Genomic DNA, 259,376 nt, shown 5'->3' with positions numbered 1-259,376 from the left:
GTGGACTCTTGTGTCAGTTGTGTGTCCTATTCTTTTCATATCCAAAGTCCAGGTGAATGGAGTCCTTCCCATTGGCTCCCTGTCCTTTCCCCAGCTGAGGTCAGCCTTCGGTGGTTTTGGGGCCAGCGGGATGTTCTTTCTTATCTCGCGTCTCTCCTGTCCCAGACCTGCAGTCAGCCACTCCTTCGGGAGCCCAGGTTGCTGGTAACAAGGAGTGCTGTCCAGAGACACGGCTGCCGTGTATGCTCCCCGCTGTGGGGCTGACCGTGCTTCCGTGTCTCTGCGGCGACAAGCTAGGAAAGTCCCATTGGGGCAGGGGGGAGAGTTCATACCAAATTCATTCCAATGCTGGTTTAACATTACAGGACTTCCAGCTGCTGGGATTTTTAAATTTATATCTTTTCTGGTACTCTCGGTTCCTTGCCACATTTGTTCTTTATCCTATCCCAACTATTCACGTAGGGATTCTACCGAACACACACATAATCGCAGAGTGAGAATTCCCGCGGGACAACAGGTAGGATACCGAGAGAAGCTTAAGGTTTCTTTGCTGCTCTGTTTGTCCTTAGGACATGTTCCATTAAAGATGTACAATTGGAATACCGTGGTTTTTTTTGTTTTGTTTTGTTTTGTTTTAATTTGGAGTGAGAGAGAGAGGGCACGAGCAGGGAGAGGGGCAGAGGGAGAGGGAGAATCCCAGGCAGATTCCACACTGAGGGCGGCAGAGCCTGACTCGGGGCTCGATCGCAGGACCCTGAGATCATGACCTGAGTTGAAATCCAGTCCGATGCTTAGCGGACTGTGCCACCCAGGCGCCCCCGGAACGCTGTGTTCTAAGGGCAGTGGAAATAATTGTTTTCACAACATGTATCACCAGCTTGCCCAGGTGGGTTCTTTTCATTCCATTTGTTGTCATTTTTAGGCATTGCTTTTCTTTTCCATACCTGATTTGTCAGGCCTTTATATTTCCAAAGCCAGGTGGCATGAGAAAGTTTATTCAAAGTCTGGCTTCAGTTCCCGTTACCTCCCCCCTTTCTTGTCCCTCCCCCATAGGCAGTCATGTTTATGCTCTTCGTTTACCCTTTCCATGCTTCTTTTGGCAAGTATAAGCAAGTCTGTATGTATTCCTACCTCTCTGCTTCCTACACAAAAAGTAACTTTTCAGATAGAAGAGAGCACCTGGAGGTTTTCGCTCAGACCCGTTCTGGGGACACCCCCCCTGTTAACATGTTTGTATTTAGGTCTTTTTTCATTCTTTGCTGATCGCTTTGGTGGCAGTTTTCCGACTCCATCCTGTGTCACAGCTCCTTGGTGTTTACACGGATACATGTATACAGAAACATACTTAGAGGTTTTGCTCTGGTCGCTTTACTTCATTTGTATTCAGGACATTTTTTAGTTTTTTTCCAGTGATGACCTTCTTTGGAATACATTTGAGTAACCTGTTTCGTTTCTTGAGGCCACAGATACTTTGTACCTTCATGGGGCCCTCATACGCTCCAACAGTAGCCCTAGGAGCAGCAGGATTTGAGCTGCCGCAGTCTGAAGGCAGGGGGCCCACCTCTCTGGGCTCCTCCTCTCTGCCCCATGTCTCCCACGCAGATGCCAGGTGACTTAGCTCTGCCCCAGTCCTGCGCTTCATAGCAGCAGGGGGAAGGATCAGACAGGAGAGCACCTCCTGGAGGACGGTGCGCCACGTTACCAAGAATCAAAGGCTCCAGTGGGGGGTCCTGCACACAAACAGCCCCCCTGCAGACAGCCTGGCTGAAGCCGGACCGGATCGCTAGACTCTGGAGCAGGTGGCCCGGTTTTAAAGCTTGGACAGGATGAGTAGAGCAGCTGTTTGAAAATTGGAAAGTAAAAGGCAGCGGATATGCTGGGGTTGAAGACCACATTTCAGAGTAGTGCTCAGTCAGCAGTCGGTTTGCCTCTCTTTTGCCTCCTGTATATCCAGCCTGGACTTGAGGCTGCCCTAATGTAGAAGTGGGCACTGGGTGAGACAGGGCCAGAAGCCCTCGCCTCCTGGATCAGGGAATGGGAAAGGGGAGTCCTGATACTCAGAATAGGGGAAATGCCCTGTTGGGGATTTCTGTAATTGTTGTTTCTTGGTTCTCTTGTGTCCCAAGCCCCTGGCAATCCCGTGGTGGTGGTGGTAGCAGCAGGGTCCCACAGCACCTGAAATGCTGAGTGAGGGCAACCTCCCTTCATGGTTAGAGAGTGGGATCAGTCCCCACTGAGTGTTTTTCTCATTTCCTCTGCCCACTGCTTGGTCCTAGGCGGAGGTGCAGTGGTAGGAAGGACACAGCAGAATCGGGTAGTTAAGCCCCAGCTCTCTGATGAGAGGACTGAAAAGGGGAACTCTGGGAAATGGCAAGTACCGAGGTAATCATGGAGAGGGAGGATGTCGGGAAACCATGTCAGAAAACATCGTACAGGCCTGGGCTCACCCCTGGGCTGCACATGTGGGGGATCTGATCCTAAGAGCAGACCAAAGACTTTGAAACTGAACTATGGGATAGACTGCTGCCCCGATCCCAGACTGACCACTGGGTAGTGCACACTCAGGGTGGAGCCACACACTATCCAGGCCTGATAATTTCTTTTCAGAAGATTTTAAATCCAGGCCTGGATGATTTCACTGGGAAATTCACCAAACACTTAAGGAAAAAAGAAATACCAATTCTATACAGTCTCTTCTAGGAAATGGAAAACAAGGGAACACTTTGGGCCGTACAACAAAACCGGTATTCCTCACGGTCAGTGAGGCAAAAATCGTTAACAAAATACTAGCAATCTATAAAAAGCATATTACACTATGACAAAATGGGATTTAAATCAAGAATGCAAGGCTAATTCAATATTTGAAGATCAATGTAGTCCATAACAGTCTAACAAAGAAATACCACATATTTATATCAACTGATGCAGAAAAGGCATTTGATAAAATCCAACATCATTCATGAAAACAAAGTCAATAAACTAGAAATAGAAGGAAACTCCTTCAGCCTGATCAAAGGTATTTACAGCTAACATCATAATGATGAAAGACTACAGGCTTTACTGCTAAATTCAGGAATAAGTTCAGGATGTTCACTCTCAGAATGCCTATTCCACATAATACTTGACATCCTGGCCAGTGCAATAGGACAAGAAAAAGAAATAAAGGAAATAGATTTGAAAGGAGGAAATAAAATTTTCTCTAACCAACAAGATCTTATTCTTTAGCATTAATTATAAATAATTGCTTGAATTTAATTTTTTGCCTTGGAAAAGGTGATGAAAAAATTGAGATACATTACTCTATACAGGCATACTTTTTTCTTTTTAGAAGATTTTATTTGACAGACAGAGATCACAAGTAGGCAGAGAGGCAGGCAGAGGGGGGTGGGGGGAAGCAGGCTCCCCGCTGAGCAGAGAGCCTGATGTGGGGCTCGATCCCAGGACCCTGGGATCGTGATCTGAGCTGAAGGCAGGGGCTTTAACCCACTGAGCCACCCAGGCGCCCCTATATAGGCATACTTTTTATTGGGCTTAGCTTTATCAGACTTCACAGATACTACATTTTTTTTTTTAATAAATTGAAGGTTTGTGCCAACCCTGCATCAAAGAAATTTATTGGTGCCATTTTTCCAACAGCATATGCTCACTTTGTGTCTCTGTGTTGTGTTTTAGTAATTCTCGCAAATCTTCAACTCGCTGAAAGCTCAGATGATAGCACTTTTGAGTAATAAAGTTCTGCACATTTAATTAAGGCATGCACATTTTTTTTTTTAAGATTTTATTTATTTATTTGACAGAGAGATCACAAGTAGGCAGAGAGGCAGGCAGAGAGAGGGGGGGAAGCAGGCTCCCCACTGAGCGGAGAGCCCGATGCGGGGCTTGATCCCAGGACCCTGAGATCATGACCTGAGCCGAAGGCAGAGGCTTTAACCCACTGAGCCACCCAGGCGCCCCAGGCATGCACATTTTTAAGGCATAATGATACTGTGCATTTAATAGACGATCGTATAGTGTAAACATAACTCATATATGCACTGAGAAGCAAAAAAATTCACTTGCTTTATTGCAGTATTTCCTTTACTTCAGTGGTCTGGAACCAAACCTGCAATATCGCCAAGGTATGCCTGTGTGTGTGTGTATAGGTAGATACATATTACTTTTTTTTTTAACATAGAAAAGCTTATTGGAAAATTTACATAGACAGGCAAAAGAACTGTATTGGTCAAAATATGTCTCAGAAAGAATAACCTTGGAGGAATCACTTTACTTAACTGTAAGACTTAGGATAAAGGAACAGATACTAGTGAAGGGAGAAACACAGAAATCAGTGGAGCAGAATTGTGTGCAACTAAACACACACAAATCTGCGTAACTGGACAGGTTTAAAGGCAATCAAAGGGGAAAGGATAAGTCCCTTTAACAAACGGTCTCAGAACAATTAGACATCGACATGCAAAAATCTGAGCCTTGACTTAAGACCTCACACATTATACAAAGCTTATAGTGCATTCTAGATTTAAATATAAGAGCAAAAATGATAGGGGCACCTGGGTGACTCAGTAGGTTGAGCATCTGCCTCTGGATCTCAGCTCAGGCCTTGATCTCAGGGTCGTGAGTTCAAGCCCTGCACTGGGCTCCATGCTGGGTGTGGCACCTACTTTTAAAAATCTAAAAAAGAGCTAAAATGATAACCTTTAAGAAACAAAAAAACAGGAGAGGGACACGTGGGTGACTCAGTTGGTTGGACGTCTGCCTTTGGTTCAGGTCACGATCTCAGTTTCTTGGGATCGAGTCCCACACTGGGCTCCTTGCTCAGCAGGGAGTCTGCTTCTCCCCCTGCCTGTCACTCCCTCTCTCTCTCTGACAAATAAATAAAATCTTAAAAACAAACAGGAGAAAGCTCTTCATGACTTGGAACTCATTTGTAGACATTACAACAAAAACAAAGTCCATAAAGAAAAAAATGGTAAATGGAGTTTCATCCAAGTTTAAAACTTCCGATCTGTGAAGACACTGCTAAGTGAAAGAAAAGACAGGCTACCAGCAGGGAGAAAATGTTTACAAGTGATGGAGGACTTGCACTCCGAATATATAAAGAACTCTGAAAACTCGGTAGTAAGACAACAGCTTGCTTAAAAATGGGCAAAAGACTTGAACAGACTTTTTCCCACAGAGACTGCCCAGATGGCATATAAATAGGCAAGTGGGCCACTTCATACCTGTTAGAACGGCTACAGTAAAAAAAAAAAAAAACAGTATCATGTTGCTCAATAAGGCACAGCTAGAATGCTTATATATTGTTGGAGCAAATCCAAAATGGTACAGCCCCTCTAGAAAACTTGTGGGAGTCTCTTCTGAAGTTCAGCACTTACCGTATGACCCAGCAATCTCACTTCTGGGTGTTAATTTTAGAAAAATGAAACTTAGGTTCCCACAAAAGCCTGTACACAAATGTTCATAGCAGTTCTACTCATGACCTCATGACCACGCAAAACCGGACACAACCCAAGTGTCCTTCAGCGAGTGAGTGAAAAGAAAACCAAAAAACCCAACCACGGTACATTCATACAATGGAACATTACTTGGCAGTAAAAAAAAAGTCATCAGCTATTACTCCTTACGACAACTTGGATAGATGGCAGAGGCATTACTGCCGAGTGAAAGAAGCCTATCTGAGAAGTTTCCATTCTGTATCATTCCACTTGTAGGCCAATCTCTAAAAGACAGACCCAAGTTCAGTTGGTCAGGTGTCTGACTCGATCTCAGCTCAGGTCCTGTGAGTTCAAGCTCCGTTTTGGGCTCCAAATAAAATAAAATGAAAAATAAAAGACAGACCTGGAGTGAAGGAGAACATTATCAGTAGTTGCTTGGATTTGGGGAGCGGATTCATACAAAGAAGCCTGGGAGAGTGTTTTGGGGTGGTGACAGAGCAGTTCTGAATTCTGATTGTGGTGTTGGCTACGTAAATCAGCGCATGTGTTAAAACACATGGAACTATGTGCTGTGAGGAAGAAACACTTGACTTTATTCCAAGTCAGTTTTTTTTTTTTTTTTAAAAGCTGGATTGGCTGGGTTCCGTTTCTGAATGATATTTATGCAAGCTGGCTGGCTTGTAAAAATAGCTTCTAAGTCCGTATCAGTTGCCTCAGGGAAAGACTGCTGAGAGAACAGGCCAACTCACCACAGAAGTGTGCTGGTGGGCTCCTGTGCCTCTCAGAGGTCATTATCCCAACGAGGGGCCAAAGTCAGGGTGGCCTTGAGCTGGTCACCTAAGTGTATCTTGCTCTCCTTTGAGAGGACCTCGTGATCCTTCCAGCTCAGAGGGTGGCAGAGATGGAACAGGCCACCATTCTAAGACTTCCAGCTCCCATCCTGGCAGGGCCACTAAACGCCACCTTCCTGAAGGGACCTGGCCATGTCCTCTGGCCAGTACTGATGCAGCCTGGGAATTGGGATGCAGGTGCCACCGAGCAGCTGTGGCTTTGCTCCCTCCACTGAGCCACGCTGGGTCTTTAGGCTTCTCTGTTCTCAGAGGACACAGGGACATGGGGATTGTCCCAGCACTCCAACCTAGGTCAGACACTGGAGCTGTCCACGTCTGGTGTACTGTCTCCCGAGGTCATTCCACTGGCCTGGCAGCCCTGCCCTAAAGCAGCCTCTCGGTTCCCCAGGACGGGTACTGTGGTGGGACTGGGAGGAGGGGAGGCGCGGGAGTGGTGTCGCATGCCTTCTGGTATCCAGCCCTGGAGAGATGGCCACAAATGTTCGGTGCCAGGCATCCCTGCCACCTGGCTGGGCAGCCCCCACCTGACTGTTGCCTGTTCAGCCCAGGCTCTCTGGGGGGGTGGGGTTCTGTGGTCAGGATGTCTGCTAGTTGTGAGTTCTTAACTTCCGGACCCTCTTAATCGGAGTGCTTTATTCTGGTGGGTCACACGGTTACTCGAGTTTTGATAAAATCTCCCGTTTGGGTTGGGGTTGTTTTAATGTACTTTTTCACAGCCTCTTCCATGGCAGAGAGGAAGAGGTGTGACCTGAAAGGTCAAGTGGCTTGGGTGGGGGTGGGAGGGGTCTCCCAGTGACAGGGCAGACCCAGGGCTTCTGGCTCCTAGCCTGGGACTCCTGTGTTACTAGGTTCTTTGCATACTGCCCAGGCGGCTGTCTCCCCATCCTGTGGAAGGCATCATGCAAGCTGGCTGGCTTGTAAAAATAGCTTCTAAGTCCATATCAGTTGCCTCAGGGAAAGACTGCTGAGAGAACAGGCCAGCTCACCACAGAAGCGTGCTGGTGGGCTCCTTCCTGTGCCTCTCAGAGGTCATTATCCCAACGAGGGGCCAAAGTCTGAATGTTTGTGTCTGGTGCAGCCCCCCCCCCACCACTGCCAAATTTCTGTGTGAAACTCTCTCCCCCAAGATGATGGTATTCCGAGGTGGGGCCTTTGGGAGGCCCGAAGGGTGGAGTCCTCATCAAACGGGATTTGTGTCCTTATAAAAGGAGACCCCAGTGACCTCTCTTGCCCTTCCACATGAGGGCACTGTGAGTGGAACCCACCTATGAATGGGGAAGTCCACACCAGACGCTGGGTCTCCTTGACCTTGGACTCCCCAGCTTCCGGAACTGTGAGAAATATCTACTGTTGAGAAGCACCCCTCACCCAACAAGCGTGTGGTGTTTTGCTCTAGCAGCTCGACTGGACCGGGACAGTGTCCAGTAAGCAGACCTCACTCTGCTAATCCCAGAGCGCCCAGTCCTCACTGTCAGGGACAAGGGAGGCTTCAGTTCACATGATGCCCTCTACCCTTTGGGCACCTGCCTTGGCCTCTTGGAGCCTCCGCATCCTCAGTAGGAATGAAGCTAATTATCGTTGTCATCGTGCGGATCATGCCCCTGCTAGGACTCAGCACACGGCTGCATCTGTACCAAACCAATACTGACCCCGGGCAGCCCCTCTGCGCCCCTCCCCAACCTCTCCCGGGGCCAGTGTGTGACCCTGGTGCTGTTCTTGCTTCCCCGTCTCTACAGACCTATGTGTCCCAGTGGCCCTGGACACTCCTGCTCCTGGCTGTCAGTGGCTTCTGTAACTTCGCACAGAATGTCATCGCCTTCAGCATCCTCAACCTCATCAGCCCTCTGAGCTACTCTGTCGCCAATGCCACGAAGAGAATCATGGTCATCACGGTGTCCCTGATCATGCTGCAGAACCCGGTCACCAGCACCAACGTCCTGGGCATGATGACAGCCATCCTGGGGGTCTTTCTGTACAACAAAGTGAGTCTGGGATGGGGGAGGCTGTCCCCTCGATGCCTAGGGAGGCACCAAGATTCGGGGAAGGGGAGAAGAAAGGGACCTCAGCAGGAGCTAAGAGGCTGGGGCCACAACTCCAGCTTTGTCACAGACTGGTTTATGGTGTTGGTGTGGCCCTACCTGGCCCAGCCTTCCTTTTCCCATGTAGATGATTCTAGGTCTGTGCCCCTTTCCAGCCGTGGCTCTTGGGTCTATGCAGGCTTTGTCAGGGATTTCACTGTCTCATGAAGGTTCTGTTGGGTCCAGTGCAGAGACATGGGTGGCTCACAGGGAGGGCCGGCCATGCCTGAGGCCTGCTTGGGTCACTGCTTCATGGGCTTTGAAGGGCGCTCAGGTACGAACTGTTGCCCTCTGTCCTGTGTGCGGGTGCCGGGGAAGGAGTCAGCCGGCTCACTGCTCTCTTGACCTTGCAGACCAAGTACGATGCCAATCAGCAAGCCCGGAAGCACCTCCTCCCAGTCAGCACAGGGGACCTGAGCAGTAAGGAGCACCATCGGAGCCCCCTGGAGAAGCCCCACAATGGCATCCTCTTCCCCCAGCACGGGGACTATCAGTACGGCCGCAACAACGTTTTAACAGATCATTTCCAGTACAGCCGGCAGAGCTACCCGAACTACAGTTTGAACCGTTATGACGTGTAGTCTAGAGGACAGGGCGCTACCGTTGTGTGACTCCTTCCCCCACTCCCTAGCAGTACCAGAAACTTCTGACAACCAATGAATGTACAACCCAGCTGAGGGGACGGTGCGTAACCATCAGCAGGCCCCCGGGGGCAGCAGGATGCTGCCCCGCAGTAAGGACCACTACCCTCAAACTCTAGTGTTCCAGGCCCTTTCTTCCTGGAGTCTGTCATCTGAGGGCTGTGTTGGTATGGATATCATGGCCAGGTTTTTACCTTTGTGGACTTACTCCCCAAGTCACGTATTTGAAGTTCGAATTCTGCTTTCCGGGTATTTCCAGATAACTCTCCGGAAAGGTGGGATCGCTGTGGATGCAGACCTCCGAGCAGGCCAGAGGATTTCCTGGGTGTCAAGGAAGGGACTTGCAGGGTGGTGCTTGAGAGGGACAGACCAGCCGCTTTCATTCCCCTGCTCAGATAGGTCAAGGGCTGAGGCAGGCGTGGAGCAGAGGAGCAGCAGAGTTTACTGAAGGCATCTCCAACAACAAAGATGGACCCAGTTTCCGGTCAACCCCATGGCCATTTGCAGCAGTTACCAGCGAATGTCCCAAAGAGAAAAGCTGCAATTAGCCTTGAATTCTTGGAGCCTACTTCTTTGACCTGCCCTCAGAGCTGGTGTGTGTCCAAACCCAGAGGGAGGGCAGCCACACTCTCCTGTTCCCTCGCTTCCCTTGCTGGAGCAGGGCATCGCTCCTCTCTGGGGAGAGCGAGGAGGAAGCGACTGCGGGGCCGTCAGAAGGAGCATTAGGAAATCATGTCAGTGTTTCAAGCTCTATTTCTGTCACACTCGCTTTATCTTTTCTGATGAGTCTTCACCACTTCTGTGAGGACTTAGTAGGATGTCTGGTGGGGAGAGGTTAATTTCATGAGGATCTTGCATTTTTCTGGGGATTATTTTGTAGTTGTATTTATACCTTGGTCCCCTGTATGGGGCAGGGGACGCATGAGGGAGGACTGGGTTATGGATTGAAAACCCTTTTGTTCTTAAATGTTTAAAAACAAGAAAAGCTCCCTACTGGTGATGCCAGTCTTGATACATTTCAGCATTAGTAGGAAGTGACGAAGTGTCTTCAGGCTCCTCTGTAATGGCCCCAGCTGCTGAAAGCGGAATGAGTCGAGAACATCATCTCAGTAGTTTGTGTAATAGACAAGACCACAGCACTTTGGATTCCATGACCTGATCTGGTGGTGTTTGCAGTAGGATCTGAATCATGTCCTGGTGAAGGGGAGAAGGGGTGAGCACCGAGCTATGGTTTGGGTTTAGAGAAATCTGATCAGGAAAAGTACCTGGCCCCAGCAGGTAGCCTGTGAGCCAGGGTGCAGGTGAGTCTCCGGCTTCCCCAGCCTCACGAGAGGACCCTGCCCTCACAGAGGGGACCAGTAGCTTGGCTGGTGGGGTCTTTGGTGATGTCTGCCTTCCTCCTTCAGCACTGTGCCCAATCTCTTGAACAGGCACTTGGAGCAAGAAGATGGGACAGTGGGTCACGCTTCACCTCCTGGTGAGTGAGGCGTTGTCCCATCAGAGGAAGTATCATAGCCTATGACCGACTCTTGGTTTAGTTACTCCGTCAGCTTATGAATGGGCTGTTCCTGGGGAGGTCCCCTGGTCCCCTTCTGGCCTGATTTTATGCACCACCGGCTTCAGGTCCCTGTGCCGTTCGTTTGCTTTGTAATTACTCTGGTCCCAAGTTTTGAGACAGTTGCTGTGTAAAACGGGAAGGAGAAATCCCCAAAGGGGATTTGGGAAAGAGTGAGTTCAGTCCATAGCTGAACTTTTCTCACTGGGGAAGAGCAACAAATGGGGATAATTTTGCATCACAAAGATATTACAGTAGTTGTCTTTGTGATTATAGTAACTGATTCCTTGGACAGATAATTGAACTCCAAAATGAACTTCCACGTCTTTTCAGTTTTAATGAAATTCCTGATGTTGCTAAAATTTGTATATTGATTTGTTTTCCCTTTTCCAACGCAAGATCTGCTGGTGAGGGGAAATGACTGCTTTTATTACAGTTTATAAATTAATAAATGGGGTATTTAATTCTGTACATAAATCTACAGCAAGTACATACACTGGAATGAATGAGACAATCATATTAGACCAAATCATATCAAAAGACAGAGACATACTTTTGAGACTTGAAGGTTCAGAGCTGACACTGACCTCCCGAAGGCCAGTTTTCCAGCCACTTTGGCCCTGGCCTATGACCCAAACCCCACTCCCACATTCACCTCAACAGCTCTGTTCCCCTCACCCTCCTCCCTGCTGGGGTTTGTGGTAGCAAATTAGTCTACCCACCCATGGTATGGTCTTGCCTGCGACACTAACTCGAACCCAACTCTTTCATTTTACAGAAGGGGAAATGGAGGCTCAGAGGGCATTTTTGAATAGTGTTTGTTCACTATTTGAAACTTGGTGTGGACTTTTTAGGCACCTTATTTTAAGTCATTCGTTATAGGGAAAAACCCCTATTCAAAGGAGGGAAGCCAAGTATGTTGAAGTGAAGAAGCACTTGGGATTTCCAAATTTTGCTGTGTATTTGGCATACGTCGTAGAACAGGTCCTTTATTATTACTGGGACATAACCAGGCCTGGATACCCTAAGGTCTCAAAGCCTTAAGGGGACAGAACATTAAATTATTCAAGGAACTGAAAATTGTGAATTTTTTCAACTGTCACCTATTTTTAAGACTTAAATGCTATAGACTTCTGTGGGAATGATACTGTGTGTATATTCATTGATGGCATTTACCAAAAATAAACAATGGTCGCCAGGGAATCACAACTGGTCTTAATTTGTCAGTGAGGGTCTTTCTGAATGACCCTGTCATCAGTGTGCCCAGCAAGAAAACACGAGACAAAGAGCAAACCAACTTGATTCTCACATTAGAGCAGACTGCAACCTTTTATTTTTTCCTGAGCCAAAAATTAGGACATGAGATTTGTAAATTTAGGAGATGGTAGAATAAAACTAGAGTCACAGCTCAGCAGTTCACGACACGCCTTTATTGAACAGAGTAACACGGAAAACCCAAGAATGGCTGGCAGCTGTCCTCATGAAGGGTATTTCTGAGGAACAGCAGCTAATACGGAGGCCCTACTACATGCCCAACTCACTGGTGGGCTTCTCCCACACAATCCTTGTAAGCCCTCTGTTTGCTTTATTAACCACACAGAGGAAAAAGGCTCCCAGAGGTCGTCACTTGTCTAGAGTCACAGTAAGTCCGCCTCCAGAGTCCGTGTCCCCCCATGCTGACTCAGAAACGACGTCCCAATAGCATTTCCTTCAGTAGCAGCTGAAGGGTAGGAGGAGTTTCTGCCAAAACAACTGCCCACAGCCTCTTAATTCATAATCCTTTTGTTCAATGATTTACTGACACTTCATATGCGTCAGGTACAGGAAACAGAGATCCGTAAGGCTCAGAGCACACTTGGCTTCATTTACAGATGTGTAACTAAGCGGTACACAGGTGCTATATTGGAGGGAAGTAAAAATGCTAAGGAAACTCCGGGGAGGAGTAATTATCTGAGGGGAACAGAATGTTTTGACTTGCGCTTACGATTCTCAGGATATTTTATCTGCATATTCTGTACTCATCTCATTTAATCATCAGCACCCGAGAGATTAGCCCCATTTTAGAAGAAGCAGAAACAAGGTCCTGCTGGGCCCGTGGAGCAGGGCTAGAAGCCGGGAGTGTCTGACGCCAAGCCAGGGCCCTTTGTCCAGCAGAGCAGCCAAGATAAAGTGAGCGGTTTCGTTTAGCCTCACCTTTGTCAACTATTCCTAAGATGGGCCAGTGCCATTTGAGGTATATCTTTTCACTGCGGTTGCCTGGGCCACACTGCCACCGTTTAAGACCCTGAAGGAGCCACCCTGCCTGGGCGACCTGGTGGCTCTAGTCCGCCACTGCATCTCCAACAAGCCAGGGGCCCGTTCCTGCAGAGTAAGAGGTCGTGCTGCGCTGGGTGTGGCTCCACTTTTCGACACTAGTCTCAACTCATACCTGGGAGGGTCCTCTCCAAGCACAGGAATACTCCTCTGTTTGTCTCCCCAGGGCAACTCCTTTGGGACCAGAGGCTTACTCAGTGCTGTGATCAGCCCCAAGGAAGGCTGCCTGCTCCAGGATGGAACAGGACCCTCTCCGTTCCCACATCATTCCTTCTGCTGGGCCTTCAGCTAGGTGACCACAGAGGGTTCTGTTACTGTAGGAACCCAGACAACAGTCACACCAAGCTTTACCTTGATTGAGATTACAGGTCTGGATGGCCCTGGAATTCTTAGTCACCCACGACTTTTTCTAATAACTTCTGTTGTCTATTTGTTAAATTTGAAAAAAAAAGTTAAAGCTAAAAGACATCTATACTCTACAAATGTCAAAAAGAATGAGACAGATTTATGTATAGAGAAAACAATTTCCAAACTCTCTTGATTATATAAATGTGCTTGTGAGTACACAATTTATTTCTGAAAAGACACACAAAACACTGGACAGAGAGCAGTTGCCTCTGAGAATATATATACACCTTTTTTTTCACAACTGGCGTATACATATTATTTTATAATCTGCCTTTAAAAATATGTTCAAAACATTTCCCCTTCTTACTAAATTCTCTCTCTTGATTTTGTGTGTCTGTGTACATGACACCATATTATTCTACTAAAAGATATGCTGTAATTAACCAACCCGTACTGCTGCACATTTAAACAACATTTTATTCAGTAACTTTGGAACGCGCAGTGTAGCCCACGCTTCTGATTTGGGATCAATTCCTCACAGCATGTTTGCAGATCAAAGCAGGTACGCATATGGCTTTAAACTTCTTTCCATTTTGCCTCCTGAACTTCAGCAAGTTCCCCTCATCCAGGAGAGGGCATTTTCCTTGTTTCCTTAGAGTTTTGTTTCTAGCTTCCTGGAGGCCATCTGTGTGACAGTCTCTACTTTTGGCATCTCTACTGCTTTCTTCGGACCAGTGGGTTCTAATTTGGCCCACTGAAATGACTCTAGGTGAGGCCACATGATACTTAAATGTTCAGTCTCAGATAAACGGTATTTTAAACATTGAGAAACGAATATATGAAGGGGCGCCTGGGTGGCTCAGTGGGTTAAGCCTCTGCCTTTGGCTCAGGTCACAATCTTAGAGTCCTGGGATCAAGGCCCGCCTTGGGCTCTCTGCTCAGCAGGGAGCATGCCTGCTTCCCCCTCTCTCTGCCTGCCTCCTTGTGATCGCTCCATCAAATAAATAAAATCTTCAAAAAAAAAAAAAAAAAGAAAGAAAAAAGAAATTAATATATGAAAGTGGTCACAGGCCTACAATTTTCTGAAGGAACAGTTGGGAGCATCATCAGTATTAAATGTGCACATTCTACACTAAGACTCTTTTAACAGCAGCCTAAAAATGGGACCAACCCCAGAGACTCCACAGAATCTGGCTTCGATGAATTAACTTACCGTACAAGCACACTACAGTGTCCCTGCAGTCATTAAAAATGACCATACAGATTCATTAACCTGTTTTGGCTCACAGATCCTGTTAAGAATCTGAAAAATGCTGTGTATCTTTAACTCATGAAAATACATATAGGTACAACAATGTGCTATCTCTGAATTCCACCGAAGGCAGAGCACAAATTAAAACCCCGATATAGATCTTCACTGGCAAGGAAAAATAACCACACTATCCAGATACTGAGCTTTGTACTAAACAGAGTAAGCCACCTGCTCCCTTTGCCAGCAGTATTCATGTAGCTCGCTCCTGATCAGGATTTCCTTACAACCTCACTTCCCAGGGGCAAACCACACCTCTGCAGTGACATATTTGTTTATTGATTTACAGGTCTCCACCCCCACTAGACTAGGGGCTCAGGAGAGCAGAGTTCAGACCCGACTCCATTACAAGACACATCCAGCTTGCTTTTCTGTCGAACAAGAATAATCTTCACTAGTGAACATCAGCAATCATTTAATGACAAGTAAAGACCAACTTAGAACCGCAAAAAAAGCATTCCATTCTTCTCCTCAGTAGACCTGTATTTTTTATTAGATTCTGAATGCCACCAACAAAAATAATAGGGATATTTTTCTCTTTGGCTATGTAAGTACCTACACGATATACTCAATTTTGCCTTTTGGCCCACGTGGCTTAAATATTTGCTATCTGGACCTTTATAGAGTAAATCTGTCGATTCCTGGCCTAAAGCATTATCTTGCATTGAGAAGGCAATCCATAAGCGTCATATGAATAAGTTTGTAGCCAAAAAAGGAAAAAAATGTTTCTGAAATATATGGACATTTATTTGCGTAGAAAAAATAGGGAGGTATAGCCAACCAAGTGTTAACAATGGCAATCTCTAGAAGGTCGGATTACGGGGACGTCCACAGTCTACGCCCGCTAACATTTACTGCTGCTTGTCATCGTTCTTTCCCCACCTCGAGCACACGTTCACGTCATCATTTGAGACGCAATCCGACTCCATCTTTGAGGAAGGCGCCGTGCCCTCTGGGCGCTCAATTTGGAAGGCCGGGCACCCGCAGGTCGTGGCCGGCGGGGGTAAGGGTGGGATCCCCCTGCCCCAAAGTCTTCCTTATCAAAGCGCTGGGTCGAGCGAAAGACACTGAGCGGGAGGATCTTGGGAACCTCAATAAGCCTAGTCCCATCCCCTCCAAGCCCATCGCCTCCCGGTTCTACTTCCCGGCGTCGCGGCCCGGGAGCCTCCCGGACGCACCTCACCTCGTAGTCTTCTCACCGCAGCCCCGCGGGAAGGAACTCCCCAGAGCCCTGGCCCAGCGGAAAAAGCGGCCTGCCAAGCCCGCCGGCTGCGACGCGAGCCGGGGAAGACGCCGGCGCCGTGGCTAACGGTAGTCTGCGCCGTTCCAGCCGTTCCGGGGCGTAGGGCGACAGCGGCTCAACCCGCGCAAGCGCGGGAAAGCCCCTGCGCGTGCGTACTGCCAGCCCCTACCGCGCGCTCGGCCTCGCGCGGCTTCTTCCCGCCCGCCTTTTGCCCTCACTTCCGCGGTTTCCCGGCGACGGCCGTAAGTGGAGGGCGGAAGCAGCCCGCGAGGCGAGCCGTAAACGGCTCCCTCACGCCACTTCCGGCCGGCTTCCGCAGACGGGGCTGGTGGGCGATCGTGAGGCGCCGGAGGACGTTCCCTGCGGCTGGAGCCATGGAGATGCCTCTGCCGCCCGACGGTGAGGCCCAGCCTGGGCTCGGGGACCGTTTCTTTTTCCCTGGAATCCCTTCTCGGTCCGCCCCGCCTTCCGGGGTTTCCGGGCCTAGGAGGGGGCGGGGCTCGGCCTCCCGGGTTCGCCTGCGGCCTCTCCCGCGGGTCCCCGCATCCCCGGCGCGTGTGTGGCCCCTATCGGGACCCGTACAAGGGCGGCCTCTCCGGAGCCCAGCCCTAGGGACCCCGGCCCGGCGGACGGGGGCTGCGACGCCAGGGCCCCCGGATTTGGGCGGTCCTCGCTGACGCCCCGCGTGGCCTTTTCTCCGTCCTCCAGACCAGGAGCTTCGAAATGTCATCGACAAGCTGGCCCAGTTCGTGGCTCGCAACGGGCCCGAGTTTGAGAAGATGACGATGGAGAAGCAAAAGGACAACCCGAAATTCTCGTTTCTGTTCGGAGGCGAGTTCTACAGTTATTACAAGTGCAAGCTGGCACTGGAGCAGCAGCAGCGTGAGTTCTCTCCAGCTCTCAGGCCGTCCCTTCCAGCGATTCCCTTCTCTGACTCCAGTTCGGGCTCCGCCACAAACCGCCTTCCTGTGGGCCGCATGCTCTGTCTCTGAAAATGGGGCAGCTGCGCCTTCATGATCCCTTCCGCTGTTCCCAGGGCCCTGCACGGAGCGGCTGCTGGGTCCGAGTGTAATGGAGAACGAGGTTATCGATCCTCTTGGGCTCCGGATCAGGGATTTCTCTGTTGTTCTTGCAGATGTGATGACTTAAGTCAGCAGAAGTAGAGTGGCTGTTTCAGTGTTTTTCCAGGGTAGAAGTGAGAGAAGCTGGACTGGGACCCTCCTGGCAGGCACGGTCCAGCACCCTTTGTGAGCTCTGTGGGTCTAGCAAGATTTTTGTGCATTTCAGGTGTTTGCAGTGCAGATCCAAAAGACTTGTTTGAGTTTTCGCTTTTGGCAGAAGTTTGTCGATGTTCACTGGGCTGGGTATCAGGATTCCAGCCCTGCCCTCAAAAGAGTTTAAGATGGGTTTAAGAATCATAGCTGGCCTTTGAATAATAGATAGTCACCTGGGGGTAGGGTCCCTGAGGGCAGAGCCCACCTCTGTCTTGTTCCATGTCACATTTCTAGATGCATTGTTCAAATGAATGAGGTTGAGCCTGCCAAGTAGTTGGGCATTGACTACAAGCTCCCTGAGGCCAACCAGATCTTGTTTGGGTTTTGTGCCCTAGTACGTAGTACTTGGTAGGTGTTCAATAAAAAGCTTGTGAGAAACAGCAAAGGTGCAGTGGCTTGAGTAAATACAGTGTGTTTAGGGAGCGGTAAGAGAGATCATGAGAGGCCCAGCACGGGTGGAGCATGGAATGTGTATAGAGGAGGGAAGGGTTTGATCTGGAGTGGTAAATGCCGGGAGGAAGGTTTGGGTTTTCTCCTGCAGTCTAGCGGTTCATCTGGTGCCCAGTTAGGTTTGAGTGGGGGTGGGGGTGATTTGCCTAAAACCGTAGGCAAATTGTCATGTTACAAAAACGTGTTTTTGGAGCCCCCATTCCTTGGCCCCAGCATATCACTTTGGAAACTGCTGCTATAGGCGGCAAAAAGCCACAAGAGAGTTTGAAAGAAGGGAGAGGTGGGTCAGGTGTGTGTGGCCAGTAGAGGACAGGCTGGAAGGGCCATGAGTGGAGGCTGCGGACAAGCGAGGTTAGTTAATGGTAAGGTCTGAATTCGGTCAGCAGGTTGAGTCAGAGTGGGCATGGGAGCAAGTGGGGTTAAGGGGTAGAATTCATAAACTGGGACACCATTTGGATATTGACGAGGGTGGCATAACCAGGCAGAGGACAGTGCTTTGATTCATGTGACTGTGAGGGGAGCCCACTCCCTCCCTGGAGGGTCAGAAATCAGAAGCCACTTGGGACTTGGTAATGTAAGGGGGGGAAGGATAGGGTGCTTCTAACAGGAAGATGGGAGTTCAAGAAATGCCTTCTGCAGGCAGCAGCATTTCAGCTGAGATTAAAGGATGTTTGACAGTTAGCCAGATGGAAACAAAGAAGAGAAAAGTTCACAGAGGAAAGAGCCTTGGGAGGGGCTGGGAGTGGAGGGGGCAGTAGCTCAGAGTGGGTAAAGCCCAGGGAAAGGGGGATGCTTGGAATGGGCAGAGGCCAGGGTGTAGAGGAGGGGAGGGCTGGCTGGCCAGGGACTTAGGAATTCTCTCAGAAGCTTCTGGGGAGGTCTTGGAGGATTTCAGGTCTATGTTGCAGAGCAGGCTTAGCCACGGTGTAGCTGGCACTCCACCTGGGTAGTTTGAGGAGTGAGCCCCAAGGCTCTCCTAGATGGGTGCTTCACAAAGTCTGGTGAAGGCCTAGTTTTTTATTTTTCGTTTTGTAAAACTTACAACCTGTTGTGGAAAGTACACTTTTGCAAAATACAATAAAACATGACCTGTGAAACGTCGAGTTGCTATGAAGGTGCTAGGAGGCTCCCTTGGCATTTCTAGACTCGTTCGGTCCGGGTTCCACCCGGGGCTGGTCCTCAGACTGCACGTGAACAGCAGCTCTCCGGCCGTGCTGTGGAGAAGTACAGGGAGCAGGACGGGACCCAGGGAGATCAGTTCCAAGGGTGATGCAAGTGACAGCAGAGTCATAGCAGTGAAGGCAGGGACATGGGCTGCAGTGTCATCTAGGAGCATGCCTTTACCACCCAGGCTGGCTTGTTAGTGCGGGGCATGAGGGAGAAAGATACGCCTGGACCTTCTGGGCTTCGGTTAAGGGCATAGCCGTGCTGGCCACGGAGGCCGGGAGGGGCCCTTGGGAGGTGGAGCACATGGCAAGAGGACACGCGGGCCTGTTTGAGGTTCCTTTGGAAAGTCAGTGGGCTGTTTAGTCCTTAATCAGATCTATCGTGCGAGGATTCCAGGATGGAGAGGGTAGAGGAAGGAGCCGTGGCTCGCAGCTCCTGTGTCCCACTACCCTGTGGACTGGCCCAGAGGAGCGGGCAGAACCAGGCACCCCTGCATTCAGGGGTCTGGCGGAGGAAGACACAGGGGCCTGGGGGTGGCCCCACAGGGCCACGTGAGACAAGGACCTGAGACAGAGCATAGGGGCCGAAGAACAATGTCCGTGGCTGCCCTGGGGTGGGGGGTGCGCAGCCACACTGCTGGGGGGCGGCAGAAACGGGAGCGAAGAATTGAAGATGAGTCTCAGTGGTAAGGTCGGTGGCAGAGGGACGTGGGACAAAGGGAGCATTTTTAAAGACGGGAGCTGCTTAGGAGGTGGCGGGGTCGGGACTCGAGAGGTCCCCTTGGGGAGGGCTGTTTGTCTACCAGCAGCCATGATCTGGGTTCAGCAGAGGCAGGGGCCTGGGTGAAGGGTGTAGGGGGATGTGTGTGGTCGCAGCTGGAAGGCCGGTGGGCCAGGCTAGATGGTGGGTGGGAAAGGGGGCAAGGCTAGGACCCTGTCTGTGGGGGCCAGGGCAGGAGGGGCCAGGCAGAGTGAAGGGTTTGCAGCACCGCGCAGGGGTCCTTGTGGGTGGGAGTCTAGGCAGGGGTTGGAGCTGCCAGAGCGGCAGCCGAGGGATTGCCTCCTCATGGGGGCCACCTTTCCTCCTCTCCCACCAGTCATCTGCAAGCAGCAGGCCCCAGAGCTGGAGCCAGCCACGGCCCTGCCCCCCCTGCCCCAGCCCCCACTGGCCCCGTCTGCGCCCATCCCACCAGCCCAGGGAGCCCCATCCATGGACGAGCTCATCCAGCAGAGCCAGTGGAACCTGCAGCAGCAGGAGCAGCACCTGTTAGCCCTCCGACAGGTACGGGGCCTGCTCCTCCCCACCCCCTCCCCGCCTTCCCTCTGGCCCGAGCTACGCGCCGGGAGCTCAGCCTGTGCCTCTAGGTTTGCATAGCAGCAGGCAGAAGAATGCTTCACCACACGTGGGCCGTGTCTCCCCGGGGCTGCCACCACCTGTGGTGTTTTAGCTCAGCCCCTGACACCGGACACACTGTTGCTGCTTCTTGTGGGTGAAATGATTCCACAAGCTCTCTGCTCGGACACCCTTTGTGCGGGACGGACGCCCGCGGGTGGGGCCACATTAGGAACCGTGGAGTAACTGTGCAGGCCAGGCGGCCTCCAGTGCCCTTGGCTCCAGCTCCTGCTCGCTAGGTCACCCCAGGCTGTTGTAGGGAAGGACCCTTTTGTCCTGGTTAGTCATCTGATTTTTTGGCCGAAGTACAATAGGATGAATCGTTTGAAAGACAAGACAAGTAAGAAACAAGATCTCTGAAGCGCTAGCCCCGCTGTTACTACTGGATGCAGGATGTAAAATTATCATCATTCTGCTGACAACAACTCTAGAAGGTTCCCCCTTAGTTTCCACACAGCGCTCGTCAGGGACTGGGGGGCCTGAGTGCCCAAGCCTGCAGCAGCTCTGGGCCTCAGCCCCTTCCCAGTCTGCGGATCTAGTCGGTGAGGCCCCGAGTCCCAATTTAATTCCCATTTCCCTGACTGCTCGTGTGGTTGCTCACCTTTCCCTTGACTGGTGACTGTTGGGACGTCTTTTCAGTGTTGTCGTCTGTCCACCCCTGTCCCTCCGTTTTCTTTCTGTTTTTGTTGATTTGCTGAGGTTCCTCGTTCTTTTGGGTGTTCGTTCTTCCATCTGTCACCTCGGGGCAGACATCGTCTCCTGCTGTGTCCTGGCTTGTTTTATCCTGTGTCTGCTGTGGTCACGGCTGTGACCATGACTGCCCCAGGAGCCTGTCTCGGGGTTTGAGTGTGACATCCTGGCACCGGGAGCAGGGCACCAAGGGGCCAGGCCCTCCCTGGGCCGAGGTCCTCACGCAGTCTCCATCCTGTTCGGCTTCCTAGGAGCAGGTGACTGCGGCTGTGGCCCACGCCGTAGAGCAGCAGATGCAGAAGCTCCTGGAGGAGACCCAGCTGGACATGAATGAGTTTGACAACCTGCTGCAACCTATCATCGACACCTGCACCAAAGATGCCATCTCGGTGAGGGCAGGTGGCAGAGGGGGGGGGTGCTCCCAGAACGGGTGTTCCCGATGAGGGGGAAGCTCCCAGGCTGGGCTGCTCCAGGGGAGCCCTGTCTCTCCCTCGCCTTCCCTCTGGAGCACGGGGCGGGGTGGGGGGAGGGGGCGGGACAGCCTGTGGGCAAGGTGTGCTGCTCCCAGGCCGAAGGCAGGTGGCAGCTCAGCGTGCCCCTGAGCCCTGGGACCCTGCACCCCCGGGCTATGTCCTCGCGCCCCGCATGCGCCCCGACTCACCGCCACCCTGGCTGTTGCAGGCCGGGAAGAACTGGATGTTCAGCAACGCCAAGTCCCCGCCCCACTGTGAGCTGATGGCGGGCCACCTCCGGAATCGCATCACGGCCGACGGGGCGCACTTCGAGCTGCGGCTGCACCTCATCTACCTGATCAACGACGTCCTGCACCACTGGTGAGGGCCCCGCCGGACTGCGCCTCTCCGCTCGCACCTGCCAGCCCTCTGCAGGGCTGCGCTCGTAACCTGGCCTGCCCGGGGACTGGGGGGGTCACTTGTCCAGAGACCCCAGAGGAGGGTTGGTCTGAGCCATGAGCTCACCATCGGAGGACACCCCGCGCCCCTACATCTTGGCCCCATCACTGGGGCCACTGTCCCTTCCTCGCTGTCCTCGGGGAAGCATCTGGGTGTCTTTCCATGTCCGTCTCTCTCCAGCGCCAGCTTCTCTGCGCGTGATCTACACACAGACACAGCCCTGTCCCCTGACTGCGCTGCTGCAGGATCCCTCTCAGGGGTCCTCTGTGCTGCCCTCTCTCCCGCCCCGCCCCCCAGCCCTCCCGAGGCCAGGCCGGTGTTTGCAGCGTCTGCTACCTTGATGCTAGAGGGTCACTTGACAGACCCTGACAGCTGGGCCAGAGCAGGCCCAGGGACGGGACCGGCGGAAGCACACGTTGTTGGTGGCGAGACTAGTCCTTAGCCGTCCAGACTGGCTGCCAAGTTTGGCTTTGAGCTTGGCCTGGCCGAAGGGGACAGTTCCTGTGAGAGCAGCAGAAATGGATTCTGCCTCTCCCCGACCCTTCCCCCGTCTTGCCCCATCGCCTGCTGCATTCGTGCAGCCTGGGTCCCTGCTCCCCGCTCCCTGTTTCCTGTGCCACAGAAGTGGCTCCAAGTTGCCACTTGGCCACTCCCTGCCTCGTCACTCCTTTATTCCTTTGCTATTGGGAGACCGGCAGCTGCTCAGAACCGTCTTTGCTCTTCTGCTTCCACCAGCCGCTGTGCTGGCCAGGGCAGCTCTGCAGAGACACAGCCCATGGCTGGCGGTCGTCCTGCCGTGCTCCTCTTGAGTTGTGCTCTGTCTAGGAGCCCTGTGCGCTCACCCTGTCCTCCCCTCCCTCACCTCCCCTCCTCTTCCCTGCCCTCCCCATCCCCAGCTGACTCTGAGCACCCTCCGGTGAGCTTGGCGATGGGAGGGCTTCTGGCTGCTCGCCTCCTGCCCTGCTTCCTCCTCCAGGAGACACCACGTGTGCCATCGGCCTCTACCGCCCTCCATGCCCATTCACACGTGCAGCGCCCCGGGAGGATGGGAGGGCAGGCTGCCTCACCCTCCCTCTGGCTCCTAAAAGTGGGGCTCAAGCTGAGGTCTTGTGCGTAGGGGGTGACAGGACTGAGTGAGGCCATGTGGACAGCTGGGGCTCCTACGGGTCTTGGGTCTGTGGGTCCTTGTGTCCTTGTGCCACCCCTGGAGGGAGGGCTTATTTTACTGATCAGGAGACCAAGGTGACAGCCCTTGCTCTGAAGGTCCCCAGGCTGTTCTTTTCCTCCTTCCATGCTGTCCGTCTGTCCCTTGGGCCCAGTCGCCAGCACAGGTCTTATAGGGAGCCCAGCCCTTGTCCCAGCTGGGTTGGGGGCCCACGTCCCAAGAAGGCAGAGGGTGCTGTGGCTGGAGCCGCAATGGTAACGGGCGCGTGGCCGGGTCCCGCCCCAGGGCCCTGACGCGCGGAAGGTCTCTCCCTCACAGCCAGCGCAAGCAGGCCAGGGAGCTGCTGGCCGCCCTGCAGAAAGTTGTGGTGCCCATCTACTGCACCAGCTTCTTGGCCGTGGAGGAGGACAAGCAGCAGAAGATCGCCCGGGTATGTGGGGCAGCCGGGAGAGGAGGGGGGGAGAGGGACAGGGTGGTGGGGATGCTAGGTTTCCTGCTGACGCAGCCTCTCCCTCCTCCCCTGCATCCAGCTTCTGCAGCTCTGGGAGAAGAATGGCTATTTTGACGACTCCATCATCCAGCAGCTACAGAGCCCAGCCCTGGGGCTCGGCCAGTACCAGGTGGGTGCCCTCCCCACCCACACGGCACTCTGGGTGGACATGCCCAGAGGGTGTGGTGGCTGCCACCGCAGCACATTCCCAGAAGTCATGTGGCCCCCAGCTCCCTCCTGGGGAACTGGCAATTTCAAAGGCCGGGTAGCCCTTTGCAAATGGGGCTTCCACCTGTGTCTCTGGAATGGCGGTGAGCAGCAGCCTCTGGGGAATCCCATCCGGTCCACTTTGACCACTGAGCCCCTCCCAGGTGAGCCTGCCTGACTTTTCCTGGTGCCCTTGTGGCCTGCTCGCCCTGTCCATCAGGCACGGATCCTGGTGGTGTCTTTGGCTTGTCGGCCTGGTCCTCAGGGCCAGCTTCTGCATGTTGGAAGCATAAGAAAGCCTCGGTGTCGTCTAGGCTGCCCTGGTCTGATTGTGTAGGCGGCGTTCCCGGTGTGTACATCTGTCTTCTCACCAGGGAGGCCTCTGCTCAGAGGATGGGGCGGGGGTTGTGCAAGGCGGGCAGGGAGGGCCACCCAGGTCTCTTCGGCCACCTCTGCTATGACGCCGGCATCGCAGCCCTATCCGCAGCTGCTAGAAGAAAAGGCAGAGCTCACGCCCCCTTTTCTCAGGTGGAAAGCTGTCGTTTTTCTGTAAGGATCTGGTTGAATGTCAGAAGCTGTGTTGGCTGCGTCCTCTGTGATGGTCTTGAGGGCCACCCCCCTGCCGGGGAGCTTTCATACTCAGCCCAGTGAGGAACGCACGTGTCATGCTTTTAAAATTTCTCCCGCTTGTTCTGTTAAGTAAAGCAGCAGACTTACTGCGCCTTGTCACAGTGACGTGAACTGCTTTGTTTCTCCTGATTTTCTGCTTTCACCGCAGCTCACGTTTACTCAGCTGCCCTGGTCCCTTTCCCTGTTATCTCACCAAGTTCTCCCCACAGAGCCTTGGAGGATAGGTCCTGTTGCTCTGTTTTATAGCTGAGGAAGTCGAGGCTCAGCAAGGTGGTGACTTCCTCAAAGCCGGGCAGTGAGTGAGCAGCATGGCCCGTGACCGCGGGCTGGACCGCTCGTCCGGGTCGTGTCTGTAACGGTTGTGCGAGAGGACGGGATGTGGCTCTCCTTGCCCCTTCCTGTGATCAGTGAATCACGGACTTCGCTGCAGCGAAGCATCCTTGTCACCCGCATCCTCGTCACCGGTTTGGGGCTAGATTTAGATGATCTGTGCTCGTCGGGACTGTATTTTTGGTTTTACGGGACCGTCCCCTCCCTGCCTGCCCGCCTGAGGGACTGCCTCGAATTCCTCCGGCTTCCCAGGGCTCGTCCCTGAGTGGCTCCGGAAGGGCTGGGACTCGGCACCAGGCTCCGAGGCGTGTGTCCTGAGTGTCGGCCACTCTCCTCTCTCTCTGCCAGGCGACACTCATCAACGAGTATTCCTCGGTGGTCCAGCCGGTGCAGCTCGCCTTCCAACAGCAGATCCAGACCCTCAAGACGCAGCACGAGGAGTTTGTCAACAGCCTGGCCCAGCAGCAGCAGCAGCAGCAGCAGCAACAGCAGATCCAGATGCCGCAAATGGAGGCCGAGGTCAAGGCCACCCCGCCGCCGCCCGCCCCGCCGCCGGCCCCCACGCCCGCCCCTACCATCCCACCAACCACCCAACCTGGTACGGGGCTCCAGCCTTCGCCCCCAGAGAAGGGCTCTGGTTCTACCAGCCCGGTTCTAGGATCTGTTTCCAAATGCCAGGCCCGGGGGTTTCACAGGCAGATGCCCCCAAACCTTACCACTCAGGTGATCACTTTCCTGTGCAGACCATCCTGGGGAACAGGGGAAAAGCTGCCCAAATCAGTTTTTGAGACCAGGCTTTTACACCGGATGGACAAAGAGAAGGAATTACGGATATCAGGCATCATCCTTTCCAAACAAAGATGCAGAAATACTTCACATCTGAAATCTAACAAAGTATTAAAAAAAAAAAAAAAATGAGGTAATAGGCTTTCCCCCAGGCATGTGTAAGGATGGTTTAGCACTTAGAAGTCTCCTCAAACAACAGATGAGGTAGGAAAAAATGATCTTTCAAGTGGATGAAAAAGAGATTTTTAATAAAATTCAGTGATGAAAATTTTTGAGCATAGTAGGTAGAGAATAAGTTAAGGTATTTATCTGAAAGCTCTCAAAGGGGTGTGTCCTGGGTGAGGGCAGCTTCCCTGCCACTCGCCGCCTTCCTGGAGGCCATCGGTTTCGGGCAGCTTCACGCAGCCAAGATTTCCCGAGAGGTAAAGGCCCAGCCTGAGTTGGTCCTGGGTGTTACTGAACATGGTTTCAGGCGCCCGCTGACCATTGCCGCCGCTAACCAGCTTCTTGTCTGGCTCTAGATGACAGCAAGCCTCCCATCCAAATGCCTGGTTCCTCCGAGTATGACGCCTCAGGAGGAGTCCAGGATCCTGCCGCAGCCGGCCCCCGGGGTCCAGGGCCCCATGATCAGATCCCACCCAACAAACCCCCGTGGTTTGAGCAGCCTCATCCCGTCGCTCCTTGGGGCCAACAGCAGGTATTCTCCCAGACTTGTGGTGGGGGCGGGCAGGCGGTCCCCTTTGTGGGTCCGGGGGCTGGGCTGGGCTGCCATGCTGGGGAAACAGGTTCTGCAGTGGCTGGGCGGGGGTCAGGGCAGGACATTCTGGGCCTCACACCCATGCCCATGCCGACATCCGGGCCTCTTAGGAGCAGTGGTCCCTGTGTTCCTGTGAGGGCTGGGCAGTTTCGAATGGTCCATTACAGCAGGGTGAGCGGGGTTCTGTCCCTTCTCTAACTAATTCAGCCAGCATGGCGCCAACATTCTATCTCCCTGGAAAGAACACTATTCACATGAGGAAAGGGAAGGTCAGACGTGTAGGTCTGGCAGTGCTTTCTGGGGCAGAGGTGCTGGTCATTCCCCCTGGTTTTTTGAGCTCAGAAATTTCTAGGCCAGGGTAGGGGTCATTTTATCCAGCGTAGCATGACTGGAAAACACCAGAAACATCTACTTGCTCTCTGGCCACTGGATCTGATCTCATGGAGCCTTTGGGTGCAGCCCTGGCCTCTCCTGGACATCCACCTTCCCCTTGACAGGACCCAGTGATTGCGGCCCTGCCATGTGACTCTGTGGTGAGGACGGGAGGGAAATGGCTCTGGACTGACAAGAGGGGCTTGTGGCTTTGAGTTATCCATTGCACCTGTGCCCCCCCAAACCCCCTTCCCAGAACCTGAGGTTCGGGAGAATAGATTTAATTTCACAGAAGATTGGCCCTCCCCATAAAGACGCTCCCTCTTACAAACGCCCAGTGGTATCAGGCATCTTATGGGTACCCTCTGATGAGGGAGTAGTTCTCATCCCCATCGTGTAGGTGTCTCAGGGTCACTTCTGGGGACTGGTAGGTTGGGCTTAGGACAACAAGGGTCCTCTTGCTGAGGGTCTGCCTTGGGGCAGAGGTACACTTGGTCTGGCCTGCCCACGTGGGATCTTACACATTTTGAAATAACATTTTTTAAATATTAGTTTACTGATCGATGTATTGATTTGATTTCGGGTATTTGGGGCTTGAACTCAGTGGCCCCGAGATCATGATCTGAGCTGAGATCAAGAGTCGGATGCGTGACCGACGGAGCCACCCAGGTGCTCTGAAGTAATAACTGTATTTAGAATGTGGCTTTCTAACCTCTTGAAAGACCTGAGGGTGTGGTGTGGCCCAGGTCCACCTCTGCTGGCAGTCAGCAGGGCCAAGCAGCTGTAACCCTAAAGATGGACCCCCTGGTCATCCAGTCCTAGGCCCATCCCACTGTAGCCCTGAGTTTGGGGTTAAAATCCTGGTTTCAAGTCTCATAGCAGCTGGGTGAGATCTAGAGCTCATGTTGTCTCCCACCTACAGAAAGACCTCTCCTGAGACGGGGTTTGAGGGCAAGTAGTCACTATGGGAGCTGACCCAGAAGACCACCCAGAGCAGAGGTTAAGTGACACGGAAGGGACTGTCATCAGGGCAGGTGTCTGCCATGGGCCCCCGGGGTGCAGCTCCTCCTTGCACTCCGCAGGCCGTGGGGAATGCACCCATGCATGAGCCACCAAGGGGCATGGGAACGGGGACCCGTCTGCCAGCTTCCAGGTCAGGTGGCCAAGCTGGGAGTGTTGGCATCCCTGGCACTTGGGGCCCGCCCAGCTCCAATGCAGACACGGGAAACCCTCAGCCAAGATGTAGGCCTGAGCCTAGGAGCGCGCACAGGCACCCCAACCCCCACTGCACGGTTGAACAGAGGAGGCCGCACCGCTTCGGGGCCGGGTCGCCTCCACGGCTGGAGAGCCACACTGCAGACGTGTGCCTGGCACAGGCCAGGCCTCGGGAGGGGCTCACGTCCATTCTTTGCCTTGCAGCCTCCCGAGCAGCCGCCGTACCCGCACCATCAGGGTGGGCCGCCCCACTGTCCCCCCTGGAACAACAGCCACGAGGGCATGTGGGGCGAGCAGCGTGGGGACCCCGGCTGGAATGGCCAGCGTGACGCGCCCTGGAACAGCCAGCCCGACCCCAACTGGAACAGCCAGTTTGAGGGCCCCTGGAACAGCCAGCACGAGCAGCCGCCCTGGGGCGGGGGCCAGCGTGAGCCACCCTTCCGCATGCAGCGGCCGCCGCACTTCCGAGGGCCCTTCCCGCCCCACCAGCAGCACCCGCAGTTCAACCAGCCGCCGCACCCCCACAACTTCAACCGCTTCCCGCCCCGCTTCATGCAGGACGACTTCCCCCCGCGGCACCCCTTCGAGCGGCCGCCCTACCCTCACCGCTTCGACTATCCCCAGGGGGACTTCCCTGCCGGTGAGTGCGAGGGTGCCCTCCGTGGGGACCGTCCCGTGTCTGGGAAGCACTTCCCTCTCCTGCTCCTTGCTCCCTGTGGCGGTGCTGGCAGCTGCTTGCGGGAGACCCCCCCACAATGGCCGCCCCCCCACACCCCCATGGCCAGGAGGGTGCTACTTGACGTCAGCTGCAAGACCTGGGAGGTCCCCTGAGTCAGGGTGACAAGCCGGGGGTCGTGGGATGTGTAGAAGTCCCGTCTGGGCCGCCAGGCACATGACACACACTGGGCTGGCAGTAGAGCTGAAGTCTCGTTCTGCTGCCCACACACCCAGGGAGGAGGAAAGACAGGAGCCTTCTGGAAGGACAGTCGCTTGCAAGCTCCACAGCAGACAGGCAGGCAGGGCAGGGATGTCTAGGGCCCTTCCCCATTCCCTGTCCCGCTGTCTTTAGCAGTTTTCATGGCGTTTCTTGGAAGAATCTATAGGAGTTGTTGGTTTTTTTCTTTTCAAAAAAAAATTTATTTCTACTCTATCGCCGCTTTTATTTTTGCTTTAAACTCCATTCTTGGCTACAAGTTTAGCCGAGACCAAGGAGCACATGTATTCGCCGGTCCTCACTTCCCGGGGCCGTGGTGTAACAAAGTGCGCATGGTGGGCGCTTCCCCCAGCTCTGGGGGCTGGAAGTCAGAGACCACTGGGTCTTCTCCCCATCATCGTGTCCTCCTCCCTCTGGGCGCATCGGTTTCCTGCCAGTTGTGTCGGATCAGGGTCCACCTGCGGGATCTCACCTCAAGTGAATCACCTTTTAAAAACGCCCTGTCTCCAAAGACAGTGGTAGCTATCGGCCCGTAACATTGCTTCTTTAAGGTTTTGTGATGTCCCTGGTTTTCCCTTCCACCTTGGATGGTGGTATGGGTGCAGGCCAGGTCGCCCCCAGCCCGGCTCCTCCCCACCTAGCTACACGACCCCGGGCAGCATGAACAGGAGAGGAGGTGCTGGGCAGCGCTGCTCAGAAGCGGGTGGCGGGCCCTCTCTGAACGCCTCCCACGGGCACTCATCCCCTTGCAGATCATGGCCGCGCTGTCCGTACTGCCCTGCTCACGGCTGCCTGGTAGGCCTGAGAGGAGTTTTTGTTTTGCAGAGATGGGACCCCCTCACCACCACCCCGGCCACCGCATGCCTCATCCTGGGATCAACGAGCACCCACCCTGGGGTGGGCCCCAGCACCCTGACTTCGGCCCTCCTCCCCATGGCTTCAATGGGCAGCCCCCCCACATGCGGCGACAGGGCCCTCCCCACATCAACCATGATGACCCTAGCCTGGTCCCCAACGTGCCCTACTTCGATCTGCCTGCGGGGCTGATGGCCCCCCTCGTGAAGGTAACGTCGCCAGGGCGAGCGCCCAGCTTCATAGCACACGCTGGTGCCGGCTTCTGGGCCTCCATGTGACAAGCTCAGATGTGGAGCCCAGTTCCCAGCAGGGGACAAAACACTGCTTCTCGGGGTCCCTTCCCACTCGTTGCTATGCCCAGCAGACGTGACTAGTCAGTGGGAATGTGTCCAGGCCAACGCCTCTTCCTCAACTTGACTTCCTGAGGCGAAAACGAGCAAGGCCTGTGTCCCCTCTGCTCGCTTTCCACACATCCCTCCTGGTGCTGCACGCTTTGTGGCCGTGAGGAGTGGGCTGGGCCAGGTGTGAGGTGCGGGTCCTCTTGATCCAGGCCCTGGGAAGCTACCTTGTTCAGGGGCTGACAGTGGAGGCCTTTCTTAGAGAAGGGGCGGCCTCCGAGCTGGGCCTGCAGGGAACACGGGGAGGGGCAGCGCTGGGGGTGCGCGGGGAGCAAGGCTAGGTTGGGAGCAGCTCCGGAGATGTGCTGGCGGGGCGGGGTGCTTCCCGTCACTCCTGAGGCCCTATGGGACTGGGAAGTTGAGAGGGGCCACACGGGGGTAGCAAGGGGTGCGAGCTGAGCTGGCTTCTGGCGACGGGGTTCCCTGGATTGGGCGGGGGCTGCTGTGACCTGGGAGGGGGGCCCCGGGATAGGACTCGGGAGCACAGGGCAGAAGTCTCCAGGTGGCAGCATATGGGATCCCTGTTGTGTCTCAGTAGACTGAGGGGTCTTACTGTCACCTTGGCTTGGAGGATGTGTGTCACATGTTTTCTGGAGAGAGAACTTGGCCCCAAAGCAGTCTTCCGCCACCTCGCCTAAGATTCGGATCATTGGTGTGGCTGCGGCCTTGGTGGGATTCCCCAGGAAGGGCAGCAGGAGGAGCTAATGTCCAGGGTAACCCTGTATCCCCCGACCCTGCTCCCTCAGTCACTGCAGCACCCTGGGTGAGTATGAGGGGGTGCTTTGGCAGGGTGTGCCTGAGAATTGTGTTTTCCTCTACAGCTGGAAGACCATGAGTACAAGCCCTTGGACCCAAAAGACATCCGCCTCCCACCTCCCATGCCGCCCAGTGAGAGGCTGTTGGCAGCCGTGGAGGCCTTTTATAGTCCCCCATCCCATGACAGGCCCAGAAACAGGTATGGCGCTCGGGGACTAGGGATGGGGCTGGGCTGGGATTAGGGTCCTCTGTCCCCTTCTCCTGGCCTGACTTATGCCTGGATTGGTTTCATGAGAAAGACTGCTAATGAGCACGCCTTCTGCCCCAGGTGGTATGAGGCCCAGCTGAGGAAAGGGGGCAGGCTGTACAGCGCTAGGCCGAGTTAGGGCCCATCTCCCCCCTGGCTGTGGGTAATGTGTGTCACACGTATGGTGGCTCTCAACGAAGGGCCTCTCTAGTGGGGATACATTAGAGCAAGTTGGCCTCTCAGGTGTGGCGTGTTTCAGAAGCGGCTGGCAGCTATGTGCCCCAAACTTTGTCATGAGAACCCCCAACCCAACCCCACCCCCCGCCAGGACACCCTCCAACGGACTCGTCACCAGTCCAGCTAAAACCGCCTCCTGCCCTGTTCTGGGCCACAGGCCTGTCCATCTAGGAGTCAGAGCTCCTTGTCCCCAGTTAGATCATAGGCCATAAGAGCCACCTGAGCTATTTTGGGAAACATCGATGTGGAAAAGGCACGGGAGCCAGGCCTGTGCCCGGCCTCTCTGCTTCCCAGCAGGCGGCCCAGCCTCAGCCTGCTTCCCCACATGAGGAAGGGCCGCTCGTGGTGCCGGACCCGGCTCAGCATCCGAGGGAATGAGGGAGGGGAAGCCTGCATACCTAGACACGTGCCCGGTGGGCTTTACTCCTGCCACGAGTTCCCTTCAGGAGGGAGGCTGGCAGAGTCACACAGGAACCGCCCGTGTCTTACAGCGAAGGCTGGGAGCAGAACGGCCTCTATGAGTTCTTCCGAGCGAAGATGCGGGCGCGGCGGCGGAAGGGCCAGGAAAAGCGCAACAGGTGAGGGCCCGGGTGCCCATGCATGGTCAGCCTGCGTCGTGAGCTAGAGCAGGCCTCTGCCAGAGGCACTGTTAGACACCCCGGCAGACCCTCCATCCAGTCACGCCCTGGACCGTCCTGGCTCCCCTGACGGGCAGATGGAGGGAGGACTGGTCTCTGCTTGGTTCCGGGGTGGGTTTTCCCCGCAAAGCCCCAGTGAAAACCTAAGACGCCAGCCCCAGCGGGGTTTGCCGTCATGTGTGATCAGCTGTGACCTGGAGCCCAGTCCTCTGAGGGGAATGGGCAGGTCTGCACCCAGACCCGCCCGCCTGGGGTCTTCCGGAAAGTTCGAGATGCACCACTCACCAGGCCTCTCTCTGCAGCGGCCCTTCCCGGTCTCGGAGCCGATCCAAAAGCCGAGGGCGCTCTTCCTCCCGCTCCAACTCGAGGTCGTCCAAGTCCTCCGGCTCGTACTCCAGGTCCAGATCGCGCTCCTGCTCCCGCTCCTACTCCCGCTCCCGCTCCAGGTAGGCTGGGGGCCGTGCACGTGGGCTGGGGCCCCTCGGTGGCACCCGTGGCCGTGCCCACCACCCGCTCTGTCCTCCCTGCAGGAGCCGCAGCCGGTCCCGCTCCTCCCGCAGCCGCTCCCGCTCCCGCTCGCGCTCACGCTCCAAGTCCTACTCCCCAGGAAGGAGACGTCGGTCACGGTCCCGGAGCCCCACCCCGCCGTAAGATTTCTGTCTTAACTGTCCAGCGACCGCTGGTAGCGCTGGAAGCCTCTGATGCTTTGCTGTGAATGTTGAAAGCTGTCGCTAGAAGATGTGCCCCCGGTGGCCCGTGCCGAGGCGGCCCCTCAGGGACCACGAGTTCTAGCACAGTGACAGTGGCACCTCACCTCTCACCTCGCTCGTACCTTCCGTGGTAACGTTGTAAAGCCTGAGGTAGCGGCGGGCTGTCTCTCAGCCATCAGGGGTTCCGTGCGACCTGCCCTTGCCACTCAGTGTGGGGCAGGGCCCGGGGTAGGAGCTCCCCTAGCCGGCTGGCGAAGATGACGAAGAAGAATGCTAGAGACCCAGGATGTGTGTGTGTGTCCCTCTAACACTGCTGAATGTTCACACGCGCCACACGCTGTAATATTCTAAGAGTTTTCATTCCAATAAATGTATCAACTCTTTTTTAAAAAACGTAACCTGTCTTAATTTTAGTTCCTCGGCTGGTCTGGGTTCTAATTCAGCACCTCCTATACCTGATTCAAGGCTCGGGGAAGAGAACAAAGGACATCAGATGCTGGTGAAAATGGGTAAGGTTCCTGGGAAGAACCACCACCCGCTTTGGGCTTTCGGGGCTGGGGAGCCAGAGAAGGGTCCGGCTCGCTGCCAGAACTAGAGAGGGTGAAGCCGCCCGCTTCTCGCTGGGCGTGCTCTCTCCGCACGGCGGTCTCGCGCGCGGACAGCACGCGGGCGCGCGCCATTCAGCTCTGCACAGGAAGTCTTGTTTAAGTTCATGGATAAACGGGCCAGACTTCGACTCCGTGCGTTGTAACCGCCCTCCCCCCTTTCTTCTTAAGGCTGGAGTGGATCTGGTGGCCTCGGCGTGAAAGAGCAAGGGATTCAGGACCCCATCAAGGGGGGGGACGTCCGGGACAAGTGGGACCAGTACAAGGGCGTGGGCGTGGCCCTGGACGACCCCTACGAGAACTACCGCAGAAACAAGAGCTACTCCTTCATCGCCCGCATGAAGGCCAGAGACGAGTGCAAGTAGGCGCTCCGCGGGCAGCAGCCGCGCCTCGGCTACTGCGTTGGGCCGTTGCGAACTTCCTGGCTCCCTGGCAGTGACAGGCTGTAGGGACAGCTCGGGGGAGCGACAGAAGAGAAGGAAGACATTAGCTTGCCTAGGGAGAGTGCCATGCTCCAGAGCGTGGGAGGCCCCAGGCCCCGCCTGCAGACCAGCTCCCCGCAGAAGCCAGAGCCCACCCGGAGATGCCCCGGCCGCCCAGCCACGAGCCGCCTCCCCTCGACAGAGAAGCAAGAAACACGAGAGCCTCCAACCCTGGATACGAAGCCCCTCGCCTGAAGGCATGGCCGTTCCGCACCTCCCCGCAGTCCGCGCTCGGGCCTGGAGGAGCGTGGAGGACAGGCCCCAGGCCGGGCGCCGCTGACACACAGAAAAACAGACCCTTTCTGATTGGCACTTACACCGGGCTTTCATTTTTACTCCAGATGTTTAGTTGTAGAGAAGGGAATGTTGCTCTAAGAGGATCCCAGTGAGAATTTGGAACCTGATTCCTCTTAGGGCGTGCTCACAGCCCGTAGTTCAGTTAACTTTAGTTGTTTGAGTTGAAATTTTTCCCCCAAACGTTAGCCACTCACGGTCCCTGCAGAAACAGAAGTTCTAAGGAAGCTGATCTGAGGCATCTTCAGGTCATGGAGTGACGCCCTCGGAGAGCCTGGGCCCTTAGCGTCTCTGCTTGTGTTTGTCACTTAGAGGAACCCAACACCAGCGCTCGTGTGGACGGCCCGCCCCGAGCCGGGCTGGGGAGAGCAAGCCCCGCCTGCGCCTCGGGCTGCCCCACCCCGCGTCGAGGGGCCCGGCCGGGAGGCTGGTCTGCGGGGACGGGCCGCGCCTGGCGTCTCTGGGCAACCCGTGCGCTGCCGTCTCTTTGTACAGAACATTTTTCAGAAATTCTTTTCAGTAAGATGCAGAGTCCTCTCCAACTTTTCGACCTGGTGTGATAAAATAATTTGATTTTGTTCTAGATTTCCTGTAGCTGTGAATTGTTTAAACGTGTCTGATTCAGGATAAAACGTAAACACGTGCTGTTAACGATTTCTTGTGATTTTACTGTTTTGCCTTCAAATAAAAACTTTTTTTAAAGACCTTTTTCTCTGTGTGTTCAAGTTAGAAGCGTGCTCTGGCTGAGTCTGGAGGGGGCGTGCCCGGTGGGCCCGTGTGGAGTTGTGCTGTCCGCTCAGAAGCTGGGCCCTGGCGTGTCCCGCAGGTGTCCCCGGCGTGGATGTCTCGTGTGGGCTCCTCTGGCGCAGACGGGGCTTCTCGCCCCTTCCATCTTCTCCACTCACTGGGAAGGCAGCCCCTGGCCCATCCAGCCGCCCTGCGGGGCTCCAGACAGGCGGGCATCCTCCATCGCCCCAGGAGTAGTGACCGTACCGCCCGTAGCTCCGTTTCCCCTGGCCGGTGTGTCCTCTCGGGTCTGGCGCCGGGCACCCCGAGGAGGTGGGGGCTGGGAGCGTCAAGCACTCCGGAAAGGCTGGAGCTGGGATTCCACTTAGGAGAGTCCTCTGTGCCACCTGCCCCCACCACGGTCACCTGGAAAACGAGGATCACAGCCACTGCACTGGACCAGCTTGGCGTGAGCCCACGTGCCCCGCCTCACCTCTGCGTGCTCACAGCTCCTCCTTCACCTCCTGCAGGGCGTCCTCCATGGACAGCGGGGCAGGCCTGTGCTGCCTGATGTACTGTGGGGCAGAGGACAGAGGTGTCACCACAGCGGCCTGTCTCCTGAAGGCTTGGGTGTTGGGAGGTGGTGCCTGTCCCCGTGGCTCCAGGACAGGCGGACAGAAAAAAAGGCGGGATGCCACATGACAATGCCGTGGAAATGAGAGATGAACCCAGAAGGCTCGGGTCTAAAAGGAAGAGTGACCGTGGCTGGGGGTGGGGGTGGGGCTGGCAAAGGAGGGGGGCTACGAGGGGAGCCGCCAAGAGCACAGGGGGACTGAGTGCCCCTCCCAGGATGTGGGCCCAGCGCCGGCAGTGAGGAGCCATGGTGGGCTGCAGGCAGGTGACACAGGCGGAACCCTGGAGCTGTGTCCCATCAACCAATGGGTAGGACCAACCCGAGGAAAAGGACTGCAGGGCTACAAGTGACAGTCTAGAATGGGGCACCTGTCGATCAAACAACCCGTTTCCTTGAACAAATAAACTGCAAGGAGACATCAGAGAGATGGGGTGGGGGGGGAGCAGGGGAAACCTGTGGAGCACGGGTTCTCAAAGTGGGTCCCCCCGTGGGCACGAGAGCCCAGACCCACTGCTCTCTGACCAGAAGACAAAAAGACCCCAGACAATCTTGATGTGTCTGGACTTTGGGTTCTGATGAAAACAGTAACGAAATGTACAACTTGCACGAGACAAGTGGAAACCTAACACTGGATATCCAGTGATACTAGGAAAAGCTCGTTTGGCTTTGGTATTATGGTATCCTGACCGTATTTTTCAAAAGTCCTTGTTTTGAGAACTAGGGACTGAAACGTTTGTAGATAAAAGGACAAAAGTCACCATGCAAAATAGCTCACAGAGTATGATGCCATTTCTATGTAGAAATACATATTATTAAATAGAATGTTCTACCTATTACATGGTAATACATATTTGATAACATACGAGAACACAATACTGTGTAGACTACATATACTATATAGTTCATGTTTACACAGGGAAAATCTGAAGAACATCGAGTTGGTAATAATCATCTTGGAAGTTACGGAGGGCTTTACAAACTACCTCTCTCTCTAACACCATCTTCATGAAATGAGAACAAATTTTTTATAACCAGACAAAAATTTGGGGAGAGAATGAGGTGTGACATTCTCGGCGCTTCAGCTCCCAGGACTGAGGAGAGAGGCCACTCCGGGCCGGAGCTCGGGAAGGGTCTGCCGAGGGACAGAACCACCCCCTCCACCCCCCCAAGGAGGCTGCTTTTGCTCCAAGGTCAGAGGCAGGCTCCTTAAGCTGGAACCGCAGGCGGCTGGGTCCACAGCGTCCCCGCAGCCCGCCCAGGCTGAGCTCGGTCCCCTCCACGCGCCAAGGCCCCTGCCCGCTCTCCCGGGAAGGGCAGCGTGCCGCGGTCACCTGTTTGGTTTCCTCCAGGGTGTGGTAGTGGAACGAGTCCCGGTCCAGGGACCGCAGGAGGGACCCGTGCAGGTGCCGGCTGGCCTCCACGAACTGCTGCATCAGGCTCAGCTGCTGCTTCAGCATGTCATTCAGCGCCAACACGGCCGGGCTGTAGGCTGTCAGGGCTGCACCGGCTCCCTGTCACCCGGGCCGCCTCCCCACCGGTGTGCCCCAGAGCAGGGGAAGGGTCCCGCGTGGGACCCACATGCCCTGCAGCGCCCCCATGCAGCCACGTGGGGATGCTTTCTGGAAGGTACTGTCCCCCGAAGTACCCGAGGCCCCACCGCCCCCCACCCCAGGTGCCCCTACCCTGGAGTGAGCGAGCTGCTTCCCACGGGTGGCGTGGGGCTCCGGGAGCTGCGCGGGTGGGAAGCTCAGCGCCCAGGAAGGAACGCGAGTCTTCACACCCGACCGCGGTGGAAGCCCAGTCAGTCAGGGCCCCCTGCCCCACGGGAACCTTCCTCATGCCACTGAACTGGACACTTAGAAATAGCTAAGAGGGGACATCTTATGTTATGTGGGGTTTTTTTTTTAATTATTTATTTATTTGGTAGAGACAGAGAGAGCATGAGCAGAGAGAAGGGAGGACACTCGCCCCCGAGCAGGGAGCCTGATGTGGACTCGATCCCAGGACCCTGAAATCATGACCTGAGCCAAAGGCAGAGGCTTAACCCACTGAGCCACCGAGGCGTCCCATGGTATGTGTTCTTAAACACCAAACTAAAATAATAAAAAAATACAACTAAAAAAGTTTTCATTAAATTCAAACACAATGAAAAATGGAAGTTGTGCAACCGTCCAGAAGGCTCATCGGGAGGCCGCGTAACAACACGGAACAAGCTCTGGGGTGCTAGCTAAGGGGGAGGGTTTTCTGAGAGGATATAAACAATCCTGTGGTCACAGCCACTATATTTTAGTATCTTCATCTTTTTAAAAAATTGAAAGGGACAAAAACATAAGAGGTACTGGACAGATGCTAGTTTGTGTCCCTCAAGGGGTCAGTGGCCCCGTGGGGACATGACACAGTCTGGGCTCCCATCAGCAGCTGCTAGGGCCTCCCCCACCACAGGCCGGGAGGGCTGCCTGGGCCCCTGCCACTCCCCAGACTCAGCAAGGCTCCATGGCCCCGGGGCTGCCGGGCTGGCCGCCACTCAGTACCGGCTGAGTGTCTTTGGGGGGAAAACTACTATGGATTCTGGACACAAAGGCACAGGGACAAACACACAGGAATAGCCCAGCTGGGGTAGAGGTGTCACTCGTGACTCCCCTGTTTTATCGGACATGGGTGTCCTTTGGCAAGACAGACCAAAGGTTCTCGGGCACTCAGTCTATCATCCGGGACCCTAGGAACCATGGCAGTTGTCTGTGACTGTGACAATTTCACCAATAGATTCCCTGAACCTGGCACTAATGTGGAGGCCCGCCCCACCCGCGGTGGCCCGGAAGCTGCATCCTCACTGCTGGGACCCGCCGCGCCAGACTGTTACCTTCTATCGAGTCCACGCTGACGACATGACTGGCAATGGGCACAGGGTCCACGTAAGCACCTCCCAGGGCAGGCCCGATGGCCGCTACGCCGGCCCCTATCCCAGGGACAAAGCGGGAGGGGACGAGTGGGTAGGACACCTTCCATCAGTGGCTGGGACGTGAGACATGAAGCTGATCTTCTCTCCTCTGAACAGGATAGCCCCCCCTTCTGGCTTTGTTAACCTCTTCCCCCTTTCAAACTGCCCAAGCCGGCCTCCATCCTTCTGCTAGCTTCTCCTGGCACAAGTCAGTTGAGCTGTCCCAAGCGGTCACTATGGTCATGTGGACTGGTAACTGGCATCAGGCCCTCCCCTACCTTGGCCTTCTACAGGGCCATCTACAGGGCCAAAGTCAGGCTTAGGAATGTGCCCTGAACTTGAAATCCGGTTTATTTAGGCTGTGTTTTCCTTGCCTTTCGATGTTAGGCCTAGCCCAGGAAAATGGTGTCAGCTATGTTTGATGACAAAACAATACAGAAATGCACACATTCGTCCGAGTCAGACAACCGGCTATGCCGTCGGGCAGCACAAGGCTGTGGAGACAAACACGGTGGTTTCCTGGACTCCCAGGACCTTGAACGCCTTCTAGCGATCTGACTTGCCATATCTGCCTGACTTTCCTCCCTGAGAAACAAGAGAATGGCCCTGCCCTATCCCACTGTGCAGCCCAGGCTGATCAATGGCTAAGCAGCCCCAAATCAAAATGAACACCACAGGGGAACCGTACCCTGCCTCGCATAGCCCAGGAATAAGCTCTGGCAACCCTGGGGGTGTCCATCAAGATGAGAAAAGAGAGCGGAGGGAGGCTTAAAAGAAAGGGACCTTTCCATTCAGGTGGCCAAGATTGAAGCTGGGGCCAAGAGAAACATCTAGAAGGTCACACTGGGTGTGAAAAGAAATGTCGGCCCGGGGCTACCGCATTTCAACCCTAATGGTGTGAGTGACATTGCTGGGCACTGCAGGACATGGAGCAGTGCCCCTCGCCTCCATCCATGAACCTGTCACTTGGCCACGACAGCCAGAACTGGCTCCAACCTTGCTGAGGTCCCCCGGGAACAGGATCGCCACATTGCGAACCACCGCCTTCGCTGTGGGACCCGAAACCTTTTGGGACATTTTAGAGCTTGGGAGGCAGTGGCAAACCCCCAAGACAGCTGGCCCTCATCCTCGGAATAGGAAACGTGGCCCTGAGGCACCTCCCAAGCCGGCTAACGACAACGACCTGATCCCCCAGACCCTGAAACTCTTCGTCGTGTTTCCAAGGATGCCCGCGGCATGCACCCCGGGAGTCCGCGCTCCCCTCATGGGGCGCATCCACTTACCCTCTGCCCACTGGTAGGTGAAGGCAGGATCGAGGGTCTGCACGGCTGTCTCCTTCACGAGGACTCTCGTAACGTCCCTGACCTGCTTCTTCCAAGGCTTCAGTGCTGGCAGGGCAAGGTCTGGCTGCAGACTTGCAGAGAATTCTGTCGAAGCATCCAGCGTCCTGTCGGGAGACTCCTCAGAACAGGCCCTCGACTCGGATGCTGTTTCAAAATCTTCCGAGTAAGCCGAGCTCACCGTGCTCGCTGTGGGCTCCCGAGACTTCGGCCTCGGGCTGGGAGCCGACGGCTCACTCAGGAACTCTGAGACCTCGCTGAGAGTGAGGGCTCCCCCGGCCTGGGGGCTTCGGCTGGATGCCTCATCCCGCTGGCCTTCTTTCTAAAATGAAGAATGACAGAGGTAACCAGCGTGTGGTTTTGCCCGAGCAGCGTGCTCAGAATACTGCTGTGTTGGACTGGGTCCCCAGGGGGCCCGGCAGTGGCTTTGGGCAGGCCCAGGACCGGGAGCGGAACCCATGAGCCACCCTGGCACAGGGCTGCCGCATTTGAGCACTGATGGCGTGAGCCTGTGTCGGTGGCATGTGCACAAACTCTGCCAAAATGTCATCATTCTGTATTATTACAACATGCGTTTGGGAGTGAGGAGGTTAAAAACACGGCAAGAATCATGACGGGGCACTGGGACGAGTACAGGTCAGGGTGGCATTGTTACGGAGCGGTTTAAGGGGGACCTGCTTTGATCACCTGCTACGTTAAGCAGCCTTGTCCCGTTACCACCCAAATCCGGATCTTTCACCGGGGTGTTCCTGACGTTCCAAACTCAAACATTGTCTGCAGCGGGGCCATCCTGTGCAGTGCGGGACCCTGAGCAGCGTCCCTGGCCGCCACCCCCAGATGCAAGCAGCGCCCTCTACCCCAGTCATGACTAAAAATGTCTCCAGACATGCTAAGAGTACCCTGGGGGTTAAGAACCATGGGCCTCAATGAAGCACCACCATTACAAACCTTTCCACGTCACTGACGATGAAAAGTGACGTTGGCTGTACTTACTCTCTGTTCCAGGTTTGAGTTCTCGCTGACAGCTGGAGCCAGATCTTCAAGGGATAAAAGATTGATTCGAAAATCTGGAATCAAAAATGCAACAGGGCAACATTGACTCATTTGTTTCCTTATGAGGTAGTGCGGAGTGCTAAGGATAGAAATGCAGGAAGCCGTCTCTGTCCTTAATAAGCCAGCACAGGGATCCACACACCTCTTCTCTAAGTAGTAAATATTTTCCACTTTGTACCCTCGACTGTATCAGTTACTCAGTGTAAACAAATGGATGTGGCTATGTTCCAATAAAACTTTATTTATAAAAACAGACACTGGGCCAGATGAGTGGATGATGGCAATGCAGTGAAGGACGCGTGGTGTCAAATGTGCTCAAGGTATGGGGGGTGAGGTGGGGGCCACCTCAGGCAGATACAAGACTAGACCCAAAGTGGCCAAGTTCCCATTTAGAGCCACTTAAGGGCACAGGAGCCTAAAGTGAACCAGCACTGGGCACGCCAAACGTCCCGTCGCCAGCACCTGAACTCATGGGTGCTGGAGACTTGGGAGTAGAGAATCCTATGTGGAGTTCCGGTATTCCAGATTCCTCTGGACCCAACAAATGAGCCTGCGCTTCCAGGAGGATGGGCAGCGAACATCGGCCAACACTGGCAGGAGCTCTACGACGTGGTTCAGTTCAGGCCCTGAAGCCCGGGAAGGGGGCGGGTGTGGTGAGAGAGGGAGAATGTGTGTGGCAGTGGCACAGGGCTGGAGGCGAGGGGGCGAGGCCCACGCTGCCTGACCTCCAACACTGGCGGCCCGAAGCCCCAGAATGAATCTCCCTCATCACTGCAATCCTGGGGGCTCACCCGTCCCCCGAGCTCTCTCTAACTCCACCACTCGCCACAGTTCACATGGCAGGCAGGTGCAAAGACAACCCCGGAAGAGCATCTGCGCAGAAAGGCATCCCGGCTGGCCTGAGCAAAGGCACTGGGTGATTTTGGACTTGGACTTGAAACTGAGGCACAGAGAGCCCAAGACTGCACAGCCAGTAAGAGGTGAGGCCAGGACGTCCATGCCAGCTATATCATGTATTCACTCAATGTATTCACCGCTCCGAGCTTGCCTCCTTCTCTGAGGCTACATCTGGATGAGGGAGGGCAGGGACCGGCCACCAGGAGAGAGCCCTCCAGGCCGGCAGTGAGGGCATAGAGGCAGCGGGACTGGCCGTACATGGGGCTGGGGGGCAAGAACACTTACTTACCACCCCCTCGGGCCCAAGGATCAAAACCACGGTTAGCGAGGTGTCACATGCCATCCTGTAGATGGCAGCCACTGAGGGTGCCCCAAGGGGCTTCTCACACCCCTACGGAGGGCACCTGTGTTGGCAACACCTCCCCCACCCCCGTCTCGGCAGAGCTGCTGCGGCCCCACTGCGGCATTCACACCCACATTAGTCTGAGACAGGGTTCGGAACACACCACCCCAAGACTCGGCACCCTGGCATACTGAGTATTTCAGGCTGAAGGAACTTGACCCATGGCAGGTGCTTCGAGAATTCCCTGTCCTTCTGCCCTGAAGCAGCTCATGAGACCCTCCCGTGAGAAGTGCCCTCCCTCCACTTGCAGGAAAGGAGCCTCCTCTTTCCAAGATGGGGGGATGCCAACAGAAACCCCAGCAGGCCTCTAAGTTTGCCCGTTTCCTACCCCTAGCTCATTGCCTTTTGTCCAATCACGTTTTTCCACGGCTTCCCACTCCTCATTGAGTCTAGCATAAAACGTTCACAAACAACTATCTCGCCAGGCGTCCATTTCCTTATGAAGGCTCCTATGTTACATAAAACTTATACTGGATATTTACTTAACGTCTGTATGCTTTTCTTCTGTGAATCTGTCTTTTGTTGCAGGGCCCCGGCTGAGACCGTGGAAAAGCCATTTTTCCTCCCCTACTGCTGAGTCACGAGTTCCGGATCCCCTAGCATGCAGGGGGCAGGGCGCTCGTGGGCCTGTTGGCCATCAAGCTCCCGCCAACACAACACTTGGCACAGGCCCGTGCCCACTGGGCCCTCAAGACACAGTTTAACTTGGATCTCACAATGACACGCCCCAGACGGAAGACGTAAGCATTGGCTACAAATCTTTTTCCTTTTTTTTTTTTTTAAAGATTTTATTTATTTATTTGACAGACAGAGATCACAAGTAGGCAGAGAGGCAGGCAGAGAGAGAGGGGGAAGCAGGCTCCCTGCTGAGCAGAGAACCCGATGCAGGAGTCGATCCCAGGACCCTGAGATCATGACCTGAGCCAAAGGCAGAGGCTTTAACCCACTGAGCCACCCAGGCGCCCCTCCTTTCTTTTTTAAGTACATGTAATATTAAGATAAAAATAATGTTGTCGCGCGTGGGTGGCACAGTTGGTTAAGCGTCTGACTCTTGATTTCAGCTCAGATCATGATCCCAGGGTTGTGGGATCGAGCCCCGCATGGAGCTCTGAGCTCAGTGAGGAGTCAGCTTAGGATTTGCTTTCTCTTTCTCTCTGCCCTACCCCCTGCTTGCTCTCTCTTTCAAATAAATAAATCTTTTTTGAAAAAAAAGACAAAAACAATGTTGAATAACACTGAAATAATAGAAATTTCTAATTTTGACTGGTTAGAGATTTCCTTTTCCGAATTTAAAAAAGAAAGGAGGTAAGCTTCTCTTTCTCCAGAAGGAGCACTGAGTCACCCTTCTGCTGTACGTGGTTCTAGGATTTTGTCCTCGGGTCATTGCTCTCATTGGTCAGGGTCACTGGATGAAGACATCAGAGACAGAACAAAAATCTGACTTGGCCCCTCCAATAAGAAAGGAGGTCGGGAAGCAGAGGCTGTAGCGCGAGCCACGCGCTCCCCGTGGCAATGCCCATTGACCCCACCTCTCCTGCCAGGGACCCTCCAGATGGACTCGCCCTTCCCACCCAGGGTGACGGCTGGGCACAGGGCCGTGGGTTACCGTTCAGGCTGTCATTGGCAGCCTCTGAGAGTGACTCATCACAAGGCCCAGCCTCACTCCTTCCAGGGGAGGAGGAGAGCTTGTCCTGCTGCACCACGGAGGCTGACTTTGGAGAGGGGCCAGTGATGGGAAGCGATGCCGTGCGGGTGGCCGTGTCCCCCGAAGTGTGAGTCTGTGAGGAGCGAGCTCTAGAACGCACGCTGCAGAGGGTCCCGTCTGCGGACTGTGAGCCTGGCAGACGTGATGTCCGAAATGACTTTGGGCTGGAAAGTTCCTCACTGGGTGGCGAAAGGATTCTTGGCTGAGTTGGGATCCGATCCTACTTTGGCAGAAATAAGTGAAATTACTTACCAAACAGGTAACAATGAAGTCCTTGCCACTGAACAATGTGGCCGGATTGGGGCATGAGGCCAAGGATCAGTGATCAAATAGTTCTTATTCCGTGCCCCTTTTCTATCCCTCCCCCCTCATTTCTAGAGGTCAAGCCACAACCTCTAAACAAAGTAATATTGGGACCAGAAATACTCCACAAATAATCAGAAATATCACTTGGCTTTCAAACAAATTTTGTTAGTTACACCTTTTCTAAATTAAGGCCCCTGAAGGGCACCTGGGTGGCTTAAGCAGTTAAGCGTCTGCCTTGGGATCAGGTCATGATCTCAGGGTACTGGGATCAAGTCCCACATCGGGCTCTGTGTGCAGCTCAGAGTCTGCTTAAGGACCGTCTCCCTCTTCTTCTGCCCCTCCCCCCACTCATGCTCTCTTCCTCACTCTCTCTCAAATGAATAAAATCTTTTTTAAAATAAGTAAATAAAATTAGTTAATTAATTAAGGCCCCTGAGTATATGATCTGTGGTAGCCTGGACCTTCAACAGAATCAAAATGTATATACAGATATTTTTCCCCCTTAAAATGCAGCTTTCCCATCATTTCACACCCACGAATATGGCTCTAGTCGCCAGTGTTAGCTCTGATCACAAGGACAGGTGATGCTGTGGAGAAAGTGGAACCCCCGTGCACTGGTGGTGGGAAGGCAAATGGCGCAGCTGCTGTCAAAGACAGCTTGGCCTTGCTTCAGTACGTTACCCACAGAACGACCCATAGGGCCCAGTATCTGCACTCACAAGGACAGGCCCCAGAGAACCCAAGACAGGGACTCAAACAGATTATGTGTACACAAGGTTCATAACAGCACTACTGACAAACAGCGAGAAGGTGGAAAAGACCCAAACGCCCAACATGGATGGCGGATAGGTAAGCCGTAGTATATTCACGCAATGGAGTCTTACTCGGCCGTGAAAAGGCATGAAGGTCTGCCACGTGCTACAGTGTGGATGAACCTCGAAAACATTACGCGGAGCAGAAGCGGCCAGTCACAGAAGGCCACATACTAGATGAATCCATGTCTACGAAAAGGCCCCACCAGGCAAATCCACAGAGACCGAAAGCCGACTAGAAGTTGCCAGGGGCTGGGGGAGGGGAAGATGAGAAGTGATTATTTAACAGGTACAGGGTTTGGGGCAGCTGAAGATGTTCTGGAACCAGACAGAGGCGGTGGTTGTACAACATCCGGATGGACTAAATGGCGCTGACTTGTTCATCTCGCAAATGTTACTTTTAGGTGATGTGAATTTCATCTCAACTGAAAAAAATGCGAGTGCAGCGAAGCCACGTCTCCTGTGTGGGGCCGCTGATGTGGGGCCGCTGGCGAGCAGTCACACGCAGTGCTGAACCGAGGTGCCCACACTTCCTCCAGATACGGTAAACTGCCTAAACTGCCCCAAATCCCGTCACCCGCAGGGCAGGCCCCACAACAAGGAGCCAGGATTGCCTGGAGCCCAACGGTTCCTTGTCAAACCCCTTCCTTGGCAGCCCGTGGGAGACGGCTGCCATCGAGTCTCTAGTGCCACAATACAAAGGGCAGACGCATTAAGAAGGACATTAAGGAGGACACGTGGGTTGGGGCACCTGGGTGGCTCAGTGGGTTAAAGCCTCTGCCTTTGGCTCAGGTCATGATCCCAGGGTCCTGGGATCGAGCCCTGCATCTGGCTCTCTGCTCGGCAGGGAGCCTGCTTCTCCCTCTCTCTCTCTGCCTGCCTCTCTGTCTACTTGTGATCTCTGTCTGTCAAATAAATAAATAAAATCTTTAAAAAAAAATGAATAAGGACACGTGAGGCGCCTGGGGGCTCAGTTAAGTTTCTAACTTTTGATTTTCACTCAGGTCATGATCTCAGTGTCCTGAGATCAAGCCCCACATCAGGCTCCACAGTGGGCATGGAGCCTGCTTAAGATTCTCTCTCTCCCCCTCTGTCCCTAGCTCTGCTTGTGCCCTCTCTAAAATGAATAAAATCTTAAAAAGAAGGAGGAGGGGGAAGAGGGGGAGGGGGAGAGGGAGAAGTAGTAGTAGTAGTAGTAGCAGCATCCGACTCTTGGTTTCAGCGCAGGTCATGATCTGAGGGTCGTGGATCAAGCCCTGTCTCCGGCTCCACACTCGGCAGGGAGTCTGGTTAAAGTTTCTCTCTCCCTTTGCCCCATTCCCCCCAAATAAATAAATCAATCTTTAAAAAAAATAATAATAATAATAATAAGTACATGCAAACCTTACCGAGAATAGTTTTGTCTGTTCTTTTTCACTGACTTTGGGGCTTCTGAAATGTTGACTCGTGTATGTTTCTTTTTCTCTAGAAGATTCCATCAGGCTTCCAAGCAACTCTTTCATTTCCTCCTCATCGCTGTCTGGAGAAGCTAGTTTTCTAGCAGGTTTTTTCTCTTTGGGTGTTTGAAAATTCCTCTCTTTTCCAAAATGTGCTTCAGGGAAAGTATTTTCAACGGGTGGTTCCCTCCTCTTTAGAAACCTACTGACCTTCCCATTCTGCGCGCCTCTTTCAGCCACAGGAATTTCATGGGCTTGTTTCTGGGAGGTTTTTTCCAGGCTGTATGAAGAAAGTTCGACTGTACTCCTGGGAAGGACTGTGTCTGTGCTCTTTGGAAGACTCTCCCCAGAGGTCTTCAGGTCAGATTCCATGTCTGACAAAACCATCTGCGCCTTCCGGTTCATAATCTTGGTTTCTATCTGAGCCAGCTTTGTGAGCGCGGCGCTGGCCCTGAGCTTCGAGGCAGTGGTCAGGGGTCTCCCTGAGGAGAGCTTGTGCCCACCATCCACAACAGCCTTCTCTTTCAGGAGTGAGTGTTTTACACCCATGGTTTGGTTTCCTTTTAGAAATCTGCTATGAGCAGGTGCTATCTTGGTAAGACTTCTACTGATTTTCAAGTTTCTGATTTCTTCCATTTTTGAATCTTCTAAGGAAATATCACTAAAATCACCAAAAATATTGTGCGCGGGATGGCTGGCTCTTCTTATGGAAGCCATTCTAGGGAGTAAAGAAAAAAAATAAAGAGTAAGTTCAGGGGCGCCTGGGTGGTTCAGTCAGTTAAGTATCTGCCTTCAGCTCAGGTCACGATCCTGGGGTCCTGGGATCGAGCCCCGCCATTGGGCTCCCTGATCAGTAAGCCTGCTTCTCCCTCTCCCTCTGCCTGTCGCTCCTGCTTGCTGTGTTCCCTCTCTCTGTCAAATAAATAAATACGTAAATCTTTTAAAAAAAAAAAGAAAGAAAGAAAAGGATGGAGAGCCTGCGTGGCTCAGTGGGTTGGGCTTCTGCCTTCGGCTCAGGTTATGATCTCAGGTCCTGGAATCGTGCACTGCATTGGGCTCTCTGCTTGGTGGAGGGCCTGCTTCCCCCTCTCTCTCTGCACCTCTCTGCCTACTTGTGATCTTAAAAAAAAAATGAATAACTGACATTCCTATCGTGAATTCATATTTTTCAATGCCTCCCATTTGAGAACTCAGACCCCTCCTCGCAGTCGGCTAGAGCCTTCCCTTCAAGCCCCAGGATGACAATGAAAACATCAACACCCAGCAGCACCAAGTGAATTACCGTTCTACACCAGGTCTTCAGTGAGACATGTTAAATGTTAAAGAGAAGAGCCAGTGCTTCTCAGGCTCCAGTGGTGTCCCCAGTGCTCTGCTCAGAGCTGTATTATCTCATTTAATCCTCATGTAACCCTGAGTCAGTTACTGTCATCCCCTTTTACAGAAGAGACCAAGAAAAGCCCCTAAAGGGTAGGTCACCAGTCAAGGTCACCAGTTGAGGTCGTCACCTGGCTGGTGGAGCAGCAGAGCCGAATTCAAAGCTCAGGTCTGGTACCAAAGGCCCCCTTCTTCCCCACCATGCTTCACAGCCTGGCCAGTTACACCACCACTTGCTTCCTAAACCAGGGCTCCTCCTTTACCCAACTGTCCCCAACTTTCTCATAAAGAATGGCTCAAATACAATCTGTATATTTAAGGAGCCCCCCAGAATATCATACTTCAAGTGTGAAAACCACTGCCCTGGAAGGATGCAGGGGCTACGGACAGACACAGCACCACCCACCAAATGTCGGCTGCATGTTGTGTGTACATGCTGGTGTACGTTCTTTGGGGGAGAGAGGCCAGTGCTTTCACCATATTCTCAGAGTTCCCATGAGTCCCTAAGAGAATAAAAATGATGCATTACAAGATTTCCAAAGGTTTTCAAAAAGTTTAAAATCTTACAAAGTGGGAAAATACAGCACAAGTAGGTGTGTGTTTGCAGCAGCCCCTTAGTAAAGAACACGGCAACAGCAAGGAGAGTGGGAAATGCAGAGACCTGCATCGCCCTGGCAATTTCACGTTTGGAAATTTACCTACAATTACACTCGGAAACATACACACAGACGCATGTTCAAGGAATGTCACAGCAGTATTGTTTGTACTCGTCAAAAACCTGAACCCGTCCATAGAGACCTGGTGCGATCCAGAAGAGCGCGTGCAGATGAGGGCACACAATACAGCTGTTAAAAGGAACGAGGGAGATCTGTCTGCATAATAAGGTCGCCAGCATGATATTATGTGAAGCAGAAAAGACAAGATGGGCAACCATGGTTGTTCCCATACTGTCTGAATGTCTTAGCAAGACCATGCATTATTACTATTTTTTTAATTCACTGTGAGACCTAAAAAAGCCTTTTTTCCCATCCCTGTCCACTTGGAAAACGAGCTTACTGGGATTGCCAGATTAAATACAGGACACCTGGTGATTTGAACTGACGATAAACAGTAAATAATTTCTAGAACATAAGTGTGACCCTAATTTTTTTTTTTTTTTTAGGTAGGCTCCACTCCTAGTGCGGAGCCCAACATGGGCCTAAACTCACAACTCTGAGACCAAGACCTGAGCCGAGATCGAGAGTTGATGCTTAACTGACCAAGCCACTCAGGCATCCGACCCAAATATCTTTACACTAAAAAGTAGTATGTTCCAACATTTTCGGACTAAAAATTTATTTGTTGGTTACCTGGAATTCCAATTCAACTGGTGTCCCGTATTTTTATTTGTTAAATCTGGCAACCTTATGTCCTCTGCGCCTTTCAAACCTGAACTCAATTATTTTGTGCAAGGAAAAGTATTTAACCCAGACCTAAGATTCCGTGTAAGTGTGAGTTATTTTTCTTTTACTTTCTGTTTCTCTGCCTGGTGTGCTTGCCTACTTGTCCCCATCTTAATCACCTGGGTACTAAGGCCTGAGTACTAATAGTACTAACTAACCTAGCACCAGCCTGACCACAGAGATCAGTGAATACAAAACCACACCCAAGAGAAACAGTGGAGAATTCCTAGCCTGTGTGACACTGGGCAAGTTACTTAACCACTTTGTGCTTCAGCTTGCTCATCTGTAGAAAGGTGGTAATAACTATGACCTTCATAGGATTCCTATGTTTACTGTAGGACATGGAATAAATAGATTTAGATAGTAATATTTAGAATACCTGCTTTTAATGGGCTTTTAGCTGGAAGGACGTGGTAAAGAGGAAGCGGAGGCACATCGACAGCTACCTTTATTAATATTTTTGTAACTGAAGCTCAGGAGAAGATTTGGCCCCGGCCATTCTGCGGGTCAGAGGGGAAGCCCGACCACCACACCAGGTTTTTCGGCATCTAGCTCTTCTGAAAGTTTCCCTAGGTTTAAAAATAAGTCAATAATGGTTAAAGAGGCAAATTTTGTACTATATCCATTTCATCACAGGCTGATGTATTTTTAAAACACACAATTAAAAATAAACCAATAGGCAAAAGATATGAACAGACACTGCCCTGAACAAAAAAAAAAAAAAAAAAAAAAGAAAGAAAAAAAGAGGTGAATGGCCAGCAAACACATGAAAAGACCTTCAGCATCACTAGCCATTAGGCAAATGCAAATTGATACCACCAGATCCCACTTCACAGCCACTAGAATGCCTACAATCAAAACTACAGATAACAAGACTGGGGGAGGATGTGAAAAAACTGTCATGGGGGATTGTAAAATGGTACAGGGGCCAATTCAGAAAACAGTATGACAGCTCCCACCTAGTCCAAGAAGACTGAAATGTATGCAAACGTTCATAAACGTAGACAAGAAGTGGAAACAACACAAAAGTCCATTAACTAGTGAATGCATGAGAAGCGAGGTCCATCCATAAACGAAATACTATCCCGCAAGAAGAAAAGAACAAATACAGATATACACAACAACGTGCATGCATCTCGGACACATCATGCAAAGGGAAAGGAACCAGATGCAAAACAAACAAAACAAAAACAAACAAACAACAACAACAACAAAAAAAAAAAACCCCACACACCGTATAATCCCATCCAGAAAAGACAAATCTGCACAGTCGCGAGGAACCTCAGTGGTTGCCTGGGGCTGGGAGTGGGAGTGAGGAGGGCCTGCAAAGGGCCAGGAGGGATATCCTTGGGGCGACGGAAAAGTCCTAATGCTGGATCGTGGTGATGGCCGCACCACTCAGTAAACTTATAAATCAAAGTAACTGAGTTGTACATCGAAGAGGGGTGAATTGTATGGTACGTAAACGAATCTTCAGTCAAGTTGTTAAAAATAAGTAAACCTAACTCTGAAAACACTGGCCCCTTCAGGCCATTGGGCTCTTCCCTACCGCCGGGAGCTACCCACTCCCGACCACGCTCCCAAGTGGGCCCGACGGGGAAACAGGGAGAGGCGCCGGGCCGCCCTCCCGCCGCCCTCCCAGCCCAGCCTCAGAACGCTCCCTTTTCCCCGCAACTCCTGTGCGGAGTCCAGCCGCCAAACCCGGCGGGAGCCCAGTCAACCCTGCCAACCTCCTCCCACGATGTCCATCCGCAGAGGCCGCCACCGGGCTTCGGCCAAACACGGCTGCCAGATGGGACCGTTGCCCCCGGCAACAGCGCTAGGGCGGAAAGAGACTACATATCCCGGCGCGCGCCGCGTTCCGAGGGCCAATGGGGCCCCAGGTCACAATCGCGGGGCGTCATGGGAGTGATAGTGCCGGGGCGGGCCCGGCGTGCACTGCGCGCTGAGGGCCAATGGAGCCTCAGATCACAATCGCGAGGCGTGACGGGAGTTGTAGTTCCGGGGCGGCCAGGCACGCTGCGGAGACAGCTGGGAGCAAAGGAGCGGTTATGAGAAGTGCGGCGCCCCTTTAATGGCTGTGGCTCACGTTCCGCTTTGGGCGGTCTGCATGTTGAGGGTGGCGCTAGCCACTGTCTACTTCCAAGAGGAATTTCTAGACGGAGGTGAAGAGGCGATACCCGTGGTGGTGGAGTGGGGGCGTAAGCTGCCCAGCCAACAGCCCGAGTCACCAGTGGCCCCCGTCCATCACCGCGGGATTGGTGGTGGTGGAGCCTCGAAGCTTCGAAGCCTCAAGCCTCCCTCTCCTTCCCCCCGCCCAATACACCTTTCATGACTTAAGGGAACACTTTCCGCTCTAACCACTGTTGTTTACCCCCACAGAGCGCTGGAGGAACCGATGGGTGCAGTCCACCAATGACTCTCAATTTGGGCATTTTAGACTCTCGTCGGGGAAATTTTATGGTCATAAAGAGAAAGACAAAGGTTAGTGTAGGAATGGTGAGAACGTCGAGCTAAGGGTCACCCCCCAACACCACCACCGTAGCAGCCTTGCAGGGTAGGTGTGGCACACCCCTAACACCTCTACAGCCCGTTCACTGGTGGGAAAACTAAGGCTTGGATAAGTTCTGGCATTTTTTCTCTTTCCTTTCTTTACTTGCCCAAGATCGCCCCATTGTATCCCAGCTGGTCTCATGAGTTTGGAGACCCCAGGTCTCTGACCTGCAAAGGGTAAAAGGTTAAGGGATATTTCTCATTTTGTTTTCACTTTAAGAAGAAAAAAAAAAATTGATGTTAAAAGGTACATGTTGTCAGGTGCATATCTTAAGGGTACAGAAAGATGAGTGTTTACATCTATACACCCTGGTCAAGATAGGGAATATTTTCAGAGGTCCCCATTGCACCCTCCACCTACCCCCTCACCCCAAGTCAGTACCTTTCTGGTGGCAAGGATGACTTCTGTCTTTTCATTCCTGTTGATAAAAGGTGGATACACCACAACTTGTTTACCACCTGTTTTTTGCATAGCTGGTGAGATAAGAATGATTTTTTTTACATTTTTTTAATTATTGAGGGAATATCAAAAGGGGAGTAGTATTTGTGTCATATAAAAATTATATAAAATTCAGTGAAATATATAAAATTTCAGGGTCCATAAGTAGAGTGTTAATGGAACACAGCCATGCCCATTCATTTACATAGAGCTATGGCTTTTTTTGTGTGCTGCAAAGTCAGTAAGTTGGGACAGAGACCATATGGCCCAGAAAGTCTAAAATATTTGTTCTCTGGCTTTGCAGAAAAGGTTTGCAGACCCCTGATTTAGATGAAAAGTTTCCCTCTTCACCAACCTTCTGCTCAACCTCCATCTTGAGTCTGTTACTGCAGGGTTGTCCTTTGGCAGCTTCCAGTTTGCTACTATATATGCCTTGTTTCCTATATTACATGTTGGTCCAATGAGTTGATAAAAATTCAGCCCAGGGACACCTGGGTGGCTCAGTCGGTTAAGCTGCTGCCTTCAGCTCAGGTCATGATCCCAGGGTCTCTGGGATCGAGTCTCTCTTTGCCTCTGCCTGCCACTCTGCCTGCTTGTGCGTGCTCTCTCTCTCTCTGACAAATAAATAAATAAAATCTTTAAAAAAAAAAATCCAGCCCAAAGGTCAAAAGTAGAGTGAAATTAGCAGGTGGTTCCATCAGGTTTATCCAAGGATAAGGGTGTCCGCTTAGAGTCATTTGTGTTTTCCTCCACGGTGTTTTTTTTTCTTGTCCGGTCTGGGATCCCGAGGCTCTGTGTTTCATTCACTCCGGCACACATCTACTGAGAGCACACATGGTCAAGGCACTGGGGATACTGGGGCTAGTTTTGAAGTGAACACCTAAACTTATAAAATATGAGATGATTCATGTGACAAAAGGGTGGTATTTTTGTAAAAAGAGGACAGCTGTGGGCCAGCACATCCCATGCAGTGAAGCACTTTTTCCAGGACAGTGCTCTGTCCTCTGTCTACTGTGGTGTGTCTTAAGCAACTATATATATTTTTTTATTTGACACAGAGAGACAGTGAGAGAGAGAACACAGGCAGAGGGAGTGGGAGAGGAAGAAGAAGGCTTCCCGCTGAGCAGAGAGTCTGATGCTGGGCTTGATCCTAGGACCCTGGGATTATGACCTGAGCTGAAGGCAGCCGCTTAACGAATGAGCCACCCAGGCGCCCCTTAAGCAACTATTTTAAGATAGAATTCAAGAAAAGATGTGGGATGCTCTGTTTTTGTTTTTGTTTTTTTTTTAATTAAGTTGCTACACAAGCTTTATTGTATAGTCCCACCCTTTCTTTGGAAGATGAAGCAAAATTAACTTTTCATCCATAATTAAGTTGCATATTTGTCATTTAAAGCTGAAGTGTCTCTTTAACTTAGGGCATGACAGTGGTGTATTGAGCACAAAAGCAACAGAGCGTGGAAAGTTCTGTGGCAGCAGAGAGCGTGTTACTGGTATACCTGTCATGTGTTATTGTGAAAATATGTTTCAGCCTCCAGAGTGACATAAGTTATTACTGAGGGTGGGGAACGGACAACCATTTAATTCCCTGCAGCACTGAGCACAGTGTCATTCCCAATCCTTCATGAGTATTTGTTTGTTTGTTTAAAGGTCTGCAAACCACTCAAAATGGCCGATTCTATGCCATCTCTGCACGATTCAAACCATTTAGCAACAAAGGGAAGACTCTGGTCATTCAGTACACAGTAAAACACGAGCAGAAGATGGACTGTGGAGGGGGCTACGTTAAGATCTTTCCTGCAGACGTGGATCAGAAGAACCTGAACGGAAAATCCCAGTACTATATTATGTTTGGTGAGTTTAGATAGTACAAAACAACCATTTCTGGGGACTTCGAATCCTTCCACTTCATAAAATCCTGACTAAGACTTTGCCAAAATAGTAGTATTGAGTATATCTGACCAAAGGTTTTTAGTACTGTTTAACCTAGTTAATATGAAAAGGCAACTAGGGACGCCTGGGTGGCTCAGTTGGTTAAGCGGCTGCCTTCGGCTCAGGTCGTGATCCCAGCGTCCTGGGATCGAGTCCCACGTCGGGCTCCTTGTTCAGTGGGGAGCCTGCTTCTCTCTCTGCCTCTGCCTGCCATTCTGTCTGCCTGTGCTCGCTCTCTCTCCCTCTCTCTCTGACAAATAAATAAAATCTTTTAAAAAAAATTATTTAAAAAAAATAAAAAAAGAAAAGGCAACTATACCATTTTATTGTACTATTTTATTTATTTATTTATTTGACAGAGAAAGAGACAGGGAGAAAAGGAACACAAGCAGGGGGAGCAGCAGAGGGAGAAGGGAGGAAGCAGGGAGGAGGAAGGAAGCAGAGGGAGAAGCAGACTCCCTGCTGAGCAGGCAGCCCAATGTGGGACTCGATCCCGGGACCCTGAGATCATGACCCGAGCTAAAGGCAGATGGTTAACTAACTGAGCCCCCCCAGGCATCCCTCTATTGTAGCTTCTTTTTAAAAAATTATTTATTTATTTGAGAGAGAGAGTGTGTGAGTGGGGGAGAGGGGCAGAGAGAGAGAGAGAGAGAAAATCCTGAAAACGGACTCCCTGCTGAGCGTGGAGCCAGACATGGACTCAATCCCAGGACCCTGAGACCGTGACCTGAGCTGAAATCAAGGGTTGGCCGCTTAATTGACTGAGCCCACCAGGCACCCCCTCTTATACTTTTGAGAAAGTTGGTTATTTAATATTAAGGTAGCCCCTGGTACTTGGAATATATCAGGACTCAGAAGACCTCGGCCAAGAGCCACATCAGCCCATGACCTGTGTGTGTTATGCCCCATGAGCTGATAATGGGTTTTAACATTTTTAATGATTAAAAAAAAATGAAGGATAATGTTTTTGACACATGGAAATGATAGGAAGGCCAAAATGTTTCCTCTCTAGCCCCTGCTGGCCCCTGGAACACTTTAAATATCTCCTGATAGCAGAAGGAATTGATTAAAAGTTGTGCTAGAATCGGGATGGGACCACTTTGGGCCACAGGAATGAGACATAGCTGAAGGGTATGGATTAAAAAAACTTTCAGAATGAAGAGGATTCTGGGAAAATAGAGTAGGAAGCTTCAGGAATCCATCTCCCTACCTAGATAAGAATCATAACAACAGGATCTGATGTAACTGTTTTGAAACTCTGAAGTCTATGGAAGGATTGCTCCTTCCAGGGGAAGAATGGTGAGTTTAATTTTGGTCAATTTCAGCGCTTAGCAGAGTGGATATACCCATCTCCCATTTCAAGCCACAAGGCAGACAGCTATGACTTGTATGTGTATGTGTAGGAGCAGCCTACACACGGCTTGCCACAGAAATGGTGGGCAAAAAGGACGCTGTCCTCCAAATATCAGGAAACTGAGCTCTCATTGAGGATTGCTGCTGATGATCAGAGTTGCAAAGAGGTGAACAGCAGTTTTGTGTGTTATTGAAGTTAAACTGGTATAAATTCAAATTAGAGCATTATAACTTTAGGGTGTTAAATGTAATCCCTAGGATAACCACAAAGAAATAACTATAGGATATACACAAAAGGAAATTAAAAAGGAATTTAAACATTTCCCTATGAAAACTCAACTAAAAAGAAGACAGCATTGCAGGAAATGAGGAACAAAAAAAGCTGTAGGGCATATAGAAAACAAATAGAGTGACAGAAGTGAGTCCCTTCTTACCAGTAATTAAATGTAATTAAATGTAAACGGATGAAAATCTCCAGTTAAAAGACAGAGATTGGCAGAATGGATAAAAACACAAGAGCCAGAGGGGCACCTGGGTGGCTCAGCTGGTTAAGCATCTGCCTTTGGTTCAGATCATGACCCCAGGATCCTGGGATTGAGTCCCACAACAGGCTCCTTGCTCTGTGGGGAGCCTGCTTCTTCCTCTGTGGCACCTGGGTGGCTCAGTGGGTTGAAGCCTCTGCCTTCAGCTCAGGCCATGATCCCAGGGTTCTGGGATCAAGCCCCCGTATCGGTCTCTCTGCTCAGCAGGGAGCTCTCTGCATGCCTCTCTGCCTACTTCTGCCTACTTGTGATTTCTCTCTCTGTCAAATAAATACATAAGAAATCTTAAAAAAAACCAAACCCATGAGCCAACCATATGCATTCTACAAAACACTCACTTGAGATCCAAAGAAACAGGTTGAAAGTGAACAGAAGGGAAAAGATATTCCAGGCAAATAACACCCAAAAGAGAGCAGAGTGGCTATATTAATATATATTTATATACTAATATAAATAGAGTTTAAATAAATCAGAAAGGTTATAAGCGACAAAGGACATTGCATATTAGTAAGAAGGTCAGTATAGCAAAAGCATGTAACAATTACAAACATCTACACTCCTAATGAGCATCAAAATATGTGAAACAAAAACTGGTAGAATTGAATGGAGAAGTGGACAGGGATGGTAAAGGTTAGAGCAGAGATAAATGAAATCATGAATAGAAAAACAGAGAAAATCAGTGAACTCAAAAGTTCTCCAAAAAGATCAACAGATTTGACAAAACTTTTAGGTAAATGGATTTAGCTAAATGGAAAAGGAGACTCAAATTACTAAAACCAGAAATGGGATGTTACTACCAATTCTACAGAAATAAAAAGAATTATAAGATAGTGCTAAGAACAGGGTGCCTGGGTGGCTCTGGGTTAAGCCACTGCCTTCGGCTCAGGTCATGATCTCGGGGTCCTGGGATTGAGTCCCGCATTGGACTCTCTGCTCAGCAGGGAGTCTGCTCCTCACTCTCTCTGCCTGCCTCTCTGCCTGCTTGTGATCTCTGTCTCTATCAAATAAATAAATAAAATCTTTTTTAAAAAAGGTAGTGCTAAGAACAGTTGTATACTGCAAAATTGGATTACCTTGATGAAATGGACAAATTCCTAGAAACACAAACCCTGCCAAGACTCCATCATGAAGAAATAGAAAATCCAAAGAGACCTATAAATAGTAAAGAGAGCAGTAAGCCAAACTCTGTCCAAAGAAAAGTCCTGAATCTGATGAATCTCTCATGAATTCTACCAAACATTTAAAGGAGAACTAATACCAATCCTTTTCAAACTTCACCAAAAAAAAAAAAAATTGAAGAGGTGGGAACGTGTATTCCCCAACTCATTATCCTGACACCAAAGCCAGACACTACAAGAAAAGAAAACTACAGAACAGTATGTTTACGGACACTGATGCAAAAATTCTCGACAAAATACCCCAAAAGAATTCAGCAGCATATTGACTGATGAAAATCAGTCAATATTATATGATACATCAACAGAATGAAAGAAAAACACATGATCATCAAAAATTGTATCATTTGAAGATAAAAAGTCGACAAACTAGGAATAGCAAGAAACTACTTCAATATAATAAAAGCCATCTACAAAAAACCCACAGTAAACATACTCTGGTGAAAGAGAAAGTTTTTCCTATAAGATCTGAAACAAGGCAAGGATGCCCACTCTTACCACTTCTATTCAACATTGTACTAGAAGTTCTAGCCAGAGCAATTAGGCAGGAAAAATAAATACAAGTCATCCAAATTGGAAAGAAGAAATAAAATGATCTTTATTTGCAGATGATATGATCTTATACATAGAAGACCATAGAGATTACACACACACACACACACACACACACACACACACACACACTGTCTATTAGAACTGATGAATGAATTCAGCAAAGTAGCAGAATACAAAGTCAACACACAAAAAAACAGTTGCATCCTATATATGAACAATGAACAATCTGAAAGTGAAATTACAAATGCAATTCCATTTATAATAGCATTCAAGATAGTAAAATACTTAGGAATTAAGCAAGGGGGTGAAGAACTTGTACAGTGATAACTACAAAGTATTGCTGAAGGAAATTAAAGAAGATAGAAATAAATGAAAACATATTCCATGTTCATAGGATTGGAAGATTCAATAGTGTTAAAGTGTCTACACTAGACAAAGTAATCTACAGATTCTACAGCAATATATAGATTCAGTCTAATTCCTATTAAAATTTCAATGACTTTTTTTTGTAGAAATGGAAATACCCATTCTAAAATTCATATGGAATCTCAAGAGACCCTGAATAGCCAAAACAATCTCAAAAAAGAAGACCAAGGGGGTGCCTGGGTGGCTCAGTTGATGGGGTAACTGACTTTTGATTTTAGTTCAGGTCATGATCGCAGGATCCTCGGATGGAGCCCTATTTTGGGCTCCTTGTTCAGTGGGGAGTCTGCTTCAGGATTCTCTCTTTTCCTCTGCCCCTTCCCCCATTTTTACATGTGTGCACGCGCGTGCTCTCTCTCTCTCAAATGAATAAATAAATCTTAAAAAAAAATAAGAAGACTGAAACTACAGGACTCGAGTGTCCATCAACAGATGAGTGGATAAACAAATGTAGTGTCCATAAAATGAAACATTATTTCGCTTCATAAAGGAGGACAGTGCTGACACCTACTACAATATGGATGAACCTTGAGGACATTATTCTAAGTGAAATAAGCGAGACACAAAAAGACAAGTACTATACAGTTCCTCTTATTTTAGGTCCTTAGAGTAGTCAAAATTATAGAGCTAGAACATAGAATGGTGGCGGCCAGGGGCTGGGGGCAGGTGAGAATGAGGGTTATTCATGGGTGTAGAGTTTCAGTTTTATAAGGTGAAAAGAGTCGGGGGGTGGATGGTGGTGATGACTGCACAATGATGTGAAGGTATTTAATACCATTGGAAGGTACACTTAAAAATGGTTAAGGTGGTAAATTTTATGTATATTTTACCACAGTTTTAAAAAGTGAAGAAAAGGGGCACCTGGGTGGCTCAGTGGGTTAAGCCGCTGCCTTCGGCTCAGGTCATGATCTCAGAGTCCTAGGATCGAGCCCCGCATTGGGCTCTCTGCTCAGTGGGGAGCCTGCTTCCCCCTCTCTCTCTGCCTGCCTCTCTGCCTGCTTGTGATCTCTCTCTGTCAAATAAATAAATAAAATCTTTAAAAAAAAATAAAAAATAAATAAAAAATAAATAAATAAAAAGTGAAGAAAAAGTTAGGAATGGAAATACGGTTTTAGAATATCCATAGATAATTCAAATGTGGAGAATTGTTTTTTAAAATTCTCTTCTCGTGATGTGGATGTCTTCTAGAAGTTTTCTCTGTCATCATTTTTCCATGCTTATCTGTGAATTTATCGTGATCAGCATCAGGCTTCAGACACCTGTTATACTGTTCTCACGTTTGTGTACACTGCTGGTCATAGTGTGACACAGAAGTAGAGAGAATAGGGGTGCCTGGGTGGCTCAGTCGGTTAAGCGTCTGTCTTGGGCTCAGGTCATGATCCCAGGGGCCTGGGATCCTGCATCCCCTGCTAAGCAGGAAGCCTGCTTCTCCCTCTCCCTCTGCCTCCCTCTCCCTCTCCCTCTGCTGCTCTGCCTGCTTGTGCACACACTCTCTCTCTCTCTGTGTCAAATAAATAAATATAATCTTTTAAAACAAAAAAGAAGTAGAGAGAATAGATATTATTAGATTATTTATTGGATTTGGATGTAATCCTGCCTTGTCTCAGAGGGTAAGGTGACTTTTCCAAGGCCACAGAATTACATAGACTCAGTTTCCACCAACTGCACAGTCCCCGACCTCTCCCCACTTCTTTCTACCCTGCCATGCCTCCCATTTACTCTTGAATTTAAAATCTGGAATGGAGAAAGTCTTTATTTTGATTAAAAAGGAAATCAAAGTGGCTTGGTTTGGGTTATTATTATTCTCTTAAAATGGGATGGCAGAGATATCTGGCAAAAAAAAAATTACCTGTGGAATCAGAGATGCTTTCACAAGTATTTCATTTAGTTGGGTTTGGTAAACAAAATCACCACAAACACTAGCTAGAATCCCCATCTTTTAATTATATATAACGTGTCTTCTACATCTGAATTGTGAAGCAACTTCCTTTGGAGAAAAAAAGAAAAGCCAAGTAAATTATCTGTATTATTTTTGCTTTCAATTCAGTTGCATTTTATTTTTTTTAAAGATTTTATCTATTTATTAGAGAGAGAGAGAGAGAGAGCAGGTCAGAGGGAGAAGCAGACTCCCTGTGGAGATGGGAGCCCCATGCGGGACTCAATCCCAGGACTTCAGGATCGTGACCTGAGCTGAAGGCAGTTGCTTAACCCACTGAGCCACCCAGGCGCCCTCAGTTGCATTTTAGTTAAGCCCACTGTGTCACTGTTAGAACACTTCCCCGTGATGCCTCAGCTCTACTCTTTGGCATGAGGGCAGCTTGCTAAGGCTTGTGATGTTGAAGGGAAAAAGAGAAGTTGGGCCATTGCCAGAGGCCTTACAAATGCAATCTTAGATTATGTCTAAACCCTAGGAAACCAGTAACAGGGCTTCCATTTTGCAAATAAAAAAAAACGGAGGCGGGCTCCTCGGTGGCTTAGTCATTTAAGCATCTACCATCCGCTCAGGTCATGATCTCAGGGTCCTGGGATCCAGGCTCCCTGTTCAGTGGGGAATCTGCTTCTCCCCCTCTCTGCTCATGTTCTCTCTCTCTGTCTCCATCAAATAAATAAATAAAATCTTGAAAAACAAAAATAAAAACAACAACTAAGGCTCAGGGAGGGAGGGAGGCTGGGTGGCTCAGTAGGTTAAGCATTTAAGCTTCTGGCTTGGGCTCAGGTCATGGTGTTGGGGTGTGAGCCCTATGTCAGGCTCCCTGCTCAGTGGGGAGTCTGCTTCTTCCTCTCCCTCTGAATCTTCTCCTGCTCGTTGCCCCCCCATACCCCTCCACTTCCCCTACCCCCGCCCGCGCTTAATCTACCTCAAACAAATAAATATCTCAAAAGAAAAACCAAAACAAAATCTGAAGCTCACAAAGATTAAACTTCCTTGCCCAAAGGCCGGTCAGCCTGTTTAGAGCCCTTCTGTCTACCCCATTTCCTCATAAAAATACATTATGCACATAAATATTTTACGATCGCTGTTAACGGAAAATGTCCAGATTTTCCGGTCTTGTCTGGGCATGTTCCGAAGCTTAATTTAATATTTAAAACATGTAGGTGCTTAGAAATAGGAGAATTCTGACCACTTTTGAAGGAAGAATTCCATGTTTTAATCCCCAGGTAATAGCTTTTCATACAAATAGTTCGCATACCATAGCTTTTGTTTTAAAAATTGAACTGGGATCTTTTCCAGTGATAAGAAGAAAAGGAAATTACACAAACAAGCATCCTCCGAGAACTCAGGGCGATAGACATAGATGCTGCTTCCAAGTTCAATGTCACATCCACTCTGGCAAATTGATAATATCCTTCAAGTAATTATGTGCATCCTGGATCTCTTATTCTGAAGGTTCATCACTGCAAGTTCTAGAAAAAAAAATTGCAGTCATCTGCTTGTGTTTACACAGCCTCACAGAATCCCTGGGGACAGGTGCAGTCCCGGGTTAGTGGATGTGGTGGAATTTGATTTGAGACAGACGGATGCTCTAGTACATTCCTAAGGCTTAAGGTCAATAAAGCAGCTGCCAGGTAGTTCCAAACATCCCCGGAAGGTTTGACAAGTTTTCCAGATCCCTCCTGCAAACCTTGTTTAGTATATTAAGAAAACCTTAATCTGAATATGTGCGTGTTGTCTTGGGACATAATAGGAACAAATACTGAGCTTCGCTATATGAAATGCTTTACACCCTTTAGCCCATCTAATTGGCAAAAATAGCCGTGGTTGATTCACATCCCCATTTTAGAGAACAGGACATAGGCATGAGGATTGCAAATATGTTTTCCCACAGTGAATGAGAGCAGGAATCCCAGCCTGCTAGTCCATCCCTGAAGCCCTCACCTGGGCACACGGCACTTCTCAGAGCCTCAGAGTGAGCCCAAGCCTCGGACAGCTCATCAGGAATGCTTCCTTGACTGTTAAATCCTTTTCTTACTCAAGTGCTGCCTTTCGCAGTCCAAAGGTGTCTCTGTCCATTTCAGTATCCATACCAAAGTCTGATGATTCCTGCACACGCAAGCTTACTTCAGGGGAATGGTTGGGGGTTTCCTGTGGTGACGCATTAGCGAAGGAAATTGAGTGCAGCTTGTATTTTTTTTTTTTTGTAGGACCTGATATTTGTGGATTTGATATCAAGAAAGTTCATGTTATTTTACATTTCAAGAATCAGTATCACTCAAACAAGAAATCAATCAGGTGTAAGGTAAATGCTTTGGTATTCAAATCTGTGATTACGTTAGCTCTTCCTGATAACCTAAATTTAGAGAAAATAGTTTTGGTCTTAAGATACTGAACTGAGCCAGGAATGGATCTTAGCAACACACCCCCGCCCCTTGGTTTCCAGTTTACCAGGCTCATTAGAGACACTTACATACCCTGTTGGCTTGTTTTCTGAAGTTTGTACCCATCAGGAGGGCAGACGCACTTTTTAGCGAGCTACACTATAATTCGCCTTGTAAGGGTTACAGCAATAGAGTCCATTTCTGCTGTATCCATCCTCACTAAGGAATGAAATAAATATTCAGCATGGGGGGAAAATGTCTTAGAGAAATTAATCTTCAAAATACCAAGGCATTTAGAAACAGGAATGTTTTGAAATGAAAGCATACTTTCTTACTTTCTATCCATGGATCCTGTGAAAATAACACTTTCTGCCTTCGGCCAACTTTATGAGTCCACGGCCCAGCCCGGGACTTCTCCAAAGATACAACTTGTGTCAAGTCCCTGGCGCTGGGCCCGTGGAGGGAGGGTACACTCCCTGAAGCAGCCCCTCCATTTGAATGTAGCGGCCAGGAAACAACGACCTGTCCCGTGGGGTCCCCACAGTGCCCAGAGCTCCAACATGGGAAGCCTCCACAAATCTGGGTGAATTTGGGTGGGAGGCCAGAGTGTGTTTCGAGACCACGTTGATGGCACAGAGGGAAAGTGTCCATAACCACCCCTTCTTCAGTCCTGACCCAAGCTGGGGGGTGTTCGGTCTCCCCACAGAGCCCCAGTGATTCTCCATCAGCAACATGGTTCCCACCCACTAACTTGGTGGCTACAAAGGATCATTGGGTCCCCTCTGCATGGAGAGGCCCAACATCCTCCTGGGGGGCGTGAGAGAGAGCTTGAAACCCATCTTAGTGCACAGGTTTTACACCTGATTCCCAATAAATTGTTCATTTGTGCATCAGGTATGTGGGAGAGAGCAGGGGTGTCGCCAACATAGGTTGTGAAGCCTGGCCTGGACCGTGCTTGGGAGGTTAGAGCTGGATTTGCTCAGGTCAGCCACCCTAGGGGGCCCCCTGAGTGACACCTGCAGGCTGATGACACTCTCAGACAGGTGCTATTTCGGCTACCTGTTAGAAGAATAAAATGCTTCTGTTGAAGGAGCACTGACTCACAGCAGGTAGTCGGCGTTCTGTGCCACTGTGAAGGAACGGCCGGCGACCTCCCCTGCAGCCCTCAGCAGTCTTCGAGGAGGGGATCAGATCTGCATGTTAGACAAATGCCTTGGAGACTCCCTCTGGGGAGGAGGGGTAAAGGGACAGGGTGATCAGTAGGCAGGGAGAAGGCTGAAGGCTAAGGCTTCAGCGGGATGCAGAACAGGGGACTGTTTGGGCAGATAATTCAGGGGCAGGACCTAGAGGACTTCACAATATTGGGAATGTGAGTCCTAAGGATGTGGACCATGACTCTCAGCTGCCTGCTCTTAATCATTAGGAAAAGCAAAGACCAATAAGGAGGCTGGGGCACACTCGGGAGTTTTGATTGGAACTATCAGTTGTGAAATCCCAGCAGACATCCAGGTAGAGGTGTCCAGTAAGTTGTTGGAAACTGTGGTCTGAAGCTCAGGCCAATTGTCAGGATTAAAGATCCTGCTTTGGGTCCATTGCGTATATGCAGGAGTGGATGTTATCCCTCAGGGGGCCCAGCATTTGTGGTTAGATCCTGGAAGGTACCAACAACCTGGCCAATGAGCCCAAAGTCGAAATTAGGAACGGTGAGTAGAGACTAAGATGGGTAGAGAGCATTGGGAGAAGCATGTACTCAGCTGTCCCAGCAAACTACAGAGGTTGGGAGGGACACTGAGCAGACAGAGCCATCAGCCGTGGTGTGGACAGCAGCACCCTGTCCCTCAGGGCACAGCAGAGGGGTACCAGAGTAGCTTTTACCTTTGGCTCTTAGCAGAGGGAGGGGCCTCCTGACAGAGCCTTTAAGCTGCTGGGGCAGTGGTTCCCAAAGCTGAGCAGAATCAGCATCTCTGAATACAGAAGGTCGGGCTGATCTGGGGACGGATGTTTCCTAGGCCTTTCCCCAATGATACTGATGCTGCCCGGCCCCACTTTGAGAACTGACTGCTGCTGGAGCATGGTGCAGGAGTCCCCTTTGCTGCTCACAGGCAGGCATATCCTGGACACCCCCACCCCCCGGCACCCACCATCCACCTTCCATCTCTCACTTATTGGAGGCTTGCTGAGTGCTTCCCTTGGGTCTGGCCTGAGGCCTTAACTGTGACCAAGAGAGGCACCAGGCCTGCCCTTGCAGAGCCTAAACCATTGGACAGCTCAGAACATTAGAAAGTTCTCTCCTGTGTTGAAAAATAAACTGGGCTTCATTTAGTGTCTTTTGGAGTACAGAAGAGGAAGCTGTTTCCCACATAATTTTTCATAAACAGAGCAGTGGTCCCTCGGTGTGTACCCACCACCCTGTCATAACCGCCTGTGGGCATCTAGGGGGGAGCCATCGTCTACACAAAAGGAAATAAGCCGCTCAGGTCTGCTTGGTAGCGAGGAAGTTTTGTATAAAGGGGGGATTTCTTCCGCAGGACCCATTTTTTAGTCAAGTTGACCCCCGTCCCTAGAACCTCTCTCCTTGCTCTTTATAGCAAGGCTTTGAAGACTTAAACCACGTAGGTAGACCTGCCCTGAGACATCAAGGGTCTCATCGTTATCCTTTCACCCCTTAAAATGTGCAGGTTGATGGCTTTACACACCTCTATGCTCTGATTTTAAGACCAGACCTCACTTATGAAGTGAAGATCGATGGTCAGTCGATTGAATCCGGCAACATCGAGTATGACTGGAACTTAACGTCACTTAAGAAGATGGAGAAGTCCTCTACAGAGTCCAACGATTGGGACCAGGCTGAAGGCGACAAATCCCAGGTATGGATTTATCCCAAACAGCTCTAGAGATGGTGCCAGTGAAGTGTGTATGTACTTGGGTGGGATTGCTACATGGCTGGTGATCGTGAGGTCAACATCATCACAATCAAAGTGTCCTCCCCCAGAGGGCTTCTGGGTGGCTCAGTCCATTAAGTGTCTGACTCTTGATTTCAGCTCAGGTGGTGGTCTCAAGGTTGTGAGACTCAACCCTGCATCGGGCTCCACTCTGGGCATGGAGCCTGCTTCAGATTCTCTCTCCCTCTACTCCCCTCCCCCTGTCCCCAGCTCATACACACTTTCTCTCTCTCTCTCTCTGTTAAAATAAATAAATAAATCTTAAAAATCGATCTTTCAAAAAAAAAAAAAAAGGCTTCCTCTCTGGAACATTTGCCACTGAAACCGGCCACACAGGTATTGTGGAACAGTTTCATAATATTTGAGATGAAAGCAAGTAAGTTTTTTTTAAAACCAATTTTTTATTCTAAAAAAAGGATAAAACATCAGCAACCTTTATAAAAATGATTTTTTTTGGTTATTCTGAACCTGAACATAAAGTATTTTTTGAGCCTCACACTTGTGACTGACAAGCAAGAATCTGTTAACGTAACCTCTATGCATTAAGTTCCTAGGGCTGCCGTAACAAGATACCACAAGGTGGGTGGCTTAAGGTGACAGAAATGTATTCTCACACGGTTCTTGAAGGCAGAAGGCAGAAATCCAGGTGTCGTCAGGGTCACACTCCCTCTGAAGTATCCAGGGAACAATCCTTTCCTTGTTTCTTCCAGCTTCTGTTGCCTCCCAAGCTCCTGGGCTGGTAGACATCTGGCTCTGCCTCCGCCTCCCCGTGGCCTTCTCGTGTCTCCTCTCTCTCTCTCTCTTAGAGATGTTTGCCCTTGGATGTAGGACCCACCTGGATAATCCAGAGTGACCTGCCTTGAGATCCTCACCTGAATTATATCTGCAGAGATCTTTGTCTCAATAGAAGCTCGCATTCCCAGATTCCAAGGTTTAGGATGCATACAAACCGTCCCTAGGAACTACCACTCAACCCACCATGAGCTCCCTTCTGTCTTGTTTTGTTTTCAGTTTATGTTTATTTGTTGTTGAAGCATTTGGTTTTGAGTATCAAACTCTGCACCAAACCCATGAGCCATTTGTCTTACGACAGTTGTCTTTGCCATAACTGTAAGTTCTGGACTCAGTGTGTGTGTGTGTGTGTATGTTTTAAAGATTTATTCATTTATTTGACAGAGAGAGAGAAAGAGAGCATGAGTGGGAGGGGCAGAGGGAGAGGGAGAGAGAATCTGAGGCAGACTCCCTACTGGGCACAGAGCCTGACTCGGGCTCAAGCTCACGATCCTGAGATCACTACCTGAGCCGAAACCAAGAGACGGTCCCTTAACTGACTGCACCCCTGGCGCCCCTGGACTGTGTTTACAATTAATTTCTGGCAACTAAAACTGACCCATGGCCCTGCTGTCTGACCATCAAATATGTCATCATAGATAGTGTCATCAGGAAAGCAAAAGAACAAAGTTTCTCCCTCCCTTCCTTACCTTCAAAACAGACCAGAGCAGTAGTTTTCACCTGGAAAGAAGACTTACTGTAACAAAGCACAGGATGGCAAAGAAAATCGATCTGGCTGCTCAGAAGACACCAGTATTGGGATGAAAGTCCCGGCCACCTGGGTACCAGCTAGCCACTCTGTGTGTCTCAGGGCCGAGTGTCTGTGAGCCGGCTCCCTCTTGGGGCCTAATCAGCTTCCCAGAAGGGGCCTCCAGACTGGCTGTGTTTGGTCCATATGTCTGATTCTGTGTGAGTTCCTCAACAAATGAGTTCGTGGTGGTATAATGATTTTGTCACCTACAATGTAGGGAGCCAACTGCCCAGATTGAATTGTAACCATTTCCTGGTCCCAGCACAAGAGCAAGCAGCTCATCATTGGTTGGGTTGGGGGCAAAATGCTGTAGGAGAGGCGACCAAATCCTCAGTCACTGAGAAGTCAATCATTGAGAAGTAGTGTGTAGTATGGAAAAGACACACTCTAAATGCAAAATGTTACTATTTTTCCATTGTTCTGAAAGAGAAAGCATCATTGTAGATAACTTTTATGCATTTATATTAATATTTTGTATTTATATCAATATTTATTTATATATTATATATAAAATATATATTTTATATATATAAAAATATATATATAAGATATATATAATATATATAATATATATTTATGCATTTCATATATTATATATTAATATTTACTCAAACATTTCTAATAATATATAAATATTTATAAAATCATAAAATAATTTATAAATATTTATAATAATTAATGTGTTAATATGTTAATATTAATATGTTAATATTTAGATAAACACAAATCCATAGCACCTTTTCCTCATCCATTTATTCAACAAATATTTGTTCAACATCTACTGGGCCACATATATATGTAGAGATGTGTATATATGTATATATGAGTACATATGTGACTATATATGTGTGTACATATATGATGTGTGTATTATATAAGCATTGTATGCATGTGTGTTCATTATGCATTGTACACATGCATATGTGCGTGTATGTATCATGCGTATCGGTGTACAGTGTGACTGTTCATATGTATATACAGAAGGTCTATACACCATAACTGCTTTCCTCCTGCTACCCAGCAGTCCTCAGGTAAGTTCTGGAAACTTTCCTGGTTGTCCAGCCTCTCTCTCTGGAACATTCTGCATATGACTGCTATGTAGAAGGTCTGACCACCTAACCCGCAGTGACTGTGTGCCCCTTCTCCCCGCATCGTCACTTTTGTCCCATCATTTTTTTAAAAGATTTATTTGAGAGAGAGAGAGAGAATGCACACGAGTCAGGGGAGGGACAGAGGGAAAGGGAGAGAGAGAAGTTGTCTCCCCACTGAGTACAGAACCCAACACAGGGCTTGATCCCAGGACCCTTAGATCATGACCACAGCTGAAACCAACCATTAGCTGCTTAACTGACGAAGCCACACAGGCTCCCCTCATTTAACTTTAGCCACTATTTTGAGTTTTGCTCAGTCTTGTTCCTCTCATCAGCTTGGGGAGTGTGGTGCAATCACGCCAAGGCTTAGGGAGAAAATCCCAGCTGTGTGTGGCCCCAAAACCCTCAGTGGGACTGGGAACCCCGAGCACTTGGCCCTATGACCACCAAATTGATGGGGAAATTGTGACCAGGGCCACGGGCCTGCTCCTGCCTCTTGGTAGCTTCTTTTCTCAAATCTGTGAATCGATTTTTTTTCTTACATTTTAGGACTGGGAGAAGCATTTTTTGGATGCTAGTGCCAGCAAGCCAAGTGACTGGAACAGCGAGCTAGAGGGGGACTGGCAGGGGCCAATGCTGCAAAAGCCTCCGTACCAGGTGCGTGACATCCTGTCCCTGTGACTCCCTGGGATGCCCCTCCCACCCTCCTGCAACACTTAAAAGAATTTGTTGTTGCAGGACGGCCTGAAACCAGAGGGTATAGACAAAGACGTTTGGCTGCACCAGAAGATGAAAAACAGCTATTTAACAGAATACGACCTCTCCGAATTTGAGAACATCGGTGCCATTGGCCTGGAACTTTGGCAGGTCACGTGGTTTTTAATTTACTGTAGTTTGAGAACTCTGAGCTTCAGCCTAAACTCCTTCGTTCACATAGCTGGTACTCCTTGAGCTCCTACTATGTGCCTGGCCCCTGGCCCCAGACCCAGGACACACAGCCAGGGACAAAATAGACATCCTTTCTGCCCTCTGGACACCACCTATCTCCCTCCCTGGGAACCTGTCACTCCTCTGCTTGGGCAAGGCTACTGCTGCTGGCCGAGCCCTACTTTACACAGTAAGGTTCTCAGGCAGTGGTTGGCAACCATCATGGAATGCTCCAGTCACTTGGGTGCTCTTCCAAGTCTTCATGCCCAGGTAGCACCCGGGACCAGTTAAATCAGCATCGTGTGAGTGAGGCCAGGCATCTGGAGTTTCTAAAATAAAAGTTTCTAAAATTGTTGGTGACCCTAGTATGCACCTAAGTTTGAGAACCAATGCCTTGGAGGGAGTGGATATTTTAGAAATGGGTTTAAGCACCTGCTACTGTCAAGAGCACAGAGCCAAATGCAACTATTTCTTGGTGGAAAGCTGCCGTATTCCTCACATCAGTAAGAAAGGCCTCATTTTCATCTACAGGTGAGATCAGGAACCATCTTCGATAATTTCCTGATCACAGATGACGAGGAGTATGCTGAGAATTTTGGCAAGGCTACTTGGGGGGAAACAAAGGTATGGTAAACACAGTGAACTTCTCATTCATTATTCACTTATTTCTGTAGTTGAGTTGAACACATAGGAAAGGGCTTGATGGGTTTTCAGTAGAAAACCCACCCAGATCAAGATGCAGATACAGAACGTTAGCCGGGTTCCAGGAACAATCTCCCACCCCCTCCCAGCTGCCATCAACCCCCAAAGGAACGACCACCATATGTCCAATTAACCTCCTTTTGAAATTCATATAAATGGAGCCATCCAGTATTTTACTCATTCAGGCAGTGCTGTGGGGCTCATATTATCAAATACGGCAGCGGCTCGTTTTTAGTCGGTGAATATTCCAGAACATGGGTCTCTGTTCTCTGTTGATGCAGCTTTGGATTGTTTCCAGCTTGTGGCCTCGTGAATAAAGCTGTTACCATCATTCCTGTGCATGCCCAGGAGAGGGACAGGCTGGGTCACCAGGTGCCACACAGCCAAACAGTTTTCAAGTTGTCATCCTATTTTCTGTTCCCTCGTGCAGTAGATGAGAGTCTTGGTTTATGCCGTAGCTTTGGCTATGCTGGGTATCACTGTCAGTTGCTAACAAGTCAGATTTCCTGAAGTATAATTTATATACCATAAGACTTACCCTTTCTTGGTGTAGAGGCCCCGTGAGTTTTGACAAACGAATACAGTTGTGAAACCACCAACAGAAATCCAAATGCAGAAGAGTGTCACCACCCCCCAAAGTCTCCTTGGGCCCTTTGTAGCCAAACCTTCTCCCACTCAGAGCCTCCCACTGATCCGGTATCTGTTCCTACCATCTTGCCTTTTCCAGAGTGTCCTATAAATGGATTCATCAAGTGTGCGGTCTTTTTTTTTTTTTTAAGATTTTATTTATTTATTTGTCAGAGAGAAAGAAAGAGAGAGCACCAGCAGGGGGAGATGCAGGCTGAGAGCTGAAGCAGGCTCCCTGCTGAGCGAGAAGCCCAATGTGGGACTCAATCCCCAGACCCTGGGATCATGACCCTAGCTGAAAGCAGACACTCAACCAACTGAGCCGCCCAGGCTTCCCTGGCATGCAGTCTTTTTGAGCCTGCTTCTCAAGCATGATGTGTCTGGGGTCTGTGGTATTGCTGGGGTTTCTTTGAACTGCTGAGTCCTTTTATCTGTTCAGGCAACAGACAACTGCATTGTTTCCAGTTTTTGACATATGAACAAAGCTCTTACAAATATTTGCTTACGGTTTTTGGGTGTGGATGTGTGCTTTCAGTTCTCTGAGATAAATAGCCAGGAATAGCTGAGTCCTACACTAGAAGTGTGTCCCCATAAGAAACTGCCCGGCTGCTCCCAGAGGGGCTGCGCTTTCTCGCATCCTCACCAGCACTGGGGATTGTGGGTTACTCTAGGTGTGTAGTGGTATCTCCGGTTTTAGTTCTGTTGCCCTGATGGCAAATGAAGGTTGGCACTGTTTTATGGCTTTTGTGGCCATTTGGACATCCTCTTTTGCGCAATGCCTGTGTTTTATTGCTTTAATTGAAGTAGAGTTGGCATACAGTATTATATTGGTTTTGGGTGTACAACAGCAATTCAATATGTATATACATTAGGAAACGCTTGCCATGATAAATCTAGCTACCATCTGTCACCATATGAAGTTATTACAATATTGTTGACTGTATTCTCTAGGCTGCACATGACATCCCCATGACGTATTTATTGTATAACTGCAAGCTTGTACCTTTTGACCCCCTTCACGCATTTCACCCACCCCTCCACCCTGCCTCTGGCAACCATCCATGTGTTCTCTGTTTCTCTGAATTCATTTAAAAAAAAAAACAACACAACATTCCAGGGGCACCTGGGTGGCTCAGTGGATTAAGCCTCTGCCTTCGGCTCAGGTCACGGTCTCAGGGTCCTGGGATCGAGCCCCACATCGGGCTCTCTGCTCAGCAGGGAACCTGCTTCCCTCTATCTCTCTCTGCCTGGCTCTCTGCCTACTTGTGATCTCTGTCTGTCAAATAAATAAATAAATAATATCTTTTAAAAAAGAAAATAAAAACATTCCATATAAAGAGAGATCGTATGGGATTTTTCTTTGTCTTATATCATTGAGCATAATGCTCTTATGGTCCATCTACGTTGTTGCAGATGGCAAGATTTCATTCTTTTTTTTATGGCTGAGTAATATTCCAGTGTGTGTGTGTGTGTGTGTGTGTGTGTGTGTGTAGACACACATATACATATATATCACATTTTTTTTATTCATCTGTTGATGGACAATTATGTTTGCTCTCATGTCTTGGCTGTTGTAAATAATGCTGCACTAAACATGGGGGTGCAGATGTCTTTATTTTTTTATTCTTTAAGACATATTTATTGAGAGAGAGTGAAAGTGAGAGAGAGATCACAGAGGGAAAGGGAGAAGCAGACTTGCCACAGAGCGGAGATCCCCTCTTGGGGCTTGATCCCAGGACCCTGAGATCAGGACCTGAGTCGAAGGCAGTTGCTTAACCAACTGAGCCACACAGGCGCCCCATAGATATCTTTTTGAGAGAATGTTTTCATGTTCTTCAGATAAATAGCTGGAAGTGGCATTACCAGATTCTATGGTATTCATCTAGTGTGCTATTTTTAATTTTGGAGGAGGTGTCATACTGTTTTCTGTAGTGATCGCACTGATTTATGTTCCAACCAACAGTGTACGAGGGATCCCTCTTCTCTACATCCTTGGCCGGTGCTTCTTACGTAGTGTTTTTTTGATACTAGTCATTCCAACAGTAGTAAAGTGATAGCTCATTGAGATTTTATTTTTTTTTTTTTTTTTTAATTTTTTTTTTTTTTTATTTTTTAAAGATTTTACCCATTTATTTGACAGAGACCACAGGTTGGCAGAGAGGCAGGCAGAGAGAGAGAGGAGGAAACAGGCTCTCCGCTGAGCAGAGAGCCCGACGTGGGGCTCGATCCCAGGACCCTGGGATCACGACCTGAACCGAAGGCAGAGGCTTTAACCCACTGAGCCATCCAGGCGCCCCCTCATTGAGATTTTAATTTGCATTTCCCTGACGATGAGAGATGTTGAGCATCTTTTCCTGTGCTGTTGGCCTTCTGTATATCTTCTTTGGAAAACGTCTATTCAGATCCTCTGCCCATTTTTTTTTTATTTTTAATTTTTAAAAAGATTTTATTTATTTATTTGTCAGAGAGATAGAGTACAGGCAGGCAGAGTGGCAGGTAGAGGCAGAGGGAGAAGCAGGCTCCCTGCGGAGCAAGGAACCCAATGTGGGACTCAATCCCAGGACCCTGAGATCATGACCCGAGCTGAAGGCAGATGCTTAACTGACTGAGCCACCCAGGAATCCCTGCCCATTTTTGAATCAGACTTTTTTTTGCTATTAAGTTATGTAAGTTCTTTATATATGTTGGATATTAATCCCTTATCAGATATAATTTACAAATATTTTCTCCGATTCAGTAGGGTACCTTTTCATTGTGATGGTGAACCATTTCTTTTTGAACCTGATTTCTGCCACAAAGCCTTATTAAAACTCTTTTTCAATAATGACTACAGAAACCTCCTTGATGTGTTTGTACTCCTAGTCCTTCTGTTTATCTCATGTACCTGGATTTTCTCACTTAGTCTCAGAGGACTCATTTCATTGCATGTTCACTGCTCAGTTGAGAAGGACCGGGGCCCAGGTACTCTGGGAATAGAAAGAAGTGGGGGAGGGGTTGTATTTATTTCCTATGGCCGTTGTAACAAATTACCACAAACTGGCTGGTTTGAAACAACACAGATTTATCATCTCACTGTTCTGGAGGCCAGAAGTCCAAAATCAATATCATTGGGCTGAAATCAAGGCATCAGCAGGGCCACACTCCCTCCAAAGGCTCTAGGGGAGCATCCTTCCTTCGCCTCTTGCGGCCTCTGGTGGCTCCTGGTGTTCGTTGGTTTGTGGCCATGTGGCTCTAAATTCTGCCCCTGCCTTCATATGGTCTTCTACTCTTGTGTCTGTGCATATGTCAAATCTCTCTCTCCCTGTCTCTTATGAGGACACCTGTGATGGAATTTAGGGCCCAGGGTAATCCTCGCATCTTAACATGCTTAACTTGATCATATTTGCAAAGACCCCTGTCCCAGAGAAGGTCACACTTATAGATTTCAGCGATAAGGGCCTGGAATCCTCGGGGGCTCTTCCAAGCCACCTCCAGGCAGTGCAGAAGCCTGCAAAAAGGCAGGAGCAGGCAGACACCTTGTCCACCTAGAAATATAACCCCAGCGGCTAATGTCATGTCTCTGTTTCTTTCTCCAAGGGCCCAGAAAGGGAGATGGACGCCATACAGGCCAAGGAGGAAGTGAAGAAGGCCCGTGAGGAAGACGAGCAGGAGCTGCTGATGGGCAGGTTTGGTGGGCAAGAAAACACTTTCCAGAGATATCACAGGAGGGATGAATTTTAATCATTCCCACCCCAGATAAAGATGACTGGTAAAACCTTGTTTCTACTTTAATCTCCATGTAAAAGTGCAAATGTCAACAAATGTGGTAATTTGTCCAATTTTCTTTGAGAATGTTCCTGTGCTTCTCAGTGGGGTTGGTCTGGTGTTCCCTGAGCCCCACCCCTGGGCACTGAGATGTCTTCTCTTGACAAACCTGAGTGCTAGAAGCCAGAGGAGGCCAGTGGGGTCTGGCCAAAAATATGAGGCTCTTTGCTTAGCCCCCAGAATGTTTTATAAATAAAAGTTGGGAAAACTTATCCTGAAAAAGGAGAAATGATGCCTTATTTCCTTGGGCTGCAAATTACTAACAGCATATGCTAACCTTTTCCAACATGAAACCTTTACACAACGTCATTCATGTAGAAAGGTTCAGCAGGCTTCACTGGTATACTGGTTATTTTGGAGAACCCAGGTCTGTGTGCACAGACTTTTGTTGTGCTGTAAAGAAGCCGCTGCTTCTTTTTCCTCACTCTGTGACCCACTTCTATGGCCTTTTGTTCTGTGTAAGAGAGAGGAATGAAATTCATTTTCTCAAGTGAAAACAGTCATTACTTCTCAGCTCAGTTTTTTTGCCTTGATCAAATAATTTGCTTTTTAAAAGTCATACATAAGAGTCTTCTCATTTGAAGATGCCTTTTTGCACACAGAAATTTGTGTTGGAAGTAATAAAATTTAGAACACCAAGAATCTAGAATCCAGTGATACTACAAATAAGCTGGATATGTTAGAAATGATATGTGACACATTGCTAGGTGATCCATGTGAAAAGTCTACCCATGAAGTGAAATTCTAGCAGTTTTGTTCTCACTTTGGCTGAAGTTGGCGGACTTTCAAATGCGGACTTAAAAAAATATGTATTTTATGTATTTATTTTTAGAGAGAGAACACATGTGGGGGGGTAGAGGGAGAAGGAGAGAGAGAATCTCAAGCAGGCCCCACGCCCAATGCAGAGCCTGATGAGGGGCTGATCTCACAACCCTGAGATCATGACATGAGTCAAAATCAAGAGTCAGATGCCCAACTGACTGAGCCACCCAGGTGCCCCTAAATGTGGGCTTTTTGACTGATGGTTAGTGGTTTCTTGGGGGTTGGTTATCACTCTCAGAAATGAAAGACTCACTTCCACATAGCAGGGATGGGACTCAATAGTCTACGCCTTTAGTCTCTGAATGATAGAAGAAGTTACTGAGGAAAGAAGCAGAGCCAGGCTTAGGCAGAAAATGCTGGAAAGAGTTGTATGAAGACGGGTCCAACCAGCTCAGATCCTGCAGAGCTCATCTTCGGAGCAGTGCCATCCTGAGAACTTTCTGTGAAGAGGGGATGTTCCCCATTTGCAGTGGCCACACATGCTCCCTTGAAATATGGGTGGTGGGACTGAGGAATGATTTTTTAAACAATTAATAATAATTGGTTTTAGACTAGTTTTAGGTTCCCTGCAAAGCTGCGCAGAAAGCACAGAGTTTCCATATACCCCCACTCCTATACCCACACATCCTCCCCCACTATCAATATCGCACAATATAGTGGTACATTTGTCACAGTTGATGAAGCTGACATATCATTATCTTCCAGAGTCCATAGTTTACATTAGGATTCATTCTTGGTGTTGTATGTTCTATGGAGGAATGAGTTTTTAATCTTATTTAATTGTAATTCAAATTGTAACTTACTTGGCCACACATGATGTGTGGCCGCCATGTTGGACAGTGCAGCTCTGGACTCTGGCAAGAGAGGTCACCGAATGGTGGCTCACTGCCCAGTGTGGTGGCTATAGGAGTAAGAGGTAACCCCAGGCTGCTAGCTGGGTAAGACTCACAGCACCAAGCCTCTGTTTCCAGTCAAGAGGATGCAGGAGGGTCTCCGTGGTCATTGCCTCTGTAGGCTCTGACACTAAGGCTGGAAGCTTGTATATAACATTTCACAGACACCCTTACCCATTGGTTTTCCATCACGTTCTGTCAGAAATGGGAAGGCAGGCAGAGAGGAGTAGCCATTTTTTCAGGTTTCCGGTGGCCCCTTAGACAGTGGTGAGAAAAACAGCAGGGACTTGAGCGATGGCAAAACAGCAGTGGCTGCTGAGAGTGGACATCTGGGTTCCCGCTCAGGGCCCAGTGATGATGGGTTTTGGGTAACACCTTTTCCCCTTTTGGCCTTTAGCCCTAGAAGGGCTAGCAGCTTCCTATAGTTACTAATCTTTAGGTGACTTTATATTCCTGTTCTGTTTTTGCCATACTTTCATACTCATTCTCCTATATCAAATGTCCTCAGTTGGATATCTAAGAATGACTTGACTTTGCCTTATGGAACACAGATGGATAAAGCATGCAAGACAGCTAAAAACCTCCATCTCTGCACGTGGACCACCGCTCCGGCTTTCCAGCCGGCCCACTCCTGTCCATCCATCGGTGCTCAGACTACTTGGCCTGCTGCATCGAGAGTTGCCATCCTAGGACACAAATCTGATCATGTTCAAAACCCTCTGGTGGCTTCCCCTTACTTTTTTTACAGGGAACCGAGGGGTGAAGGAGGCATAACCAGACTGAAAACTTGGAGCTCAGACGTCAAAACGGTCCAAGACAAGACCAGATGATACATGGTCTTATCTTGTTGCTCTTGGCTCAGGGGTGTCTCATAAGACCAGCAGCAGTTTGACTGCAAAATGGAAGACATGAACAGGAAGCTGTGCCCACTCCTGAAATCACATGGCCTTCTAGCTTGCCTGCCTGGGGCAGGGCTCCTGGCCAGACTCTGTATGTGGCCATCACAGGAGACCAGGTAAAGGAGGCCCACTTTCCCCAAGAAAACCTTGTGCCGCTGTGGTCAGCTGCCTGGCTGGACCGTTCTTCCTCGCCCTGTTAGTGGAAACTGGCCACAGATGAGTGTGTGGACCTAGCCAATGGAAGACCAAACGTCTAAAGAAATAAAAGCCCCCTCCAGTACCCGTTCTCCAGCAAACACATCAGGCACCTGTTCTGGGCCAGGCATAGTGTGAGATGTGGAGGTAGGACAGCAAACCATATTATCATCCCCTCTTCTCAGAAGGGAACTGGGGGTTCAGAGAAAGTATATAAGTGACTTGCCAAGGTCACCCTGCTAGAAAGTGGCAGTTGGGAAATTATCACACAGACATAAGCACCTGCCAGCCACCGCCCCCCCACAACATGCACCCTATCCTAGAAACAGGGAGCGTTGCTGAGCACGGTTCCTGACCCTCTGCGAGGTGGGAAACAACCCCCGACAGATGTTTGCCAGGAATGATTTGCTGTCATTCCGCCAGGTGCCCGGCAGGAAGGCGGGGCCCGGGGCGTGGGGGGGAAGGGGGCAGAGAAGCTTGGCGCACACTCGGAGGCCTGCGCTCCTCCCCGGCCCCGCCCCCTCTCGGCCAAGGCTAGGTGTGTACGGCCCCGCCCTCGACCCCGCCCCTTTAGGTTGAGTCGCGCGTGCGCAGCCCTGCCTCAGCCCTGCCCTCTCCCGGACTCCGCTGCGCGCGCACCGCCCCTCGCACCCGTGCGCACGCGCGGCCCCGCCCCCGTCTCCCCGGCGCTCGGAGCCCGAGTCCGCGGGAAGATGGCGGCCCCGCTCATCCCGCTCTCTCAGCAGGTACGGGCGGGTGGGCGGAGGTACAGCGCCGGGGCGCGAGGTGGACACTGCGGTGAGGCCGATGTGCAGGGAGGCCCAGCCGGGCAGCGGTGGCTAGCGCTGAGCGGCCCCCGCGGAGGGCGGGCGAGTGGGCGGGCGGTCCTGAAGGTGACAGGCCGGCCCGGCTCGCGGCCTCCCGCGCCCTGACGACCCTCTGCGGGAGGTGTACAAGCGGGGTCGCTGCTTGTGTCTGCACAGTCCGGAGCCCAGCCACGGCTCCACTCCCGGCCCTCGCCGCCGCTCCCAGGCCGGGCGATGCACGGTGGCACTGGGCTCTCTCATTCGGAGAGGTGGGCGAGGGGAGTGATCCTTTCTGCCGGTGCGTCGGCCCCGCGAGTCTTTGTTTCCTGCCAGGTCCCAGTCCCCCCGGCGAAGGCAGAGCCCTGCCAGAGCCAGGACCCTTCAGCAGGGCGATCCTGGACTCATCCCTCAATTCCTTGGGAGCTGTTGCCGCCACCCTTGAATCGAGAAAGGGGAGATCGCACGTCTCTGGGTCATGTCTGTGCCCTCATATACGCCTGGTGGTCTTACTAAGGGGCAGTAACAGTGGCGCCACACATACGTGCAAAAAAGAGCCTTGCGCAGGCAGCCCTGCTTTCTGGGAGGGACGTTCATTCATTTATCCGTCAAATGTGCTTTGGTCCAGGTTCTGGGAGCGCAGCAGTGGCCCAGACAAGGTCGCTGCTCTCTCGGAGGTGACACTCTCGTGCGAGCTAGAAACTACCCGTGCCCTGCTAATAACAGCTGCTGTTATTGACTGAATACCTACCTATGTTGTACCAAGCACAATATTATAGACATTTTGTCTGAATTATCTAGCACAGAGTTGGCATTAAGAGTGAGAACACAGGGTCATATCATCTTGTGTTTAGTTCTTGGCTCTATCATTCTTAGTGTCCTTGGGTAAAGCGCTTAGAACTCATTTGGAAAATGGGAATATAAAAAAAAAATTAGGAAAATGTGAAGATTAAGCATGTAAAAGCACTTAGAACTGTGCCTGGCATATGAGAGCACTCAGTGATACTGTAATTATTATCGTCATTTAATTCTCTGGCAGATTGGGACATATGGGAATGTAGACCACAGCAGTAAGAATGCTAAACCTTAAGAGAGCGGATAGGCAGGTTGGCATGACTGACCAGCTGTTCCAAGGAGAGAGACATGCATACCTGTTAAATCTTATAAGAACTAGCCAGTTTGTAACACTGTCACTAAATTAAAAGTATTAAAGACCAGTGGTTATTAATTAACATGTTCTTCCAAAGATACAAAAGTGCTGTGTAAACTAGGTGCCATGCAGATGTGGGTATTATTGCTAATAGCCAGTTGCTACAGTTTAGGGTGTGTTTGTGTGTGTGTGGGGGGGTGGTGGAGAAACTCACTTAGGCTCACTTAATGAGAAAGTGCTCCCAGTTTTGGGGGGGAATCTTTTTAAAACTTACAAAATTTTGACAGTAGCCCTAATCTGAACTTTGATGATGACATTGGCTAATGTTTATTGAGTGATTTAGAGTTTTAGTGCTTTCTACCACGTTGGTGCTTATGCACACAGCAAGGAGAGGGGAATTCTTATTTTACTGATGAAGGATTAGCTTTGGAGGAAGGCAGTGGTTTGCCACTGTTTGTTAAGGTCTGAAAGCATAAATTGGGTCATGTGATTCACCTGCTTAGCACCTTTTGAAATAAATATCCCAGTTCCTTCTCAGGAAGCCTTGCTGGTCTGGTGCCTGCCTGCCCTCTCCTGCCTCGTGCTTTCCCTGGTACCCATGCTACAGCCATACTTGCTGATTTTCTGCTCCTCCCATAGTCCAAACTTTCTCTGTCCTTGGGGTGTCCCCACTGGCTGCTCTTCCTGAAGTTCTCTTCCCTTTTTCTTCCCTTGGTGCTTTTGGTACCTGGTTCTTTTGCCTTCTTCAGGTGCTAGCTCAGATGTCATTCCTTCCCAGAGGCCTTTGCTGATCACTTGTCCTAAGTGGGGCCCCCTCTTCCATCCCACTGGCAATGTGTCTCCTCCACACAACCCCTCAGCACCATTCATGGTCTGCAGATGTCTGTTTTTGCGTGAGACCAGGCACCCAGTCAGAGCAGGTGCAAACTCTTGCTCTTGTGACCAGCACCCAGGAGGCGTCAGGTAAACTCATTAGGCAGGAACCAGCGAGTTATACCTACCAGTGCCATTTACAGGTGGCTCTTCTTCCCTATGTGCGGGATGGGGCTAGGGGTGGGAGCAAAATTGAAGGAGGAGTTGCAAGAGACTGATAGCCAGGAGCTTGTGACAACTTTAGGTCGCTCACTTCTGTGTTTGTGTTCCTTTGTATGCTTGTCGAAAGAAACTAGGTTTTCTTCCTTCAGGTAGTTACGGCAACATTTCTCTGTACTGTTCTTAGGTGAAGTTTGGTACCAGGTGTTCCTACGGAGCTAGGTGAGATTCCTAGCCCTTCCAGGTGTTTTCAGTCTAGCTGAGATCACACAGGTTCACAGATTATTACTGGGGAAGCGTGGATATGATTCCAGGATGATTTCTGGTTGGGGGCAGTCATGGAGCCCCTAGAGCATGAGGCTGTGCTCTAGTTGGACTGAGGTGTAGGGTGCACTTGGAACATGGATGGCCCATTTAAGATGAATAAAGGCGTTGCCAGCAGGTTTGCAGAGGGGAGTGGGACAGCATGTTTCCCCTCTGTCTCCAGCACTTTTCGCATCAGCATCTTTCCTGGTCTGCTCCGTACTCCCCAGTATCTATGGCACCTCTTTCCCTGTACAGTCTCTTCTGACCCTGAATACAAATCTTGCCCATTTGAAGAGTCAGGAGTCTAGGGTTGATTTTTCCCTCCATTGGTGTCTCGGTGATTTCTGTTTCTCAGAAATTCACCTGTGTCCCTCACCTGCTTTGTACCATGTGGTCTCGTAAGTTATTGGTCTCGTAAGTTATTGGTCACCATGCCATCCTTATCCCCAGTGGTCTATCGTTGGTTGTCCTTGAACCCCACAACACTGGGCATTGTAACCCACCAGTTGGCCTTCACTCTGTCTTCTGCCTTCTTTCTCTCTGTCTGCTTCCATCATAGGGTCTCCCTACAGAGTGTGCCCTTTCCCCACTGAGACCCTTCTGGAGTCCAGCCTCCTGTTTCTCCCTTGCCAGCCCCCCATCCCACCCCTGCCGGCTGCCCGCTGGAATTGGCCGCCTCCTTACCACATCCGCAAGTTCACAGGGCAGGGGCTGTCCCCCTTCCTGCTTAGCCTCCTTCTCATAGTTCATTCTGCACAACCACCCCCCCCCTCCAGAAACCTCCAGCTGTTCCCCATTTCACTCCCCTCCCTATGTCCAGCTTGACTGCTCCTGGTTCAGCATTCCCACGCCCCCTGGGCCTGCTCCTCCTCACCTTGCTGGCTTGCTCTCCCACACTGCCACCATTTCCATGTAAGCCCTTGCTCTGCCCAGTGTTCGCCCCCACATCCCTCCACCTCATGCTGTGATCTCCTGCTGCAGCCTACCCTACCTCCTGCCCATTGGAGGCCACTCTCAGAGGGCTTCCTTGGTGGTGTCCTCCCTCAGTCCCAATTCTCCCTCCTGTACCTTCTGTGGGTCCCTTGTGTGACCCTTGACCCAGGAAGCACACGGAAAGCATTGGGCTCATTGATGAAGAGAGTGCCCTGTGCCCAAGGCGTTCCATCCCCTCCCCCTTGCCACTGGGATCCTCCTCCTTTGTCTTGGGCTTCCTCTGCCGAGGCACTTGAGATACATTGTCTTTTTAATGGGTGCCAGGTTCTAAGGTTTTTATTCCCATTTTGCAAACGGGAGACTGAGACCCACAGAGATTTAAGTCACTTGTCGAAGTCCCATAGTTAGTGGGTTGACCCCACATCCGTCTGCCTGCAGAGCCCTGCTCTTTCCCCTCTTCCAGGCAGCCTGCTGGGCACCTAGCCCAGAACAACACCCGGTGAACGTGTCTGCAGTGAATGTCAAGTGCTTGGAGCACTTGTTTGTCATTTCGTCCCTTGTTTTTTTTCTCTAAAATAATTGCTACTTGCTCTGTCTTGCTAGAATGCTAATGGTAGGGGCGCCTGGGTGGCTCAGTTGGTTAGCGTCTACCTTCAGCTCAAGTCATGATTCGAGGGTCCTGGGATTGAGCCCCACATAAGGCTCCCTGCTCAGCAGAGAGCCCGCTTCTCTCTTCCTCTGCCTGCCGCTCTGCCTACTTGTGCTGTCTCTCTCTCTGTCAAATAAATAAAATCTTTAAAAAAAAAAAAAGAATGCTAATGGTGATGTGGTATAAGTTGGTGAGTAGAGTCAGGTTTTAGGGTAAAGACTGGCCCTACCCTGTAAGATCCAGAATTCCCTGGCTCTTTATCTTATTGAGCTGCATTGGCCTGGTTTGTGGACTGAGTAGCTCCCAGTTAAGCAAGAACATGTAAATTTTGCTCCCTCCGCCCCATTTTGAACTTTATTATTTTTTAAAGATTTTTATTTATTTTGATTAGAGCACAGAGGGAGAGGGAGAAGCAGACTCCCCGCTGAGCTGAGAGCCCAACGTGGGGCCGGATCCCAGGACCCTGAGATCATGACCTGAGCCGAAGGCAGATGCTTAACCAACTGAGCCATTCAGGTGCCCCAATTTTGAACTTTAAAGCAACTTTCCCATGCCTGGTTCTTCACTCGATCAACCGATCTGGGAAGTGAACTGTCTTTGATCAGACGGTATCTGAGAACTGAGTGCTCTCTGGTGCCTCAGGCCCCTTCACGTTATTATGCTGACGGACGGGACACGACTGCCACCACCCCGATGAGAGGCATCTCGACAGCTACGCAGGGGGTGCTCTCAGGGTCTCCCCACTCAGACTTCACCTGAGCAGCCAACGTCCACTTGGCAAACTACTCCACAATCTTCCTCAAAGATGCCTCTCCCACCCCATTATCATTTGAGGTCCCTTCAGGGTGTGTGTTTTCAATGTTAGGGTCCCCAGATGTCCTTTCAGTGCCCTCAGCTGTTTGGTATTTTCTGTCTCTCAGTTTCTCCATGTGAAAATTGGGAGTAACTCTGTATCCTGTATCTGCCTCCTGACAGTGGAGGGTCCACACCCCGTGCACACCGTTTGTTCAGCAGACCTGTGTTAGGCATCTTCTCTATCCCCTCCTGGGCGGTGGGATGTAGCAGTGAACCTGAAGACAGCCCTGTCCCATGGAGCCAAGGTTCTCAGGAGCGGGGCACAGATGGAAGGAAATGAGCAGATATGTGGTGTGTCCCAGGGCAAAGTGATCTTGGCGGTGAGAACTGAAGTGGAGTTTACGGTCTCACATGTGAGGTCGGGGAGGCCTCAGGAGCCATGGACTGAGCAGGAAAGGCATTTTGCATTGCTCACTGTATCCTCCCGGGCCATCCTGATCAGTCTTAGCCTCACTTTATGAAGGGGTTAACTGAGGGCCGGAGGCCTATAATAGGTCACACCCAGCAAGCTCGATGACACTGCTCATCTAAAGCAGGCCAGGGGCTCTGTGTTGCCTTGTAGGTTCTGTTTGTTTTATTTTTTAAGTAGGCTCCATGCCCAGCATGGAGCCCAATGCGGGCTTGAACTCACTACCTTGAGTTCAAGACCTGAGCTGAAATCAAGAGGTGGATGCTTAACTGACTGAGCCACCCAGGCACCCCTTTTGATTTTTTTAACTGCCAAGCATACAACAGTGTGAGATCTCATTTGGTTTTAAACAGTGGTTGTGCCACCTAACCTCTAGATACTGGGAGTCTGATGGAGAGAAGATCACTTGTTTAAATTCTTATTTTAATGTTTTAATCTCCTCTCTCTGGAAAGTCATGGGAAAAACAGAAGTTGCCTTATTGTTTTTATAGGTTCCCCTGCTCGAGTGGGTGTTTGGTGCTTCATGGCTGATGCAGCAATGAGTGAGCCATACCCAGCCACGAGGAGGGTCGGCTTGGTCCAGGCCACAGTGGCACAGGCCATGGGTGGTCTGAGCTGGATGAGGGCTGGATAGCTTGCTTCCACTTGGGAGAGGGCTGCGTGGAGAAGGTGCATTTTGGCTGGGATGTGGGGAGGCTGGGAAGAGAGGAAGGAATGCTTTTTCAGACAGGCAAAGCAGAATAAACAGAAGCCAAGACGCTGGAATTCCAGCTCAAAGGGCCTAAATGTGAGGCCAGGGCTGGGGACCCTGGGGTCCATACCCTTCTTTTAACTAGGGTGACTTACGGAGTAAAGGAAGAAGGTCGTTTGGTAAATGGGACACAGATTGTGCCTGGCCTGCAGAGTGGCCTGAGACAAAAGGGACTGACAGGGTGTCTGCTTGCCTAGAGAGTGGCCACTGGTGGTGGTGGTGGGAGGGGTAGTGGGAAGGAGACCTGCCTGCTGGGTGGCCCAGAGGGCTGCTCCAGCTTAGAATGCTCTGTCCGTCGTCGTAGGCCCAGCCCTCACTGTCACAAGGTGCTAGAGGGAAGTAGAGGTTGTAGATGACCACAGACAGCCATGTCCTTCGACTTCCGTCTGGCCCTGCCTTCTGGGTGGGATTGCTGTACTCTTGATGGCAGAACCGATTTACTGATTACATTTCAGACAGGCTGACACAAAGTCATTTCTCCTTTTGTATACATGGGTGGAAAGCTGGGAAGGGTGGTGCTAGGAAGGCTGACCGGCACTGTCTGCAGACTGGAATCTGGCTTCTGCCCCATCCAGTATGTTGCTCACCTGCATCCCATGCTTCCCAGATCTGCCTTCCCTGTTTGCTCTGCCCTGCGGCCCCTGGGCCCTTTTTGTTTGTTTGTTTTTAAAAAGATTTTTATTTATTTGAGAGGTGAGCATGCGCATGAGTAGGGGGTAGGGGCAGAGGGAGACAGAGAAGCAAACTCCTTGCTGAGCAGGGAGCCTGATGTGGGGCTGGATCCCATCCTCATGACCTAGATGAAGGCAGATACTTAACTGACTGAAGTACCCATGTGCCCCAGCCCCTGGGCCTTTCTTTCAGTTGCTTGCTCAGGTGACATTCCCTCTTGCCTCAGGACCTTTGCACATGCTTTTTATTGCCCCCTTTCTGGGATGTTCTCCCCCCCCACCACTTTATTTCTGGGTTAACCTCTACTCCTCTTCATATCTCAGCTGGCACATCACTTCCTCGGTAAAGCCTTCCCTGACAGGTTGGCCCACTTCTCTGTTGTTGCCTGTGGGGATATTCTGTACTTTTCCACATGCCGGTCTGTAATTTTCTCTTGGTAGGATTATTAAATTGATGGTCAGTCTCCCCCACCACATAGAGTAGGTCCACAGAGGCCTGTTTTAATTCGTCCTTGTTCCTCAGGTACTCAGTAATCCTCTGTCGTATGAATGGCAGAATAGTAGGGCCGGTGCACAGTATGTGAGGCAGGGAGGAGCTATGGCAGATTTTTGGGGAGTGGAGTGACACGTCCAGATCTGAATGCTTGCACAGAGAATGGGCAGAGCTGAGGACTCGCTCAGAGACATTTGTTGTGATGTGGGCATGCAGTGAGAAAGAGCAACCTGGCCTGAGGTCATTTCCAGAAGAGCAGAAGGGGTTGGTGATCGGAGGAGTGAAGGAGCGTGTGGGATGGTTATTTGTGCGGGGGGGCTTTCTGAGTTTGGAAAGGAGGCAGGTGCGGTGAGTTCAGCCAGCAGGGCAAGACCAGCCTTCCTGGGCAGTGCCAGGTGGGTGGTTGGGTCAGGTGAGACAAGACCCGTCACCTTGCAGTGGGCCCTCCAGGCCTGGTGGGAGCCAACATTTAGGAGCAGTTGAGAAGTAGCCTAGCTCCTGGGGGCAGCGTCAGGTACCGTGTGCTGAGCACCTGCCCCGTGCTGGTCTGGGACCAAGAAGAAAAAAACTGAGCCCCTGGCCTTCGGATGGCACAGCTGGAGCTGGGCTCCCAGGTACAGATAAGTAGGAGCCTGAGGGCAACACCTGGGGGAGGTCGGGTGGCAGCCTGCACAAGTGGAATGAATTGCCTCTGCTGGCTTGGAAATGAGAGCACCAGCAGCGGGCCTGGGTCTTCCTGCCTCTTTTCCCTCTTCTGTTCCAGCAGGACTGGAGAAGCAGGTGTGTGCAGCCTTTCGGACTGGCTGCTTAGCACCGCCCCCCCGCCCCGTCGGAGCCCCCTTCCCTGACTCTGCTAACCCGGGTGCTGGGGAGAGAGTTGGGCTGCAAGTCTTACACAGAAGAAAGGAGGGAGGTTGGACACTCACTTTGTGCCCATTCACCACTGACTTCCCATTAGGAAAGTGTCATTGTCACTGTCCCTGTGCTCGTTTCTGAACAAGGAAACGAAGGAGGACAGTGCTAAAATCAAAGGTTTCAGGCCTCGCAGGGAACTGGGGAGCTTGGGTCAGACTGCAGTTCCAATGGCCGTGTTCTCTGCTGTGGACACCACACCATGGGCTCCTGGGAGGGCAGGAACAGCTCTGTCCCTGCTGTGTCCCGAGCCCCTGCAGCGGGCAGGCAGTGGTTGCATGCTCCAGAGAGCAGCCAGGAGCAGTGTCTGTAGCTGCCAGTAGTCGATCAGTGGAAATGTTCTGTCTCCTGGGTGGAGAGGCAGGCATCCAGCGCACTGGTGAGGGAGTCCTTGAGGGCCAGCATCCTGACGGCCAGACCCCCACCCTTTCGCAGGGCTCCCCAAGTCTCTTCACTTGTGCTGTGAGGTGTGGAGAGGGCTTCTCTGATTTACTAATGACAGCAACAAGCACACCTGTCGAGCCACAGAAAATTGGCTTTTCTTAATCCACAACGGATGTTTTCAGTTTTACGTACCCAGTGGGAAAAGGAAACGATCTTCTTTTGGACTGTTTTTAAAGGGGCAAAGAATAAACAGGGAAAAAAGAGAGAGAGAGAGAACAGGCCTGTTGAGGGCGAGGTCCTCACGGAGATTGTTAAGCCAGGACTGGGAAGTTTGGGCATGGAGTAGCCCTCTAAATTCGCTGGCACCCTAGAAACGGCATTGTTTGTGGCTGGAGGTGCCCGGACCCGGCAGACCTGGATGTGTGCTGTGGAGAACCTTTCTCCTGTTGGGAGTTTTCTTGATCAAGACCCTGAACGGTCTCTGGGTCTGCAGTGTCGGACCCCTGTGTCCACTGGGGACACTTTCTCTGCGGAGAAGAGGACTCCACAGGGGTGGAGCAGACACCCGCGGTTGCTGAGTGTGTACGGGTTGGTGCTGTTGTTTCTCACCCACACACGACCCCAGGGGATCGGCGTTTCCTTACACGCCAAGCTGGTCCTATTGGCATTTGGCCTCTTGACTTAATTTTGCCTTTTAGCCCCTCGGAGTTATCCTTTAATTCACAGCTACTAAGCACTTAACCTGCTGTGTGTGCGATTGCCTATTTAAAAGAAAATAAGTAAGAGTAAGAACTAGTAAAGGACTGTTGGGAGCGACTCAGCCAACTAGTTGAGCGTGAAAATGAGTACAATACGTACTGCAGTGTAGCCAACATTTGGTAAAGCATTTTCTCATTTTTTGGCAAAGACCATTTGGTGTGGCGAGCTGTCAGGACTGTGATCTGATGTTTGCCAAACAGGCCCTGATTAGTAGCCTAGCCTGACTTCCCTTCCCAGCCCCCATGATTCTCTATAAATAAAGCCAGCTCCTCCGTCTCCGTGACAGCAGTAAGAAGGGCAGTAATGGATACAGTCACATTTTGGAGTTAGAGGCTGTGCTTTACCGGGACCTAAAGTAATCCTTGGGGCCGGCACTGTATTAGTTCCAGTCCTTGGCTGGGGAAATTGGGCCCTGGGAGGCATGTGGCTTGTCTTCACTCTGCTGCTGAGTGGCGGATCCGTGTCTGCCCAAGCATCAGCCTCTCTGCGGCCGTCTCACCCACTCCCTCCTGAGGCTCCATCAAAATCTTACCCGTTCTGTAAACAAACAAGGAAATAAGTTTATTAAAAAAACAAAAAAAAATTTATGGAAGGCCTGCTCACGGAGCCAGCATTGTAAGAAGTAGAATAAGTGTGAGACTTCTGCCTCACCCCCTACCCCCAGAATTAAAAATGTAGGAAGGAGGGGACCCCAGGCATGAGAGTAGCCTTGACAAAATTTGGACATGAAGAAATGTCCCATTTGTAGGGTTGGGGCTATGGGAATGTAGAGGAGAGAGAGAGTCATTTCAGTTGGGGGGAAATTGGGAGGTTTTTAAAGTCGGGGGGTCAGTTGTGGGGCTGGGAGGTAATTGGCCTTGAGTGGGCATAGCCCCCCCCCATTTCAGGCATAGGGAATAATTTGTGCCCAGACAAGGAGCGTACAGTGCACAGTGTGTAGAGAATCCGCCAGAGCAGGAAGGAGAGCAGGGATAGAGTGCCGTGTGCTCGCGAGTGTATGCAAGTGTCTCTAACTATCCAGATGAATGTGTGTGGTGGAGAGGGAAGGAGTAGTGAAATTAGCCCAGCAGGGGCAGGGGATGGCTGTGGGGCACCTCAAGAGCCAGGCTGAGGCTTGGAACGTTGCACTCTTTGCCACACAGTCTTTTCCGAGCAGGGGAGTGACCATGTGAATTCCTCTCCCTGCTCCTCCCAGCAGGGCTGCTCTTCTGTATTTGTTCCCTGAGCAGACCACGATGCCCCTCCTTGGTCGTGGTGAGTGTCTTTTGCTCACCATGGAATCCAGGAGCCTGCTGAGTCCCTGGTGCCTAGAGGACCCAGGCTCTGTAGAGGAGCAGTGGGTTCCGGGAGGCTGATGAGGCCACCCTCAGAGAACAGGGGAGGGGCATGGAGAGCTGCTGACCCGATCGGCCTGGGGATCCCTGAGTCCTGGGCAGCGTGCCCGCGTAAGGGATGGCGAAATATTGGGCCGGGGCTCAGCACATGGCAGAGACATTGGAACCCCCAGGTGACTGATCTAGGAAAGGAATTTTGGGAAGATTCAGGGCACACTTAGGGCAAGTTGGGAGCACTGTGAGAGGAAGGCAGTCGGTGCCCTGCTGCTTAGGGTCCCCTGCTGCTGTCACCCCGTGGGTCTGCTCAGGGCCTGGTCCACTGTGCGGAGAAAGGAAGGACAGATGGACGGGAGCTGTTCTCTGAGAGGCTGGGAGGAGCGATAGCCGCGGGGGCTCTGGGGAGTCCAGGGCCTCTTTTGATCTTGAGATCGAGCTAGAATCTGCACCCTGCTGTGCTCAGGCTGTCTGAGCTCCCTGTTGTCTGACCCTTTCCAGTCCCATCCACCTGCCCTCTGTGTGGCTACACTCAACCCCGTGCCCCTCCCTACATGCCCATCACCTGTTCCCTCCAGGACCTCGCCCCCTCGGTGTGTCCCCACCTGTGGTGCCTCTCTCCATCGGTGTTGCAGACCTGTCTGTCCCCAGAGCTTCAGTGCGGGTACTCCTAGGCATGCTTGTTGTCTCGTATCCCCTCGGACAGGCTCAGCTGGGGCTGCGGTGGTGTCTCCGCCCTCACAGGTGTGTGTCTGGGGTGCCGAGTCTCCCCGCCACCCCTGTCTCTTCCTCCCAGCACTTGGCAGCCCTCCGTGTGCATTGTCACGTGTAATGACTTTCTCCTCCAGACTCGGAGCTCTGCACGACTCGGTAGAAACTGCTTGAATGGGAATGAGATTTCCGCCTCCACGTCAGAGAAACACGTTTAAAGGTGAACAGCCCCCTTTCTTTGTGTTTGCGCACAGTGAGTGGCCTCATTCCCCTGGAGGCTTACTGACGTCTCCCCGGTCTCCCACTCCGTATAGTTAAATGCATATTCAGGTCACTGGTCATGTGCACATCTGCTCAGGTCGCCGCGGGGATCACATTCCAGGCTTCTCAGCTAGGTGGGCGCAGACCCTCTTACCTCACTGTGTCCCTCCTTTCTGGCTGGCTGAAACTGTGCTGAAGGGCCCCAAGTCCCTTCCGCCCGCCCCCCTCTGCCCCAGAGTCCACTGTGCCCCTCCCTGACCCCTGGCTTAGGCTCTGGAGGCTTCAGCAGTGCCTCCTGCTATCTTCGCCTTCATATCCCATGGCACCTTATACTGTAGTCATGCACTCACTTGGCCTGCCCGGTCTCCTCATCTTGAGCCCTAAAGTTCTTTCTCACACCCTTTTATATCCTGGATTCCGTCTCATTGTGTGGACTTAACGTGTGTTTGTTGAATGAGTGAATGAATGAATTTCCAAGTCCCAAGTGCAGACACTCTTTCAGGAAGTTTTCTGTGAAGAGTAGGTGGGAGGTCAGTAGTTTGAAGTGGAATGGGCTGGGGGACATTTCTAGGGATGGGATACATTTTCATATGGGAGCTGGTGGAAGGTGAGGACTAGGAGGAGAATGGGACTGTAAACAGCCAGGATTGGAGGACTGCTCAACCCGTGCCAGTCTCTGGTGGTGGGAATGCTCATCCTTATTTTCCAAATGAGGAAACCGAGGCACAGAGAGGCTGCTCACCTTCCCCAGGGTTGCACAGTACTCTAGTGATGGGGTGGGACTTTATTTCATTTTATTTTTTAATAAAAGATTCTTTTTTTTTTTTAAAAGATTTTATTTATATGAGAGAGAGTGAGTAAGAGAGCATGAGACAGTAGAAGTTCAGAGGGAGAAGCAGACTCCCTGCGGAGCTGGGAGCCCAATGTGGGACTAGATCCCAGAACTCTGGGATCATGACCTGAGCTGAAGGCAGTCACTTAACCAACTGAGCCACCCAGGCTCCCTGGGATGGGACTTTAATCCACATCTATCTGGTGGCGTTGTTGACCTTTGTGTGGTTCTGCTTCTCCCTTGGTGCTGGGAGCACCAGGCTAAGAGATGTGGACTCCCTGCAGGTCCTGTCTCCTGCACAAGGTGGCATGTCAGGGTGGGAAGGTTGCCTTAAGTGACCTTGGTTTCTCTTTTATTTCTGTTTCTGGTAGATGGGGCCAAGAGCAGGGGTCTCTTGGGAGGGCTGAAGCTTGAGTCTGCATTCCGTCTAGTAGATCCTGGCCTTGAACTCCCTCTGGCTGTCGTGCTCACCTTGACGCTTCACTGTGTGTCTACACTTTCAGGCATGGTTCTTGCTCTTTGGTTCTCCTTGGAGGTGGAGACTTCAGGCCTTGAGTTCTGAGTGGGTCGGATGGAGGCCGTGCGTGCTGTGCTGAATGGCGGTGCACATCTTCACCTAGTCCTTTGTCATGGCAGTCATTTGGGTCCCCAGGGAGAATCATGTGTCTTCAGATCCCTCTTCTCGTATGTGGCTCTTTTCCTTTTCTGTCTTGTTTACAGAAGCAATGTACGCTAATGTAGAACACTGGCGAACTCAGAAAGCCACGGTGGGGCCGGTGGGGACATCGGTTCACGGGTAGGAATCGGTGTTAGCATGTGGTGTCCGTCCTGCCACACTCAAGTCCATGTGCATATGTAATTGCTGGGGGCTTACCCCCCAGGTCATCACTATCTATGCTGGTTTGGCCCTTCCTTTGCACTTAGCAAATACCTGATGATCGTCCCCTGATTATAAATGTTCTGCCTGTGCTGTTTTGCTGCTGTGTGGGATCCTCGCCCATTTCGCACCTCTTCTGTCACCCATAGTCCTCGCCCTCCAGCGGGATGAACCGATAGAGTGCTCTTGCCTTTCCCCACCTCCTGCGTAGTTGCTCTCTTCCTTGGGGTAGCCTCCCCGGGGGAGACCTGACAGTAGCAGAAGGGGGTGTGTATTGTGTGTCAAAGAAATGCTAGTTTTGAGGCACCCGGGTGGCTCAGTCGGCTAAGCAGCTGCCTTTGGCTCGGGTTATGATCCCAGGATGCTGGGATCGAGCCCCACATCGGGCTCCCTGCTCAGCGGGGAGCCTGCTTCCTCCTCTGCCTCTGCCATTCCTCCTGCTTGTGCATGCTTGCTCTCTCTCTTTGACAAATAAGTAAAAATCTTAAAAAGAAAAGGTTAAAAAAAAGTGCTAGTTTTTACTGTTTGTCTAAAGTATGACGCTGCTTGTGACAAAGCTGCTCTTTTTTTTATCACCCTTCACACGTGAAGCGGCTTGGACTGCTAGGATCTTTGCCAGAGCAGAAACATATCAGATGTTGGTCTTGAATTATGTAAGATTTTACATACACTCAAAGGAGAGGGAAGAGTTTAATGAACTCCCATGTGTGCACTGTCCGTTTACAACAAATGCCTTTTTTTTTTCTTTTTTTAAAGTAGGCTCCATGCCCAACGTGGGGCTTGAACTCATGCTGTTGAGACTGAGAGTCGTACGCTCTACCAACTGAGCCAGCCGGGCACCCAAACAAACACTGTTTTGCAAATCTTTGTGCTTGTCTACCATCCCTTGACCTCTGCCACGTACATTTTTATTTCTGAGGTTTTTTTTGTTTTAAATCTCAGAAATCGGGGTGCCTAGTTGGCTCAGTCGGTTTGGTGTCCCAACTCTTGATTTGGGCTTAGGTTGTGATCTTAGGACTGTGAGGTCAAGCCCTAGGTCAGGCTCCCCATTCAGCGGGGAGTCTGCTTGAGATTCTCCCCCTCCTCCCTTTGCCCCTCTCCCCCAAGAGAGAGCTCTTGCTGCACTCTCTCTCTCAAAATAAATAAATCTTTAAAAAGTAAGTCTCAGAAATCATATCTCAGTTTGCATCTCTGACAAGAAGACCATTTTTCTTTACATACCCATGGTACCATATCAACACCTTACACATTTAATCATCCCTTAGTACTATTCCATTGATACCCAGTCCATATTCTGGAGTGTCTCCAGAGGTAACCTTGTTATTCGATTGTGAGGTCTCCTGTCTCTCGTACTGTCTTTTTAAAATTTATTTTGAGATAATTACATATTTACGTGCAGTTGAGAAAAATAATGTAGAGAGAGTCTGTGTCTTCACTGGGTTTCCTGCAGTGGTAACACTTGGCAAATCTGTAGTTCACCATCGCAGCCAAAACTGTGACATTGATGCAGTCAGATGCAGACCGGTTCCATCCCAAGCAGGGATCCTTCCTCTTGGCCCTTTTAGCCACTCCCATGCCTTCCTTCACCTCTGACACCCACTAATCTGTTCATTTCCAGAATTCCAGCATTATAGTGATGTTATGTAATAGAGTCATTCAGCACATAACCTGTGGAGATTGGCCTTTTTTACTTAGTATTGATTCTTCTAGGCTGTTTTGCATATTAGTAGTTCATTCCTTGGCATTTTTCATTGCCAAGTGGTATTCCACAGGGTGGGGGCTAGTCACAGTTCATGTAACCAATCCCGCACGGGAGGACATCGGGTGTGTTTCCGGTCTGTGAGTACAGGATGTTATGCAAACCCAAGTCTTCATTTGTCTGGATAAATGCCCAGGACAACTGCTGGGTCTTGTGACAGTTGTAGGCTTAGTTCTTTTTAAGAAACTGCTGAACTGTTCTCCAGAGCTGTACATTTTTGCCTCCCCACTGTCAACGTGCAGGTGATCCAGTTTCTCTGCCTGCTCACTGGTGTCATTGTTGTTTTCGTCATCATCATGGGTGTGTGGGGGCATCTTCCTGTGGTTCTGATTTGCATTTCCCTAATGACTAACGTATGCTGACCATCTTTTCATGGGCTTACTTGTCATCTGTGCGTCCTCTTGGGTGAAATGTCTCTTCATGTCTTTGGCTCATGTCCTCATTTGATCATTTGCCTTTTTTTTTTTTTTTTTTTTTTAAATAAGCAAACTCTGTGCCCAACGTGGGGCTTGAACTCACTACCCCAAGACTTGAGTCGTGTGCTCCACCCACGGAGCCAGCCAGGCACCACCCTGCCCACCCCCCATTGTTTGCTTTTGTGCCATTGAGTTTTGAGAGTTCTTTGTATATTTCAGATACTTTATGTATTTCATATCCTTTGTCAGATCTGTGATTTGCAAATATTTCTGTGACTTGGCTTGTCATCTTCCCAGGGTCTTTGACAGGGCAAACATTTTTAATTTTGATGAGGTCCAGTTTATCCGTTTTTCCTTTTATGAGTCAGGCTTTTGGTATCAAGTCTAAGAACTCCTTCCCCAGCCCTTGTTTCTGAATATTTTGTTTTGTTTTGTTTTGTTTTCCCAAAAGTGTTATTCCATTTAAGTTTTTCCATTTAAGCCTGTGACCCATTTGGAATGAATTTTTGTAGAAAGTGTGAGACTTGGGTTGAGGCTCATTTTCTCCTTCTGGATGTCCAGTTGCTTCACCGTAGGCCAGGCAGGCCTCTTTCCTCCTGAATGGCCCTGCACCTGTCAGCAGTCGGTCGGGTTCACCCAGTGTACGTCTGTTTCTGGGCTCTCCTTTGTGTTTCGTGGCTGTGTGTGTCTGCCCCTTCATCACTGCCATGCTGCCTTATAGCGGGACTTGAAATCAGGTAGACTGATGCCTCCCACTTTATTTTTCTTCTTCCAGATTGTTTTAGCTATTTTGGTTCCTTTGCCTGTCTCTGTACATTTTAGAATAGTCTTATTTTTATCTATAAAAACTCTTGCTGGAGTTTGGCAGGAATGAAGTGGAACCTGCATGTCAGGGGTGTACACGGCAACAGTGCAGTATCGCATCGCCCTCTAGAAAAGCCAGTTGGTCATCTTCCCACACATAGGGCCCAAGATGCTCATTTTCCCCCTCTGCTGACTCTGCCAACCTGATAGCAAATGCTGGTCCTTCACTCTGTTTTGCAATTTGGAAATTGAACATTCCCCCCAACTTTGCTATGTCTTTTCTTTCTGGATTTTTTTTTGCTCATTTATTTTTTATTTTTTTAAAAGATTTTATTTATTTATTTATTTATTTGACAGAGATTACAAGTAGGCGGAGAGGCAGGCAGAGAGAGGAGGAAGCAGGCTCCCTGGGGAGCAGAGAGCCCAATGTGGGGCTTGATCTCAGGACCCTGAAATCATGACCTGAGCTGAAGGCAGAGGCTTTAAACCACTGAGCCACCCAGGCACCCTCATTTTTTTTTTTTTTAAGATTTTATTTATTTACTTGACAGAGATCACAAGTAGGCAGAGAGGCAGGTGGGGGGTGGGTGGGTGGGTGGGAAGCAGGCTCCCTGCTGAGCAGAGAGCCCAATGTGGGCTCAATCCCAGGACCCTGAGATCATGACCTGAGCCGAAAGCAGAGGCTTAACCCACTGAGCCACCCAGCTGCCCCTGCTTTGCTCATTTTAAAATTAGGATATCTTTTTTCCTGTGGTTTTATAAAAGCTCTCTTCTCACATCAGTGTTCTCCTTCTCTCAGCAAGGTTTGCCTTAGCTCAGGTTTAGAAACCTCTGATGGGGCATTTGGAGAGAGCTGTCAGTTCCTGGGAGGTCAGAGAGGCCCCAGTGTTTTCTGATGTTTTTGAATGCTGCTGAGCTAAATCCCAGTTTCCTCAGCTGCGGAATATGACTGTGCACATAGCCAACATAATGGCTTTGCAAGCAGTGAGGGCAGCCAACCGTAAGTGGAAGGCAGAAACGTAAGGACTATTAAGTGAGCACTTCTTTGGGCTGCTTTTTTTTTTTAATTATTATTATTTAAGTTTTATTTATTTAAGTCATCTCTACACCCAGTGTGGGGCTTGAAGTCCCGATCCTGAGGTCGAGAGTTGCACACTCTCGTGACTGAGCCAGCCAGGTGCCCCATGGGCTGCAAGTTTCTATCAGCACCTGGTTTTCCAAGTAGAAACTCGGACCAGGATGTCTTTGGGTGTTACCTGCCTAATTCCTGCAAAACTTGGCAACTTAATTGAAAAATATACCATTTGCATTCCCCTGATGATGAGTGATGTTGAGCATCTTTTCATGTGTCTGTTGGCCATCTGGATGTCTTCTTTGGAGAAATGTCTGTTCATGTCTTCTGCCCATTTTTTAATTGGATTATTTGGTTCTTTGGTGTTGAGTTGTATACGTTCTTTATATATTTTGGATACTAACCTTTATCAGATATGTCATTTGCAAATATCTTCTCCCATTCAGTAGGTTGTCTTTTAGTTTTGTTGGTTTTTTTCCTTTGCCATCGAAAAGCCTTTTATTTATTTATTTTCAAAGATCCTTTTATTCATTATCTTTATTTTTTTAAGATTTAAATTTTTTTTTTTAAAGATTGTATTTATTTGTCAGAGAGAGAGTGCGCACCAGCAGGCAGAGTGGCAGGCAGAAGCAGAGAGAGAAGCAGGCTCCCCGCCGAGCAAGGAGCCTGATGTGGGACTCGATCCCAGGACCCTGGGATCATGACCTGAGCTGAAGGCAGCAGCTTAACCAACTGAGCCACCCAGGCGTCCCTTTTTAAAAGATTTTATTTATTTATTTGAGAGTGAGAGAGAGCGCGAGCACAAGTAGGGTAGAGGCAGGCAGAGGGAGAGGGAGAAGCAAACTCCCTGCTGAGCAAGGAGCCCGATGTGGGGCTCCATCCCAGGACCCTGGCATCATGACCTGAGCCGAAGGCAGACACTTAACAGACTGAGCCACCCAGGCACCCCAGAAGCCTTTTATTTTGATGGAGTCTGAATAGTTTATTTTTGCTTTTGTTTCCCTTGCCTCAGGAGACCTCTCTAAGAAGGATGCTGCTGCTATGACCAGTGTCAGAGAAATTACTGCCTGTGCTCTCTTATGTGATCTTTATGGTTTTAGGTCTCACATTTAGGTCCTCAATCCATTTTGAGTTTTTTTTGTGTAGGGTGTAAGAAAGTGGTCCAATTTCATTTCTGCATGTTGCTGTCCAGTTTTCCCAACACCTTTTGTTAAAGATAATGCCTATTCCCTATTGAATATTCTTTCCTGCTTGGTCAAAGATTAATTGACCATAAAATTGTGGGTTTATTTCTGGACTTTCTGTTCTGTTTCCATTAATCTATGTACGCATTATGTCTTTTATGCCAGCACCATACTGTTCTGATTGCTACAGTTTTGTAATATAACTTAAGTCTCAAATTGTGATACCTCCAGTTTTGTTTTTTCTTTTTCAAGATTGCTTTGGCTGGACGCCTGGGTGGCTCAGTTGGTTGGACGACTGCCTTCAGCTCAGGTCATGATCCCGGGGTCCTGGGATCGAGTCCCACATCGGGCTCCCAGCTCCATGGGGAGTCTGCTTCTCCCTCTGACCTTCTCCTCGCTCATGCTCTCTCTCACTGTATCTCTCTCAAATAAATAAAATCTTAAAAAAAAATATTAAAAAAAAAAAAAGATTGCTTTGGCTATTCAGGGTCTTTGTGGTTCCATACAAATTGTAGGATTGTTTGTTCTAGATCTGTGAAGAATACTGTTGGTATTTTGATAGGGATTGCCTGAAATGTGGAGATTGCTTGGGGGTGGTGGAGATATTTTGACAATATTTGTTCTTCCAACCGCATTCCGCATTGGGGAAATGCAAATCAAAACCTCAATCAGATATCTCGACGCACCCATCAGAATGGCTAAAATAAAAAACACAAGAAACAACAAGTGTGGGTGAGGATGTGGACAAAGTGGAGTCCTTGTGCACTGTTGGTGGGAATGCAAACTGGCGCAGCCACTCTGGAAAACATTTATTGAGGTTCCTCAAAAAAATTTAAAGTAGAACTACCCTGCAATCTAGTAATCACACTGTTTACCCAAAGAGAACAAAAACACTAACTTGAAGGGATATATGCACCCCTATGTTCATTGCCGCATTATTACAGAAGTCAGACTATGACTTTGACTTTGACTATGACAGCCCAGTCCGTCAGTAGATGAATGGATAAGAAGAGGAGGGATATATATATACAATGGAATATTACTCAGCCATAAGGAAGAATGAAATCTTGCCTTTTGCATTGACATGGATGGAGCTAGAGGGTATTATGCTAAGCAAAATAGTCTCTCAGTCAGACAAAGACCAATACCACATGATTTCACTCATATGTGGAATTTAAGAAATAGAACAAACAAAGGAAAAAAGAGACAAACCAAAAAACAGACTCTTAACTACGAGAACAAACAGATGGTTACCAGAGGGGAGGTGGGTGGGGGGTGGGGAAAACAGGCAGTGGGGATTAAACAATACAGTTATCTTGATGAGCACTGAGTAATATATGGAAGTGTAGAATCACTATATGGTACATCTGATACTAATATTACACTGTGTGCTGACTACATTGGAATTTAAAAAAAAAAAAAGGAAGGGTGCCTAGGTGGTGCAGTCGTTAAGCATCTGCCTTCAGCTTGTATCGTGATCCTGGGGTTCTGGGATCAAACCCCGCATCAGGCTCCCTGCTCAGCAGGATGCCTGCTTGTATTCCCTCTCTTGCTGTCTCTCTCTCTCTCTCTGTCAAGTAAATAAATAAAATCTTAAAAAAAGATATATAAAAGGTTAAAAAAAATCTGAAAATACAGTGTTATGGGCTCTTAGCTTCCTGGGGGAAATGACAGGCTGTACTGGTTTTCAAGTCATTTTATATACTCAAGTTGAGTGTTGTACTCTGACCTCTTGGGTTGAATAAAATGCATCAGCACATAATCACGGGGGTGCATTTTCCCAGGGCTACCATGCATAGGAGGCTGTGCTGGGGCCCAGTGCCCAGCTCTGTCATGCCTGGGCTGTTTTTGCAGCGTGCAAAGTAAGATGGGGCTGCATGATCTGGGTGCTCCTCTGGCTTTGTCACTCACTGGCTCTGTGACCCTGCGCATGGTACCCCAATCTGAGCACCTGCAGTCTGGGACTAACGTCTGTATACCTGTGCCATAGTGTTGTTGGAGCATTAAATGAAGTGCAGGATAGGAAACAGGAGTGCTCCATGAATGTGATCCCCTGTTTATCAGAGCAATGGATTAAACTTTTTTCCAAAAGTCTTAAAAACTGGTTTGCTTTAAAGAAATGCCATTTTTGAAATGAGCAAGGCTGGCAGTCATTGCTTTGCCTGGCACAAAAGCACAGCCTTTCCCAGAAGACTGGGAATTCTCCTGGTTCTAGGCGTAAAGATTTAGGAAGGGTCCTGCCTTTGGACAAAAGCGGGGATCAGAGCTGGATGGGCTCAATCCTAGAGATTTTGGAGTGGCTAGAACCCCAATCTTCAGAGGATTTCCCCTCCAAAGTAGTTCCACTGTGTTCTTCATCTCAAGCTGCTTTTCTCCAGCATTAAAATTGCATGTGCTCACTCGAACTGTGGTGTTTTAAAGCCCTCTGCACAGAAGGGTGTCAGCTTGTCCTTGGTATGCTCCCCTTCCCTGTCGCCCCTGTTTGTAAATTGCATGGAGGCTGGAGGACAGAGCAAAGAGGCGACAGGAACTTTCCATGTTCTCTCTGAGTATTTTAAGCTCTGATGAGTAACTGAATGGTCACACTGAAAGTGATGATTGAACCGCATCAGTAATTCAGTCACTGCAAGTTGAAGGTGGCCCCTTGGCAGGGTGGGTTGGCGAAGGACATCTCCATCCTGGGCTGATTTGTCCTACTTCCATTTTCAAAGACCTCACCCCATTCTCTGCGGCCTCTTACTTTCTGCAGCTTTCTTACACTGAAAGCCTCATCTCCTGGCCCGTTCCCTTTCTGCCTGTGCTGCAGGCTGGGCCCTGGGCTCTCTTTGGGGTCAGACAGAGAAGAAGAGCTCTGGTGTCTGCTCTCAGCGTGCTCTGTCCCCGCAGCTGTATCACTCCCTCTGGGAGCCGCTGCCGGCACCAGTGAGCCGGTTGTGACGGAGGTCTCTGCCCAGGAGCTGACCGTATAGGTGGCCTGTCATTGGGGGATTCATGGTGTTAGTTAGCAGCAGGTGTCTTCAGGCCCATCTCAGTGGCATATCAGGCAGCTTGCAGACGTGATTCCACCATCCCTGGGACGAGGTGGAGTGGTGAGGGGAAGTGCCAGCTCGGTCTGGTGTTTTCCCCTTTCCCCCCTTCTGCTTTTGCAGTAACTGAAATAGGAGTAATGACATTGGAGCTTCTAACTGCGGTCATTGTCGCAGCCTAACTACAGTGGTTCCGGAGAGAGGAAGAATTGAAGCGCATTCTTGTGGTTTCTCCTCCCTTGCGGCTCGTGTGGGACTGAGAGCCGGCCGTGGGCCACCGGGGATGAGCCCTTCTTAGGCTGTTGGAGTTGGGTCTGGCGCTTTAGAGGCTTTTCCAGCTTGTTCAGTCTTGTTTTTCTTGATTGTGGATCCAATAGCTCAGAAGCCCTTGGGAAGTCTGAAACACTTGTTAACTCTGTACGCCCCAAATACCCCTTTTCTCACTGGAATTACAGGAGGCTGGAGACCCCTTTTCTTGCCTACCCTGAGATCTTAAAAAAAAAAAAAAAAAAGAAATCCCACTGGAAGTGTATTTCAGACCTAAGCCTCTCGGATTGCTGGTGGGAAGGGGCCTTTGCCATCAGGGTGGAGGCCTCTGGGGCTTGTGTGTTCCGTTCCTGTGAGCCAATGGCAGGTGACGTGCTGTCCGCACCCGGCACTGTCACCTTGACAAACAGCCTGCCTGACTTTGCTTCCTCGGTCCGCCTTACTCCTTTGAGGAGGTGCGCTTTGGAAGCATGACGGAGTTTTAAACCCAGGAGGTCACACGACGTGTGATGGTGGGCGCTGTGGTCTGAGGTCTGAAGGAGCTGAGAGTGGCAGAGCCCCCCGGTGACTGTGTTGGGCCAGCGCGCCAGGCAGGAGGAAGCAGCCAGCCAGGGAGGCGCTGCAGCTGTGTACTTACCTCTGGATCCTTCTCCGGGGTGTTGTCCCCTTTTCTTTCTCAAGCAATGGCTCCTTGTCTCCCAGCCTTGCTTTCTTTCCTTTTCATGCTGCTCCGTGTTTCGTTTTCTCTGCTTTTTCAAGATCTCCCCCTTTCTTTTTGTTTTGACTTTCCTCTCTCCCCTTTCAGGTCTTCATGCTCTTTTCCTTCTGTTTTCATTCTGTCTTGGTGGCATTCTCTGTACTTTCGCTTCTTTATGTGCTTGCAGGTGTCGGCATCCCCCAGAGAAGCGGACCGTAAGCTCGGCAGTATTTTTAACCTGAAGCGAGTCTCTTTGTGCCACTGCAGTATGCAAGTGTTGGGCTGGTTCCAAGCCAGTGATTGTAACTGGCAGGAACCCACCTCTGCCAGTTTTATTCATTATGAAAAATCACAAGACAGCATTCAAAGACTTTTTAAAATAGACATGGTACTCCCACCTCTCATTCGGTCCTCGCCTTCCCTGTCCTTGTCTTTAGTGGTTCCCATGCCCATTCTTCTGTACGAGGAAGCATAATTGTGTGTTCTTCACTTTGCTCATTAAGTCAGTGGCAGGGTTGTGGACTGCTGTTTCCCTTCACGTGGCAAAACACCAGCATGTGTAAGCCTGTAGAGCTGACAGTTCAGTGGCTGCTTACTCCTTTCCCAGCTGACACCTCCCTTGGCGGATGGCTCGCTGAGGTCGGGAAGAGAGGCTATAGGACACGGTGCAAAGTGTGAGGGCTTGGCCGCCAACCAGGCCAGCTCCAGACATGGCTTCAGTGAGCCACGTGACCCGAGAGCAGGCATTTACCTTCTTTGAATAGTGATGTCTTGGATCTGATGGCTGGAATGTGGCGTGTCTTCTGTGCTGGGCTGAGGACTTTGAACTTCCTGCCTGCCACCGTAGGAGTGGTCACTGGCCAGCTCTCTCCCAGCAGGGGCCAGTCAGTGTGCATCCCTGGTGGCTGGTGGAGCACAGGATGTGTGGGGACGAGATCTGGGGCAGGGAGACCAGTCTGAAGCTTCCGTGTCTGCTGATTTCATGATGACATGCAGAAACTTCTGTTCAGATTCTGGAACCAGAGAGCAGTCTCAGGAGAGGGTTTCTTTTCCCTCTGAGCTCCTGGGCACATTGAAATCCCCTCATTCGGTGAAAGGAAGTCAGCTCGGCTGCTGCTGCTTCCTGAGTACCAAGTTGTGTGTGTAGGAGTGAGGCCTTGCGAAAGAGCATTCACGTTTCTCCTTCCCAGACTGAGTAAGTATGTGAGATCTGTGTCTAAAAACAAGCGGCAGTCCATGAAGAGAGAACGTTTAAAGTGCACACATTTCGGTTTTCACTATTGTACATTTTGGTAACGGCACTGGGAGGGGATGATTTTTTTTTAGGGTGGGGTATGTCTACTTTTGACCAGTGTCTGTGGTTTTGTTTACAGATTCCCACTGGAAATCCATTATATGAATCCTATTATAAGCAGGTAAGTTTCACTAGTGTCTTTTTTATTGAATTCGAGGGGGCCTGTCTCGGCAGACACAAACCTGAGTAGAAGCTCAGTTTAGTCCCTTTCCATCCTCCGAGTTATCAGCCAATAGCCATGCGGTATGCGCTGCTTTATCTGTTGTGCTGTTTGCTGAGGCCTTGTCTCAAGAGTTCTTCCCCCATTCTAGGTAGACCCGGCATACACAGGGCGAGTTGGGGCGAGCGAAGCTGCGCTTTTTCTAAAGAAGTCCGGGCTCTCAGACATTATCCTTGGGAAGGTACGTGAAAATGGATAATGACCTCTCTTCTGAGGCTGCCTTCTGCGCTGCCCTGGCAGGTAAAGGCCAGACCCCTCTTTCAGGGGACGTGCCTCTTGGGGAGTGGGCTGGCCACTGCGAGCCTCTCAGGCTCTAACCGGTGGCTATTCCACTTCCAGCTTGGGCAGCAGACAAGAGGCCTGAGTGCTTTTGGGATCTTGACAGCTTATGGCTTTGGAGCCGAGTATACCTGGGTGTTCTCTAGCTCTGCCTCTGACCTGCTGTGTGCCCATGGGGGCGGGGGGGGGGCAGGTCATTCAGCTGGTCGAGACTTGCTTCCTCACCCACAGCTCAGGAATGTCCACTCCAGCCGACACGTAAGGCCCGCACGCAGTTGTGGCGGCTCCTGTTCAGTGATGGGCAATTGCACTCATGAGCATTTTTATGTTTCCACAGATATGGGACTTGGCCGACCCAGAAGGTAAAGGGTTCTTGGACAAACAGGTATATATACACACACACACACACACACACACACACACACAGAGCAAGTGGAGGGGCTTGGGCCAGAACCCCGCAGGCAGGGTGACCTCTGCACGTCCTTCCTTGTCATTGCCATGGACAAGTATTACTAGACCTGAGCGTGGCCATCAGACTATTAACATGGGAAGGTTTCGTTTTGAAACACGGGTCTTCTGAACACTTGGGAGCCATTTTTCATGGTTAGCGTATCTTTTTTTTTTAAATTTGTGTGCTTACAAGTGATGAAAATGTTTTCAGACTGATCTATTTTGAAATAACTTAAGACTCATGGAAGTTGCAAAAATAGTTCAGAGAGTTCCGGCGTATCCTTCATCAGTTTCCCAGAGCAAGAGTGGCTTATGTCACCATAGCGTGGTGCTCAGAGGCCAGCACAGTGCTAACCTGGAGGCCTTGGTCAGGGCTGGCCAGTTTTACGTGGACTTTTTTTGGGGGGGGGGGTTGGTGTGTATAATTCTGTGTAATTTTATCACGTGCACAGATTCATGTAATGACCACCATAGTCGGGACACAGGACTGCCTGGCCCCCAGAAGAATCTTGTGTTGTCCTGCAGCAGTCACACCCTAACCCCTGGCATCCCACTGGTTCCTTCTCCAGCATGATTTTGTCATTTTGAGAATGTTCTGTAAATAGAAATTTATAGTACTTACAAATGATTTTAAATGGTTGTATTTTAATTAAGTTCAGTTTTTCCCCAAACTGTATGCAAAGGGATGTCATTCCTGGCGTCCTACTGTCCATGATCTGATCCATTGGGAAAACAATATCAACTCTTCCTCCCTTCCTTGAGGTTCGCACTGTATGTCTGCGTGTTGAAAGATTCTGAGGATCCTTGTGGACAAGAAATCTGTTAACTTGGCCTAATGCAGTTCCCAGAAACTTTCTTACATCCCCTTTTCTGTGAAACTTTCTTACAGCCCCCACCCCGGGCATTTGGACATCTGTCTGAGAAAGGCTGATCCAGCGCTTGTCTCTTTGAAGATGTTTTTAAGCTGTAATTGTGTTTATAGCTTTAAAACAGTTTATGTTCTCAGGCTATTTGGTCAATTAAGAAAATTAGATGATGCTTTGTGAGTCCACTAAGCCTGTGGCATGGCTGGCTCTGGGTTAAGAGGAGGGCGAGAGGAGCAAAGGCCCCTTATGGCCTAGTTCAGGTCCTTTGTCCTGGCAGCGTGGGAGGTGAGATCCACATCAGGCCATGGGGGTGGGGGGGCAAATGGGACAGGCGGTCTTCAGCAAGGCTAAGGGGAGCACAGTGAATTGTATTGGTTCCCAAACAACTATGTCTTTTTCAAACCATTTTTTAAAAAGTCAATACATAACTGAATCATCATTTATTATAATCTTAAACTCTAGTCTGCTGTTTATCTAATCCAGCATTTTCCTAAATATCGGGAGCTCATTGTTGCTTAAAATACATTTATTTGGGGGCCTCCTGGCCAGGTCAGTCGGTAGAGCATGTGACTCTTGTTCTTAGGGTCGTGAGTTCAAGCCCCACATTGGACATAAAGCTTACTTAAAAAATAATAAAGGTAAAAAAATACATTTATTTGAAATTTGGCAGTGTCCAGAGTGCAGTGGACTGAGTCCACTTGGCATATTCTTGGAATCCGTACTCCCAGGGGGAGATGTGTTCCGCTCAACACTCTAAGTGACTTTCGCACATAGAGTCTTCATTGTTGCTGTGATGTGAAATCCCTGTGTCCCGAAGCCTGCGGCGGCAGGCAGCTCTCCCTGTCATCACCAGCCGGCAAGAGTTTACACCTCCCTCTGTTTTGGATTTGCAGGGTTTCTATGTTGCACTGAGACTAGTGGCCTGTGCACAGAGCGGCCACGAAGTTACCTTGAGCAATCTGAATTTGAACATGCCGCCACCTAAATTCGTAAGTGTCAGAATCCTTCAGTTCTTTGTACTCGTCTAATATCATCTGTCCATCTGTGTGTTTTCTCTCTCTCTTTTTTAATTGAGGTGGAATTCACATAACCTAAAACTCACCATTTTAAAGTGAACAACTTACTGACATTTAGTACAGTCACAGTGTTGTTGTTTTTTTTTTTTTTTTTTTAAACCGGCTCCTCCCTCTAGTTCCAGAATGTTTTCATAAACCCAAAAGGAAGCCCTTTACCTACTAAGTAATCCCTCATAGGATCCCCGCCTCCCAGCCCCTGGCAGCCATTCATCTCTCTGTCTGAATGGATTTGCCTGTTGTGGGCACTTTGCGGAATCCTAGATTGCCTGCTTTCCCTCTGCAGTGCTCCATAGTGGGTGTCAGTGCTTGGTTCCTGTTCACTGAGTCAGACTGCATTTTATGGTCTGTCCCTTCCTCTGTTGGTGGACATGACGATTCATGTTCTGGGATTTTGTTTGCGTGCCTGTTTTCAGTTCTCTTGGGTCTGTACCTTGGAGTGAAATTGCTGGAGCATATAGTAATTCTGTGTTTAACTTTTTGAGGTCTTTCCCCGTTCTGAAAGCACTTTGAAACGTGTGTCCTTTACACAAACGCGTCCTCCGTAGTTGAATTCCTTGCCAGCCACAGTGGAGTATTTCTCTTCCTTTACAGCACGACACCAGCAGCCCTCTGATGGTCACGCCGCCCTCCGCAGAGGCCCATTGGGCTGTGAGGGTAAGTGACCCCGGCGGCGTCTCTCAGCTGTCCTTCATGTGCAGTTGTTTTAGCCATTGATGGTGTTCAGAACGTGGCATGAGACGATTGTATCTGTTCTGTTTCAGAGTGAGTTTGCCACTGAATTTAGGCAAGACACTCTTTCAGATTAAAATCTTTTGAAATAGCCGTGACCTTTTTTGGGCGTTGCCCTGCTAAGGCAGTTAGAATTTCAGGCGATGGAGTCTTAAAATTTTACAGTTACATTTGGTTAGCATTTCTGGGTCACAGTCTGTGGTTTTTGCTTCCTGGGTTCGTTAATCAGGATAGAAGGGCCAGTTGTGAGAACTTGCAAGCCTGAAAACCTCCCAAGATGTCTTTGTAGCTCCCGGTTTTTTTTTCTAGCCAGTTTCTGTGTTGTTATCCCTTTCGGATGCTCTCATTGCTTTTTGGAAAGCTTCTCTCAGTCCCTGGGGGGATGGTCTCCATGTCCCAAGTCTCTCTAGAAGCAGCAAAGACAGATACGAGTGGTGACTTCTAAGAGGTGCAGAGTTAGTCCTAAAGGAAGTGCGTGTGCTGTGCTTCCATAGCCTTGGGGGCACTGTCTGCATGTGCTCGCCTTTCTGTTTTGTTTTGTTTTGTTTGTAATTGTGGTAGAGTATACGTGATACGAAGTTCACCATCTTGGCCTTTTTTTTTTTTTTTTAGTGATTTATTTATTTTAGAGAGAACACACGCATGCACGTACATAAGACGTGTGCACGTGGAAGGGAAGGGCAGGGAGATGGAGAGAGAGAATCTCAAGTAGACACCATGCTGAGCAGGGAGCCCAGTGTAGGGCTTAATCCCACAACCCTGAGGTCATGACCTGAGTTGAAACCAAGAGTCAGATGCTCAACTGATTGGGCCAGCGGGTGCCCCCACTGTCTTGACCATTTTTAAGCTTATAGTCCAGTACCGTTAGGTACGTTTGCACTGTTATGCAGCTGTCTCCACCAGCTGTTTCTAGAACTTTCTTTTCACTCCAAACTGAGACTCTGTCCCCATTAAGCACTAACTCCCTCCTCCCCACCCCAGTCCCTGGCACCCACCAGTCTCCTTCCATCTCTGAGAATATGACTCCTCTAGGGCCTCATAGGAGTGGAGTGATACAGTACCTGTCCTGTGGTGGCTGGCTTCTTTCAGTCAGCATAATGTCCTCAGGGTTCATCCATGTTGTCGCCTGGGTCAGAAGCTCCTGTTTTGCGGCTGAGGAATATTCCAGTGTGTGAATGCACCACATTTTGGTTATCCATTCTGTGTACAGACGCTTGTGAGGGTTTCTTAGTGCTCCCCGTGGCTCCAGCTCATGGGTAGAGCAGGTGGTGAGGGGTCTAGCGCACCCCCCACACCGGGTCTAGTCACTGGGGGTTTCATTTCCGGAGGAGAGCAGACTGCCCCTGCCCAGACCTGCCTCACCGACGGCCCCTTGGACACACTGCCCGCGTTTCCTATTTCACAGTGGCTACAGCTGCCGCTCTGCTTTGTAAGTCCTGTTTAGACCTCTCTGTTCATGAGGAACTTTTAGAATTTAGTTTTGTACTCTGAGAGGACTTCCTGTGCTTAAAGTTGATTTTGATAATTGGTTGCTTAAGTTTTGGTTTATTTTTTTCTTTGATTCTTGAGCTCTTTTAGTTCTGTAGGTTGATATCCAGATTTAGTTGTCTCAAAGAACGAAAGCCCATCTTCACTTTAATCTTTCCCGTCTTAGTGAGTTCCTAGGAGTGGGTAGGGGTGATCTTTGTCTCCTAGGCAGCTCCTGTGGTGGTGAGTGAGGCCCACGGCCAGGTCCTGTCTCCCCGTAGACCTTTGCCGCCAGATTCATAGTTGCTAGGGAGCTCTTTCCTTCAGGGCAGGTGTTCACTTTGAAACTGCTGTAAGGCCTCCTGTGCTTTTAGGTGAGGCCGGTGGCAGGTCCTTGCCTGTTTTCATTCAGCTTCGGGCCAGAGCTCATTTTGGATTCTCCCCCAGATGTGCTTTTTTTACTCACTCAGGCTATTCTTTTCCAACTAGGTGGAAGAAAAGGCAAAATTTGATGGAATTTTTGAAAGCCTCTTACCCATCAATGGTTTGCTCTCTGGAGACAAAGTCAAGCCAGTCCTCATGAACTCAAAGCTGCCTCTTGACGTCCTGGGCCGGGTAAGTGGTTCTCCCACGTCTTGCACTGCTGCTGACTTCCGTCCGCCCCATGCTTGTTCCCCACACACACTTATGAGGCTTTACACACGGCTATGAACCATCGGGGCTTTTTGTAAGAGCCAGTGTGCATGGAGAATTTGCTATGGTCAAGTTGGCTTAGGGCCTCATGGATGTGGCTCACAGATGCTCCCCAGCCTGTGGGAAGATGCTGGTGGGCCTTTGCATGCCTAGGGAGGCAGCCTCAGAATGAACTTGCTGCCCAGGGACCAGAGATAGGCAGAGGTGAGATTTGAACCCAGATTGGGATTTCCACTGCTCCGTGTGCTTCTGGGAGAAGTATGGGAGTGTATGTCTAGAACTCTTTGCTTCTTTTCTATTTTTTTTAAAAAAAGATTTATTTATTTTAGAGAGAGAGAGAATGACGGGAAGAGCAGAGAGGGGGGAGAGAGACTCTCAAACGGACTCTGCACCAAGCGTGGAGCCCAACACGGGGCTCAGTCAGACCTGGGACGACGCCAAGAGTTGGCTGCTCAACCGACTGTGCCACCCAGGCGCCCCTCTTTTCTATTTTTAATTACTTTTTCTCTGCCTGTGAGCTTAAGATAAAGGTACTTTAAATTTTGCTGCAGGTTTAGAGAAAAATTTATGCATTCTCTTAAGAAAAAGCTTTTAGTTTTGTTCCTATTAAATCCAAGTTTTTCAGATGCAGCTTTCTATGCCAGACAGTCTTCCCTCCAGTGAGGTTTGCATCATGGCCCCATGGGTTTGCTCTGTGCACAGAGCTCAGTTCCACAAGGCTGTCCGTACTGAGTTCCCTGCTCTATACCGAGAAGGGATGGATGTTGTCGTCTGTCTGGACTGGATCATGGCGACGTGGCAGGCACAGATGCAGAGCAGGGGACTGAGCATAGTCCCTGATGCCCCAGGCAACACCTGTGGGTCTAGGTCATGACAGTGAGTAAAACTTTTTGGGAAAGATGCAAATTCCTGTCCCTTGGATTCACCTAATAAGGTTTCCTTTTGATTATGACTTTTGTGGACACTGGCCCATTTGATAGGACCCGGATAGAGCCCATCTTAATACTTTGTTTTTGAAAGAAGGCCACTAAGAAAGGGGAATCTTTTAAACTGCTTTGTTCCCTCTTGGCTGTGGCCTGGTATAGACGGAACCCTGTGATGAGGACCAAGCGTCTTTACAAGGCATGAATTTTAACTGCAGCAAGATGGGGCCGCCCTGTCCTGCCCATTGTGTGCATTTATTTGGCAGTCCTTGCAGACTCCCTGACACCTGGATATAATCCTGTTCTGGAGCCAGATCACGAGCGCAACAGAGAGACTGGCAGAGGTGGAGTGGGCTTCATTAGAAAGGGAGTGTGGCTGGGAAGGGTGCATTCTGTAGATCTGCCCGGGCTCCAGGTCTTGTGGCACACGGGTCACTTCTCATCTGCTGCGCTCTCCTTCCTTCCTTTTCCACACACATCAGCCTTATGTGCACCCATTCCAGCATGTACACACGCACCCATCCGTGCACTTTGCCGTATCTGCTCACGCATGCGTTCATAACCGTGCACCCGTCCATCCCTGATGTGCGCGTCAGTGCGCTCACGCGCCCAGGCCTCTGTGCTGGTGCTCATCCATCTGTGCTTCACGCGCCAACCGTCCTTTCAGTCGTTCAGGAAGTTTGGAGTCTGCTTGGGGCCAGGCCTTGTGCTGAGCACCACAAAGATGGGGATGCAATTAGAGTTACGAGGTCAAGGAAATGAATAATGGTTAAGATGGTCGTATTTATTTATCGAGGGCTTGCTATATGCCAAGCCCCATTACAGCACTTTGCATGAATGAATTCCTTCAGGACTAGCAACCGCCTTGTTGTGGACGGCGTCCCTTCTGTGTTCTAGATGAGGAAAAGGGGGCCTTCAGGGTGGCCAGTAAGCCTCTCAGGGTCTCATGGTGAGGGGAATGAGAACCTAGGTGGTTCCCAGAGCCCTCACTTTTCCCTGGTGACCCCCTGCTGCCCATTGCTCCCTGATAATTGTGATTCTGCCCGGTAAGGGCAGTGGCAGAGGGGAGGTGCCCTACCCGCCAGAGCAGAAGGGTAGAGGGCAGGCAGGGAAGGCTTCCTAGGGTAGCCGCTTCAGGGCTGTGTCCTCCAGAGTGAAGAGATGGTAGCTAACGATGGCATGAGAAGGCCCGATGCATGACAGCATGAGCAGAGGCTGCTGGGAAGGGCCTATAATCTTACCAGGTCCTTCCTCCCCCAGGGATATTGAGCAGCATCTAGAGACAGTTCTGGTTGTCCCACCTGGGCTGGATGTTGTTGGCATCGGGTGGAGGCCGGGGACGCTGCTCAGCAGCCCAGGTCAGCCCCACCACAGCCCCGGTGATGCGGTCCCGGATGTCAGCGGTGCTGAGGTAGAGAGGCCCCAGGCAGGGAGAGGCATGGAGCCAGGAAGTCTTGTTCTAGTCCTAGTTCCCGAGCAAGTACCATAGCTTTGGAAAAGTTATTCTTTTTTTTTTTTCCTTAAGATTTTATTTATTTATTTACCACAGAGAGAGAGATCACAAGTAGGTAGAGACGCAGGCAGAGGGTGGGGGGAAGCAGGATCCCCACTGAGCAGAGAGCCCAGTGCAGGGCTCGATCCCAGGACCCTGAGATCATGACCTGAGCTGAGGGCAGAGGCTTAACCCACTAAGCCACCCAGGCGCTCCTGGAAAAATTATTCTTCGTGAAATTCTGCTTCCTAAAGTGAAACCGGACGCATAAAGCACTCAGCCTGATGCAGAACGCCTCTGCAAGGGCATCTCTGGGCTTGAAAGGACTATCAACATCTTGGGCTCCCTAGAGATCAAGGTGGGGTTCCTGGTAGCTGGGCTGCAGTGCAGGGACCTGTGCAGGGCACAGGGGGTCCATGTGCCAGTCTAGGGGGCAGACACAGACTGTATTCTAGAACAGTCCACATGGTAACCCTGGGGAAAGAATTAGAGGCAAAGAGGCCAGCTGGAGGCTGTGGCCTTTGTGGAGTACCAGAGAGGCCCAAGTTAAGGACAGCAACAGGGCTGGGGAGAAGGACCTGCACATGAGAGATGTCCCTGGGCTGATGTCGCTAATGATTGACCGAGAGGGGACCAGCACATGAAGCATCACGTTTGGATGCCAAGGTGTCTGCTTGCCTTTGGGCACTGGCACCGTGCCCAGCATTGTCCGAGTCAGGCAGGCCTGCTGGATCGGGGTGGGGCTGACTTGGGTCAGGAAGCTAGTGCTTTGATTGTGCTTTAGAAAAATCTGGCACCTGGCCTGTGACACAGTATAGGAATCTGTACCTGTCTGCCTCATCTTCAGGGTGCTAGGTGGGCCAAGCATACTTGGAAACACCTGCCTCCCCATCCACCAGTAGCGAACACATGCCCACGGCCCTGCACCGTGTGAATGGCGGTGGGGGGGCTTTGTTTGGAGCCACACTTGTGCCAGAACCAAAACACGTTTTCTATCTGAGAATTCCTTGTAAGGTGATAAAAAACCAAGGTGGACAGGGTTATAATTATGATCATTTGTTAGAGAAAGCAAACACGATATAACAAAAAGGATCTTGGAATTGATGATACTGCATCAGCTGATGGCTTTTCAGAGAACCCACTGACTGGTTCTTGACTGCATTGTGATTGCCTTGTCTCAAGCCTGCTCTGCACCGGGCACTCGGAATCGGGGTTCCGGCAGGTGTGCTTCCTTCCCCAGTAAGCCTTGCTCTCTTTCCCTTGCAGGTCTGGGACCTCAGTGACATCGACAAGGATGGGCACCTGGACAGAGATGAGTTTGCTGTGGTAGGCCCCTGCTGTGACTCTCTTTTCTCACTCTGCCGAGGAAGGAAATGTTTCTTGAGTCGTGGGTTTTTTTTTTCCCCCTCTAATTTTTAAAAAGCGTTTATTTTGATGTACTTTGGATTTAAAGAAAAAGTGACAGTAATACAGAGAGTTCTTCTGAGTACCCTTTGGTCACATTCCCCAGTGATATTTTTTTCCCACATTGCTTTATCCTCCTCCTCCCTCTCTCCCTCTCTCACCATACGCATGTATGTATACACACACCTAAATCTTTCCTTCGAGCCATTCTGGAGTCAGTTGCAGACATCATACCTTTTTGTCCCAGAATACTTGTGTATATTTCCCAAAACCAGGGACTTAACATACCCTGTGTCCAATTCAAAATGAGAAAATTAACATTGACAGTGACTGGTTTATCAGAGTGTCTGTTACATGTCTTATTGTATAGCATCTGTGTTAATATGTCATTATGTATTACCTAAGGATATCATTCAGACCTTGTCATTTGTCCCCAAACATCCTTTACAGCAAAGAAGTCCCAGCCTCCTGTGTTACATTACTCAGCTCCATCTCTATCGTGACCTCTGATCTGGAGCGACTCCGTGGGTCTCTGTGTCTTGTGGGCATTTTAAAGAGTGCCGGTCAGCAGTCTGTAGAGCGTCCCTCAGCCTGGGGATATTGGCTGTTTCCTCATGATGATCCAGTTCGTGCACTCATGTGGTGATCCCACCGAGGTGATGCTTGTCTTTCTCAGGGTCCACCATCGACAGGACCTGTGATTCCTTACCCCACGGTGTCAGCCTTGACTGCTGTTGGTGGAGGCTGCAGGTTTCTCCCTGCAGAGTTACTGTCTTCCTGTGTGCTCAGTCTCTTGTGGGAGACACATGGGGACTGGACCACCCCATTACCCTTCCACCTCTCACCTGTTGGCTCTGGCATCGTCCCAGGAGTCTCGCCTGATTGACGAGTGTGATGGTTGGCAGATGAGTTTCTTATTCTGGCACTTGCACGTTTTCTGCTTAGCCTACTATAAGGAGTTTGTATCAGTGGACTCGGGACTGCATCCTCTGTTCCACGGTTTATAATCATTTAGTGGTGTGACTTACTTTGCCCATTTGGAGCTCCTCCCCGCTGTCTCCTTTGTCCTTTGGGCACATCCCATCATTGTGTGAGTGCTTTCTTCCTTTTGGCATGGTGGGATGTTCCTGGCTCCTCCTGTGTATTTCCTGTCCCAGCCCTGTACCTCCAGGGAGCCCCAGTTCCATGTAGTGGAGAGTGGTGTTAGAAACCAGGATGTAGGCTCTGGGGTGCTCAGTGCCCCTGGGGTGCCACTGCTTTCAGGACCTCTTAGTAGATAGAGCTGGAAGTAGGTGTGTATATATGCGCCCAGCAGGTGCCCTGAGGCTCCACGATTTGCTTTGGGTCTGCTTATGTCTGGGCCCTGGCAGCCCCGCCCTCTTCTCCTTTTGATAGCAGTGATGTGTCTGTGTTGATCAGGGCTCTCCGGTGCTATAGGCTGCCTTTCCACGCAGCTGCTCCCTCCACACCCCTGTAGCTCCCCACCTTGCTCTTCAGCTGCCCAGCGGTCAGGCTCACGTCCCCACATGCCAGCTGTCCTCACCCTGGGCTTGTGTCGTTCTGTCTCTCCTCTCATTCCTCCCTTTCCTTCACCTCATATCTTGGACCTTTCCCATTCATGGGACTGACTCACTCACTTGTTCCCTTAAATCTCAAACAAAGTAGAACAAAGTAGCTTCTTGTAGTTAAGGGCAGTGTGGTTTTTTGTTCTTAAAGATTTATTTGTTTATTAGAGCATAAGCAAGTGAGCACAAGCAAGGGGAAGGACAGAGGGAGACGGAGAGAGAGAATTGCAGGCAGACTGCACACTAAACCTGGAGTCCAACACAGGGCTCTGTCTCATGACCCTGAGATCACAACCTGAGCCAAAATCAGGAGTTGGGCCCTTAAGCCACCGAGCCATCCCAGGAGTCCCATCCCAGGATACCTTATTTTATTTTTTAAAATAAAAAAATTATTATTATTTTTTTTTATTGTGGCAAAATAAATAGAACATAAAATTTTACTGTCATAGTCATTTTCAAGTGTGTGGTTCGGTGGCATTAATACTTCCACGTGGCTGTGCAGCTGTTACCACCTTCCATCTCCAGGACCCTTCATCTTGCAAAACTGAAACTCTGTCCCCATTGGACACTATCTTCCCCATCCCCCAGTCCCCGATTATTTAGTTTTTGTATTTTCTCTGATCACACTGTCATCGAACTGCTCTTGGGGTGATTCCCAGGAATGGGATGGCTGGCCCAGAGTGAATCCGGGCCTGTGCCTCTCTCTTCATGGCCTCAGGAGCCCTGAGTTTCCGTTCTTGTTATGTTTTTATCATTTCCCGTCATTTCAGCTGAGATGTATAGTGTTCTATAAATGGGTCTTAAAATTGTATCATTTGGGTTTCTTTTAATCACTTGCTGGGTTTAATATTCTGTGGTGGTTTTAAGTGATGGTAAATTTTATGTATGTCAGTGATCTGGTCTCTACTCAAATAGCAACTTAAGGAATATTTTTAAGCGGGAAGGGTTATAATTTTGGTTTGATGTTTGTTACCTTTTTTTTTTGAGAGAGGGGTGGGGGAGAGGGGCAGAAGGAAGAGGGAGAGAGAGAATCTTAAGCAGGCTCCATGCCCAGTGTGGACATGACCTCATCCGAAATCAAGAGTCAGAGGCTGAACCAACTCAGCCACCCAGGGACCCCTGGTTTTGTTAAATCTATGTATTAGACAAAGTTTCTTTTCTTTGCCCACCTGAAACAGGAAGTACACACAGGTGCTCGCAGTGTGTCTTTAGACTTCCAAATTCCAGTATTTGGGGACTCCTCAGCCCTGGAGCTGTGTGGTGAAGGGACATGTGCAGAGTCTGGCGTGATTGAATTCCTTTTGGGCTCATGTTGGTCTTACGTGATTAAACACATCTTGGAAAAATGATGCTTTGGAAGAGAACGCATCAGGAAAGGTTTATTTTATTATTATTATTTTTAAAGATTTTCTTTATTTATTTGACAGAGAGAGAGAGATCACAAGTAGGCAGAGAGGCAGGCGGTGGCGGGGGTGGGGGAAGCCGGCTCCCTGCTGAGCAGAGAGCCTGATGCAGGGCTCGATCCCAGGACCCCGAGATCATGACTTGAGCTGAAGGCAGAGGCTTAACCCACTGAGCCACCCAGGCGCCCCAGGAAAGGTTTATTTTTTACTCTGTTAAGCTTGGAAGTGACCTCAGAAAGAGCAGTCCTTGTCACATCACTGCAGTCCTGGAAAGAGATGCGCGTTCCCCACCCATGGCCTGTGCCTGGCCACCTTAACGGAATCCTCTTTCACACCCACAGGCGATGCACTTGGTGTACCGAGCCCTCGAGAAGGAGCCTGTGCCCTCTGTCCTGCCCCCGTCCCTCATCCCACCTTCCAAGAGGAAGAAGACGGTCTTCCCAGGCGCTGTGCCTGTCCTGCCCGCCAGCCCCCCGCCGAAAGACAGCCTCCGCTCCACACCTTCCCACGGCAGCGTCAGTAGCCTGAACAGCACGGGAAGCTTGTCTCCCAAGCATAGCATCAAGCAAACACAGGTACGGGTGCCCTCTGTGTGTGGCCCCTTTTCAGAGCCGCCGTTTGCCCCTGTAGAGTCCCAGCCAGATGCTCCTGGAGAGCAAGTAATTTGGGACCCCAGAAAGGTAACATTGATGATTACAGTTTTTGTTTTTTGTTATTTATTTTTTTTTAATATATTTTTAAAAAAGATTTTATTTATTTGTCAGAGACAGAGAGAGAGAGTGAGCACATACACAGCCAAGGGAGCGGCAGGCAGAGGGAGAAGCAGGCTCCCCACTGATTGTGTAGCCTGACGTGGGGCTCAGTCCCCCGCCCCTGGGATCATGACCTGAGCTGAAGGCAGATGCTTAACCGACTGAGCCACCCAGGTGCCCCATGATTATGTTTTTTAGAACAATATTTATGGTCAGTATCTTATTCTGAGTGTAATGGAATACCATAGACTAGGTGACTGACAAACATTTATTTCTCACAGAAAATCCGGATGTTGGGAAGTCCAAGATCAGGCACTGGCAGATTCTGTGTCTGATGAGAGCCCGATTCCAGGCTCACAGATGGTTTTCTTGCCGTGTCCTCACATGGTGCAGAGGACAAGGGAGCTCTCTGGGGTCCTTTCTATGAGGGCAGTGATCTCATTCATGGAGCTCCGCCCTTATGACCTAATTACCTTCCAGAGGCCCCGCTTCCCAACACCATCACATCAGGATTAGGGTTTTAACATACGAACTCTGGGGTTGGCGGGGGCACAATCATCAAGTCCGTAGCCACAGGGATTCAGAGTTAGGTTTCTCATTCATTTGCACACAACTACCTCAGACACACTCCGCTTGCACCCACCTCTGGGCTCTGTCCTCTTGCCTCCGTCCCTCCTGCCTTAGGAAGCGCCTCTGCTGGGCAGGCGCAGTCCCAAATCCTTCCCCAGCACTTTGTTTCATGAGGCCTCCGCTCGTGTGGGGCACCTTACCAGGGGGCTGGGGCATGACTGCAGCCAGCATGCCCTGGGCTCTGTCCATCCTGCATTCTAGGTTCCCCCTGCCTGGCTTGTTATGCAGTTAGTTATGTGTCATCTGTCTCTTCCTCCCATGTCCCTCCCCCTTAGCCTCTGAGAGCGGAGTTAGTTCGTGCTTCTGCTCTCAGTGTCACAGCAATCCCAGGTGCTCTGGTGCTCAGTAAACACGCTGAGTGTCACGTGAGTGAGGGAGGCTTCCGTCTCGTGTTTGGAAGACAGTGTGGGGCTCTGACTCCCAGCGGGCAGTGTCTTATGTATCAGAAAGACATTTCTTGTTCTGGTAAATGTAGCACACCATAAAGGGCTCTTTTATAAAAAGTCACCTTTGAGATGATCTAAAACGTGCAAGAATGTGACATCCTGAGTTCCATGCTGAGTGAGGCTTTGCATTCTGCCTCATTTGTGGTTTAAGGGGGAAAGCAGTGCAGGTGACAAGAAGAGGGCCAGCCCGGACTGCCATGCAGGTTTGGATATGAACCATAAGAGTAGACCTGGGAAACCATCTTGTGTTGGTCAGTAAGTGACAAAGTCTGCTAGGAATGGCTGTGGCGCTCACTTGGGCCCCCAAGACTTGTGGTGAGCCCCGCCCCAGCACTTCCCCGCCCCAAGCAAATGTCTTTGTGGCTCTTGTTTGGATGGCAAAATACACCTCATCAGCAACCAGCAGGAAAATTCAAAAAACCAAGGTTGATGACTCGCAGGTCCTGCAGAAAGTGCGTCACACCTAGGGCCTCCCCACCAGCAAGGCCAGGGCTAGAGAGAGAGCAAGCTTGGGCACGGGGCTCTGGCTTTTTGGGGTTGAGGATGGGGGCCTAGGGTTTCTCGGGTTCACTCTTCGCTGGTGAGTTTAAAACGTAACAGTGGGAATGAAAGCATGGGAAGGGAAAAGTGGGATCACTTAGACGGCCAGCTATCTAGGCCACCCTGGCTTTCCCAGGGGCCGTCATGGGCCGGCCTGGCTCTTTCTCTAGTTGTGTGGCTGGCAATGTGTTCATCTGAAATGGATTTTTTTGAAATGGGTGCCTCAGCAACCAAAAGCTTAATGGCGGGCACTTAAATTACAATCAGAAAACGAATTGTCAGGCACTTAACGCTCCAGAAATACATGATCAGATGGTGATATCCTCCTGCATGTGACATAGTTGTAAAGTTAAGCATTCCACTTGGTGTTGGCAGGGAGGGGAGCTCATTTTCCAGGAGCTTGCGGCACCGTAGAGCGAGCATCCTCTCTGAGAGGGTCGAAATGGTTTGGTCAGGGGGACAGTACAGCCCCCCTCACTGCCCCAGCCGCTGGGAGAGGCACAGGCGACAGGGCTTCCCCTCCGGTGGGTGGGTGTCTCTTAACAAGCCCCACGTCCAGGTGGCCCAGTCTGGGCATCTCCAGCAGCTCAGCAGCCCACCAACCGTGCCCGCACTTCGTGGGGATGCCGCCGTGGCCGTGGGACTGGCCTCTGCCCTCAGGGAGATAGACCGTAAGCGTATCAGTGAACTAAGGACGATCAGATAGCTGTGAGAAGCAGAACAGCCTGGCCCGGGAGTTGTGAGGTAAGGAGGCGGGGGTGCTCCTGCAGATGGCAGTCAGCTGGAAGGTCACTAAGGAACCGATACCTGGGCTGATACCTGAATGACAAAAAGCCATCGGAGGACTAGCCCGCGCCAAGGCTCCTTCATGGGAACCTCTAGAAACAGGAAGGAGGGTGGGCTGGAGTCTGAGAGGGGGCCAAGGCTGGTAACTTAGACTGCATGAGCTGTTTTCCAGGACCACCAGCCCCTGCGTCTGCAAAATTCTTGTCGAGCATTCTTACTAAGTACTGTGGGTTAGGTTAGTGGTGACAGGTTTTACTGACAAAGAAGCAGGTGGGGCCAAGGCTGCTGACAGGTACAGGCCAACTAGCCTTGTAATTCCTGTCCTTGGTGATCTGGTGGCTCTCGCCAGATCCTGGGAGCACACTGCTGATTGCAACTAGACCTGTTTTACCAGGGACCTTTATCTGGGTCGGGGTGGGAAGAAGCGGGTGCGCTCCCTTCCCCAAGGATGAGGACAGCTAGTGGAGTCACATGAAAACGAGCAGTTCTGGAGACCCACAGTCACCAAGCCATCCCCTCCCCTACTTCTCTCCCCACCAGCTTGGGGCCACCAGGTCCTGTCTTCACAGCTGGCCGTGGGGTGCAGCTCCTGCCAGCCACCAGGCCCTGTTGTCATTTATTGGTGGCCTGTGGCTGCTAAGCCAGCCTTAAAGCCAGCCTTTTCTGGGAGACCCAGCTCCAAGGAGAAAGCTGTCCCATGTGGGATTTGTAGTGAAGTAGGCTTCAGAGTGTCACTGCCGACCTCCTGTGAGACCCCAGAAATCAGGCAGCGAGCTCATTCCATGTACATGTGGAATGTTAGGATTTTTGCCATCCCAGCGTTGTAATCTCTTAGGACTTGTGGAGCGCAGAAACCATTGTCTGCCTCAGCTTAGCTTGTCTGGTCTGCTGTTACTTCCTCCTCGGGTTTCTTGGCATCTGGGGCTTAGCTTACCCCAGCCACTGAGCTTAGAGACAGCTGGCCTCTTCGTTAGAATCCTTCACGTGTCTCTCCGTGACCACTCTGAGACAGCTTACTAGATCCACAGAATGAGACAAGTGAAGTGCAGGTCTTTCTCCTTATCTAAATTCCTGCTCCCTGAGCCCTTGCTATTTGAATTTGGTCCATAGATTCTGATAATTCTTTGCTGGACTAACTCATTCTCCCCCTCCAGAATCCTGGAACTGAAATGATCCGGGTAACGTGGTATCCCTTGCTTCCCACCCTTGCTTTCTGGAGTCCCAGTGCTCATGCTGGATTTGGGTAACGACGGAGATCGATTCAGAAAGAGCAGATGAGGAAAAACGTGTCTAGAAAAAGGGGCAGAGGCGCCATGAAACTTGGTTCCATAAGTATGCCAAAGGTCAGAGGTGACATGTCCAGAATTAGCAGCTGAAGGGGCCCTGATGCCCCTGAATTAGGAGGTGCATGGGCCCTGGTGGGCCCTCGGCATTTGCCCCTTCATGTAGATCTGAGCAGGCCATGGAAGGGGTCACACATGCCCCAGGTGGCCAAGCCGTGGTTGCCAAGACCGCCCTATGTGGGGTTCACAGATCTGTTTAGCTCCATGTGCCGGGGCGGTGCCCTCGAGGGTTGGGGGCCCTTTCAGGTGACAGGCATGCTCATCTGGGGCCCAGGCTCCCCCACCAGCACCAGAGGGCCCAGGGCACCTGTCCATCCAGCAGACACTGTTTTCACGTCCGCCTCATTCACTCCCCATCAGTCAGTGTCAGGTATGTGCTGGCACCCCATGGGGACACTGCTGTGTCACAGGGAATGGAGTCAGGGACAAGGACAGAGTACAGGATCCTGAGCGGTGGGCACAAGAACTCCTCTGGCAGCTGCAGAGAAGTGTTTGCAGACAGAAGACGAGAGGACCAGGAGGGCTGGCTCGGGCGCGGGGCTGGTTGGTTCTCAGGAGACCGTCCTTCTGATGTGGGCCTTCAGGAGGGTCTCCCCAGCACACTTGAACCCCCACCTGGAAGGAAGTCAGCAGCTTCCCTCCAAGCCCCTGTTGGGGCTTTGCCTCCCTCTGAATGCAAGGGGCAGGGGGTGCCACGATGGCATGGGAGAGGCGTACTGTGGCCACTGGAGGAAGCTGACTGAGTGTTGTCCACTGCTCTCAGCCTCGGTTTCCCCACTCACAGAATGGGGCTCCTGTCTGCCCTCTGGGTTTGTGGAGTCATGCTACCCACATGCGCGGAGAAGTGCTTTACTAGTCCTGGCAGGAGTGCACGGAGGAGCTTTACAAGCACTGTGTGTGGTGCTGAGAAGCTGGGGACCAACCATTTGCAACCCCTTTCAGCCCACAGTGAGCTGGGTGGTGCCGGTTGCAGATAAGATGCGATTTGACGAGATATTCCTGAAGACCGACCTAGACCTGGATGGCTATGTGAGTGGCCAGGAGGTGAAGGAGATCTTCATGCACTCTGGCCTCACCCAGAACCTTCTAGCACACATATGGTAAGGATGGGTAGGTGGCATCTGCTCATCCGGGCCTCCTGTGTGGAGGTCCTGGCTGTGGGCGACACCGAGGGGCCCTGAGGGAGTGAGGCTTATGCCGAAGGAAGGGCGGGTGGCCGGCAGGGCGTGGTGGTGGAGGCATCTGTCCAGCCCCGCAGCAGGCCTCCACACCTGCCAGGGTGGATGGGGGCTGAGTGAGAAAGGAGTGCCAAGGTCCTTTCCCCCGTGCACTGGGCATGGCAGCCCACTCTCCGCCCGTGTGGTCCATCTGGACGGCTCTGGGGCGATGTGCTTGAGTGGCTGGGGCGAGTTCTTGCTGGTGGTTGTGCTGGTTCTAGTGGGAGGCCCCGCCTTGCCCACAGCCAGCTGGGGTGCAGATGTTTGGCCCTGCCCCTGGGAGGGGAGGGCAGCTCGGGGAGAGCCACCCTGGGCAGTGGGGGCTGCGGCTGCCTCCCCAGGGAGGCCTGTGAAGGTCAGTGACCCGGCTCCCATCAGGAGAGTGAGCAGTCAGCAAGACTCCAGTCCGCACCTCAGAGCCAGCCAGGGAGCCGGCCTCAGCCCTCCTTCCTGCAGGGCGGACCAGGGCAATGTCAGAGCGCCGCGTGGCTCCCTTTGCAGCTGCCAGTGGTGAAAGTCACTTTCTAACTTTGTCCTCAGGCCTTACAGGGCCTCACTTGGGAGTCACAAGGAGAGAATTTCCATATAATTCTGGAGAGGTGAACCTCTCCAAAGAAGAGCAGTCAAATTTAGCACGTTACTGAGTAGCTTGGGGAAGTAACTGTCCTTGGTTGTAATTCGTAGATGCCCACGTTGTGAGGGGAGGCCCCAACCTGAGAAAGCAGGCTGTCCCTTCCGAAGGAGTGTGTGACAGACACCCAGAGTCAGTCACCAAATAGCCGGGGGAGGCCAGCTGCTTCTGACAGGTCAGGGCCAGTCATCCTCCACCCCTTCAGCCCCAGTGCCCGCTTTTAGAGGCCAAGGAAACGCAGTGTCCCCTTGATCACCTTGAAGTGGTGTGTGTGTGTGTGTGTGTGTGTGTGTGTGTGTGTGTGTGTGATTCAAAGGTTGCAAGCCACAGCCTGATCACAGCGTGGGGACGGTCCCTCAACCTGCGAGTGGCGCAGGGATGGGGAGGGGACAGGGAAGTCGCCAGCATGCTTGGGTTAAAAGAAGGAATGCAGAAAGCATTGCGTGTGAGGGGAAAGGTAGGATGTACACGCTCTAGAAGAGTACCATGATGGCCTGGGTTTGTCTGCAGGTGGCGGGGAGCAGGGGGCACCCCTGAGGCCGGATAACACGCCTGCCCGGAGGCCGGCAGGGAGGCCTCGTGCGCCCAGCCCCGGAGCCAGACCACGCGCGTGTGCTGCCGCGGGTAGAGGCTGGCCGAGCCCCCCGCACGTGGGCCTTGGAGCCCGCGCTCCGTCAGAGACAGCGGCAGAGGGCCCGAGGGAAGAGGCCTCGCGCCTGGGAGCCACTGTGGGCTGGGTGTGCGGCAGGACCAGCCCTGGCAGGCAGAATCCGCACACGTCATCACTCAAACTGCAACGAGAGTAAAGATATTTTATATCAGCCTTTATCAGCAACATTCAGTGGGGTCTCTGTGCCCCGCATAGCCCTGGTCACTGGCTGTTTGGGCCCGACTCAGTTCACCGTTCCCGGCTCCTTGCTACGAGTTAGAGAGTGGTGACTTTGCAGTCATTGTGCACAGTGGGAAGTGAGGTCGCCTGTGGAGTGGCCGGGGTGAGACATTGCTGATGGGGAGGCCTCGTCTGGCTGTGTGAGGCTTTCCTCCCCGTACCAGGCAGCTCCATGGTTACTGGGCTGGCTGCAGAGCTGCTCCCCCAGGCTCTGCGGGAGCTCCATGTGCCACTGCCTTAGGTGCTGCCTTGTCCATCAGCCAGGATGACAGGAGGCCACATGAGCAGGCCTCCCTTGGCAGTGAGGCACTGTTCTGTGTAGCATGGTCAGGTGTGGCTTTCTGGGCCCCATTGCCTCAGGGCGACAACCCAGAATGCTGCCGCTGTCATCCCCATTGAAAGCCAGCAGCTCAGGCTGCTCAGATAACCCAGGCTGGCTAAAGACCTGAGGGGGCAGGCTCGGGCCCTGCTTCACAGCCCCCAGAACGGCTATTCTGTCCTGGACTGTCGCATTGCCCCACATACACGCCATCAAGAGCTGGTGGCATTTCTGGGAATTGCTGCTGAGGTCTTGCCAAAGGCCTGCCACCTCAGCCTGTGGGGTGGGGTTCGGTGGTTCTCCAGCCAGGTGAGGCCCCCACTTCCTGTCTTGACGATGCCCTCTTTTTTTTTTTTTTTTTTTTTGAAGATTTTTTATTTATTAGAGTCAGGGAGTGAGAGAACACAAGTGGGGTGAGCCATAGAGGTAAGCAGACTCCCACTGAGCAGGGAGCTCAATATGGGGCTCAATCCTGGGACTCCGGGATCATGAGCTAAGCTGAAGTCAGATGCTTAACCCACTGAGCCAGGTGCCTCCTTAACCAGACCTTGGGCATGGTGCTCGGGTGGGGGGTGTCGGGACTGCTGTCCGAGAGCGGGAAGTTCAGTGGGAAAGGAGTTGCCGTTGTGCCCCATTGTTTCTATTGTCACTGTTCATTTCCTCAAAGGATGGGTTCTGTGATCTGTGCTTAGCATGCTGGGCCAAATTCTTGCTTCTGATGTGTAATTAGCATCTGCGCGTTTCTCCCAGGGCCCTGGCTGATACGAGGCAAACGGGGAAGTTAAGTAAAGACCAGTTTGCATTAGCTATGTACTTCATTCAGCAGAAGGTCAGTAAAGGCATCGACCCCCCTCAAGTCCTGTCGCCGGACATGGTCCCGCCCTCAGAGAGAGGCACTCCCATCCCGGTGAGTACTGCCAGCCCAACCGCGGTCCTGTTCCTGTGGTTTCCCGCAGCCTGCCACCAGGTGGCGGCAGTGGCCCGTGTGAGCAGGCCAGTGCCCTGCTGTCCTTGCTTACCTTAATCTGGCCCCAGCTTTCACCAGGGGCCCGGGGTGGGTCTAGCAGGTGTGTCTGGGCCACTGGGATAGTTTTCCAGGCTGGGTACTGGCCCTTTTGCTGCTGTGAATTGGAGATCCCATGATCGTATCCCTCATACTAGGACCTACTAGTATGTGCTGGGCAGTGAGGTCAGCTTGTCAAATTTTTTTTTTTTTTTAAGATTTTATCTTTAAGTAATCTTACACCCTGTGTGAGACTTGAACTCACAACCCCAAGATCCAGAGTCACATACTCTACCAGTTGAGCCAGCCAGGCACCCCTCGGTTGGTCAGCTTTTTTTTTTTTTTTTTTTTTTTTTTTTTTTAAGGGAGGGAAGGGGCAGAGGTAGAGGAAGAAAATCTTGAGCAGGCTCCATGCCTAGTGTGGAGCCCGATGTTGAGCTCAATTTCGCAACCCCAAGATCATGACCTGAGCCCAAATCAAGTCAGATGCTTAACCGACTGAGCCACCCAGGCACCCCTCAGCTTGACAATTTTTAATTATGTATCTGAATTTGGTTCCAGGACGGTTCAAGTTCTCTTGGATCAGGAGAATTTACTGGTGTGAAGGAACTTGATGATATCAGTCAAGAGATCGCCCAGTTACAAAGGTGTGTTAAAGCTCCTTCCCCTGAGAATCTGAATCTCGCACCAGCCCTATCCCTGCTTGTACCACAAGTACCAGAGACTTGTGAGACATGTGGCAAGTTGGCCATCACAGGTCCGTACAGCAGAGATGAAGGGCTGCACACTCCCCTGAGTTCCTGAATTGACTTAATGAGCTTGAGTGATGATGTCTGCAGTAGTCAGTGTGCGCTGGGGGGGGTCTCAGGCAGGTTGTTGCTTAGCAGCCCCAGGCCATGCCCCCTGACCTCAGGAAGGCCTTGCTCTCCCTCAGCACACAAAACGGCTGAGTCTCAGGTGGCAAGTTAATGGCTTAGGACAGACAGCTAAACTGAGAGAGTCACGGAGCGCCAGCTGAGCTGGGTTCTGTGGGTAAGGACGGAATTGGGCATTGAGAAGTCGGTGCCAAGAGAAGGCACCATGGCCATAGTCGTGCTGTCACTCATCTGTGCTTTCCTGAAATCTTTTCAATGGCCAGAGAGAAGTACTCCCTGGAACAAGACATTAGAGAAAAGGAAGAGGCAATCAGACAGAAAAGCAACGAAGTACAGGTAAGCACAGTGCTCACCCTGGGCAAATGAGCTGTGTCCCACACAGCGACTGCCAGGCCCATCAGTGGGGGCGGGCAGGGCAAGGGAAAGCTAGCTTCTGGGGGGCTTCCACCTGAGACTTTTAAGCTTCCTTTAACCACAGACAGGGCATGCTTGCTTTCTCTCTTTCAGTTGAGCTGTTGATTCACATCACCGAAAATTTGTTCCTTTAGAGCATACACTTCACTGGTTTTTAGCATATTCAGTATGTTGCTTAACTGTCCCCTCCGTCTAGTTTCCATCACCCCAAAAAGAAACCCCATGACCATGAGCCCCCACCTCACCATTGCCCCTCCCCCCCCCCCACCATTGCCTCTCCCCAGTCCTGGGCAATTCCTAATCTGCTGTCTCTCTAGATATGCCTGTTCTGGATGTTAGACGTGAAGCCCTTTGTGTCTGGCTTTTTCCACTCAAGTCTCATTGTTAGAGGTTCAGACAGTGGTTGCTAACCTATTCTCAGGACAGTCCTGCTTCCTGGAGTGTCTCCTAGCAGGTGGTGGGGATGCAGAGACCAGGAGTCTGACTGCTGGGCTCAAATCTAGTTCTCCTTAGCTGTGTGACCTTGGGCAAGTTACTTAACCTCTCTGGGTCTCATATGATACTGATAATGATTGTTCTGCTTTCCTGAGCTGTGGGGCTGGAAAATGGGGTCTGGCCTTTGCTCAGCACGCACTCAGGGCCCTCTCTGCTCTTCTCATCATTGGAGCAGAGGGGAGTCTGCACCAGGAGCAAGGGGTCCCACAGTGTCTCAGGTCTGAGTGGATAGAGAAGGCGCTGCCCCTGTGAGGACACAAGAGGTGGCTGTGGCACCCTGAGAGCTAGCGCTAGGAGTGCTGCTGGGACTGGTGGTCTCTGCGAGGACTTTGAGTGTCCTGAGCTCAGAGCAGGGCAGGGGAGAAGAGCACGGCCGAGTGGTCAGGGTCCGGCTCCACCTCAGTGACCTCACCTGAGTGACCTGGACCGGTGGCTCAGCCTCCTAGCTTCCATCTCTCCTGCCGGCACCAAGGGTCGGTGAATGAGCTGTTCACAGAGCCTAGAGCAGTGGCTGGCTGCCGTGTGCGCTGTGAGAGTGGCCCGTTCTTTCTGGGCCACCTCCCAGCGCGTGATCCCAAGCCAGGGGAAGTAAGTAGCGGTGACTCCGTTGGGCTCTCGAGGCGCTGGGCGGCCCTCCCTTGCACCACCCACACAGGGACTGGGACAGACACAGGTACTAGGAGGATGGCACGTTCTGCCCATCTGTGGGACATGTCACATCTGTCATGGCTGTGGTCTGCAGGTGAGGTGGGGTGGATGTGCCTGCCCTGCTTCGGGACACTCACCGGTTCACGCTGTGCAGTGTCCAGACCCTTCTTTCCTTCCCTGGCTTCTCACTCTGTGCCTGTCAGCAGTGAGGACTGGGCTGTAGGTGGTCTCCTGGAATGTGTCGGATTGGAAAGCAAGGACCAGGCTACCTCTGACAGGAAGGGCTTTTTGCTCAAATGAGCTGCTTCAGTTATAAAACCACCTTGCAGGCAAAGTGACTGTATTTCTCTGAAAGCCCCCACAGTACTTTCCTCCTGTCATTTTATTCTCTCTGAGGCCTCTGATTTCCACCCTTGTCCTGGAATTGATCCCTCAGACGGAGAGCCCACTCCCGCCCCTCCGCCACCTGCATCCCCTCCGCCTTCATCCTGTTAGTCCTGTGGTGTGGCAGAGCTGGCCTCCTTCCCTCGTGCCTGGGCTGGGCCCAGCCAGCGACCTGGGTGTGTGGCCGGTTCTCCCTTCCTATTGTGTCAGGGTTGCCTTGAACATGCTGTGGTTTACATTCTGGTCCCTGGATATCTGGGTGCTCTGATGGCCTTTAACTGCCCAGGAAGCCAGTCACCAGGTCTCTGGTGCCTGTTCTGGGGGATTCTGAGGAATATGTCAGGTCTTTGCAGTGACTTGTTCTGACATCTGAAGGTACCGTCCCTCCGGTCTGTGGCAGGCGCAGCCAGGCCACCCGAGCCCTGGCTGATGGGCTCTGACGGTACATACCTGCAGCCTTGGAGGTGCTGGCATCCTTGTGTGCCCTGACAACCCCCCAGAGCTGGAGGGAGCCCCATGCCAGCCAGACTGGCCCCTGTTCCGGGGGGGCCTCATCTGTGAGCAGGCCAGGCCGGGGCTCTGCTGGAGTGCTTGATGGCAGCATTTTGGTCCTAGACAGAACGCTGTATTTTTTTAAAGTTCCTCTGTGAAAACCAGGTTTGGCTTTGGTTCCTGCCACCTTTCCCCACATGGGTCTTGCCAGGAGATCACTTGGCACAGTCTGTGGGTCAGGGCTCCGCGTGCAGTACGAGTCCTTTGTCCTCAGGTCTGTTTATGTTTGGTTTTAGGCAGTGGAAGCTTCAGCTTCAGCCCTCCTGGTCCTGTTCCCGGGGTGCCCCTTCCCCGTCCTCCCTGGGGGTCTCTCGCCTTTGTTTCCATTGCTGTCGATCTGGTGAGCACCTGTAGCGTCTTTGCCTAGTTTTTTGTTTTGTTTTGTTTTGTGACAACAGCTTTTACTGAGCTAGAACTCACAGACCACACCATCCATCCACTTAAAGTGCATAATTAATGGTGTTTAGTGTCAGCTCAGGGTCGTGTACCCATCACCACTGCCAGTTTGTCAACATTTCCCTCCGAAAGGAAGCCCCGTCCCCACTAGCAATCTCCATTTCCCTCCCCAGTCCCTGGCGACAACTTATCTGCTTCCTGTCTCTGGATTTACCTGGTCTGCACCTTGCGTGGTGATGGAGTCCTACGTGGTGTGGCCTCTGTGTGTGGCTTCCTTCACTCCTCCAGTGTTTTCAAGGTTCATCCACGTTGTAGCGTGCATGTCAGTGCGTCATTCGTTTTCGGGGCTGAGTGAGGCTCTACGGTGTGGCCGGACTGCATTCTGTTTCTTCAGCTGTTGATGGATATTTGGGTTCTTTGACTTTGAGGCTATTGCAAATGACGTCACTATGAACGTTCATGTACAGGTCACATGGACATACGATCTCACTTCCGTTGGGTCTGTTACCCAGGAGTGGAATGGCTGGATCATATGGTAACTCTGTGTAACCTTTTGAGGAACTGTCATACTGTTTGCCAGTGTGGCTGCACCATTTTACATTCCAGCCTGTAATGTATAAGGGTTCCTGTGTCTCCATATCCTCGCCAACACTTCTTTCCCATTTTTTATTTTGGCCTTCCTAGTGGGTATTGAGTGGTATCTCATTACCCTTAATGCTTTCCCTAACGATGTTGAGCATCTTTTCATGTGCTCATTGGCCATTTGTGTAGCTTCTTTGTAGAAATGTTGATTTGGACCCTTTGACCATTTTTTTTTTTTTTGAAGATTTTATTTATCTATTAGGCAGAGAGGCAGGCAGAGAGAGAGGGGGAAGCAGGCTCCCTGATGAGCAGAGACCCCGATGCAGGGCTTGATCCCAGGACCCTGAGATCACAACCTAAGCCGAAGGCAGTGGCTTAATCCACTGAGCCACCCAGGTGCCCCCCCTTTGACTATTTTTAACTTGGCTTGTCTTTCAATAGGTGAGTTGTAAGAGTTCTTGATAGTTTCTAGATACAAGTTCTTCATCAGATAGGTGATTTGCAAATAGCGTGAGTTGTCTTTACTTTCTTGATGGTGTCCTTTGAAGCACGACAGTTTCAAATTTTAGTGAAGTCCAGTTTATTCCTTTTTTTTCTCTGCTCCTGCCTTTGATGTCCTATCTTGGAACTCATTGCCAAATTCAGGGTCATAAAGATGAATACTCTGTGTTTCCTTCTAAAATTTTACCATTTTAGCTCTTACATTTAGATCTTTGGATCTGTTTTCAGTTCATTTTTTGCTTATGCTGTGAGGCAGGGGTCTGACTTCATTCTTCCGCATGTGGAGATCCGGTTGTCGCAGCACCGTTTGTTGAAACTGTTCTTTCTCCACTGAATGGTCTTGGCACCCCTGTTGGATATCACTTGGCCACCAATGTGTGTGGCCTTGTTTCTGGACTCTCAGTTCTATCCCGCTGATCTACCTACATTTCTCCTTGTGTCAGTACCACACTGTCTTGATGGCTGTAGCTTCTTAGAAGCATACCTCATTTTCTTGGGCTTCACTTGATTGTGCTTTGCGGATATGGTGTGGTTTTTTGTTTTTGTTTTACAAATTGAAGGTTTGTGGCAACCCTGTGTCAAGCAAATTTACCAGCGCCATTTTCCTGGTAGCATTTGCTCACTTTGTGTCTCTGTGTCCCATTTTGCTATTTTTTTTTTTAAAGATTTTATTTATTTATTTATTTGACAGACAGAGATCACAAGTAGGCAGAAAGGCAGGCAGAGAGAGAGGAGGAAGCAAGGTCCCTGCAGAGCAGAGAGCCCGATACGGGGCTCGATCCCAGGATCCTGGGATCATGACCTGAGCCGAAGGCAGAGGCTTTAACCCACTGAGCCACCCAGGCGCCCCCCATTTTGCTATTTTTTGCAATCTTCCAAACTTTCTCATTATTGTTACGTATGTTATGGTGATCTGTGGTCAGAGATTATGACTCACTGAAAGCTCAGATGATGGTTAGCAATTTTTAGCAGTAATGTATGATTTTATTTTAGGTATATACATTTATTTTTAGACATAATGCTGGTGTATGCTTAATAGGTTGTAGTACAGTATAAACATATTTTTATATGCACTGGGAAACTAAAAACTTCTTTTGACTTGCTTTATCGTGATACTTGCTTATTGCAATGATTTGGAACCAAACCCATGACATATCTGAGATACGTCTATTATAAATTTTGAAATTGAAAAGCACGAGTCCTACTTTTTTCTTCTTTTTCAAGATTGTTTTGGCTATGCCAAGGCCCTTGTGTTCCCTCATGAATTTTAGCATCACCTTGTCTGTTCCCGCACAGAAGGCAGCTGGGGATTCCAGTGGTCAAGTTTGCATCGTGTTTGTAGGATGTCTGGGCTATTTCTGTGTTCTCTTCGCTTAGATACCTCCCCCGTTCTGAGCCAGCTCCCATCCTAACCATAAGTTGGTGGGTCTTTGTCCCTGTGGGGCTCTTTGATTCCTCCTCCTTCTTTATAAAATGAGGCTCAGATTCCTTGATACCCTAGGCTGTTGGCCACCCGGTGTCCCAGGCTACCACACCGGGCCTGACCCTCCTCCCTGCTTCATCTCCTTCTCCTCCGTCAACTGGTCTTCCCTCAGATGTGGTAGACCCATGTCCTAGACTCCCTACCACCAGTCTCTTCTCTTCCCCAGACTTGTCAGACTGAGGATCTGCTTCCTGAATTAAAGGTCAAGGGCAGGGAGACTGGGGAGCTCTCTAGAGAGGAGATGCTGTGTCTGCTTTGGGTTTTTTCCTAAAATGGCACCAGCAATCCATAGCCCAGGCCTTCCCTGGGGATCGGCCTCACCATCTCCGTGTTCCTGTACCCTCAGCGTCCCCTCAGATCTTTCCCTTACACTGGTTCCCATTGCCACCATCTCACCTAGTTCCGGGTCCTCTCCCTGCTCCCTTGGTCAGCACCCCGAGGCTTCCATATCCTCTGCCCCACCCATCTGTGATTTCAGCTTTAGTTAAAAGACATTTGATAAGACCTTTGCCTGGTTGAAAATCAAAAGGCGTGAAGCTTCTTGCCCTCCGAGGTGCAGTTCATTAGCTCCCATGAGGCCTTCCAGGAAGGTCAAGTGCATGTTTCAGGAGAGAGATTTGTGCACATTCTCTCCTTCCTGTTTGCACGAACACCAGAATGTGAAGCACACGTGCGCTCTGCCACGTGCTTTGTTTGCTTCACGTTGTAACTCAGAGCACGAGCTTAGGGAAAGAGTGCACTGCAGTAGTCAGCCAGGCCTGCCTGGTGGAAATTTACATGGTTTACAGGTTTTGCTGTCACACACTGCGTGTGGTCACACCTGTCGTACACCTCTAAGGTGCTTTTCCTAGAGGCGTCATAGTCGGGTCTCAGGTACCTCCTGGGTCCACTTGAGTGACACTGCCAGTTTGGAGGAGCGTTAGCGGTGGAGAATCGTTGTGTCCCAAGCCCATACTTGAATGTCCTGCCCCAGAAGTGAGTGCAGTCTCTTTGGCGTGACCCTCCTTCCTTTGGCTCGAGTTGGAGCCCAGTACCGCCTTCCCTACCTTGAACCCCCTGCTGCCCCCCCACTGCCCCTGCTCCCTGCACCACTGGGCTCCTTTCCTCCTGGCTCTTCCCCTGGCTGCTGCCTACTTGTCCTTTGGGTCCACCCTAAGTGGTGCTCGCGTGGGGCTCCCCTCCGCCCTTGCAGCGTCAGTATGGTCTCCCCGTACCCCTTAGTCCACCCAGCAGCACCCATGCATTCTGTTGGTTCCATTCTCCCAGTTTATTTGTGTTTGGGTGATACCTCTCCTTTCTCCACCCCTGACTATGTCACTGGGCAGCTCTTGGGGGACGCAGCCACTATCCTGGCCCCTGCCCTCTCCTAGACCATCAGTATGTATTTGCCGAGGAAGTCAGTGAGAGACCTCAAGCCACAGGTGCCAAGCTGAGGTGCACACATTCCAGCAGGTGCACACAGGGTGCCTGCCGAGCGCAGACTCGGGGCACAGGCGCTGTTGTAGGATGTCCTGGGGGCTCCAGCGCAGGCTGAGCCCTCATTACCTGGATGTGCCCCCTTCTCCTTCACCTCAAGTAAAGTGATGTGACCTTTCCCTAGGAGTTACAAAATGATTTAGACCGGGAAACAAGCAGTTTGCAAGAGCTAGAAGCTCAGAAACAGGATGCCCAAGACCGCCTTGACGAAATGGATCAGCAGAAGGCTAAGCTCCGAGACATGCTGAGCGACGTGAGGCAGAAGTGCCAGGACGAGACTCAGATGGTGAGTCTCACCCCCAGCACTGCAGGGGGGCTCTTCCTGTGGCCCTCTTGGAGCTCACCATGCCCTTGAAACACAGGGCTGAGACATCTTCCTGCACTAATAGAGCTGCCGGACATACCACTTGAAAAAGCAACCAAGCATTTGTGGCCTGACCTCAGTCTCGCCCACCAAGCCACAGGGTGAACGACCTTGGTCCCCACTAACCTGTGTGTGTGGACCCCTTACCCTGACCCGTGCCTCCCTGCACAGGGGGCTGGCACGCCCCTCTCCCTGCTCTGTCATCTTTGCTGCTTGTTACACACCCGGGGGCTGCAAACTCCACGGATTATAAAGCCCTATGGCCCCCTCTGAGGCCTTGTACAGGGATGGTTAGCCCCTGGGGGACAGATGGCCTGTGCTTACCCCAGGTCTTATTCTTCCTTACCCCAAATTGACTTTTTGCCTGTTACATGGCCGTGAGCATGTCTGCCTTGTTGTTTCTCTCCGTCTTTCAAGTGGAGAGAGGGCCCTGGAAGGAGGCCAGTTGTCTGGCCATCGGGCTGGTGTCTGCCTCACTGGGCTAGCTCCTTCCAACAGTGTGAATTAAGAATTCTCCCTCGGGGCACCTGGGTCACTCAGTCGATTGAATGTCTAACTCTTTGTTTCGGCTCAGATTGTGACCTTGGGGCCGTGACATCGAGCCCCACATTGGGCTCTGTGCTCAGCGTGAAGTCTGCTTGTCCCTCTCCCTTGGCTCCTCCCCCACACTCGTGCACATGCTCTCACTCTCAAATAAATAAATGAAATCTTAAAAAAAAAAATAAAAGAATTCTCCCTCAATCATATTTCATCTCATTTCAGATTTCCTCATTGAAGACCCAAATCCAGTCTCAAGAATCTGACCTCAAGTCCCAGGAAGATGACTTGAACCGGGCCAAGTCTGAGCTGAACCGATTGCAGCAGGAAGAAACCCAGCTGGAGCAGAGCATTCAGGCCGGGAAAGTTCAGCTGGAAACCATCATCAAGTCCCTGAAATCGACACAAGACGAAATTAACCAGGTACCTTGCTGAGGGCAGGTCCCTGCCTCTGCTGGCCGTGGCCAGGTCTCCTGGGGTTTTCCGGCATGTGGAGTAGCTCCAGTGACCGGTCCTGTCACTGTGTGTGACCAGCCTGTGTTGGTCTGCATCTGAGCTGAGGCCACTTGTTTCCTTTACTGTCACCCACCTCATTTATGTTAGGTTCTCTTCTGAGAGGCTGTCATCCTAGCCTGGAGGGTAAGCACCCAGAATCCTCCAGTATGTGCCACCATCGTGCTGTCTTTGGCCCAGTGGCAGTTTGCTTTGCCTCGCCATCCTTCTACTTCCCCACCTGAGCGAGTGCCATTTTGGGGGAATGGGCAGGACCTGCAAAGGACCTGTAAAGCTCCTTTGAAGAGAGTCTTGGGTACAGAAATGCCTTCACCAATGTGGTTCTCGGACGAGCAAGAGGGACGGAGTGTGAAACTGGTTTGAGCACCTCTCCATCCCCATATAGTTTGCGGACTGGCACATGGAGGAGGCTCCACACTGTGACGAGCCTCACCCCATGCAGGATCCTTTTCCAGTTCTTCAAGCTGTCTGAGCACCCCATCCTTCTCCCGTGCCAGTGTGAAGGCCCTGAGGCCTGCAGCGGTGGCTCGCCAGCAGAGGGAGGGCTGTGTGCTGCGGCCCCTGGGTGTCCCACTTGTGGGATGGGGGTGATGCTCGCGCTTAGCAGTGTCGGATTGGCTGGTCGTGCTTCCTTTCTTGACTGGCTCCATCTCTCGCTCCTTTTGCCAGGTTATGGACAAAAGTTGATCACACTCACGTGCTGGGGGTTTAATACCCTCTGTTGTATTTCATTCTTAAAGTTTTTTTTGTTTTTGTTTTTGTTTTTAATTTATTTGACAGACAGAGATCGCAAGTAGGCAGAAAGGCAGGCAGAGAGAGAGGGGGAAGCAGGCTCCCTGCGGAGCAGAGAGCCCGATACGGGGCTCGATCCCAGGACCCCAGGATCACGAACTGAGCCAAAGGCAGAGGTTTTAACCCACTGAGCCACCCAGGCGTCCCTCATTCTTTTTTTTTTTTTTAATATTTTATTTTTTATTTATTTGAGAGAGAAAGAGACAGTGAGAGAGAGCATGAGCGAGGAGAAGGTCAGAGGGAGAAGCAGACTCCCCGTGGAGCTGGGAGCCTGATGGATCTCGATCCCGGGACTCCAGGATCATGACCTGAGCTGAAGGCAGTCGCTTAACCAACTGAGCCACCCAGGCGCCCATGGCGTCCCTCATTCTTAATGAATAGGTTTAGTATTGTTTTAAGACCTTTTTCCTCTGAGCAGTAAGAGTTTGTACAAGGTAGTTAGGAACCGAGACGTGAGTGTGTGTTAGTAATAATAACTGACGTTCACTGCTGCTTATTAACGCAGATGGGGTAATAAAAACCCCATAAAGGAAAATGTCATTGATCTCTGGGAACAGATTGTGAATCTGGATTTTACCAATTTCAGTTTGCTCAGAATTGACAAACATCTGTTTGAACACAGGCCTCTCTCAGGGGCTGGGGATACAGAGAGGCCTCATGGGGTGGCAGAAAGGACCTCATTCTGGTTTACAAGTGGTCTCGCTTCTTGTAAACTCTGTAGGCGAGTAATTCAATTTCCCATTTGAATCACTCAGGTTTGGGCATTAGGAGAAAAAAATATGTCTTGCCTGACACTTTCCCCCTAAACCCCGTGTGATGTCAGCCATCTTTGTTGTGTAGGCAAGAAACAAGCTTTCCCAGCTGCACGAGAGCCACCAGGAAGCCCACAGGACCCTGGAGCAGTACGACGAGGCACTGGACGGGGCCCACGGCGCCAGCCTGACCAACTTAGCTGACCTGAGCGAGGGGGTCTCCCTGACAGAGAGGGGCGGTTTTGGAGCCATGGTAAAGGTCGAATAAATGTATTCCAGTCCTGGGATTAGGTCCCACGTTGAGGTCAGAGAATGCCTGGCCTGCCGGATCCGGCGCTTGCCAGCCTCGAGTCTTCCCAAATGCAGGGTGTTTCTTGTGTCTGCTGCTGCTTTGTGTGTCCCACAGGCCCTGCAGCCCAGCGTACGTGGCTGTGCTCCAGCCTTGCTTCCGAGACAAGGCAAAGGATAGGCCTGAATCCTTTGTAAACCAGTGTTTAAAGACCTTCGTCTTCAGTGGGCCGACAACCCACATTCGGAGGGCTTCCCAAACTTAATCAAAATTGAATCAAGCTCTCACACGTTGTGAAACCCTATATCCTACTAGTTGGGGGGATCAGGGTGTGTGTCTGTGTGTGTGTGTGTATTCGCACAAGGAGCACCTTGAAAATTGAATGTATTGCTGAAGATCAAGAAGTGACAACCCATTTGAGGCACTGATGTTTGACCTATGAACTGGCCTCTCTCTCGCAATTTCATTTATGCTGAAAACCTCAGCACCTTACGACCCTAGGGGTCCTGATCAAAGGCCAAGGGCTGTTGGCCTATTAGGTTTCTGTGGACTCAAATCCAGCCAGTGTTACTGTTTTCTTAGATTGTCCCGTCCCCCGTTCCTGCCAGAGCCTGCTGTTGTGGCCCTGAGCCCCAGCGTTTCCACTTTAGTCTGGCTGAGAAGAGCATCTTTGCGCTCCTGAGGGAGCCCGTGGGACGCGGTTGGTCTTCATGGTTTGGTTGTGCTGTGCTTCCAAAGCCTTTCACTGCTCGGCCTGCACTGCTGACCCCACGTCCAGGACTCCTCCTCTGAGCCCTCCTTTTGCTCCTGGCCCCGTTCGCTTCGTGGACTCCTTTTCCTTCCTGTAATAACATAGCTCCTCTCTCTCTCTCAACTAAGACTTAGCCCTTCGTGTTCATTTCCTGACACATTTCTTTCCTCAGTAGCTGAGTGCTCAGTCCCAGGAATTTATGGGGAAGCTTACGCCTTCTTCCCTGAGGCACTTAGAAGACGCTGTTGGTGCTCTCCTCTGTCTCCTGTCTCTGGCCCTTCCTCCTACCCTCTGCTGTTGACAGGTTCCTTTTTGTCATGGAATTTAAGCGGGGGAATTCCATATCTGCCCTGGGGCCGATCGTCCGCTTGGTTGTCCGAAGTTAGACGACGAACGTCCAGTCTTGTTAAACGTGTGAGGCAGAGCTGCCCGCTTGGCTGTCCGGCTGTCTCCGTCTCTGCGTGTGCATTTCAGCTTCGTGACCCTGCTTTCCCTTTCCCCATCTGGCCTTGGTCCCTTGCACAGCTTGGGCTTGTCCCGTTTCATCTTAGTTCACGGCACAGCTCACTCTCAAGCCCTTTTGTAGGTTCGAATAAGATCGGTTTCCTTGGATAGAAAGTCGGCAGCGAAGCAGCGGTTTGCAAGGGTCAGGGATTGCCCTCCTCTCCCCTCCCCTCCCTGATTTTTAATCTTTCCTCATTTTCATTCCTCTTGTAAGCGGGGCAAAGTTTACATGATAGTCAACTCATCCTGGAATGTCGACGTCAGATATGTTACATAGAAACTTGCAACCAGTGTCTGAAAGAAAATCTATATTTATCTTGTACAAATACAGTTTTTAAAGCATTTTTCGGTTTGTTTCCTTTTTTAAATAAACACTTCGAAGAGGGCTTTTGTTTACTCTTGAATATTTCAGGACCGCTTCACAGAGCTCTTAGTTCTCTTGGAGGCGGGCACGAGTGAGGGGTTTGATCCCCTGAAAGTAGTGTAACCAGAGAGATGCATCTAGAACTTTCTAAGGCTGCACAGTTCTACTAAAGTTACTAACTTTAGTGTTAAGCTCATACCATGTTACTTTGTCCAAGAGACTGATTTAAAAAGCCAGATTTATTTCTTGTTTGTCATCTGTTGAGAATACTGGCTTTGCCCTTGAAGACCGCACCCCACCAACCTGTGTAGTAGAGAGAAGGTAGTAAATCATCCCAGACTTCAGCCTCGCCGAGAACTCATCATTGGGTCATCTGTTGCATCCAGCCCCGCTGGCGTGCCGGAGCCATATTTTCTTGACTTTCCAGAGCTGATTATTAAATAGGAATTTTGTAACCTGATTGTACAACTTTTGGTAACTTGGATTCAGCTACGGTGGGAGTATTTACACCGTGGGAAATGGCAGAAGCTACCAATCATTTTTTAAATTTTTTCTCAGCTGGTTCACCATCACACCACTGCCCAGCTCCCATGCAAAGGGAGGGAAAGTCACAGAAACTCCTTTCAGGGTGTCACATCTATATTTTAACAAGTGGAGAATTAAGACTAGTTACTGAACTCCATGTTTGAAGTGTTTTACTTCTGCGGAGGGATCGGTCTTCCTCCCCAGAGCTTGTCTGCCGCACTTGTGTCTCCCAAGTGGCAGATGGCCCAGTTCTCCTTGGTAAGTGGTCAGTGGGTGGTGGAGTTTACGGCATCTGTGCACCAGGGGAAATCTCATTTTCTGCTCTGAATCCGTGAAGTGGAATCAGAACCACTGGTGGTTACCTTTCATACACGAGTCCTCCCTGGGTCTCTTAGGCTTCTCCTTTGAAGGAGAGGGAACAATTGCTGCCTTAGGCAAATCATTGCTCCTGAGACGAGATTGCAGACCTGGCTTTCAGTTCAGGGGGCTCGCAGCCAGAGCCCCTAGAATCACAGGCTACTCTCTGCCATCCTCTCCTTTTATTTGGCAGGCTTCCAAGTGATGATTGAAACCATTAAAACAAAAAACAACAAAACCCACCAACTTGTAAATCAATGCTATTAAAAACTAAGTAGAAGCTTCCAGTCTGAGACCAAGCTGTCGTTCTTAACGCACACCTATATCAAGTCATCATTTCTCTGTTCTTCTTCCAGAGCCGATACATTCCACCCCTCATGGTACAGGGTGAGGGGTTGATTTTCCCTCTTGGCCTCCCAGCTCCTTTAGATTAGGACCTCTCCCTCACCTTTCTCTGTGTCTGAGAGCCCCATCAGACGCTTGCTGGTGCATGCATTGTGCAGGTGTTAGCACCGAGCTGTCCTTAACGAACTGCATGCTTCCGCCAGCCGCGGTGCTTGCCGATGCCTAAGAGCCCTGCTTGGTTTCCCCACCTTGGGAAGCCCTGTGGTTGGAGGCTGCAGATAATCTTTCCCAGGTAAGAAAAACCCTTCAGTATTCAATCAGAGGGCAGGGGTGTTGGTCATCCCCAGCCCAGGGCTTCCCATTGGCCCAGTGCCTCTAAGAGCCATCCTGCCTCCCAAAGTCACCCAGCCCAGAGTGCTAGGAGCCTTGTTCAGGAGTCTTCTTTTGGCACCTTTGACGTCATTGCTCTGCAACCATTGTCTGTATTTTTACGGAAGCCCCAGCTCTTTAATTATTTGGCTTTGGAATAATGGATGTTTGCCAGCCCCACGGGTGCCAACACATCTGCCAGATTCAGTGAGGATGTTGTGCTTGTTCATATCACAGCAAAACCTTCGTGTTTTCACTGAGGGTGTGTCTTTATTAACCAAAATACACTCACTGTTTCTAAACGAAGTGCATTGTTCCCGTGCATTTTCCCCTCCCCCTGCAACATTTGGGCCATTTTCCACTATAAAAATGTGGTCTTCAAAAGCAAATCTTTTTTTTTTCTTCTTCTGGTTTAAACATGCCTGTTTGTTTCTAGAAATAAGCACTTTTAAAAATACATGCAAAGTGCCGAGCGTGTACGCTCTAGTAGTTCCAACTGCAAGAGCGGCCCATTTCCTCCTGAGATGTAAGCAGCCAGCATGTTTCTTGGTGCAGAAAGAGCATTTTAAAACATTCTAAAACATAGGTAGACGTTCTGTGAGAAGATGACTGAGGGAGGCCACACTTTTGAACGAGGTCCATGCTGTCATTGTTGAATGGCTTGTTAGGTTTTCTTTCTGACGTTTCCAAAAATGCCACTGTTTTCTGACTTAGTGATTTTTTTCTTTAAGAAAAACTTATCATTGTAAGAAAATACACATAACATTGAATTGATCATCTGAACCATCTCGGTATAGTCACATCATGCAGCTAAACTCCAGAACATTCTCATACCCACTAAACTCCCCGTCCTGCTGCCCTGGCCCCTGGCACCCACCGCTCTACTTTCTGTCTCTGTAATCTGACTCCCCTGGGGACCTCCTATAAAGTGACCTTGTCACACAGCACTTGTCTTTTCATGATGGGCTTGTTTCACTCAGCATGATGTCCTCAAGGGTCAGTGATACTCCCTTGTGTGTTTACACGCTACATCCGGTGTATCTGTGGGCGAGTTTGTTCGAGTTGCTTCCACTCAAGTTTTAAATAAACATCTATTTTGCAAGAGTGGTGGACTTACAGGAAAACTTAAAAGTAGTACAGTAAGTTCCCACATGCCTCACACCCAGCTTCCCCTATCATTAACACCTTGTCCCCGCGAATGAACATTTGTCACCACAAACTAGTGTCGACATGTCACTATGAACCAACGTCCACATTTCTTCGATGGCTTTTTAAATTGTTCTCTGTAGGGTCCCACTGCTTGAAGGAGAAATATGCAGGTTGGGTAGGGAATTCTGTACTTTGCTTTAAATTTGAAATAATAAAATTCCTGTCCTGTCTCTTCACAAAATTATAGGACGATCCTTTCAAAAATAAAGCCTTGTTATTTAGCAACAATGCCCAAGAGTTGCATCCGGATCCTTTCCAGGCCGAAGACCCCTTCAAATCCGACCCATTTAAAGGAGCTGATCCCTTCAAAGGTATCTCACTCAGTGCACACTCGGTCATTGGAGGGCTGTTGGCTTTATGTCCGATGGCTAGAACGGTTGCAAGATAGCACCTTCCGGAATGGAGGGGGAAGGGAGTTCTTGGAGCCTTCTGGGCCGCCTGAGCGTTTTGCCTCAGCCAGTTCACTGCAGAGCTGAGGCGTTGGCATGTGGTGGAAGTGAGGTGTGCCCACGTTCAAGGGCAGCTGGCTCTGCCCTTAACCTCTGCATGCCTCCGTTCCCAGCCTACGCTAGGGGTGGTAAGTGTTCCCTCCCTCTGCTGGCGGGATCCATAAGACAATCAGATGGGAACTACCCAGTGAAGGACAGATCCCCACTTAAGTCTGAGGTCTTCATGTGACACGTTTACCCAGAGCCACGCACAAGGTGAGAATAACTAAGAAGACTTCTAGAAATAAGTTTTCCTCAGTTTCTCTGTTTTTTGGAGTAGGAAGCCCGAAAGCCTTCCAGGAAGACTGTACATTCCTGAGCAAAGTGCTGGGGCAGGGGGAGGGTAGTGGGGTGTACTTTTCCAGTGTCATGTCAAATGCCGAGTCAAAGCTCCACCGGTGCAAAAATGGAATCGGCAGCTCCTCAGCTCGGGTGTGGGGAGCTCACCGTTCGCTCCAGGCTGCCTGTGGGTTGAGGCCTAGGGCCACCCCAGAGTCCTGTGTTGTCACACCTGCGGGAGGTGAGAGGGAGATGACACACAAGCGTCAGGCATGGCGAGGAGGAGGGGGTGAATTCTGGCTCACTCCACATTTTCCCCGCCTCCAGCCCATGTTGAGCGCCAACAATACCCCATTTCTATTTGAACGCCGCAACTCAGAAAAGCTGCCTCGGCCAGTGGCTGCTCCCACTTGGATATGCCAGAGCCCTTTCTGCCGTAGAGCTAAACATTCCTCTCTCCTCTAACCTAGGTGACCCATTCCAGAATGACCCCTTCGCAGAACAACAGACAGCTTCGGCAGGTAAAAGCCTTTGTTGAAAAGACTTTATTTTCTCATCTTCAGGCTATTTCCAGCCCTAATTCAAGTTGAGGGAAATGGAAAAGCAGCCGCCGGCCAGGCCTCCTATGACAGGACAGCAGGGGGCTTAGAGTCTGTGGAAGCCTGGCAGTGACATTACGCTCCCCTTCACAGTCAGGCACCCCTTCTTGCCAACCTCACAGCGGCAAGAGAGGGAGAACTAGAAAAGGAGCTCCCCGGAGCCAGGCGATTTTTTTAGATGTGTCCACAGCAGCTTGGTCCCTTGTGCCCACTTGTGTCGCATGTGGTAGCATCAGGGGTCCCTGTGTAGCGCCTGCCCGCAATGAGGCTTCGGTTTACGGGTGCCAGAGGTGGTGATGGCAGCAGCAGCGTGTTCTGGGAAGGACGGCCATCTGCACTGCCTGGAAGCCTAGTGTCTCGTTCCCTCCTGGTGACGGCAGGCTTTGCCCCGTGTCCATTCACTGTGCCTGTACCCTGCACTCCAGGGGAAGGAACACACCGCGGGTGCGGTGTTGCCATCCTGCTACCTGGTTATTTATCGACTTCTGTATTTTTTATTTTTTGACTGAGGTGAAATTCATACAAACACAAAGTTCACCATTTTAAAGTGACAATTCAGTGGCATTTGGTACATTTATAACATACAACCACACCTCTGTGTGGTTCTAGAACGTTTCCATCCCCTAAACAGAAGCCTCATCCCATGAGTAGTCGTGCCCCTTTCCCCCTCCCCCAGCCCCTGGCAACCACCAACCTGCTTTTTGTCTCTGGATTTAGCCATGTTTTTATTATTAAAATCAGCTTGGTTGGCAGGTGTAATTTACACACAATAAAATTCACCAATTTTAAGTGTATAATTAGATAAGTTTTGGTAAATGTGTGCACTTGTGTAAGAGAACATCTCCATTATCCCAGAAGGTTCCCTTGTGCCTCCTACCCCCCACCCCCAGGCCCCGGGCAATCACTGACCTGCTTTCTGCATTATGGTTTTTTCCTTTTGTAGATTTTCATATAAAAGGCATCAGCTATGTGTTCTTTTATATTTGGGCTCTTTCACGAAGCATAATACTGTTTATTCATGGGGCGTATTTTCCTTCACTTTCCAAAACACCCTCTAGATCCATTCGGAGGGGATCCTTTCAAAGAAAGCGACCCATTCCGTGGCTCTGCACCTGATGACTTCTTTAAGAAACAGACAAAGAATGACCCATTTACCTCAGACCCATTCACGAAAAACCCTTCCTTACCCGCAAAGGTGAGTGACGCTGGGGAGGTATAGAGCTAACTGTGTGTGCCCGGTGCTTGTCCCTGTGAGGCTTGTCCCATGGCTCAGGCTGTCACATGCAGTGGGCCAGTGAGCCCATGTCAGGAATGCTTGGGTCCCAAAGAGCTCTCTTTTCTCTCTTCCTTTCTGTGCCCCTGTTACTTCAGCTCAGGCTCACTGGATGGCTCTCTCTGCTATCACCTACCCCCATTGCTGCCCCGTCTCCCAACAAAACTGAAACGAGACAAAAGCATCATGTGCTCCCCATGTGCTCCACACAGCCGCCCTGCCATCTTCCTGGCAGCTCTGAAAGTGTGAGGCCTTCACGTGCCTCTCTCTACCCCTAGCATCTAGCAAACAGTGTGTCTTGCATGGTGTTAGGCCCAGTGCACTGCACAAAAAAGCGACTCTGTGATTGAACAGAGAATTCTCGTGTCTAGTGAGGGCAGGGTATAGCCTTCCTTCATGTTCCAGGCTGCATCTCTCCCTCCAGCCTGCACATTCCCTGGTTTTCCTCTTCTCCACAGACCGACTGGTCTTTTGCACTAGACCCAGAGCTCCTTGAAGGCAAGGATTAATTTGTAACATTTCTGTTGATAGTCCTGTTGTGGGATCCCCCTTTTGTTTCTGCTCCTGATCTATGCATGTGGTCTGTGCTCTTACTCTCTGTTGATCAATTTTGTTGAGCTTGTCCATGAACCAGCTTTTGGCTGTGTTAATTTCCTCTCTTGTTTGCTTCTATTTCACTGATTTCTGCTTTTTTATTATTTCCTTCCTTCTATTTATTTTGGGTTGGTATTGCTTTTCCATTTCTAACATCTTAAGATTCAACCTTAAGTCACTGACTTTAGACCATCATTTCTAATATAAATATTTTAAACTACACGTTTCACTCTCAGCACTTCCTAGCTGCATCCCACACATTTTCATATGTTGTATCTTCATTGCCCTTTAGTTCGAGATATTTCTAGTTTCCCTTGTGATTTCTCTGTTGAAGCATGAATCGTTGAAAGTATTGTTTTGTTTCCAGGTGTTTGTTCTTTCCTTCCTTTACATATCTTATAATACTGATTTTTAATAATTAAATTGGTCATTAGAGAACACATTTTGTATGTTTGCCGTCCTTTTATAATAATAATAACCCATATTATGGTTTGTGTTGGTGTCCATACCATGTACAATTGAGAAGAATGTTGCTCTGTTGTTGTTGGGTGTCAACATTCTGTAAATGCCACTTATGTCAGTGTGGTTGGTAGTACTTTTTGGATTGTTTGTGTCCTTATGGTTTTTGTTTGCTTGTTTTGTAGCTCTACCACTGTACCCGTTGCTGAGAGGGAGATGTTAAAGTCTGTGTTTGTGGAATTGTCTATGTCCCTGCTCATTTTGTCAGGTTTTGCTTCATGTGTTTTGAAGCTCTCTCAGGTGCCTACACATTTATGCTTCTTGTATCACCCTGATGCAGTAACCTTTTTATCATTATAAAAGCTTTCTTTTTTCCTCTGGCAATACCTCCGTCTTGAGATCTGTTTAACCACCTATTGAAATAGCCTTCCTTCATCCTTCTTATGCTTACTCTTTGCTTCCTATATCTTTTTTTATCCATTTACTTTCAGTCTCCCTGGGTCTTTCTACACAAAGGGTTTTCTATAGCGAGCATATAGTTGGGACTGCTTTTCTTTCCAGCCTGGAAATCTCTGCCTTCAAAATAGAGTGTCTAGTCCATTAACATTTAATGTAGTTATTGATATGGTTAGATTTAAGGCTACTGTTTTATTATTTCCTTGCTTTTTATCCCCTGTGTTTGTTCCTCTGTTCCCTCTCTGCCTTCTTTTAGATTACTTAAATGTTTTCTAAAATTCCACTTTCTAGTATCTTCTGGCTTCTTTTAACTATACCTATTCCTGTTATTTTTTGGAGGTTCCTTTAAGGATTACCATATACACCCTTAAATTTTTGTAGGCGACCTGGAGTTAATATTACATCAGTTCATTTCCAATGTAGAGAATGTGCAACCCTGTAGGTCCATTTGTTCACCTCCTCCCCAGCCAGCAGTGTCTCCTCTTATGTTCTAGTTGTCATAGGAATATATCTAAATATGTCATAAACTCCCTAACACCATCTTGCTTTAGTCCATTGTATGTGTTAAAAGAGACTTTTTTTTAAAGACTTATTTTTACCCATGTATTTGCCACATCTGATGCTCTTCATCCTTTTCCTTAAGCCTAAAGAACTTTCTTTGGCATTTCTTATAATACAGGTCTACTTTGTTGTCATTCTTTTTTTTTTTTAAGATTTTATTTATTTGTCTGAGAGTGAGAGAGAGAGAGAGAGAGAGTGCACACAAGCAGCGGGAGTGGCAGGCAGAGGGAGAAGCAGGCTCCCTGTTGAGCAGGGAGCCTGATGAGGGGCTTGATCCCAGGACCCTGGGATGATGACCTGAACTGAAGGCAGCCGCTTAATGACTGAGCCTCCCAGGTGTCCCTTTGTTGTCATTCTAGAAGGGTATCTGTGCCCGATCTAGTATTGTTTTTTTTCCTTCCAGCACTTTTAGGATGTTACTCCAGTGCCTTCTGGCCTCCCTGTCCTTGAGAAGTCGTGAGTCTCTCAGGCAGTTGTTCCCCCATAGGTATCGTGCTGTTTTCCTCTGGCTGCTTTAGCTCTTTATCACTGCTTTTTGATAGTTTGACTGTGAAGCGTGTGTATGTGGTTTTCTTCGTATTTAAGCTGTTTGGGGTTTGCCGAAGTCCTTAAATCTGTAAATCAGGTCTTTTACCAAACTTGATAAGTTTTTGGCCATTACTTCTTAGACATTTTCTCTCTCTACCCTGTTCTCTCCTTTCTTTGTGGGATTACAGTTACTTTTATTTGGAGGTTTTGCTACTGGCTCCACAAATCCCTGAGACTCTGTTTTCTCTTCATTCTTTTTTCTTCTTTTTTCTGTAGATTGGGTACTTTCTACTGATCTGTCTTCAACCTCACATACTTTTTTCTTAATCATCTGTCATTTAGCTGACCTAGTGACATTTTTTTTTTCTAGATATTGTACTTTTTTCAGTTTTTGAATTTCCATTTGTTTCTTTGTATAGTTTCTATTTTTCTTCTAAGATCTATCTGTTCCTCCTCTTCTTCTTCTTCTTTTTTTTTTTTTTTAAAGATTTTTTAATTTATGACAGAGATAGCAAGAGAGGGAAGACGAGCACGGGGGAGCTGGAGAGGGAGAAGCAGGCTCCCCACCGAGCAGAGAGCCTGACATGGGGCTGGGATCATAACCTGAACTGAAGGCAGACCCCCGAAGCCTGAGCCACCCAGGCGCCCCACCTATCCATTCCTCTCGAGTGTACTTCCCTTAACTTCATTAAACACAGTCATTCCTGCTTCAAAGTCATCCTCATCAAAGAATTCTAAAACATCTGGGTCCTGTTGGGATTGGTTCTATTGATTGTCTTTTCCCTTGACAACTGGCTGCAGGTTTTTCTGGTTCTTGTTATGTGGCATGATTTGAAGACGTATCCTGTGAACTGTGAGTGCTCCCTCATGGTGATGGGCTGCTGCTGTGTGCCGAGAGTCCAGGTGGTTCAGTTTCAGCAGGCATTTGACTCCGTGAGGCTCCACTGCACACTCACTTTCTCTCACCTGTAGTGGCGTGCCTGTGACCTTAGCTGTAGGCTGCGTTTAGTCTCCCCTTCTTCACATGGTACTGGGGTCAGCCCTTGCCTTGGGCAGAGCTTATCATGAAATTTTGGACTCCCAGTCTCTGCCTCTCCCTTTCCCATGACTGTGGTTTTCTCAGACCACCATCCTCTTGTCTTTAGCCAGAAAGACAGGGAGTCTTTTGTTGGGGTCTAGCCTTCCAAAACCCTCAGATTATAGCTGTTGAGACAGAAGGCTCAACCTTGTGCTGTTGGCCCCTGCCAACTTGGACTTCCCGGCTAGTCTTCCTGCTCTGGCTCACTTCTGAGCCTTCAGGTGGTTGCTTAAGTTTACTTAATTTTTTTTTTTTTTTCGCATTTGTCCAGAGTTTATAGGCCTGCTCAGCAGAGGGGGTTGGTCTGTTGGGATTTTACTCCACCAGCGTTTAGCCGGAGTCATCTTCCCGTCCTCGTGGCCAGCACCGGATTCCATGTACACAGATGGCGGGAAAGTCTGTGGTTGGACGATGGCTGGGTGAACGAATGAATTGCTTTTTACTCTTCCCTCTCTCCTTTCACTCAGCTCGACCCCTTTGAATCCAGTGATCCTTTTTCGTCCTCCAGTGTCTCCTCAAAAGGATCAGGTGAGACTGATGACTCATTTTCCTTCTGCCTCTCCCCAAGCCAGACCCAGTTCCTGCTCTCATTTCCAAAGCTGTGTGTCCTCAGAGTTTATGTCATTAGTCAGTGGCACCCAGACCCTCGCCTGAGACACTTGGGCCAAAGCCAGCTCCCCCAGCTGCTCATCTTTCCAAAAAGGAAGGTTGGGGGCAGGAATTCAGTCAATGATAACACCAGTGTTCCTGGTTATCCTTTACTCATTTCTTTGTACAGATCTTTGATTTGTACCTTCAGATCTTTTTCGTAAAAGAATCCAAGTTTGCGGGACGCCTGGGTGGCTCAGTTGGTTATGCAGCTGCCTTCGGCTCGGGTCATGATCCCAGCGTCTTGGGATCGAGTCCCGCTTCGGGCTCCTTGCTCCACGGGGAGCCTGCTTCTCCCTCTGCCTCTGCTGCCACTCAGCCTGCCTGTGCTTGCTCGCTCGCTCTCGCTCTCTCTCTCTCTGGCAAATAAATAAATAAAATCTTAAAAAAAAAAAAAGAATCCAAGTTTGACTGAGGGTCCTGGCTTATGCATTAAATAAAGAGGGAGCATTTGGGTCCCCCCCCCCCGCTTTGGGGGAACAGGCCCCACTTGGACCTGCTGCCTTGCCTAGCAGCTCATGCTCATTGGTGATAGAGTTTGGGTTCATAGGTGGGCATGGGGGTTATGCAGGCAAGCCGTCCCACTGAAGGAGAAATCTCCACAAAATGCGCCCACAGATGAGCTCCCTGCATGCATGGCGTGGGTGGTGGGTCACTGCGGACCTGCACCTCTCTCCCCAACCCAGGACAGTAGCCTGCTGCCCGTGAGCAGTGCTGGCTAGAAGTACAGATAGGGGGCACAGTCGCTGTGGCTCAGCCTGAGGCGGCCATCGTGGTGAGAGGCTTCTGGCTGGGCCGCACCAGCCATGAGCCAGAGTGGGTTGGGGGCCGGGAGGCCATGTTGAGGAACCGCATCCAGATGTACAACCCTGGCCAGCAAATGCTACTTCCTGGGATGTCCCGCGCTGGGGGCCGTGCACTACCGAGAGGCTGCACTCCCCTGCCCCCGGAGGTGCGTTCCGCGGACGCCCTGTAACTCTGCCTCTGTTGGTGCTACTTGCAGGTCCGTTTGGAACCTTAGATCCCTTCGGAAGTGGGTCCTTCAATAGTGCTGAGGGCTTTGCCGACTTCAGCCAGATGTCCAAGGTAAAGCCCCTCCTACAGAGCACGCGCGTCTCTGCCAGTGTCTTTGTGCCTCTTGTCGTGGTCGTGTCGTGAGCGGCCAGGCGTGATTGTTAGCACCACGTATGTATCTCCCAGCACCTGTCAGATGCATCCTCACGTGCGGTCATGAGCCGGCAGGCGGGGTCTAGAAAATGCATGTGGTTGTGATCAGTTCCAGTGCCCTCCCTCTGAGCGAAACTGCCAGGGCTCTGCATCCCTCCACGAGGCCCACATCTCGCTCTCCCAGCCCTCCTGGTATCGCCAGATCTCAGGCAGTAGAGCTGTGGCTGCACGGGCTCAGAGGAGGTGTCAGGCACGGGGGTCTCAGGAGGGGCACGGGGGGGGCAGGCCCGGTATGCCGGCAGCTGAGGCTGGACCTATGGGCCCCAGGCTGGAGGCAGGAGGCGTCCAGAGAAAGTGGGCCGGTTATGTAAGTGGGAGCTGCCCGAGACAACTGGAGAAGGGTTTGGAAAGCAAGGGCTAGGTTCTGTGAACAGATATACGGATGGAAAGGGAGCTGTTCAGGCAGATGGTGTTCCCACAGTTGTCGGGCTGGGCTGTATCGGTGTGGCCACTGTCGTAAATACAGCCTCAGATGGAGTTGAGGTCCTTTTGGGTGGAGGGGCTGGGGGAAGTGTGGCTAGAAAGATAAATCTTCAACGTAGCAAGAAGTCAGTCAGTAGATCTTGTCCAAAATGGACAGGTCAAGAAATAACAGTAGAAGCCCAAGATTGTGGAGGTAAATCCCAGAAGAAACTGCTGAGAAGTCAAAGGCGTCGGCCATGGTGAGTGGGAAAGGCAATGGTCTAAGAGTCTGCTGCTCTTTGTTACAATCTTTAGTGTCCTCTGCTTTTGAGCATGAGTACGTATTTCTTTGATAAGTATTAAAGGAAAGCAACCTTAGGTGTGCCCCATGTTGGCCTCCAGGCCCCGTCTCCAGGACCTATTCGTGCTCTGCGGCTTCTTGGCCGCCCCTCAGGCAGGTGAGGGCCTCATGGAGCACAGCCTGCGGCCAGTGTCCTGCTTTCTTTACTCACCCCACCAGGCTTCAGTAGCCACTGCTCCGGCCTGGGTACCATCAGCATGGGTGGGTGTGGCCACAGGCAGGAAACAGTCCCCATCCCTCAACTCACCTCTGAGAGAGGCTCAGAAGCCAGATGTTGGAGAGGGAGCTGGGGAGGGACTCTCCTGAGCATATGGGAACCGAGAGTCCGCGACAAGGAGTCACTTGCTTCTGGCCCCCTGCCAGCCCCTGCTGGATGTCCCCACCCTGCCATCTCCTTGGTGCATCCTGCCTGCTGGCTCCATGTTCACTCAGCCTGACGGGCACACACTTGTCTGGGCCCTCGGCACTTGTGGTGAACCGGGGTGATTGTGGCGCACGGCTTTGAGAAACATTTGAGATTCTGCTTAGGTTTTCAAAGAAGCACGTGAGCATACGTTGTCAAGGTAGCAAATCCAGCTTCTGGCCAGAGAGAGAATGTTTGTCTTTCGGCTGTGGTAGGAGGGAGCCCAGAGGGGCTGGTGTAGCCACCTCTCTGATTCCAGTTCCTGGAGGGAACAAACCTGCCTCCCCTGTGCGGGAACACTGTGACTCTGATGGTCGGGACCCGGTCTGGGATTGGCCCGAACGCACCAGGGCGGGAGGTCTGCTCACACGTTTGCCTGTTGCTTGGTGGCTGTTACACGTGCTATTGCTCCTTGAGTGGAGCTGTGTGTCCTCTGCTTCCGTCCCTGCTTAGCAGGCAGGAAATCAACTCCTGAAATCAGAGAACTTGTGCCACATGGTGGCAGCAATCCCCAAATGAAGGGGTCTGCATGGGCTGCTCAAGCCGTGAGCGTGGGCCCTCTTTCCTCTCCCCTCTCCCTTCAGGAGGCTGGCCCCAGTGGCAGAGCCTGGGAGAGTTACCAGGGGCCAGGGCTGAGCCCAGGACAATGGTATGGGCAAGGCCCTGGTTTTGAGAGGTGCGCTGGTAGAGGCTGCCTGGGCTGGTGGAGGGCTGCGCGGGGCGGCCAGTCTTGGGGGGCTCCGGACAGCAGAATGGGCAGGCCTCTCTCTTCCAGGCAGTGTCTGAGTGTCCTGGGGCTGCCGCGACCCCCTGGAGCTCGGTGGTTCAGAGCCTGGCCCTGCTGTTTTCTGCCTATTCTAAAATAACATCACGTTTTTCCTCTGACTCGGCTTCCCTCTCCTTGTCTGTGTGTCCCTTGATCAGGCTGCACACACATGTGCACTTATGACTTAAGAGCTGGTGGCCCCTTCCTGTTCGCGGCGCCGGGCAGGACAGAGCTGGACGGGGCCGTGGAAAATTTGTCTCGGGCGCTCCTTTGTTTGGTTTCCACGCTCCTGTCAGCGCCTGATGTGCCACTTGTCCGGTGGAACACCGAGCCCTAACCTTGTCGGTCTGTTTTTCCCTTTGGTTCCCTTTCTGTTTTTCAAGAAAAACATCATGTGTATAAATAAAATGCTGAAGGAAATGAAAGTAAAGTGGCAAGAAGGCTTGCTTTCTTTTTTTTTTTTTTTTTTTTTTTTTTGCTTCTTGGTTTTATGTTTTCTTTTGCTAATGTTTTTTACATCGCCAGCTTTTCCCCATCAGAGTGGGGTGGTGAGGTGATGCACACTGTGCCCTTTCTTAACTCCACCCTAAACTGAGGGGTCCTCCTCTGCCTGGCGGTGCTGCGTGTTTCTGACAGCCAGTGAGCTGGTTTGGGAGTTTCTTTGGACTTGTGCTCGAAGTGGAGGTCCCCCCATACCTGCAGAGAGGTTTTTTTTTTTTTTTAGACCCTGTTAATCTGTTACCTTGCTTTAGGAACAAATTCTGAACATCTGAGAATAAAAACAAGACTCAAATATAATGATTTCACCCCTGTCCCATGAAAAAAAGTATCTCCACTCTATCTCCTTGGCTGGTTGGCAGGGCCTTTCCAGTCGTTTCTCCAATGGTGTTTAAAGCTATGCATTCCCATTGAGGGCTGTTTCTTAAAAGTTTCTAAAAGAGTTGCTTGCTTTAAACCAGCTCTTCAAACTGTGAACCCCAACATGTTCCTCTTAGAGCTGCTTTTTATAGTGGCTTTTCTCTTATTTTTTCTTTTTCTTTTTCTTTCTTTCTTTTTTTTTTTTTTTTTTTTTTTTTGGAGCACACTTGACGCTGTGCCAGCCCAGAGAGCCCCTGCTGGCTTTACTGAAACCCTTCTAAAAATAGCCACTTTCCCTGAAGCTGTAGCCTGAGGAGGAACGAGTCGGGTCCCAGAGGAGGCCTCTTGGGAAACCTGGAGTCATGAAAAGTGGGATTCGGAAATGACGTGGGCTTGGCGGTCAGAAGGGCTACAGCTCCCAGTCACGGGGAGAGTGGCCTTTATGGTTGGAGCCCTGTCACACCGGAGCGAGCCCACCGGCTCAGTGGGTTTGAGCACAAGAGAGGGGCGGAGAGTCAGCCTGGCGGCTCGTGGTCCAGGCTGCAGCACGTGGGCTAGGGGGACTCTACGTGGGGTGTGTCCAGAGGGCTCTGGGCACCACTCTGCACCCCTTCCCCAGAGCTGGTGTGTTCCTGAGCTCCAAGACAAAGACTGGTGTCCGTAGGGGGCCTTCGGGCCGGTCACGCCTCCTCTCTGCTAAGAAATGGGTTTTGATTCCTGCCTGCTTGTCTCAGGTCATGCGGGAGATACGTGAGCCTGTCTTCTGGTCCGTGAATGGCAGAGGCAGGAGCAGAACCGACATGCCCTCCCAGCTCGTTTGCACACTCCCTCATCTCCATTCTTCCCCAAACTGCAGACCCTCAACCACCATTTTAAAGCTAAGCTGTGGCTTGACACTTTGTCTCTGCTCCCACACCATCTCCCCCTGGGGTGAAGTCTGTGGATAATAGCAAGCAGTGGGCATAAAAGCTCGGTAGCTGACGGTGGTGTCTGCGGACTTTTACAGGCATCTAAAGGAATTCCGGTCATGCCCACGTCCTTGGCATGATAATAATTGTGCCATCTTTGTGCTCTGCAGTTGGGGTGCCCTTTGGAGCAGCTTACACGTGACTTGGTTGCATTTTTGCGGCAGCCCAAGGGCTACAGTGTGTCGTTAATGGTCATTTCACAGATGAGGACACGGAGGTATGGAGCGGTTAGTAGTGCCGGGGCTGGGACTCCATACCCTAACCCTGACCACTGTGCTCTGCAGCCTGGCCAGGCACATGCTCCAGAAACTGGAGCTGCAGGATTTTCAGAGACTCCCTGAGTTTTGTACCTTAAAGGACAAGTGCCCACAGAGCCCAGAGGAGGGAAGTAGTAGCCATGGAGGGAGGCGCCTCCTTGTCCTACCACGGTCCTGCCAGCCCCATTGGCCTCTCTTTCTCAGAGCTTCCTGGGGGACAGCATGGTCTTGGCAGGGAAATGAGTCTTGCTCATCTGTCCCGCATCTTCCTTGCGGCTTTCTCTGGCCCGCTGAGCCCTTGGCCGGCTCTGCCTAGAAAAGGCCCCAGACCTACCTCGGGGGGTGGGCTGCCAGCAGCAGAGGGCAGGGCCCAGGAGCCTTGGCCCTGGAGGCAGACAACGTGGGTTCCTACCCTGACTCTACCACTGAGGTGCTTTATGACTGCAGGCTGCATCTCATCTCTGTGCCTCAGTTTCCTTGTGTGTAAAATGGCGGCGTTGTTGGAAAGGAGGTGAGAAGATCAGCGCAGAGCCTGCATTTCCTGCCTTGGAGGTCCTGGGTGCTGGTAGAGTTGAATCAGGGTGCCCAGTAGGATGCCCAGCTGCCTCTCCAGGCCCGCTCCCGCTCACCGAGGGCTGGCCCCCTTTTCCCCACCTGAGATTAATATCTACAGCTATAACTGAGGCATAGGTTGCCACATGCATGTCCTGGTGACCAGATTCCGGGAGGTGGGGTGTGCGTCCTGTGACCGGATCCCAGTGGAGTGGGGGGCCTGAGCTGGACCATCTGTGGCTTGTCTCCCTGCCAGTGGGGGTTTGTCGTGCCCAGCACTGTGCTGGCTTTCAGGGTAGGGGGTGCCCATGGAGACCAGTCACAGCCCGCCACAGGCCCAGCCAGCAACTGTCCTGACCTGTCACCTGGGCCCATTCACAGCAGACCCAGCCAGGTTGGGGGGGGCGGCACGTACTTGCCCACGGTGACATGTGTCCTGTGGAGTCCCATCAGGATGTCAAGTGGGCACAGTTAGCAGGAAGGGGTGTCAGAGCTCTAGGGGGTGGGAGTGAGATCTGGTCTGGTCAGTCTCTGAGGAAAAGAGGGGGCTTCGGGTGGATGGGGTAGACCGAGCTCCCCAGCTGGAGATGCTGTGTCTGTGGGGCCCTGGAGACCAGGGTGCAAGGGGTTCCAGGGACTGGGGAATTGTTGAGGGTATGGGGCAGCTACAGAGATGAGATGGGAGAATTGGGTAGTGGGGGCTGTGATGAAGGCCCTGTGTGCCTTGAAGAGTGCTCCGGAGGTTAGCTGTGGGTGCTGGGGCTCTTGAGTGCTCTGTACCCGCCTGTCCTCTCCGCCTGTACAGCTGCCCTGCATCTCTCTCTTGCTGGGATGACATGGGTCCAATTTGCACTTGGTGGGAGCAGGGGTGGCAGGTCCAGGCTGGAGGAGCCCGACGGAGGCAGCCAAGGGTGTGCCGACAGGACTGGGAGTGGGCTCCAACCGGAGTCATGTGTAGGCGGCAGCACCCGTGGACCACGTGGGGGCGAGGAGGCGGTCTGCTGCCGTTCTGACCCAGTGCCCGGAGCTGCCCGTCACTGACTGGGGGCAGCAGCCACATGGGCTGGTGCTCAGCCCAGAGGTGGCACATAGAGAGGGATCTGTGGCCAGCGTGAGGATGAGGGTGGGACCCCTCTCTGAAGCGTGGACAGGAGGCCCAGGGAATCCTGGGGTCAGGAAAGACTTGCTATCCCTGTGTGGCAGTGGCGTGTGTGGCAGGGGACGCCTCTCACATGACATAAGCCTGTTGAGGTGCAGGGCGGCTCTCGCCTGCTCTGTGTTTGCTGGCTTGTCCCTCCCAGGCCAGAGGACCCTGGCTGTTGAGGGTAGAGGAAAGCAGGTTCTCGTGAGGGACCTGGGTCCCCCTGGGGGCCCCGCCATGGAGCCCGGAGGGTTGGGGGCCTCGCTGAGGCTCTCGGTACTTGAACGTTGGCTGAATGGACATCCGTTGCCTCCATTTTAATGATTCTTTTTGCCTCTCTTTCGTGTCCTCTTTTACAGCCCCCAACTTCTGGTCCTTTCACCTCCTCCTTTGGAGGGGCAGGATTCTCAGATGACCCCTTTAAAAGTAAACAGGACACTCCCGCTCTGCCTCCGAAGAAACCTGCTCCTCCACGGCCTAAACCGCCCAGTGGTCAGTACGCTTTCTTCTCTCGCAGCCGCCCACCCACCGCCAAAGGACGGCGCAGGGAGGGGGACTCAGGGCTTCTCTGTTTACCAGCCCAGAGTGGAGCAGAGGCCGGGGGGCCCGCACTCCGAGCACAGGGTCTTCCTACTGCTTAGTGACCTGGGTCCTCATGTGGTGTGTGCCTGGGGCACGCCTCCCATCCCACCCACCCTCACCCCGTCCTGGGGACCCCTTGGCTCCTGGCTCAGTGAGGGCCTCCAGGGTGGTCTCCAGAAGGCCCAGGGCTCTGCCCTTGTGGCGGTGAGAGCTGCCGCATGGCCCCTAGCGGGGTGTGTAGTCAGGACCCCGTGACCCTTCTGGCCTCCCCTAACCCGAGCTCTTTCCCAAGTTGGCTGAGGCTACCCTCTCAATCCTGTGCCTCCCTCCTGGTTAAGGATTCAGAGTGGGCTTGGGAGTGGGGGTCTTCTTTGGCCGTGTTTGATGTAAGAGGAGGCAGATGGCTCTGGGCTACCTTCTGCTTGGCTCCTACTGGGTATCTCTCCAGAGAGCTCCAAGCAAGGGGCTCACTGCAGACCTTACCTCTCCTGGCTGTGTCTGGTGCCACCCAATCTCTCTTGATCTTGGCCCTGGAGCACTACTCTGAGGAGAGGGCCCAGGTGTCCCCCTGAGGATGCTGAGGACTTCAAGCTTATGAAGGGCCTCTCCTATGATGGCCATAAGCTGACAAGCCGGGTTGCCAGGCTCGAAAGGAGAAAGCTGTTGCTTTACGTGGGCCCGGGATCCGTCGCAGTTTCCCAGCTCCTTGATCTGCTCCTGCTCACTGTTTTCTTGGTGTCCCAGCTCCAGGCAGTCTGACCCATGCTGTCTTGAGACTAGGGGTGGCCATAGGAGACCCACATGCTCTCTTGAAACCTTGGTCCCTCCTGAGCTAGCTTCTGCCCTTCAGTTGGCCTAGGGCTCCCCTTGGTGGCCCATGGAACTCTCTAGTCATAGGGCGTCATGGGTCTTAGGCCCTCCGGTCATCCTACATGAGGTCCACCTGTCGAAGTCCTCCTCTTAGTAGAGATGAACGGAGGGGAAGTTATTTTTAAGAGGCTGCCTACTCTATCCTGTCAGCTGGGCCAGCCAGGGCTTTCTTTCAGGAGGATGGGAGCCCTGCATTCGGTGCCCACTCTGGCAGCTCTAAGGGGACACCCCTGACAGTCTCCTAATGGAAGGGCATCAGGCCTCCACACTCTGCCTGAAAGATGGGGGCCGAAGCATGTGCACAATGCGCCTACATACCCACGTACACTTGGGGCGTGGGTTCATGCTTACGTGCAGATGTGTGTGCACACGTGCTCAGGCACTGCTCACATGTGCAGACGTGTGCACACATGTGCACATGTTCCCATCCACCCTTGCATGCACACACTCTCACAGTGATTACACGCACCTGTATGCACACTGCACGTGCCCACACGTTGTTGTGTAAAGTACACGCACACAGAAGCGCACACACAGAGCGACATAGTCGTCAGGCCTTGGGGAAGTTCTCCCCACGCCGGCCAGCAGGTGCAGAGCTTCATGCTCAGGGTTTCTTGGAAACTCTTAACTTGAGCTTCCTCCCCTTCCTTGAACCAGTGCTGAGTCTGCTTTTGAACTTGCCCGTCACCATCCCCTCTCCCTTGTATTGCCCTCTGCAAGCCTCCCAACCCCATTTTCGCTGCTGCTTTTAGTGTATCATGGACTTAGAAAGCAGAGAGGCCTCCCTTGTCTTGGAAGTCTTGGGCCTGTACCCTGGGGAGTCTTGGGCTGTTTTGCTCTTGGCTTTGGGCCGCTGCACCCTTGCTCTGCCATGGCTGCTGAGGTGCCAGGTGCCCCAACTCTCCTCGACATATCCATGGACCCACAGGATTTCCTAGCCAGATCCTAGTAAGACCCACAAGATAGGACAGGCACTGGGATGCTCTCCTCAGAAGAGGAAAGGGAAGTGAGAGAGGTCGCGTGGGCCACCCACTGTCACACAGCACAGTGCAGCAGGGCCAGCCCTGGACCTCTCCACCCCCATCTACAGCTGTGACAAGAATCAAACCAGGAGGTTCAGAGTTCTCACAGGTTCTGGAAGAATGGTGGGTGCATGTGCAGCGTGTAATCTGTAAGCGACCACGACATACCTGTGTTGAGGTCTAAATGTGTCTCATCTGATTCTCTTACCTAGAAGCAATGGCTGATCAGAAAAACTCTGCGCTGTACACACTGCTGGGTGGTAGGTACAGACGGTGTGGCGACTGTCGTTTGAGCAGCTTCCGGTGGTGGCTCTGCTATGATTTCATACTAACCTCTAACAACATGGAAATGCTGGCCATTCAGACTCACACCCCACGCGTGATGTCTGACCCAGCAGTTGACCTTTTAATGAGTTGCATCTGGCGGGGAGGCATTCAGTTCTTTCGGGGACGCACAGGAAGGTATCTGCCCCACACTCAGCTCTGATGGAGGGAATCGAGGCCCAGCTGTGCATGCTGCCCTCCCCCTCTGCGTCCATGCCGCGCAGAGCAAGACTGCTTAGGCCCCGGACTCGGCCAGGAGTTAGCTGGTTGTTTGCAGGATGGGTCAGCAGGTGAGCGCGGGAGGAAGTCCTGCTCAGGGCACAACTCTTATTTTCCGGGCTGCTTAAGATAGGAAGCAGCCAGGCATGGATGTCCACGTTGTGTTGTTTTGTTGTTTTTGTTTTTTAAGAAAGCGAAGTCCAACAGTTTGAAAGTGAGAGAATGGATGGTGCTTCTTTGCTCTTCTCACTAACCTGGCCTTTTCCCGCATGGAGACGCCCCGTGGCCAGCGTGCCGTGGGGGCCGTCACCACCTGGGAATGCCACCTGATCACACTCAGGGGCCTTCCTGGCGTGCAGAGGGAGCTGTGGCCCCCGTGTGGCTGAGTGGGGTCAAGGCAAAGTGGGTACCCTGCTGCCAGGGGCCCCGTGGCCCCGATGACGGAGCCGTGATCCCATGGAGCGCTCACGCGGATGGTCCAGACTGCTTGGTGGTAAAGGGTTTTTTCCCAGACCAAACACACAACTCCTCCTGGCACTCACAGAAACCAAGATGGAGGGACGGCTCTTCTGGAGTCAGTAGAAGGCTGCCAGGAGCCAGCGCCTGGAGGTGGCTCCAGTGGGTGAGGCACTAGAACCCAGGAAGGTTGCTGGATCTGGTTCAGTTCACATCTCTGGACGCTGGAGCCAGAGCCTCGTGTTCTGGTGCTGCCACCATCTCCTTGAGGGGCTCTAGGCAGGCATCTCAACCTCACCAAGCTCGGTTTCCCAGACTGAACGTGGGATCAGCTCTGGCCTAGCAGCTGGGCGTGTGGGCAGAGCGCCTTGCATGGTGGTTACTCGTGATACGGTGTGTGTGACTTGTGTCCCCATCCCGTCCCTCGGGTCCCGGGACTAAGACATGGGTCCTCCTTCTGCAAGTGCCTTCCCCAGGGGCAGACAGAGGCTGGGTCCGAGGCAGCCATGTGCATGCAGGGAGTTACCAGGGGGCCCTTTTCCCCACGAGATGGCAGTTGGGCAGACATCTTTGCAGTTGATAAAGTCAGAGCATGGGTAGTTGGCCCTCAGGGCTCCAGGGTCCTCGTAGGGGAAGCTCAGCACTGGTCGCTTGTCTGGGACCACATGCACATTTGGGTATGAGTCCCGCACGGTTTCTTACGTCCTACTTCTCGTACACTGCAGCCTGCAGTTTTCACATTCTCTAGGCACTGTTTCTGTTTGTTTTTAAAAACATGACTGAGGTTTACTTGATGTGTGATAAACTCACATGTGTTAAACGTCAGCCCGTGCAGTCCCAGTGGGGGACCCTTCCCCTGGGAGCCTCATCGAGCATCCCTGTTGAAAGAGTTCTGGCGGCGTGCCTGGGGGACCAGAGCAGCCCACCGCTGGCCCTCTGTTTTTAGTGCTCAAGATGGGGTTTTCTCTTGCTCCGAGCCAGAATGTGTACCTTCAGGGACCATCGGGACCACCCTTTGGGGGCATACCCGGAACTCCAGTGTCTGCACTATTGTCTGTGCTTGGAGCTCTTTTCTAGAAAGGTCTATCAAGGTATTTGGTCACCAGCAGGTGCCTATTCGGGGTTGAGAGAATTGCAGATGCAAAACAGGCCCCACTCACAGCCTCCGAAACCTGTCAGTTAAAGCTGGCCCTGGCACACCTCCCCCAGGTAAACAATGGTGTATTTTCTGCAACGGAACAGAGACCGAGATCAGTCAGAGCTCACCGCTGAAGAGTTTCTAGGTAAAAGTTGTTGATTTGCAAAGGGAGAAACAGATTTTTTTTAAGGGCAGGAAATGGCTGTGTGGGTGTCAGTGATTGGGCGTCCGCACCCTGGCGACAGATAGCGGGATCCTGCGCCCGGCCCCACCCTTGCCACTTCCTGCGAGTGCAGCCCTGCGTTCGGGCCCTGCAGCGCCCGGGTGACACCAGCTAGCGGGCCTTCACCGCTAACCAGCTAGTCACCTTTAACCTCTCCGCAATTTATTACCCTTTTATTACTGCTAATGACCTTTTCACCTCCAGAATAAAGCCATGCACAGGCCTGGGGTGTCTTTTTTGCCCCTCTGCCTCCTCCCCTCTACACTTCCAACGAGCACAGGTAAATGAGATAGCATTTAATCCATGTCCTGTTTGAGTCAAAAGATTTTAAAAAAAAAAAAAAAAGGTTCTGTCTCCCCTAGAACGTGAGTCCCCTCCCACACCTGAGTGTGGATGTGCACAGGGTGACCGCGGCTTCTGGCTTCGGGCGCTTTTCTGGTTGCCGCCCACCCACAGGCTGGCAGTCCTGGGGGAGCTGCCCTGCGGAACTTGGGCATGGAGGGAGCCCAGCGGCCCCCCGCGGCCCCCGCCCGTGTTCATGCTCGGCACTCCGCACGCTGCGAGGCCAGGCTGAAGGCGAGACGGGGCTGGCCGTCCTTCGCCCGTGTGGGTCCCGACCTCTTGTTTGTGCTCAGGATCCACTTTTAAAATGGCTTCTCCAGTTGAGCCGTGCGGTTAGCACCTCAGCCTTGAGCTTAACTACTTTAATTCCGTTCCCACGATGATTTCAAAGAGATAATTCGGTGGGTACATGTGAAGCTCTAGAACGGGACAAGTGGTTCACCGCCATCTCAAGAAGCCTGGAAAATCCCAGTACTTGCTGGCCAGCCAGGGTTGGGGTGCTCCAGCGGAGTCCCGGTGCCCAGCCCGGTAGAGGCCGCCTTTCCTGCCCGCCGCCCCCACCAGCTGGGAGGGAGGGTGGCGGGTCTGTGTCTGGCCTGGCGGTGGTGCCCTGACAGTGCAAGCTCGCAGACGGCCCTGCTCCCAGCAGAGGGAGAAACACCCCTTTCCTCTCGGCCTCTTCCTTATGAAATGCCTGGAGGCAGACTGTTCTTTGGGCTACATTTCTACTGCATGAAGTCGGCTGAGTTTGAAAATAGAAGCATTTGCTTATCTTAGCACACGCCCACCCTCCTGCACCCAGGAGGGAAGATTGAGTGGGAGTTTGATGACACAGTTGTCACCTATCGTTCAGTGGCTTAGGGTCCTAGAGCAGAGGAATCAGAGCTTGGCCAGCCAGGCTCCTGGGGGGCTGTGGGGCCTCAGGGTAGGGTGCAGGCATCCTGCATCTGAGCACAGCTGTGAAGACACAGGAGCCGCCACCCTGTGCCTGCCCGCGTCCCCTCCCTCACCATCTCTAGTGCCTCCCGTACCTGCTGCCACACCTCCCCCTTGCCCTTGGTTCTACCTGTAGCAAGGTGAGGGAGCTGAGGAAGATGTGCCCAGCATGGCCCCTACTTTTCCACGGTCCCTCATGCCTTCGTTGCTCAGATTCAAAGGCCCTGTCAGCCCCCCTCCCTCCGCCGTTGTCCGCTGAAGAACAGCACGGGCACATGCGTGGGATGGACGTGTGGGGTGCGGGGGCACAGTCTGGCCGCACAGAGAGCAAGAGTGGGGGGCCCCGCGTTCTGTGACAGGCTCTTCTGACTCCTTCAAAGCTGCCCCCACAAAGGGAGGGAGCTCCTGGTGGGCTCTGCAGCCCCTGTGCACGCACGCCTCCTGACCGTCCTATTGACCCGCCACGTGACACTCCGGTGATCTTGTCAAATGTGGGTACGACGCCTTTGTGCCTGTGCAGAGGTGGCGCGTTGGCAGCCTTGGAGCTCCTCTGTAGGGAGGAACAAAGGCTGGGCCACCATGTCCTGTGGCTCGGACCCAGGGCTCTCCCCATGTGGCTGCCGTATAGCTACATGTGTCTCCCTGTCACCCCAGGGTGCCCTGAGCCCCCGGGGTGGGGGCAGGGCAGGTCGGCACACAGGGCTGCTCTGGCAGAGTGTGTCGAAGGCAAAAATCAAAAAACAAATGTGATTTTTGAAAAAACAGCTGTGAGACCTGCAGCCCATATTGCTTTTGTTGTAAAGGCTGATTTGGGATTTGTAAATTCATTCGTAAGTCACGAACTCCCCTCCCAGTTTTCACTCAGACCCAAAAGAGCCTTTTGTTGAAACTTTTCAAAGTGGTTTATTTCTCATAACCCAAAAGTGATATTTGTCTTTTGAGGACCTACAAGAAAGGCTATTTTTCTCCCCCTTTTTCTCCTCTCTCTCATAATGGTGGGATGACCCCACCACCTCCACGGGGCTCATCACCCAGCTTGTTTCCATGACCTTTGACCACCATCGACAGCACAGAGGCTGAAAAACATATCCGTGGTGGAGATGCCTGGTGGATAATAGTAAATATTTTTTCAGCTTTTCTCCACAATTCGATACCAAACCTCATCCTGTTCCTTCAGTGCATTAAGCAGATTTTCTTAAAATTCAGTAAATATTTTTAGTGGAAAATCTCAATGCTGTGATGGTGGGGACCTCAGATTTTATCTGCCAGGGCTGTGCTACTTGGCACAGCTTTGATCTGCCGGGTTTGCCTTCCCTCACATGTGCATCAGTGAGAGCAAGCAGGGCGGGCGTCTGCAGGACTCCTCGCTTGCAAGCCGTTAGATGGCCCCGCGCATCGCATTTGGAGAAATTCGCTCCCCTCGCTCGTCTTCCGTGTCCCACCGTACGCGAGAGCTGGCGGGAAGCACCGATAACGTGTCGGTGAAAAGCAGTCTTTTTCAGTAAAAGATTCCCAAGTGATTGTGAATTTGAAAGGTTGTCCTCTGGACAGCCTGCTCTCTCTCTTTCTCCCCATGCCCCCCCCCCCCCAGTTAAACTTTTCTGCCAAGGGCAGGGGGGGCAGCAGGGTGGGAAGGGAGAAGCCAAGGAAACATGGAGTGCCCCCTCCCCAGCCGCGGTTCTCCTGTGTGATGTGACAGTCCGAAACCTGGCAGTCGCGTGGGTGTCCCCTGTTGTGTAGGGCGAGTGACAGCTGCGTGGGTGTCCCATGCTGGGATAAATGGCAGTTGTGCGAACGAGCATCCTATGCTGTGTAGGGTAATCGCTAAGGTGGGGCAGCTGTCCCGACCACAAGCCCTTTGTTTTTTATTTTTTTGTTGTGTTTTGTTGTTTTCGTTATTTATCTCTCATCTACACAAATGGAGTTGCATTTTTCAACTTCGGCCCTGAATTTTATAAATAGAACCCAGCAAGTGACCAGTTGGGATGAAAACAAACTCACGCTTGGGCGCGTTTTTGATAGCTTTATCCATCGGATTTACTGAGACCCTGAGTCACACAAAAAAACCTCTTCGTCTCCTCCTAAGACTTCCAAATGAGGGGAATCTGCCTTCTTGCAGAGTTTTGAGCGTTCATATCCTTTCAAGCGTGCATTCCGTTGTTTCTCCCATGGGCGGGCCAGGCTCCCGGGGACCCTTCCCAGGCAACAGTTTCCTGGAAAGCACGTTGGGAAAGGCGCAGCGAGGAAGGAGCTCTGCTGCCAGAGACTCACTCAGGAGCACCTGCCCGGGGCCCGGCCGCTTCCCCGACCCTGAGGGCTCATGGCACAGGGGGTACAGGGGCACACACAGCCTTGAAAATTAAATAGAATTAAAGAAATTTCTACCAGGGTGGAGCCGGCCACCGAGGTTTTTTTTTTGTTGTTTCTTTTTTTTTTTTTTAACAGCACACACTGTGGTAAACCATCGGGTTCATATTGTTTTTGCTAAAGGCAGTCCTGTGTGCGGTTTCGGCGCACCGCTTGGGTAACTGTTGAAACTGCTGCGGTTTGAAATAAGCCCTATTTTGCCTTTTCTTCAATCTTGCATTCCTCTCCCCTGTTAATGAGGACTCCTCCGAATATTGGAGAGTCACCGTGGGCAGCAGCCCAGCAGCTTCCAGCCCCCAGGGGGTCGTCACTCTACTGGTCCTCCCTCCCTGCCCTCACTCTGTGCCCACATAGAGGAATGGCAGGGTCGCGCCTCCCACCTGGGGCGTGTCGGGAGTCATCCCGCAGGAGCTCTTACAACAGGTTTTAAAAAACCTATTATCGCTGCCTTCTCTGAAACGTGCCATGGTCAACATCTTTCCTTACTCATGGTTCCTGGACTCGCGCAAAGGCACAAAACGGCAGTGAGTTTTTTCGCCCAGGGCCCCGGAGGCAACTAAAAATGACTTTGTCACGTTTAAGATAAACTACAGCTCAGAAAATCAGAAAAACGATTAAGGCGTTAGGAGAAGTGGTTACGTAAAAGCAGGAACTACACCCAGAATGTTTTAAAAAGTGCAGCTTCTAAAAATAAATGGGGGTGCGGGGTAGAAAGTTTGGACCGAGGGTAGTCGTGGCGTTGCATTTCTTGGCCCAAAGCCTCCGGTCACCAGCACAGTGTCAGGCCAAGCCAGGATGCCACCGGTTTTGCACGTGTCAGGTCCAGTAATTCAGCCTCTCTGCCAAAGCACAAAAACAGACAACCCAGAGAAAAACCGTTCTGTTTCTTTTTTTTTCCCTTCTGAAATCAAGAGCAGTTGCTGTGCCCTGGTTTCATATTAACACAGTCATGATTTCTAAATAACAACGGTTTCGGCAACGGGGGCAAGACCAGGCCCCAGCAGTTTTGATGTGAACGGTGCTTTTCATCTCCCCGATCACCTCTTGGGTTGTCAGAAACCTCAGCTTGAAATCCTAGCAGGGCTGGATTCTGAACCACCACCCCCAAAAGCAATTTAAAAACCACAACAAACCCAAACCAGGGTGGGGAGATGTTCCCAATTTAAAAGAAGGAAGGAGCAGAAAAGTGGGCGATAACCTTTGAACACTCGGACCGTTGTGCTCGCCCTGAGGCTGGGCGAGGGTCCAAGACCCCTTATCCCTGCTCAGATAGCTGCCCTCTGCCCCAGACCCTGTAAGAAATGCTGCAAGAAGTCGAGCATTTCTGCTGAGCCGGGAGCTGTGTGTGCCATGCCCTGAGATTTTCAGCCCGTGCCTGCATCTCTTTATTTTTTCCCTGTATTTGAATTTTGCTGTTTGGTCCGTTGTCATTTTAGTTTTTGATTAAAAAAAAAAACAACAAAAAAAAACAGATCAACCGAAGAGTGCACCAGTGAATATTGCTCTTTCTTGCAAGGTAGGGAAGCCACATGCCTTACTTTTTTCTAGCTCACCAGAGGGGTTCCCTGGGTCCCTCGGGACAGTCCTTTGGCTCTCGTATGGCAGCACCCAGCCCATGAGGACCCCCCCCACACACACACCAGGGACGGGGAGTGGTATTGGCTTGCGCTGGTTACTGAGCCCTGCCTACGAGGAACTGACCCTCAGGTGTGCTGGAGGCCAGAGCAGGAAAGGTTGGTGCCATGGGATGTGGACAAGGCACTGGGAGCCCTGCAGGGGAGGAGTTGAGCCCTGGGGGAGGGTCTGCCAGGGGAAGGGCAAGGCTCTGCCGGCCTGGACACTGTGGGTGGTCAGGAAAGTAGAAGTGGCCATGGGAAGGAGGCTGGGGGTGGCCAGGCCACGAAGACCAGGCCATCTGAGGTCAGCTTCCCTTCCCCATGCAACCTGGGCCTGTTTCCCCAAGCCTGTGGTCTTGAGGGTCCTTGCGCATCCTGGCTAACTGCCAGTATTCCCAGGCCCTGGAAAGGCTGTGGGTGCTCCAGGAGCCCCCGGAGCAGGCCTCACTTGGAACACGTTTGTCTACCTGCGATTCAGCCTTGGGTGGTGCCCCCACGTGGGGTGTGGAAGGCGAGGTGGAGTTGGCCTCCTGGTATGCTTCATGGGGGTCTACTTCTGGGGCTGTGTATCTTCTCTTCGGGGTGGCACCTGGCCCAAGGCTGCACTGTGGGGAGGGTGGGTAGAGAGGGGGATTTGAGGCGGTGGGATGGCAGGTACCCATGAAGGGGTCCAGGGGGAAGGTGCCCTCATCCATAGGCAGTAAATGCCACCAAGCCGCTCCCAGGGGTTTTGAGTGGCTCTTTTGGGGCTGAGTGCAGCCGTCGGGGTCCTCAGTTTCCTTATGGGGGCCCAGGGGCTCCTCCCTGGGGCCTGGAGCATCCTTCAGTCTCCCAGAAGGGCCTTATCAGCTGGCAGTAGCATGGGATGTACTTACTGCCGGGCAGGTGCCAGAGCTGGGAGCACGCTCCACGTCCCGGTTGTGCAGGGGGTTTCTGCGAAAGGCCAGATTCGCTCTTCCTGCCCCTGCAGGCCTGACGTTTTCCCGGCTGCTCTGCTCTGCTCTCGTGGCATGGAAGCCTCCATGGAGGGCACACGAACGAGCTAGCCCAGCTCACTGGCATCGGCGAGCCCGTACACCTTGACTCTTGAGAGCGGGCAGCCTCGTTGTGGGTCGACCCCTCCCCTTGGTGCCTGCTGTGGCTGCCACGCAGGGTGTCCTGCTCTTTGCCCTGTAGGAGCCGGCGTAAACCACAGCAGCGCATCCTCATCTCACGGCTCTGGGGGCTGGAGGTCCAGGATCGGGCTGTTAGCAGGGCTGCTTCCTTCTGGGACCCCTCTTCTTGGCTGGTAGTGGGCCATCTTCACATCGTTTTCTCTCTGTGTGTGTCTGTGTCCTGGTCTCCTCCTCTTACAAAATCTCCTACTGGACTAGGGCCCACCCACAGGACCTTGTTTTAACTCAGCTACCATTTCAAAGACCTTGTGTCCAAACACAGTCGTGTTCTGAGGTGCTGGCGGTGAAGATGACACCATGAATTTGTGGGGGATACCCTTCAACCCATAACAACCCCTCCTCGCGGATTAGGAGATGGAATCTGGGAACAAGGTCGGGGGGGGGGGGTTGCTGCTGTGCTGCTCCTGGTTTTCTAGTGGTGGATCTGGCCTGCCTCAGGGCTGACGGGATAGGAGCGCATCCTGGGGAGAGGGACCAGCCAGAAAAAAACCCTGAGTTGGGGGGTTCCCAGGGAAGGAGGTGCCACTTGGGCCCTGGCGGGCTGGTGGGGGTTGGGGGCCTTTGGGAGTCATCACAAAATGGGGGAAGCAGGGCCCGAGGCCGGCCTGGGGGACAGGGGTCTTGTGCAGTGGAAAGCTTCGTTCAGCAGGGAGTTGAAGGGTCGGGCCCCGCGCTGGGCAGGGGGACACAGCTATAGACAGTGGCGCCCCAACCTCTCGGAGCTTCCATTCTAGCGAGAGTAAAAATACACGTGTGACCAAAAGACAGAATGTGACAGGGGCTGCGGAGCGGCAGACAGGGAGGCATCTCAGCCAAGAGAGGGGAGGGGCAGCCTCAGAGTGCGTGGCGCCCACAAGAGGAGGGGCCTCCCAAGCGGGGGAGCAGCGGGCGCAAAGGCTTGAGCTGGCCAGGGCGGAAGGTGGCCATGGTGGCGGGGCAGGGGGGCAGGTGGATGAGGCTGGGGGGTATTCCTAGGGCAGCCTCGAGTCTTTGGGACATCTAAGGAGCATGGGCATTGGCTCTGTATTAAAAGGCCACTTTGCCGGGTGGGGATGGCCTTCAGGGCAGGAAGCCGAGAGGAGGAGCAGCCATTGGAGGGGAGTGGTTCCCAGGGACCCAGGAGAGATAAGGGCCACATGCACAGAATAGTGGCTACGGAGAGAAATAGGGTGTCTTGAGTTGGTGAGGGCACGTGGACTAGAGCACCCTGGCCCCACACCCACTCTTCCTCCTGCTTGGGGTGCCCCTGGGGTATGCCTGGGCCCCCTTTGTTCTTAGGCGGACAGCCTGGAGTTTTGCAAGCTGCTGGGCTGGCCTTGCCCTGTAGCCGTCTCCTCTTCCCACAGTTTTGGGGGCCAGGGAGGCCTTGATTCATCTGTTAGCTCATCCCTAAGCCGGGGAGTAGGCTGGCTGTGCATGGTGGCCGTGGGGGAGCAGGTGTTCAAGGCCAGTGGAATAAGCCAGGGAAGCTGTGGTGGGCATCCTGAGCTCCCTGCTCTCTGCAGCCTGGCAGGGGGCTGGGGGTGTGTGGGAACAAGGACTAGGACGAGGAGGAAGTGGGAGAGCTGCCGTCAGGGATGACGACATGAGGAGGAGCCTTTGATGCTGGACGGAGAGCTTGAAGGCGAGGGCTCTGTCATGGATAGGGGAGGAGGTACCCACGGTGGAGACGCGACCAGTACAGAAAGTGGGGGGGCTCCCCCAGGCCTCCGCTTTGACAGATCAGTTACTGTGGGACAGAGAAGTCGTAATTCCTATTGATAGTGGACTCAGCACTACCCTTCTGGGGAGTAGTCCTATGACCTGTGTCAGTGGGGCACACCCGGGGGCCTTGGCAGGGGCTTTCTGTGGGGAGACTCTTCAAGCGCATAGGGCCCACCCATCATCAGGCTCCCCGTCTGCCTGTGAATCAACTCGAGGCCCCAGGGAGAGACAGACCTGTGCTCCAGCCTGCCCCTCCCCGCTCCCCGGCCCCTGTGAGTCTTAACAGGCACTGCCTGAGGTAGGCCGTGTGCCCAAGAAGGTAGTACCCACTGTGGTGTGGGAGCCCAGGGCAGCCTCGGGGTGGGGCTCAGAGTCGTGCTGCCCCGTGCGTGCCTGAGGACCACTGTGTGTCAGCCACTCATCTGACTCCTGCCTCTTCACTCCCACTTCACACACGGGAAACTGAGGCCAGCTGGGGCTGAGGGGCTTGTCCTTGTTGAGGTCTTAGAGCTAAAAGAAGCAGAGGCAAGCTGTGGCCCCAGACCCCTTAGGGACATTTGGGGGCCGGTAGAAACATAGCATTGGAGAGGAGGCTTCTGAGAGCTGGGCGTGGAGATGGGAGGGCAGGTATGCGCTCTGGCTGGCAGGTGGGCTGGCAGAGCCTGGCTGGGTGAGGAGGCAGGTGTCCCAGGTTCAGGTGCTGCGTGGGGGCACCAGAGGCACCACTCGGGGCTGGGAGTGTTTTCTGGATGTCAGCTAAATGTCCATGGTTGTGTGTGGAATGTGGCCCTTGGCTTGTGGGTTCTTGGTGCACACCAGCATAAGCAGCTAGACTGACAAATCAGAATCACGTCAAGTCTCCGCTAGTCTCTAACCTGAGGCTTGGACATAGAGCTGCTTGGATTAAATTGAACATCTCACTCCTGGTGCTTCACTGGGCGCATGAGTGGTGTCAGGCAGGAACCTGGCCTACAAAACTGACAGATCTGGAGGCTCATCAAGTGTCGCTAGGCAGGCCTGGTGAGACCCCTGATTCCTGGTGGAACATTCTGGCACATTGGCAGGAGAAGCCACCTGCCCTCAGGCCACAGCCCCAAGCATAGTCTCATGGTACCAGGTTCCCTCTAATTCTGAACACATCTATCCTACACGCAGCTGGTCGAGATTGGCCTTGCTACGCCCCGGCATCCTAGGGCCCCCCTCTCAGCAAGAGCCCAGGAAGGCCCAAACCCCTGTCCTCGGAGCCACCAGCACAAAAGGGCAGAAGCGGGAGCTGAGGACAGATGTAAACCTCAGGACAGCAGAGGCCAGACCCTCACAGTCAATGCTAACTCTGTCCCATATGGTGAAACTAATCCCCCCCCCCTTTTTAACTGCAAATACTACTCCCCCATTGTTTTATTGTTAGAAGCTTGCAGTGTATTTTTCTGCTCAGCCATGACTTTTTTTTTTTTTTTAAACTCGGTGTGATAGTAAATGTGTTGCCATAAAATGAGTCACTTTGAAACATGTCTGCATGTAAACTTGAAGACAGTACATTCTAGCGGTGTGGGGTGGGGAAGGGAGGGGCGTGTCTGAAGTGGTTTTCTGGCATTGCCCACAAACCGGTGAAGCCTGCGGGATAAGGTGAGACTAAAGCGAGATCCGTCCAGGATTTCCCTGGGATCTGTCCCACCGGGGAGTGGCATTCCGGCCCTTTCCGAAGAAGGAGAGGGTGTCCCTGCGAGTGCTCGCCCACCTCCTTAGTCAGGACTCTGTTCTGTCTGTGGTCAGTAACTTGTATTTTTTTTCTTTTCTTTTCTTTTCTTTTCTCTTTTTTTTTCTCCTAAACTTTCCAGGTAAAAGTACACCTGTAAGCCAGCTTGGTTCTGCAGACTTTCCCGAGCCCCCTGATCCATTCCAGCCACTTGGGGCTGACAGCAGTGACCCGTTCCAAAATAAAAAGGGGTTTGGGGACCCGTTTAGTGGAAAAGATCCATTTGCTCCCTCCTCTTCAGCTAAACCTTCTAAAGCCTCTTCCTTGGGCTTTGCAGACTTCACCTCTGTAAGTTGAGCTCCCTGTGCGCCAACACCCCCCCCCCCCCCCCGCTTGCAGCTTCTCTGGGGTTCTTTTTTGTCTCTTTGAAACAGCAAACCTGGCTTCTATGTCCCGGTACCCCTACGCTGTCCCTTGTGTTATTTATTCTGTACTGCTGCTTTTCTGTAAGAAAAACAGTTTCTCAATAAAAAAAGAGAAAGAGCTGCAGTTTGGGTACTCTGTGACCAAGGCATGCTTGCTCCCAGCAGGGCGGCCACACTGCCCGTTTCTGTCCTTCCTGGTAGACTCTGTATCGTGCCTGTGGCCTGGAGGCCATGGCGCTCATGGATGTATGGAAACTGAGATGTCAGACGCTTCCGAAGTATGCACACGAGATTGCAAAGGTCCCATTAGAGAGTTCCACTGTCTGCAGGGGGGTCTTTGTGCAGGAGTTGGGCCAGTTCCACCATAGGGCGTTTTGAGCAGCAAGTAAGGATTGAAAGACCCAGGCAGGGCACGTGGAGGAAGAGCAGTGTGGTTTTCTAGAACTTATTTCAGTCCCCAGCTACGACAGAAGGAAATCGAGCCTAGAACAACTGCTCTGAAGGCCTTTGCCCTTTGCCAGACCCAAACGCAAACCCTCGAGGAGCCATTTAGCAAAGTGATGTGTCTTTTCTGAAGCTAATCCTGGGCTCTGGAAAGCCCAGCCCTTGTTTTCTCGGGGTACCGAAAAGATTCCGGATTGCAAAACGCGGTCACGTGGGGGTGTTTCCAGTACCTTCCTCGGCACCAAGAACCTTGTTCTCAGAGAGCTTCAGATGTTGTCTTCCCAGAATCGGTTGCACCGTCTGTGGCACACTTTTTACGTTCGAATTTGCAGAGTGCTTTGTTTCCTGGTTTGGTGGGAGATGCATTGTCTGCTAGATGCTCCAGCTCCTAGAACATCTGTCCTTAAAACCAGCCCTGCCCTCGTGGTGCCCGGCGGGCGCCCGATTCGCCCCAGATCCGCCTCGTGCTTGGCTGTCTTGTGGCGTCACTGCGGTCGTGCAAGACGCCGGCGCGGTCCCGGCCCTCGGCGACCTGTAAATGTTTTATGACTCCACTTAGCTCGATTTTGCCGACAGCCGGTGCACACTGTGGACGGATCCCAACGGCGATGGTATTAATAAAAGCCCGAAACAAAACGCGCTCTATCTACGGTTTCTTGAATAGTACTGCGTTTGTGTTTGGGTGGAAAAATAAATAGAAAACGCTGAGGAGAAAAAGAGAGCTATTCACGCAGGACGCAGGTACTCTTGTTTTGGGTAGGCAAGAGGGGTAAGTAGATGTGATTGGGAATTTGGAGAAATGGTTGTTCTTTCTGAAATGCGTGATTCTGTTTCTGTGCCCCACCCCACCCCCGGGGGGCTGTTGGGGGAGAATATCAAAAACAACAACAAGGTTTTAAGCTGTCATTTGGCCGATATTTCTGGTCATTCCAGAAACACCCCCAGTATCGAATCATCCTAGTTTCCTGGTGGGGAATCAGGTTCTGCCCCATTTGTAGCCTTGCTGCTATTTTTGTTGAAAATCCCTCTTCCTGCTCCGGATGCCCCAGTTTTTCCAGAGGAAGCCCCCGAATGCGGAATTCGGCCCCTCTGAGGGGCTGGGGTTTAGGAGAGGCAGGACACCTGACTGGCTTGGTTCATCCCATTAGGTCATACAGTGATGCAGAAATGGCCAGGCTGTGCCACCTTAGGGCACTTGGGATGCCTTTGTGTTTTTGTGGCGTCCGGGGACCCAGGCCTTGGCCAGTGGTTTCTGGTTTGCCGGACCTCGGAGGTTTGTGCTAGCTCAGGACAGGCTAGAGTGGGGCCCTCGGGCCGTGTGTTTGCGTTTCCCTGCGTGCACACGGAGAGGTCTCTCGCTGCCTGGCAGATTGGCACTGTGACTCCTTCAGTGCCCGTGTCCTCCAGTGCCACCAGGACATGCCGGCAGCCACGCACAAGCCGCGTGGCCCGCGCTGGAGTTAAGGGAAGCCGACGGCACACACGTGGGCAGCCCTCCCATTGGCGCCCTAGCCCTGCCCTTCTGGAAGCCTCTCGTTTACAGGCCCCAAGTTTCCATCAATGGGTCAGTTGTGCTTGTAGCTGTTCACAGGAAATGTCTCCGAGATTTCTTTAAAAACAAGACTTTCTGTCTCAGGCAAATGTGTTTATTAGGAAGTGGCCTTTATAGGGTAGCGAAATGGCTCCTTTTTCCGGAAGGCTGCGTGAAGAGCGGAGCGACTGTCCGAGGGATGTGCCGTGCCGGGCGTCGTCCGACCGCTCGGTGCGACTCTCCCAGCAGCGGGAGTGAGCCAGCGGGAGGTGGCTGCGAGTGTCCCCTGGCCCGGAAGCCTCAGGACCAGTGAGGAGTCGCCCCTGGTGCCCTCGGGCGCACAGGCGTCCGAACCCCGGGTTTCTGCTGAGAGGCTGCTGGAGGAAAACCGCCCAGGAGATGCCACGGGAGGCAGCACTCTGTGCCCTGCCTCTCAGCTCCAGGATGGTGCAGTGGTGAAGCAGGAATCACCTGCCGTTCCTGGAGGGGTGGCTGCGCCTACGGGCGCCCCAGGTTCTGGCTGTTACTGTGCATGCGGGTCGGACTAGTCGAGGGGTCCCCCCCACCTGGGGCCAGGAGATGCTCTTCTGCTTCTTGGAGGCCCAGAGGGAGCCTCGAGCAACCGTCCTCCTCCAGGTCCTCTCTCGGACACCGCGCGCCAGCCTGCTTCTCAAGTGTGCGCGAATCCCAAGCCTGGTGCGAGTCCCCAGACCTGATCCGGAAGCTGGCCCCACCCCAGTCTGCTCTGAAGGCATCTGGAATGTTCCTGTCAGCACATTTCCTTTCAAAACGGGGACCCCTTGAGCAGGAGGCTCTGCAGGGACACCCCGAGACTCTGCGGCTGGGCGGAATCGGGATGCGGCCTTGTGCCCTCTGCTGCGCTCAACCCCTCCTGGCCTGGCTTCCAGGCTGTGGCCGGGTCACCTTGGCCATTACTTATCAGCCCTCACCCTCCCCTCCTCTGGGCTGATAGAGGGCGAGGTCCCTGTCAGCCCCGCTGTCCCTCCCGCTGCTGTCAGTGCCACTGGGAAGCTGTTTCTGCCAGTATTTGTGGGTTTTTCCTTGTTTTTCTCCTGATGAGGTGTTGGAAAATCCCCCAGAGAGTGCGGGGGTGGAGGCTTTCTGTGATGGAAACAGGCCGGCACGGACCAGAGTCCTGGGAGTCCTACCTGGAGACCCCTTAGGCCCTGAACGTTCTCCTGGGTAGTTTCTCTAAGAAACTGGGACTGGGCCTTTCTTCCTGGGGACTGCTCCTCTTCATGCTGACCCTGTACCCGTCCCTTCCTAAGCCCCAAGGCCCGGTGGAGGGAGGCCTCCTCTCCTGCCCCACCTCCTTCTCTAGGCCACATGTGGTCCAGGCCAGGCTCCCTCCAGCGCCCCCACCCCCACCGCACCTGCACACAAGCCCCTTGCAGCCCCTCTCACCCCGCAGTGCTGCACCCCTCCACCCGGACCCAGACCCAGAGAAAGTCCAGCCTGTTGAGGGCCCGGGCTCTGCAGGCACCGCCTCTCTCCCCAGGCCTCCCTCTGCATCCGCACCTGTCGAAGGAGCTCCCCTCCCAGGTTGTCACTCAGGCCCAGCAGGTGTGCAGAAGTAGCTGGGAATTCCCGTCGTGCTTCCTTCCCCAGTGCTCCTGGTGGGGTCTGTTCGGGCCTCTGCAAAGCCTGTGTCAGGTCAGGATTGTCTGCTGGTCTGCTCCCAAGGGGCGCCATTCAGAGGCTGGCCCGCCTCTTTTCTTTGGTGTCACCCAGTGCTTAGCAGAGAGCCAGCAGAGCCAGTGCTGGGAGGAGAGGCGAAGGGAGGCCGAGCCTGAGGACAGGCCGCAGCTTTGCTCAGGGGTGTGGGGCGTGTGATTGGGGCCTGTGGGGGAACCAGAGGCCTACACCTGGGGAAGAGCATGTGACATCGAGCTTTGCTTTTCTTTCTGTAGTGCTAAGGTACCTTGAATGGTTTGAAACCACCCATCTCGGTATCAAAATGGTTTTCTCCCTTGTTTAAATAAGGTTTTGTTTCTTTTTAATTGGACCTTTTGGGAAAGGACGTCAAGAACTCCTGGACAGATGGGCAGCGTAAATGCCAGGGCTCCTATAAACATCCAAGTACGAGGTGGCTCCTAGTGGGCCCGGAGCTCCCTGGGCCGTGGCTGGGGTGGCGATGCCACATTTCAAGACTGGGTTGTCTGCGCACATTTGAAAAGCAGCGCCATGTGCGTTTTGGAACTCTCCAGTCCCAGTGTCTGCCACCCCCTGGTGTGATCGGCCTGTAATCGAGGCCCAGGCCTTGTAGGTTTGCTGTTTGAACTCCTCGGTTCAGCTGACCTCTGCTCCACGGCTGCCCTCACAGACACCCCTGCTGTGCCCGGAGAGGAGGCCGAGTGGGGCTCCCCGCTCACACCCCCGCGAAGCCTCAGACTCTGACCCGGGGACGTGCAGGAGCCTTCCGCATCCCCAGACGGATGCCCAGCCTTGCCTGCTTTGGTTCCCTGCGGAGGGCCGGGCGGCTAGTTTCTCTGAGGTCCGAGGCGGTAGCTTGGGGCAGACTTAGCCCTGTTTCTTGGTGCGTGTGACTGTGGGTCAGGACTGGGCCGTGCGTGTTCCCTCCCTGCTCCCCACCAAGACACGGGCTTCTGGCGTTTTCTGGTCTTGCACGTGCACACCAGACAGCCTCCCTCCCTTCGCCACCCCCCACCCAGTGCACCCCAGCATTGCATTTCCCTGTGCCCAGACAGCACGCGCCAGGCGTGCTCGTGCCCTGGCACCACCCCAAGCGGCGGGTTGCAGCTCCTGGGCCCAGTAACCCAACCTCCATTTTCCTTTGCAGTTTGGCAATGAGGAGCAGCAGCTGGCCTGGGCCAAGCGGGAGAGCGAGAAGGCAGAGCAGGAGAGGCTGGCGCGGCTGCGGCGGCAGGAGCAGGAGGACCTGGAGCTGGCCATCGCGCTCAGCAAGGCTGACATGCCTGCCGCCTAGGTGCCCGGCACCGGCCACCAGCGCACGGGGGGACGGCCCCAGGGGCGGTTCTGCGGAAGGAGAAAACTCCAGCCAGTCTGCACACACAGCACGCGCACACTCACACAGACACATTCACACACATACTCACACACACACTCAGCGGTCCCCGTTCACGTTGTGACCCGTCACAGCCACTGTTAAGGACTCGCTGGTCAGAGGGCCTTGGGCTCTGGGGGCTTGCCTGGCAGAGAGGCCCAGAGAGGCGCCGCTGTCGCAGATCCTGCTCTCCGTGGTGATGTCCCCGTCAAGTGACAGCACCGGCTCTTCCTTCATTTGCAGCACAGGACGAGGCGAGGAAGCGCGGTGACTCCTCGCCTCTCATCTCCTGCTCGTACCAGCGCCCGGGCGCACCCACCCCCATGTCTCCTCGACCCCCCTTCCGAGACAGACATCTGGGCGATGTATGCATTCGTTGTATAAAATTAAGTTTGAATGATTAATATAAAATATTTTAATACAAAATCTATTTCCCCCCCTTTCATTTAAATATTATTTTCCTCACATTAACACTCACACGTGGCATCAGAGAGGCGGACCAGCCCCGCAGCGGGTGGACAAGCAGATGGAACATTCTTGTTTCGATCCTAAGTATTTGAGTAGCTTCTAGGGCCACAGAGCCAATTGGGGGAAGTTTCTAGGGGTCACCCTGGCATCCCAGGATACAGAATGTTTCTGAAATGGTTGGTTGTAGTCTCACTGTCACTAGAGCGGTGGCCCTTTGTCAGGGCCCTGCAGTTTGAAGAAAGATTCCTGCACCGTCCACTGAGGCCTGGTCTACGGAGGGGGCGAGGCCGTCGGGCGGTCCTCATACCATGAAACCTGTAGTCAGAACCGGGAGGCAGGACAGTTTCCCACCAGGATGCAGCTGAATTCCCCTAGAACATTCCAGAAGCTTGGGCGTGACTGTGGGGACGACCTCAGGAGTTGCCCAGGACATTGCAAAGCTGGCCCCAGCCTTGTGTCTCACTAAGCCCGGGGAGACTGAGGCACTCCAGGCCAACTTCTCTCCGATAAAGATGGTAAATCTTCGAATCCAAGCAGCCTGGGAACGGAAGGGCGGCAGAGAGCCTCTGACCCCCAACCCGTGCAGGTTTGGAAGGGGACAAGATGGGGATGCGAGGACTAAACAGGCCCAGAGTGTTCCTTGTCAGGATCCGCTTTGATGGGAAGTCTCGGGACACAGCCCCAGCCTCGTCTGGTGGGGCTGGACTCTGAGACCCTTCTTTGGGAAAGTTCCTTTCCAGCGTCCTGTGCCTCTGGGCCAAGGTCTGCAGCCCTCTGCTGCCAAGGCCGGCTGCTCACCCCCGCCCCCTGCACGCTGCCTCTCGGCCGCCCGACTCCCCCGGCGGCGTCGCAGTCAGGGAATCATCCCAAAACGGGTGTTTATGAACTCGTTTTTACATTTTAATAAACTTTGCATTTTAGATGCAGTTTCAGATTTGCAGAAAAAGATCACAAAGATAATACAGAGGGGTTCCCACAAACCCCGCACAATTTTCTCTGTGTTTAACATCTTAACGTTCCTATGGTACGTTTGTTACAATTCATGAACCAATATCGACAGATTCTTACTAAAGGTCACCCTTTATTTAGTGTTTTTACCTTCATCTGTCTCAAGACCCCACTGTGTGTGTAGTGGTCTCGCCTCCCCAGGCTCCTCCCGGCGGGTTTCTCAGACTTGCTTTTTTTTGCTGACCGTGACATTGTGGAGGGGGCTGGGCAGGGGTCTCCCAGCATGGCCCCGGGTTTGGCTTGTCTGGGACTTGGGGTGACAGGCAGGGGCGGAGCACAGAGGTGGCGTGGGTTCCATCATCAACGCTGTCTGTCGCTGACACCATCATCTGAGACAGATGGACTTTAGAAAGGCAGCTTCTCGGGCCCAGGTGTTTTGGGACACACACTCCTGTCAGGGTGGTAACCCGTGAGACCAGGAGAACGCCATGAATGGAGGTTTCATGACGGGGGTAGGGAATGTGGGGGCACCCTGGACAGTCAGGGCCCTTGGAAACCTTTTCCAGGTGATGGACGAGAGGCCTCTGAAGTCCCAGAGGGCACGGGGTCCCCCGGTGCCCACGAGATGACCTCACTTCTGTCATTAGCAGTGATGTGGGCCTGGGGCCTCTCGTGAAGCCTGTGGGCTTCCTGAGCTCTGACGGAGCCCTCATCCTCTCTGAAAGGGTGAGCAGCTTCCAGAACGTGTCTGGAGGCGATTCCTAAGGCTTCCTCCTTCTGAGGTGGGACCATCGTGTGTCCCCTGGGGGAGGTCACTGTGCCTTACTCCCCAAGGTGCCCACAGCTCCTCACTTGAGCGTACGGTGAAAACCGCACTATGTCTGGAGGGATTCAACCTCCATCCTTTGGTTCCAACCTCAGAGCAACCTTGCGGGTGAGGCGGGCAGGGTGATGGCACATTGTCCTGATGGGAAAACTGAGGCTCGATGCCTGTACTCATTTGCCCAGAGCCCTGAAGCCCCAAGGATCAGTGGCTCAGCATTTTGCTGGCCGTAGGAAAGGTTCGTTTTTTCTTGCCTGCTGCTTTTTTATGTATGCACTGTGCCTAGAAAAGGTACAGAAAGTGTCTCCTTATGTCTTAAACAGGAGGGCTGTGCACTGACTTAGTCCTGGGGTGCGGGGGGAGGGTACCGTGGGCGTTTGGGAACCCTTGAACCCCTGAGGATACATTTGTGGATTTTTCTTGTATCATTAGGTGTTTTTGGTTTTTGTTTTTTGGGGTTTTTTTTGTGTGTGTTTTGGGGTTTTTTTTGCAGAGGGTGTCTGTGACGTTTTCATTCCATTCTCAGCAGTTCCCATACCACCTCCCCTCTCACCCAACCACCCCCAAAAGGTTATGAGCCAGTTTTAAATCCTGTTTCCTTTTTCCCCAGCCTCATACACACACTCAGGGATACCCCCCCGCCACACACACACATCTGCTGTGCAAATAATCGGCCTCGAATCCACCGATCCATCCCCACGCCCACAGGCGCTCTCCTCCTTGGCGAGGAACACGCACATCCTTTCCTGAAAAACAGTGTCCAGGTTGAAAGCGCTGATGAGGAAAATCTCCAAACATAATAACCCCGAGAAGAGAACCACAAATCTCCCCTCCTCCCGCCCCACCCCTACGTGCATCGCTCACTGACAGCTGTCGGCCAGATTCTGCTGCCTTCCCTGCTCCGAGCCCTTTGCAGACAGGCTGGAAGGCAGTTTCGTCCCTATGTCCTTTCAACCTTCCTCATTCAAGTGCACGTCACTCGAAAGGTGGGCACCTTCTCATACGGCGCCAGGCTGCGATCACACCTAGAACTCAGAGTCACACCCTCCTTCCCTTTAGTCATATCCTGCACATGAGTGGTGACATCACTGATGTTAACCTGATGGCTGGAAGCCTTTGTCCCCTTAGGACGTGTTCCCCCACCCCCCACTCCCCACCGCAGCTCCCACCTGTTGCAGCTGTTTCCCCACCTCCTCGTGGGCCCACGACTCAGCTCCGGGTGCAGCAGGACCAGAACCCAAGGGTCCGGGATACCTGGTCTGAGCAGCTTTTGCAAAAGGGTGATTGATGGTCTGCAACTTTCTCCTAATAAATGGAATTGCATCTTCAAAGCCAATTTCATTTAAAAGGACATCCTAGTCCTGGAACAGTTGTGGAAAGCTATTTTTAAAACAGGAAGCATCCCAGAAACAAAGAACCTGCCTCTTGAAATAATGGAGTAAATATTTCTGCCCCCTTATCAGATCTGGTTCCTTTGAAACATGGACCTTTTTGTCTTGTTTTGTTTTGTTTTCTTTTTTCCCCAAATTTTCCCCAGTAAAAGTTACCAGGAGCTGTACAAATTGTATCATGAGCTGTTGGAAAAAACATAAAGGGAAATGTGATCCTTATCACCAGCTTATTCCAAAGAAATTACGTGATGTGGGCTTGCATGGCTCGCGTTGTGTCTATGTTTAGTGGGTTTTTAAATATCCCTTTGATTTGCTTTCTGGCGGCTGTGCTGTGTGCATTCTGCTTCATGACCTTGAGCAAGCTACCTAAGTGCTCTGGGACTCACTTTCCTCATTTGGCTGCGGAGATGGGGCTGGACCACTAGTGGAGGACCTTCCCAGCTTTAAAAGTCTGAAGATTATTATTCGAGTCTCCAGAAAGACACCTATTTTAGGATTCCGGGTAACATAAAAGAGAAAAATAGAAATCATCCCCTTAGCCTCGTCTTTGCTTAGAATATTTTGTGCACATGTAGACAACAGCGTTGTATTATGATCACCAAACTTAATAAGAGACTAGAAATTATTCCAGACACTAAAAGCAAATTAAGATTAAGTCATGTGAGAGAGGTGCTGTGTATTGGTACAGTGGGAATCATAATATATGTGTATCAAGTTAACATGTACACCTTACATTCACACAATGTACAAATGTATGTGATGCTATGTGTCAAATGTATGTCAATAAAAATATTTTCCCATGCATTAAAAAAATTGAAAAAATATTTTTCCAGTCTTAATAAGTATTTGAAAGCTAAGGGGGAAATGCTTAAATAACTAATGTGTGTGTGTGTGTGTGTGTGTATACTCTTATACATTTATTACAAATACATATCATAATATTATTATATAATTAGTAGCCTGGCATATAATAAACTATTATATATAACAATATTCTTATGACATATAGTATATATAACGTATCAATATCAATACATTGTGTCGATAATACATATGAATAATATATATTGTAATATAAACTTTAAAATACCTAGTACATTGCAAGAAAGCCAAGTTTCATATATGACCAAGTTTCTGTGACCTTGTGATGATTTTCCTACGCTGACCTTCAACCCACGGGTAGAAACCCTTCCTGAGGACCAGAGCATAAGGACTTTGAGATAGTCGACTGCTGTGATATTGTTTCTTTGTACTAAAGACGAAAGGCAGAGTTTCCATTTCAAGAGCCAAAAAAAGACCCAAGATGAGATGTAGCCATTGTTCAGCCGTAAACACACTTTGTAAAGGAAGTGAGGATCCTGGTTCTAAGGGAACAGCACGGTAGCCCGGACCTCCTGATTCCTTTCCGGTTCTAGATCCTAGGATAAGAGACCTGGGGCTCCTCTTCCCCTAAGGGAGACCAGGGAAGACACAGCGGTGTGAAGAGACCCTGGGTGCGCTGGGAAGGACACAGCCTTGAGTCAGAAAGACTTGGTGTCAATCCAGCTCCCCTCTTGACAGATCTGGGGGCGCCCATTCATCCCTTGGAGTCCTTTCTCCTCCTCCGTAAACTGAGTGTAATAACTCTATCTCTCATGGCTGTTGTGAGAATCCATAGCGAATTCTCCAGCACATTCTAGGTGCTGAAGGTGGCAAGACCCATAGTAGTGGTTGTTTTGTTATCTAGCTAATTGTGGTTTAAAAAAAAAAAAAAAAAAACACCCCAAGCCCCACCTAACAAAACAGCATCTCAACCATTTTTCGTGTACAAGTCGGTCGTGTTGACTATCTTTGCATTGTTGTGCAACAGCTCTCTAGAACGTTTTCATCTTGCAAAACTGAAACTTCATACCCATGGAACAACTCCCCATCTCCCCCTCCCCCCAGCCAGTAGTAGTGGGTTTTGTTATTACTGGGTCGGATGGTTATGATTAAGGCTCTGGTTGCTACAATTGTGATTGCTTTGCACTTTGAGAGCCGGGTGTATCAGTCCCTGGAAGTGTGCGGAGCGGGGAGTCTGTCTATACTAGCTAACAAGCTACCGCACACGATTGCTTACGAAGGGAGCCTCGTTCTCCATAAAGGACGTTGATCGGAATGGGGGAGCAGGGACACAATCCCTGAGATTGTGTGAAGGTCTTTGGAGAGAAGGGGGGCTCGAGTGGCCGAGTACCTCGTGCAGACCAAGTCTGTCCTCGGCCGACATCCAGGCAAATGGTGCTTTTGTCCGAGTGCCGCCTTTCATGCCAAGGCTCGGCCAGGGGACTTTCCACTCGAGGGGACAGATGCCACTGGCCCTGTGTGGCATGGCTGGACTGAATCATGGGCTTGTCACCACTTCACCCATGGTTATTTTTATAGCCGACAAGCAGACTTACTGGAAATGGCTTGGCATGCGGGCATCGGACGTTCCTGCAGTTAAATCTGAGGAGTTGGAGGACACAAGCCCAGGGATGGGATGGCTCTTCAGGCCCATGACCAAGACATCCCCACGGAGCATATCCCTCCCAGCCCAGGAAGAATTCCTGGGATCCCCGGCCTTCTAGAGGTCTTTCCTGGTCTTTGGGGTCTTTCCAGACATATATTTGAGGCCCCAGAGCCCTCATCAGTGCCATGGTCTCTGACCCTCATGGCTTGCCCCAGCCAGCCTGGCCGCCTGCCCCCGCCTGGCCCGCCCAGAGGAGGAGTGCGTCTGGCCTGCACAGGGGACATTCTGTCATTTTCTGGGTCACATTTTTGAGTTGTCCTTTCTCTCTCTCTCAAGCAGGGACTGGGCCCAAGAAAGTGGTTCGGAGGAGGTGACAGGAAACTGATGTTGGGCTGGAGGTCCCCTGCCCCTTGGGGATGGTCTCCCTGTCCCCCAGGCCCACGGGTCCCAGCATGGGAGGAAGCCCCGCGTGGGGCATGTTTGTATACTTCTTCCTCAGCACACTTGTCACATTTCCTGCAGCTCGTCTTCTCTGTCTTGAGCTGCCTGTCTTACATCCAACCGACCACTCGGAGCCCTGGTTTTGTTCCCGTTGTCTTGCCAACGTGACACCCCAATTCCTGGGGTAGTGCCACATGTATTTTCTGAACTACATTTCTTGCTTGGAAGCGTGGTTGAGCAAACAAGCAGGAATTTTCCATCAGGCAACGGCTGGTTTCCTCCCCACCAGACAGGCCATGGGTCCTCCGTGCTGCTGTGGACTGTCTTGGGACCCTCGACAGACTAGAGACTTCGGCAAGGCATCGATCGGGGTTTAAGAAAGGCCATGAGACTCCTCACCTGGCCTTCACAGAGGTCCTGCAGCGTCTGTGAAACTTGTTCTAGAAAATTCTTTCCACTTAGATTCAATTAAAGGACGTGGAGTCCATTTGCACTGAGTCCCCTCCCTCTCATTATGTGAGAGTCAGGGACTGACCACTCTGTCTGAGCCCTGGGGCCCGGGGCTCTCTCTTGCTGGCCATCACTTACCATTTTCTCTTAGGAGCCCCCGTACCAGGTTGATCTGCTGCATTTCCTCAAAAACCAGATGCCCTCAAACGCCGTTGTGTTTCCAGAAACAGAAGATGCCGCAAGCAGCCAACATACTTTGAATCAGATTTAATTCTGCAAATGTTTGCTATCACACTGTGCTAGACCAGGGGTCAGTAGACTTTTTGTAAGGGACCAGATAGGAAATATTTTTGGCTTTTAGGGCCATATGGTTTCTGTTGCCATCACTCAAGTCTGCGATTGTTGCATAAACGTGGCCTGAGACTCTATGTCAACGATTGCACGCGGCTGCCTGCCAATAAAACTTTATTTACAAAAACATATGGGGGGCCAGGTTTGGCCCTCAGGCTATAGTTTGCCACACCAGATCTAGGGCCTGAGCTGGGGCCTGGGGAGGCAGCGGAGAGCCTGACATTCTTTCTGCCCTTATGGGGCTCCGGCTGAGTTTATTTTTATGATGCCTGAACAGTTTTTGATTTCTATCTTTCTCTGGGGTGCAGGTGGCATTCTTTGGAAGAATAAAAATGAAATGCTACATTGTTCGCAACACCATTAAACCAGAGGTCCCCTCCCTGTTTCCCCATAAGTTTTAGAGTCAACATGTTGAAAAGGAAATTATGTGAAGTAAGAATGGCTCTTTCTGTTAATCCAATGACAATGTCAAGGTCATACCATTGTTTTGATTCCCCTCACTCTCCATATTAGGGACTCTCCTTGCCATCTTGCCCGAAGGCTGACAAATGCAGGGACTGAAAGGAATTTTTTTAAACCACAAAATGGAAATTCTATTGTTTTTCTGGCCATCACTCCTATATCCAATGATACACGTCTATATGGAGTTTTTTACAGTATTACCTTAATGAAATGGATAAAAGGTCTTTGAACTTACCCTTTCTGTGTGCCTGTTGTCTGTTGTTAATAGAGGAGTGGACGTTCCTGTCAGCAAAGCAGAGGTAGAAGTCCTGTCGGGCTTGAGGCTTGTCATGTCTTGTTTTCCATTTATCCATCAGAGACACTGGGTCCAAATTTTATTTTATATTCACAAATGAGGTTTTTAAAAAAATGATAGCATTTCACAGTCGAAACTTCTGTTCCCATTTTCTTTCAAAAAATACTTTTGTTTTTCTTGAGGTGAAATAAACAGAACATGAAATTAACCACTGAAAGTGAACAATGAAGAGGCGCTTAGTACATCCAGTGTTGTTCAACCATCACCTCCAGGTCCAGAACATTCCATTCCCCTCCCCGCAGAGGACACCCCATCCCTATGAGCAGTCACCCCCCCCCAGCTCCCTCCCCGAGCCCCTGATGACCCCCAGCCTGCCCTATGTCTCTAGGGATCTGCTGGTTCTAGACGTTTCATGTCGATGGGCTCACGCACCATGTGACCTTGCGTCTAGCCATTCTCACTCAGCACGACATTTCCAAGGTTCGCCCACCTTGTAGCATGTGTCAGGACTTCGGTCCTTTTTATGTCTGAACATGATTCCGCTGCATGGAGGCCCCACTGTGTGTCCGTATCCATACTTCGATGGGCCCTGGAGTTCTTTCTACTTCTTGGCTGTTACGGACGTCGCTGCAGTGAGGATCCCGACTGTTTCTTCAGTGAGCAAGCCCACAATGGCCAAACCGTTTGCTCCAGGCAAAGACCTTGCAGGAGACCCTCCCACTTAAAAAGGCACCCCGACGGGGTTCAGAGGCATCTCAGGCTGTCCTCAGAAAGGACCAGTGCAAGGTCACCCTCACACCCACTCTGTGTGCTTCCATCGGGACCCTCAGAGTTTTCCCCGCGCAGAAGTCACTCAGGGGTGGGACAGTTGCTTGGACATTGGGGCAGTCCCCCTCCCCTGGTCCCACGTCCTAGAGACCCTGGAATTAAATAGAACGAGTAGGGGTGAGGGTCGCACAGAGGGAGCCCCGCCCGGGCAGCTGCTAAGGCCCCTGCTTTGCCAGCAGAGGAGATCAAGACCGAGAGCCACAGGCGACAGGGTGAACTCAGGAGCCCAACTCAGCCCTGTCCAGCGCCCCCAGCCCCTGCCTCGATCCCCCCAAAGCCCAGACCCTGGTGGGCAGGGAAGAGCTGGTCCCTGCAGAGACCCGCACGCGCACAGGGAGACAGGGTTGGTGGGAACCGGCTGTGCTTGATGTAACAACTTTTGAGATAAGAAACTTTTCCTTCGACAAACCTCTGCATGACTCAAAACGAACCCACGAACCCCCGGCACGCTGGCCTGTCACCCCGGGGCTGCATTGAGGAAATGAGACATCAGGATGTCTTTGAGGTTTGGGGTTCAACGGAAACACACAGGGAATGTGGAGATTTCTGCCCTGGAGAGTCAGGATTGGCTTCTCTGGGCTTGTTTTCCAGCCAAGCGGAGGGACCGGGCTGGCTGGATTCCTCCTTGCTCTGGGAACATCATAGAACCCGGACGCCGCAGACACGGGGTTTGGCGGAGTGTGTCTTTTAGCCTTGGGACAGTCCCCAAAAGGCCAACTTGGGGTCAGGGTTGAAATCAGGGGTGACTGAGGCGGAGGGCCATCAGGACGTGCCGGAGAAGGCAGGATGGCAGCCCTTGAGAGCAGTGGCTGGTGTTGGCGGGTGCAGAACTATTTCCTGAATGACTGTGACAATTTCGAGCCGCGTGCCTCACAGTGTGGCCTGCACATGGCCAAGCCAGTCCCTGGGGCGCTGTAGGCATGCCAGCTCCCAGGCCCTGTCCAAGGCCTTCCAGAAGGGATTCCAACCATGCTGGGGGACAGAGTGGATGGGACAGCCTAGGCTGAGCTCCCACGGTGTGGCATGACATGACTCTCCGATTTGCTGTTCTGAGCAGCCTGGGGGGAAGTGTGGCTCAGCTGGCTGGGCAGTTGCCCAGAGCTATGGCCTGGAGGAGAGTGGTTTCAACCTGGGCCACAGACTCCGAGGCCTGTCCACACTGCGTACTACACACTACCCAGCATCCTCTTGGCCTCTCTTGGAGTTGATAAGAAATCCTGTCATCCCAGGAAACACTGGATTTGGAGTTTTGCTCCTGATGAGTACCAGGAAGCAAAGCCACTATGTCCAGTCACGGTGTGACCCCTTCTCAACCAGGCCCCCCAACTCAGACACACACCTCACCGCTAGCTGCTCAGACCCAGTAGAATGAGGAGAGGCAGATACCTGTCCCGACACCCACACCCTGGTTAGGTTGGCCCACGTGACAATGGGCAGGGGTCCTGCTGGGGAAATCAAGGTAGGCTTCCTAGTGGAGGTGACACTTGAGCTGGGCCTTGAAAGGTGGACTAGGTTTGTCCCATGGACACATGGGAGGGGATTTTCCACATGAGGGACAGCCTTGACAAAGATGTGGACTTGTGGAGGAGGGAGGGTGCGTGGGGGTAGGGTGGGGGGACCTTGGAGATTAGGATGGGAGGTGGGGGGTGCGTGATGGCAGTTGAGGCACAGTGGGTGGAGGCTGGCTGCCTATAAGGGGCTGGAATGCTGAGTGAGCGGCTTTCCAGCATATTCCGAACCACAAGGAAGGGGCATGTCCGGGTGGCTGGGGGAGACTCAGAAGCAGACCCCCAGTGGGGGGCCCCCCGCTGGAAGCCTTGGAACCTGACAGAGCTGTTCTTGGGGGCTTGGGGGTCACCTGTGTGAGTCAGGGCAGGCTTCCACTCTGGGGGCTACGACCCCACAGGGACCAAGGGAAGTCCCCAGGGGACACCCAGAGATCTCACAGGCACCCCAGATGTGCAGCAGGTGAGATGAGTCTCAGGTACACTGAGGCCCCTTGGGCGAGGCCTGGATTCCTCTCCCCCTCACCTAACATGGAACTCGGGGGCTCAGCGCCCCCAACAAACCTCCCGTTGCCACGATTCGCTCATTAAGGCTCCAAGTGGGTTTTCCTGCATTTCTGTTCTTTAATTCCCATGCATTTCTGAGTTTGCCAGATTTCTCCCTGTTCTGGATTTCTAGTTTCATTCCACTGTGGTCAGAGAACATGCTCTGTAGTATCTCAGACCTCGTCCGTGCATCGAGGTGGGTTTTGTGGTCGATCCCCGGGAATGTTCCGTGTGCCCCTGAGGATTCTGTATTCCGCTCCAGTTGGTGGAGTGTTCTAGACATGTCTGTTACAGCGAGTGGATCTACAGACTCCCTGTACTTAAAAATATGTTTTTTTAGGGGAGCCTGGGTGGCTCAGTGGGTTAAAGCCTCTGCCTTCAGCTCAGGTCATGGTCCCAGGGTCCTGGGATCGAGCCCCGTGTTGGGCTCTCTGCTCAGCGGGGAGCCTGCTTCCTCCTCTCTCTCTGCCTGCCTCTCTGCCTACTTGTGATCTCTGTCTGTCAAATAAATGAATAAAATATTTTAAAAATATATGTTTTTTTTAAAGCCGGTGCGGGGACAAGGGGGGAAAAGGGAATGTCAAGAGAATGTCCTGTTCACTCTGTTCTAGGTTAAAGCAACGTCGAGTCCTGGCCGGTGGGGGCCATTGGGGCTTGGGGGTGTGGCCCGCTCCCGAGGGCTGAGAGACCCGGGAAGCCTGGCTGGCCTGTCCCAGCGAGCGGCCTCCACAGCCTCCGCAGGAGAGCCGATGGCATCAGCCCGCATGACGGCCTCGGTCTCTGGGTCCTGGCCCAGCTCAGGCCCCAGCCCAGGGGAGGGCCTGCAGGTCTGGTGCTGCCCCTGGAGGAGGCCGTCCTGGGGCCTTCGGGGCCTGGCAGGCTGGGGTGCTCGTGGCAGCCTATAGGATGAGCGGGTGGGCAGGCGGGCGTGCCGGGTGTGAGTGGCACCTCGACCGCAGGCCTGTCCAGCTCTTGGTGGGGCTGCCATGAAGCCCTGAATTTTAGGGCGGCCCCCAACACTGGGCCACAGGCAGCGCTCGCCTCCCTGCCGTTTCACAGAGGAGGAAACTGAGGCCTGGCATGTGGCTAACTGGGGCTGAGCCAGCCACGAGCTGGTGGAGAACTGAGATCCAATGGTGCTGGGACGCTTGCAGGCCCAGCGGCGCCCGGGTGATCTGCTCAGGAGAGAGAAGCATTTCTGAGCTTCTGAGCAGCCGTGAGCAAAGCCTTGCAAGAGAAGATGTTGCGGGGTGGTGGGGGGAGGGCACCCAGCAGTTCCAGGTCTGCTTAGATCCCCCACACGACTCAAAGCAGGGTCTTGAAGGGATGTTTGCATCACAATCGCCCAGAGGCAGAAGTCACCCAAGTGTCTGTCCAGCAGGGGCCAAAGGGAAAGGCAGAATGGGGTTGAGCTGCACCGTGGAGTATTACACAGCCAGAAACAGGACAGGACTTCTGACCTGGGCGCAGCAAGGGTGAGCCTGGAGGACGTTATGGGGAGGGAGCTCAGGCGGCCACAGTGGGACAAATACTGTGTGATTCCCCTTATGTGAGGTCCCTACAGCAGTCACAGCCACTGAAGCAGGAAGTAGAGTTGGGGGGCTGAGGGAGGGACAGATTTTGAGTGTGGGAAGACAGGAAAGTTCTGGAGAGGGACGGTGGGGATGGCTGCACCATGGTGTTGATGTGCTGAATACCACTGAATTGGACACAAAAATGGTTCCAGTGGTTAGTTTCATGTTCTGTGTATTTTACCCTTATGGAAAAGTAAAGAAAATAAGGGGTGTCCAGAAAGAAAGTTGGGTGATATGGGAGACAGAGCTGGAGAAAGGGCTCAGGCTGGGAGCATGGTCTTGGCCAGGTCTCTGTCTCCGCCCCATTCCCATCTTCCTTGGTCTACAGGGACTAGGATCGGGGGTGGGCAGGTGGCTCCCTTGGATGGTGCCAGCCTGGTTTTGGTCTCTGCCCCCAGGGAGCCCCTGTCTGAACCAGCCAGGGAACAGGCTCCCCCCGATCTGGGAATCTGGGGTGAAAAGTACTCAGGGAACCAAGAGAAGAGCAGGGGAGGGTGTGAGCACTCGGAAGGGAAAGTGAGGGGCATCTCCCAACTGTGGGTCACAGCTGAGGAAACATGTCATAGCACAGGACGGGCGGGGAACAAAGCCGATCGTCACTGCCTGCCTCAATCCCTCCATGGCTCCCTACTGCCCTTTAGTCCTGCAGCTCAGGCTCATCCCTGCCTCTCCGCGTGCATTCCAGTCAGAACCACCTCCTCCTTCCCAGAAACCCCACGTGCAGCCCTCTCCCTCCACCCCACTCTTTCCCAGGGCTGGGGTCAGTCCGTGAGCCCCAACTTTGGAGGCAGGACATGTGGGTGTTGCACAAGGCTGAGAGAATCAGTCATGCTTGCCAGGAAGGCCCAGCTGAGAGCCTGGGATTTGTGGAGGCGAGAGACAGTGGGGAGGCGCAGGTCACTGGTTTCAGCCTTGGGGAGTCAGGGGAAGGATTTGCGTCAGTCCCACTCTGAGGAACTCTGGCCTTTCTTGCTGTGTGATCTTGGACAGGTGGCTTCCCCTCTCTGAGTCTCCTCATGCATCCCTCACCTCCGGGCCCCATCAAGAAATCCATCTGCCCCCTAGTTCCATGTGGTCGGCTAATTTGCTAATGTGTGCTAAGGCCCAGAGAGGAGCCCAGTCATTTGAAAGAAGTCACCAAGTACGTGCTCAGCAGGATGAGGGCCCTGGGTCCTCCCTCCATCCCAGGGAATGGGTGAGGTCTGCTGAATTGTCACACATCCCGAGGACCAATCACGGCTGGCCATGGGAAGAAAGAAGCAAAGAATTTCCAGCTGAGGAAAGAGTAAGTGCAAAGGCCCTGAGGCAGGACTTGAAAGGTATATCTGTTTCTTCCCAGAGCCACAAATGGCCACAAATGTACCCTGCCCCACCCTCCCTTTCCTCCAAAAAAAGAATTAAAATTGGTGAAATATGGATCATTGAGATTTGCCTTGTCCCTCTGCCTCCCTCATGAAATAGGACTGAATTTGGCCTCCAGGGCCTACACAGCAAAGGGAAAGCCCTGACTCTCAGAGTAGGAGTCCTAGCATCAGTGTGTGTCTCTGAGAAATGCCTCTGGTCCTCAGATTTCTCTTTTGCAAGGACAAGGAGATGGTGACCCTAAGGGGCTCACAGGCTGACAGCAGAGATAATGTGCTAAAGGCCAGTGAGGGGAACACTCGCTGGCAAGACACTGGAGGGCACAAAGCTGAGGGGCTAGGAATTGAGACTCCAGAGCCTGCTTCTTCCCTCCCTGCCTAGGAAGGGCTACTCAGGGCCCCTGACTCTTGTCCCATGGCCTCCTGTTACCCCCTGAGGATCTGCTTTCTGGCTTTAAGTCTGCAGAAATGACCCCAGGGCAGCTCAGCTAGGTTACTACCAGCAGCTACAGGAAGAGTGGGTGAAACTGGCATTCTAGGCCCAGGGGTAGCAAATGCAAAGGCCCTGAGGCAGGACCAGGGGTACGTGTTTGGCTGACAGTAAGGAGGCCAGCGGGGCTGAGTGAGCACACAGGAGAGAGACGAGAGGTGGGAAGGAGGATCTAGGGACCCTCAGACCACGAAGAAGTCTTCGGATTCATTCTAGAATGATGGAGAGCTGCTGGAGGACACCATCTGATTTGATAGGGGAGACAAAATTGTCCCCAAATGGTGTCCGCGTAGAGGAGCCATGGGTCCAGTGCCCTTGTTTTCAGATGGGGAAACTGAGGACTGGAGACCCTCAGTGACTGCCCATTGCAGAGGCATCCCAGTGGGGGAAAAACTTTCATTTCAGGCAGACAGGGCTTCGAGGCTCAGGTCGGTTACGTGGACAGTGATCTTGCTTCCCCACACCCCCGTTTTCTCACGTGCAAAATGGGCACAAACCCCTGGAAAACACTCATCACGGAATCATCCTAGAAATCCCTCCCTCTAACAACCTCTGATTGGAATCGGGCTGTAGGATGCAGGGCATCCTAGAAATCTCACCCCTGCCTCCTGTCTAGCCCAGTGCACAGGCGGACCATCTGTATTCATCCATTCAGCTGTCGAGGGACACTGGGGTTGTTCTCACTTTTTGCTGATTATGGGTCCTGCTGCTGGGCACCTCGGCCTCCTTGCACCTGTTGGAGTCTCTGTTTTTAAATCTCTGGGGTCTACGGCCAGCAGCGGAGCAGCTGGGTGCTGTGGTAACTCTGTTTTGCTTTTTGGCAAACTGCTTCCCGCCACCCAGGCTTCCTTTGGCTTCATAATGTAGCATCTCAGGGAGCCAGGATCCCCCAAATATTTGTGTCTCCTGACACTCATGGGGCCCTCCAGGAACCACAGCCATGGGCATGGAGGAAGACACGGCCAGCTTGATGTGTTTCAGGATGGAGACATTTCGAGGCACGGGTAGGAGCTGTGACGTCGGGCTGACGGAGGTTCGGGCCCCAGCTCCACTACCTGCACCTGCCCCAGGCCCAGGCTAGCCCTCCGCTCCAAGAACCCTACTTCCTGCATCTGGAAAACCGGGGTGGCTCTCCTTCTGCCCCCACCACCGCTTGGTGGGCAGGTTGAAAGGGAGAACCTGGGGAAGGTACCCGGGATTAAAGCACCTGCCCCAGCCCGTGGGGCTCAGTTCAGGTTAGCACTGGGTTAGTCACTCAATAAACTTGTTGACACTGGCTCTGGGTGCCCGCCTGAGGTTGAGTCACTTCTGAGTCCCGGCTGCTTCCCCAGGACTCAGCTCAGGGCTAAGGCATTGGGTGCATCTGCTGAATGAATGAATGGGAGAGACTGAGAGAAAGAGGGGAGGTGGAGAGAAAGAAAAAGAGGCAAGAGAGACAGAGACATAAAGAGAGACCTCACACCCAAGGACCTGCCACCCCGGGGGAGACTCAAGGCACTGGCCACGCCCTAGTGCTGGGCGCCGCCCTCCCCCTGCATTCTGTCCTTCTGTCTAACGGCTGCATCTTCACTTTCCAGACAAGGAAACAGGCCTGTGATGCAGACATGAGGGCTTCGGTGGGAGGGAAGGGTTTTGCCTAAGCAGTGGTTCTCACTGCCTGCCCTTCTGTACACCCCCCGCTCAGGGGACATTGGTGACGTCTGGAGACAATTTGGTTGTTATGACTGAGGGGCTCAAGTTGCTATAGGCATCTGGTGGGTCGAGCCCAAGGGTGCTTCTCAACATCCTACCACGCACAGCATGGCCCCCAGCAGCAAAGGAGGGTCCAGCCTCAGATGTCAGTTGGTGCCAAGGGAGAGAAACCATGTGTCAATTATTTGGGGGAAAAAATGGTTTAGGTCCCAGGCTCCCAGTCCACAGCAGAATACAGTCCCCATCTGTTAGCTGATCCCATTACCTCCTCTCTCCCCCAGCTGCTGTATTTAAGTGCAGGCAGGATCTTAGGACCTCAGTGAGTCATAAAGTTGTAAATGCAAAGTGGCAGCTGGGTGACTCAGTCAGTTGAGTGGCTGGCTCTCGGTTTCGGCTCAGGGCATGATCTCAGGGTCCTGGGATCAAGCCCCGTGCTGGGCTCTGCACTCAGTGGGGAATCTGCTTGAGGATTCTTTCTTTCTCTCCCTCTGCCCCTCTCCGTGCTCACTCTCTCTCTCAAATAAATAATCTTTAAAAAAAATTGTATATGAAGTCTCTTAGGTGGTCATGGAACCCCAACCCAGTGGTTCTCAATCTGGGGTTAGTTTCCCCGCCCCCCCCCACCCCGGGGACACTTTGCAACGTCTGGAGCCATTTGGGGTTGTCACAGCTCGTGGGGATGGGGGCTGCTGGTGTGAAGTGGGCAGGGCTAGGATGCCGCTGGAGGTCTAGAGCTGCCACTAGAGAGCCCGATCTGGCCCCAAATGTCGCCGGAGCAAAGGTGCAGGAACCCGGTCCTCAGCACCACAGCTCCTCATGGGAGCCACCTGGCCCTGGTGATTTCATGAGCCGTCTCCGGCCTGTTGCCTTGGGACTCCCCAGGGTGATGCTGGGTCTGGGTGTTGACAAGGTGGGACAAGGCGCTGAGTCAGGGACTCATCTTACCCTCTGAAAGCTCACGTTGGGACAAGGTGCTGAGTCAGGGACTCACCTTACCCTCTGAAAGCTCACGTTTCCTCTGCTTCACACCCTCTTCTGTCACCAGTCTGGGTGTCCGGGGCTCCCTGACATACAGGAAACTTCTGGCAGAGAAACAACTCTTGTACCCTCCCCCCATCTCTGGAGTAACTCTTGGGAGATCATTCTGGCAATGCCCAAAGTCAACCCCAAACCTTCATCCCTTCCAACCCCTTTACCCACCCCCCGGAGGACAAACTGAAACATGACCCCATATATATATATATATATATATTACTAGGTGCTTGTTTGCATAAGCAACTTCTGGCATGTCTAGTGGAATATTATGCAACCATTTTAAATTGTATTAAAAACATATGGAGGGGAAAATGGTTTTCACCTCGCTTGGAAAAAAAAAGGAGGGGTGGGGGAATCCGGTGATCACCGCAGCCGTGGGAAAGCGATTCAACGGCTCACCAGAAATCCCTCCCTCTAACAACCTCTGATTGGAATCGGGCTGTAGGATGCAGGGCAAGTTGTTTTCCCGTCTGATATTTACCATTCTGACAAATGGATACCAGGACTTTTTATGGAAAGGAAAAATGTCCAGGTTTGGTGTGTTCTTCCAGTGATCTGAGGTGGGGTCCGGCGGTGAGATTTTATTCCTACTTCTCTCTGGGTGACATCAGCCATCAAAGCTTGCTCCTGGGACAGGGTCACCTCCTTGGGTAGAGAAGCATTGGCTCCTGTTCTTTTAGGAACCAGAGGACCAGTTCCTCTGCCTGCGGCACCGCTGATATCTGGGGCTCAACCTCTGAATGCTGGGGCGGGGCGGGGCGGGGCGGGGGGAGGGGGTGCCGCCAGGTTCATCATGAACAGCTTAGCAGAGCCCTCCACCCACCGGATGCCAGCAGCACCCCGCCGCCCGTTTGTGGCAACTGAAAAGGTCTCCAGTCCAGGTCACCCCTGGCTGAGGACCACGCATCCAGAAGACACCTGATGAAGGTTGACATTTGGGTTTTCAGAAAGGGACGATGAGGGCTCTTTGGGTCGCTGAAGCACACAGCCGGTGGGGGCATGGCACTGTGTTCTAGCAGCTGGGGGCGCTCGGGAACAGAAACTCAACAGCTTCTGTCCCCTGACACTGGCCTTTCATCTGACTCAACTTCCCCTGGGGGGGGAACCTGCGAGGTGTTTTTTGAGCAAAGCCAGAAAAAGAGCTTTACCTGCGAGTTGAAACGCAACTGGAAAGACTGAAGACCCCGCAAAAGGTTATTTTAAATCTTTTGTGAGTCTTTGTGCTGCCCTTCCCCCTCCCCCTCCCACTCCCCCTCCCAATGCTTCCGGGACCAGCTCTGAGCGAAGAGCATGTCCATGGGGTCGGTGGGGCCCCGGCTCTGCTCGGCTCCGGAACGGTTTTGGCAAGAGCCACAGAGAGTGGTTTCAGGAGGCTCACACACTCACACACCCCTCATCACCGGCGTCCCTGGGCCCTGGCTATTTACTCGAGGAAGATGAATCAGATTGTCATCTTCCATTTCTGCTTTTTGTGGATTACCAAATGCTCTCAGCTGTTTCCAGGACTGCCTTGGGTTGGGGGCGGGGGGGGGGGAGGGAGGAAGGTTGGAGGGAGGGAGGAAATCCCAGCCTCTGTCGCAATGGGGCAAGAGTGTTTTAAAATAGGCGCTGCTTACAAGCTATTTTCACTTTCTGGAAACAACTTGTGCAATTGTTGGTAGTCATGGTTACCCACCCAGGGCCCCGAAAAGGGGGAAGATGAGAGGGAACCTGCCAGGGAGAGGCACCTCGTTGCGTGACAGGGACACCTGGGGTGCAGGGCAGCGGTCTCCTCCTTTCAGAGGTGGATCTCTGCAGTGGCCACCTCCCACCACCAAGGCAAGGGCTCTGATGTGATTCCCTCACACCAGGGCACCTGCAGGGGAGGGTCTCACATTCCTCCAACGCAAGCAGCACATGGGTTACTGCAGAAAGCCCCTGATCCCTTCTACTGGGGTCCACGGACCCTTGGGAGGCAGACAGACCTGACTAGCTTCCCAGTGCCACCACTCTCCACAGCTGCCTCTCTGGGCCTGTTTCCTCATCTGGAAAAGAGCCATACATAGCCCTCAAGTAAAATTTCATTTTTTCTAACAGGATGGGGAACTCATCCCTTAAAAAATCCTGCTCAAAAGCAAGACTAGTAAAAGGCAAAAGCAGTTCAGAAACTCATTATTTTGCCCCTTTCAAAAAAAAAAAAAGAAAGAAGAAAAAAGGTGTGTGTGTGAGGAGTAGGTGGAAGCCTGCACACTCCAGAACTTTGGCTAAAACCTCAGAAGCTTCCAGAAAGAGGTAGGCTTTTTTTTTTTTTTTCCCTTTTCTTTTTCAGCCCAGAGGAGGCCACGTCAGTGGGACCAGCACTTTCCCCAGCTCAGGGGAAAAAGAGGCAATTTATGGCTCAGGGAACAACCTTAAAATAACTCTCCCTCAGTCTTAAAATGTAGTGTTTAAATTTATAGAAAAAGCCACAGGTTCCTGGCAGCTGGGTGCTGGCTGGGGCAGGCCACACTTCACCCCACCTCTGCCAGGCTGCCCTCCTCCATCAAAGCTGCCCCCTCTCCCCCCACACCCGCCCTACACCCCAGCTTCCAAGCAGTCAGACCAGGGCTGTGATTTTTCAAAAGATGCAAAACTTTTTTTTAATAAAAAAAAAAAAAACCAACAAAAGTCTTATAAAAATGAACCAGGGAGCCAAAATGCCCACCTGTCTTCCTATTTTACAGTAATACAATATCTGTCACAGTCACTATGTACAATATTATAAAAAATGTCGAAGACAGTACAAATTAAGGCTGTATTTCTCACAAGGCATCAAGCCTCGATCCTCTAGTGTAGACCCGGTGGGGGGGTGGGGAAGACGACACTTAATTATTGCACCATTTTGAAAACAAAACTCGTCAAGGAGGATCGTGGTCTTCTCCCACCGGGTCTTCAGTCTCTGATGGGGGCCGGGCCGTCGTCGTCGTCGTGGGGCTGGGGGAGCCTCCTCAATGGCCACGCCGTGCCCAGCCCGGTCCTCTGGGCCCAATAAATACCAGTCACAGTTTGGAGGGGGCCGCGCCCGGCGCGTGGGACCCGCCACGGCCGCGCGCGGGTGGGGGGGTGGGGGGGCGTCCAGGCTACATGTGCCGCTTCATGTGCAGCGCCAGGTGGTCGGAGCGCGAGAAGGCACGGTCGCACAGGTGGCACTGGAAGGGTCGGTGGCCTGTGTGCTTGCGGTAGTGGCGCGTCAGTTCGTCTGAGCGCGCGAACTTCCAGCCGCAGCCGTCCCAGTTGCAGTGGTAGGGCTTCTCGCCTGCAGGGAGGGGGCGAGAGCGGGCCTCAGTTTGCTTCCCATGTACTCGCCTGTGACCCGGGTACGCACACGCTCCCTGCGACAGTGACTACTGGGGCGCGCGAAGCCTATCCCTAACCAACGCCCAAAGCTGTGGGGGGACCTATGTTTTGGACCTCTAGGGATCCCAGGCACACGACCCTAGCTCTCGAACCCCCTGATTCTCGTCCCCCAGGGCGCCCAAAGTGCACACTCTCCACTCCCCAGCGCTTCGAGCCACGCCCCCGGGGGAGTCCTAAACTTGCATCCTCTCTCCAGCGTTCTGACACCCAGCGCCCCCCTAGGTTTCCTAGGCGCGCGCACCCTCTGCCCAAAGCCCTGAGCCACGCTCCCAGGAGGGTCCAAAGTGTGCGTCCCTTCCCCAACATTCTGATACAGGGTCCCCCGAAGGTTCCTAAGTGCGCACTCCCTCCCCAACCACTAGAGCCACGCCCCCAGTGGAGTCCTAAGCGTGCGACCCCCTCCCAATCTTCTTGGCCACGCCCTCGAGGGGGGTTCCTAAGCGCTCGCCCCCCGTCGCGAGCCCCCCAGCCACCGCCCCCAGCCGGCGTTCGCCGCCCACCTGTGTGCGTGCGCAAGTGCGCCTTGAGGTGTGAGCTCTTGGTGTAGGTCTTGCCACAGCCCGCGTAGCTGCAGGTGTGCGTGGCGGTGCGCTTGCGCGGCCAGGAGCGGCGGCCACGCTTGGGCTTGGCTTCGAGCAGCTCCAGCGGGGACGCGGGAGGCGTGAGGAGACCTCGGGCGGCGGGCGGCGCCAGGCCCAGAGCTGCGGCGGCGGCGGCGGCGGCCGCGTCGTCGAAGAGACCGAAGGCGGCGGGCGCGGGCGGCGCGTAGTGCAGGCCGGGCCCGGGCGCTCCGAAGCCGGGGCCGCCGAAGGGCGGCGGGAAGGGGCCGCGCGGACCCGACGCAGGCAGGCGCGCGGGACCGTCGGGGCTGAGCGGCGGCGTGTCGGGCGGCGGCGGGGGGCGGCCCCCGGGGCCTCTCATGCACGCAGCGGCAGGGCCCGGGGCGCCCTCGCGCTTGAGGCCCCGCGGCCCGCGGGCCAGGCCGGGCGCGCAGCCGTAGCCTCCGCCGCCGTCCGCCTCGGGGGGCTCGGCCTTCACCAGGCGGCCGGGTGGCGCCAGCAGGAAGCGGCCGTGCAGCGCGGGCCCCGGCGGCACGTCCAGCTCGGGCCGCAGCAGCTCGGACACCAGGCCGCCCGCAGGGGCGCTGTAGGGCGGCGGTGCGCTGGGCTCGGGATAGTAGAACGCAGGCGGCGGGGGCGGCGGGGGCGGCGGCGGCGGCTCAGGGGCTGCCTCAGCGCCAAGGCCGTCCAGCCCCATGGACAAGATGAAATCCAGCACGCTGTTGAGGTCGTCGTCGGTGCCGCCTGCCTCGGGCTCTGCGCGCGGCCAGCGCTGCGGGTGACAGAGCGATAGGGTGCGGGCGTGAGCGCGGGTCAGGTCTCGGCGATCGCCGCCCGCCGCCTGCGTTCTATTACCCTGAGCCCACTGTTCCCGGGGCTTTTTTACACTGAGCCCGTTTTACAACACTGAGCCCGCAGTCCCCGCCGCCTGCGTTCTACTACCCCGCAGCCCACATTTTTACTACCCTGAGCCAGCTGCCCCCGCCGCCCGCGGTCCTGGCCGCCCCCGATGCCCCTGCCGCCCTCACCTCCTGCAGGCCACGCTCGCGGCACGGACTGGCGAAAGTGGAGAAGGACGGCAGGATGGGCTCGCTCAGCGCCATGGTTGGGACCTGGGGCCGACGCGGGTTCGGGACACCGGTGAGTGGTTGCCCGGAGTCGGGCTGATCGGGGTGCGGGCGGGCGGGCGGGGACGCTCTGCGGCCCGCGGCCGGGCCCGCCCAAGCCTTATAGGCGCGGCGCGCGCGGGGGCCGGGCCAAAGCGGCGGCGGCGGAAACGCGTCCCGGATGGGGACGAGCTCCGGGCGCAGCCTAAATTTAGCCGCGGTATATAAGCCGGCGGGCGGCGGCGGCCGTGGCCATTGCGGCCGCCAGGGCTCTGCGCAGCCTGGCCGGCCCCCTGCGCACTGCCAGGCCGCGCCCCCCTCCTGGGCCCGCCCCCGCCTGTCTCCCCGGCGACGCGTCAACACGCGCTCCACAACAGCAGCGTGACGCCCAGGGATCCCCGGGGCGCCCCGTGGGCTCCCGCCTGCTCGAGGACCTGGAGCGGAGGCGGCATCCGGGGACCCGGGACTCAGAGTGGAGCACTGGGTCCCCCGGCCTCCGGGGATCCCTGATGTATGGGGAGAATGGTCCCCAACGCCTCAGAGGGGTTCCCAGAATCCCTGGTGATGGGCGAGATTGACCCATAGTTTCAAACGGGGTTTCTAGAATCCTAGATGGATGGGTGGGGTTCCCGGGACCCCCGATGCAGCGGGGATTGGGGTCCCCAGGATTCATAATGGGTGGGGAAACTCGGCCTCTCATTTTCCGGGGGCCCGCTAAGCCTGACCCACTGTTATGCCCGACCCACTGTTATGCCCATCGCTATGTAAAAAACCTTGTGTGATGACCTTAACAAATGTTAAGTCCTTGAGACCAGGGGTCTCTTAAGGAAGCCCTCCAGGGAAACTGAGGCCCAAGGGGCTCTGGGAGAGGCTTGCCGTCCTTTACTGACTTGCATTAAGTGTAGAAGCTGAAGACAAGGGTGACAGTCTCCCCTCCAACACAGACCCAGCACTGGGCGGAAGCAGCGGGTGGCGGCAGGGGACAGGGAACAAGCTTGTCCGGTGGGCATGTTGAATATACCACCTGGGTTGCTGGCAGCACAGTCTTGCCAGCAAAGGACTGTCACTACCATTGTTACTGTGTGCTGGCCCTGTGTAGGCTGGGAGAGCCCAGCGACCAAGAGCCAGACAAATCTGCCTGCTCTTGGGGGCTTCCCCTAGGGGGTATAAAATAAACAAGTATATTGGGGATATGAACCTTTTGGAAACATAAGGCAGGGGGTGCAAGATACAGCGCGGAGGGGACTAGGAAGCAAGTGAGTGTGAGCAGGGAGAGAGGGGATGGTGAAAATTTGAACCTCACCTCACCCAGTGCTTTTATGAGTCAAGACCTGGAGAAAGGGGGAGCCACGTGAGTCCTAGAGGGAGAGCATCTCATGGTGTAACCCAGAGCCGGTATCCAGCTTTGGTCTCTTGACTCCAGAATCTGTCTTCCGGACCTGGAGGCATCCAGGGTCTTCTTCCGTCCCGTGGCCAGGTGTTTACGGGTTCAGGAAGCTCCTGACCGGGACACCTTCTCTGGGGCCAGGAACGCTTTGCCACGGACAGCAGCTGGACTACCACAGCCCAGGACCACTGCATGGTGGTGGCCTTGGCACCACACAGGCATCAAGGGGCCCCTCTGGGGTCCACAATGCTGGACCCTCCCAGCTGGAAGGCACCTCAGAGGCGCATCACGTCTCCATGAATCATCCAACTGTGGGTTCAGCAAACGCACTGATGAGCCCCATTCGTCAGGCGCCGGGGATCCGGGGGTGCTGGGGGGGCAGGGATCCTCCCTACAGCTTCCCTGGGCTTTGGGAAACTTCAGCTGGAATGGTGGCTGCCACCACAACGACGGAGAGTCAGCCTCAGCCACAGACTGCTGGCTGTGTGACCTTGGGCAAGTGGTTTTGCCTCTCTGGGCTTGCTTCTTCATCCGTAAAACACAGATGATAATGGTAGCTTACCCCACAGTGGTTCTGTGTGTGTGTGTGTGTGTGTGTGTGTGTGTGTAAGTGCTGGTGACATCCTGTGAGCCCTCTATAGTTTTTGGTTAAATGAGCCACCTGTATACTTTTCTCACTGCTTTTACCTGAGCCTCTGTTTCCGCATAGGATAATGAGGCAAAGATGAAGGGAATCGAATTTGGTCCCCAAGGCATATGATTCTCTGGTCCTCCTCTCCACCTCGGACGGCTCCTGCGGCTCCTTCCAGCCCATCCTTCCTCCTTTCTTGGATTCCTTGCAGGTCCCGGAAGGGACCAAGCCCGTACTCCATGCCAGGCCTTTGTACTTGCCGTGTTCTCTACCAAGTAATTCTTTCCCTCACTTCCCACTTGCTTGGCTCTGGCTCATCTTCCCTTGCCACCCCCTTAACTAGTGAACTTAAATTTTTAGGGTGCTGTTAGGTTTACAGAAAACATGAGTAGGAAGTATACAGAGTCCCCATGTCCCCCCACACATGCCGTTTCTCCTGGCAGTATGTGATACATTTGTTAATACTCGATGAGCCAGTATTGATGCATTGTTACTAACTGAAGTCCGCCTAACTAAAGTCCGCAGTTGACACCAGTGTCTCCACTCTTGACGTTGCACCTTGTATGGGTTTTGACAAATGCACGTCATGTATCCACTTTTACACTATCATATGGAGTAGTTTTGCTGCCCTAAAAGCCCCCCTGGTCCCTACCTCTCCTTCCCTCCCTCCTCCCTAACCCCTAGTTAGGTACCATAGTTTTTTATCTTTTTCCAGAATCTCTCCAGTTGTTGCTCATACGTAGTTAGTTTCTTTCAGCTGGCGTCTTTCACTTAGCAATGGGTATTTTAAGAGTCACCCATGTCTTTTGATGGCTTGAGTACTCATTTCTTTTTTGTTGCTGAACAATATCCCATGGTATGGATGGATGGACCACCGTTCACCTGTTCGCCTGTTGAAGGACATCTTGGTTGCTTCCAGTTTTGGGCAATATAGTTGCCAGGTCGGATATACACTGAATATGGCTTCATGGACACATTTTCAGATTAATTGGATATATCTAGGGACACAATTGGTGGATCACAGGCTAGCAGTGTGTTTCACTTTGTAAAAAGACCACCAAGCTGTCCTCCAGAGTAGTACTACCATTTGTGTGCCCACCAGTGGTGAAAGAACAAGAGTTCCCATTGCTCCACATCCTCGCCAGCATTTTGTGTTGTTGGTTTTTTTTGTTTTTGTTTTCGTTTGTTTTTTTTAGCCATTCTAATAGGTGTGTGGTGGTATCTCATTGATGTTTTTAATTTGCAGTCTCCGGATGACGTCTGATGTGGAGCCCCTTTTCATTCGCTCATTTGCGAGCTGTATATCTTTGTCATTGAGAGGTCAGTTCAGACCTTTGGCCCAGATTTTAACTGGGTTGTTTGTTTTCTTATGGACTTTTAAGCATTATTTGTATATGTTGGACACCCATCCTTTATCAGACAGGTGATTCGCAAAGATTTTCTCCTAGTCTGCGGCTTGGGTTTTGAATCTCTAACAGTACCTTTTGGAGAGCAGAAGTTTTTTATTTCCAGGGAGGCCAGTGTATCATATTTTCCTTTTAGGATTGTGCTTGGGTCTTTTATGTATAAAATCGCCAAGGCCACAGTCGTCCTGATTTGCCCCTATGTTTATCATCGAGAAGGTTTATAGTTTTTGCATTTTATACTTCACTGAATGATCCATCTTGAGTTAAAAACAATTTTTTTTTTTTTTTTTTTTTGGCCTATGGATCTCCAGTGGTCCCAGGACCATTTGTCGGAAAGGTCAGGGAGCTTGTCTGTGCATTTCAGCCTGGCCCTGTCTTCCAGGCTCCGCTGACCCAACACCAGGCCTCCCTGTGCTGCATAGTTCCCTTCTCTGACCCCGCTTTTTAGGACTTGTACTGCAGTGCTTTTCACTGTTGGTCATTCTTTTATCCATGGGTTCCTTTTTTTTTTTTTTTTCTTTCCTGTCATGCCCACAAGCAGTGCATGACCTGGGGGGAAGGCAGGAGCCAGGGGCCTGGCCCAGCGCGTGATACACACTCAGTCAGCATCCAGCAGGTGGGTGAGCAAGGAAACGAGCGGATTTCTCTCCCGCAGCTCCTCGGAGGAACTTCTGTAGGGGGCTCGCCGCTCCTGCAGGACTCTCCACAGTTTCTTCTCCGTCACCCAGCTTTCTGGGACCTTCCTTGTCACCACAGCCAATGGGTCGAACATGTCCCAACACATATGCCCACTTCCTAACCCCGGGTGCATGTGACTGGGACCTGATTTGGAAAGAGGGTCTTTGCAGGTGTAATTAAGGGTCTTGAGGTGAGATCATCCTGAGTTAGGATGGGCCCCGAATCCAATGATCAGTGTCCTTAGAAGAGAACGGACATGGAGTCACAAGCACAGAGAAGATGTCTAAGGGAAGATGGGGGGGCAGAAATCACAGTAATGTAGCCCCAAGCCAAGGCACTCCTGGATGTCCCTCCTGGGACTGGTTCTGCCTCAGAGCTTCATCAGAAGGATGAACCCACCCTGTCGACACCCTAATTTCAGACTTCTGGCCCCCAGAACTGTGAGAGAATACATGTCTGTTGTTAAACCACCCAGTTTGTGCCTTTTTTTTTTTTTTTTTTTTTTTTTGCGGTGGCCCCAGGAAGCTCATACATCATGGTAACCATCTGTTCTCTCCCTGGCTTCCTCTCCAGACAGGGAGCCCCCCAAAGGCAGGGGCCTCCCTCGATTCATCTCTGTGTCTCCCAGGCCCAGCTGTGGACCTGGTGTTGAAACAAACATGATGCGGGGATGCCGGCCACCCACCGAGGACCTCCCAGGGCAGTGTGAGACACTTTGGCACGGCACCTGGTGAACAGAGCCAGCCCCCGGAACCACCAGCAATTGGGAAGAACGTGGACTTCAGTTGCCACTTTACCTGTATGACCTTGGACATGTCCTTGGACCTCTCCGAGCCCTCAGTGTCATTGGGAGACAGGAGATGGCACGTGTCAAGAGCATCGGCTGCCTGATTATGAACATGAGTGAGCGAGCCAGATGGGGGATCCCAGGCTGAGGGAGGGACCTGGTACTTGGGAGGAGGGCTCAGAGCATGGCCCCTCTCACCCTGCTCTCTAGGCCACACATTTCTATGGGAGTGGGTCCTGGTGGCATCTCAGGTGACAGTGCCTTGGGAGAAAAAGTCAGATCCCCAGGGCGGCCTCTTCCCAGCTCGGGGACATACCCTCTGCTGAACTTCACAGCCTCTGAGCAGCCTGTCCCATCACTTGCTAAGTGGGGGAGAATGAGGTGTGTCTACAGAAGTTACATGATCAGGGGCTCCTGGGTGGCTCAGTGGGTTAAAACCTCCGACATGGCTTGGGTCATGATCCCAGGGTCCTGGGTTCGAGCCCCACATCGGGCTCTCTGCTCAGCGGGGAGCCTACTTCCCCCTTTCCCTCTCTGCCTGCCTCTCTGCCTACTTTTGATCTCTGTCAAATAAATAAATAAAATCTTTAAAAAAAAAAAAAGTTACGTGATCAGTGAGTGGCCCCATAATGCTGAAAGACAAGCAAATGAGCACCCTTCTCCCCAAGTGTCACTGGTAAGTTCCAAAAGGGTAGGGTCTGTCTCTGTGTCTGTGCCTTGCTGTCTGCTTCACAGTGGGAAACTTTGTGCCTCTTGATGGTGATGCCTTCACTCTCATGTTGTTCCAAGGCCTCCCATCCTCTCCTAACAAGTCAGCATTAATCGTCAAAGACGGGGGGTGGGGTGGGAAGATCATTTCCCTCCAATCCACTGATACTGTTTTGAGCACTGTGCTGGCATGGATTCTGAGATTGTTTCCAGGCTCAGCACTCGGAAGCAGTGCTGTGATTGATTGGTGATGTCTGTCTGTGATTGGTGATGTCTGTTACTGTGAGAGGCTTGGAGGAATGGTGCATATGCTACTTTGCATTTACCATCTCCTGCCATCTATGCTTAAGGGCTCACGATGCTCACAAATCAGAAGTTTTTAGTCTCAGCACCTCATAAATATTGAGCTCCCTCTCCATGCTCTGCTGGACCTGGAGAGAAAGCTAAAGAAGTACACAGCCCCTTTCTGCCCACAGAGAGCTTACAATCTCCTTTAACTGGGTCCTTACCATTTCTAGTATCCTTCACTTCTTGCTACTTTTCTTCTAGAGTCTAGACTGCCTCTCCCTTTACCAGCTGTTCTGCCCCAAATAGCTATTGTGTGCACTTGGCCCAACTCCCGAGAGCAAGCACTTAGGAATTCTACAGAAAACACGTCACCTAAAATACAGCTGAGCTTCCAAGACAAGTTATGAATGCTCTAGAGGAATTGTATTTGCATGACAGCAGCAACTGGACAATGACTCCCAGCTGGGGTGATTAGGGTGTTTCTGCCTAGGTTTGCGCAAGCTTTCTGCAGCGTGTTGCCAGACTCAGCTCCCCCTGTTGCAAAGAGGTTTGGCAGCTTGGCGTTTCTTGGGGATGGGAAGTCATGTGGGCAAGGACACCCTTTGCGAGTGGGTTTCTTATCATGGGTCACCACCTCGCTGCTGCTGTGCTCAGAGGCCCGAAGCCCCAAGAGAAAGGGCACTTTCCCGTTTGCCTCTCCGTCTCTGGGACTCTCTTGTTGCTTACAAACAATTAAGTAGTGATATGTGGGGGAAGGTGCCAAAGTTTCATTTGGTTGGTGACTGATGGATTCCCAAGAGAATCCTCCATCATCTCCTCACCACCATGATGGTCTTAGTCTCGTTGATACAGAGGACAGGAGAGGAGGAGGGAGCAACACTTATTAAGCACCTACTGTATGCCAAGCTGTACATTGAAGAATTGCATATGTTTCCTTATTTAATCCTCAAGCATATCTGTTTAGCATGGTGAGCAGTGGATGGAAGAGGGGGGCTCAGATAGAACCTTAGGTCAGATCCTGGCTCTGGCACCTGCAGCTCGGTGACCTTGAATGAGCAGCTTTCTCTCTTTGAGCCTTAGTCCCTCATCCATCAAAGGGACACGAGAGTGCCTCATCACATGCTGATGAAGATAAGAGACACCACATAGAAAGGACTTTTCCTAGAAGAGGCCTTCCCATTCTGTTAGCTGTGTTTAGGGGCCTCAATCAAGGGCTGGCATACCCTGGCTCGTGGCTCTTTAAAAAATATATCAGAGGGCACCCGGGTGGCTCAGTGGGTTAAGCCGCTGCCTTCGGCTCAGGTCATGATCTCAGGGTCCTGGGATCGAGTCCTGCATCGGGCTCTCTGCTCAGCAGGGAGCCTGCTTCCCAATCTCTCTCTCTGCCTGCCTCTCTGTCTACTTGTGATCTCCGTCTGTCAAATAAACAAATAAAATCTTTAAAAAAATATACATATATATATATCAGAATGTCAATAGTGTTATTCTTTATCTTTTGTGTATATTCTAATGTTAATTATATGCATGTATATTTGTGTATATAATTTTTTATTGAGGTGAAATTCAGTTAATATAAAATTAACTTTTTTAAAAAAGATTTTTATTTATTTGAGGGAGAGAGAAGAGAGAGCATGAGCAAGAGGGGCAGAGGGAGAGGGAGAGAGAATCTGAAGCAGACTCTGCACTGAGCACAGAGCCCAATGCGGGGCTCGATCTCACGACCCTCAGATCATGACTTGAGCTGAAATTAAGAGTTGGGTGCTCAACAGACTGTACCACCTAGGTGCCCCGAAAATTAATTGTTCTAAAGATTTTATTAATTTATTTGTCAGAGAGAGTACAAGCAGGAGGGGGAGAAGCAGTCTCCCCACGGAGCAAGGAGCCGAATGCAGGACTCGATCCCAGGACCCCAGGATCATGACCTGAGCTGAAAGCAGACGCTTAACCAACCGAGCTGCCCAGGTGCCCCTAAAATTGTTTTAAAGTGAACAATTCAGGAGCATTTAGAACATTCACAGTGTTGTGCAACCATCTCCTCTACTTAGTTCTGGAACATTTCCACCACCCCGGAACAAAACCCCACGTTAGCTGTCCCCGCCCCCCCCCCCCCCCCCCGGCCACCACCAGCCTGTTTTCTGTTTTTGGGGATTTGCCTGTTCTGGACATTTCATATCAATGGAATCACACATTATGTGACCGCAGCAGCTCTGGCTTGGCTAACAGCTAACCATGGTTGTACATTTATGAATGGCTGGGGAAAAAAAAAGAGTATTTTATGGTATGTGAGAATTCTACGAAAATCAAACCTCAGTGTCCATGTGTATGCTTTCCTGGCACAGGGCCAGGCCCGTTAATGGATATATTAAGACTCTATGTAGGGGAGGGGAGTGAATGGCCAGTAAGCAGAAAATACGGTCTCTGGCCCGAGGCTCCGAGAAGCTGGTTCTACAGGGAGAAGCCAGCAGAACGGCCTTTGGACACCAGAGTCTCCCCAAACCACTGCTGCCTTGCTGTGTGCATTTAATAGATGCTTATGGAATACATCTTCCTGGCCAGGTGCTGGAGAGTGAGCTATCAGCCAGAGTAAGCTGGTCCCTGTCCGAGCTTGGTTCCCAGGTGTTTAATCCATAACTAGACAGATAAATACGGGGGTGAATCTGAAGACAGCCCTTAACTCAACGGTTTGGATTTTCAGCAGCAGGAATGTCTCAGGCACCTAGTCCTAAAGGTACAGTTTGTTAGCGAAGACACACTTGAGAGCAATTTTTTTTTTTTTCCGCTTAGATTTTTTGTTGTTGTTCTTACCTCTAGACCATGACATCTGGGCTAGGGCCTACTTTTTACATTGTTTACAATTCAAAATTTTTACTTAGATTTTGAATTCTTAGATTCCATTTAGACGGATTTATTTTTATTTTTTAAAAAGTTTAAAAGTTGTATTTTAGATTAAAATGTGAAAGCTTTCATTTAGGTTTGCTTTTATTTAAGAATTGAAAAGTTTCTTTAGATTAAAATCTAAAATTTTACTTAGATTTATTTTTATTTTACTTAAAGCCTTTTGATTCTCTTTAGATTATGATGTTTTGTTTTATTTAGGATTATTTTTATCTTATTTGAAACTTAAAAACTTTTTCCTTAGCTTCTCTGTGGGGGTCATCTACATATGGTAAAATTTACCAAGCAGTGCACATCACCATGATCCGGCTTTTGTACTTTTCTTTTTTTTTTTTTTTAAAGATTTTATTTATTTATTTGAAAGAGCAAGAGAGCACAAATTGGGAGGGACAGAGGGAGAGGGAGAAACAGACTCCCCACTGGGCAGGGAGCCCAACTGGGGGCTCAATCCCAGGACCCTGGGAGCACGACCTGAGTTGAAGGCAGACGCTTAACTGACAGCCACCCAGGCACCCTGGCCCTTGATGGTCCCTCTCCACACCTACCCCTGGCCCCAGGCAACCATGAATGTGCCACTTTCTGAGTCTCTAGATTTGCTCTTTCTGGACATTTCATAGAAATGCAATCATATAGTGTGGTCCTTTGTGTCTGGCTTCTTCCACTGAGCACTGCTTGCCACTTGCCACACTGCCGTGTGTCCCTTCTTCACACAGCTGAGGAGCATTCTGTTGGATGGATGGATGGACAGATGGACGGACAGACCATGTCTTGAGGGTCCGCTTCACCTGTTGGGGAATGCAGGCTGCCACACTCAGAGCACTGTAATTCTGTTCTATCCTTGTCACCTCTTGGAGGCCAGGGGACAATCCCACAGTCAGAGCCTAGAAAAGGCAGGAATGTCTCTCCCCACTTTGAGGCTCCTGGCCTCCCCTGTCTGGGGGCGTCCTGGGGCTCCAGCACTGTTGACTGTGGGGTCACCCCTCGGGACAGCTGCTCAGACTCCATAGGCACCTGACACTCCCCGTGGCTTGTTCTGGTTTAACGTCTTGAGCGGGGGAGCTCGCTTTGAATCAACGTCTGTCCCTTCCACTGGGAATAGCCTCGAGCGTGTTGATTCACCCCGATGACTTATAGGACTGCAATCGGGGCGGAAAATGATGACCTTATTATGTAATTATATCATTACATTTATTATTAATAATGACAAGAACTCAGCGGGCTGGCCCACGCTCTGGGTAAATCACGTAAGGGCCTCATTTAACGTTATTAAACTTTGTTTATAAATTTCTACATCTTTTGGGACAGGCAACTGGGTATTTCTGAATGCCCAGAACAACGTCTTTAGAAAAATAAAGGGGGGTAAATACTTTTCAGATCTATTCTTTTTCACTTTCTAATTTTTTTTATCGAGTTGAAATTCATGTAACAAAGTTAACCATTTTATTTTTTTAAAGATTTATTTATTTGAGAGAGAGAAAGAGAACATAAGCAGTGGGGAGGAGGAGAAGGAAAAAAAGACACCCCCTCCCCCAGCTGAGCAGGGAGCCCAACGCAGGACTCGATCCCAGGACCCTGGAATCGTGACCTGAGCTGAAGGCAGACGCTTAACCCACTGAGCCACCCAGGCGACCCCAAAGTTAACCATTTTAAAGTGGGCAACTCAGTGGCATCAAATACATTCACAATGTTATACAACCATCACTTCTGTCTTGTTCCAGAATATTTTTATCACCCTCAGAGGAGTCTCCTCCCTTCTCCCTCCCCTTCTTCCCCCAGCCCTTGGCAACTTCCAGTCTACTTTCTGTGTCCATGGTGCTGGCTGTCCTGGACATCTTGCATACACGGAATCACGTTTGTGATTCCACTGTGTGGTCTTTTGTGTCTGACTTCTTTCGCTCAGTATGAGGCACAAGATTTACCCACATTGTAGCCTGTGTCAGGGCTTCCTTCCCTCTTACAGCCAAGTACTATCTGCCGTATGGACGGACCATGTTTGGTGTCCATTCATCAGGTGATGGACAATTGGGACGTCTTCCCGTTTTGGTGTCTGTGAGCAGAGCCGCTACACACGGGCACGCACTAGCATGTGTTTGAGTCCCTGTTTTTAATTATTTGGGATCCACAGCAAAGATTGGAATTGTTGGGTCATATGGTGACTCTGGGTACACCTGCTTGGGGAGTCACCTGATCATTTTTAAAAGGCTTTGCCGGGCTGGAGGGAGTTCCAGGGTCTCTTCATTATGCTTTCCCCTCCAGCACCCAAGGATTTTAATTCTTCTTATGACATGTTTTCGAGCCTCTGTATGTAGAGTCCCGTTCCCTCCCTCCAGCCCCTGTGACACTCTCTCTCCCACACATGTTCTCTCTTCTGCTGTTCAAAGAACATGGGCTTCTCCCATCTCCCATTGGGAGCCAAGCCATGGGACTGGCTGGGGAGTGGGACCACTCCTGTCCCCTTGTCCTTGCACCTGTGACAGAATGGCTCTCACCTGAATGGTGGAACCAGCCCCCTTCACAGGTGAGGAAAACGAGGCTCAGTTCGGGAGCCTTCCACCAGCCTCCTCTCATTCCTGGTCCAATGACACCTGTGCATAGCCACTGTGAACAAATGGCCAAGACCTGGTCTCCCTACTACGACCATCTTCCTGGTTGAATCTGGGGGGAGGGTTCAAAAACTCGTAAAGAGAGACAGCCTCTCACGGGATAGTGGCATGAAAATTGTTCCCCCCAGAAATATGCCCATATCCTAACCCCCATATCTGTGACCCCTACCTTCTCAGAAATAAATATGGTCTCTGCTGATGCAAGTAAGTGAAAGTTCTTGAAATGAGTTTTCCTAGATCGAGGGTGGGTGCTAAACCCAGCGACAGGTGTCTTTATAAGAAAACAGAAGGGGTTTCAGACAGAGCGAGAAGGCTACGTAAAGGTGGAGGCAGAGATTGGAGAGAAACAACCCCAGACCCAGGAACAACAAATGTGGCCACCAGCGGCCGGGAGAGGGGCCTGGGGCAGATTCTCTTGGAGCCTCCAGAAGGAACCCACCCTGCCTGCTCTTTGACGTCAGACCCCGGCCACAAGGACTGGGAGACGATACATTTCTGTTTCAAGCCACCCATTCCATTCTGTGGTCATTGTTACGATAGCCACAAGAAACACACACAGACACCCCTGGGTGGCTCAGTCGGTTAAGCGTCTGCCTTCAGCTCAGGTCATGAATCTGGGGTCCTGGGATGGAGTCCTGCATTGGGCTCCCTGTTCAGTGGGGAGCCTGCTTCTCTCTCTGCCTGCTGCTCCCCCTGTTTGTACTCTCTCTCTGACAAATAAATAAAATCTTAAAAAGAAAAGAAAAAAAACCCGCATACACACTGGAACCTGCTGGAAGGGAGAGCCAGGGTCTCTGCACTGGGGCCAGGGGGTGGAGGTGCTGGTGGGGACAGAGGCCACCCACCACAGGATCCCCTGAGGGCTGGCGGGGAGTAAGACCCGCCCACGAACAGCCAGGGTGGGGCGAGATAAATGCCGTGAGAGAGGTCCAATTATTACTGGTGTGATCACCATCAGTATTATTATTACTAATTATTATTAAAAAGCTTCTGTGCAATGAGGGGCTCGACTCCTTGAGCCTGTCTACTCCCACTCCGGCCTGTCCCTCGATTCCCCACAGTTAACGGAGTCCCCCTTCTTGTGTCTGGACTTGCCAGTTCAAACAAGTGACGCCCAGTTCAATCCTAATGTCGGAGAGACAAGAAATGACGTTTGTGGGGCTCCTGGGTGGCTCAGTGGGTTAAAGCCTCTGCCTTCGGCTCAGGTCATGATCCCGGGGTCCTGGGATCGAGCCCCGCATCGGGCTCTCTGCTCAGCGGGGAGCCTGCTTCCTCCTCTCTCTCTGCCTGCCTCTCTGCCTACTTGTGATCTCTCTCTGACAAATAAATAAATAAAATCTTAAAAAAAAAAAAAAAGAAATGACGTTTCCGTGTACGTACTGGTTTCCCCTCCCTTTCTCGGTGTAAAGTCGTTGTTGTTTTTACCAGTAACCTTTTCGTGTTGGAATGACAAGTCTCATTGTGGAGAAGCTGCAGAGGTAATATGCAGAGTTTCTGTGTCTCTTTGGCAAGGTTCCCTCGAAGTTAGCATCTCACTGGACCACGGAGCAACTGTCGAAATTGAGACACCAATGTTGCGACTGTGCTATTGACTGAACTCAGACGTGATTAGGATGCCCCTCAGATTGTCCATAAACTCTCTATTTCGCTTCTGGGACCCCGCATCGCATTAGTCCTCAACGTTGCCCCAGCATTGTCCGGTCTGTGACACTTTCCTTGCTTTTCTCATGAGCTTAGCAGGATTTTGGTGAGCTGGCCAGGAGCTGTGCCCCATCCGTCAACCCCAGAACATCCAAATGTCCCCCAGGCTGGGTGCATCTGATGTTTTCTTGTGATTAGATTGGGAGTATGGGATTTTGGAGGGAAAAGCACAGAGTGGGGTGATGGGGTGTCCTGTACATCCCATCATATCAGGGGCACCAGCTGTGCCCGTGACTTTTCACCGTGATGCCAACCCCGTGCTGTACAGCTGGGGACACCAAATGAACATTTCTCGGCGTCTTCAGAAGCCAGAGGGAATTTCCTTTCCTTGAAATCAGAGTATGACAGTGGCCTCTGCCCGGCTGTCGGTCAGGCCCCTGAAAGTGCCCCTTTCGGGCGCTGCTTGGCTGGAAGACAGAGAAAATGGTTGTAAAGAGTTTTGCCAGTTGCGGAGTCTGGAACCCCGAAATGGTCCTCTGATCTTCCCAGTTTCCCCGATGTGGACACTTTAAGGTCGTAAGCGAGCCATGAGCGGCAGACACTGGGAGGGACTGAAGCCTGCGTCTCTAACTTACAGCCTAGAGAAGGGGGGCTGAGCCCTCCTCGGGCTCCGACTTGATTAAATCAGCACAGCTGCTCGGCGAGGGCATCCAAATGGCCCTGAGGAGAATGGAGGCTCAGAGAGGCTGAGCAACTTACTGAAGGTCACAGAGCTGCCGGGGTCTGCTTACACCCACCAATTCCGCTCCCTAGCGCGGGAGGAAGTCTCTGTGGTTAAGCTGCCATTGCCCCTAGAATGTGCTCTCGAAAGGCAGGGCAAACCAGGGTGAGAACTGGGGTACAGGGGCCCCTAAGCAGGACTTTCTAGCCTCGGCACTATTGACATTATGGGCTGGATCGTTCTCTGGGGCAGGACCATCCCGTGCACTGTGGGGTGTGGGGCGTCATCCCTGGTCCCCACCAATTGTGACCACCAAAAATATCGAGTTTTCCCTGAGGAAGAGTTGGGTGTGGGGGGCCTAGAAGGGCACCTGTCCGTCTAACCGTAGGAGGTGGAGCTGTTCCTCGGAGCTACGGTTTACATTTCCAGCAAATCCTGGGGCTCTGCTTGGTGGCCGGCCCCCTCCCTCTCCAGCTCTGGGAAGGAAACCTCTCCCCACTGTCACTGTCCCTAGCAGCCATGAATGAAAGAGACTGGATGTGTGCAATTTAGTAAGAAAAATCTGAGCTCCCCTGACCCAGGGGAGCCTGGCGCTCAGTGATCTGTACTGTTTACCTCAAACAATGACTTACAAACCACAGAAGGCCTATCACATGCCGGTGTGCGCAGGGCAAGAAAAACCAGAGGAAGCATCAGCTCTCCCAGCCTGACCCCAGGACCCTGTGCCGGGAATGTGGTCAAGGCCTGACCCATGGCCTGCAATGTCACACCTGGGTCCCCCACCCTGGGACAGTGTCCCTCTGAGAAAATAGCGGCTGAACCATGGCAGTCAGGTCTGGCTTTCTGCTTACACAGTTGGCCCAGAAGGTGATGTGGGACCTACGATGGCCTTGACCCCTGGGAAGCCTAGGGCCCTTTGCAGGAGGGAGGCTGAGTCTGCCGTGGATGGCGGTGTTGGCTGAGACCCCTGCAGAAGGGGGGAGGGGAGTGGAATTTCAGATAGGCGGCTTCTGGTTTTGTGCATTTCACTTTTAATTTAAAAAAAAAACAACTGTGGTGCAATTCATATGACATGAACTTGACCCATCTTGGTCCATTCTGGGTGTGAGGACAGACTACCGTAGACAGGACGGCTTACACAGAAATGTGTTTCTCCAAGTCCTGGAGGCCAGAGGTCCAAGATCAAGGTGCTGGGCAGGCCAGGTCCTAGTCATTTCCTGCTTCACAGATGCCACCTTCTCCGTGTCCTCACTGGGCGGGAGCTCTGCGAGGCCTCTTTTATCAGGGCCCCCCGATCCCATTCGTGGGGGCTCCAGCCTCAGGACCTGGTCACCTCCCAGAGATCCCCCCACAACCATCACACTGGGGGTTGGGTTTCCACATATGGATTACATAGATCATTGACCATTTAAAGTGTGGTTTACTATTCTGGAGCGCCTGGGTGGCCCCGTCGGTGGAACGTCCGACTCTTGATTTTGGCACAGGTCATGGTCTCAGGGTCGTGAGATTGAGACCCGCATTGGGCTCTGCACTGAGTGTGGAGCCTGCATGGGATTCTCTCTCCTGCCCCTATCCCTTCCTCTAAAAATTAAAAAAAAAAAAAAAAAAAACACAACAAAAAATAATAATAAAGTGCCAATCCGTTCACTCACGGTGTTACACAACCGCCACCTCCATCTAGATATTCCAGAAACCCCATCATCTCCAGAGGAAACCCCCTTGAGCGGTTGTGCCCCTCCCCCAGCCCCTGGTGCCCATGCTCCTGCTTTCTGTCTCTGAGGATTTGCCTTTCCTGGGAGTTGGGGACTTTTCGTGACCGGCTTCTTTCACACAGTGTGACATCTTCTAGGTTCATCCGTGTTGTAGCATGTGTCATTCCATTTCTGTTTTATGGCTGGATAACATTGCGTTTCGTGGACGGATCACACTTTGTGTATCCATTCATCAGCTGACATATATATACACACGTGTTTGGTTTTTCGATTGCAACTCGTGCTGCTGTGAATGCAAGGATTCGTTTGAACACCTGTTTTCGATTCTTTGGGGTCTATACTCAGGAGTGGAATTGCTGGGTCATGTGGCGAGTCAATGTTTAACCTCTTGAGGAACCACCAAAGCGGTTTCCACAGCAACTGCATCATTTTACGTTCCCACCAGAAATGCACGTTCTAATGCTCCCCACTAGCACTTGAGACTTTCTATTTTTTATTGTTTTGCTTGGGGCCAACCTAGTGGCTTTGATCCAAATCCGTTTTAAGCATCTGCTGGGTGCAGATCCTCTGGGGCTGGGCTGAGCCACGCAGGGTGTGGCGGCGGAGGTCCTCCCACCTGGAATAACGTGAAGAAGGAGCCGGGGCTGACGATTCTTGACTTGGGACAACAGAAGCAGTGCCAGATGGAAGATCCGGAGGACTTCCTGGAGGGGCTGATGTGGATAGGAATCGGTTAGGTGAAGAGTCTCAAACTACAGCCCCGGGCCACCTGCCTGTTGTTATAAATAAAGTTTTATTGGCACACATCCACGCTCATTCGTATACATTTTATCTATAGCTGCTTTGTGCCACGACAGCAGAATTAAGTTATTTTGAGAAACTGTATGGCCCTTAAAGGTAGGACTATGTAGTATCAGCCTCTTCATAGATAAAGGTTTCTGGCTCTGGCTGAGAAGGAACAGAATGACCGTCGGCCCAGACCTACAAGGAACTGACACCGTTGGGTTTCCCAGGTTTTCTGTCTGGTTGGGCTGTCCAGTGCCTGAGGGGATTATGAGAGAGGAGTCTGGGGGTGGCTCTGGGGCAATCCATGAATCATCCCCTGCACTGTGCTGGGAGGGGCAGTGAGGCCTGAGCCGGCTCTGGCCTTTTCTTTCTCCACCCTGCTCAGGGCCAGGATGCCGGCCTTTAATGCCCTGAAGACTCCACGTTGGATTTGGCCAGTGGGAGTCCCCAGAAGGAGGGCCGACGGTAGGAGAGAAGTGACTGAGGAATTGGTCCTCTGGGTGCCTCCTGCCAGGTGGTTGTAGGTGGCCTCATCTGCTAAGGAAGACCACTCTCCCCTCCCCAGCAAATGTGCTTGCTCCTCCCTTCATCCCTGATGCCTTGGGGTAATAACAGCTCATGAACTGTGCTCATGTTGCACACTGCACCAGACCTGCTGGGTTCCCAAACTCCACTGCTTTGCCAGTTCCCTCCAGTGACCCAGCAGGAATCTCCAGCTGAGCTGTGCCCTGGAAGATGCAGGGACCCTCTTGGGAGGGTTTTTTTCCTTTTCATTTTTAGTGGATAAAAACAACAAAATATAATTTTTATAGACTGAATATTTGTGTCCCCCCAAAATTCATATGTTGAAACCCTTGGTGCAATGGTATTATGAGTTGGGCCTTTGGGAGGTGATTAGATCATGAGGGTGGAACCCTCATGAATTGAATCAACGTCTTTATGGAACGGACCCCAGGGAGCTCCCTCAGCCCTTTCTGCCATGCGAGGACACCAGCCATATATCAACGTAAGGATCGTCCGGAACTGGGAAGTGGGCGGGAACATTGAGCTCAGACTTCGAGCCTCTAGAAGTGTCTGTTGTTTGTAACCGTGTTATACAGACTGTGTTACTCTGTTAGAACAGCCTGGGCGAAGTCAGTCCTTATTCTCTTGGTTTCCATGGGTCAGGAGCCTAGGAAGGAGACAGCCAGCTTAGGGTCCCACCAAAGGACCGTCAGGCTGTTGTTTGGGGCCAGGGTCTCACCTGAGTCTTGGGGCCCTCCTCCAGTCTCCCTGGGTGTTGGCAGAACCTAGCTTCTTGCGGCTGTGGGACAAAGGCCCTCGGTTCCTAGAGGCCACCTGCCACTCCTTCCTTGAAATTCAGCAGCAAGCTTCCTCAAGACCCGTGGGACTGGGCTCTTCAGGGCTTGCGGTCTCCACTTTGAGACCCTCTATTTTAGAAAACATTTTCATCAGATCTAACTGCTTCGGTTTAGTTTGGGGTTATCCAACACCCACCTCTAGAACTCGTTCATCTTCCTGTACTACAACTCTGTCCTCACTGAACACTAACTCCCCCTCCCCCAGCCCCTGGCCTCTGCCATCCTACTGCCTATCTCTATGGATTTGCCTGTTTTGGGTGCCTCATATAAGTGGAATCATACCGTGTGTCCTTTTACATGTCTTCCTTGAGCATAATGTCCTCAAGGTTTCATCCACGTCCTCGCAGGTGTCAGAATTCGCTTCCTTTTATGGCTAATATTCTATTGTGTAGATATACCACATTTTGTTTATACTTTTATCCATCGAGGGATACATGCATAGTTTCCAGTATCCCGTATAGTTTAACTTTTTTTTTTAATTTAAAAAATTGTGAGGGAAAAACACAGAACATAAAACTTACTTCGACCTTCACCTGATTATGTCAGGCCCACCCAAGAGGCGCTCCCTTTTGATGGACTAAAAAATCAAATGATTCGGGAACTTAATTACATCTAAAAAAATCCCATCACCTTTGCCATATAATACAGCCTAATCAAGGGAGTGGAATCCCAACATAGTCACTGGTCGCACCCATACTTAACGTTATACCAGACTAGAATCTTGGGAGATTCCTAGAGTCCCACCTCCCACGAGCTTCTGCTTTGTCCCTTGCATTGCACTGGGCAGGTGTGAAAGGGTTTCTTGGGTGGCCCATAGGTAGAATTGGGGGTGTGGAGGTCCCCTTGTTCCCTATCAGAAACACAGGGCCCCATGGTCCCGAACAAAGACAAACAACATACACTGCGTGGGTGCAAGTCCTCTGTCCTTCCTTGGGGTTGGCTGGCTGAGACTTCCTCAGGCAGGAGCAGAGAGACCACATTCGTTGAAAGTCTTCTGACCCCATGCACAGAGTTAGCATCTCTTCCCTTTCAAGGACTTCCGGAGGAGAATGGCCATTGGCTTTCATCTTCATCAGGTCCAAAGGGGACCACGGGCTGTCCCACCAGCTGCCAGGGCTCTTTACCAAGCTTGTTAACTGGGGGAGACATAGGGCTTTGTTGCCAGGAAGCTGAGGCTGTGTCCCGGGCACCGGGAAGCTGTGTACTAAGGGTGGTGGCCCTCTGGCAGGATACTGTATGCGTACGGACAGCTCCCAGACACACCTTGTCCTGGCAACCACTGAGTCACCACGGAAGCCAGCGGGCAGTGGGGACACCGCCACCCCCACCCGGGAGCTCCCATGTAACCTGTCTGCCTCTTTGGGGAGATGGATTCCGTGTTTGTGCCCAGTGTGGGGGCCCCGGCAAGTCACCAAGGGGAGCCTCGGTTTCCACGCCGTCCGAGTGGGGCTTAGGAGGGTGTGTGTGTTGCGGGGGGTTCTTGAGGCTCTGATGCACCTGGTGTGCAGGGAGCACTTGCTCCTGGTGGTGACCAGCATGGATGATGGTTCATCCTGTGCAGGGAAGAGGCCCCCATGAGCACGGGGACCTTCAGACCTTCTCCCTCTACCACCATCCATTTCAGTTCCACCTGCAAGACCAAGACAAAGGCTTTGTGGAATCCTTTTGCCTGCCCCAAGTCAGGAATCAAGTCTTCCCTCCCGTGCTCCCTCCAAGGTGCCACCTGGCCCCCGAGCTGGCGGGAGGGCCGAGCTCTGCGTCCTCTGTGCCCTTTCATGCATGCACCAGGTGCTCAATAAATGCCCATTCGATCTTTTCAAATGAAGGGAAAGCTTGCACACAGCAGAGTGTGCCAATCAAGTATGGGCTCCGTGGATTTTGCTGATGTGACCGTCACCCAGATCCAGACTTGGGATCATCAGCCCCCATGGAGGCTCCCACCGCTAGTGAGGGAAGCCGCCCTTAAAGCCTTCTCACCAGAGATGGGTTTTGCCTGCCCCTGATCCCACTGGTGTGGAATCACAATTGTACCCCGTTTCACATCTGGGTCCCCCACCTTCTGTCTACAGTGAGGTCTTTTTCTTTTTCACCAGTGTGTAATATTTCACCACAGTAACACAACACAACCCACTTATCAGTGACACTGCCCTTTGGGGGTGCACTCTGGATAATGAGGCTACATTTCCTTTTTGTGCTGAAACAAGGATTTATTTCTCTGGGAATGGGCTTGCTGGGCCCACAGCTTTGGCAGACACCGACAGCGAGGCCGTACTGATTCATCGCTTGTAAAAACAAAACGATCCCCAGGGGACTGAACACAGCTGCCTAAGGGCACGACCCACAGAATCTGCACCCAGAAAACCCTGATCACACAGCCCAGACTGGACCCAAGAACATCCCATCTGCCACCTTCGGGATCAGACTCAAGGGCAGCGGGTGAACAAAACGCTCAGGTTTCATTTTGTGAAATGAGACATTCCCACTACCTCTGAGTCAGGTGGCGGTGGGGGGGAGTGTTTTCATCCCCATTTTTCAAATTTCTCAGGTCCTGGTTGCCAAGATCACCCTGGGGTGGAGAAGGGAGCAGGTGGTCTTTAAGGAAAATATTGCAAGGACTGGATGCAGGGTTGGACAGACAGACCCCGAACCAGCCGCCTCCGTTCTCCCAGCCCTGGGTGACTTCGCTTTCCTGAACACTGGGGAAAGATATCTGGGGCCAGGTGGAACAGGCCCCCACTCCCCGCAGGGCACTGGGATGATTAAGGAGCTGCTGATGCAAAGTGGCTAAAAGATCCTGGCTCTCCTTGGACATCCACCAGATGTGCCTGGGGCTCCGTGGCTCGTGGCTGGCGGGGGGTTGGGGGGGAGTCGTTTCCACGGGAGATTTGTGGCCGTTTACAAGAACTTGGCCTTGCCAACGTATTTCAAATATGCACTTGGCCTCCTGGCGGCCGTCCGTCCGCATTCCCCTTATCACCCGCTTGTGGAGGAGTCAGGGATCCCTGCCAGAGCTGCACTTTCCCTTCTCCTGTCTTCCCTCCTGGCCTCCGCCCTGCCCTGTGAGCTTAAGCGGCTGGAGGAGGCCCCTGGATCTGTTTCCAGGGGCCGGTTGCATAAACTCTGGGTTACGTAAGTCCCGAGTCAAATTTTGGAAAACTCCCTATTTTTTTTTCCCTTCCAGAAGATTTTTCCAGTGTCACCCAAACACCCAGCTGAGGTGGGGGGCGGGGTGATGGGGGGCGGTGGTGGAGGGGGAGAGTGGTTGTTTACATGTCTTGGTCAGAACAGTGTGTTTGAAGGCCGGGTGAGATCTGTGTGAGTGCTTTCGATTGTGAAAAAACAAATGTGATTTGAGAGAGGAAAAAAAAAATGAAGAAGAGGAAAAATGAAACAGAAAACAACGGCTCACAGAGCTGGAACTTTGAGGCACGGCTGGACTGTAGGATATCTGACGACCCGAGGGCTGAATGTTCCGGAACATTCTAGGAAGGTCCTGGTGCTCCCGGCAGGCGGACGGCTCATGCCCCTCACCCTCACACCACATCACTGGGGCCACTCTGGACGTGCTGGGGAGACAAACGGCTTCTTCTTTTCCTGGGGTTGCAGGCGTGTGTCCCCAGACACTTAAAAATAGCCACACGTTTATTGCAGGCCTAAGTCGAACAATCAGGTTTTTCTTAAGACGTAAAAACTTTGCCACCAAGAGGGCAGTTTTTGGAAATATGTGTAGTAAGGAGGGATTTTTCCCTTTTTTCTCCCCTCAGAAGTAGATGTAAAGGTCTTGAGTTTGAAACAGCCAGCCCAGCATCTTGGGAGTGGGGTTTGCTGGGCCAAAGATGGAGAGAGAAGACGCCCATGGATTGAAGACCCACTATGTGCCAGACCCTGCGTGGAGCCCACCAGGTCATAGTGAGGTGGGGAAATGGGGCACGACTGATCCTCGGCTGAGCCACGAGTCTGTCTGATTCTGGGGCCTCTGGTCCTCATGCCATCTTTTGGGAGCCTTGGGGGGCCCACGGACCCCCTGAAACGGAAGACAAGTTTTCAGCACATTTATTTACACTAATGCGTCTACAACGCTCATTGCATGGGGGCCCAGGACATCAAGAAGGGACAAAACCAAGGCCCCAACGGCCTAGAGCTTTGTCAGGTTGTGTCAGTCTTCTGAGCCTCAGTTTTGTCAGACAAGCAATGGGTACATGCCAGCTATGTGTCCCTGGTCCCTCCCCACATTCCTCCACTTTTGATGTATCTGGGGTGAGCAGGCCCGCCTTCATGGTACAACCCCGTAATGACACCACCTTGGTCTTTGTGGGAGAAGTCAGGGCTACGATCTGCCTTTCTGGGGCCTGACGTACATTTGCTTCTGCGTTAGGTTTCTGCCTGCCTGTCCTGAAAATACCAGGTTTCCAGATTTAGCAAACAAAACATGGAATGCCCAGGGAAACTCCAATTTCGGTGACATTAACATTTTTTGGCCTAAATATGTACCAAATATTGCATGAAATAGGACATACTTCCTCTCATTTAAAAACAAAGTTAAAATCATTGACTGGATTTTTATAGGCCCTACCTATTTTGTTTTTCTCTCCTAAGGTAAGAAAAATATGTGTTGTTTTTTTTTTTCTGCCTGGGAAGCTCTTTTTCTTCTTCTCCTTGTTTAAAAGAAGTGAAGGCATTTCTGCAGACTCCTCGATGTACCAGTGCCCCGGCCTCTTCTCCCTGATGCATCCGACAGCTCCAGAGAAGGTGTTTTTTTTTTTCCGTCAAAGCCATGTCCTGGGGTGGACGGTGACACGGACATTTTGCATTAATATGGCAGAGACCGACATCTCCCAAGCATGCCCGTGTGGGGCCTGGGACCAGGTTCTGGGAAAAGTCGAGGGGAAAAGTGTTGCCTGTCCAGGCTGACCTGCCCCTCACAGAGGACCTTCCGGCCCTGGCAGGCTCCATTTGAATACAAGGAAGCATGAATCAGACCTCGGTGCCCCAGGAGGCAGGCCCCAGTGAGGTGTCTTTTCACGGGGCTACCCTGGATGCTGTCCCCTCTGCTCACTGGCCTTCCGGCGGCCTGGGGTTGGGGACGAATTTAGATCATGTGTCATCTGAGCGACACAGATCTTCAAAGATTTCCCAGGGTCTCAACAAAGTCTTTGTCACCAGACCTTCTCTCCAGGAACCCGCGGAGAACCGGAGACATCTCAGCAGCTCGGGTCCCAGTGGGGAGTCTCTGCGATGGGCCAGGTGGGCTGGATGCTTGGGGCTCCCAATGGCCAGAGTCGCTTTCAATCTCTGTCTGGCTGTGATTAGGGGGATTTCCTTCTGGCTGTGAGAAGCAACCGTTGCAAAGGCTGACCACAAGATTTAGCAAATGAAACACACGGTGCCCAGTTGAATTTGGATTTCAGATACACGGCAGTTTTTAAAGTATAAGTATATCCCAAATTTTGCATGGAGGGGTATACACTAAAAAATTATCCATTGTTTATCTGCGTCCCGGGGTTTTATCTGGGACCCCTCCACTGAAGAGGACAGACATCTTGGGGACAGTGGGGGAGATGAGAGAGGAACCATCTTGACTTGAGTTCCTAGCAGGTGCCAGGAGGCTTTTCCCGTGTCACCTCCTTCAATCGTCACCATGGTTGATGCACCGATGAGGAAGACCGAGCCTTAGAGAATTTGACAAGTGCGAGGGTCTTTTCTGGATGCATGGAGAATCTGGGCTTCCTCCTGCCAGGATTCCTCAAGAAGCTAAATGTAGAGTGACCCTATGACCCAGCTAGTCCACCCCTGGCTATCTACCCAAAAGAAATGAAAACAAGTGTTTAGATTTTTTTTTTAAAGATTTTATTTACTTATTTGACAGAGATTACAAGTAGGCAGAGAGGCAGGCAGAGAGAGAGGAGGAAGCAGGCTCCCTTGCTGAGCAGAGGCCCCCATGTGGGGCTCGATCCCAGGACTCTGAGATCATGACCTGAGCCAAAGGCAGAGGCTTTAACCCACTGAGCCACCCAGGCGCCCCAGATTTTTTTTTTCCTAAGGCTTTATTCACTTATTTGAGAGAGAGCATGAGAGAGTGCACAAGTAGGGGGAGGTGCAGAGGAAGAAGGAGAAGCGGGACCCTGAGATCATGACCTGAATCAAAGTCACGTGCTTAGCCAGCTGAGCCACCCAGGCGCCCCGAAAACAGGTGTGTTTACCTAAATACTCGAACACACCTGTTCACAGCAGCACCGTCCACAATCACCAAAGGGTAGGAACAACCCAAGTGTCCATCAGCTGATGAAGGGATAAACACAATCCGGTCCATCCACCCAGCGGAATATTAGTCGTAAAAAGGAACGGACTCTAACACATGCTGCAACATGGATGAACCCTGAGAACGACGTGCCGAGCAGAAGCCAGGCACGGGAGGCCCCGTAGTGCACAATCCCGTGTATGTGAACCGTCCAGAACAGGCCAGTCCGCGGAGACAGAGGGCAGAGCAGTGGTTGTCAGAGTTAGCGAAGGGGGAGGGGGAGTGCCTGCTCACAGGAACGGGGTGCCCTTTGGGCTGACGGAGATGCTCTGGAACGAGACAGAGGTGATGATGCTTATAGGACGTCATGAATTCACTCAATGCCACTGAAATGCACACTTTAAATGGTTAAAATGGTAAATTTTACGTTATGTATATTTTACCACAATTTTTTAAAAATCAGGCAGGGCACATCCAGGAGGAAACGTGGAGTGTTCTCAAGTCCATGGTCAGGGCCCAGGAACAGATGAGAGCAGGAAGCAGGGACCTTTCGTTGGACAGCTTCTGCCCTGAGCTGTGCTGGGTGCTTTCAGATGTCAGGTCCCACTGGATTCTGGGAAGCAGGGACCACTGGGGGGGGGGGGGGGTTTTTTTTTTTTTTTTTTACAGAAGTGGGAGCTGAGGCCCATGAGGTTAGGGACCTTGCCCAGGGACTCAGCATGGTCAGCTGGGATTCTGACGCTCGTCTGTGTGACCCCTGAGCCCAGGGGATCCTTTCAAGGACATGCCATCTATGGGCCAAAGGCGCTCAGGTCACAGCTAGGGAGGGTGGGCCCATGGAGGAGCCACCCTGGGACCAAACCCACCTGGAGTAAGGAAGGCAGCCTCGTGGGCTGTGACCCCACCACCCCTCAGGCAGGGGCCTGCCCTCCTCCCCCAAAGACCCGGCAGAGAGGGACGAAGCGATGACATAAAAGAGCTTGAACCTCAATAATCAGGAGACCCTTAAGTTAAAAGCCTCCTTCCCAGAACTGAATAGCCACCCCTGTTGGGTGGGGGGGAGCAACGTCCCCTCCCTGAGCCTCAGTCTCCCCTCTGGGCTTGCCCCCAAGGTGGAGGAGCGTTAGCAGGAAGTTCTGCAGCACGTGGGTGGTTCGCAGACAAGCCCACCCCCTTGGGAGTTCACCCCCACCCCAGGACTTGTCGGTAAGAAGGGGAAACCTCTTCCTGGAGGGGCCTGGGCATCTACTTGTTTAGTTAAATTAAATTAATTAAAAAATCAATTAAATTAATTAAATCTATTAATATTAATTAATTAGTTAAAAATCACAGAGAGAACACGGACTCATTCTGAGTTCAAACAGAACAGAAGTCCGTTCCCTCTGCTGAAAAGGGGGACGAAGGAGCCACAGGGCGCTCCCGGGAGGTGATCTGGGCACCATCGGCCGACCGACCAAGCAGTGATACTTTCTCTGATTGAAGAAAATGAGGCAGGAGGACTAGGCATCTTGTCCTGGGAGGAGAGCGGGCTCCCTGCTCACGCGGAGCTGGGCAGCAACGTGCTGCATCCCACAGAAGGGGCTGATCAGAGCAAGTGAGAGTGGGAGAGACAGAGATGGAGAGCGTGGGGGAGAGCCAGAGACAGACAGCCAGAGAGAGCCAGGCAGAGGCAGAGACACAGAGATGGATGGACTGAGACCCCAGGACAGGTTGATGGAACTTGGCCCTCCTGCTACTTTGGAATCCAAGCCCCGAATGGGTCTCAGGCCTCCATTTGACAGATGGGGAAACGGAGGCCCGGAGTGGCCACCAGGCGCCCCCATTCCCTGTGGCCCAGGCCCGAGGGCGTCGCTCTCCGGTGGGCCTGCCACGTCCCTTGGCCTCCTAGATGCCCCCTCTCACCGCGCACTCACAGCCCATAACGAGTCCCCTTCGGCCAGTTAAAAATAGCTGGTGGAGGACAGCAGTCCCTTCTGAAAGGGGCCTCAGAGCCCGGCAGCCGCGATGTGAGGCCGCAGCCAGGGTCGGCGCTAACTGTGGCAACACTCAGGGTACAAAGGCGCCGTTCAGGGGAACAGGCATGTCTGGATCAGATTTCTGGAGAGCAAGCGTTTCTTTCATTTCCCTGAGCCCCGGCGGCAGGGCTCTGCACTCACGGCAGAGGGAAATGTCCTGGGGGTGGTGGGTGGGGGAGCCCCCCTGGGGCTCTGTTGAACTGCGGGAAGTCCCCAGTGCACCCCGCAGCAGCCCCCATGGAGAAGGAGTTGGGAAACCTCCTCTCCTCTTCCAGTTGCCTGAAAACATCAGTGTAGGACGGGCATTACTCCTTCCCCTAAATGTCTTGGGAAATTTTACCAGTGATGCCGTCCAGACTTGGAGTTTTCTTTGTGGGAAGGTTTTCAGCCACGCCATGGATTTCTCCCATAGCTGTATGGCTATCCCGGCCATCTATTTCTTCTTGAGTGAGCTTTGGGCGTGTGTATCTTTCAAGGGCTTCTTCTGTGTCCTCGGAGCCATGGAATTACTTGGCATCAAATTATTTATAACGTGCTCCTGCGATCCTTTTCCTAAGCACCCAATTTGTCACAGGTCCCCTCTCTCCTTCTTGATATTGGTCATTTCTCTCAACGATATGGCTCAGCCCAGGGTGAGAAGCCCCAAACCCTGGCATGGGGTTTGTCTAAAATTCGGGCAGTAATAGTTCTTTGTTCTCCTCGCTGTGCTGATGGCAATGACAGCGTCTTATGACAAGGTGACCTTGCCCAGCTCCGAGCACGGAAAATCTGCCTACTAAGGGCGATGATGGTCTATCTACGGAGCGCCCTCCTAACTCTGAACGTTTAACTTGCAGCGATGGAACAGAAAGAGCCTGAGCCTTCATGGCAGGAAGACTCTGGTTCAAATCTCTTGTTACTTTTCGTCAGGGTTGGGATAGGGTAAGGCAAGTGAGGCACTATTTTGGGAGCTCTCCTATTGGGAGGCTCGGAAAAGCTCTGGGGACAACTGGACCATGTGGTGTTATGTCACTGTGACAACACGTGACATCAGTCCTTGCATTATGGAGCAGGGGGTGAGGGGGAGGTGGGTTGGTACTAGAACGGATGGGCAGGTTAAATGAGATAATATATGGATACCAGACCCGGGGAAGTAAATGACCTGAAATAATGAGAAGTCACAATAATTGTTCAGCCTCATCTAACATGCACTAGAGTTTCTGTTGTACGTACACTGTAGGAGCTACTGTTAGTCCCATTTTGCAGATGAATAGATTGGGACCCAGAGTTAGCTGGCAGAGTCAGGATTCGAACCGGGGCTGTTGTGCCCACAGTCTGTGTGAGATGCTGACGTCACAGCCAGGCACAGCCCAAATCACAGCTCAGTGGAGTTCCTGTCCCCTGATAGCGCCTGGGGCTTGCAGTCCCTGCTGGAGAAAAGCGATTAAAACAGGAACACCCACGGTGTCCCTGACTCTTAAGTTCTGGAAGCCAGGCAGCGTTGTCGGGACTCTGAACTTGGCTGAGGTTCCCCAGCCCCCCGCTCGGGACGGGGGTTTGGCCTGCCTGAGGCCCTAAACCACCTGCTTGGCCCTGCGTCCAGCCGGCCTGCGCGCGAGTGAGGGAGAGAGGGGACCCTCCGCTGTCTTTATATACTGGGGTTATTTTTAACCCGGCCTTCCAGAACATTACGGAGCTTCCTCTCTCCAACGCGCAGGAAGCCCTACTTGGCTGTGTTTCCTGCTAACACGCGGCCCCGAGATTGCTGAGAACAACAGGCCCAAGACTGCTAGGCTCCGGGGAAAAAACCTGGCCCCCTTTCAAAGCCCTGACAGTAAAGCCTTCAGAGCCCGGCGCCCCTGCCAGCCCGAGGACGGCCCCCGTAACACCCGCAAATTGGCCAAGACCGTGCACAGGACTCCCAGGCTGGGCCCCTGACCCCATCATCCCTTCCCCTGCAAAACACAGACACACACACACACACACACACCCTAAAACAAAACAAAACAAAAACCCCAAACAGCAATAACAACAAAAGTATGCCCACCCCCACCCCTAACTGGGCAGGCAAATGCTTGCATGCGTGGAATTTTCTATGCTTCTGTTTTTTATTTTTATCCGTGTATTTTTATTGAGGTGAAATTCGCATAACATAAAATTAGCCATTTTAAAGTGGAAAATTCAGTGGCATTTGGTACACTCTGTTGTGCAATCACCACCTCTGTCCAGTTCCAGAATGTTTTCATGACTCTGGGAGAAAACCCTGTCCCCAGGAGCTGTCCCTCCCCGTCCCCCTCCCCCAGCCCCTGGCAGCCATGACTCCGCCTTCCGTCTCCTCAGATTTGCCTGCTCTGGACATTTCCTACAAGGGCCGTCATGCAGTCTGTGGCTTTTGGTGTTTGTCTTCTCTCTCTTTGCCCCATGTGTCTGCGGGCCATCCCCATTAGAGTGTGAATTAGAGTTTCATTCCTTTCTACGGCTGAATAATATTCCACTGAATGCACACTCGAGTTTTCCCCCCTCCAGTCATCTGTTGATGGATGGATGGATTTTGTGATTCAACATCATTTTTAGGCTTGGGTTTGGAAGACATTATTTTTTTGTCAATGTCATGTCATTTTCTTCTTGGAAACGAGTCCCCTGGCAGCAGAGTAATCCATGCTTGCCGTCTGCACTTTGGCGCGGGGCAAAGGTGCATCGAGACCGAGGCATCTCAACGCTCCTCTTCTGGCCTGACATGTTTTTCCTCCCACGCTCTTCCACGTGCAGTGATAGTTTCTCTCTGGGAGGGAGTAGGATGCGGAGGGAAGCCAGAACCTGGTTCAAATCTGCCCTCCTCCATGGACCAGCCGTGGGGCGCTGGGCAAAGCCCCTTGGTTCTCTTAAAGCCTATCATCAACCTTTCGTGCTCTGACAGCAGCCCCCAGGATCCAGAGGAACTCTGTGCATGGGAGGACCTACCCTTTTTCAGATGGGGAAACTGAGGCTGGGAGAGGGCACATGACTTGCCCAGGGTCTAGGGTGCAAGCTGAGTGGGTATGTGGCCCCAACCCCAGGCTCACTTGAAGGGAGATTCTTTCCTGGGGGCAGGGAGAACCTCATAAGCAGCTCTTCCCCTGTTCCCCTGGGCCTCTCCGCTTGGCCCCCCGAGAAGCTCCTGCCCCCTTCTCAGATCTCTTTTGACCTCACCTCCTGGGGTCCCCTGTTCCATTGTTTCCTTCTTTGTGACTTAGTCTCAGGTGGGATCTTGTCACACCCGACCAAAGACATTTGCCTGAGTCAGGTGATTCTGCACCCCGAGGATGTTTGGCAACGTCTGGAGACATTTGGGGTTGTTAAAATTGGGGGGCAAGGGGTGCTATTGACATCAAGTGGGTTAAGGCCAAGGGTGCTACTCAGTACCCCACAAGGCACAAGACAGTCCCCACCCCAGGTGACAATGGAGCCCCCAGTGTTGGTAGCGCCAGGGTGAGAGACCCCGCCTTAGCCCAAGAGAGACCCTGTCTGCTGTCTGTGTCTATCTGTCTGTCTATCATCTATCATCCATCTATCCATCACAGAGAATGATCTGACCCCGAATATCAGCAATTCTGAGAAACCCCAGCCCAGCGAATGCTCAAATGTTTGTAACAGAAGGGGGGCATTCCTTCGTGGACTAAGTCCTGCTTGCCTCCCACCACGTGTGGTCCTCCCACAACCCTGTGAAGGGGGATCTATTGTCTCCAGGTGAGGACACTGGGACCCAGGGAGGTTAGGGGCCTCACATGGGAAGTGGAGCTCAAGTTTTATTCTGAGGACAATAGGGAGCCATGGGAGGTGTGAGTGCAGGGAAGGGATCTTGTTAGGTCTGTGTGTTGTGAAGATGCCTCTAGGGCCCGGATCTGGGCTTGACTGAGGCCGGGAGCCCAGAGAGAAGCCCCATAGAGGATTCCCTGAGGGCAGGGGCGGGGGAGGTGTGATCCAAGTAAGGTTGAGGAGAGCTATGGGAGAGCAAAAGTCTTCGAGGTCTTGTGGTGGCCAGCTGGGAGTTGTGGTTGCAGAAGTGAGAAAGCAGCCCAGGGACTGGCCTCGTAGGGCTCCTCCAGGGTAGGGATGGGGAGGAAGGATGGCTGTCTTCCGGGGGTTAGCCACTGCCTCTCCCTCTTGTCACTGGAAACACATTTGTCAACACCTTTTCTAGGAGGACAGGTACTGTTCAGTGTGGGTACGGGGCTATTTCGAGTAAAGACATGGGATGGGTGGGGGCTCCCAGTCTTGGGGATACGGAACTGAATGGAGACACTCCCAGACCTGGGGGTTTGGAACTGGCAGATGGAAGGATCCCAGTGCTGGAGGCTCCCCTGAGGGGAAGCAGGGGCTCTGCCTGGGGTCGGGGAGCATGGCCACAGTGCACGGTTAAAGGATGCTCAGGTCCAGCCACACACGCGGGGGAGGGGCATTCCAGGCAGAGGGCACAGAACAGGCTCAGGCTTGGAATCGAGGATTCAGCAAACTCGGGAAATAGGAGTTCAGTGTGTTGGAGGGAAATCCAGGGAGGTGAGGCTGGATTATAAAAGATCGTAAAGCAAATTAGAGGTGATGCCATGGGCAGCGGCGAGAATGAGATCCTCTCCCCCGGCCCAACCGGAGCCCCAGCACCCCACAGATGGCATCAGCCTTGGTCGGGGGCCTCATCTCTATAGAGACAAGGACCCCTCAGTCCAGGGCTAGTTTAAAAGGTGCATCTAAATTTATATCCCTGAGTAGCGTCCAAGCCTCTAGCTATTTCTGGTCACCCAAGTTGGGGCCTGGCACCCCGGACATCTAACCTTTTGGTAACTGGCTCTGCCAGGCCACCTGTCCCCCTGTTTCCTGGGGCACCGAGCTCAGCCACCTGGTCTCATACGTCCCCGTGCCAAGCCCCGAGCCATCGCCAGAGGCTGCTGAAGTCCTCCAGTGAACCCTTGGGCTTTGGATTGTGTGAGGCTGGGGACCTCCGGAAAGACCAACTCTGTCAGGGCCACAGCCGAGGACCCTGAGTCTGGGGAGAAAGAGCAGGACATGGACACCCAGCTGGTGGGATTGGTGCTGGGCCATAGAGAGGGACAGGCCAGAGCAGGGGAAACACATGTGGAATCTGACGCATGGCGTTGAGACGGGGAAAGAGATGGGTGGTCAGTCCCTGTGGGGGGGACAGCATGTGCGAAGACAAGGAGAGTCGATGGGACTGGGGCCCACTCATGCAGGGCCAGGGGGCTGTGCCTGGGCACCGGGAGTCCGGACATGACTTGAAGGTATAGGGGGTGGTCCTTGAAGGGATTTGAGCCAGGGAATGACCGAATCACACTTCATGAGGGAGAGGCAGCCGGGCTGCGGGGTCTTGCTGCTCTCAGTGGGTCAGCTCCCGAGGCCCAGAGGAGCAGCCAGCATCTTCAGGTTTCTCGCTTCCGTGACCCCCCCTCCAGCTATGGTTTATCAAACTGTGTAGCGTTTCAGTGCAAAGTGGGTGCCGGCAGCTCCCCCACGCCATTTTAGTCCACACCCACTCACCCGTCGTCCCCTCTCTATCCTCTGTATCCCTACCCCAGGAACCTGGCCCCGGACCTGCTGGGGTCTCCCTAGACCTCAGGCTCTCGGTTGCCAGGGCACCCGTTGCCCTTCCCAGAGCAGGGGCACCCTGTTTTGCCTGGTGAGGCTGAGTTCCACCTGACCTCTGTGTGGGCCTCGTTCAGGGGTCTGCGAACTGTGGCCTGGGGGACAAATCTGGCCCTCTGCCTGCTTTTGTGCAGCCTGTGAGCCGAGAACGTTTTCTTTTTCTATTTTAAATTGTGGTAACATACCCATTACAGGGTAACCCGTTTCATGGTAGCGCCCATTCAGGGGAACTAAGTACAGTCTGGGACGGCCATCCCCACCGTCCGTCTCCAGAACTTTTTCATCTTCTAAACTAAAACTCGGTCCCACGGAGCACTAACCCCTCCCCTCCCCGCCCCCCTGTTCCCCTCCCCTAGCCCCTGGCGCCCATCTTCTACTTCCTGGCTCTGAGATTCCGACTCCTCTAGGGATCTCATATTAGTGGGATCTTGCCACGTGTGTCTGGCTTAGTCACGCGGCAGAATGTCCTCGAGCTTCATCCACCTTGTATCGTGTGTTAGAATTTCCTTCCTCCGTGTGGCTGAGTAAGACCGCCTTGTCTGGATGGACCGTATTTTGCTTACTCATTCCTCCATCAACAGACACCTTGGCTTACTGTGGGGTTTCTTCTTATAACAGCTTTATGGAGGCACCACCCACATATCCTAGAGCTGCACCCACTGAGATTGTCCAATTTAATGATTTTTAGTGAATTCACAGAGCTGTGTGTCCATCACCGCAATCGATGATTATTACCCCAAAAGGAGCCCCACGCCCCTTGGCTGTCACCAACTATTTTTTAGTGGTTGAAAAATATGAAAAGAGGAATAGTATTTTGTGACATGCGACATGCAGTGTCTCCTCCGCTCGCCCGCTGGGCTCCAATCCAGCCGAGTCCCCTCCACCTCGCCCAGGGATGCCAACATCAGTCTCCTGCTTCCTCCCCTGCTGGATCATTTTTGCCCCAGAGTCTGATTATCAACTGTGCCCCCTGCCAGGTGGAGCTTGCAAACATCCGTCTGTCTGTCTGTCCATCCGGGTGGCATATTCGGATCTCAGCTCTGATGTCTCCCTCCCAATGGATCCCTTAGTCCTGGGAATCTCAGCCTCAGCACCACTGATGTCCGGGGCCGGGTCATTCTCTGTGGCTGGGCTGCCCCGGGCACTGTATGTCTCCACCCCCCAGATGCCAGTGGTACCCCCTGTCCCAGGTGTGATGATTTCCCCCCGCCCTGGGTGCAAAACTGCCCCTGGGTGAGGCTAGCTACTGTAGAACACGTCGTTTGTATAAAAGCAGTTTAATATTCAATTCTATGAATGTATGCATTGCCTCTACTGGGAGGTGCGTCAGCTGCTTCCAATCTGTCCCCATTATTAGGAACCATGTAATACACATACTTGCATGTAACATTGAATCGTGTTATAAGCCACAAAGTCACCTACATGAAAGTCCTCCAGATGCATGAGAGAGAGATTATTTTTCTACAGCCGGTTCGCAACCCCCACACCACTGACATTTGGGGCTGGATCAGTCTTTGGTGGGGCCACACCGTTCTCTGTAGGGAGCTGGGCAGTGTCCCTGGTCTCCACCACCAGAGGCTGGTGGTACCCCCTGACAGTGGTGACAACCAAAAATGCCTTCAGGCATCAGCCCGTGTCCCCTGGAGGTTATAATCACCATGCCCACCCCACCCCACCTGCCCTGGTTTGATGGGAGGCAGAGAGGGAGCGGGAGATCGCTCATTCTGGCCCCTGAGGGCCAACTCTGGGCTGGACTTTTTACAACCAGCATCCCCTCCCGTGAAGTGTGAAGTACTCACCCCTTTAGCAGATGGGTAAACTGAGATTGCATGAGGGAAGCCAGTAGTCTGTCCTCCTGTTCTCCCCCCACCCCACCAGGCTTTCTCTGAGCAGCAGAAATTACAGCCTTCAGAACCCAAAATAGCTCCTCTCCCTCCAAGGCCACCAAACACCCTAGCCTGTGGTTCGGACTCCAAAGCTGCAGGGATAAAATAAGAGACTGAAATCCTGTCTCCCAGCGATCATAAACTTCAAAGAAGACACAGTGGTCTGGTCCCTGATGATGGGGGCCCGAGTGAGTTTACCCACTGCACTGGGAAACCGCCACAAGCATCTGATGCGGAGAGTCAAAAAGAGCCCCTGAACGGAGGGCCTGTGAACCCCCAGGCTGTCCCGCCGGATGAGATCTGAAGGAGGTCCCTATAGACTTTTTGGTGAGAACCTGTGATGCTGGGATAGCACTGAGAGCAGCCCATTTGCAGGCATAGCTTAGAGGTCCCCTTCTCCAGGAAGCCTCCAGGAATGCATCCCACCCATCCTCACCTGGTCCTCTGTACAAACCTCTTCAGGGTTAGGGGAGGGTCTGAGCCATATCTGGGCCCTGCTGGCTTCTTTTCACCTGGCCAGACTAGATGCCAGGATGAGGAAGTCCCTAGATAGGCATGGAGGTTCGTGGGGACAGAGTTCCACAGATTCTTTGCATTTGCAGAAAAGAGAAGGGGATCGTTTCCAGCTCTGCCTGAGTGTTCCTGTGCCCCCGGGGAGATGTTAGGGCACAGGATTCCACCAGCAGAACCAAGTGAGCACAGCTAATATCGCCAGCCATGGGACAAGCCAACCTCCAGTGCTCCCCATGTGGAGAGCAAGTGTCGTTCCTGTGGATCCTGACCTGAGAGGCACAGCCTGAACCAGGTCACAAGGAACCAGCAGGCCGGCCTGCCCGTGGGGTGTTCTTGGAAACACGCGCCCGTACTCTCTGAAAATTTCAGTGCTGTGAACGACACAGGAAAGCTGAGAAACCACTCCTGAGTTAGGGAAGCTAAAGACAGGGGAACAAAGACAGCGGGTGAGTCTGGATGGGACCCTAAATGAGAAGAGAAAAAGTTGCCGTAAAGGACATCATCCTAGTCTGTTTAGGGAGCTGTAACAGAATGCCACAGACCAGGGGGCTCATAAACACATTTATCTCTCACAGTCCAAGGTCAAGGTGCTGGCAGATTTGGTGTCTGTTAGGAAGCATCTCTCTGGTTCGTCCCTCGCTGTGTCCTCACATACTGGACGGGACAAGGGAGCACTTTGGGGTCGCATTGATAAGGGCACCACTTCCATTCACGGGGCTCTACCCTCATGACCTAATCACCACCCAAAAGCCACGCCTGTTAATGCCATGTTGCCAGGGATAGGGTTTCCACCTATGAATTTTAGGAGGACACAAACATTCAGACCCGGGCACATGTTATGGGGAATTTAGGGATCCGTGACTATTGTAGATTAGATAATGTGGGTGACTAAGGTAAAGATGAAGCCACATCAATCCAATCTCACTGGTGTCCTTAAAAGGAGAGGACACAGAGAGACTCTGGGGATGGGTGTGCATTCAGGGAAAAGACATTCGGGACCCTGCAAGTAGGTGGCTGTCTGCAAGGCAAGGAGAGGGGGCTTGGGAAAAACCACTCTGACCAACAACTTGACCTTGGACTTCCGGCCTGTAGAACGATGAGACAATAAATTTCTGTTGTTTAGGACAGCCTGTGGGTGGTATTTTGTTATGGCAGCCTAGCAGACTAATGCCATATATAGTAATATATAAATTATGTATACAGGGATGCCTGGGTGGCTCAGTCAGTTAAGCATCTGCCTTCGCCTCGGGTCATGATCCCAGGGTCTTGGGATCAAGCCCTCCATCGGGCTCTCTGCTCAGCAGGAAGCCTGCTTCACTCTCTGTCTCTGTCCCGGCTTGTGTGCACTCTGTCTCTCTGACAAATAAATAAAATCTTAAAAAAATAAATTATGGAGATATATCCAGTGCATATATATTTGTATATAAAATTGATGATTTATGTTAATTGTGTGTGTATACAGAGAGAGAGAGTGGTAAATGGCAGGGTACAGAGATGTTCGCTGCATCATTCTGGCAACATTTCCCTAGGTTGCACGTTTTTCAAAATAAAATGTTGTGAAACAGAGCCTTGGTTCCCCCCCGCCCCGGTACTGAGCCCGATGATGTCAGAGCTTTGGGCACAAGGTGGGCACCAGAACTTTTGGAAAGCAGCACCCCAGTTCTCGGACTGGGGTTTGGGAGGGGATCAGAAGACTCGATGGCTGCGGCAGGGGGAACAGGGTGGGTGGGGTCCAGCGGTCATGCCCAGGAGGGGATAGGGCCCAGGCGTGGCCAGAGGGTCCTGGGGCTGCCCCTTCTCCTCCGCCCCACCGCCACCACGGCCACCAGCCAGAGCCCTGGGTGTGCTCCAGCTTGCAGGAGCGGCACGGTGACCGGTCTGCTTGTCGTGAGCCCAGGTGCTGCCCATGCCGGAGGCAGAGAGACCCCTGCCTCCCAGCGGCACTCCCCAACCCCCTGGCCTTCTCCTGGCAGGCACCGGTCTGCTCCCTGTCTCTGGACATTCTGGACATTTCCTATAAATGTGACCAGATAACATGTGGCCTTTTGTGTCCGGCCTCTTTTGATAACAGTCACCGTTTCGAGGTTCACCCACGTGCTAACAGCCTTCATTCCTCCGTACGGCTGCTCCGATCGGCATCATTTTAAAAAATCACGGCTTTGCTTATAGAAATGCAAAATGCTATATTTGGCGAACATCAAACAATGTTTGGTTTTATTTTATTTTTTTTGTATCCCCTCCGCAAATAGCTCAAAATTGACTCAAGCTGCCAAACACCACACACTCCCAGTGTTCAGCTGCAAGCCCATGGGTCTCCTGTGGAAGGGGTCCCAGGCTCGGGCCGCCTTGGACGGCCCCGGCGGGAATAACATTTTAATTAAAAAGTCTTACAATGACAGGCTCGCAGTGTAAACTCCCAGGCAGCGGGGGCCCCGGCCTGGCAGGGCGCGGGCCATGCCTGACATTCCAGGCTGGCCTCCTTGGAGCCCCAGCAGCCACAGAAGTCCCTGAGCGGAGCCAGGAATAGTTCTGCCTTTTATTTGGAAAGAGAATTACAGGGCGCACGGCCCAGCCCCGAGCTCGCTGTTTCGCAGCCGTATTTTTGAACACGACCGTAACCGCACACTTGCTCTCGATCGCCCGCGCCAGGCTAAATGCTGCCAGCTGTCTGGACACTCAGCTCTCGGCTCTAAACACAGGTTCCTTTTCATTCCTGTTCTAAGATCTACTCGACTATTTCTGTGCAAAAACAGATTTAAAATCTCGCTGGCTTAAGAGTCCATGGTAGCTGCCAAAGACACCCTCTCTTCTCTGCTCCCCCCCAACTGGATCTCGGGGCTGCCTTGTCTGTGGGGGTTTTCCTAGCTGGGGGAGCTGTCCCAGGTTCCCCCAATTCCACCCTCCCCCTACCTAAGCCCAGGGAGTCCGGGGCTCTGGGATGGACAGACCTCTGGCCAGGACGAGATGGCGATTCCTGGAAGGAGAACCTGGTGTTGTGACCAAAGCAGGATGCATGATGGGGAAGGAAAAGGATCATGTGGTCACAGTGGTTGAGCCAAGATTTGAACTTGGGTCCTAGTCAGGTGACTTTGTTTTGGTGCAGTCGCTGAAGCTTGGCATTTCCTCAAAAATTTACACATAGAATTACCATATGACCCAGCAATTATACTCCTAGGAATAGACTCCCCCAAATCAAAAACAGGTGTTCAAACAAATCCTTGTTCGCGCATGCTCATCGCAGCACCACTCACAATTGCCCAGCAGTGGAAACAACCCGAACGTCCATCAGAGGACGAACAGATAAATAGGATGCGCCCATCTGTACGGCGGTGTATTACTCAGCCCTAAGAAGGAACGATGCCGTCATACACGCTACCAGGTGGATGGACCTCGAAAACATGATGCCGAGCGAAAGAAGCCAGACACAATAGGCCACCTGTTGCAGGATCCCATCTGTATGAAATGTCCAGAATAGGCAAATCCATAGAGACCGAAAGTAGATTCGTAGTTTCCAGGGGCTGGGGGAAGGGAAAAGGGGACAAGGTCTCCTCTGGGAGCAGATGAAGATGTTCTGGGATTAGAGTGGTGGTCGCATGACATTGTGAATGACTACTTTGGGTTGTTTACTTTGAAACGGTAAATTTTATGTCATGCGAATTTCACCGCAATTAAAAAAAAAAAAAAGAGTTCAGCCCTGCCCTTGGGTTCAAGGAAAGGAAGTGTCCAGGAGCAGGTGGGGGAGGTAACGGCGTATCTATAGCACCTGTGAGAAAAACTTCAGGGTTCCGTTGGGTTGATATGACTCAGCAGGGGGCCAGGGGAGGGCCCTGGGATGCGGTGAGGCTCTGCCACATCAACAGAGGTGTATGGTCCAGATAGAGGGAGGTGGGTTCTCTGGTCTGGTCACAGCCAAGTAACAGGGCTCAAATCTCGGGAGGCGGGGGCAAGGACAAAGTAGGGGTTTGGGGATGGGCTCAAGAAGGCTGAGAACATTTGGAAGCCTATCCATTCTAGAAGAAACAGGGACGTGGGAACTCTCAAGCTGGCTGACTGCACTTAAATCCCAGTTCAGCCACTTACAGCTGTGTGACCTTGGGCAAGCCACTTAACCTCTCTGAGTCTCGGTTTCCTCATCTGTAAAATGGGGATAACAATAGTACCTGTTTCATAGCTGTGAGAATTCAGTGCCTTGTAGTATCGGTTACATGGGAAAGAATCCTGTTTCAGGGAAGAGCAAGTTCTGAGGCATCCAGATAATAAATATTGACTCGGAACAATTGGGCTGTGTCTGTGGGAGAGAGGGATCATAGCAAGACTGTGGGCTGAGTGGGGGCAGAGACTGTGTTTTCTTGGTTGATGCTGTCCAAATCAAAACCACCATGAGATACCACTTTACCACTTCACACCCATTAGGATAGCTACTGCCCAAAAATCAGGAAATAACAAGTGTTGGGGCGCCTGGGTGGCTCAGTGGGTTGGGCCTCTGCCTTCGGCTCACGTCATGATCTCAGGGTCCTGGGATCGAGCCCCTCATCGGGCTTTCTGCTTGGCGGGGAGCCTGCTTCCCCCTCTCTCTCTGCCTGCCTCTCTACCTACTTGTGATCTTTCTCTCTGTGAAATTAATAAATGAAATCTTTTTTTTTTTTTAGATTTTATTTATTTATTTGACAGACAGAGGTCACAAGTAGAAAGAGAGGCAGGCAGAGAGAGAGGGGGAAGCAGGCTCCCTGCTGAGCAGAGAGAACCCGATGTGGGGCTCGATCCCAGGACCCTGAGACCATGACCTGAGCCGAAGGCAGAGACTTTAACCCACTGGGCCACCCAGGTGCCCCAATAAATAAAATCTTTAAATGAGATGCTGTCCACTCCATGTCGTGTATACATGTTGGGTAGCTGAATGGATAAGTGAATGGGAATAAGCAGGAGTGATCTCACAGAGGAAGAGGTTTTGAGCTGGGTTTTGATGGATGAGTAGGAGTTTTCTGTGTTGCCATTGAAGCAGGTGAAAGTGCATGCCAGGCAGAGGGAGCTGCATATGGGAAGCTGTGGAGATGTCAAGCAGTGTGGCAGAGTCTTGAGTGGTGAGCTGATCTTAAGAGAGCCTGGGCCACCCTCTTGGAGACCCCAGCACACAGTAGGTGATCAGGGGGGCTCCTGAGGAAGCTGCCCCAAAAAGGAAACTGGCTACTACTTTTTGCTTCAGGGTGGCCCCCAGGAATTAAAAAAAAAAAAACATGTTATCATCCAGAGAAGATATACAAATGGCCAAAAAGCACAATAGGGAAATGCAAATCAAAACCACCATGAGATACCACTTCACACCCATTAGGATAACTACTGCCCCCAAATCAGGAAATAACAAGTGTTGGGACGCCTGGGTGGCTCAGTGGGTTAAGCCTCTGCCTTCGGCTCAGGTCATGATCTCAGGGTCCTGGGATCGAGCCCCTCATCGGGCTTTCTGCTTGGCGGGGAGCCTGCTTCCCCCTCTCTCTCTGCCTGCCTCTCTGCCTACTTGTGATCTTTCTCTCTGTGAAATAAATAAATAAAATCTTAAAAAAAAAAAAAAAAGGAAATAACAAGTGTTGGTGAGGATGTGGAGACACGTGAGCCCGTGCACCGTTGGTGGGAGAGTAAAATGCTGTAGCAACTCTGGAAAACAGAATTGCTGTTGCCCCAAAAATTAAGCATAGCATAACCAAATGATGATGGTCCCACTTCTTGAGGACATTCTGCTCCACAAAGTAAGCCAGTAGTAAAAGGACAAAGACTGTCAGACCCCACTTACATGAGGTCCCCGGAGTGATCAGCTTCACAGAGGCAGGAAGCAGGTGGTCGGTGCCAGGGGCTGGAGGAGGGCCTGGGGGGGAGGGGTCCGTGTTTAGTGGGGACAGAGTGTCAGTTTTGCAAGATTCACAAGTTCTGGAGACGGACGGTGGGGAGGGCTGCACTCCTATGTGAATGTACATATTGTCACTGAGCCGGACACTTCAACATGGTCCCAACGGTGGGTGTCCTGTGTATCTCGTCACAGATATGACCACAGTTTAAAAAAACCCAGCATGCTCCAAGGTGTGTCTGTAAGAGAATAGACTGTTCGTTTGTGTGATAAACTCCCTCAGCAATGAAGGCCAACATCTCACACTCTCTGTGACTCAGTTTCCTCTCATGCAAGCTCAGGACCTGAGGCTGCCCTCCGGCATCACTGGGAAGCTCAAGATGCCATCTGGGGAAGCCGGATGGGGATGGGAAGGATTCCCGGTCCATCCACATGCCTCTCTTGGGAATGCAAACCCTGCGTGTTCTGTTTGGGCTGAAGGAGCCCCACGCCTGCCCCTTTATTCCGTGGCCAGATGCTGAGGCCTTTAGGCAACTATAAAACTAAAACTTGCCTACATTTTTCAAGTGTCTGCCAGTCCCTAGCTCATTCCCCTGGGAACCCAGCAGCCATCTTATAGAAGAGCAAACAGGCTCAGAGAAGTGAAAGGACTTCCTCAAGGTCACACAGCGGGGTATGGCCGAAGTAGGACTAGAAGCCCTAACCTGCCTCACCCCAAACTTTAAGTCATGTCAGTGTGAGGCTCGTGTCACAGAGGTCCCCAAACACTCAAGATGTGTTTTGGGGACATCCATCCACATGATGATCAAACCATCCACATGATGGTTTGAAATCACCAGGGGGTCTTGGTGGCTCAGGTGGCTAAGCATCTGACTCCTGATCTCAGCTCAGGTCTTGATCTTAGGGTCAAGTGTTCAAGCCCTGTGTTGGGTTCCACGCTTAAAAATAAATAAAACAAAATCACAGGCAGTGTCAATGTCTTACTTCTGACAAAGCATCGTGGTTGTGCAAGGCGGGCACACTGGGGGAAGCCAGGCAAAGGGAATCTGGAACTCTGTTCTAGCTCAGCAATTCTGTAAATGCAAAACGTAATAACTTTCATGAACATGGTAGGAAAGGGACAGAAAGTGCTGTTTTGAAAACTGATGCCTAACTTGGGGTATCCAGATGGGATCCTGGAACAGCAGAGGGAGACGTGGAGAAATCCGAGTAAGGTCTGGAGTTTGGTAAACAGCACTGTCCCAGCGTTAGTCCCTCTGTTTCCAGGTGTTCCCTGGACATGTACAACGTTGGTATCAGGGCAAGAGGGAAGGAGAGACCAGAACGCTCTGTACCATTACTGAAACTTTTCCAAAATCACAATCTGGATGATTTTATTTTAAAACTTCCTTTTTATAAAATCACTGCAGTTTGGGCCCCGACAGGGATGTATCTGTTGGGGAAGCCTTGGCCTCAGGCCAGAGAGGACACAGGGCCTTTTGTCACCATTGAGGAATCAGTGACACCGGTCAGACTGCCTTGGTTTGCCAGGACTTGGGCCTGGGGCCAGCCTGAGGCCAAGTGGATGGGAGAGAGGAGCAGCCTTATGTGAAGGGGGTCCAACCCCCTCGGTGACATTAGGGACAGGAGTCCAACCCCTTCCTCTCCCTTGCCCCCTCGTTCAGGCCACTGGAACCTCCTCTGCCTCCAAAATGTACCATGATCCTATTCCTTCCCTCTACTACCGCCCTGCTCCAGCCTCTGTCCCAGCTCCTAGACACCCCTCTGGCCGACCCACCCTTCCCTTGGCTCCTTCCATCACTCTGTTCCAGCACACAGGCCTGCCTACCCAGGACTTTCCTATCTCAGGGCCTTTGCACTGGCTGTTCCCTCTGTCCAGAATACCCGTCCCCCAGTAAGCCACATGGCTCCTCCCTCCACCTCCTGGTGGGGAGGGTCCGTGCTCCCACAGCACTCCCCAGCAACTGAATAAAACAGCTCCTCTCACCACTTCCTTCCTTCCTTAATGCCTGTCTCCCTGCTAGAACCTCAGGTCCAGGAGCAGAAGGGATGCTGGTTAGGACTGTGTTGAAATACAGCGCCCAGACAGTAAGTGGCACTTATTTTGAGTGTGCAAAGGACATGTTTAGAGACAGCCGGACACCCGGAATGGAATTAGCGAACTGGTCCACCCTCGCACATTTCCTGGGTCCCTCATAGTCCTTCCCCTCCCCCTCCCCACTCCCACCCGCATCCCAGGCATCCACCGTCTGCCTTCTGTTACTCGAGTGTACGCTTTCTAGAATTTCACGTAACTGGAATTGTCCGGGACGCATTTGCCTGGCTTTTTTCTCATGGCATCACAATCCCGAGCTCCCTCCCTGTCGTAGCGTGGGTCAGCACTCTGTTCCTTCTCGGGGCCGAGGAGGGCTGCCCGTGGGCGGACACCGTTGACTTCTCCTTCCACCAGCTGGTGGGCATCTGGATTCTTGCCCGACTCCGAGATTACAAATAAAGCCGCTGTGAACATTCCTATGGACGTACGTTTTCGCTTCTCCTAGGTAAATACCTAGGTGTGGGACAACTGGGTTACATCGTATGTGTGTTGTCTAATTTTTTTTTTTATTTTAATGGAGGTGGAATTCGAGTGACATGGACTTGACCCTCTTCAAGTGAACAGTTCAGGGCCCTGAGGACCTCCACGTTGTTCCACAACCATCTCATCCAGCTAGTTCCAGAACTTGCCCATCACTCCAAGATGTTTAAGGGTTTAAAGCTGCCAGGATAGTTTCCAAAGTGGCTGTGCCCTTTGGCATTCCGTCGGCAACCTTGGGGGCGTTCTAGCCGCTGCATGCGCTCCCTCGGGAGCAGCTGTTTCTATCTGCCTGGTGTCCTGCAGAGCCAGCCCCAGCTCAACAGGTGCTCAAGAAATATTTGTTAAATACGAGAGCGAATGAATGACCACGATCACTCCTGCCACAGCCTCTGAAATATGCGGCCAGGGCCTGGGCTAAATCTGCGGACTGCTGAAGGGGGAGACACCCCCCCTGAAGCGTGGACACCCTGGGGCATCCGGGTCACAGTGGAGTTCCACGTGCTGGGCACCATATGGTCCTCACCACATCGGCTGCACATGCCCCATTGACACAGGGGGAAACTGAGGCCTGGAGAGCCCCAGGAGTATGTGGTGCTAGCAAGAACCCTGCATCGGCTGCAGGTGCCCCATTGACACAGGGGGAAACTGAGGCCCGGAGAGCCCCTGGAGTATGTGGCACTAGCAAGGAACCCTGCAAGAACAAGGCAAGAAGGCTCAGCCTGCAGAGAAGCTAGGTAAGAGCGTTGGGTGATGACAGGGACTGGGTTCAGATCCCAGCTCTGCACCTGTCACTGCGTGAGCCCATGTGGGCCAGCTCCCTTTCCCCCTTCTGCAAAGGGTTTATACTGTGTGGGCACCTGGTTGGCTCAGTTGTTAAGCATCTGCCTTCAGCTCAGGTTGCGATCCCAGAGTCCTGGGATCAAGCACCACGGGCTTGTGGGCTCCCTGCTCCACAGGAAGCCTGCTTCTCCCTCTCCCACTCCTCCTGCTTGTGTTCCCTCTCTGGCTCTTTCTCTCTCTCTCTGTCAAATAAATTAAATAAAATCTTTTTTAAAAGGATTTATGTTGAGGGTTCTCGTGCATGCGGAGGTCAGAACTGTGACGTGGATGTTTGGTCCCACGGAGTCAAATTCTAGGAAGTGAGACCAAGGGGATGGGACAAGCTGGGATACCAACTGGGGCTCATTTGTGCCTTTCTGTTTTTTTAACCAGCAAATGTCCACTGTCCCTGATTTTCACACAAATAATACATACAGATATATTGCATATCGACTTGAATAAATATGTGTAAGTTAATAGGTATTTATGATACTTTTATCCGTACTTGTAGCTACATATAGATTTATACACTATACATCCGCATTTTCTATGGTTTACCTATTTTTTACATAGTTGTAGACATTGCATACAAATATATGCCGTCAAGCCTCATAATTCTGAGGTTCTGTATTTGCGAATTCTCCCACTTACTGAAATCTATGTGTAACTCCCAAATCAATTCATGGACACACGAATGTGTGTCTGAGCCGCTGACGTTCCCGTTCCCAGCTGAGGTGGCCCGAGGCGAGGCTTTGATCTCTTGCTCTACAGCTCTTCGAGCAGCATGAGTCATCGTGCTGCTGGCCCGGAGCTCCATGTTAACAAACCAACAGTATGCATTTAACAAGTGTCTTTAAACAGAAACACACCTAAGACAAGGTTACGGATGGACTGATTGATGCAAAAGTTGTGACAGAGGCTCTCAGGATCCGAACCCTGGATTTCCTCTAGGGTCGATGGCCCCGCATTCAAGAATTCCGGTTTTCAGTGAATAATGAGAATCACGTGTATGTGTGTGTGCATATATTATAAACAGATATAAACGTTAGCATGTAAAGGCATGTGAATCTACTATATGCACATATATGTGACTCTAGAAGAAAATATACTATATACAAATGTATACCAACATTTTATACTTACATTTATAGAATTTTTAAAATCTCTATGTAAAATATATGTATTTGTTTCTGCAGGTGTTTTGTTTGAATCCTTTCCCGTGGCATGGGGTTGAAATATCTCTTACGTCTCATTAACTTCTTAGCTTCTCCTCTTTCCTTCTTTGTTTCTCCTTGCTCTTTATTTATTATAAGGAACTGGGGTCCCTTGTCCTCCAACTTCCTCCAGTCTGGATCCAGCCACTGGCATCCACTTCCCCGTGTTGCCCGCTGCACTTGGACTCAGGGTTGATTTTCAGCATGCTGCTGGTTGGCCACCTTCTTGCAACACTCAGTGAGTCCCCGGGCTCTGAGTCGCGGGCCAGACCTCTCATCATCGATCCTGTGGACACAGCCTCTGATGATTTCTGTGTGGAATCAGAACATCATTGTGGACCGTGTTTGGCGCTGGACAGCATCCCTGTAAAGCCAAGGGCTTGCTCTGGGACTGGGGTGGGGACAGTGAGACAGAAACCTGCCCATGCCGGGTCGGATCTGTCTTTGTTTAGAATGGCCATACTTCGTTCGTGGTGGATGTTTTTGTGTTCATTTTGATTTTGAAAAATATTGCATCACGTATTATCTATCTTGAAGATGGGGTTTTTTGGAGAACGCTGAGCTCCCACTTCCCCTCTCTGGGGCCCTGACTTTGTTCCTCATCTGCACAGGAGAAGAGTGATGGCATCTCCTCTCCTGTAGGGCTGGGGGAGGCTGAGAGGAACCCACAGGCCAGGGGTGTTCTTCAGCCCCTCCCCCCAGGATGAGGTGACCCTGGAAGGGAAGTGGTTCAAGGGAGGATATTGAGAAAGAAGATGGCCAGTGGGGTCACTGGGGCATTGGTTGGGGGGGTTGGGACAGAGGACCTGGGCACATCCCAGCTCCATGGCTGGGTCCGTAATATGGAGTGGCAGCCCCACTCTTCTGCCTCCTTCTTTGCCTACAGACCTCAGGCTTCCCAAAATGGACATCCTTGGTTCTCTTGGGTTTACTGAGCACCTACAATGTGTCAGACTCCCCGCTCCTACTTCCACCACTGCCCTGGGGACACAGCAGTGAAAGGACAGGGCCAGTCTTGCCTCATGGAGCTGGGGGAGGGAGTCCGATGATCTGATTACAAGTCCCAGGACAGATGGGTTTTTGGACAAATAGGGCAGTGAGAGAGGGGTGATGAGATGGCCATTTTAGTCACTGGGGGGACTTCCTGGGGGCCCTCTCTAAGGAGGTAGCATTTAAGCTGAGACTTGAAGGTGAGGATTGTACTATGTGAGAATTTGGGAGATTGGCACTCTGGGCAGAGGAAACAGCTTGTGCAATGGCCCTGAGGTAGGAGAGAGCTGGGCTTCCAAAGAGTCACAAGGCTGCAGATCATAGGAGGCAGAGAGGGCGAGGCAGATGGTGGGAGGCGGTAGGGTGGGGAGGTGGGTAGATATTCGCCAGCATCTTCAGGGAACCAGGAGATCAGTTTGGAGAAAGACATGCTAAACAAGTTTCCAGATGTAATTTCTCAGTGTCTGCCTTTTTGGGGCCCGGTGGCCATATTGTACCTCTGAACACCTCCCCTTAAAAAAGGGGCCAGCCTCCCTCTGAAGAGAGAACTTCTAATAGGTAATACTAGCAGTTGTGATGTCATGAATGCAAAAGCCAGGAGCAGAGGCAGGATTCGAACCCAGGTTTGGTTTGTCAGCTCAGCCTTCACTCTTGACCATCCTCCAGGCTCCCCTCCCCAGCCCCGGCTCCCAGGTTCCCTCCGCTCCCCATCTGGGCGTTGTGCCTCAGGAAACAAATTTGTGTCCACTGGCCTTGGAACCAGCTGTAAATGTTCAGGGTGGGGAAGGGAGTCCTCCCGCCCCCCACACACGTTTCAGGTGGGGGGTGTAGAAACCGTGGGAGAGCCCCAGGAACCCCCAACTGGGCTGAGGCCTGGCACGGATATCCTGGAGGCCATCTTGGAGACAGCAGCCAAGCGACCATGACCATATGGGACTTGCTGCTGTACCCCAGGCTCCTACCTGTTTGATTGCCCTGAGATACCCATTGTTCCTATTCCCCTCCTCCTCCTCGCAGGTGATTTCTCTGATCAGGCCCTGGCTCAGGGTAGGGTCCCTGGATGGCCAGGAGCAGAGCTCCCGCTGATAACGCACAGAGGCCTGGGAGCAAGGCTCCTTTCCCCCTTCATTTTCTTCTGGTTTTGGGGCATCCTATAGGGAGGCAGGGGTAGGCAAGGCAGCTAGGGGCCGAGGTAGGCCTCAGCGGGTGTCCCCAGGGTCCTGCTGCTCAAACTTTGCCTCTTGAAAGTGGGAGATGGGAGGTGGGGCTGGATCCAGCCTGACCTTTCCCAAAGCAGAGGCTTTCTTTGAGGTTTCAGGGTTCACTTTGAAAACTCACTTGATTTTGCCCTCAACTCTTTGACGTTGTCTTGCTAATTTTGGTGTGAAATCACATGCAATTTTCCCCTAGAATTTGTGCACACAGGTTCAGCAGATTGGCTTCCTTGATCATTTAAAGTGTAGACACAGAGCCCCTGCTGGGTGCCGGGGACTGTGGAAGTCCCTTTCTTCATGGGGTTCTCAGGCCACTGGGAGATAAGCCATATCTCTGTCGAGAGACACAAAATAGAATTTCAGGTACTGAGGTGTCCAGGAGAAGAATGTAGTAAGGTAAGGGAGAGGGAGAGGGGGCATCCGTGCATGTGGGTGGGGGGAATCAGGGAGGGCTTCTCCCAGGAGGTGAGAGAGGCCAAGGAGAACTGCACCCGGCAGTGGGTGCAGCCAAAGCAAAGGCCCTGTGGCTCCTAGCCATTCTGTGTGGTTGGCAATGTTAGCCCCGTTGGTGGTTCAGCTATCCTGGAGGAGACTCCGGGGGTCAGTGGCAATGCCGGCTCTGACACCAGACCCCTCTTTCTAGAAGAAGGGTCTGAACTGGGCCTCCCTCCTGACATGTGAGGTCCCCCCTCCATTGACCGCTCGCAAGGAAGCTGGACAAGGGAACGCAGGTGGGTAAGGGAGGGCCAGGCCTTGCCGGGAGCCGGGGGAAGCCAGGTGCCTGCCAGTGAGCAGACAGACAGGCAGGCAGGCAGGCGGCAGCCTGGGGAGGAAGTGGCTTAGTAGGTAGACAGGTAGTGAATGTGCACGGAAACCCCAGGCTGGCCCGGTCTCGTGGGCGGGCGGGGGGCCCGGTGCCTGATGCCACATCTGAGGGGTGGCTCCTGACACCTGTCCCACCAGAGGAGGGGGAGGAACAGCTGGGTTGGTTGGAGTCCCTCGTGGAGCCTCACCTGGTTCTGACTTGGGTGACGGAGAGCTCACTACCTCTGTCCCTCAGCACCTCCCCAACAAAGCGCCTCTTTGGCGGGGGGTGGGGCGCGGGGGGGTTCAGAGCTCTGCCTGGAGATATGAGAGGCCTCCTGCACTTTCTAGCTCTAAAGAGGAAGGGCCTCCTTTGTTTTAAGTTTTACTGAGATATAAATGCACAAACCCTATAATTCACCCATTTCAAGTGTCAGTTCAATGGTTTTTTAGCATATGAACAAGATTGTGCAAGCATTTCCACAGTCCACTTCAGAACATCTCTATCACCTCAAGAAGCAAGCAAACCTTTAGCTATCACTTCCCTAGTCCCCCTGCCCCCCAGCCCGAAGTACCCACTAATCTACTTTCCGAGCCCACGGAGTTCCCATTTCTCAATACTATTGTCAGTCCGGCCCCCTTCTGCATGTCCCTGCTGGGGGCTTCTCCCTCATGCCCATCCCAAGGGGTCCCACTTTCCCCTGTATCACCCCCATGGGGTCAGTGCTCCCAGCATCCCCATTTCACAGATGGGAAAGCTGAGGCTTAGGATGCAAGCTGATGTCCCTTCCCAGGGCCAGGGGCAGGACTGGGATCCGAACCTCACCCTTGCTCTCAACCTCCCCTTCCCCAGCTTAAACTGCAGAATCCCCACTGCCCCTTGATGAGCTCCAGCTCGTGAACCTGAACTTGCCAGGTGGTCCTCCCCTCCAAGCCTTTGGCCGCGTGGGTCCCTCCATCCCGCTTTCTGCAACGAACCCTCCCTCACTCTCCCAAGACCCCTTCCAGTGTCTCTTCCTCCAGGAAGCCTTCTGGAAGCCCCCCAGCACGACCCTGCTTCTCCTCTCCTCAGCTCTGACCCCTTGGCTGTGAGACCAGGAGGCATCCGGCCGAAAATCTTTAAAAATAAGTCCTGTAAACAAGTCATTGGGTGCGTTAAATGCTCTAATTGGCCAGGATCGCGATGAGGAGGCCTGATAACCCGGCTGTTTTGTGCCAGCTACCCTGTGATGACATGGGCCAGCTCTTCTGAGAAGCACACATACTGCGAGGCCCCAAAACCACCCTCACCCCATCACTGATAGCAGATAACAGCCCCTGAACTGTGGTTTTCACAGAGATCAAACTTGTGGCACCAGGTCGACCGAACAGAGTGAGATCAAAACAGTATCTGGGCCCGACCATGGTCAGGAGTGGAGAGTGCTCGGGGAATGCCAGTGTGAAGCAGGGGCCCCCAGCGCTCGACAGGAGTGTTAGGTCGGTTTTATGCACGTCGGGGCTTTTTCCATCCATTTCACAGATGGGGAAAACTGATATCCTGTCGGTCTTCATGCCCCCTTTCCTGGGGCTGGCTGGGCCAATTGGCTCTCAAATGCCTGTTGCTTCACAGATGGGGTTCAGGAGTGGTTTGAATGAGCCCCTGTCAGTCCTAGGACAGTCCAGGGGAAATGTGTGAGGCTGGCAGGAAGTGCAAACTTCCTCTGTCCAGCATGGTGCCCTCTTGTCTGTCACAAAGCCAAGTCTCTGTGAAGGCGACAGTGAAGTCTTCCTGCGTCCAGGCTTGAGGTTGGCAGCTGGGGGCTCAGGTTCTGGAGAGGCTGTCTCAGCTCGGCCCTGCCGGAGACAGCCTTTGTCCCAGAATGCATTCATGCTGTTCCACACAAGTTCACACTGTTCCAGCTTCCTTAGGAAGGACTAGATTCTCTGCACCCAGGGCCCTCCAAGGGCAGGTATGAAGGGTCTGAAGCTCCAAAGGCAGGGCTGGGTCAGCAGAGCAACTGTAGTGTGCCAGGCCCTGTCCTGAGTACATCACCGGCATGCTTGGAATAAGATCCAAACCCCTTGCTGAGGCCCACAAGGTGCTGTGGCCTGGGCCTGGCCACCCTCTGACTCCATCTTCCATTCCCAACACACCAGCCTCTTGTTCCATGATCACACCAGGCAACAGTCCTGCCTCAGGGCCTTTGCATGGGCTGTTCCTTCTGCTGAGAATGCTATTCCATTGGCTCACTCCCTCACCTCCTGCAGGTCTGAGCTCAGACAAGGAGGCCCTTCTTGGACCTTCCTGGCTAAAATAACCCTCCTAGTACCCCCCCCCCCGCCAACCTCCTTCTCCTGACTCATTTTTCTATATCACGAAGGCTTTATCTGATGTGATTTGCATGTTTGTACATCTATCGTTTCTCTCCCAGTTGGCAGGAATCCGACTTGTCTTGCCCACTGCTGTACGCCTTCCACCCCCACAGTGGCGTAGTAAATAGTTGTGAACAGGTGTGTGAAGTCCAGCGGGGGTGTGGGGAGCGGAGGGGGCTGACGGGTTGGGAGAAGTCCGTGGGAGGCTGGAAGAGTTCACTCCTGGGGAAGTCAAGGCAGGTGTGTGGTCCAGGCCGGGACAGAGCCCTTGGGAACTGCAAGGCGAGGGAGTCGCGCCAGAATCCCGTATTTCGAGATTTTGGTTTGCTGCTGCCCCTACAGGATTCTGGGTATTGCTGTGTGTTCACGTCCAGCTAACTCTTCAAACTTTTTATTTTGGAATCATTTTAAGCTTCCAGACCGGGCACGCAGGCAGTCCAGGAGCCCTGCATGCGCTCCTTTCAACCTTCCCCATCAGCGCTCGACATGGTCGGGGTACCTTTGTCAAATGGAAACAACCAGAGGCTGGCGCAGTCAACGTTCCTATTAACGAGATGCCAGACTTCATTTGAACGTCACCAGCTCTGCCGCTGCTGTTCTTCTGTTGCGGGACCCCACGCTGCATTTCGTTGCTCAGCTGTTTGTAAAATATGGATTTCATGTTTCGGAGACCCAGCTGTGATAGCTGGAGGGTGCTTGAGTAGGGGGCCGGGTGGTGTCCACGGACCTCGGTGAGGTGACCCCCGAGCAGGTGGTCTCCAAGGTCAGGGGCAGGCTCCTGGGGGCCAGGGAAGAATTGAGGCTCCATCTGAGACTCTCCTGATCCTGGGAGCTGTGTGTGGGGGAGGGCTCCAGGATACAGCCCTGTAGATACTGAGCACCCCATCACCAGGGGCATGTAAAGAGGTTCTGTCTGGGCTCCCCGACAAGGTTCCATTGGGCCTCTGTTCCATTGGATGGGGGAGAGTCTCCACCCCGAAATGACCCATCCAGGGCTTGGATTCATTTCTCAGGAAAGCTGTTTGGAGCACATCTGCCCATTCTCCTGGGGATCCACCCGCGTCACTCTCCGTCTTCGAGTCTGGGGAGCTAAGCTTTCATGCTGGGCACATGGGTTGCCTCTCTGAGCCTCATTTTCCCTGTCTGCCAACAGGGGATTACAGCCCGCACTCACTAGAAAGCTGTCATCGCAAAGACAAACAGGAGCAAATTGTTGGCCAGAAGGCGGAGAAGCTGGAAACCTCCGTCACCACAGGTGAGAATGTGGCATGATTCTCCCCTGTGCGAAAGAATTTACCGGTCTTTCCAGAAGCCAAGTGTGAGATACCATCTGACCCAGAACTTCACGTCTTGGTGTAGATCCAAGAGGGGAAGCCAGACGTCCACACAAAAACACGCATGTTCACGCTGTCGACAATTGTCCACCAAAGGATGAAAGCAGAAGCACAGTGTGGTCCATCTGCACGCGGAACGCCACTCAGCCGTAAGAAGGTGTGAAACCTGGACACGCGCTGCAACGTGGATGAAACTTGTGATCACTGTGCCGAGCGTGAGAAGCGGGACACGGGACGCCACCTGTTGTAGGATTGCATTTCTGTGACGTGTGCAGAACAGGCCAGTCCCTGGAGAGAGGAGGGGGCTGCCAGGGGCTGGGGGAGGCGGAGGTGGGGAGACTGCTCATGGGCACAGCGTCTCTTTTCGGGGTGATGGAAATGTTCTGGAATTGGATAGAGGCGATGGTTGCACAACACGGTGAATGAGCTAAAAGCCACTGAATTGTGCTCTTGGAAATGGTTGAGATGATTAATTTTACCTTATGTGAATTTTATCTCCATTTTTAAAAATCTAATGAAAATAAGAACTTAAACAAAAATAAGATAAAATAAAAATCAGAGCAAGCCTCTGTGATCACCCCTAAATGGGGGACTCGGGGGCCCACACATACTGTCCCCTCCCCCTCCCTCTGGCCCAGACACTGGGGCAGATTTGGGGCCCTGGACCCTCAGAGCTGTTCGGAGCAGGGTGGGCGCAGGCAGCCAGCCTGGCGGGGGCAGCCTGCTGTCCATCAGCCCTCCCTCCCGCCACACCCAGGTGGTTACCACCCAGGCTAAGGTGATAAAGGGGGAAGTGGGGCCTTTCGAGGTCGCTGGGCCCCTGGATTTGCATTGGCCACTTTTACATAAAAATCTTTCCAAGCTGTGCCCAGTGGGCCCTGAAGCCGCCTTGTGGGGTCAGGCCGTGCGTGGAGGTCAGACTTGCTGGAGGTTTCTGCAACACCGGGCCCAGCACACCGGTTCCTGTTTTGGGGGAATGTTATCATCACTGGCTTCTTAGAAAGAGCCTGAGGTGGGGGAGCCGGCCAGCCCCCAGCAAGCCCTTACAGCTGCCTCTGCCCTCTTTTTCTCCATGGGGAGGGGAGGAGGGAAAGGAGCTCTATCCCAATGTCAGCAGGGATGCGAGGTGGGCCTCCAGGGGCACTGACCGTGACCGTTTATGGAGCACTTCTTGTGTCCCTAGCTTTCTGTGTGATCTCCTGGAACCCCCATAAGTCGTGTCACCCCAGACCCGGAGTTTAGCTGACAACTAAAGGACTTAGAAATCTGATGGCTGGACTTCTGAGGCCAGGGTGGCCTCTGGGCTTGGGCCATGGTGCTGAGCCCAGGTTGATAAACCCCCCTTGAGATAAGAGAGGGAGCTGACCTGCCACCATTTATTCAGCCAACAAATATTTACTGAGCACCTCCCGGTGCCAGGATCCAGGCTGGATCCGGAAATTGGATGGGGAACCAGCCAAAGAGGTCTCACCCTCCTGATGGCTGATGGCCGATGGCCAGCGGACAGAAGAAACCAAATGAGCAAGGTGACTGTGGAGAGTGCAGGGAGGGTGACGGCCGGGTTCCAGGGCCACAGCGAGGGGCCAGGCGAGGGGGGCAGAGTCCCGGCCACTTGGTGCTGGGCGCCCCCCTGCTCTGCACAAGGTGGGCATCCCCTGGCTCGAGTCACCTCCGTCAGTCTCTCTTCTCTGCTTCGGTTTTGCTTCCATAGGCCTGAATTTGCATCCTTGGGACATGTCTTCTTTTCAAAACTCCTACCTTCTCCCCGCTGTGCAGAATCTCTCTGCACAGAGGGTACTACCACCATCGCCACCACTGCGGGCAAAGGGTTTCTTCCTCAGCTGCGGGCTTCTCGGAATAGCCACCCCCAAGGTCCCGGGCTCTGAAATGCTCCCTGGGCTAGCCGGGCGACCTTGGGCCCTCTGCACCCCTGCCCACCAAGCGCCCCTGCAGTGGGGCTGGAGATGACCTCCCTTCCCCCTCCCAGACCCCCATTTCCCAGAGGAGGACACAGGGGCCAGTGAGCTAGGACTGAGACTCAAACCCAGGGGGGTTTCTGTTGCATGAAGGTGTCAAGCCAGAAAGAAAGAGGCCCTGGGAGGCTCCACCTGACATTGAGCCGAGCAGCCTGGCCTCGGTGGGCCTTAGTTTCCCCCATGAGCACCTTTCATTTGCTCCTATTTGTGACTTTCATGGCCTTTACACGTGTTTACCCCATGGCATCGGCCTCTACTTAAAGGTCTTGATGGCATCACATTGGTCTCAGAGTAGTGTCCCTTGCTCGCTGTGGCTTCAGAGGCTCCACATGGCCAGTCCCTGCCCTCCACCTGGGTCACCCGAGCCTCTGCCAGATCCCTAAACACAGCAGGCTCCCTCAGGACCCCAGGCCTTTGCACCTGCTGTGCCTGTTGCCGGGGATGCTCTTCCTTCATCCACCCATGTCTCCAAACGATCTGCTTATTGCCTGCTTGCCCGCAGTTCTGGTCGGATGTCAGACTGCCTTCATTCCTTTTCTTTTTAAGCTTTTTATTCAAGAATAACATAGGGCATAAAAGTGCCTAATCCTCCATGTACAGCTTACTAAATTTTCACAAAGTGAACACACCCATGTAACTAACCAGCACCTAGATCAAGAAACAGAACATTCCCAGCCTCACCCTCTCCTGATAAAGCTCCCTTTTGAATTGATGATTAATGATTACATGAGGGGCCCCTCTGTCTGTGACAGAGCTACTCAAGAAGCTGCTGGGTTCCCGGGTTGCATTAATAGAAGATTAACTCCAGATTGAGGGAGGTGATTTCTTTCCTTATGCTGGGTGGGTCAGAGCACGCAGACAACTGCCCCTGCCAGTTTGGAAGTGGGTAGACATATGGCAGAGGGTTCAAGAAAGACCACCAACCACCTCACATGGGGTGTGTGTGAGTGTGTACGCTTCCGAACCAGACCCTGGGAGAGAGTCCTGGAGGCTTCAAGGTGTTTCCCTAGACAAAGATAGCCCAGGTCCTTGTCACCTGCTCTAGGTGGCTCAGTGGCAGAGCTGGGTGGGGTGGGGGTCCATTCAGAGGGAACCACCGACACTCATCAGCCAATTTCTAGACCATAAAGCAGGCTGCTTCGAGTAGTAGTGAACAACCTGTCAGGAGAGAGATGCCAGCCCCGTGCCCCCTTTGGCAGCAAACTGAGCAGGAGCTCAGAACCCAGACTGCCCAAGACGGGACAGCTTTGCCTTTTGTTCCCCACTAGGCCTTTCAGAGAGGTAGGCAGGGAGGACTTTGGGGACACCTAGTCACACTGAGACCTTCCTGGGGGGAGATGAAACCCCAAACTGGGAATGACCTGCCCGGGTCATCTAGCCAAAACTAACTCTCCAGACATAGGCCTGGCTTGGAGCTCCGGCTTTGGGTGGAGTTCAGGTCGGGTTATATCTGGCACGGCCGTTCCCTCTCGCCGGCTGCAGCTGCCCGGGGTGGGGACGGCTGGGTATGCTCCGACACTTGCACTGACTGGTGGCCCGCAGGTGCTGGGCCAGCCATTTACATAACCACGCTTGGTCTCCCCCGCCTGGCGTGCTGTCCCACCCCCTCACCTCTCACCAGGAAAAGGCTGAGGGTCTGAGAGCAGGAGCCGACTCTGAGCCCCACTGAGCTCTTTGAGTACTTTATTTCACTTCTGCGTTTCACTTTTACTGTCCCAGGTGAAATGTGCCTGTTTTTCAGCCCCCCATGCAGTAGCAACTGGGCCCAGGATGCCTCCATCCTGGGCCGACCAAGGGTGGGGGTGAGCAGCAGGTGGACCCGGGTCTGAATCCCAGGCCTGCCCCTGGCTGGCCTGTGACCCCTGGAGCTGCCGTCCACTCCCAGCCCCCACTTAAGGGGGATGGGATGCGGGAAGGGACCCAGGGTCTGGGTTCTGATGTGGCCCTGCTTCCGCTCTGCTGTGTGGCCTCAGGCAAATCCCTTCCCCTCTCTGGGCCTCAGTTCTCTGCCCCATAAGACGAAGATGTCTACAGCCACATCCTTATAATGCGGTCTCTCTGCCCCAGCCCTTGTGTTGGGTCTGGCTGGGGGCTGGGCCGGGGAAGGTGAGAAGCCTGTAGGAGCGGAGAGGCTGGAACAGTTGTATGTCCTTGAGCTTGAGTGAGGATCTCAGTCTGCGGCTAGTCTAAAATGCATATTCTTGGGCCCTGCCAGGTGGGTGCGAGCAGGGGCCTCGTCAGGCCCAGAAGCTTCAGGAGGCATGTCTGCGTTCCCTAGGACAGGACCGAGGGAAGGCTGTGAAGACGGGCACCTGAGGCACAGAGAGGTGAGAACGCTTGCCCAGAGTTGCTCAGCAAGCAAGTGGCTGCTCCAGGACCGAACAGGGGTCTTCTGGATCCAGAGTGGGGGGCCTCCAGTGGACAGCGGCACTGGGCCGGCACATGCCCCCACCGCTCTGCGGCCCCTAGGTGCCCGTGTCCCCGCAGCCTCACTGGTGGCAGGGGCCGCGAGGAACGTGAAGGCTCAGGCTTCCCCCGGGAACAGCTCGGAGCTGAGTCCGGGTTTATATAGTGGCTCCCAAAATATCTGGCCGCCGATAGGCCAGGGCAGGCGAGGGTGCGGCTGGCCAATGCCGTGGCTTCCTGTCCTGCCAAGATGTTTCCTGCCGATAGTGGGGCCCGGTGGCCTTATCTCTGACCCCAGGGCCACTGGGAGGACAGACCCCCCCAACACACATACAGAGGACAGGCTGTTCTGGACCAAACAGGAGCTGCAGGGACCCAGGAGGGGGTCAGGGCGAGCAGCCCCTGGCAGGTGATGGGCTGTTCAGCCAACACACAAGTTTCGGGAAGGAGCACTGTGCTCGGAGTCCAACTACTCCAGAGCTGAGTTGTGAATCTGGGCTTAAATGGCTCTGTGACCCTGGGCAGTTGGGCCCCTGTCAAAATTACTCTCATCCATTAAGTGGGCATGACGGTGTCTCCAGTTTCTTGCAACACTCCCCATCCCCAGATCCCTCAGGCTGGCCCCTCAAGAATCCCTGTGTCTGGGGAAGACAGAGCTCAACAGAGACACCCCCTAGCCTTGCACCATCCAGGCTCGGCTGGAGGGATCCAGATGTCCATCTAGGATGACTGCCTGGAGGAGGGAAGTCACAGCTGGGGCTTAACGGATCTGTAGGAGCTCCCCAGGCAGAACTCGTGGAAGGGACGGCCAGGCTGAGGGAACAGTGTGAGCGAAGGCTTGAAGTCAGAAGCGCCACGCTCCCTGGTTTGCCGAGAAGAAACTCAGATTCCCAGAGGAAATGACACTGTGTTTCTGAAACCCAACTCTTCCTCCCACACCCGCTGCCCAAGACCCGAGCTCCTGGAGGGGGAGACATGTCCCCTCTCTGCTGGGGCCCCGGGACCTTGGGGGCTTTCTAGATTTCAAATCGATTTTATTTAGATTACAATGGCCTACTTGATAACTCCACATGCTTAATTCGGTGTAAGCATGATGCACTTTCTCGCCCTTCTGTGTCCTGTTAATTCACCATACCTACACTGTTTTACAAATTGATGTGCTGAAATTAAACATTATTCTTTTCATTCACACTCAGATTCCCCTCTGTCACATCAGTTCTACTGCAGTGGCAGGAGAGGACCTCAAGGCCCTGGTGGCTGGGGCTGGGGCTCTGACCAGAGCCACTGGGAAGGAAGAGACTGGGGTCAAAGGTGAGTCCCTGGGTGCAGGCCAGGGTCTGAGAGAGGGTCTCTGGCCCTGCCTCTGTCTTGCCCTGTGGGTTCAGGGAGGCTGTCCACACCCTCGCTGCCTTCAGAGAGGCCAAGGAACCCCAAGGTGTCGGGGCCCAGGACTGTTCACTCGAAAGACCCCAGGCCCCAAGGGGGGGCTTACCCTGTCCTTCCCTCACTGGCTCAGGTCTGGGGCTTTTGTGCACAACATGGGAAGGGTCTGTGGGGAAGGAGGTGAGGGCATGTTTGGCTGGAGTCTCTTTAATGTTTTTCCAGAGATGTGAGCAAAACGTGGAACTTTGTTCAATAAATCAGCACTGTCTCCTGGGGCCTGAGCTCCCTCCTGGTGGGAGGATAAAAACCGCGTGTCAGAGGGACTCACACGAATACATGTATGTGAATATCCACAGCAGCATGACTCACAGCAGTTGAAGGCGGAAACTGCCCAAGCGTCCATCGTCCGGGATGGATAAACAGAACAGGCCACCGAACGGTGGAATAGTACTCAGCCATGAGAAGGGACAGAGCCCTGGCACAGGCTGCAACAAGGATGAACCTTGAAAACATCAAGCTCAGTGAGAGAAGCCAGACACAGAAGGCCACGTGGACCATGATCCCATGTGTATGAAACTTCCAGAACAGGCAAATCCATGGAGAAAGTAGACTGGGGCTTCCCAGGGACTGGGGGAGGGTGACGGGGAGCGACTGCTGACAGGGTCGGGGGGTCTTCTTTCAGGACGATGGAAATGTCCTAGAATTAGATATTGGGGGTAGTTCACTGCTTTGCGAACGCACAAAATGTCACTGAATTGTCCACTTTAAAATGGTTCATTTCAGGGGCGCCTGGGTGGCTCAGTGGGTTAAAGCCTCTGCCTTCGGCCCAGGTCATGATCTCAGGGTCCTGGGATCGAGCCGGGCATCCGGCTCTCTGCTCAGCGGGGAGCCTGCTTCCTCCTCTCTCTCTCTCTCTCTCTCTCTGCCTGCCTCTCTGCCTACTTGTGATCTCTGTCTGTCAAATAAATAAAATATCTTTAAAAAATAATAACATAAAATGGTTCATTTCATGTGATGTGAATTTCACCTAAATTAAAAAAAAAAGATTGAAAAAAATGTGTGGCAATTTCTCAGGGGTGGGTTCTGGGTAGTTTTAGACATTTTAAATGGTGAACCTTTGCACTCTCTGACTTTTCTTTTTTTTTTTCTTGGCTGCGGGTAGGATGGGCCCCCGGTCACACGCAACCAGTGCTTGATGGGGAAGGCCCGTTGCTGGAGCTGGGTGGTGTCCTAGCCCTGCTCCAATAATGGCTGTGTTGACACCAGTGCCTCGGTGTGCGTCAGCTCTCCCAGCCCACCGGGGCCCCTCCTGTACTGTCCCCCAAATCCCCTTGAGGAAGCCTCTTCGAGAGGCAAGGGCCACTTGAGCCCATTTCCCACATGGTGGACTGAGGCCCAAAAGCCCAGATCCCACTCAGGTCTGGGGCCCCCTCCGTTTTATCTAGAACCCACAGCCCCTCCCTTCCCAGTGGTGTGGTAGGGGTCAACACGGGATCACACGCCTCCACACGCACCCACTCACGTGGCCAGGCTCCTGCCGCCCAGGGCCTTCTGGGACGCACTGCCAGCTGCAACCTGTTTCTCTTGGAAGGGAGCAGAGCCAGGAGTGGGATGGGAAATGCTCTCAGTGTCTGAGCGAAGGCAGAGCGGGGGGGCCGGGCTGTGAAGGAACCGCTAAGGGGCTGGGAGTATTCTGGGCTCTGGCGGGGAGAGAGGGAGCTCCTAGGCCTTGGGTCTCAGGAGCTGGGACAGGCCAGTCCCTGCTGAGTGACACTGGGTATGTCCTTTCTTCTCTCTGGTCTCCGATCTCTCTGAAATGGGCTGTCTAGTGCTCCCGGCCTCTCAGAGTAGATCTGAGGGATGAATGAAACAAGTGAGGGGCTCAGCAGAGGGGAACCCCCTCTTTTCTGACAGGTAGGGACAGAGAGGGCTGTGTGGGTCTTCGATGGGATGACTGAGAAACACTGGTTTTAAAGCAAACAGCCAATCCTACGGCAGTTCCTCAAAAATTAAAAATAGAATTGCAAAAAAAAAAAATAGAATTGCAGCCGATGGATGGGTGAGCAGGACGTGGTTTATCCATGGGATGGGATATTATGCAGGCTTACAAGGACGGACAGTCTGACACAGGCGACAGTGTGGGTGCACCTGGATGGCTTGAGCTGCCTGAAATCATGTCACAAAATCATGTCACAAAATCATGTCACGAAAGGACAAATATGTATGACTGCCCTTACTGGGGGTCCCTGGAGTCATCTGCTTTGGAGACCATCGATGGCCGGCACCAGGGGTTGGGGGGAGCGGGCGGGGACTTCATGTTTGATGGACACAGGTTTCAGTTTGGGAAGATGACCCAGTTCCGGAGATGGATGGTGGTGAAGGACGCACAACGACACACTGGTACTTCATGCCCCTGGAGTCTGTGCTTGAAGATGGTGACTCTTAGCTTGTGTACTTCACCACAATTGAAAAAAAGGGGAACCAGACTGATGATCCTTCCCACTGGAACTGATGTGGGCTCAGACTGCTCTAGAGGAAGTTGCTGGGGTGTCCCTCTGACTAGAGGATTCCCCAGCCCCCTGGCAAGCTCCAGTTCAACTTGCAAAAAACCCATTACTAACGCCTCCTCCTCCAGGCAGCCCTCCCTGATCTCCTGGGTCGATTCTAGCTCTGCCACTGGGCACCCCCAGCCCTTCCTCTTGCTCATCCCTGACCCTTCGGAGCTGGAACATCTGTCTATCTCTGTCAAGGAGTAAGGCCAGGCTGGGGTCAGGAGTTGGGGAGGAGGGAGCCCTGCTTGGTGGGTAGGAGAGTAGAGCAGCAGCAAGGGAAGGGACACTTAGGGGACCAAGACCCCTTTGCTCAGTAGGCACTGTTGACTCCCCTGCCCACACCTGCTGTGTGGCCCAAGGAGACCCCCGTGTGTTGGACCGAGCATGTTATGCCTCGTGTGGCCAGGACTGGGCAGGGGCTGAGGAACAGAGAGGGATGTGTGACTGACTCAGAGACACTTGAACCCGGCCTGGCCCTGAGTGGGAAGCTGGGGGCCCTGTGGGGAGAAGCGGGAGGGGCTGATACGACTGTCCTTTCAGAGGCCAGTTTTGAAAGCAAGCCTGTGTGTCTGTGCGTTGTATCCATGTCTGTTACGTGTTTCTTTGTGTTTGTGTTGTAGGCAACTCATGGGGATGTACATTTTTCTGTGTGTGTATGTGCTGCTGTGTAGCTGTGTTGTGTGCCTCCCTGCGTGCACGTTTCCCCCATGGGTGCCCACGTGTCTATGTGGCAATTTTGAGGAAACGAATCCCCTGGTCGGATGTGTTTGCTGCCCAGAGGGTGTGGGAGGCTCCCCCAGGCCACCCCACAACCCGCTGTCCACAAGCCTTCCCGGCTCTCTGGCCACACCCTGAATCTGACCTCTCCTCTCCATCGCCCTTGGCCCTTGGCCCCCGACCTCCCTCCTGCCTGAGCTCTCCTTTCTCCCATCAACTGCCAGGGGAAGCTGTGAAAACCAAAACCCTCTTTGGCTCCAACCCCGGACTCCAAGTCTCAGCCATCCCCTCTGCCCAAGCCTCAGTCTCTACAGGGAGTGCGTGCCAGGGCCGGGCCTTTCGTACCCCATCAGCCCCCACATGCAGGAGCGTGGAGATAACTGTCACTCCCACCCTGCTGTGCCCCAGGGGAGGGGTTTTGTCTGGTCTAGTTGCCTCCCTGCATTATGAACCAGACTCAGTATACAGCAGGTGCTCAATAAATACCTGAATGAATGAAGGTGAGGGAGGGGCTGGAGAGGGCAGAGGAGTCAGGTGGGGTGAGGACTTGCCTGTGGGTCTGGGCCTGGTCAGGGGACAAAGGCCGGAGAGTTGGTGAAACGCCGTGAGCCGGGCCCCTCATGGTCTAAGGAGCCTCCCTTTGGTGGCCAACGGAAGCGTTGAGTGCCAACAGGCAGGGCTGGGGGGTGGGGTGGGAGCTGTCAGAAGCTGGGCTCATCCAATGCAGGGACTCAAGCTGGGTGAGGTGGGAGGGGAGGGGAGAAGCCGGCCAGTGGGTGGGGAGGTGAGATTCAGGAGGTGGAAAGAGCAGGAGCAGCGCTGATTGATACGGGGGAAGGTGAGCCTCGGTTTCCCGTTTGTGCGGTGGAACAGCCGGGCCGGGCTCGCTGAAGCAGGAGAGGTCCGTCAGAATGAGGAGGAGGAGCAGGGTGCCAGTAAAGACACCGAGTTCTTCTGGGGACCCGGCTGCCTGTGGTCTCTCCTGGGAGGCCGGAGGACCTGAAGCCATCCTCGTTTCAAGGTCGAGAGGAGAACGGATCCACCCGCGGGACGGAGAAGGAGCCGTGGGAGGAAACCGCGGGAGGAGGTAGTGGCTCAGAAGCCAAGGGCAGAGGGGACGGCTCGACAGAGGGGGTGCGGTCGGCACCCCACTGGGTTACGAACCCCAGCACCCGCAGCGGGGCTGCCGCGGAAAAGGCTGGTAACACTGAGTGCTGGTGAGGAGATGGAGCAAGCGTAGTCCCAGTCCCCAAGTCCCCGCCCCGACGACGTAGCTGAATCTCACCGGCATAGCCGAGCAGCAGCAGCCAGATCCGGAACAGGACACGCTGTGGGATTCCGTTTGTCTGGATTCAGGAACAGGGGAGACCGAGCGATGGGGATGGCTGACAGCACCTGGCTCGCTCAGGGAGCTCGGGAGGGAGCCTGCGGTGTGCGGCCCGGGGTGAGGGGTGGGTGGGGTGTTCTGTGTCGACCTGAACGCATGGAGGTAAACACGCGTCAGGCTTCATACAAGATGGGAGTAGCAGGCACATCTTGTTGCCTGTTTAATCTCAATCCGAAAGTAAATATACAGACCCACTTAAACGAAAAACAACTGGGTAGACTTTAAATACATCAACTATCAGTAGCATTAAAAGTGTGTGGGTGAGCACCCGGGTGGCTCAGTCATTAAGTGTTTGCCTTCGGCTCAGATTATGATCTCAGGGTCGTGGGATCAAGCCCTCCATCGGGCTCTGCCCTCAGCGCAAAGTCTACTTGTTCCTCTCCCTCTGCTCCTCCCCCTGCCTCCTCTCTCTCTCTCAAATAAATAAATAAAACCTTAAAAAAAGAAAGTGTGCTGGTGTGTGGATGTGAAGCACTGTGTAGTCGCTGGGTGGGGGGTGGGGGTGGGGGCTGGCCGGCTGGGGTCACTAGGAGGAGGGGCCGTGGTCACTGAGGGTGGAGCGGGGGCTGATGGGAGAGGCAGGTGGGTGCAGAGGAAAGAGTTCATCCAAAAAAACTTGCCAGAAATTTCCAGGCCTGGTATTCCCAGGTGCCATGACCTTTTAACCTTATAAAAATCAGGGATATCCCTCAAAAATTAAGCCCGAATTACCATATAATCAGCAATTTCCGTCCCAAGTATATATCCCAAAGGTGGGGACACAAACAGATTTTTTACACCATGTTCACGGCAGCCCTAGTCACGGTCGCTGGAAGGTGGACACAGCGCACGTGTCCCTCAGGGGATGGGCAGGTGAACAAACGTGGCAGGTCCACACAGCGGTGTATCACTCAGCCACAGAAAGCCCTGACATGTGCTACAATATGCATGAACCTCAAGGACACTTCGCTGGGTGACAGAAGTGGGTCCCAAAACACAAATACCATATGATTCCACTTACACGAAGTGTCCCGCGGAGGGAAAGCCGCAGAGGCAGAAAGAAGATTGGCCGCTGCTGGGGAGCGGCGGGAGGAGGGCGGGGAGGGACTGCTCATGGAACCAGGTTTCCTTGTGGGGTGATAGAATGTTCTGGAATGAGATAGAGGTGGTGGTTGCATAATATCGTGAATGCCCTAAATGCCACAGAATTGCTCACTTTAAAACAGTGAACTGTATGTCATGTGAACTTTGCCTCAGCTGAAAAACGATGACAGATCGGTACCACCGTGGTCTTCGAGCCTTCTAAAAGGATCGTGGCCCCTAGAGAGGGCGACCCAACAGCTCCCACCTGATTGACAGCAACCTGAAACTTCCTTCTTCAAGAGAGTTTTTTCTTCTAACCAATTAGCCTGCAGAAGTCCCAGCATGGATGTGGAAACAGCCCCAGAGAGGGCAAGGAGCCTGCTCGAGGTCACACAGCAAGGGGAGCTGGTCTGTGGGGCTCAGTTTTGGTCTGGGGACCCCGGGAAAGCCTGGGTGAGGGACAGATCCTGTTCCCTATTTGTTGAATAGGGAGCTGGAAGAAAGTGGGTGAGGGTCACCCTGCCTTCTCTCTCCCCAGTCCTCCTTCCCCACCCCAGAGGGCAGCTAGAGCAGGTGGGTGGGTAGCACTGGGAATAGGGGACTGCTCTGGGCTGTCTTTGTGCCTCAGTTCCCTCTGTATACCGTGGGGACTGCAGGGCTCAGGCAGGGACTGGGCAACCTGAGTGGAGTTTCCCTGATTTGGGGAGGGTCAGCCTGACCCCTGGCTGGTCATGAGTTGGTCCTTCTAGCCAGGACAGAGTGGCCAGTGGAGACCACAGTCCCCACCCCAAGGTCAGGGCTCCCAGTCCCCCCAGCCCCACATCTGCAGCTTCCCTAGCTTCTTCCAGAGGGTCTGAGAAGGCTTCCCTGGGCCATCGGGACACATTCAGAACCCGTAATCTTTCTGTGACCTTTCCAAGCCTCCGTCTGCACATCTGTCATAGGCAGGCTGCAGTGAGAACTCCAGGAGGGCTACGAGGGGACTGGGGCGCCCCTGGGTTCAGAGAGGGTCTGTCCTGCCTACCTCTCCCAGTGGCCCAGTCCTAAGTTTGATTTATGACCTCTAGGCGCCCCCTTGTGGTGATGACTGGCAGAACCTGTGGGCGTGTCCGCAGAGCCCTGTCCCAGCCCAGGACAGCTGGGTGCCCCCTGGGGATACTGCCCTGACAAACCAGACAGGGGACCCTGCCTTTGGGTGCCTTCTAAGGCAGATGGGGAGCACAGAAGAATGTGGGACAAAGGACAAGCTGGAGTGGCAGGGGAAAGTGCCATTTGAGTTGACCTGTCGCTGTCAAGAAGGCAGCCAAGAGAACGCTACACCGGGAGAGGGACCTGCATGTACAAAGGGTGCAGGGGAGACAAGCTGGGGGCAAAGAGGCAGGGGTGGCAGGAGCAGAGGGAAGGAGGGTGTGCATGGAAGCCAGAGCCAGGACTGGGCTGGACCTGCAGGAGGAGGGGTTTTATTCTTGAGGGCACTGGGGAGCCATAATAGGATTTTGAGCAGGAGAGAAACATGATCTGAATTGCGACCTTTATTAAGAGCCATCTTAGGCCATCACAAAAACACGGGTGCTAATTTAACAAATATTTGTTTGTGCACCACTGACCAGAAGGAATGAATGTGACAGATGGAGTGGAGGCATGCGGTCTCCAGCTGTCGCTCTCCCGCCCCAGAGCAGACGACTGTCTAGAACTGGGAGTCAGTCCTTCCTTCATGGGCTTTACACTTTACTGTGTACTGTATTGGCCAAAGGCAACAGGATTTATGTGATTTTAGGCTTTATATAAATATAACAGGACAACATCCTCCTGTAATTCATTGATTTCATTAAGATCATTCATATTTTTAACTATTAGTATTTTTATTTTTAAAGCTTTGAAGAACTGAGGTGTGACACACAAACACAAAAGTGAAATGTATAAAGTGCACGTGTGCTAGATGTCCATCTCGGTGTGTGTTATCTATGTGCACACGAGTGGGCGCGGCACCCAGGTCAAAATGTAGGACCTTCCCATCCTTCCAGAAGGTTCCATCCGGTCTGCTGCTCCCAGGAGTAGATGCTTCCGTGCTTGCCCATGCTCTGTTCTGCGGAGGTGGGGAGTGGACCTCTGTGGCTTTTCATCGCTGTGTCCTATGGGGTTGAGCGGGGCTCCCACCATGTATGTTTCCAGTGTGGGGCTCCCGTGAGTCAGGCTGCCGTGAGCATTCATGTCCATGTGTTTTCGGGGACTCACGTGCTCACTTCTCTTGGGTAGATGCCCAGGGGTGGAACTGCGGGGTTGCAGGCTGCGTGAAAGTTCAGCTTTGGTGGGAACCACTGAGCGGAGCTGCGGCTGTGGCCGAGTCAGCACACCCAGCCCTGGCCACTTACCGAGTGAGCAGAATATTTGCCTGGATGGACACTCAGCTGCTCCACCCTCCTTCTCTTGGCTGTGCTTGGGCCGTGCCCCACTGTCTGTTCTTACAGGGCTGTTGGGAGTCTTCTGGAATGTTAGTGCCTGTGCCAGGCGGGATGCAGGGGTGTGATGGAACTCAGACCAGGGCAGCAGGACGGCGATGACAGTGTTGCTTTCACTAACCCCTAAGTGAGATTCAGCATCTCCCAGGGGCACTTGTCACATCACGGGGGGGCTTTGGGGCAGGTCCTGGCCCCTCCCGCCCGCTGTGCACATTGCTAGAGAAAGCCACCAACCAAACCCTCCTTCCCTGCTTGTCTGCTACTAGAGGGCGCTTTCTGATGCTTGGTGGGAAATGGGATCGTTTGTAGTACGTTTGTAGTAGGGAAGCTGCTCCCTCCTATTGCTGTGCTTGTTTCCATTAGGGATGTCTGTTGTGGCAACACTTCTTTCCCAAACTTACGGACATGG

At 52.0% G+C, this 259,376-nt stretch overlaps 6 protein-coding genes and 2 long non-coding RNA genes across 19 annotated transcripts in view; 6 read left to right on the top strand and 2 right to left on the bottom strand.

The window, feature by feature from the left end:
- SLC35E1 (solute carrier family 35 member E1) overlaps positions 1–9,069 on the top strand; it is a 14,419-nt gene extending 5,350 nt beyond the window's left edge. Inside the window, exons 5-6 of the mRNA XM_032868486.1 lie at positions 8,020–8,265; positions 8,715–9,069. Coding sequence (XP_032724377.1) covers positions 8,020–8,265; positions 8,715–8,942 — 474 coding nt within the window. The 3' untranslated portion in view covers positions 8,943–9,069. The remainder of the gene's footprint in view (positions 1–8,019; positions 8,266–8,714) is intronic.
- A 6,993-nt stretch (positions 9,070–16,062) lies between these two features.
- On the top strand, positions 16,063–34,171 carry CHERP (calcium homeostasis endoplasmic reticulum protein). Of its 2 annotated transcripts, none has more exons than XM_032867558.1 (17): positions 16,063–16,169; positions 16,479–16,652; positions 19,758–19,942; positions 20,995–21,132; positions 21,425–21,576; positions 23,105–23,249; positions 23,350–23,439; positions 24,825–25,074; positions 25,784–25,959; positions 27,811–28,246; positions 29,366–29,604; positions 30,615–30,748; positions 31,525–31,611; positions 31,974–32,117; positions 32,202–32,318; positions 32,796–32,890; positions 33,158–34,171. In XM_032867558.1, the coding sequence occupies exons 1-17, from the start codon at positions 16,145–16,147 to the stop codon at positions 33,349–33,351; spliced, it is 2,781 nt and encodes a 926-aa protein (XP_032723449.1). In that variant the 5' UTR covers positions 16,063–16,144; the 3' UTR covers positions 33,352–34,171. The 2 variants fall into 2 exon arrangements, with proteins under 2 accessions (XP_032723449.1, XP_032723450.1); XM_032867559.1 differs by having other exon boundaries at positions 23,138–23,249; positions 33,158–33,351.
- A 635-nt stretch (positions 34,172–34,806) lies between these two features.
- CUNH19orf44 (chromosome unknown C19orf44 homolog) lies at positions 34,807–50,669 on the bottom strand. Its single transcript, XM_032867556.1, has 10 exons — positions 50,559–50,669; positions 49,208–49,397; positions 45,965–46,730; positions 43,360–43,678; positions 40,394–40,467; positions 39,344–39,722; positions 37,983–38,078; positions 36,454–36,620; positions 34,982–35,063; positions 34,807–34,914 (listed from the first exon to the last, which is right to left on the bottom strand). The coding sequence occupies exons 3-9, from the start codon at positions 46,727–46,729 to the stop codon at positions 34,992–34,994; spliced, it is 1,872 nt and encodes a 623-aa protein (XP_032723447.1). The 5' UTR covers position 46,730; positions 49,208–49,397; positions 50,559–50,669; the 3' UTR covers positions 34,807–34,914; positions 34,982–34,991.
- Positions 50,670–50,897: 228 nt separating this feature from the next.
- On the top strand, positions 50,898–74,005 carry CALR3 (calreticulin 3). The gene is made up of 9 exons (XM_032867555.1): positions 50,898–50,993; positions 51,211–51,312; positions 53,471–53,674; positions 61,944–62,038; positions 64,796–64,984; positions 68,282–68,389; positions 68,471–68,599; positions 69,191–69,283; positions 73,565–74,005. The coding sequence occupies exons 1-9, from the start codon at positions 50,903–50,905 to the stop codon at positions 73,706–73,708; spliced, it is 1,155 nt and encodes a 384-aa protein (XP_032723446.1). The 5' UTR covers positions 50,898–50,902; the 3' UTR covers positions 73,709–74,005.
- Positions 74,006–77,260: 3,255 nt separating this feature from the next.
- Positions 77,261–171,878, top strand: EPS15L1 (epidermal growth factor receptor pathway substrate 15 like 1). Of its 11 annotated transcripts, none has more exons than XM_032867544.1 (25): positions 77,261–77,347; positions 101,316–101,357; positions 101,548–101,637; positions 102,073–102,120; positions 103,945–104,040; positions 104,719–104,781; positions 106,813–106,938; positions 110,698–110,757; positions 114,145–114,378; positions 119,243–119,400; positions 122,107–122,263; positions 122,921–123,006; positions 123,498–123,570; positions 130,290–130,451; positions 131,292–131,489; positions 133,212–133,376; positions 138,024–138,147; positions 139,074–139,124; positions 140,261–140,397; positions 144,619–144,679; positions 145,803–145,885; positions 152,094–152,226; positions 154,421–154,468; positions 166,547–166,752; positions 171,626–171,878. In XM_032867544.1, exons 1-25 carry the CDS (start codon positions 77,315–77,317, stop codon positions 171,770–171,772), a joined length of 2,781 nt encoding a protein of 926 aa, XP_032723435.1. In that variant the 5' UTR covers positions 77,261–77,314; the 3' UTR covers positions 171,773–171,878. The 11 variants fall into 11 exon arrangements, with proteins under 11 accessions (XP_032723435.1, XP_032723436.1, XP_032723441.1 ...); XM_032867548.1 differs by lacking the exon at positions 77,261–77,347 and adding an exon at positions 81,955–81,990 and having other exon boundaries at positions 102,073–102,097; XM_032867549.1 differs by lacking the exon at positions 77,261–77,347 and adding an exon at positions 101,123–101,137 and having other exon boundaries at positions 102,073–102,097.
- Positions 171,879–191,624: 19,746 nt separating this feature from the next.
- KLF2 (Kruppel like factor 2) lies at positions 191,625–194,122 on the bottom strand. The gene is made up of 3 exons (XM_032867542.1): positions 193,941–194,122; positions 192,853–193,684; positions 191,625–192,251 (listed from the first exon to the last, which is right to left on the bottom strand). The coding sequence occupies exons 1-3, from the start codon at positions 194,013–194,015 to the stop codon at positions 192,076–192,078; spliced, it is 1,083 nt and encodes a 360-aa protein (XP_032723433.1). The 5' UTR covers positions 194,016–194,122; the 3' UTR covers positions 191,625–192,075.
- A 1,940-nt stretch (positions 194,123–196,062) lies between these two features.
- LOC116873664 lies at positions 196,063–199,342 on the top strand. The gene is made up of 3 exons (XR_004383874.1): positions 196,063–196,311; positions 197,283–197,356; positions 198,749–199,342. It is a non-coding gene; the product is annotated as an uncharacterized LOC116873664 (long non-coding RNA).
- A 49,814-nt stretch (positions 199,343–249,156) lies between these two features.
- Positions 249,157–251,045, top strand: LOC116874089. Its single transcript, XR_004383924.1, has 3 exons — positions 249,157–249,328; positions 250,604–250,718; positions 251,013–251,045. It is a non-coding gene; the product is annotated as an uncharacterized LOC116874089 (long non-coding RNA).
- Positions 251,046–259,376: the final 8,331 nt, after the last annotated feature.

The sequence above is a fragment of the Lontra canadensis genome, unplaced genomic scaffold (genome assembly GCF_010015895.1).
Source record: "Lontra canadensis isolate GAN:19392208 unplaced genomic scaffold, GSC_riverotter_1.0 scaffold35, whole genome shotgun sequence".
Lineage (NCBI taxonomy): Eukaryota > Metazoa > Chordata > Mammalia > Carnivora > Mustelidae > Lontra > Lontra canadensis.
This window is presented reverse-complemented; position numbering and strand designations above follow the sequence as displayed.

Excerpts from the sequence above, each read along its gene's own strand:
- CHERP (XM_032867558.1), top strand. The coding sequence starts at position 16,145 with ATGGAGATGCCTCTGCCGCCCGACG. Across the intron at positions 23,250-23,349 it reads AGCAGCAGAAGATCGCCCGG|CTTCTGCAGCTCTGGGAGAA; the intron begins GTATGTGGGGCA and ends CCCTGCATCCAG. Across the intron at positions 30,749-31,524 it reads CATGACAGGCCCAGAAACAG|CGAAGGCTGGGAGCAGAACG; the intron begins GTATGGCGCTCG and ends CGTGTCTTACAG.
- CUNH19orf44 (XM_032867556.1), bottom strand. The coding sequence starts at position 46,729 with ATGGCTTCCATAAGAAGAGCCAGCCATCCCGCGCACAATATTTTTGGT. Across the intron at positions 38,079-39,343 it reads CACCTACCAGTGGGCAGAGG|GGGCCGGCGTAGCGGCCATC; the intron begins GTAAGTGGATGC and ends TCCCTGGGATAG. Across the intron at positions 36,621-37,982 it reads CAGCGTGGACTCGATAGAAG|CCCTGACAGCCTACAGCCCG; the intron begins GTAACAGTCTGG and ends GAGCCGGTGCAG.
- CALR3 (XM_032867555.1), top strand. The coding sequence starts at position 50,903 with ATGGCTGTGGCTCACGTTCCGCTTTGGGCGGTCTGCATGTTGAGGGTG. Across the intron at positions 51,313-53,470 it reads TCATAAAGAGAAAGACAAAG|GTCTGCAAACCACTCAAAAT; the intron begins GTTAGTGTAGGA and ends GTTTGTTTAAAG. Across the intron at positions 69,284-73,564 it reads CTACTTGGGGGGAAACAAAG|GGCCCAGAAAGGGAGATGGA; the intron begins GTATGGTAAACA and ends TCTTTCTCCAAG.
- EPS15L1 (XM_032867544.1), top strand. The coding sequence starts at position 77,315 with ATGGCGGCCCCGCTCATCCCGCTCTCTCAGCAG. Across the intron at positions 123,007-123,497 it reads GAGATCGCCCAGTTACAAAG|AGAGAAGTACTCCCTGGAAC; the intron begins GTGTGTTAAAGC and ends TTCAATGGCCAG. Across the intron at positions 138,148-139,073 it reads AGGAGCTGATCCCTTCAAAG|GTGACCCATTCCAGAATGAC; the intron begins GTATCTCACTCA and ends CCTCTAACCTAG.
- KLF2 (XM_032867542.1), bottom strand. The coding sequence starts at position 194,015 with ATGGCGCTGAGCGAGCCCATCCTGCCGTCCTTCTCCACTTTCGCCAGT. Across the intron at positions 193,685-193,940 it reads GCGAGCGTGGCCTGCAGGAG|CGCTGGCCGCGCGCAGAGCC; the intron begins GTGAGGGCGGCA and ends TGTCACCCGCAG. Across the intron at positions 192,252-192,852 it reads GCACTTGCGCACGCACACAG|GCGAGAAGCCCTACCACTGC; the intron begins GTGGGCGGCGAA and ends CCCTCCCTGCAG.